At 40.3% G+C, this 288,358-nt stretch overlaps 3 protein-coding genes and 1 non-coding gene across 10 annotated transcripts; 1 reads left to right on the top strand and 3 right to left on the bottom strand.

Annotated features, from left to right (window-relative positions):
- Window positions 1-48,725: 48,725 nt before the first annotated feature.
- On the bottom strand, window positions 48,726-185,962 carry Anapc10 (anaphase promoting complex subunit 10). 6 transcript variants are annotated; one of them, XR_004944969.1, is made up of 8 exons: window positions 185,797-185,854; window positions 184,999-185,125; window positions 176,546-176,636; window positions 166,546-166,666; window positions 156,559-156,629; window positions 152,434-152,463; window positions 131,676-131,748; window positions 130,608-130,666 (listed from the first exon to the last, which is right to left on the bottom strand). XR_004944969.1 is itself a non-coding variant. In XM_036186998.1 (6 exons), the coding sequence occupies exons 2-5, from the start codon at window positions 185,111-185,113 to the stop codon at window positions 156,603-156,605; spliced, it is 354 nt and encodes a 117-aa protein (XP_036042891.1). In that variant the 5' UTR covers window positions 185,114-185,125; window positions 185,797-185,854; the 3' UTR covers window positions 130,618-130,666; window positions 156,559-156,602. The 6 variants fall into 6 exon arrangements, 3 of the variants coding, with proteins under 3 accessions (XP_036042893.1, XP_036042891.1, XP_036042892.1); XR_004944967.1 differs by lacking the exons at window positions 130,608-130,666; window positions 131,676-131,748; window positions 152,434-152,463; window positions 156,559-156,629 and adding exons at window positions 48,726-48,775; window positions 50,495-50,614; XR_004944968.1 differs by lacking the exons at window positions 130,608-130,666; window positions 131,676-131,748; window positions 152,434-152,463; window positions 156,559-156,629 and adding exons at window positions 48,727-48,742; window positions 50,495-50,614.
- Window positions 185,963-185,965: 3 nt separating this feature from the next.
- Window positions 185,966-214,264, top strand: Abce1 (ATP binding cassette subfamily E member 1). The gene is made up of 18 exons (XM_036186997.1): window positions 185,966-186,170; window positions 189,665-189,794; window positions 190,973-191,058; window positions 194,432-194,529; window positions 195,572-195,689; window positions 196,217-196,354; window positions 196,490-196,559; window positions 196,770-196,866; window positions 198,057-198,146; window positions 203,031-203,152; window positions 206,411-206,632; window positions 207,698-207,757; window positions 207,857-207,915; window positions 209,464-209,574; window positions 209,662-209,804; window positions 209,929-210,051; window positions 211,605-211,716; window positions 212,555-214,264. Exons 2-18 carry the CDS (start codon window positions 189,692-189,694, stop codon window positions 212,600-212,602), a joined length of 1,800 nt encoding a protein of 599 aa, XP_036042890.1. The 5' UTR covers window positions 185,966-186,170; window positions 189,665-189,691; the 3' UTR covers window positions 212,603-214,264.
- A 4,164-nt stretch (window positions 214,265-218,428) lies between these two features.
- Window positions 218,429-273,341, bottom strand: Otud4 (OTU deubiquitinase 4). 2 transcript variants are annotated; one of them, XM_036187128.1, is made up of 21 exons: window positions 273,114-273,341; window positions 267,705-267,788; window positions 262,821-262,871; window positions 256,011-256,057; window positions 255,384-255,456; window positions 253,491-253,572; window positions 251,358-251,490; window positions 248,200-248,254; window positions 247,093-247,210; window positions 246,926-246,990; window positions 245,071-245,168; window positions 243,117-243,217; window positions 242,844-243,033; window positions 231,078-231,240; window positions 229,002-229,122; window positions 228,203-228,258; window positions 227,074-227,151; window positions 226,135-226,273; window positions 225,447-225,701; window positions 224,461-224,501; window positions 218,429-223,344 (listed from the first exon to the last, which is right to left on the bottom strand). In XM_036187128.1, the coding sequence occupies exons 1-21, from the start codon at window positions 273,270-273,272 to the stop codon at window positions 222,127-222,129; spliced, it is 3,327 nt and encodes a 1,108-aa protein (XP_036043021.1). In that variant the 5' UTR covers window positions 273,273-273,341; the 3' UTR covers window positions 218,429-222,126. The 2 variants fall into 2 exon arrangements, with proteins under 2 accessions (XP_036043021.1, XP_036043022.1); XM_036187129.1 differs by having other exon boundaries at window positions 245,071-245,165.
- Window positions 273,342-287,234: 13,893 nt separating this feature from the next.
- On the bottom strand, window positions 287,235-287,338 carry LOC118584922. Its single transcript, XR_004945090.1, has one exon. It is a non-coding gene; the product is annotated as a U6 spliceosomal RNA (small nuclear RNA).
- Between the last annotated feature and the right edge of the window lie 1,020 nt (window positions 287,339-288,358).

Genomic DNA, 288,358 nt, shown 5'->3' with positions numbered 1-288,358 from the left:
GAGGATTGTCTCTATGAAAATGTAATAAACTTCTAATAAAATTGTTGAGCAAACTCACATCTGTGAACAGATGGGATGCATTATGAAATACGGGTCATTGCTACAGCAACCTTTGACCCCTAGCTGTTGCCTCTGGGCCAAGGTTGAGTGTAAAGGGCCTCTGTGAGTTTATATTCCCTGTCAGCATTCAGAGAAATTGTTTTCAATCTCCTTAAGATGAGCTATTGGCATAGACAGCCTTTGACCCACACCCATAAAAACTATGCACAAGATACCCCAAATCTTTGACCCAGGAAACAAGGTCTCAATGGTTGTATTTGTTTGCTTGTTGAAAACATAATATTTCCATGAATACATGGAATATTCTTGCTTTTTGCCAGAATATTCTATCTCTGGCAAATACAATGAACAATAATCTCTGAGGTGGACTCCACCACAATGTCACTTCGGGGAGTAATTTCAGAAGTGGTCAAGCAGCTACAGAAACCACAGACAGGACGAGAGAAAGGTTTGGAGTTCTCACCAGATTCTGCAGTAGATATGAAACCAATGTGTAGAGAGCCCATTTGAAAGAGAATGCAGACACACTGTGGGTGTGGGTGTGCACACTTTTTACTAAATTCCAGAATAACAGCAGAACTTCCTCTTTCCACATACTGACTACTCAAGTTGAACATCTAAAACTTCTCAAATGGACTCTCTTTGGAAGTGCTCAACATTTAACATGGGCAATTCAGGGAGACAAGCAGGAGAGAGACAGCACTCTGCAGCTTCAAGAACAGCTTTCAAAGACCTTGGGAGGGGGTAGTTAGAGATAGACATCTGTCACCAAGCCCTGGTGTTGGCTATTCCTGGACTCAGCTCCTGCATTTATTTGGTAAATGACTTATGACATGTTCTGTATTAGTTAACTGAGGAAATGCCCATTTGTAAGGTAGAGATAAAAAGCATTGCCTGACTTCTAACTGTTATATGGTCTATATAGATGTTTAGTATAAAACACATGAAATAGTGGCTGCCCATAGACTTGGGAATCTTGGGAATATGGGTGAATCTGCCAGGCCTGCAGATAGCAGAGCTAAGCATGGCCAGCAGAGGCTTCTTGTAGTCAAGGAAGGGAAGCTCTTAGAAGAATAACAGAACTAAGATGCTTCACTGGGCCAGGCTCAGCACCAGCCTAAATGACAGGAAAGAAAACAACCTCCATTTTAACTGACTTTCCTGCCACCTAGCAGATCTAGTTTCAGAACTCAGAAAGAAGCCATTGAAATAGCTTTTGGCTTCTTTTATTCCCCCCATTTCAGAGCTATTTTAATTTTACATTTTTTTTCCTTTTTCTTTATTCCTCTCTCATATCATATATACTCGCTGGAGTCTTCCCTCCTTCCAGTGCCCGCCATCTCCCCTCTCCCCCACCCACTGCCCCTCCATTTTCCTTCAGAAAAGAGCAGGCCTCTCAGGGGTATCAACCAAACACTGCATAACATGATACAATAAGACAAGGCATAAACCTCATATCAAGGCTGGGTGAAGCAACCCAGTATGAGAAAAAGGGTTCCAACAGCAGGCAAAAGAGTCAGAGACACCCAACTCCCACTGTTCGGAGTACAAAAAAACAAAACAAACAAACAAAAAAAAACCCAGCACATATGCAGAGGGCCTAGGGCAGATCCACATAGGCTCCTTGGTTGCTTCTTCAGTCTCTGTGAGACCCTATGATTCCTGCTTAGTTGATTCTGTAGGAAGTGTTCTCCTGGTGTTCTCGACCCCTCTGACTCCTACATTTCTTCCTCCCCCTCTTCCACGGAGAGCCCTAAACCTCACCTAATATTTGTCTGTAGTTGTCTGCATCTTCTCATCTGGAGGAAGCCTCTCTGATGACAATTGGGCTAGGCTATGAGTATAGCAGAATATTGTTAGGATTAGGAAGCATGAATTTTTTTCTTTTTTTTTCTTCTTTTTTTTTCTGTCAGTCCTATTTGGTTCTACCCTAGGTATCTGAGCTCTCCACTTTCCAGATCCTGGCCATGCAGGCAGTGTCAGGCATGGGCTCCCTATCATGGCTTGAGCCTCAGGTTAGAGCAATTACTACTTGACCAGACCCATATCTCTGATTCACCATTACCCCAGAACAACATCTTACAGGCAGGACAGGTTGTGGGTCAGATTTTGTGGCTGGATTGGTGTCCCAGCACTACCAATGGGAGCCCAGCCTGGTTGCAGAAGATGGCCAGTTCAGGTTCAATATCCTCCATTGCTAGGATTCCTCACTAGAGTGACCCTCAGGGTTCCAGGAAGTTCCCACTGCACTAAGTTTCCACATCATCCTAAAATATCCCCATATTCCAGTCATCTCTTCCCATACAACCTCCCTCCCTCCCTCCATCCCCCACCTGCTCCCTCCTGTTCCCATCCCCACCTACCCCTAGTACACCCACAAAATCTGTTCTATTTCCCCTTCCCAGGAAGATCCATGGGTATCCCCTAGACCTCTCCTCTTCATCTGGGTCTGTGGATTATAGTGTGATTATCCTTTACTTAACAATGAATATCCACTTACAAGTGAGTATATACCATGTTTGTCTTTCCAGGTCTGGGTTGCCTCACTCAGGATGATTTTTTTTCCTAGTTCCATTCATTTGCCTGCAAATCATGATGTAATTTTTTTAACTACCAAGTAGCACTCCATTGGGTAAATATAACACATTTTCTTTATCCATTCTTTGTTGTGGGACAACTAGGTTGTTTGCAGTTTCTGGCTATTATGAATAAAGTCACAAGGAACATACTTGAGCAAGTGTCCTTATGGTAGGACTGGGCATCTTTTGAGTAAATGCCCAAGAATGGTATAGCTGGGTCTTGATGTAGATCAATTTCCAAATTTTTGAGGCACTGCCATATCGATTTCCATAGTGACTATACAAGTTTGCACTTCCATTGGCAATGGAGGAATGTTCCCCTTGCTCCACATCCTCTCCAGCATGAGCTGCAACTAAGTTCATAGCAGCTTTATTTGTAATAGCCAGAACCTAGAAACAACCTAGATATCCATCAACCGAGAAATGGATAAAGGAAATGTGGCATGTTTACACAATAGAGTATTACTCAGCTATTAGAAACAAGGACACCAGGAAATTTGAAGGCAAATGGATGGAACTAAAAAAATCATTCTGAACGAGGTAACCCAGATGGAGAAAGACAAACATGGTATGTACTCACTCATAAGTGGATATTAACTGTAAAGTAAAGGATAACATGCTACAATCCACAATGCCAAAGAGGCTAGGTAGCAAGGAGGGTTCATGGGGGATGCCCAGCTCTCCAAATAGAAGAGATTTAGTGAATGGACTGAGTGCAGGTGATAATGGGAAAATGAGAGAACAGGTTGGGGTGGGGTAGAGGGAGAGTACTGAAAAAACTACTGGAAAGGGGAAGGCATTTCAGGGTCAGGTAAGAACCTGGCACAAGGGAGCCTCCCAGGAATCTACAAGGATAAACCCAGCTAAGACTCCTAGCAATTGTGGATACATAGCCTGAACTGGCCATCTCTTGTGACCAGATTGGTGACTAGACCAATTGTCATCAGAGAGGCATTATCTACCAACTAACTGATGGAAACAGATGCAGAGCCACAGCCAAACATTAGGCAGAATTCAGGGGGAAAGGGGAAGAAAGGATTATAGGAGCCAGAGGGGTCAAGGATAACACACACACACACACACACACACACACACACACACACACACACACACAAACTCACAGAATTAACTAACCTGGGTTCATAGGAGCTCACAGAGGCTGAAGCCTCAACCAGGGAGCCTGCATGAGACTGGCCTAGGCACTGTGCATATGTTACAGTTGTGCAGCTGGTCCTCTTGTGGAACTCCTTGCAATGGGAGCAGGGGCTGCCTCTGACTCTTTTACTGGTTTTGGGGACCCTATGCTTCACACTGAGTTGCTTTGCCCAATCTTAATACATGGGGAGGTACGTAATCTTACTACAACTTGATAGGCCATGTTTTATTGATATTCATGGGAGACCTGCCCTTTCCTAAACAGAAATGGAGGCAGAGGGGATTGGGTGATGGATACAGAGAGGGATGGGGGAGGAACTGGGAAGAGAGGAGGGGGGGAAACTGTGGCGAGAATGTAAAATAAATAAATTTATATATAAGAAAAGACTTGAAGTTTTTTACCATACAAGTCTTTCACTTGCTTGGTTAGACTTACCCCAAGATATTTTATATTGTTTGTGTCTATTGTGAAGGCTGATGTTTCCCTGATTTCTGTCTCAGTCTGTTTGTCCTTTGTATATAGTAGGGCTACTGATTTTTTTAATTAATCTTGTATCCAGCCACCTCTCTGAAGGTGTTTATCAGCTGTAGGAGATCCCTAGTAGAATTTTATGGTAACTTATGTGTACTATCATAGCATCTACAGATAATGATATTTTGACTTCTTCCTCTCCAATTTGTATCCCCTGGATCTCCTTTTCTTGTCTTACCTCTAGCTAGAACTTCAAATACTATATTGAATAGATATGGAGAGAGTGGACAGCCTTATCTTATTCCTGATTTTAGTGAAATTGTTTTGAGTTTCTCTCCATTTAAGTTGATGTTGTCTATAGGCTTTCTGTAGATTGCCTTTATTATGTTGAGGTATGTTCCTTGTGTCTCTAATCTCTCCAGGATCATAAAGGAGTGTTGGATTTTGTCAAAGGCTTTTTCAGCATCTAATGAGATGATCATGTGGGTTTTTTTCTTTCAGTTTGTTTATATGGTGGATTACATTGATTGATTTTCATATGTTGAACCATCCCTGCATCTTTGGAATGAAGCCTACTTGATCATGGTGGATGATCTTTTTGTGGTGTTCTTGGATTCAGATTGTGAGTATTTTGTTGAATATACTCTTGCATCTGTGTTCATGTGGGAAATTGGTTTGAGTAAGAGCTTTTAGATCTTTATTTTCAGCCCTCTTCTTATTTTATTTTATTTTACTTACAGTTTTCTTTATCATGCAACCAGTTTCTTTTAATCTCTTGTTCTTTTCTCCTGTCTTCATAACAATCTCCTTTTCTTTCTGTGTTTCATTTAGCCTTGGTTCTCTCTTTCCCTCTCCCTCCTCTTCCCCTGTCTTTGTAAATGTCACACTGGTTTCTGTTCTCTCTGAATGGTGATGGGGACTCGGTCCCAGAACAAGCTGCTCACAGGGGCAGTGCTGAGACGAGTGGAGCAGAGCACAGAAACACACGCAATGTGAAAACTCAAAGCAACGGAATTCCCGTAAAAGATCATAAACCCTCAGTTACTGAATTCTGGATTCAAATACCCCATAATAGTTGAAATTCCAGTCAAAAAATAAAAAAGCCTATTTAGAAAAATTGTTGATAATTCATGGAAACAAATAGGCAGATGAATTCAGCAAGTAAAATAATTCACAGCATACAAAAGGAAGTCAGTACTGCCGAAGAGAGGGTGAATGACATGAACAAAAAACAAACAATATTTAAAATAATCAAAAAAGGAGGCAAACCTGTTTCTATAACAACCTTAATGTAAATGTCTTAACTCTCCAATTATAAGACCCAGAGTAGCTACATGTTATCTATAAAAAACCACACACACACACACACACACACACACACACACACACACACACACACACACACACACACACATACACACACACATACACACATACATACATGCACACATACATGCACACAAACATACACACATACACACACACACACACACACACATACCTACACACATACACACACACACACACACACACACATACATACATGCACACATACATGCACACACACATACACACATACCTACACACACACACACACACACACACACACACACACATACCTACACACACACACACACACACACACACACACACACACACATACCTACACACACATACACACACACACACATACACACACACATACACACATACACACACACACATACACACACACACATACACACACATACACACACATACACACACACATACACACACACACACATACCTACACACACACACATACACACATACACACACACATACACACACACACATACACACACACATACACACACACATACACACACACATACACACAACACATACACACACACATACACACACACACACATACCACACACACATACACACACACACACATACACACACACACACACACACACACACATACACACACACATACACACACACACATACACACATACCTACACACACACACACATACACACACACACACATACCTACACACACACACACACACACACACACACACACACACACACACACACACACACAGCCTGAGAATGAAAAATGAAAGTCAATAGACCAAGAAAATGGAAGGTGAAAACCTGCAAGTACTTACATCTGGTATAATACACAGCAAGCCAAAATCACTCAATGAAATAAAGAAGAGCACATATATTAATGAAGGAAACATTCCATCATGAATCTGTAATGACTGTAACTATGTGCACTGTACATTAAGGCATCTAATTTCACAAAACAAGCATTCCTGGGATAGTTCAGTCCACTTACAATGATAGTGGGTGGTTTCAGTACCCACTCTCATAAATAGATCACCAGGATCAAAGGGAGTCATCAAGGAAACTTTGGTGCTAAATTGCACCATAGACCAATGGAGTAACAGATGTCTACAGAACACTATATTCATGACCCATGGAATAGTCTCTAAAACAGACCACATTTTATGTCATAAAGCAAATCTTTAATATTATAAAAGAATTGAAATAATATTTGATATCTTATATAATAATGGAAAATCAGGCAGAATCAATATCAAAAGAAAATATAAATGCAAGAAGGTTGAATAATATATTTTTCCATCTTTTGGCTTTTAAACATTCTCAGTCTATAACCCAGACTAGCCTGAAACTTACTATGTAAGTCCAGCCACCCTTCTACATCAGCCTCTCAAGCGCTGGTATTTTAAGCACTAAGAGAAACTTTTAGACCTAATGAGCTCTTTAAGCAAAGTATTAGGATATAAATAAAATTAATATAGAAAAATTGGTACCTTTGTATATACTAATTACAATTTTTTTCTTTTTTTTCATTTATTTAATTTTTTTCATTTTACATAGCAACCACAGTTTCCCCTCCCATCCCTCCTCCTGCTCCCTCTTCCCCCCCACCTTCCCCCTCCCTATCCCCCCCCTCATCCACTCCTCCAAAAGGGTAAGACCTCCCATGGGGAGTCAATAAAGCCTAGTACATTGAGTTGAGGCAGTTGTTGGTAGTTTTGGGCTCTTTGGGGGGCCTGCCACCCAGCTCCCAGCTCTCAAATAAATCACACACAGAGGCTGATATTTAATTATAAATGCCTAGTCTTAGCTTGGTGTGTTGCTAGCTAGCTTTCCTTAACTTATCCCATCTACTTTTTGCCTCTAGGCTTTTCCGTTATCTTACTTCTGTAAATCTTACTCTTACTCTGTGGCTTGATGTGTGTCTGGGTGGCTGGCCCCTGGAGTCCTCCTCCTTCTCTAGTTGCTTCTCCTTTTTTTCCCTCCAGATTTCTCCTTCTATTTATCCTCTCTGCCTGCCAGCCCCGCCTATCCTTTCTCCTGCCTTGCTATTGGCTATTCAGGTCTTTATAGACCACCAGGTATTTTAAAGGACAGGCAAAGTAACACAGCTTCACAGAGTTAAACAAATGCAACATAAACTAAAGTAACACACTTTAAAATAATATTCTACAACAGGCAGGACCAAGCCCCTCCCTACTGCACCAAGGCGGAGCAAGGCATCCCACCATAGGGAATGGGCTCCAAAAAGCCATCTCATGCTCCAGGGACAAATCCTGATGCCGCTGCCAGGAGTCCTCCAAACAGACCAAGCCACCCAACTGTCTCCTACCTGCAGAGAGCCTAGTTCAGTCCCATGTAGGCTCCACAGCTGTCAGTCTAGAGTTTGTGAGTTCTCACAAGCTTAGTTTGTTGTCTCTGTAGATTCCCCATCATGATCTTGACTTCCCACCCCTTGCTCATAGAATCCCTTTTCCCTCTCTTTGACTGGGCTCCTGGATCTTGGCCTGGTGCTTGACTGTGGATCTCTGCATCTGCTTCCATCAGTTACTGAATGAAGGCTCTATGATGACAATTAGGGTATTTACTAATCTGATTATAGGGGAAGGCCAGTTCAGGGATCCTTTCCACTATTGCTAGTAGTCTTAACTGTGGTCATCCTTGAAGATTCCTGAGAATTTCCCTAGCACCAGGTTTCTCCCTAACCCCATAATGGCTCTCTGTATCAAGGTATCTCTTTCATTGCTCTCCCACTCCAACACTCCCCAAGCTCAACCATCTGTTCCTTCATGCTCTCATTCCCCATCTCTTCCCCTCAACTACTCTCCCTTCCCCAGTTTACCCAGGAGATCTCATCTATTTTCTCTTCCCAGGGCAATCCATGCATCCCTCTTCGGGTCCTCCTTGTTAGCTAGCTTCTCTGGAGCTGTGGATTATAGTCTGGTTTTCCTTTGCTTTATGCCTAGTATCCACTTATGAGGGAGTACATACCATGTTTGTCTTTGAGTCTGAGTCACCTCACTCAGGATGATATTTTCTAGTTCCACCCATTTGCCTGCAAATTTCATGATGTCATTGTTTTTCACTGCTGAGTAGTACTCCATTGGGTATATGTACCACATTTTATTTATCCATTCTTTGGTTGAGGGGAATCTAGGTTGTTTTCAGATTCTGGCTATTATGAATAATGCTGCTATGAACACAGTTGAGCAAGTGTTCTTGTGGTGTGATTTAGCATTCCTTGGGTATATGCTCAAGAGTGGTATATCTGGGTCTTGAGGAAGATGGATTCCCAATTTTCTGAGAAGTTGCCAAACTGATTTCCAAAGTGGCTGTACAAGTTTGCACTCCCACCAACAGTGTAGGAGTGTTCCCCTTGCTCTACATCCTCTTCAACAAAATCTATCATCAGTGTTTTTGAGCTTAGTCTTTCTGACAGGTATAAGATGGTATCTCAGAGTTACTTTGATTTGCATTTTCCTGATGATTAAGGATGTTGAGCAATTCCTTAAATGTCTTTTAGATTCTTCAGTTGAGAAATCTGTTTAGATCTGTAACCCATTTTTTATTGGATTATTTGGTATTTTGATGTCTAGTTTCTTGAGTTCTTTTTATATTTTGGAGATCAGCCCTCTGTCAGATGTAGGGTTGGTGAAGATCTTTTCGCATTCTGTAGGCTGAAATTTTTGTCTTGTTGACTGTGCCCTTTGCCTTACATAAGCTTTTTAGTTTCAGGAGGTCCCATTTATGAATTGTTGCTCCCAGTGTCTGTGCTACTGATGTTATATTTAAGAAGTGGTCTCCTGTGCCAATGAGTTGGTTCAGTGTAACTGAATTTATACTGAGGTTTTTGATCCACTTGGACTTGAGTTTTGTGTGTGGCAATAGATATGGATCTATTTCCAATCTTTTACATATTGACATCTAGTTATGCCAGCACCATTTGTTGAAGATGATTTCTTTTTTCCATTGTATAGTTTTGGCTTTTTTGTCAAAAATCAGGTGTTCATAGGTGTGTGTCTTCAATTTGACTCTATTGGTCCATGTGTCTGCTTTTACACCAATACCCACCTGTTTTTATTACCATATATCTATAGTAGAGCTTGAAGTCAGGGATGGTGATGACTCCAGAAGTTACTTTATTGTACAGGACTGTTTTAGCTATCCTAGGATTTTTGTTTTTCCATATGAAGTTGAGCATTGTTCTTTCCAGATCTATGAAGAATTGTGTTGGGATTTTGATGGAGATTGCATTGAATCTGTAGATTGCTTTTGGTAAGATCGCCATTTTTATTATGTTGATCCTACCCATCAATGAGCATGGAAGATCTTTCCATTTTCTGATATCTTCTTCAATTTCTTTCTTCAAAGACTTAAAGTTCTTGTCATACCAGTCTTTCACTTGTTTGGTTAGAGTTACCTCAAGATATTTTATATTATGTGGCTATTGTAAAGAGTTATGTTTCTCCAACTTCTTTCTCAGCCCATTTATCATTTGTATATAGGAGGGCTACTGACTTTTTTGAGTTAATCTTGTATCCTGCCACATTACTGAAGGTATTTATCAGCTGTAGTAGTCCCCTGGTAGAATTTTTGGGGTCATTTGTGTATACTATTGTATCATCTGCAAATAACAAAAGTTTGACTTCTTCATTTCCAATGTGTATCACCTTGATCTCCTTTTCTTGTCTTATTGCTCTAGCTACTTCAAGTACTATATTGAATAGCTATAAAGAGAGTGGACAGCCTTGTCTTGTTCCTGATTTTAGCAGAATTGCTGAGTTTCTCTTTATTGAATTTGATGTTGGCTGTCAGCTTGCTGTAAATTGCCTTTATTATGTTCCTTGTATTCCTGATCTCTCCAAGATCTTTATCATGAAAGGATGTTGGATTTTGCCCAAGGCTTTTTCAGCATCTAATGAGATGATCATATGTTTTTTTTTTTCTTTCAGTTTGTTTATATGGTGGATTACATTGACAGATTTTCATATGTTGAACAATCCCTGCATCTCTGGGATGAAGCCTACTTGATCATGGTAGATGTTTTGTTGGTTTTTTTGGGTTTTTTTTTTTAATGTGTTCTTGGATTCAGCTTGCCAGAATTTTATTATTTTTTGCACCAATGTTCATGAGGGAGATTGGTCTATTTCTTTGTTGCATCTTTGTGTGGTTTGGGTATCAGGGTAACTGTAGCCTCATAAAAGGAGTTTGGCAATGTTCCTTCCATTTCTATTGTGTGGAACAATTTGAGGAGTATTGGTATTAGCTCTTCTTTGAAATTCTCATAGAATTCTGCACTGAAACCATCTGGCCCTAGGCTTTTTTTGGTTGGGAGACTTTTAATGACTTATTCTATTTCCTTAGGGGTTATAGGTCTATTTAAATTGTTAATTTGGTCTCTATTTAATTTTGGTTTGTGGTATCTATCCAGAAAATTGTCCATTTCTTTTAGATTTTCCAAGTTTGTGGAGTACAAGGTTTTCAAGTATGGCCTGATGATTCTCTGGAGTTCCTTGTGTCTATTGTTATGTCCCCCTTTTCATTTCTGATTTTGTTAATTTGGATATTATCTCTCTGCCTTTTTGGTTAGTTTGGATAAGGGCCTGTCAATCTTGTTGATTTTCTCAAAGAATCAGCTCTTTGTTTCACTTATTCTTTGCATTTTTCTCTTTGTTTTTATTTTATTGATTTCAGGCCTCAATTTGATTATGTCCTGGCATCTATTCCTCCTGGGTGAGTTTGCTTTTTTGTTCTAGAGCTTTCATGTGTGCTGTTAAGTCACTAATGTGAGATTTCTCCAACTTCTTTATGTGAGCATTTAGCACTATGAACTTTCCTCCTAATACTCCTTTATAGTGTCCCATAAGTTTGGGTATGTTGTACATCCATTTTCATTGAATTCTAGGAAATCTTTAATTTTTGTCATTATTTCTTCCTTGACCCAGTGGTGATTCTGTTGAGTATTATTCAGTTCCCATGAGTTTGTAGGCTTTCTGTAGTTTGCATTGTTGTTGAAATCTGACTTTAAGCCATGTTGGTTCAATAAAATACAGGTGGTTATTCCAATTTTTTTGTATTTGTTGAGATTTGTTTTGTGGCCAAGTATGTGGTCAATTTTAGAGAAGGTTCCATGGGATGCTGAAAAGAAGGTATATTCTTTTGTGTTTGGGTGGAATGTTATATAGATATCTGTTAAGCCTATTTGAGTCATAATATCTGTTATTTCCCTTATTTCTCTGTTAAGTTTCTGACTGGCAGACCTGTCCATTGGTAAGAGTGGGGTGTTGAAGTCTCCCACTATTAGTATTTTAGTTTTGGTAATGTTTCTTTTACATATTTATTTGGGGCATAAATGTTCAGAATTGAGACTTAATCTTGATGTGTTTTCCCTGTAATGAATATGAAATGTCCTTCTCCATATCTTTTGATTAATTTTAGTTTGAAGTCTATTTTTTTAGGTATTAGGATAGCTACACCAACTTGTTTCTTAAGTCCATTTGTTTGGACTTTTCCCAACCCTTTACTCTGAGGTAATGTCTGTCTTTGAAGTGTGTGTTTCTTATATGCAGCAGAAGGATGGATCCTGTTTTTGTATCTATTCTGTTAGTCTGTGTATTTTTATAGGCAAGTTGAGTCCATTGATATTAAGGGATATTAATGACCAGTGATTGTTAATTCCTGTTATTTTTGGTGATAGTGTGTGTGTGTGTGTGTGTGTGTGTCCCTTCTTTGTGATTTGCTGATGTGAGATTATCTATTGCATGTGTTTATGTGGGTGCATCTAACTTCCTTGGGTTGGAGTTTTCCTTCTAATGCTTTCTGTAGGGCTGGATTTGTGAGTAGGTATTGTTTAAATCTGGTTTTGTCATGGAATATTTTGTTTACTCCATCTATGATGATTGAAAGTTTTGCTGGATGTAGTAATCTGGGCTGGCATTCATGGTCTCTTAGTCTCTGCAAAATATCTGTCCAGGACCTTGTGGCTTTCAGAGTCTTCATTGAGAAGTCAGATGTTATTCTGATGGGTCTGCTTTTATATGTTACTTGGCTTTTTTTCCTTTTCAGCTCTTAATATTCTTTCTTTATACTGTATATCTAGTAGTTTGATTACTATGTGGTGAAGGAATTTTGGGGGGGTACAGTCTATTTGGTGTTCTATAGGCTTCTTGTATCTTCATAGGCATTTCCTTCTTTAGGTTGAGTTTTCTTCTATGATTTTTTTAATATACTTTCTGTGACTTTGAGCTGGTATTCTTCTCCTTCTATCCCTATTATTCTTAGGTTTGATCTTTTCATGGTGTCCCAGATTTCCTGTACATTTTGTGTTATGACTTTGTTGGCTTTAATGTTTTCTTTGACCAATGAATCTATCTCCTCTATCATATCTTCAATGCCAGAGATTCTTTCTTCCATCTCTTGCATTCAGGTGATTATAACTGCATCTGTAGTTCCTGTTCATTTACCCAGATTTTTCATTTCCAGAATTCCCTCAGTTTGTGTTTTCTTTATTGCCACTATTTCAATTTCAAGTCTTGAACTGTTTCCTTCACCTGTTTAACTGCTTTGTCTTGGTTTTCTTGGCTTTCTTTAAGAGATTTATTGATTTCTTCCAATTTTCTGTTTGTCTTTTCCTCTATTTCTTTAAGGAAATTTTTTACTTCCTCTTTAAAGGCCTCTATCATCTTCATAAAGTTATTTTTAAAGTCATTTTCTTCTTCTTTTTCTACACTGGAATGTTCAGGTCTTGCTGTTGTATAACTGCTAGTTTCTGGTGGAGTCATAGTGCTCTCCATGTTGTTGAATGTATTTTTGCACTGGCATCTACTCATCTCTTTCTCCAATTGGTGCAAGTAGTGCCTATGCCTCCAAGAGTTGCTATTCATCCAATTGGTTCATTTGGTGTCTGTGTCTCAGGGAGGTTATGGGGGATGGGTAGGTTTGGGGGGAGGAGTGGAACTTGTAGATTACAAGGTCTGATGGAGGCAAGGTGGAAAGGCCTGCTCACAGGAGCCTTGACTGTTGGCCAGTTAGTAGGGCTGTGATGGGTGGAAATGAGGAGACACAGGGTATGGCCCAGGGCCTAGGGCCTAGAGACTGGGCTGTCCAGCTGGGAGAACAGTCACTAACCTCTTGATCCAATCAGTGCTGGTGGTGTTTGTGTCTCAGGGAGCCGCTGACGTCATGAAGGATGGCCTAATTACATATTTGTTAAGAAAGAAATCATGGGGAAATCCCATTTGTAATAACATCAAAAAGAACCTAGGAATATACCTTCCTAAGGAAGTTAAAGACTTCTAAAACAAAAATTTTAAAACACTGAAGAAAGAAATGAAGATTCTGGAAAATGGAAAGACCTCCTGTGTTCATGGATCAACAGGATTATGTAGTTGGAGAGCTTCTCTTCAGGTGCCACCAAACGCCCGGGGTCCCACAACCCACAGATAAAATAATCACACAGACACTTATATTATTTAAACTGCTTGGCCATTAGCTCAGGCCTACCATTGTCTAGCCCATTTCTATTAATCTATACTTTGCCGGGTGGCTTGTGGCTTACCAGTACATCTTGTCATGGCGGCGGCTGGCAGTATCCCTCTCCTCAGCCTTCCTGTTCCCAGCATTCTCCTCTTCCTTGTCCTGCCTACCCTATCCTTCCTGCCTGGATACTGGCCAATCAGCACTTTATTTATTTTAACCAATCAGAGCAACATATTTGACATACAGAACATCCCACAGCAGGATTATATCATAAAAATGGCTAGATTACCAAAAGCAAGCATTCTTGCTCATATAATATATTTTCCTTTGACTTGCTTATATCTTTATTGATTTACATGAATTCTTTATTCTGAATGCTAAATATTAGCAACTGTGCAGTTCTTTAGATAGTGGTATGTCCTTTTACCTTTGCTAAAGCTATTTTTGCTATACGAACATTTTCTTACAGTGAAAAAGTTATATATCTATCATTGTCTTTATTTTCCATGATTTTTGTATCTTATATAATAATTTCTTCCTTATATGACATAAACATATTTTCCTATGTCTTCTTTTAAAACCCAGAAATGTTTTTATTTTTAACTTTGTAATAAATCTGATGTTGGGAGCACTAGAGACCTTGAGCTCAGAGATAAGCACCAGGAAAACCAGGAATGGTGAACACAGGATTGTCTCTTCAAGGAAGAGATGTATAACCTGCTTTCTACCCAAAAGGCTGATGATGGTGTTGGTGAATAGCCTAGGTGACCTCTGCACTACAGTATGGCCAAGGGCTTTCACAGGCTCCCACAACAGAACAAGAGAGAGTTAATAGCCTAGATAACCTCTGTACTACCTGGGTGACTGAGACCACACCAGCTCCTTCTCTAGGCCCAACAATAATACATGTAGCCTATCTATAGAACCATCTTCATGGAAGAAGTGACATGTACTTTGAGAAGAGTGTCAATGTAACTATGCCTCCTTGTGCACAGGGAAATGTATTACACCAGGAAATATTTTTCTAAATGGTACTGCACTTAAATATCCCTGAAATAAACTGTCCGATGTCAGACTCTAGAAGTTTGAACCAACATGGTCTGCTAAGTCATGTTGACCAGATTTCCTTCTTGTCTTACATGGATCATTACTCTTCTGGCCATAGCATATATTATGCTGGCTAGTTTTATGTCAACCTGACACAAACTAGAGTCATTGGAAAAGGTGAGACTCAACTCAGAAAAACGTTTCCATAAGATATAGCTGTAGGCAAGCCTGTAAGGCATTTTTTTAATTAAGAAATTTTATTATTCATTTTACATACCAATCACAGATTCCCCCTTCCCTCCTCTCACTCCTCCAGCCTTCCCCTACCCACCCACCCACTATTCCCACCTACAAGAAGGTAAGGCCTCCCATGGGGAATCAGCAGAGGTAAGGCATTTTCTTAATTAGTGATTAATGTGGGAGGGTACAGCCCATTGTGGTAGTGCCATCCCTAGGTTGGTGGTCCTGGGTTCTATAAGAAAGCAGTCTGAGCAAGCAAGTAAGAAGCACCCCTCCATGGTCTCTACATCAGCTTCTGCCTCCAGGTTCCTGCCCTGTTTGAGTTCCTGCCCTGACCTCTTTCAGTGATGGACTGTGATGTGGCGGTAAGCCAAATAAACTCTTTCCTCCCCAGCTTGCTTTTGATTGCTGTGGGAGGATTCTTCTGTGCACTGTGAGTATGTGTTGCTCTCATTGATTGATGATAAAATATGATTTGGCCTATAGCCAGGCAGAATAAAGCTAGGCAGGAAAGCCAAACAGAGATACACAGAGAAGAAAGGGCAGAGTCAGGGTCACCAGCCAGATGCAGAGGAAGCAAGATGAGAATGCTGTACTGAGAAAAGGTACCAAGCCACATGGCTAAACATAGATAATAATTATGGGCTAACTTAAATGTAAGAGCTAGTTAGTAATAGCTACTGGCCAATTACTTATAATTAATATAAGCCTCTGAGTGATTATTTGGAAGTGGCTGCAAGATGGAGTGGGACAGAGAAAAGCCTCTGTTTACATTTGATCATGGCATTTTATCACAGCAACAGAAACCCTAACTACAATACACATATAATTCATGTAACTGATTTTTTGTTTGTTTGTTTGGTTTTTTTTGTTTGTTTGTTTGTTTTTTTTTTTTTTTGGTTTTTCGAGACAGGGTTTCTCTGTGTAGTTTTGCGCCTTTGTAGACCAAGCTGGCCTTGAACTCACAGAGATCTGCCTGCCTCTGCCTCCTGAGTGCTGGGATTAAAGGCGTGCGCCACCACCACCTGGCTGATTTTTTTAAACATGAAAACACAATTATTTTGGTAGTTTGTTAAGTCACTTGCACTTAAACCATTAATTTTTAATTTTGATTGTCTCTATTTCAATATACAAATGTCATTTTAATATGCACTGTGAAAGACTACTAAATCTTCCATAGTCATCTCTTGTTCCTTTTTTGTGACTGAAGCATGTAAAATTTCCTGAAAAAGTCTTCAGTATACAATACAACATCAGGATGATATTCTGCATGGCATATATTCTATTTCTAGAGTGATTCATACCTGAAATCTTATGCCCTTTGACCGACATCTCCCTCTTTCCCCTACCTTCTTGCTCCTGATAATCACCTTTCTACCTAATGTTTACATGTATGGGGTTTATTAGTTTTTGTTTGGTTTTGAAACTCCAAATATAATCCAAATGCAATGACGCATGTCTATAATCCCAGCACTTGGAAGGCTGAAGCTGGAAAACTTTTGGGAATTTGAAGTCATCTAGGCTACCTACTGAATACAAAACAAAGCAAAAATAGATTTCAAATACATGTAAGCTCATGCATGAATGTCTTTCTGTGACTTTCTCACCTTTAGCATTTATATTTACTTTGTACACATGCCACAAACCCTTTACTAATTGCTCTGCTGATGAATATAGGCTGTCTGCACATCTTAGCCATTTTGTGACGCAGGTTTAATATTACCCCACCTTATTTCTGTCTTTTATATTCAATAGTGTTTCCAAGTTGTCTAGACTAGTCTAGTCCATTATTCTGTATTTAGCAGAACTGCACTGTCTTCATTTCTTTGAACCATGACATCAAGTAAGGTAAATTCTTCAATGTTCTTCACATTTGGTTTGGCTCCCTGGACAGGCAAAGGCTTAATTGTGAACATCACAGAATACAGCTAGAACAAACAGAGGTATTAAGAGGTGTCATGGGTTTCACAGTATTAAATAAATATTGCATTTGGACTCTGAATTGTCTTGATGAAATTGGTTTCATTTTTTTGTTTTAATAATCTCTAGTTTAAACTGGCTAATAAGTAATAACTACACATAATTCAAAAAGTAGATGAGTAGATTTTCACCCCTACTTTAGGGGAGGTGCTGATCTCAAACCAGGGCTTGCACATCTAAGCATGCACTCACTCTTCCATTGAGCTGCAATCCTAGTACTTGAAACCCTCTTTTATTGTGTATGGAAAAGATAGGCTCCTTCATTCACTTGCAGCACATGTGTAAAAGGAGATGCCATTTGGGTTTTCCTGAGAGTACCCAGTGAAATTTCATTTCATATGAGTATGTGCTATGATCCAGCAATACACACACACACACACACACGCACACACACACGCACACCAAAAAAAAAAAAATTCCTGTACAGGCTACAGGACATCAGATTAAAGAGCAGAAGGCATTTGCTTTTTAAAAATCCTATCTAATGACAATTCTCTCAAGATTAAAGGAGAAATTACACTTTTAGTACTTTCCTTCTGTACTAAAGGTGTATGTATATTTGTTTGTACATACCCAGTTGGTTCTGCAATTTCATCCTCCTGCTAACCTGTTTAAATATAGACCAGATGAGCAGAGAAGAAAGAGTAGGACATTTAGAAAAAGTGATACTGAACTTCACCCTCATTCTTTGGGCTGGAGAAATAGCTAAGTCAATAGAATGCTTGTTGTTTCAAGTTTGAGAACACGTGTTCAAAGTCAAGCATGCCTTTGTAATCTCAGTGCTGGAGAAGCAAAGACAGGTGGATCTGTGGGGTTTGCTGGCCAGCCTAGCCAACTAATGAGTCCCAAGCCAATGGGACACCTGTCTCTAAAAATCAAGTGGTGATGGGGAGATCACTCTGCTGGAGAAGTGCTTGCCACACAAGTAGAAGGACTTGAGTTCAATTCCCAGTACCTCCAGGAAAAGTTGAGAAAAATGTCACACAAGCTCAACATTGAGGAAAGCCTGGAGGACCCCTGGGCCTTTCTGGCCCAGCATCCTAACTGAATCAATGACCTCCAGGTTCAGTGGGGAAATGTGTTTCAAAACTAATGTAGATGGGGCTAGAGAGATGGCAGGCTCTGTGGTTAGGAGAACTACTGCTCTTGAAAAGGACACTCTTCAGTTTCCAGTACCCACGTGCACACTCACAACCATCTGAAACTCCATTTCCAGAGCATATGATGTCCTCTTCTGGCTTCCATGGGTACTGCACACACATAGTACATACACAGGCAAATGCTCATGCACATTAAAAATAAGCACATTTTAAAGGGAGGGGGTGTTGAATGAAAATGGCTGCCATGGGCTCATAGGGCATGGCACTTTTGGGAGGTGTGGTCTTGTTGGAGTAGGTGTGGCCTTGATGGAGGAAATGTGCCACTAGGGGTGAGCTTTGAGGTTTCAGTTGCTCAAGCCAGGCCCAGTGTTACTCTCTCTTCCAGATGTAAAACTCTTGGCTACCTGTCCAGTACCATGTCTGCCTTTATGCCTCCATATTTCTGGCCATGATCACAATGAACTAAACATCAGAACTGTAAGCCAGCTCCAATGAAATGTTTTCCTTTGTAAGAGTGGCCATGGTCATAGTGTCTCTTAACAATAGAAACCCTAAGATCAAGTGTACTAGTTATTTTTTTTATTTTTATTTATTCTTCTCTCATATAATACATCTCAACAGCAGATTCCCCTCCCTCCACTCCGCCTAGATCTCCCCACCCCTCCTCCCCTGAAATCCACTCCAACTCCCTCCTTCATCCCCCAGAAAGAGCAGGCCTTCCAGAGACATCAACCCAACACAGCACAAATGACAATAAGACCAGACACAAGCTCTCACATCAAGGCTGGGAGAGATAGCCCAGTAGGAAAAAAAGGATCCCAAGAGCAGGCAGAAGAGTCAGAGATATCACCAATGTCAAGAGTCTGCCCTAAAATACAAAGCCAGCAACCATAACATATGTGCAGAAGACCTAGCACAGATCCATGCAGAACCTGGGGATTGCCACTTCAGTCTGTGAGCCCCCCATTCCAAGGGACCACACTCTCTTGGTATCCTCTACTACCCTGGTTCCCACAATTCCTGACCACCCACTTCCATTTAGGTCCCAAGCTCTGAAGGGAAGAACCTGATTGAGACTTCCAACCTGCTCTCTCTCTCTCTCTCTCTCTCTCTCTCTCTCTCTCTCTCTCTGACTACTGTTTGGCTGTGGATCTCTGCATCTGCTGCAATTAGCTCTCATTGGAAATCTCTCTGATGACTACTGGACTGAGCACTGAACTGTGAGTATGCAAAACATCATTAGGAAACATTTCATTGATTCTTTCTTTCTTTCTTTCTTTCTTTCTTTCTTTCTTTCTTTCTTTCTTTCTTTCTTTTCCAAGTATGTTTGGTTCTACTTTTTGTCTCTGGGCTGTCCAGCCTCCAGATCCTGGTCATCTAGGCAATGTCTGGCATGGGCTGTCACATGGTGTGGGTCTCAAGTTAGACCAGTCATTGGTTGGCCACTCCCATAAGTTCTGCCCCACCATTGCCCCAGCACATCTTGCAGGCAGGACAGATTGTCGAGCGTCGAGGGTTGTGTGGCCAGGTTGGTGTCCCACCACTGGAGGCCTTGCCTGGCTACACAAGGTGAAACAGTAAAGGCTCCGTATCCTCCATTCCTAGGAGTCTTCCCTAGTGTCACCCTCATAGACTCCAGGAGGTTTCCACTGCAATTAGGTTTCCACATCGCCCCCCAAGAGTCCCCCAATTACAGTTGTCTCTCATATACTCTCTCCTTCCATACCCCCCTCTCTAACATGATTGCTTCTGTTCCCATTCTCACCTGTCCCAGTCCACACACAAAATCTGTTCTATTTCCCCTTCCCAGGGAGATCCATGCATCCCCCCTAGATTCCTCCTTGTTACTTAGTCTCTCTGGGTCTGTGGATTATAGCAGGTTATCCTTTACTCAACAGCTAATATCCACTTATAAATGAGTACATGCCATGTTTTCTTTCCAGGTCAACGTAATCCTCATTCAAAATTAATTTTTCTAGTTCTATTCATTTGCCTGCAAATTTCATGATGTCATTTTTTTTCTAACAACTGAGTAGCACTCCATTGTGTAAATGTATCTCATTTTTCTCTATCAATTCTTCAGCTGAGGGACATCTAAGTTGTTTACACTTTCTTTCTATTTTGAATGAAGCTGCTATGAACATAGCTGAGCAAGTGTCCTTGTGGTGGAGCATCCTTTGGGTATATGTCCAAAAGTGGTATAGCTGGGTCTTGAGGTAGATCAATTGCCAATTTTCTGAGGAACTTCCATATTGATTTCCATACAGAAACTTTTCAGTTTCTTGAGGTCTCAATTATTGTCAATCTTAGTGCCTGTACTATTGGTGTTCTGTTCAGGAAGTTGTCTCCTGTGCCAATGTGTTCAAGGCTATTCCCTACCTTCTCTTCTATCAGGTTCAGTGTGTCTGGTTTTATGTTGAGATCTTTGATACACTTGGACTTGTACAGGGTGTTAAATATGGATCTATTTGCATTCTTCTACTTGAAGATATCCAGTTTGACTGGCATCATCTGTTGAAGATGCTGTCATTTTTCCATTGTGTATTTCTGGTTTCTTTATCAAAAATGAGGTGTCCATAGGTGTGTGGATTTATGTATGAGTCTTTAATTCAATTCCATTGATCCAACTGTCTGTTTTTATGCTAATACCATGGGTTTTTTTATTACTGTAGCTCTGTTGTACAACTTGAAATCAGGGATGGTGATACCTCCAGGAGTTCTTTTATTGTTCAGGATTGTTTTAGTTATCCTGGGTTTTTTGTTTTTCCATGTGAAATTGAGTATTGCTCTTTCAAGGCCTCTCAAGAATTATGTGGGAATTTTTATGTGGATTTCATTGAATCTGTAGATGAATTCTACTGATCCATGAGCATGGGAAATCTCTCCATCATCTGATATCTTCTTCAATTTCTTTCTTTAAAGATTTGAAGATTTTCTCATACAAGTCTTTCACTTGCTTGGTTAGGGTTACCCCGATATATTTTATATTATTTGAGGCTACTTGAAAGGTATCATTTCCCTGATTTCTTTGTCAATCTATTTGTTTGTTGTATATAGGAGGGCTACTGATTTTTGTGAGTTAATCTTTTATCTAGATACTTTGCTGAAATTGTTTATCAGCTAAAGGAGTTTCTCAGTACAATTTTTAGGATTACTTATTATGCTAGAATATCCTGTGCAATAATGATACTTTGACTTCTTCCTTTCCAATTTGTATCCTCTTGATCTCTTTCAGCTGTCTTATTATTCTAGCTAGAACATCGATTACTATATTGAATGGATATGGAGAGAATGGACAACCTTGTCTTATTCCTGATTTTAGTGGAATCACTTTGAATTTCTTCATCCCTGCATCTCTGTGATGAAGCCTATTTGGTCATAGTAGATGATCTTTTTTTATGTTTTCTAGGATTTGGTTTGTAAGTATTTTAGTGAATTTTTTGTATCTATGTTCATAAGGAAAATTGGTCTGTAATTCTCTTTGAGTCTTTATGTGGTTTGGGTATCAGGGTAAAGGTGGCCTCATAAAAGGAGTCTGGCAAAGTTCTTTTTCTATTTTGTGGAATAATTTAAGGAGTATTGGCATTACCTCTGCTTTGAAAGTCTGTTAGAATTCTGCACTAAAACTGATCCTGGACTTCTTGGATTGAGAGCATTTTCATGATAGCCTCTATTTCACCATGGGTTATAGGTCTGTTTAAATTTCTTATCTCATCTTGATTTAATTTTGGTAAGTGGTATCTATCAAGAAAATTATCCATTTCTTTTAGATTTTCCAATTTGTTGGAATACAGTTTCTAAAGTACGTCCTTATGATTCTCTGGATTTTTCCAGTGGCTGTAGTTATGTCTCTCTTTGTTTCTGATTTTTTTAATTTAGATATTCTCTGTCTGTGTTTTAGTTAGGATTTGTGTATCTTGTTGACTTTCTCGAAGAACCAACTCTTTGTTTCATTCATTCTTTGTATTGTTCTCTTTGTTTCTATTTTAATGATTTTAGCCCCAAGTTACCTTATTTCCTGCCATCTACTCCTCTTGGATTTGTTCCTTCTTTTTGTTCTAGAGCTTTTAGGTGTGCTAGTAAGTCACTAGTATGAGATCTCTCCAAATTTTTTAAAAATGTAAGCACTTAGTGCTATGTACTTTACTCTTGAGAGCAATTCATTGTGTCCTGTAAGTTTGAGCATGTTGTTTGAATTCTATAAAGCCTTTGATTTGTTTATTTCTGTCTTGAACCATTTTTCATTCATTAGCGTGTTGTTCAGCTTCCATGAGTTTGTGAGCTTTTTGTTGTTTCTGCTGTTGATATTCAGCTTTAATCAGTGGTTGTCTGACAGGATGCAAGGGGTTATTTCAATTTTCCTGTATTGAGACTTGCATTGTGTCTGAGTATGTGGTCAGTTTTGGAGAAAGTTCCATGAAGTGCAGAGAAGAATGTGTATTCTTTTCTGTTTGGGTGGAATGTTATATAAATATGTTAGGTCCATTTGGCTTATGACATCTGTTAGCTCCAACATTTCTCTGTTCAATTTTAATCTGGATGACCTGTCCATGGTGAGAGTGGAGTGTTGAAGTCTCCCACCATCAGTGTGTGAGGGTCTATATGAGACTTAAGCTATAGTAGTATTTCTTTTATAAAAGTGCCTGCCCTTGCTGTGTGGTGGTGGTGCTCACCTTTAATCCCAGCACTTGGGAAGCAGAGGCAGACTGGATCTCTGTGAGTTCAAGGCCAGCCTGGTCTACAGAGTGAGTTCCAGGACAGCCAGCACTGTTATACAGCAGAAAAAAAGTGCCTGCCCTTGTGTTTGGGACATAGATGTTAAGAATTGAAATGTCATCTTGGTGGGCTTTTCTTTTGATGAATATATAGCTTCCTTCCCCATCTTTTCTGATTCTGTTTTTGAAGTCTATTTTGTTAGATATTAAAATGGCTAGATCAGCTTACTTCTTGGGTCTATTTTTGCTTGGCAAAAATCTTTTTCCAACCTTTTACTCTGAGGTGATGTTTTTTTGATGTTGAGGTATGTTTCTTAGATGCAACAGAAGAATAGATTTTTTTTTTGCAAAGGCTAGTCTGTACCTGTTTATTGGGGAGTTAATATCATTGATATTGAGAGTTATATTTTAATCAGAAGACCCAACTAGAGATGCTGGGCCCTTCTAGTGACTGCCAAGTTGGCATCAAAATCTAGTCAAAGGAAAAAGCCGCCCTAAGCCAGGAGATGGTATGGGTGATTTTCCCCCCATGAGAGAGTTTTTTAAATCTCTTCTGTTACTTGGTTTTCCTATTTGCAGCATTTTTGTCTTCATTTTTAATGGAGTTTTTAGGCTTAGTCCTCTACTTACAGTGTGAACTAGAATTGGCAAAATTATTAGAAGAATTTTTGCATATATCAAATGACAGCATCCCTGGTTTGATAAATGCAAACTCAATGAATTTGAGGACATTTCAGGATAAACATTTGCTTCAGTCCACAACATTTGCCATAAGGCTGATATGCAGAAGACCTGTTAGTTTCTTTTAAAAATAGTTATTAACCATAGTAAGCAAAACTTAAGTTAGCTTGATTAAGGAATAACAATTATTAAGGGCTTTTATTTACATCTTTATATATCTTTAGCCATATCCAATAAATTTATAAATCTTGAGGTATAGAAAGTTCAGATAATAGTTTTAGAGATCTTGAGATAAGGTTCATATTTTAGCAAAAGTCTCAGAAAGTCAAGTGAAACCAATAGTCTGTTTTTCTGTTTTGTTGTCTTTCTTTCTGCCACAAAATCAGGTCCCTCACCTGTCATAGGACAGAGAGGAAACTTTTAAATAAGCATGTTTAGGTCTAGGAAATGTGGACCCATAGCCCACCTCCAGAGCCAATAATGCAGAACAGCATAAAGCAATATTTCAGTATTATTCATATCTGAAATTGAGTCTATTGACCAGTGGTGATGGGAGACACGGCAGCAGTACCCGTCGATTTTCCTGTGCAGGGTCCCTGTCCACACTCACTTTCCTGCCGCCCTGGAGCACTGTCCATGGCCCACCACGGGTTTTCTGCCAGGCTTTTTATCCCGCCAGCACCTAGTTCAGACCAAGGGGGAAAGTGGTGCAGAAGTTTTCAGTTGCCTGAAACAGCCAAAGCAGTGGCAGGTGGTGCCAGCAGATTTCAGAAAGGGAGAGAGAGAGAGAGAGAGAGAGAGAGAGAGAGAGAGAGAGAGAGAGAGAGAGAACAGAACACAGACCATTCACATAAAAACATAAAAAAGACTGGTCAAAAACAAAACATGAGGTGGCCGCCTCATTCATACATTTAACTGAGCTTAACCAATTCCCATCTCAGTTCCCAGCATCCAAGAGCCAGGCTAGCAGAGCAACTTTTCATTAGTGTCCTGGACAGGAAACAAACAAAACACAGAATAATAAACCACAGAAAACCAAGAACCAGGTGCAAAAAAAACAAAAAAACAGGTGGGCAGGGCAACACCCTGCTTGTGATCTGGACAGGAGTTTGTGTACCATGTCAGGTCCCTTTCTGCCCCCAGATAGGATCCCAGCAGAAACAGTATCAGATGTCACAGAAGGAGATGCTTTTAATGACTTATCAATGGAGGCTTCCTCAGACATGTGCCTGATGCTTTCCTTTTGGAGTGGCAGTTCGCTCTAACAACCCACCAACTGAAAGCATGCCTTGGAACATCTCCAAGAGCACAGTGCCTCCTGAGGCAATATTCCAGTCTAGGAGTCCCAGAGTGAAGGTCCAGTTTTAGAATTTGGGTTGCAGTCTTGATCTCACTGGGGTCTCCCCAATTATTAATCCCACCAAAAGAAAGTAAAGACCGTTACCCAAATTCTTTTTGTTTGTTTGTTTGTTTGTTTGTTGTTTTGTTTTTAGAGACAGGGTTTCTCTGTGTAGTTTTGGTGCCTGTCCTGGATCTGGCTCTGTAGCCAGGCTGGCCTCGAACTCACAGAGATCCGCCTGGCTCTGCCTCCCGAGTGCTGGGATTAAAGGCGTGCACCACCACCAGGCCCAAATTTTTTTACTTGAATTAAGCAAGCTTTATTTCCTGCCAGACAGGGCTGTCTCCATAAAGTGGGGCTTGAGAGAATAACAGCAAACACAGGAGACAGTGGGGCTTGTAACCCCCAAAATTGAAAGACTGGGGTTTCTTCAAGGGTTGGGGGCTTTCCAGAAGAATTTTGATTACATAGGAATGTGTCTGAACATCTCAGAATTATTTGGTAGAACATCTTATCCTCAGGGTGGAGTTCAGGGTATGGGTTGTGGGACATATCAAATTCCAGAAGATGGGTCAAGACCTGGTCAAATTCAAGTTCACAGGAAACAGGAATGAACTCATTTTGACCTTGTAGGAAGATGGATTCTCATCTTCAATGGAGTCAAGCTGGGCCATCAATGTGGAGCAGGAGACCTGGATGCCCTTGGGATCAGTGCTGTCTACATTGTCTCCCTGTTTAGTAATCAGTATATTGCTCTAACAAAACAACTTTCCTTCTTAAGAGAATTCTAGTGAATAACTGTTTTTCATTTCACTTTAAAATCACCCAGGTGCAAATATCAATTACAATAGCAATGTTACTAGTCTTAGTCATTACACAGATACAGTATGTCTCATTGTATTGGTTTTTCATCACTGTGGCAAATACTTGATTTAAAAAAAAACTTAGGCCAGGTGGTGGTGGCGCACACCTGTAATCCCAGCACTCCAGAGGCAAAGGCAGGTGGATCTCTGTGAGTTCAAGGCCAGCCTGGTCTACAGAGCTAGTCCAGGACAGGCTCCAAAGCTACAGAGAAACCCTGTCTCGGGGTAAAAAAAAAAAAAAAAAACTAAGAAATCATTTATTTTAATTCAGTCCCTCTGAGCACTTCCTCTTTTTTTCAACTGGGCCCCCAGATACAGATGGTGCCTTCTGAATTGAGGGTAGGTCACCTCTAGTCAGTCCTCTTGGAAATGTCCTGCCTGGCACAACCAGAGGTATGCTTCTTATCCCCTGGGCCCTTCTTGATCCAATCAAGTTGACAGGATTACTTAATGTGTAGGGAACTCAATTGGAATCCGTAGAGTTTCTTGGAAGCGGAGTCGGCCCCTTCTCAGAATCGCACTACCTTGAGTCAGAGGATAGCTGTATGAGCTCTCCTTACTGTGGAAAACAGGAGCTCCAGGCTAACAGCCTCCAACTGAAACTCACGCTGTAACTGGCATCTCGAGTGGGTGCTGGTCAGCTGCTCTTCACTCTCTGTGGCCCAGGGTGACGGTGAAGCCTTATATGGGACATTCCATTGTCATGGAAACACATAAAGGTTCTAAAACCTTCATTCAGCAATGACTTGTAGAATGTCACCTCATGTCCAAGGCACCAAAGAATTCCCAATGTGAATCTGTATCAACAAATGAAAAAGAAGAATGATTGGGTGTACATGTGGCTGATGCCTAGATCTGTGAAAAGAACTCAGACTCACCGCCTCTGAAGAAAGCAGTCCTGGAGGCCAGGCCACCACGGCCTCTGCAGCAATTTAGCTCTGAACAGGCAGGACTCTAGTAAGGACTGCCAGCCTCCTTTTTTACCCTTGCTACCAACTCAGGCTCAAGCAGAGAAAGCAAGATTGGCTTTCAATCCAACCACGCAATGTTCCCCATTTCTACTGAGTCTACATCCTCCAGGCCCACATCTTCCCAATTTCCACTAAAAGTTCTCCAGAACCCCTGGCTGCTTCAGAACTGCTGACAAGCACAAGCACCGGGGCTAATTTCCAATTAAAGAGTCTGTTCCCCTTCAGATGGCCATTGCTGATAGACACAAAATAAGCCCCTCCTGGGGCAGTAATGTGGGGTGATGATGATTACTGAAAATCCCATAACCCTCTGTGAGGAAGGACAAAGAAATGAAAAGGGGCTGCAAGACAAGCTGTTACCATCCACATGATCACAATGAGGTGACTCTCCCATCCACAGGCCCAAGCCCATGGAACAGTAAGATTTCATAAAGACCAGGGATTCCTGAGAGCTTGTCTGGGGTCTGAACGTGCACTACAGCATAAATTATAGACCCAAGATACAGAGAGGCGTAAAAGCAAAAGAGCAGTTGTAGATGGCTCAGATGCTGAGGAGCCGGAGGCTGAAGTACTCGCTTATCAATGGCAGCTCTAGTAATTGTATTCTCTCTCTCTCTCTCTCTCTCTCTCTCTCTCTCTCTCTCTCTCCTCTCTCTCTCTCCTCTCTCTCCTTTAATGTTTTTACTACATTATAGAATTCTCCCTTTCCTGTTTTTCATTATCAGTTATTACACACTGGTCAGAAGTATTATTGCATCTTTTAGGGCTTTGGTTACATATCATTCTCCTCCTAGGATCAATTTCTGTATTAGTTAGCTTTGCTGTAATAAAAAAAAATGTAACCCCATTAGGAAATCCATAAGGACAGGTGGTCAGGTGATCATCTCAACTGATACAGAAAAGGCCTTCAAAGTTCAACATCCCTTTGGGATAAACAGCCTGAAGAAACTAGGAATCAAAGGAATGCACCTCAATACAATAAACGCTATGTACAACAAGCCTGTACCCACTATGAACACATGTCATATAAAATCTCCTCTCCACTTGTTCACTACACTGGGAGGTCTTAGTGAGAGCATGTCTGAGAGGCACTTGGGAGGTTTAGCTTATGTTGGTAGGCCCATCCTAAATAAATGTGAGCATCACCATCCAATATGCTGGGAACCCAGGCTAAATGAAAAGGCTAATGTGAGCTGAACACTGCTTTCTTCTCTCTGCTTCCTGACTGTGGACACCAGGTAACCAGCTACCTCATGCCCCCTGATGCTGCTTCTTCCTTGACGTCTGGGTTGTTCCTCAAACTGTGAGCTGAAATGAACCCTTCCTTAAGTTGTTCTTTGTCTGGCATGCTGTCACAGCAATGAGAAAACAACAAATACTAAAAGTTGTCCAAGCATAAAGTTTCCTGCCCTACAGATCAATAACTAAACACCCATCGTTTTACCCTTTTGCTCTGGACAAATGCTGGGAGTAGAATGCCATGCCTTTTAAACTATGCAGCGGCTAGCTTATGTTAGTTCTATGCCAAATATAGAAAAATGTACAGACTAATATACCCAGCAAAACTTTCAATCATCATAGATGGAGTGAACAAGACCTTCCAAGACAAAACCAGATTTAAACAATACTTATCCACAAAACTAGCCCTACAGAAAGCACTAGAAGGAGAATTCCAACCTAAAGAAGGCAGATATACCCTCGAAAACACAGGCAATAGATAACACCACAGCAGTAAACCCCAAAGAAGAGAAGTACACACACACTGCCACCAAAAAATATAAATAATAACAGGAACGAACAATCACTGGTCATTAATATCCCTTAATATCAATGGACTTAATTCACCTATAAAAAGACACAGACTAACAGAATGGATATGAAAACAGGACCCATCTTTCTGCTGCATACAAGAAACACACCTCAAATTCAAAGACAGACACCTCCTAAGAATAAAAGGCTGGGAAAAGACTTTCCAATCAAATGGTCTTAAAAAGCAAGCTGGTGTAGCCATCCTAATATCCAACAAAATAGACTTCAAACTAAAATCAATCAAAAGAGATCATGAAGGACATTACATACTCATTGCAGGAAAGATCCACCAAGATGAAGTCTCAATTCTGAACATTTATGCCCCAAACACAAGGGCACCCACATAGGTAAAAGAAACATCACTAAAGCTTAAATCACATATAAAACCCCACACATTAATAGTGGGAGACTTCAACACCCCACTTCACCTCTGGACAGATCGGCCAAAGTGAAACTTAACAGAGACATAATGGACTTAACTGATGTTACAACTCAAATGGACTTAATTGATATGTACAGAACATTCCACCCAAACAAAAAAGAATATACCTTCTTCTCAGCACCCCATGGAAACTTCTCTAAAATCGACCACATACTTGGCCACAAAGCAAATCTCAGCAGATACAAAACAATTGGAAGAACTTCCTGTGTTCTATCAGACCACCATGGTTTAAAGTTAGATTTCAACAACAACAACAACAACAACAACACACACACACACACACACAAAAACAAAAAAAAAAAAAAAAAAAAAAAACCTACAGAAATCCTACAATCTCATGGAAACTGAATAATGCTCAACTGAATCACCAATGGGTTAAGGAAGAGATAAAGAAAGAAATTAAGGACTTCCTAGAGATCAATGAAAATGAATACACCACATACCCAAACTTATGGGATACTATGAAAACAGTGCTAAGAGAGAAATTCATAGCACTGAATGCCCACATAAAGAAGCTGGAGAAATCTCATGCTAGTGACCTGACAGCACACCTGAAAGCCCTTGAACAGGAAGAAACAAAGTCTCCCAGGAGGAACAGACGCCAGGAAATTATCAAATTGAGAGCTGAAATCTATAAAATAGAAATAAAGAGAAAAATACAAAGGATTAATGAAACAAAGAGTTGGTTCTTTGAGAAGATCAACAAGATAAACAAGCCCTTATCCAAACTAACCAAAAGACAGAGAGAGAGCATCCAAATTAACAAAATCAGAAACGAAAAGGGGGACATAACAACACACAATGAGGAAATCCAGAGAATCATCAGGTCATACTTCAAAACCCTCTACTCCACAAAACTGGAAAATCTAAAAGAAATGGATAATTTTCTGGATAGGTACCACATACTTAAGTTAAATCAAGACCAGATAAACCATTTAAATAGTCCAATAACCCCTAAGGAAATAGGATCAGTCATTAAAAGTCTCCCAACCAAAAAAAGCCCTGGACCAGATGGTTTCACTGCAGAATTCTACCAGATCCTCAAAGAAGACTTAATACCAATACTCTTTCAATTGTTCCACACAACAGAAGCAGAAGGTATATCACCAAACTCCTTCTATGAGGCTACAATTACCCTGATTCCTAAACCAAACAAAGATGCACAAAGCAAGAGAACTACAGACCAATCTCCCTCATGAACATTGATGCAAAAATACTCAATAAAATACTGGCGAACAGACTCCAAGAACACATCAAAAGAATTATCCACCATGATCAAGTAGGCTTCATCCCAGGGATGCAAGGGTGGTTCAACATACGAAAGTCCGTCAATGTAATACACCATATAAACAAACTCAAAGAAAAAAACCACATGCATCTCACTAGATGCAGAAAAGGCATTTGACAAAATCCAACACCCCTTCATGATAAAGGTCTTGGAGCAATCAGGAATACAGGGAACATACCTAAACATAATAAAGGCAATCTACAGCAAGCCGACAGCCAACATCAAATTAAATGGAGAGAAACTCAAAGCAATCCCACTAAATCAGGAAAAAGGCAAGGCTGTCCCCTCTCCCCATACTTATTCAATATAGTACTTGATGTTCTAGCCAGAGCTATAAGACAACACAAAGAGATTAAGGGGATACCGTAATAAAACAGCTTGGTACTGGCATAAAAAGAGACATGTGGACCAATGGAATCGAATTGAAGACCCTGACATTAACCCGCACACCTATGAACATATAATTTTTGACAAAGAAGCCAAAAATGTACAATGGAAAAAAGAAAGCATCTTCAACAAATGGTGCTGGCCTAACTGGATGTCAATGTGTAGAAGGCTGTAAATAGATCCATATCTGTCACTGTGCACAAAACTTAAGTCCAAATGGATCAAAGACCTCAACATAAATCCAGTTACTCTGAACCTGATAGAAGAGAAAGTAGGAAGTACTCTTGAATGCATTGGCACCGGAGATCACTTTCTAAATATAACACCAGTAGCACAGACACTGAGAGAAATAATCAATCAATGGGACCCGTTGAAACTGAGAAGCTTTTGTAGAGCAAAGGACAAGGTCAACAAGACAAAGAGACAGCCTACAGAATGGGAAAAGGTCTTCACCAACCCCACATCTGACAGAGGGCTGATATCCAGAATATATAAAGAACTCAAGAAATAAGACATCAAAATGCCCAACTGTCCAATTAAGAAATGAGCTGTAGAAGTAAACAGAATTTTCAGCAGAGGAAGTTCAAATGGCTGAAAGACATTTAAGGCATTGCTCAACATCCCTAATTATCCAGGAAATGCAAATCAAAATGACTCTGAGATACCACCTTACACCTGTCAGAGTGGCTAAGATCACAAACACAGAAGACAGCTTATGCTGGAGAGGATGTGGAGCAAGGGGAACTCTCCTCCACTGCTGGTGGGAATGCAAGCTTGGACAGCCACTTTGGAAATCAATATGGCGCTTCCTTAGAAAATTGGGAATCCATCTCCCCCAAGACCCAGCTGTAGCACTCTTGGGCATATACCCAAGGAATGCTCAATCATACCACAAGGGCATTTGCTCAGCTATGTTCATATCAGCATTGTTTATAATATCTAGAACCTGGAAACAACCTAGATGCCCTTCAACTGAAGAATGGATAAAGAAAATATGGTACATATACACAATGGAGTACTACTCAGCAGAGAAAAATAATGACATCATGAGGTTTGCAGGCAAATGGAAGGATCTAGAAAAAATCATCCTGAGTGAAATAACCCAGACTCAGAAGGACAAACATGGTATGTACTCACTCATAGGAGGATACTAGATGTAAAACAAAGATGACTAGACTGCTACACAACTCCAGGGAAGCTACCTAGAAAACGGGACCCTAGGAAAGACACAGGGATCGCCCAATGACAGAGAAATGGATGAGATCTACATGAACAACCTGGACAACAGTGGCAGTAATGAAGGGCAAGGTTTGATGGAAAGAAAGCTTAGGGGAATAGGAGATCCCACCTGGATCAAGAACAGAAAGGGAGAACAAGGAATAACAGACCATGATAAATGATGACCACATGAGAACAGGAATAGGCAGAGTTCTGGGGAGGTACCCTGAAATCCACAATGATACATCCTCTGTAGACTGCTGGCAATGGTTGAGACAAAGCCTGATCTGACCTAGGCTGGTGATCAGATGACCAAACACCCTAACAGTCGTGCTGGAACTCTCATCCAATAACTGATGGAAGTGCATGCGGAGAACCTCGGCCAGGCCCCAGGTGGAGCTCCAGGTGTCCAATTGTTGAGAAAGAGGAGGGACTGTAAGAGCATGAATTGTTGAGACCAAGATTGGAAAAAGCACAGGGACAAATAGCCAATCGAATAGAAGCACATGAATTATGAACCAAAGGCTGTGGAGCCCCCAGCTGGATCAGGCCCTCTGAATAAGTGAGACAATTGAATAACTTGAACTGTTTGGAAGGCATCCAGGCTGTGGGACCCAGACCTGTCCTAGTGCATGAGCTGGCTGTTTGGAACCTTGGGCTTACACAGGGACACTTTGCTCAGTCTGGAAGGAGGGGACTGGACCTGCCTGTACTGAATCCACCAGGTTTAAATGAATCCCCAGGGGAGTCTTGGCCCTGGAGGAGATGGGAATGGAGGGGAGGGGCTTGGGGGAAGGTGGGGGTGATTGCGGGATGGGGGAGGACCGGGGAACCCATGGCTGATGTGTAAAATTAAAACACAAATATAATAATAATAATAATAATAAATTTTTTAAAAAAGAAAAGAAAAATGTACACTGTAGGTAAACACATTGGATAAAGCATTTCCCATGTGTGGTGAATTAGTAAAAGATGCCTACCTCATTCACTGTCCAAAGATAAGAGACAGTGTAAGGCTTAAAGATAGTATAGATAGATGGGTGGATGGGTGGGTGGATGTGGATGGGTGTGGGTGGGTAGATAGATAGATAGATAGATAGATAGATAGATAGATAGATAGATAGATAGATAGACAGATAGACAGAGATACAGAGAGAGGTATCTCCCTTCCTTACAAACACAGCACTTAGCCATGCATGCTTTTGGTTCAGCAAATGCAGTATGGCTTTGATCACAACCCCACCACTGTCCAGGTGCCTTTATTTAGTGCACAAAAACACAATTATAAATGACAGCCCTGCATTTGACATTAAACATGAGACTCAAAAAAAAAAAAACTTATGTAAAGTTTATCCAAATGTATATTTTCCTCCAGTAAATTTCATTTTCGGCTTCTGCAGAATGGTGTTGAGTGGTTTAATTAAACTCAGTGATGTGAGTCAGTCAGTCACACCCATTCTCCATTGAGAAAGGAGCCTTAGGTAAGTTAGCTGCTTGAGCACAATGAGACCTTTCTCTGGTGTGTAGGCAATATGTCAGGGTTAGCGTCCCTCAGTGATAGATATATATATGCCCTAAAAGTGCACCATAGAACCAAACCCATGGGCTGGGGTCAGGGTTAGTGTCCCCCAGTGCAGCTACACACTTCCTTAACACAGCACCAAAGCAGTGGGCTGGAGTTTGGGTATGTTTTATTTCTATCATTTGCATTTTATTTCCCTTTCTGGGTCAATACCCCATGCTTAGATCTTTACATTTTCTTGAAAATTGCCAATAAAAGCATACTTAGAGGGATTTGTGGGGGGTTCCTCCAGACAACTGTCATCAGCTACCCCACGTTAGAGGCTTTAGAGGAAATAGCTCTCATTAGAGAGCTTTGCTCATGACAGAGACATTTCTCACCCTGGGCTTCACACAGAATCTAGTGTAACATACAGACCGTGTAAGGCTTTATGCCAGTCACAGATAGAACTTCAACAAAGGGGTGAACAATTAAGGCAGTTAACCTTTATGAGAAGCCAGTGTCAAAAGCATTTCAGCATCCTGAACTGTAATGTAGAATTGAGTTTTTCAGATTTCCAGACTTCCTATTTTTGTAGTAATGCTGGTGTGTGTGTGTGTGTGTGTGTGTGTGTGTGTGTGTGTGTGTGTTTTGTATGTGTGTTTAATGTCTTAAGAAAGTGGTTAGCAATTTGTTCTTTAAAATAACTAGTCATGGGGGCTAGACAGATGGCTCAGAAGTTAAGAGTACTTGTTGTTCTTCCAGAGTACCTGAGTTTAGTTCCCAGCACCTATGCTAGGAAACTTGTAACTACCTGTAACTCCAGCTCTAAAGGATCAACACATTTTTATACAGTCCACAGACACCGGCATACATGGCACCAGGGGTACACATTTATATGAATACACACATATGCATAATAAAATAAATAAATGCAAATACACATATACATAAACAAAAATTTAAGAACTATCTAGTCACAGTAGAAGTAGATAGGAATAGTGTTCAACCACTGGTCAGAAGCCATGCAAAGCTTCAAGAATGGAAATTAACAATAAACTAATTCATGGTTTGTTTGATTTTCTTTGTGGAGCCTTGGCTATTCTGGAACTCACTCTGTAGTTCAGGCTGGTCTCAAACTCACAGAGATCTGCCTGCCTCTGCCTCTGAGTGCTGAGATTAAAGGCCTGTGCCACCATCACCCAGCCTAATTAATGTTTTTAAAACACTTGCTAAATTCTAAAACGTATCAGTATAATTTGAAAGCTAACCTTTTAAATATTAGTTTTTAAATTTGTTTAGAAAGAAGCCTGGGTCGGTCTTCATCTACCTTAGGTAAATCAATGTAGCTGGTCATACAAGGCAACTAGCTGAGTTTGGGTGGCTTATGTATTCTCAATGCTTTGTGAGCCTCCTGAGGTCTTGTCCTTCCCATTTTATTTTGTGTGAAGACAGTTGCAGGTAATGGGACTCAAATGAACCATTTATTGACATGATTTAGAGTGAAGTAAGTGTGGGCAGCAACAGGAAAGTAGAACATGGGGCATGATGGGAAGAAAGGAAGCCAAAGGAGGATGAGAGGGACAGAGCACATGTAATGTGATGGTGGAAAGGAGTACTGGGGTGAAAGGTACACGGGAGAAGGCTAGGGCACACAGTGAGGTATAGGGGAGCAGAGGGAGCTGCCGAAACTATTCTGTGAGCTCATTTAAAATTCAAAAACCTAATAATAACAAAGCAAGCAATAGCTTTGTAGAAAATCAATTAGCTCCAGACAAAGAAAGACAGCTACCAGGAAAGAAGAAAAATATTTTAAGTAACTGATAATTTAACAGATAGGATGGGAGCCAAAAATGGGAAATAAAAAAGTAAGGCCAGATCATTTTGCTTTCCACTTAAAATGTTCTCCAGTTAAAATTAAATCATGATCATTTGTTAATTTGAAAAAATTAAAGTAGGGCTGGAGAGAAGGGTGGAAAGAGCACTGGCTGCTCTTCCGGAGGATCCAGGTTCGAGTGCCAGCACCCACAGGGCAGTTCACAACCAGCTATTAGCTCCAGTCCCAGGGGATCTGATGCCCTCATCTGCCTTATGTGGACATCAGGCACACATGTGGTACACAGACATACATGCAAACAAACAAAAGATTAGATAAATAGATAGTAAATAATAATTTAACACAAAAACTTAAAAGAAATTCTTGCACATAATAAAAGACCCAAAAGTAGGAAAGGTCATAGAACTTTTAAATCGGAAGATAACTGGAGTCACTCGCTCACTCACTCACTCTACCCTTCTCCCACTGAGGGCTGTAGTCTCAGGCTGCTTACAGGAAAGATGACCTGGGTGGTTGATTTGTCTTCTGTGGCTCTCTCTTACGAACAGAAATAATAGAACCTCCCCCAAGAAGCTCCCACATCTTCTTCCTAAGCTACCTTTGGCAAAAGAGTGGTATTATCTGTAATAGATCAGCACACTATTAAAACTGGGCAAAAATCACCTACTTCTGGTAATATGGTTCTATGGTATTGGTTTATGATGTCACAAAATTGGGTATCTGATTTTAAAAAGAGGAAATAGCAACTTATATCATCTTCTTGGACAGCTAAATCCACAAGTACTTTAATAAATTTCAGTAAAATTGTCACCAAAATCACTAGTGAGATCTCATTTAAAAAAAAAAAGTTTTCCCTTCTCAAGAAACTGTCCAATTTCTTCATAAGGTGTAGCTGGGGTTTTCTCCAGTCCTGCCTGGCCCCCACAGTTATGCAGCCTACTTACAAAACAATCACTCAGAGCTCATATTAATTAAAATTGCTTGGCCATTAGCTCAGACTAACTATTGACTAGCTCTTACATCTTAAATTAACCCATTTCTATTCATCTATAAGTTGCCACGTGGCTCGTGGCTTACCAGTATCTTTACATTTTGCTTGTCATGGCTGCAGCTGGCAGTGTCTCCCTGCCTCAGCCTTCCACTTCCCAGATTTCTCCTCTCTCCTTGTCCCTCCTATACTTCCTGCCTGGCTACTAGCCAATCAGCACTTTATCAATCAATCATCCACAGCAATAAGGAAAGTTATTTTTAATGGTCAGGCATAAAGGTGCACACCTTTAATCTCAGCACACAGGAGTCAGAGGCAGGCAAATCTCTTGAGTTTTGAGGTTAGCCTGGTCTACATAGTGAGTTCCAGGACAGCCAGAGCTATATAGTGAGACCCTCTCTTGAAAAACAAAAACAACTATTTTTAAAAAGCAAGCAAACTCCCATACATTCTCAGAGAAGTCTTTATCCAGCCCACTCAACCTCACTGATATTTGAGATACAAATATCTCACTGTTTCTGGGGTAGATATTTAGGCTCCTAACTGCTATGAACTCACTACAGAGAAAGCTGAGTGGGTTTCTCTCAATATCAAGACCTAGTGAGAGGCTTAAAACCCAAGTCTTCTCAGAAGACAAGGGAGACGTTGTCAGCCTTCTGTCATCCATCGTTTCTTTTCTGATGCTACAGCTACTGAGTCACATAATTTTGGATTGTCTGCAAGCAACCCATGCAATTTCTAAGTAGTCTAGTACCTTGCTACTCAAAGTGCCATTCATAGCTGCTTCATCTGGGAGCTTGTGAGAAATATGGACTCCTGGGACAGGGTCTGCCTCTTATTAAGTCTCAGGAGAGAGCTGGGGAGATGGTTCAGTGAGTAAAAGAACTTGTGCAAGCGTGAGGACCCAAGTTTGAATCCCCAGGACCCATGTAAAACATCAAGTGCGGCCATACACGTGCCTTTAGTCCCAAGCACTTTAAGGGTGGGTGGAAATAGGAAGCTCATTGGCCTTGCTGGCTGCCAGCTTTGCTCTGGGCTCAGTGAACAACCATGTCCTGAGGAAGTAAAATTGAAAATGATAAAGCTGGGCATCTGAAGTCCTCCTCTGGCCTCTGTGCTTGGGCACAGGTGTACATGCCCTGGCCCCCATACAGAGAGAGAGAGAGAGAGAGAGGGAGAGAGAGGGAGAGAGGGAGAGAGAGGGAGAGAGAGAGAGAGAGAAAGAAAGAGAGAGAGAGAGAGAGATTCCCAAGAGTTGCAACAGCACACTAAAGTTGGGATAGTAGTACGATAAAAAAGATGTAGTCACCCCCTGGGCTCTGGTGGCTGAAATCTAGCATCTGGACACCTGTCCCTTTGGTTTGGAGTTTGAGGGACTAATCAAATAACATGGATTTAGAGAACAAAATTTCTATCCATCCTACTTCTGATTCTGTTAATGCAAATATCAATACTCCAGTGAGACCCATTTGCTTAGACAGGTGAAAGATACCAGAACAATGCCTGATTTCTCCTGTCACCACGTTACAACATTCTGGGTATCTATCTGTAGGTTTGGTAGTTCATAGAAGGAAAAATAAGGATCAGGATTTGCCTGGAGTCATTTCTATAAGTGCTGGCATTATTTCTACACCAAATGTGGACTCTGGAAGTACAGAGGCCAGCATGTGGCTGGTGCCAAATAAATATGCCATGTTAATTTTTTGATGTGATAAAGGTCCGGTTGCATACTGAAGTCTACTCCTATGGTCTGATAATTTAGATAGGCACTCCATACCCAGAGGTCTATCTGCCCCACAAGTAGCATACACCCCTTCTTGGCATTTTTCTCATTTCCTCGAAAAGCCTTCTCTGTACAAACTTCAGATCAGAGGCCAAAGGAAACTCAGCTCAATTTGCCCTGCTCCCCATGGAGCTCCCAGTGACTGAGAGCTTTCATTCCCTTCTCTCCCACATTAATTTTGCTCTGCATTAGTCATCATCCAAGTTTCCCCAGGTTCTAAGAGGAAAAAATGCTGGGTTAGTCTGGACTGAGATAGCAGGCTGCTGCTGCTTTGTCTTCAGGGACAGCTGCTGTATTTTCCTCTTTAGTATTAAGTTCCACTTCACTACACACTGTCAAAGACAACTATGACCACACGTATACCACACAGTGTTGTAAAGTCTTTGAAGGTAAGCTCTATAGTGCAGGGTACACAGCTCCTTTACCACCACCCCTTCCCACTACTTATCTGTGTGGGTGACCTTTCTCATTGTTGGGACACGATACCTGCCAACGTAAGGATGGGCAGGCTTGTTTTGACTCACAGCCATAGGGAAGGTGTGGTGCAGGAGGGTAGGTGGCCATCACCTTAGAGAGGTTAACGCCAGTGCTTCTTTTCTTCTTTTTACTCAGCCTGGAAGCTCAGGTTTTGAATGGTAACACCTACATTCGAGGTGGATCTTTCCTCCTCAGTTAAAGCTCTCTGCAAATGCACTCTCTAACCACACAAATGCTACTACAAACACACCAAGAGGCTTGTCTTCTAGATAATTTCAAATCCAGCCAAGCTAACAAAGATCAACTGCCACACCCCTTGTCAACTCGACAACCCAAACACATTTCTCTCCACTGTAACATCTTCTTCAAGGGCTCATGGATGCATCATCATACAAGACGTACTTAGTTCAGCTGCAAGAGTCCCTAAAATCTTAACAGTTCTAAGATTTCTCAATGTCCAGTCTTCACTCAAGACAATCCCTCAATGATAAGCATCGGTTTTATTTTTGTTTAAGTTGCATGCTTGCACTTACACTGTTGCAGAGTAAGCAAGCATCTTTACTCACTCCCATTCCAAAAGGGAAGAATAGAAGTCTAGAAAAGAAAAATGAGACCAGAGCAAGAGGAAACTCAGCAGAGCAACACCAAAACCTTAAGTCTACCTCCACGATCTGGGGCTTGTGGCGGGATCATCTAGGCTCCAATAATCTTAGACAACACAGTCCCATCACCCAAAGCACATAGTTTCTCTCTGGAGCTGGCTCCATCCTGTGCTATAGCTTCCTCCAGAGGCTGTCCCATGGTCCTGCTACTATCAGCCTTCATTGTGACTGAGGCCTTGCCTTCACAGCGTCACTCAATGGTCTATCAGAGCCTTCTCACAAGGAACCCAGTTCTGCCAATACGTTGCCTGGCCTCAGCAGCTTTCTGGAATCTTGGAACAAGATTCCATCACCCCCTAACTCCTGTATTTTACATACCTACAACATCAGCACCAAGTAGACAGTACTTCTAAGTTCTGTGGCCGGCTCAAGATGTCATCTAGCCATATTGTACCACAGCTATAGTGCCCTCTGCAAGCCTTGGTGATTGACCTTGGGAAAACACTTCCTTAGACAGTTTTTTGTAGGCTTAGAAACCATTTAATTGGCATTCTTGATTCAGACTGTCTGTTTTTAGGTGAAGTTTTATTTCACAAATGAGAGCCTTTGAGGACTGAGTCTTGCTCCCAGGCTCCCAGGGTCTCTTTCTTGTACCAGTGAAGAACATGGGTCTTCAATGGTATCTCCTTTCTCAACATGGTCTTGCCTTCATATTATGCTTGCTCAGGCTCTTTTCATTGCAAAACTACCCATTTCTCCTATCTTCCTGCTCCTCTCAATATAGAGCTGACTAAATGCAGTGAGAAGTAACCATTCTATTGCCTGAATGTTATGTTGTCTTAAAATTTCCTTTGCCGAAGAACTTAGCCATTACTTTTTAATTTAGCCTCATTCAGATTTTCAGGACATGAGCAGAAAGCAGCCAGGTTCTTTGGCAAGGTGTAACATGAATGGACTCTGGCCCAGTGTTCAATATAATTCTTGCTCCTTTCTGAAACCTCATGGGCCAAATATCTGCAATTCTATCTGTATTCTAGTTCCCAAAATTCTCAACAGGATGGTCCTTTAAACTTGTCCCAGGTTACCAAACTATTCTCTGTGTTTGCCTGCCTCAGTTCTTATTAGTTCTTTTGCCTACATCTTTAGCTTCTCTAACATTTCTTTCCCTTTAGCCATATCTACCCAACTTTTTTCCACCTTAAATAAGCTTTTGTCGAGAATCCCTAAATAGGGTGTCTCCATTAAATCTTTTCCCTCAGAGCTCAGAGGACCCCACAGAAGGGGAGACAGAAAGAGTGTAAGAGCCAGAGGGGATGGGGGACACCAGGAAACAAGGCCCCTAAGTCAACATGAGCAAAGCTAATATGAACTCAGAGACTGAAGCAGCATGCATGCATAAGGCCTGCACGAGTCTGCACCAGGTTGTCTACCTATATATTATGGCTTCCAGTTTAGTTTTTATGGGACTCCGGAGTGTGTGCATGAGTGGGTCTCTGATTTTTGTGCCTACTCTTGGGTTCATTTCTTTCTGTTTGTTTGTCTTGTCCAACTCTGAAGTGATAGTTTTTGTTTTATCTTACTATATTTTATTTTGTTATATTCTATTATTATCCCCTAGATTAAAAAAAAGTCTGTTTTCTAATGAGAGACAGAAAGGAAGTAGATCTGGATGGGAAGGGAGGTCGGGAGGAACTGGGAGGAGTAGAGGGAAGGAAAACCATAATCATGATATAATATGTAAGAAAATAATCCATTTTCAGTAAAAGAAAAAAATTAAAGAATTACGAATAAATTGTAACATTTTTGTAATGATGAAAAGCTGCCTTTATGGATGAAAATCTGCCTTTATAGGCTGTGTTCTGCTTCTCAGCACAGTTGATGCCTTTGTGTCTCTCTTCATCTCCCTGACAAAGAAAAATGAAGCTCTTGCCTTTTTTATGTTTCCTTATTGTGGTTAAACTTGGTATCTAGGCCACTTTCTCTTTTCTATCAAGAAAACAAGTCAAACTTATCTACTTGCCTTGCTCCTTCTGCCAGCTTCCTTTCCACACTCTGCACTGGCACATCAGAGTCCACACACCACCCATCAATGCGTTCTCGCAAGGCTCACCCAAGTTCTCATAACTGCGAGAGTCAGCAGGCTGACTCTTCAACTTCCATTCAATCTGACTGCATCCTGACATGTGAAGATACACCGACTCCTTTCTTGAAATGCTCCTTTCTCTGGACTTCTAAGGCACAGGCTCTAATGCTCTGTCTGACCAATCCTTCTTAATTCTTTAGCATCACTGTTTTCTTGCTCCTGCAAACATTACTAGTTCACATGGTTCCTTTTATCCATCACTTTTCCTCTCATTTATATGCTGTCTAAGTAACTCCATTATCTCCTATGGCTAAAACCACTCATATAGATGAAAATCTAGTAAATTTCATGATCCACTCAATTCCCTGGAGCTTTACATACATACTGCCACCATTTATTGGATGTAGCTACTAACACCTCAGATTTAATATTATAAATTAAACATTAATTTATTTCACCACCAAAAATTGGTAGATACCAGTAGGGAGTGATGATGCATGCCTGAAATCTTGGCACCCAGGAGGCTGAGACAGGAGGATAGCATGTTCAAGACTAACCTAGAATACAGGGTAAGTTTGATCCCAATCATCATTATGTAGTGAGAAATTGTCATTAAAAAAAAAAACTAAAGAAAAAGAGAATGGAAAGAGGAAGGAAGGAAACAAATGGGCAAGTACCAATTTATAGTTAGCAATTAGAGATACTGTTGAAAGACAATTCTTCATAACATTTCTACTGTGCATCAGATTATCCTTTAAAAAATACAGAAATCCAGGCATAGTGGTGCATCACAGCCCACAGCAGAGACAAGAGGAGCTCTGTGAGTTCGAGGCCAGCCTGGTCTTCATAGTAAACTCTAGGACTTCCAGAACTACATAGGAAGACATTGTCTCAAAAAATAAATAATAACAATGAAAATACAAAAAGATGGTAATGTAGTAATAGACTTCAGATATAGACAACAAAATGAGCTGTGTATCTGTGCTCCTCTGAAATTAAGAGATGTGACTCTTGAGGGCTGATTGCCTGTGGAAGGTGGACCTTTCGTGACTAGGATCCATGTTTTACAATAGATGTCCCCTTCCTACCATTCACAAATACAACCAGCCCCCCACCACATAACCGTGGTAAAATGGCATGTGGCTGAAGACAGTGACATGAAAGAAGACCCTCACCTGAACTCAAACATGCTGACACCCTAATGTTAGACTGTTGGTGCCATCCAAGTCTCAAGACAGTGTTAGAGCTGCTAGCCAGACTAAGATGTGACAGGGCTTCCCTGTGGACCCAACAACAGATAGGTTGTTTTTTGTCTAAATATAAATATGATTTCATCCTTCTATTGTGCAGTAGCTCTTTTAAAAGAGTGACAGTTTTTTATGTAGAATATCAGCTCTGATCATCCACTGTGTGTTTAGTATTTCCTGGGGTCTGCCTCACATCGACCACAGGACTAGAAAAGCAAAGAGAACTGGTATTAGCATGAAGTCCATACTGCCTCCTATGCAAAAATCCAACTGTCTACATCTAAGTGTGGCTCACTTATTCACTGAGTTTGTGGAAGTGTGGCTATCCTTCCTAACAACTGCAGAAATCACTGCTGCTTGGAGACTGCTGGACCACTTGACATCTGTGTGCCAGCCAACATGGAGACAGTGAAAGGAAAATGACCAAGATGCTACATAACAGTTTGGCACTGATTTGGTAGATGATGGAAATTGTTAGGTAAATTAAAAGCCAGAGAACTGCAATGGGCAGGTGGCCAAAAGCAGAGACAGGTCTACATGTCTTCAGCTGCTTCAGTCACTGGGGGATACCCAGATCTCCCTTTCAAAATTCAGAAACCTATCTGCAATGTGGGAGCCACAGAGGTATCACACCTGGAAGCTTCCTGTTGCCCACAGTGGAGACTCTCATTGGAGACTCAAACAAGGCTTGCTACTTGTGTTGGATGTACAGAACATGCAGATCAATAAAAATAAGCAAAAATTATTTTTCCTTTGTATTCTGTGTCTTGAGTAAAAATACAGTTTGCCATCATCCAAGTCAAAATCCTGGAAATCATTACTACTCTTTCCCTTGATTTCTTCTATCCTACTCCATCAAATTGTCAACTGAAAATTCTACCTCTGTAACATCTCTGGATTAAGTTCCTGCACCACCATTTCAAGTTATAGCCACTTTGCACCTGGACCCTTGCTATGGTTACCCGATGCCTCTCTTTGCCTTGGATCTTCTTTTAAAATCATCTATCCCAGAACTCTTCTGGGGTTCCAGACTGCCCACAAGAGAATCCCATGTTGAAATACGTGATATAAAGCCCAAACCACTCTGCCCTGATCTAGGTCTCTAACCTCATCTCTCCGCACCGCACCACCACCCCAGATTTGGGAACATTTCCAGTTCTCCAAAACTCAAAACTATTTTACTCTTCTGCCTTTGCTTGTGCTACTGTCTTGTCTAGAAGTTCTGTCTTCTCCTGGTGAATATGGCCTTCGTTTTCTGGCTATTCATCATAGATGCAGCTACCTCTGTAGCAGGGGTTCTCAACCTTCCTAATGCTGTGACCAGTTAATACAGTTCCTCATGCTGTGGTGATCCCCAACCATAAAATTATTTTTGTGGCTACTCCATAACAGTAATTTTGCTACTGTTTTGAATCACAATGTAAATATCTGATATATATATATACAGGATATCTGATATGCAACCCCTGTGAAAGGGTCATTCACCCTTCCCCAAAGGGTTCACAACCCACGAGTTGAGAACTGCTGTTCTCTCTTTTCTTGATGCTCTTTGCCACTGTGCATTGGAGCCTTTGTGGGATTCTGTACTTAGTTTAGTTGAGACACACTCACCACAGTTATGTGTCTGCGTGTTCACTCTCTCCACTCTATATTATCTGAGAAACAATGGTGTGTCTTCCTGATGCCCCACATAGACAACTTTCATGAACCTGGTCTGACTAATAACTCAAGACTTGTTGCCAAATATGACAGATAAAGAAAATTAAGTTCGCTCCCTTACCCAGAGCCATGTTGGGTTCTCTAGACCAAGATTAAAGATTTTAAATTAAAACAAGCAATTACATATGAATCCTAATGAAAGTGTTGCATTTATCTTCAAGGTAAAGCACTGAAAGAAAGGTTAAATGTTAATTTTGTTTGCTTTTGGCTAAGAGCAGACATCCTTTGGGCAAACAAATTTAGTGTTCATGTTCTCTGTTGCTGTAGATAGACCAGTGACAAGTCTTAGGGAATATGTTGGAGTTTCATATTTTCTGCTAAGACTCACATGGAGCTCAGGATACTGATACTTTTAGCTTTGAGTCAACTATTCTTCATGGAAATATGTATGGCTGGGGCTGAAGAGATGGCCGATAGTTGAGATCATTTGCTCTTCTTCCAAAGGACACAAGTTTTGCTCCAAGGATAAAGTTGGGCAGGGTCACAACTACCAGTTCTAAGAGATCAACACCTTCTCTTGGTGGGTACACACACACACACACACACACACACACACACACACACACACACACAATTGATATTTTTAATGTTTATGGCTGCTACATTGTAAGGCTGGTGCCCTTAGCCACTGCCAGAATCCATATGTAAGAATCTAATAGCCAACATGATGGGATTGAGTATGGATCTCTAGGGAAGGAATTAAATCCTGAGGACCCACCTTAATGGGTGGGAGTAGTACCCTTTTAGAAGAGGCTCAGGCAAACTTGTGTCCTCCTCCCATATGAAGCTGCAGCATGAAGGTGCTGCCTTTGAGGCAGAGAGCACACTTTCACAAGAAACCATCCCTTGCTGGTGCCTTCATTGGTCAGCCTCCAGAACTGCAAGTGGTAAACAGCAGTTGTTTGTGAACTACTAGTCTAGGCATTTCATTATACTTGACTAGAGGAAGACCAAGATTATGCCAACGATGCAAGCAGGCTTGAGTTTAAATTCAAAATGAATTCCAAGGCAATTCTTTACAAAGTAGGTGGGGATTCATCAAAATACCTGTAAATATGAACTTCTCCAAATGCAATTATAGTTACAGTTACAAATACATGGCCTGAAAACTCAACTCAGCAGACTGGATGTATATATTTTCATAATAAAGGAGAAAAGTCTCTCAGTTTGAGAGTAGAGGATGTGACATGGGGAACTGGAAGAACAGGACTTGGGAGGGCCTGGGGGGGGAAGAAAGGGAGAAAGGGAGATCATTGTATTTTAATTAAAAATGTATATAAATATATGCTGTGAAAGTTTTGCACCTCTAAGTTTCAGATCAAGTTCAAAGGTCAACGATAACAAATCAGAGGCCAGACCTAAGTCTGTGCAGCCGCCTCCCGCTGTGATCCTAATTCTCAGTTCTTATCAGCAGATAATTATTGTTGAAACCAGAAAAGAAGTTGAACCCTATGTTTTTTGTAAAACCTGAGCTGAAATGAAGTTTCTGGAACCTTTTAGAAATAGTTGATAAAATTTTTATAGCAAAGAGTGCTATTAAGCAAAGATTATCGGGTTTCATCTACTGCATAATTTTTTAAAAGTTCTTCTTGCTAAATGAAAAAACTGCCAAAACAAATTTATCCATATTTGACCACCTGTGGATTCTCTCCCAGCCACTTCGAATCCATCTAGAGATAATTATGTGAATATGAGTGTGTGTGCTATGTGTGACTCAGAGTTTATGAACCACCTAACTCCACTGCTGTTTAACACTTCTTGACCCATCTATAAAACCCTAAATGACTGTAAGACTTAGAAAACCAATGTAATCCAAAAGACAGGGTGGAGGCAACTGAAAAATTATAAGTTGTTCAAAAAACTATCTTGGATCAATGTGAGAGGAAAATCTGAGAACCTTTTCTTTAAAAGAAATAAATAAAAGGAAACAGAGCATGGCAACTTCAGAGCTCAATTTGTGCCTAACTCTTTGTGTGGGATTTTTTCATTCCAACTTGTACCTCCCAGGACAAGCAAAATAGCAATCTGTAAATCATGTTCATCTTCTGAGAATAATACATAATAAACAGCCCTCCTTAAGGAGCTATGCAGGCCAGGGCAAAACACACTGTGTATCTCTCATTCTTCAAATTCAAAATGTTTACACAGATACTATCTAATGAAAACAAACACTAACTGGCCATCTTGCTAGAGAAAGGAGGCTGTGGACAAGGAATGTGTGGCTTAGGGACTAGAAAGAGACCCAGAGAGGTTTACTGTCTCTGCTCACTGCGTGCATTTTCAGTACAATTCTCTCCCTTCCTGTAACATTGACTAGTCGGCACCCTTTCTTTTGCACAGTATGACTCACTCACAGAGTAAGTTTGAGTACCAGTTTCTCACAGCTGAAATATTAGCCAAGAAAATGACCATGCCCCTCCTTTACCAACTTCATGATTTTCATGGCAAATATGGCATCTGAGAGACACTTCATTATATTTCTTTTTCAGATTGTTCTACATCTTTTGGTGCACAAATAGACTGAGATCTGATAGGTTCCTCCAGACACAGACTTAGAAAAATGCCTGTCTCTAGAACATCAATCTTTCATAGATTATTTTACCATCTTCTTGTCTTTTTATAAATATTCTCAAAGTCATTTCAGTCAAAGAAGATGGGAGATGTTGCTACTGCTGTTGCTATGCTCTGAAGAAAAGACAGGGAACAACAGATTGGAAGCTCCATTTTCAAGCCCTACGTGTTCACAACTGGCACTCTGCAGTTCTCTGGAAATGCACCAGAAGCTGTGAGGCACAAGAAAAAGCAGTGAGATGACTGGCTATTCTCTGAACAGAAAGGAGGTGTTTCTCTGGGACCACCACCACACCTGCTACGCTTTACTGGAATTCAACCCTCACACCTCCCAGCTACCCACACCTGAGATCTGGCTGGCAAAAACATGGGCAAGCTGGGTGTGCATGGCCCGTGGGGATATGTCAGTTCCTGCACAAGTAATTCTTGCAAGACTCTTAGGTTTCTATGAATTCTGTCTAGTTGTGTTAAAAGTATCCAAACATTTGTGCTTCTCTCTGTCTCTCTGTCTCTGTCTCTCTGTCTCTGTCTCTCTGTCTCTGTCTCTGTCTGTCTCTGTCTGTCTCTGTCTGTCTCTCTCTGTCTCTCTCTCTCTCTCTCTCTCACACACACACACACACACACACACACACACACTTTAAGAAGCTACTTGGCAAGGCATTTTGTTTTTCACATTGTGAAGTGCAGCTGAACAGTGTTCTTACTGTACGACTGCCTGAAAGCGATCGCTTCCCTGTACTTTTCTGGGACAAATTTATTTTCCCTATATGCTTTTGTTGGCTAGCAGCTCTGGCATGACCTGACTGACAATGAGCCAGAAGATCTGAGTTTGGGAAAAATGCATGGCTCTCAAGCCTTGGCACCGGGGCCGGTAAGAGCAGACCAACACCATGCATTCAAGCGGAAACCTGTGTGTCCGATCTGCTCAGCTCACCAAAGGGCCTCACTGATATCAGAGAAAAGAAGCCAGCAAAACAGGGCTTGGGGCGGGGACATCCAAGGTCTTCAATGTTAAAACAACAAAATAGTCACCCCAAGTATTTCTTAGCAGAGTTAGCTGATAAACAGATGAGGTAGGTATAGGCTTGCTGGTCTCACAGTTTCTGTTCCATACACAATTCCAAAAAGGCCCCTTTTGATGCCTTTCCTTTGCACTATGAAGAAGGGGAGCTGTGTGTGGTCTGTCATAGAAATCTGATTTGGGTATCAGCATTTGGAATTGATCTTTTAATCTAATACTGCCAAGTTCACTCACAGGCAATTCATAAAAGACTTTAAATATTACACCCTGGGTCAGGTCTTCTTAGGCTTTTTCTATTCAATCTTTTCCTCCTAAAAAGTGTTTAAGTAATCTGGCGTTTTGACATATAAAATGGATATACAATAGGCATATGAAACACAGGTATATTAAAACAGGTATATAAATCAAACCCTGAATGACAAAAGACTTACAGAAATTTCTTTAATAATAATTCCTCTGAGGGTGGGAAGACATGCAGCAAAAAAGACATTCTGGGCATGACACAGCCATGACATTCACAGACTCACTGAAGCTGCCATTATCTGCACAAGATGGGGCCCATCAACATTTCACCATGGATGGGTGCTCTTCAGGCCTCCGTTCCTTCATACAGGCCTACTGGCGGTTAATGGTTGCCAGGAGAGGGTCGTTTCTTCAGTGGCATGGCCCTGGTAAGATGTTCTAGTAAACCACTTCCCAATCATGCTTATGCAAGTGACTCTAATTAAACTCAGCAGGTCATACTGGAAAAAAGACAGGGAAATGAGAGACCTCCACTGGAAATGGTAGAGGTTTCAGCAGGAGAGGAGGAAGGAGAAGGAAAAGCAGGAAAAACAAGGGAAACTCGTCATTTGGATGAACAAGCAATTAAAAATTCTTAGTCTGGTAGACTAATGAGATAGATATACTTAATTATTTTACATAGTTAAATGCTAGCTGGACATTTGGTACTGCAAGGTGTAGAACATCTTCAACATTTTTCAGAGTTAACTGATATTTTGATTTTAGCATCATCAATGCTGAGAATGATGCTTTGTATAAGTAGATAGTACAAAACAGAAGAATGGTATTTAAGGACATTTAAAATTTTGTTGGAAATTCTGTCCTAATACCAAACTGAGATTCATTAAATGGTGTTTTATGAAACTCAAATCAGCCATTCAAACAGCAATATTTTAAATCCAACATTCTAACTCAATACAAACCAAAGACATACAATTTGACACACAGGAATGACAGTAGAAAAATGTTTTAAAAAACCAATTTTCCTATAATTAAATCATTATGTGTCTATAAGAACAAAAAACTCTTGCATATACAATAAAAAAAAACTGCAATTAATAACATAGATAGTGTTTGAGGCTGTGTTCTCCACTCTCTTAGAGGGAGTGAAGGTAGCAAGATATAAAAGAATGAGAGCAGTTGTTCTAAAGCCAAAGGAAATGAAATACCAAATACAAAAACAAGAAATGAGACCATAAAACTGACTGGGGTAAAGAAGGCAGCAGCCCCTGCTATTGGGAGAGAATGCCAATCTCCTTGGAGGACAATGGTTGAATGCTGGCTGCCTCATTTTTACTGGACACAACTATTTTAAAATATTGGCATAAAAGAGCATAGTGTTGTATTTGAAAACATGGAAGATTTGGAATTTGAAAATGAATCAGCTCTAACTGGAAGGTAGGCTCATCACGTAGGACACCAGTTCTTTTGCTATGGCCCATTAGTACAAACTACCTATGGCTCCAATGGTGTTGCAATGTGTAGATATTTCCACTACTAGTAAAAAATTCTGGAGGAAGAAATAAGTAGTCATGAGTTTTTATTGGCTCACTATCTAGTTTGCAAACATCACAGTAAATGTGAAGTCTATTCATATAAGTCATGAGTGCTCTTCTAGAATGTCCAAACTACCTCCTGCTGACCCCCATTTGGAAAGGAAGTCATACGGACACCATGCAAGTAAATACTATAGCTACACTTTCCTGTTTATCAGAGACACTATGCTGTGCTAGGCTCAGAAAGCATGAATTACAGTGCTGAATCCCCCTTGAGCTAGTTTGGTCAAGAGGGAAGTGTTTCCTGAGAGGCTCCATGTGAGGTTTGCACTCATGCCATCCTCTAGTCATCTGCAGTCAAGTTCACCAGCCCCGCCCCCAACAATTCCTCCTGCCCATTGCAATACGAAGCTGGTGCTCATTGCCAGAGAGGCTGCACTCCTACAGGCTCCTGAAGAAGGGAATGCTTCTTCCTGTCACTACACCTGACATATTACAATGTGTCTTCTCACTTGTCCTCTGCCATGAACCCAAATGAGTCTCCCTGACACCTGAAGCCAAGGTCTCTCTTTTTTAAATTGTGTGGTGAATGCGTAGATTGTTGGACAATAAGTGTAGAAAGAATGGGATGAATGAGTGGAGTGTGGGAGAAAAATTAACAATGATTATTCATAGCCAACCACAAATATATTTCATCAAAGAAATATCACTTCTTACCTTCCATGAATTATCAAAAGAGCTCTATAAATAAAAACAGGCCATTCTCAGCAAGCACCACAGTGCCTTCCTGTGTCATTCAAGAATGGTTCTAGTCATTACCATAATCCACCAGGGTATCTGTATAAAGAAGAACCATTAGGAAGGCTAATTACTTTGCCTCTACAAAGAGATATGAGTACGCACTCGTATGATCTCTCCTGATAATTACTGAGATTTTTTATTGTCTCTAAAATCAATATTTAAGACATTTTGAAAACACATTAGAGGCCACATAAATATTAGTGACTGAATGATTGACAAAGATGTTATATTGAAAAGGCCATTATCAATGAAACTATAAAGTTAAAGAAACATCCCAAGCCCTATCACATACCACATTTCTCACATCTTCTATTGTTCAAAATAAAGTACTGAAAATACAAAGCTCACTCTGTGTTAGTATTGTGGTGCTTGGGTTCTGTTAAGATAGAATGAATTCAAAATAACTTTGTTAAAACTGATAAATGTCCCACAAAATGAAACAAAGCTTGTAAACATGTACAAAAGCTATGTTTTGAGTATGGTTTGTCCTTCCTGAAATTCATATTGAAATTTAATCACCACTATAAGATATAGAACCATCTCCATATATGAATTAATTCATTTGTCCAATTAATGAACTAAAGGGTAGGCAGATCATCAACAGAGCAGGTCCATTCTAAAAGTCAGTTTGGTTCTGATTCCCACACATTGATCATCCATCTCTCCTCATGTGATGTGTTACACCACATGGACTGCCATCAAGAAAGCCATCGCCAGAGGTGACCCTTACAAACTTCAGCAGAACTATGACCAAAAAAGAAGTCCTTTCTTTGTAACTTACCTAATCTGTGGCGCTGTTGTTAGCAACCAAAAATGGGTTAAGATAGAAACCATAATAAATAATTCAGGTGCAGAGTCGAGGACAGTTGTGCAATAATCGTGAAATAAAAAAAAAAAGAAAACATCTGGAATCTGAGGAGTGAGACTCAACTTGACTGTGAGGGACATGATTTAGTAATTTAATGTCGTAAACCAGTGGTTCTTCAACAGGGATGGTTTTGTCCAATAGGCCACATTTGTCAACATCTGAGACATTTTTAATTGCCACAGTTGACGGCGAGGGGGCAGAAGGCAGGGCTGCTGCTAAACAGTCTATATAACAGAAACTGCCCTTAACAGAGGATTATCTGGTTCAAATTTTCAATAGTGCCAAGGGTGAGAAACAAACAAATCCAAAAGTTATGCAATATAGGAATTTATTAAAAGACATGATTTTTAAAAAGCATTTAAAATTTCCTCTCAACCACACATGGACCAAGAGTTTATTAGAATATTATGTTCTACTTGGAGCAATAGCCTTAACAACATGCATGAATATGTCTTTATGATCCACCTGGTCTCAAGATTCCACTTCTGTAAGAAACATTTGCTATTCACCTGTCTCTGCCTATGAACATCTGCACACAAGTCATGGCCTGTCCTGAAGCTGAATTCCATGTCTTGGGATAGTGTCAAGAAATTTTTAGATTCTTATGTTTTAAAAAAAAAAAAACGTTTCAGGGATGCACTGTCTGAGAAACAGATAAGTAAGAAACGGAGTAACATTAAGTGGAATGTTCTGAATAATTAAGTCAGTTCCCAATTGTGCACTAAAAGAAAATCTCTGGAAGTTAAAATACATAGATGAATATGTATTTAAAAATACAGATGCCCCAAAAATCTCCATGAATACTCTTACATTACCAACATCTAACTATCCCAAAGGTCCAACATGTTTTAAAAATACGCATTTCAAGTTAGAGAGTGGAAAGACATAAAGAGTGAAGGATTCCAAAGCAAACAAACAAGGTTTAAGTCACTTCAGAGTAGACAACCGTTCAGAAAGTGACTATAGTTCTGTGTGGAGCTCGAAGTGGTCACGCTTGAGTGGGAATGACAGGCTTCTGTGGTGAGGTGAGTTGGTTTCCTGAGGCTGTACAGAATGAAATGACATGCTGGGACCATTTTGTGTGGTCCTGTTCATATTTCCACTGAAGAGGCAAGGTTCTGATCCACATACACTTTACTGCCAAATAAGACAAACTGTGACTCCAAGCATATATATTGTTTTTTATTTAAATTTTGAAACAAGCATTACATTCAGAATAAAAACCACATACTAGTAAAGTATTTTTTTAAGTACACCCTGTGTACAGACATAGTTTCAGTCTAAATATTCTCTAAATGCTTTTTGATTAAAAGATTTAATTGAAAATATTTTAACTTGTTAACCAATCCTATTTCACAAATGCATTAAATTCCACATTGGCAGAATGCAGGCTAATAGCTAATGGGGTACAATGTCTATTATTGTCAAGTAATAGGACCTGGAGATGGAGATCATTTAGGGAAATCTAAGAAAAAAAAAACTTTTTAGTATCTCAGCCAATTTATTTCAATCTCTTCACCAATGAAATCTTTTCCCAGAAATAACAATATAAAGTTAAGGATCTTCTCAGAATTTCCTCCCCTGAGCACTGGAGAGAAGCGAAATCCAACTGTGTCAGATACTGGGTCACTGGAAATAATTCATGTTCAGCGTGTTGCTAAATCACTACCATTCTCTGTTCTGGAAAATTCTGTCATTGTCTCATCAAACATAGCAGTCACCATCTCTGTCTCCATTTCCCATCTCCTCGTGGGGTGCTCCCCATGAGACAAATGCCAGGCTCCATCATTTCTGATCTTAAACTCCTAGTTTTCTACCTTCCCATACTGTATTCTTACCCCCTCTCCAGACAGAGAGATCCTTTCACTCTTGAATTCCTTCTTCCAAAGACGAGCATCCCACAGTCTACTGGAGAACTAGAAAAGCTAGTGTTATAATTTAATCCAGGTCCAAAAGCTTGAGAAGCAGCATGCAGGTGTATGGTGTAAGTACCAATGTGACTCTGCAGGCACAGATCCAGGAGTGCCTGTGTTTAGGAGCAAGAGCAGAAGACATCCCATCATCCCACCTCAAGTAAAGCTGTCATATTTACACTTCCCTTTACTTTTTATCTATGGACCCTTCAGTGGACTAGATGATACCCATCTCTATTTGGGAGGGCAAAACCCCTTCCTAGTCTACTAATTCAAATGCTAATCTCTCCTGGAAAGGTTCTCTCTCAGAGATACACTTACAATTGACTTAGTTGTAGTTTGGAATTGAGATTGAATTCAGATTCATGAGTAGAATATTTGATCCCCAGCTGCTGATGCCATTTTGAGAGATGGAGTCTAGCTGGAGGATGTGGGTGGCTGGGCATATGGTGTGGAAGGTAGTGTGAGGCTTCCAAGCTCCCTTTGTCCTGTGCCTCCCATTCACAAGGTGAAGAAACTCCTATACCTCACACTCCTTTCTGCCTTGACATTTCTCCTGCCCAAGCGCAGGGGCCAAGCAAGCATGGCCTGTCCTACCTGAAGAAGTGCACAGGGCCTAGCAAGCATGGCCTTTCCTGCCCAAATACACGACCAAGCATTCATGGTCTCTCCTGCCCAAGTGCATGGGGCCAAGCAAGCATGGTTTCTCCTGTCTGAAGGGACTCTAACCAGCCTGGTCCAGGTACACATGGCTCTGGCAGGCCTTGTTCTTCTCCCCTCCTGCCTTGCTAAGAACCATTACATTACATTCCTAAAGCTAGCCACCAAGGTCTGTTCCCTTATTTGGCCACTTCCTCCTCCTGAGGCTGACTACCAAGGTCCAGCTCAGAAAGTGCTGAAGTCTACGAATCAAAAGCCCCCTTTGGTTCACCTAATTAACATGCCCAATTGAAACACACCACTGCATCCTAGCCCATTCTAACACAGACCTCCCCTTCTTCTCCTCTTAAAAATTACACCTGCAAGGTCATCTGCGGCTGTTTTCTGCCCAAGTCAGAGAGCTGCCACTTGAACTTTTCTTCCTTACTTAATAAAGGATCTCTGTGAAACCAGGTGTATGGGTACAGTTTGTGCCTGATCCAGGGTCCAGGAGAGAACCCCTGCTGTGCTGGGGGGAGGGAGAAGTCTCCTTAACTGGTTCCATAAGTCAAACAGGCCAGTAACCAGCCAACCCTTTTTCACATGTCCCAGTCCTTCTGATGCCTGATTCCCTCATCCAACAGCAGACGATTGGCAAGGCCCCCACCCTAGCAGGTCATTGGATGACACTGACAGAGTGCTCAGTGTCCCTGCTCTGTCCTGTGTGGGTGAAGAGACTGCATTCCACCATGACCTTCACTGATTAGGGTGGACTCCCATGGACTGGTTACTAGCTAGGCATATTCTGTCCAGTCTGGTTCAACAGGTGGCTTCCCCGGTTCACTCTTGGTGGTCATACTGCCAGAGCCAGTGCCCTTTCCTCCAAAACACCTGTCCTCAGGTCCTAGATTCATCCACAGACCACTGGGGTCCCTCTCTTGGTGATGGAACCTGGGTGATGACCCACTCTCTCCCGAAGACCTCTCCTTGGCCTCTCGAGATACAAAGGACCTCTGTCTCTCAACTGCGGCCCATCTACCACCAAAAGCCATTCCAACTGATTTTGGGATGTCTCTGCCAGAATCTCAAATGGCTAAAACTCTCAGACTTCAAATCTCCTGAGTTTGCTCACTACAGTCCCCAGGCTTGGCTTCTATATCCACTAGATAATCAATCTGAAGGGCCTACAAGCTGTCTGGATCCAAACATCATTCAGGGTCTCTACAGCTTTTGTGAATGCACAGGAAACTGAAAGAGATCCTTTGTGTCTCTGCTTTTCTCTCCTGTCTGCTCCAAGCCCTCTCTGTGACTCCTACAGTCTCTGAACTTCTCTAAGGGCTGCTGTGAGCCTTTGTGGTTCATGTCCTAGTTAACCCTCTGCAAGCCGCAGGAATACTGGCAAAGACCAGCTGCTTCTGCAATGAACCATGTAAGCCTCAAACAACCAAGTAAGTCTCTGTCATTTTAACTGATACAACAGCCATTTAAGTTATACTTCCTACTCCATTTCTCCTCCTCAGCTCTCTGGGGACATTGATGGCTAACTGTAGCTTTAACAACAGCAAACACCTAGCTGTCTGGTCAGTCCATTTCATATGCACAGTTTACCTTGCTGACAGGCTTCACACTAAGAAAGATTTGAGTTTCTAAAGGTTATAAGAAATAGATAAGTAAGTTATAGAGGTCAAGGAAAATAAATGATACAAGGTATGCAGATCTAAGATAGGTCCGAAGTTATGATAGTATGTGTTAAGATCTAAAGATATGAAAGTTTAAGTAAGCCATGAAGGCTTGAGAAAGTCATTTATGGGTCTGAGAAAACAATTTAAGGCATATACAAAGTTGTTTCAGATTTCTTTCCTTCTCTCTATGGCACTGTTGGGGGCCCACTCTCCCTCACCCATAGTTAGAATACACACCCCATACTCTAGACCCCTTCTGACCCCTCCTGACCTCTCCTGACCCCTCCTGACCCCTCCAGACCCTTCCTGATCAATCCAGACCCTTCCTGATCACTCCAGACCCCTTCTGACCCCTCCTGACCTCTCCTGACCCCTCCAGTCTCCTCCTTTAACTTGTTCCTTTCAAGGTTTTGTTTTTCTTCTCATTCCCCCATGTCCTAATCCCTTACTAGAAAAGGACATCCTCTCCAAAATTGACCTAAGTTTTGCCTTTTTCTCCAAAGCCCAACACTTCCTACCCTAAACAGCTTCTGCCTAGACCTCAAACCCATCATTTCTATGTCCAACTTCCTCACCCTACAATACTCCCATATTAACAGTCAAAAAACCTTAACAGAACCTTCTTCCTAGTCCAGGACCTTTGCTCCATTAACTATTTTGTCCATGATCGCCCTTTATGTCTCTAACCCTTGAGCTAGCCTCTCCATTATCCCTGACAACACCATTCACTTTCAGTCCTAAATCTTAAAGACACTTTCTTCTCAGCACTCCTGAATGTCCACTTCCAAGACCTTTTTGCCTTCCATAGATGGGTCCTGATACTCAGTCTCAACAACTGACTAGAGATTCAGAGACAGTCCCCACCTTTGTGGCCGGACACTTGCTACAGGCTGGCCCGACTTCCTCCCCTCCCCTCCCTCCAGCTTCAGTATGTAGATAACCTCCTCATTTACAAGCTTCCCTCTCTGAGAACCAATCTGACACTCATTCACTCCTCAATTTCTTTGGCTCCAGGGATTATTGGGTCACCCCTTTCAAAGCTCAGCTCCCCCTTTCTCCCATCCACAAACAATTCTTTAAAGTTAAAATGTTGTTCTTTCAGCTCCAGCCCTCTGCCTCCTAGATCCATACAAACCTTTCAATCCATACACTTCCAAAACACTTAAACACTTTCTAGGATCAACCTTTGCTTCTGTCACCTACCTCTCCAAAACTCTGAAGACCTCCTACCCCATCCCTCTCATACACAAGAGGGTCCTCTATCTACTTCTGCCTGCAGAAGTGTATATATGGATGACAGCTCCTTCACGTCAGTCGGCCATATCAGACTAAGCCCTGATTACCCAATGTCATTCTCACTCTCTGGTTCCTGCTCCATCAAGATCACCTGTCCCCCACCAATATCATCTCTTCTCCCATTCCTACTTTTCCTTTGCCCAAATGACTCCCCTAAATTCATTAATTATCCAGCCATCTCAGACATCGAACACTCTGAAAAAATCCGACACTTCCAATTGTAGGACATGGCCAAACCAAAGCCATCTTCTCTCTGACAAACACACACTCTCACAGCCAAACCTGAAGCATTTTCCTATATTATTCTATTATTAACAAAAACTCAGGAGTCAGATATTAGGGTAAAAACCTGATAGATATAAAATGTAGTGGAGGAATGATCAGCTAACCCTAACTCTCCACATTTTCAATATCAAGAAAGGCCACAAATCTTTCTAAGCTCCTCCCCATATCTTTCTGTGCCCCCTATCTGGGTCCTCCAAAACATCTATGGTTAATTCCAGTCAGCCAATCACTGACTCTGCCCTCTGGTTCAAAGTAAACTTTATTACCCATCTTGGGGTGTCAATGTGAACAAATACCCCACAATATTTCCCCATTTTTTTTTTATCTAAATAAAAAGGAAAGGTTTTAGCTCTAATACAGTAAAACTATATATAATAAGAAATACTGAGGGTTGGGGATTTAGCTCAGTGGTAGAGCACTTGCCTAGCAAGCTCAATGCCCTGGGTTCAATCCTCAGCTAAAAAAAAAAAAAGAGGAATACTATAAAGTAAGAATTACATTCACATGTCCAGTCCATTTGTATTTGACAAATTTGGAAAAAATACTCTATCATCTGTTTTTTCTTGGTGAGTTCAAAGTTTTGTACCTAATTCACTTTCTGTCATATTTATACTGCCAACGTAGAAATATCTTTTATTATTATTATTATTATATTTGTGTTTTAATTTTACACATCAGCCATGGGTTCCCCTGTCCTCCCCGCTCCCGCACCCACCCCCACCTTCTCCCCATTCCCTCCCCTCCATTCCCATCTCCTCCAGGGCCAAGACTCCCCTGGGGATTCATTTAAACCTGGTGGATTCAGTACAGGCAGGTCCAGTCCCCTCCTTACAGGCTGAGCAAAGTGTCCCTGTGTAAGCCCAATGTTCCAAACAGCCAGCTCATGCACTAAGAATAGGTCCGGGTCCCACTGCCTGGATGCCTCCCAAGCAGTTCAAGTTATTCAATTGTCTCACTTATTCAGAGGGCCTGATCCAGCTGGGGGCTCCACAGCCTTTGGTTCATAATTCATGTGCTTCCATTCATTTGGCTATTTGTCCCTGTGCTTTTTCCAATCTTGGTCTCAACAATTCACGCTCTTACAGTCCCTCCTCTTTCTCAACAATTGGACACCTGGAGCTCCACCTGGGGCCTGGCAGAGGATCTCTGCATCCACTTCCATCAGTTATTGGATGAGAGTTCCAGCATGATTGTTAGGGTATTTGGCCATCTGATCACCAGACTAGGTCAGATCAGGCTTTCTCTCAACCATTGCCAGCAGTCTACAGAAGATGTATCATTGTAGATTGCTGGGGACCTCTTGAGCACTCTGCATATTCCTGTTCTCATGTGGTCTTCATTTATCTTAATAGCCAGAATGTGGAAACAACCTAGATGCCCTTCAACTGAAGAATGGATAAAGAAAATATGGTACATATGCACAATGGAGTACTACTCAGCAGAGAAAAACAATGACATCATGAGGTTTGCAGGCAAATGGATGGATCTAAATATCTTTTTAAGACCTTAAAACATTTTCTTAGATAAACATCTTAAGCTTTTATATCTCTCAACCTTATACACTCTTTTGTAAGTTTCTTTCCTGAATTTGGCAACAAGGAAAACTGTAACTATAACTATCTAGTCTTCAATCCCATCAGAGACCCAAAAGAACAAAATATTACCTGAGTAAACAGGAAGTCCAGAGCAAACAACTTCCAAAATTATAGAAACAACAGAGACATCTGGCTGCCTGGACAGTCACCCAGGGTTTCTTTGGAACATTGGGGCATCTTCAACCTACAGGCCTAGAACGTCTGACAGACTTTTCTGTGAAGCAGGATTTTTGAAGGACTGTCATACCTTGTTTTGGCAAAGTTTATCAGTCACTGCTCATCCAATTTGGACAGGATACTGTCAGTAGTCAAGGCAAAGACAGTTTCTTGCCTAGTGACTAACTTTGCCACAGTGAAAGCAAACTCCACATGAAGGTTCTCCAATGTCCATAATCTTCTCTGAAGTAGTGCTGCCAGAAACAGATGTGTCTCACTGTCATAGAAAGACTTAGGTTATTAAAACATATTAAATGATATGTTCTGTAGATCTCTGAAGTGTTTGAAGACCATCTATCTATCTAAAATATAACTGCTTAACTTTGAAAACATTCTTAACATGACTACAAATATGATTATTTTACTTGACTAACTACTGACCTACATTTATTAAGTATCCTAAACTGTTTGTAATAATAGCTTATTAGTACAATACCTTAAACAATAGTAGAAACATATATGAGTGTATTTTAACAAAAATAACCTCAAATTTGTATCAACATATAAGAATCAACACCAATGTAAAATATTTGAGATTAATAGTTGCTTTTTAGTTTAAAAGTAGATTTAATAATCTACCCTTTTGTCCTAACATTCCTATATACTCCCCCTTTTTTACCTTTTCAGAAACTCTTAATATAACCTCCTTTACCTAGTTTCCTCCCTGACCATGACCAACAATAATTTCCAACCCCCCCACAAAAATATGATGATAGACATCCTTAACCCACTGAATGATCAAAAACCACCCACCTGACTTCTTAGGAATATGATCATCATGTTCTTAAAATTACTTCCTGCTGTCTGGGGATGATGGCACATTTAGGAGACCCTGAGAAAATTGAGATAATGGTGAAGTCCTGGGAGATCTAGCTGTTGTCCAGTCTCAGTGTGGTGGGAAAGTGCAGAGCTTATCTGAAGTGCTAGCTGGAGCAGTTTATGAGGCTAGACTATCTTAGCTAAGAGCTTTGAAGTTGTCCTAAGCTGTTTGTATTTCAAAGCTGATCTTAGAGTGGTTATTTGTCAGGTTGATGGTGTTATTGCAGTCCAGGTGGATTTATCATCACAGGGCCTCATCATCTTCCTGGAGACCTTAAAGGTCATTGCCAGGAATAATCATGGTTCACTGCAGAAAATGTAAACATTTTACATGTCATATACAGAAGATCTTGGAGAGGTTAAAGGACCACAGTTTGTTAAATATATCAGGGGTACACAAATTTAGTTCCTAGTTACCGGCTTCAGACTCAAGCCAGAAATCATGTATAGAAAGCTAGATGAAGCCTATTTCTAGATAGTTAGCATTCTATATGACCATTAATATCACAACAGAAATTTTAAATATATCTAATTTTATAAATTTATAAATTTTGAGATAATATTTATACCTTAAGAAAAGTTTTAAGGAGTCTAAATAAAACCAAAGGATCATGAGATAAGTAGCAATAGAATAGTCCCTGAATTTTAGGGGTTTTTTATCCTATGTCAGGTAGATCTTCTGACATGAGACAGAGATTTTGGATTTTTCTTTAACAAGTATGCTTGGATTTAGAGAAGGAGAGAGCCACACTCCAACTCCAAAGCAAGCTTTAATTTTTAATTGAATTTGAAAATACAAAAAGACCATTTGGGGTTGGGGATTTAGCTCAGTGGTAGAGTGCTTGCCTAGCAAGCACAAGGCCCCGGGATCAATCCTCAGCTTAAAAAAAAAAAAAAAAGACCATTTGCCTTATATGCCTGTAGAGAACAGCAGAAACAAACATTTGGGAAGATTTGTGAAATTTTATCCTATTGTGTTATACTATTAGGCCAAATTATTCTTTTTCTCTTGATAATTTCTTCTTATTCCACTGTCTTATTTGTCCACTGGTCTTCAGATTACTTAGTTGGATGCTGTTATTCTCCTGAAAAGACAAAAATGAAACCCTGCCCAAACCCTAACTTTGGAGAGTTCTCTTTTTTTTCTGGCAGGTTATATCTGATCAAATGAAAGGCATTTGTTCATCTTATAAGTAAGTTTAGAGTAAATGGCCACACTGTTTGATGAACTATTGCCTCTCCTAATCAAGAGTTCACTCCTGTTTGAATCTAATCTTTTTCAATCTTGATGATATCCATAGCTTTCTTCTCTTGTGGAAACAAAAGCAAAAGCAAAACTTCTTCCCCAATATAACATATATCCTGATTTCCATACTGAGGTCAACACATCTTTAAAGTAGGCAGGATGATTTAATTCAGTAGTGTTTTTTTTTTCTATTATCCAATATCTCTCTGCAGCTGTCATTCCTTTCCCATTAGCATTTAGAAAATTTAAAGATAATAAAACATTGTGTAATCTATCCCTGGGGGTCTTTTTTGCCCTTTTCTGTTTATTTAGCATGTCCTGCAATTGGATTTTTTTATAAATGCTTGTCCTATAAGATTGTGTGGTATACCTGTAATATTCTTTATGTTGTAATATGAAAAAAACTGTTTCATATTACTAAAGACATATGCTAGAGCATTTTCAGTCTTAATTTGTATGGCTATTCCCATAATGACTATAACTTCTAATAAATATATAATTACAATCAGCCTTTTCAGAACTCAAAGCAGTTGCCCATTGAAATCCTGAATATGTATCTATGGTATGGTGCACATACTTTAATTTTCCAAAATTTGCAAAATGAAGCAGATCCATTTGCAAAATTTCATTTCTTTGAAATTTCTTTAGGATACTTCCTGTAGGTGGTGGAGATTGGTTATACAAAGAAAAATTAGGAAATTAATTGCCTTATACTTTCCTTAGCTTGTTGCCAAGTGATAGAAAAATCTTTCTTCAAAAATTTATTATTAACATGATGATTCTTATGAAATTCTGAGGCTTCTAGCATATTTCCTACAAATATCTAATGAATTTCATCATTTCTTTCCGGTACAGGGCCTGGTAGACCTGTATGGGATCTGATAGCATATAATTCTGAATTTTAAAAGGACTCATGAGGGCTTTGAGCCACTTTATTTGTTTTCCTAACACATGACCTGCCTTTCCTGATTTATTTATATCAGTATAGAATGTATAGGCTCCAGAAATTGGTGTTTCTCATACAGTATGAGGAAGGATTGAATTAGTTCTTTTTATAAATTAAAGTCTCTTGTTTCGGGAATATTCATTGCTAATTTGTTACTACTCTCTACCAAGAAATTGCTGCAAGCTCTTTGCCAATGTTCATTTTTTTGTCCATAATGGGAACAATTTCAGCATTAGTGAAAAGGTACCACAATTTCTGCTGGGTCTATTCCTGTTAAATGAAGTCTCAATTTTCAGAAACAATTTAGAAATCTTTTCTATGTAAGTCTTTAATTTTTTGCTCAGTGTGGTAAAAATATCCATTCTTCCTATAGGAGGAAGAAATTAGTATAATCAGGATAAAATCAAGCTGCTGATCCAAATGATCCACATGGGCATCCTGTAGTTTATCTTCTACCAATGCCAATTCTCTCTCAGCCTCAGTTGATAATTTTCTTGAACTATTTAAGTCCTTATCACCTTGTAAGATTTGAAACAAATTACTTAGTTCTTGAGTTGTTAATCCAGTTGTGGGCTGTAGCCAGTTAATATCTTCCAACAAAGATTTTTGAAAATTATTGAGTTCATAATCGATCTCTCCTGATTTATACTTTTTGTGGTAGAATTTTCTGTACAACTGTCTTATACTCTAGGTAATTAATAGAATCACTTCTTTGTGTTTTTTCAAGAGCAATTTGTAATCCCCAACAAGGCAAATTTTTCTTTACTTCTTCAAACATTTTTTCTAGGTTATCTGCATCTGAATCAGCTAGTAAGATATTGTCCATATAATGGTAAATTATAGAGTGAGGAAAATGTTTATGAATTATTTATAAAACAATGCTTTTTGTACAAAATATTGACACAAGGTGAGGCTGTTTAACATCCCTTGTGGAAGAACTTTCCACTGATACCTTTTAACAGACTGGAAATTATTATACATAGGCACCATGAAGGCAAATTTTTCTCTATCTTATCCTTGTAAAGGTATAGTAAAAATGCAGTCTTTTAAATCTATCACTATAACAGACCTTCCTTTAATTAATAAAGAAGGCAAGGGAATTCCAGTTCATTGTTCTATGGCCCTAGCTTCCTCTTTCCACCATGTTCTCCATTGTAGCTGAGGACCAGCTTCCAATATTGCTGTTGCCAAATCGTTCCAGTCTTGGGGGATAATTATGTTCTGAGTTGTTCATGAGTTTAACATTTGCTTCACATAAAGTGAATGCATACCATACAAAACGACTGCTTCTTTAAATCTCCTCAAATCTAACATTTCTACAGGATTCCAGTTTACTTCTGCATAGCCTTGTGGGTATTTATCATCTAGTATTTGTTCTCGTATGGTAACTGGATAAATTAAGGTTAGTTTTCTAACAACCTTGGGCCACTCATCTTCAGTTTCATCATGCAATGGTGCAGTGAGTTCTGCTCTAAATTCCTCTGTAAGAGTACTTTTGTTAGTTTCATTAGGAGGTTTTTCTAAGGCTTCTATCTTATCAATCAATTTTTTCATATTTGGCACAGATATCAAATCACTTTTGTAAGGATAAAACATGAATTACCAAACTGATAATGATTATTTAATGACATTATGTCAATCCTAGCTAAGTCAATTATCCTTTCATTTAATTTTTCCATTTTCAAACCATCTATTGTGGAACCATACAGAGTCCTAACACCCTGCATCATCATAGTCCCCATTCTTAACATGAGAAATATATAAGATATATATATATATATATATATATATATATATAGAGAGAGAGAGAGAGAGAGAGAGAGAGAGAGATATTTTTTTAAGTAAAACCTAATTTCTACCTTAAGAATCCCCAGGTTTCTCACCAGATCTCCTGACTTTTCAGTGTTTCCACAGTAGTAGCAGTGGAGCTGTGTGGGGGTAGCCAGCTGTAGCAGCATTGCTCAGCTGTGTGGGTGGCACAGCAGCCAGGCTAACTCCACTCATCTGAGGCACTTGTGCCACCAAGAAGTATGGATTCTCACAGGGCAGGACTGTAAGGCAAGTGGCTGCAGTGGGTGTCCAAACAGCCAGGCTAGCCATTGTGCTGCATGGGCCAGTCCTAAGGCACTTGCAGCTGTTCACCAGCAGCCTGAGGCTAAGGGCACATGACCCCATGTGGCACAGAGAAGTGGAAGCTTTAAAAGTTTCGGATGCCAATCGAAGCATTAACGTGTGTGTGTATGTGTGTGTGTGTGTGTGTGTTATTAATAAAACCTCAGGCATCAGATATTAGGGTAAAAACCTGATAGATACAAAGGGTGGTAGAGGAATGATCAGCTGACCCAAACTCTCCACATTTCCCAGATCAAAAAAGGCCATTAAACTCTCTAAGCCCCTCCCTATATCTTCCTGTGCACCCATATCTGGGTCTTCCAAAACCTCTAGGGCTAATTCCAGTCAGTCAATAACTGACTCCACCCTCTGATTCAAGGTAAACTTTATTATCACTTTTGGTGTGACAACATAAACAAATATCTCATAACACAAACTCTCACTTGGGCCAAGGTTATCTAACAAACTCAACTTCACTGACACCTCTTTCAATGCCTCCCACTACTTTCTTTGTGCCTCTCTTCAAAGGCCTCCATTAATTACAGTCCCTCTTGCCACTGAAATCCCAGTCACCAATGCTCTACTCCCACTACTGACTGCTTGTCTCCTTGACCATCCAAGTCCCCCTTTGAGAACCAAAGCCAAATTCTCTCAAACTTTCCACAGCAACCCCAGAACCTGTTACAGACCATCTCTCTTGCCATTTTTCAAGAGCATCCCCAATTATCTATGTCCCTGAAGCTCTCAAATTATATTCTCCCCAATACCAGACCCAACTTTCAAATAAATTTCCCTGATTAACCTTAAATAGCCAATCTACATTTTCCTAGCTCCTCTCAAAATCTCTCAACAGACTCTAGGTAAAAACTCCAGCCAACCAGCAGCCAAAATTCTCCTGCCTACTGCCTATTCCTAAAGATGAGATCTCTTTACCTTTCTATGGGATGTCTCCCAGTTTCCCTGATCTTGAAACTCCTCTTCTCAACTACCAGGATAATAAACCTAACAGTTTCAAATGTACATCCAAAAGAAAAAAATTTCTAAACTCCAAAACTTCACCTGTGTCTCTAGTCTATCTGTTCCAACAGATTTCAAATCAACTTCAGGTCAATAGACTTCAAATCAAACTCCAGAGCCAGCCCCAGCTGTTTCCTCAGAATCTATATCCTAGTCCATCCTTATAGACTACACTTCCCTAGCGTCAAATGGTTCTATAGAACCTGGACATCAACTGACACAATCTGCTCTTCCCAAATTTGTCCAGCCACCCAGCCTCCTTGGATCCCCTAACAATACCATCCCAATGTCAGCAGAAAGCAACCAGAAAGAATCATGTCCACTTTACCAACACCCAGCCATGCAATAATAAAACAAAAAGTGGGAATGAGGTGACTCTAGCAAGCCCATGCCTTGCAAACTTGGCTCTGGCAGGCCTTCTCTTCCATTCTTTCTACCATGCTAAAAGCCATTAGATTACATTCCTAAAGCTAACCATCAAGGTCGATTCCCTTATTTGGACACTTCCTCTTCCTGAGGCTGACTACCAAGGTCCAGCTCTGAAAGTATTAAAGTCTAGCAATCAGAAGCCCCCTTTGGTTCACCTAATTAACATGCCCAATCAAAATACACTACCGCATCCTAGCCCATTCTAACACAGACCTCCCCTTTTTTTCCTCTTAAAAATTACACCTGCAAGGTCATCGGCTGTTTTCTGCATGAATCAGAAATCAGTCACTTTAACTTTTCTTCCCTACTTAATAAAGGATCTCTCTGTGAAACCAGGTGTTTGGGTGTGGTTTGTGCCTGATCCAGTGTCCAGAAGGGAGTCCCTCCTCTGCATGAGTTTCCTTCATTGCCCAAGTACATGGGGCCAAGCCAGCATGGTCCATCCTCCCAAGTGCATAGGGCCAAGTGTGGTAGTTTGAATGTAATTAGCCACCATAAGCAGATAGGAAGTGTCACTCCTAGGAGGTGTAGTCTTTCTGACATAGGTGTGGCCATGTTGGAGGAAGTGTGTCACTGTGGGGGCAGACTTTTAAGTTGCCTATGCTCAAGATACCACCCAATATCTCAGTTCACTTCTTGTTTCCTACAGGAGCAGGATGTCTCTTTCTCCACTCTCAGCTCTTCTCCAGCATCATGTCCCCTGCATGCCACCATGTCACATCATGGTGATAATGGACTAAACTTCTAAAAATGTAAGCCGACCCAATTAAATATTTTTCCTTTATAAGAGTTGCTGGAGTCATAGTGTCTCTTCACAGCAATAGAAACACTAACTAAGACACCAAGAAATCTTTGTCCATCCTCCCAAGTTCATGGAGCCAAGCAAGCATGGTACATGCTCTCAGTATCATTGACCAAAATAATTCCTCCTTCTTGTCTTGGGTATTTTGTTCACAGCTATTCACAAGTAACTGTTAAAAGTATTTTACCAGTAGCCTGAGCATCCATCAGACTAATCAAACTTACACATAAAATTAACTTCTACATTCATCCACTGAGGGTTGTATTTCAAGTAATTGTAATTTTCATTTCTAGAATTTCTCAGCAGCTATTTTTCAGATCTACTCTTTCTTTACTGATAATACCTTCTTTTTCTTTCTATTCCTTATTTCATGTTTTAATATACAAATGTCACTTTATTTAATGTGCTGTTGACTCTCAACATCAAGCAATGACTTTTTTCCACTTTTATTAAAAATAGATTGTTTTCTTATACAGTATATCCTGATTATAGCTACACCTTCCTCTACTCCTTCCAGGCCCTACCCCCTGCTCTCATCTGGATTCAGCTTTATTTAAAGTTCTTATTTCATTTATTTTTAAAGTGCCAATGGGTAGTTGTGTTTGCTTACCATTAAATCATCAAAAAAAATATCTATCTATCTGGTGGAGTGGCCTGAGATGACACAGGACATTGTACTTTTGCTTCAGTGCATATCCAGACAGGATATTGACATTAAATGAAAGCAAATAATGAGTTAATTGAGAATAATAAATCTGGATGTCTTAGAAATAAATTAAAAACCCAAAGACTGTAATTACAGTCATAGTTGTAAGTCACTCCCAATCATGTATTATATCAAAATCCTAGCCCTTAGTATCTCAGATTATGACCCTACTTGGAGACAGATTTGTTGCTGATTTAATTAGTAAGTTGGTTCCGATGTCATTCTGAAGTATACTAACACCTTCATGTATATCTAAATCAATGATCCCAATAAACTCTGAGTTTTGTTTGCTTTACTTGGGTTTCATGTTTGTTTTCCTGTTTTGCAGTGTATGCATGCTAGCTAAGTGCCAAGGCTTTTTGAATTTTACTTTATGTGAATGGGTGTTTTGCCTGAGTATATGTCTGGGCATCACTTGTGTGCCTAGTACCCAAAGAGGTCTGATCTCAGAAAGAAAACTGTCTGTGTTTGCTCTGGGTATTTCCTGTGTGACTTTTGCTATGCTGAAGTTTGTTTCTTTCTATAATTAGTATGGGTGTTTTATCACAAAAGTAGGTTTAGGTTGATCAAATGGTTATTCTGAGTCATTTAAGATAATTGTGGGTTTTTCCATTTCATCTATTAATGTGGTGTACTACAGTAAATGATTTTTATATGTTGAGTCATCTCTGTATTCTAGGAACATAATTTATTTGGTCATGGGGTATGATCCTTCAAATATGGTTTTGAATTTAATATTTTGTTGATTTTAATACCACTATCTCTAAGGAACACTAACTTTTCTTTTCTTCTTTACTCTTTTGGCTTTCAAGAGAAAATAAGGATCTGAAGTGATGGACCAGCAATTAAGTGTGCTTGCTGCTCTTTCCAGAGATTCCACATTTGGGTTCTAGTTCCCAGCACCTACATCAGGCAATTCACAACTACCTGTAATTCTGCCTCCAAGGGATACAGCAACCTCTTCTGGCCTTTGTGGGCACCTGAATATGTGGTATACACAGACACATAGACATACAAATAACACTAAAAATAAAAAGTGTAAAGGAATTAAGCAATGTTCTTTCTTCAATAATTTTTAAGTTTGAGGGTTGGTACCAGTTCATCTCAAACACTTATCAGATTTCACTAGTGACACTATTGGGTCCAGAGTTTTTCTCTGTGGGGATTTTTTTTGATTGATTCAATCTCCTTATTGTTTCTGAGTTTACTCAGATATTCTGTTTTTATGATGCAGTCTCAGTAGCTTTTCTTATTTCTAAGAATTTGTCCATTTCATCTAGATTATCCTGTTGGAAAAAAGTCATTCAGAAAACTGTCCTGTAGTTCATTTTGTTTCTATAGAACCCATAGTGATGCCCCTGCTTTTATTTCTGAGAATAATTTGAGTTTCTCTTTTTCCTTAGTAAATCTAAGAAAAGATTAATCTATTTTATTGAACATCAGGGAGAACTGGTTTTAATTTTTCTTAATACTTCCTGAAACAAACTGCAATTTACTATTCATATGTCCCCTCCAACTTTCAAGCCTTCAGTAGAATTGAATTCCAAGGTATTCACATCACATAGAACTTCCAGCAAGACTGCTCTCTAGGTGGGAGATGGATGCCTGACAGTTCCTACTCATCAATAGTCCCAAATCTGTCTTCATGGCTAGACAATTTTCAAGAATATGGAGTTTATAAACACCAACATTTCTATGCAATGAGGTGTTGTCTTTCTTTTAAAGAGGGGGGAAAATAGACTAACATAGCCACCTGTTCCTAGGTGGAGGAAATTGCAGTTCACAGTGCTTTTGTATGGAATACCACTCCATGAGATCACCAGGAACAAATGGCTGACTTAACATCATTACTCTATCATATAAATATCATTCCTAACTTTTCCAAGATTTTGAATTCAATATGTAGAGGAAAAAGAGAAAGAATGAAATTCTTAAATAAAAAAAAGTTAGATGCATGTGAACCCTGGACTCAGCAGACTGGAAGTTTACACTATATCAGGGAATAGAATACACATGGGATGAAATGCCATAATTCAGCCACTCATCCAACAAATACTAATTGTCTACCATTATTCCCAAAGTTCTGCCCTAGATATCGAATATATACAATGAAGATAAAAGCTAAGTCTTGGGCTGGCAGGGTGGCCAAGAATAGCAGCCATTCAAGCCTAACAATCTGCGTTCTACCTCTAGAATCACAACAGTAGGAGATTCCAACTCCTGTCACACACAGGGAGGCATACGGGCTACTGAACTCACATACACACAACAATAATAAGTACTATTATTATTATTATTATTATTATTATTATTATTATTAAAAATAAGTGACTAGAAAATGTTAAAAGCCCCTTTCTCATGAAGGTTACATAGAGGTAGATTAAAAAGTACCCACAATAAATAAGGCATATGCTTTACACAGAGGTAGCAAAGACTATGAAGAAATCATAAAGTGAGGAAGGTAATAAGGAGTGAAAGGATTAGAAACATGATGCTGGTTCTCACAAAATCCAACTTCACTGCAGAAAGCAACCTGTAACAATTAACTGCAGTCCATCCATCCAGGAATGAGAACTTCTGTCCCATCATTTCATATAAAACATTGAGTCGGTGGCCATACTACCTTGAACACACCTGTTCTCATCATATACAATATGGAAATTAGTCTTTCTCCTCCTCAAGAGTCTTTTGATTTTTTTTCTCATTAAATGAAAATATACCAAAATCTTGTGCCTGTCACTTACTGTATCAAGACCCTAAATATTAAAAAAAAAAAAAGGAGGGGAGAGCAAACCTGAATAAATACCCTTGCCTTCCCTTAAAGCTGGTGCAATTATTGAAGAGATTCTTTAAAGGACTTGTTAAAATGCCAAAAGAGTGCCACAGAAAACATGCCAAATAAAAATTTAAGTTTTCTTTATGAAAAAAAAGTGTTTAACGAGGGTTTATGGGGTCTTATAAAAGCACCTAACACCTTACAGACCCATGGGAGAAAGGGCTCTATTTAACTATCATACCCCACAGCAGACCACCCAATGCTGATGTCTAGAAGCCTCAAACAGACCCATCCTTGGGAGCCTATGTGGAGGCCCTTAATTTTATGGTCATTTTAATTGTATTTGGGTTATTACCTCATGCCCCAGAAAACACCTACACTATTTAATAAAAATGAGCAGAGAACACTGTTCTAGTTAAAGTCTGTATTAACCAAAATCATAAACTAAGTATGTTTCACCATAAATTAACTGGGTGTTTAGTGTTTTGCCTTCAAGTTATATTTATTTTCTTATAACGTGGTATGCTTCAGTACCAAATCAATGTTCATTGACTTAGCATTTAGGCAGCCTCTGCTATCTCTAACCCGTATAACCCACACACCTGCCCTATAGTATAAGGTAATAAGTTCAGCTGTTTAATTCTGCATATGCTCTGAATAATAACTATAAGAGTTTACAAATCTTCAAAACAAAAACAAACAAAAGTAACTCCTTTGTTTTTGCAATCTTTCACAGTGTGACTGCGCTACAATTACTTACTTTAATGGTTCAGGTACACAATGTTGGCATTTTCTACCATACACAAAGGGGAAATATTGAAAAATAAAAATCTCCCTTCCCTCTGTATTGGTCTAGATATTCTCTGATTTAAAAAAAGAGAGTCTCACAAGAACAGCAAGCTACACAACTGTCACATATATACAGAGGGTCTAGGTCAGTCCTGTGCCGTCTCCCTGGTTGTTGGTTCAATCTCTGTGAGCCCCTAACAGCCCAGGTTTGGTACTTCTGTAGGTTTTCTTGTGGTGCTCTTGACCCTTCTGGCTCCTACAATCCTTCTTCCCCTCTTCCACAGGATTCACCAAGCTCTGCTTAATGGTGGACTGTGGGTCTGCATCTGTTTCCATCAGTGCTAAATGGAGCCTCTCTAATGGTGATTATACCAGGCTCCTGTCTGTGAGTATAGCAGAGAATTGTTGGGAATCATTTCATTTACACTATTTTTTTTTTCTTTTTGCTAGTTGTGTTTGGTTCTATCCTAGGTCTCTTGGCCACATGGCTTCTGTTTTTTGGTCCTACAGGCTGTGTCCAGGGGTGGGCTCCCTCTTGTGGCCTTGCTCTCAAGATGGATCAGTCATTGGTTGGCCACTCCCACAATTTCTATACCACCTTTATCCTGGCACATCTTCCTGGCAGGACAAATTGTCGGTCAAAGGTTTTGTAGCTGGGTTACACAAGATGGCCAGTTCAGACTCTGTATCTCCAATCACTAGAAGTCTTCACTCGGGGTGCCCTGACAGATTCCTGAGAGTTCCCACTGCACTAGGTCTCTCCCTTTCCCTTAATCGCCCCCAATTCCAGTTGTCTCTCCCAGTCTGTCCTCCTCCATCTTCCCCGTCACTTGATCCTTCCTGTTCCTATGCCACCGAACAGAGGGAGCAGGGGCTGTTTCTGATGTTTTTGCCTGCTTTGGGGACCCTTTCCCTCCTACTGGGTTGCTTCATCCAACCTTAATATAAGGTGGGGGGGTGTCTAGTCTTATTGCAAATTGATATGCTATGTTTTGTTGACATCCCTGAGAGGCCTGCCCTTTCCTGAAGGGAAATAGAAGAGGAAGAGATGGAGATGGACTGGAAGGACAGGAGAGAGGGGAAACTGTGGTCAGGATGTAATATATAAATAATTATTAAATAATTTAATAAATAAGTAATAAGTAAATTAATGAAGAATAAATTAATAAAAAGATAAAGGATACTGGTGAGGATAAAGGGAAGGAGATATGAGAGTCTTAGGGAAGACAGTAAATAGAATATGTTATATACATGTTGCCATAGGGTTTCTATTGCTGTAAAGAGACACCATGACCATGGCAACTCTTAGAAAAGAAAACATTTAATTGGGGCTGGCTTACAGTTTCAGAGGTTTAGTCCATTGTCATCATAGTGGGAAATACTGCAGCATGCAGGCAGACATAGTTCTGGAGAAAGAGTTGAGAGTGCTGCATCTTAATCCAAATGCAACAGGAAGTGAACTGAGTCCCACACTAGGTGTGGCTTGAGCATATATGAGACCTTAAAGCCCACCCCTACAGTGACACACTTTCTCCAACAAAGCCACACCTCCTAATAGTGGCACTTGCTATGGCCAAACATTCACACACACGAGTCTATGGGAGGCATTCCTATTCAAACCACTACACATGTATGAATTGTCAAAGAATAAAATTAACCAATTAAAATTTTTTAAATATCCCCCCAAAAAGGATAGGAAAATATAACTTAGAATCACTAATCCTGACCCCAGCCACTGTTTGCATAGGTTTCGCAGCATAATTCCTTCAATTACCAAGTTTGTAGCTGCTCCTCTTTCTTTGTCTCTCCTTTACCTGTTAACCCTGGCACCTGGCCATCTTCCACCTCCAACCACATTACACTAAAGCTCTTGTTTCAGTCCCTCCTGATTCCCAAGTTCCAGAACTGTTGTCTTCTCAGCCTTCAGCTACTGCAAGTTTTCTGTAACTTCCCTTCTGAGGGCCACTGCTCTGTGAGATCACTGTGCTGATGCCCTTCCCACCCTGTTACAGAGCCTTCTGAGTCTTTCACACTGGCTTCTTTTCCCCTGAGTGTCACATAACGATCGATGGCCCATGTCATTCTGAATAATCTTCTCTTCATTCTCTAGCCTCCACAAGCACCTGTACTCATTTGCACACACACACACACACACACACACACACACACACACACACAGACAGAGAAAGAGAGAGACAGAAAAAGAGAGAGTCAGAGAGAGACAGAGACAGAGACAGAGACAGAGAAGAGGGAGGAAAAGGAAGGGAGAGAGTAAATAAGTAAATAAAGAAAGAAAGCATAGTAAAAAAGAAGACCAAGGATTGTCCATCTGTTGTGATATTTTGCTTGTGTTCTGACAAAACAGCTTGCCCAAAGATCAGAGGGTGGAGCTAGCCACTAGTTAACCTTAGAGGTCTGGAGGTCTGTACAGACAGGAGACAGGAAGTGATAAGGTCCAGCATAGACAGGATCTCGGCCCCTTTTCTACCTGAGGATTCAGAGAAATAAGAGGCGACTGTGGCTGCTCCTTTCCTTCTGTGATCTTTCAGCTATTACCCCAATATCTGACTCAGGGTTTTTTATTGATTAGACCAATTAGGATCTCACTACATCCATCTGCACCCTCAGGTTCCAAGGTTTTAACAATGAGCTCAGAGAGAACTTAAACATACAACCTAATAAAGCACCTCAAGTTTCTAGAAAAGCAAACAGCCAAACCCAAATGCAGCAGAAAGCTAATTATAAAGATTACTGCTGAACAGGCCCTGCACACATTGAAGCCAGGTGGAGTCCCACCGCTGAGAGGAGAAGACACGAGCCCCCGTCCCAGCCCAGAAGCAGCGATCTCCAATTGACAATCACTCACAAAGGAAATATTAGTTTCTCCAACAGAAGCTCATGGAATATACAAACCACACTTAAGGGCAGGCCCCATGCCCAGCAGTAGATGGCCAACCAAAAATGAACTCAGTGGTATTTTTGGAGGGTTGTTGTCTTACAATGTTTTGGGCATTTTTTAAAACCTTACAGATCTTTTGCTTATATATTATGGTTTTACAGGTTTTTGTTTTCATGGGTTTCTGTGAGAATGTGGGTGTCTCAGCGTCTATATGTGTCTTGTGCTTTTTCTTTGGCTCTTTTTTTCTGTTTATTTTTATCTTATTTTATTTTAGATGCCTGTTTGTATTCTAATGAGAGTGAAGGAAAGGGTGTGGATTTTGGTGGGTGGGGAGGATCTGAGAGGAGTTGGGGGAGGGGAAACTGTAATCAGACTATATTATATGAAAAAAGTCTATGTTCAATTATAAAAAGGATTATTGCAGAGAATAAAAGGAGACTAAAAGAATATTTGCAATCAAGCAATATTTGGTTCTTTGAAGTGATAAATGGGCTGGAGAAACCCTTACCAAAGCTAATTAGAATAAAGAGAAAGAAGAATCAGTTTAATAAAACTAGGAATGAAAAGGGAGTTGTTAACAACAGATTCCAATGAAATTCCCCAGGCTCATTAGAGAGCACTTCCAACACATAATCTAAAAAGTTGGAGAATCTATAAGACATTAACTCCTAAACATATATGCCCTACTGAAACTAAACCAAGAAGATATAAACAACTTAGACCACAGTAAGCAATAAGAGTGAAACAGTAATTAAAAATCTCCCAATAAAGAAAATCCAGCACAGAAAGGTTCACTGCTGAAATCTAAAAATCTTTAGGGAAGACCCTTGGAGGTAGGACATCCAAGGGGCCAAAAGAGTAAAAGTAAAAAAACAAACAAACAAAAAAAAACTGCAGTGCAAAAAATTCTCAACAAAGACAATGAACAAAGAAAAGACACATGGCATTGCTCTTTGTCTTCAGAATAGAGACTAACATGAACAAAAGTAAAAATTGAATTATATATTAATTAACAAAAAATATAGGAATAGTAAATAAGCAAGTGGTCAGAATTCAGATTAAAGATGACAGACACCTTTAAACCCAACACTTGGGAAGAAAAGGCAAAGAGGTAAGTATTTGTGAGTTAAAGACCAGCTTTGTCTACATAGCAAATATTTTTTTTGTTTGTTTTGTTTTTTCCAGACAGGGTTTCTATGTATAACAGCCCTGGCTGTCCTGGAACTTGCTTTGTAGACTAGGCTGGCCTTGGACTCACAGAGATCTAGCTGCCTCTGCTTCCCAAGTTCTGGGATTAAAAAGAACCATGCCTGGAAATAAAAATTATTATTTTTATCAAATTATTTTAACTAAAAAAATATTTAAAAGAGTAAACTAAAGAAATGTGATGGCACATTTTTTTAATCTTAGCACTCTGGAGGCAAAGGCAAAGATATCTCAATGTGTTTGTGGCCAGCATAGTTCACATAGAGAGTTCCAGGCCAGCCCAGACTATGTAGTAAAACCTTGTCCCAAAAACATACAAAAATAATGTGATAACATAGTAAGTTAATGGTTACACTAGTATACAATTCTTTATGTCAACACAGTGGTATTCATCTCTAAAGCACTGGTTATCTATATCATAGAAGGTGTCTGGGGAAAGCTTTAAAGAGTTTTGAGGTAGAACATTTGACAATGGACAGCTCTGAATTACTAGAGCATGTTAGAGTAACAGCAAACCTCTACATACAATAGAATGCTTTAAAATAGTACAGAATATTTCTGAGGTGGGCCATGGGATGATACAAATGGACTCTAAGAGACATCTGTATGGCAGTGATTTCAGGAAGGCTGAGAAGAAGAGACCAAGATAAGGGAACAGGCCACTCACTGATGGCTAAGTGGGAGAGAGCCTTGGGGTTTTAACTCTGATAGGTAGGTGAAAGAGGAGAGACATGGTAAAGAAACTTTCATTTTAAGGTTTAGGGCTTGGTAGCTGCATTTGAGAAATAAGAATGGAGCCGCAGATGCCTAGCTATCTTCAAAGACAGTAGCATCTTGATAAAAATAAGGAAGTTGGGAGGGACAGATGACAAGCCCAATTTTGGCCATGTTGAACTTTAAGTAATGATGGAACAGTTGGAGATATGGAGATGGAACTCAGAATTAGAGATCCAAGCTGGAAGTACATTTGTGTTACCAGCAAAATGTCAACTGCTGAAATCATTAGCATGCCTGAACTCTTAGGTAGAGAAATAGCAACAAAGAAAATCACAGAAACGGGGCTTCAGAAAGACTGAAAATATGCATATGTGTGTCTATGCCAGTTATTAGCAAAAGATAAGCCAACTTTAGTCTAACAACTATAGCAGGCAACTTTGGGGATGGTACCTCCTCATGAAGATGTGCAGTCTCTGAGAATGAGCATGACTGTGTGTGGTGCTGTAGAGTAGACAAATTTCTAAATGGTCTTACTAAATAAGAAACACAGAGCCAAATACCGGAGTTAAAGCCTAAGAGATCAGAGCAAGAGCCACGACTACCTTTAGACAACATCGAGTGATAACTTGATGTTGTCCTTCCCCTGAGAGAAAGAGACCTTCTTCCTGTGTGTTTTATTGCCTTGTGTTCTGCCTTCTCATTGGCTCTAAGCCCAGCCACATGACTTCCTTGTCACTGCCTGTCTATACAGACCTCCTGGTCTCTATGGTTGTTACTGGGATTAAAGACTCAAGGATCATCAGTTTGGCTGTGTCCTTGACCACACAGAGACTCTGCTTGCCATGTGATCGGATTAGGGGTATGGGCTACCACCACCTGATTCTATTCCTGGCTCACTAATGACCTCTGATCTCCAGACAAACTTTACTTATTAACATACAAATAAAATCACATTTGAGCACAATTAAATATCACCACACTGTAGTGCCCATGTCTTCTAGATGACCCTCTAGCTATTAGTCAAGGGGGTGTAAGTCTGACATAAGCAACCCTCGTGACAGTGACGACCTCTTTCTCCCTTATTCCACATTTACAATGAAAAGACATTGCAACTTGGTATCCCACCAACAGCTACACCCTACGGAAAAGTCAACCAACTCTCTTTCCTAATATTACTGACACTTCATTTCAAGGGCTTGAGGTGCTTGGATTCTGTTTTCATTGCTACAGACAAAAAAGATATACCATAAATATTGAAGCTGTTGGTGCTTCCCAAACATTGATGCAAATATTAATCACACAGGAATTTTGTTAAATGTTGGGATGGATGGTTTTATGTCAACTTTACACAGGCCAAAGTCATCTGAGAGGAGGGACCTCATTTGAGGAAATGCCGCCATAAGGTCAGGCTGCAGACAGGCCTGAAGGGCATTTTCTTAATTAGAGATTAATGGGAGAGAGAGCCCATTGTGTCCTCTGCTTCAGCTCCTGCCTCCAGGTTCCTGTCCTGTTTGAGCTCCCTGACTTCCTTCAGTGGACTATTCTGCAGAAGTGTAAGCCGAATAAGCCCTTTCCTCTCCAGCTTGCTTTGGTCACAGCATTTCACTGCAGCAATAGGAACTCTGGCTAAGACAATGTAGATTGAAATTCATTAAGTGCTGGCTGGAGACTGGGTCTCTGTACCTGTATCTGCTGTCAGCTGATGCCACTGGGGCTGGCTGGAGGACAGAGACACGTTACCTCCACCCTGGCAGGGCAGTGTAGTTTTGTGGTTGTAGCTGCAGAAGAATCTGAAACAAGCAAGGCAATTAAACTCACAAACTCAAGCCAGCCTGGCAACACTGCAGGGCTCAAGCTCGGGAGCAAAACAACAGTGGTGAGGTAAGGCGGTGTGACTTCATGAACAAGAGGGATCGATCGGGTCAAAAGTACAGACTAAAGGAAGAGCCCCAAGACTCAAGAATGAGGTGTCAGTAAGCTAAAAGGCATGGGGACGCAGAAAAGGTGATGCAGACAAAAGAAACAGTCTGTAATTCCAAGCCCAGCTTTGCAGGAGGCATGAGGAGAGAAGCAGGAAGCCAGGTAACCCTGGAGACAATAGACTGCAGGCAGTTCTAGTGTCCTGAGCAGCTGTGGTCTCTGTGAAGGCAGTTTCCTGCTGGGCAAGGTCTGTTAGCTCACAGACTAGCAGAAAGCAGGTAGGTTCTTTTAGATGTCCCACTCCAGTGCAGAATTCAGTATTCTCTTGGCTTCTTCATGCCCTGACTCACTCAGGGGACACCTTGCACCTTAGATATTTGCTGTACCTTGGTGTATGGACAGGAGAACCTCTGGGGCAGGGGAACTTGCTGGACCTATAGGTTATGATGTCCTTTGGGGCCAGCAGAAGGTTTCTGGCATGCAAAAATAGGACACTTATAACGTGAATGCAGCCTTAAAAATGACAACTTACCCTTTACCAGCCCAACACTCAGTTTAGAAATATAACTATGACCCACAGCCAACTCCAGTTCCAGGGAATACAACGTTTTCTTGTGGCTTCCTTCAGCACTGCATGCACATACTACACAGATGTACATGCAGTCAAAAACACCCAAACATACAGAATAAAAGTAAATACATCTTTTAAAATGTTTTCTCTTTAAAATGTATGTATAAGTGTTTCCCCTGTGTGTATGTGCACCATGTATGTGCTGTGCCTGCATAAGCCAGAAGAGGGTGCCTGTAACTCTACCTCCAGGGGATCTGACACCCTCACACAGATATAAATGTATGCAAAACACCATTGTACATAAAATAAAAATAAATAAATCATGAAGAAAAAAAAGAAAATGTCTCTCCCTTCTCCCAGAAATCATTCATGCCTACAGATCTTCAGAGCAGTAACTATTCTTGTGTCTCAATTTGGCTGACTCAACCTTACCCAACTGCTTTAGGGGAGCCTAGAGTGGGAAGAATTGTCTGCCAGCGTGTTTGAAGTCTCCTTCTTGTGAATGAGTGGTCTGCAACTCATTGGTCCAGTGTTTCTCTCTGGGAATTGAGACTCCTGAGAATTGAGCTCCATTCATTCTGAGTGGCCTTCTGCCCAGCTTCTAGTTTTAGCCCAAGGCTCTCTGCTAAGATAGGATCTCAAGAAGCCCATCTGAAAATGCTGTTGCCTTTGCTCACTGAAGTCTTGCCAGCCCAAGAGACAGGCTCTATAGGGATAACATGAACACTAATCCCACAGCACCAAGGTTATATAGGTGTTTGTGCATCAGCCCAGGGAGACTCTGAGGCAACTATAACCAGACAGTGGGGCAACCATCCATGTCTGAGAAACATTTCCCAATCCCAACATGTTGATCAGCCTACCAAAAGCTTTCTACACTTCATTTCCCCCCATTCATAAGGAAACTACAAATGCACCAACATATTTTGCATACTAATTTGTGGTCTCATGAAGCAGTCTGCACATGAAAACTTATAAATGTTACTTTGGGGCTTTCAAAACAATCATATATAAATTGCCTTACCTGGTAACTCATTCCATATTCTCCCATGATAGTTATTATATTTAAAGACAGCAATGATCTCACACAACCTTACCTCTCTTTCTGGGTTTTCCTCCTGTGGGTTCTATGAATAAATGATGTTGTTTCTCTTGCTGTTTTCCTGGGTGTCTAGCTCAGGGATTAGCTGACAGATGTCCATGAGCCTGGACTAAACTACAGACATTTACAAAGTTAGTTACATGACACCTTGATCCTTTAGCGTTGCCTTTAGAATGCTCTGTGGCTCTTGATATCCTGAAAAGTTCATTTTGGGTAAAAAGTCAGCATGGTGAACATATTAAGAGTAACCTTCAGCTCTTTTGATGTAACAGGAACATGCAGTAGAGCAATTTTATGGATGAATATAGCCTACTTTTCACAAGCAGTCTCATGTTATACCAGAGAATGACAGTTGGCAAGCTCTATCTTGGTGATACTCAGAAGCCCTGAAGCTACTCTTCCATGGGAATGTGGACAATGAGGAAACAACAGAGGCACCAGAGAAAACACTAGAACCTCAAGGCAAATAATAAAGGCACCATTAGGCTTGTGGTAGAGTATAAGCTGGGTTAGACTAGTATCCCTCACTCCCGACAGCTTGGTCTGAGAGGTCCCATGGTTGTTTTGAAGAACATGTTGTAAAAAGTAATCAATAGTTCTCTTGCTACTGTGGAGACTCTATGGCACAGATAAAGACTGTGTTCAATGCCCTACAGAAGAGGGTTATTAAAAAATAACCTCCAGGAAGGGTACAGCCCCCACATAAATACAAAATTGCTTCTATACACATGATATGAGAAGACCAAAAAAATATCTTAACTGGTTTAAAGAAAAAGCCCAGACTGTTCAGATTCATAATGAGCAAAAGGATGATAAGATGAATTTCACACAGGGACAAAAGCAAGTTTCCCCATGAGAGAGGAGAAGAGCCAAGATCACCACTAGGCCAGGCATGCACATACAGCTGCCAAATTACCTCCAGTTTATAAAGAGTTAATTGCTCAAAATGGTGGGCCAAAGGAAGATCTGATCACCTGCAAGCATGTGATCCCCATGTTCAGTTTCCCACTGAAACATACAGATTGTTCCCAGAGTTTGCCTGGCCCTAGGAAAGAACCATCAGCTGTGCATTGGCTGTAACTGTTGCAGCCACACTTGGACAAGGAAATTGCTGTGATTCTGTAGCTGAGTGCTGCTATCTGAGATGCCAGTGTTCCACACTGCTCATTAAAGAGCAGCTACATTTTTATATTAGCAATCTATGTGTAGCAGGGCTAATTTAATATTTTTAGAATTCCTAGGCACCTGGCATTCTTTAGCCATGGGCAAAAACAGGACACAGGTTTTGCTATAAGCCAAAACCAAATTATTTTACCCCAAAGAAATGTGATTTTTGCTCAAAAAGCCAGGTGAGTATTGAATTGAGATTCCTGGATTCTGTGCCCTGAAGTGGAAACATGCTCTCAGGCCTGGGAAGTCTGGAAACCTGGTGTTTCCTTGGGAGAGCCTCTCTGGTAAGCCCTGGTCCTACCTCTTCCAAATGGCTCCCAGTGGTCCTATGGACTATTTTTCACTTGCCCAGGCAACAGATGCAAAGTCTTGTCCTTGTGAATGAAGCCCTCCACGAAGAGGCAGAAAGCAGCCACCTTGCCTGACATAAGGGTGGCCTCGGCCCCTGGCAGTCCTCCTCAGCTACCACAGTGGTTGGTTCTATGTCAGAAGGCTGGAGGAGGCTTTGTTCACTGATATGAACTTGTTCTGAGCAAGTATCTATTCTCTCTGCTCTCTCTGGGAGTGCCACTCCAACACTTTCCTAGCCAGGCCACTCAGGAATGTTTCTGTTATCCCTTTCCTGTTCTCTGCAGCTGACAGCTTTATCCAGAATCTGAAGAATCATGTAATCCTGAGCAAGCAGGCTGGGAGAGGGATTAGGATCCCCCCTGGACCAGGAGGAGGGGCAGATCCTCAGCACTCTAAATGCTACCTAAATGGTTAGCTTAGCCCATAAAAATTGTGCATGTCATTAGGACCTTGGTGAATGTGTGACTATTTCTATAAGTAGAATTATTCCCCAGTGGGCCCAACGGGGACGTTAGATGCAAACTGTACATTCAAACTGCTGAATGAGCTGACCTGGGGTTGTATGGGGTTACTCAGTGTTGTTCATTTAAATACTGAAGAGCATCTGTCAGTGGGTCTGCCTGGTTTGGTCAATGGTAAACTGTTGTGACAGTAGACAGTCGCCAAGTTCAGCAGCTCTGAAAGGAAAACTGGCTTTTCCCAATACAGCATGTCGTCAGCACGGAGAAAGGCACGCACTCTACTAGTCACCAAGCCTTGAAGCATTCTTCTCATTTTTTTATACTAGTATCAAGTTATACCTACATTCCCTGTGATGTCAAATTGGAGTGCTCCTTTTCTTACATTTAGAATTAGAATATTGTCCTACCAATGAGAAACTTATAATAAATACCAGGATTATAGAGCTAGATTTATTGATTAATTAAAAAAAAAGTTTACCAAGTATCCCATCTACAATGTGAAAATATAAGCTGTATGCCACAGTCTTTCATCGAACTTAAAATACAACAGGTCTAAGCACTGACTGAAGGAGTGCATGACTATTACGACCTCTCACAATGCTGGTATATGGCTGCTGTTGTATTTCTGATGTTGAGAGCTCCCTGATTTTTACTAATTTGACTGGAATGAAATTCTGATGGTAGTATAATGACACACAGCTATACGAGAGCACTAGCAACTGATCTGACCAGAAAATCAAGACAGGACTGGAGAGGAGGCTTTGCAGGTGAGAGTACATACTTCTCTTATAGAAAACCTGAGTTGAGTTCCCAGCACCCATGTTGGGCAATACATAACAGCCTGTAACTTCAGCTCCAGAGGACCAGATGCCTTTGGCTTCGTCCAGCACCTGCACTCAGGTGCATATGCACACGTGGACACACACATATACACACACACACACACACACACACACACACACACACACACTTAATAATAAAATCAATTTTTTTCAAAAAGAAAAAGTCATTTTTTCAGTATTCATCTGTTTTAGTTGAAAATAGTAATCTGTGCTCTTCATATAAATTATCCATATTCTATCACTTCTTTGTTCTTAATTGTTTTGTTCTAAATGAAGAAAATGATGGTTAGATTTCGTCTGCTGATTCTCATTCTTCATCTGGATATTATAGCTTTTTATAGCTTTTTTTTTTTTTTTTTTTGGTTCTAGTTTTGTTTTTTTGAGACAGGGTTTCTCTGTTTAGTCCTGGCTGTCCTGGAACTCACTCTGTAGACCAGGCTGATCTTGAACTCACAGAGATCTGCCTACCAAGTGTTGGGATTAAAGATGTGTTCCACTGCCTGGTGTGGATATAGCTTTAATGCTATCCAAGGAAAGGAGTTTCCTGTAAAGTGATTAACATTAAAACACAAACTGTGGTATACAAAGCTCATGCTTACAAACCATGCGATCAATTTTTTAAAATTATGCTGTTTTGAGTAAATTTACAGTTTGTGTTAGGCCATGTTCACATGTTACCACTTGTGGTCCACAGCCCACAGTTTGGACATGTGTGCATGTGAACATGAAGAGGTTGCTACATCCCCTTTTATCTGAAATCAGGTGCATTCAGAGTGGCACCACCACGGACTAGGTTCCATTTTAATAAGAGAAGTGAACTCTTATAACAAAAGTGGACTGTGTGATTCTGGATCTCAAGCAAACAGTTTCTTGTACTGTTGATGTGACTGGAATCTAAGGTTATTTACTAATCCACTCTACTGTAAAACCAGGGGATAGGGGCTTTTGGTAGGAAATCAATTTGATCACAGTTGAATCTAACACTAGAGAGACAGAGAGTCTCAGTGTCACCTCTCCCTTGCCACAGCAGTGCTATACTTTATAGAAAGAAAAAAGGGGGAAGACAGAACAAAAGTTAGGAAACCATGTGTAGTTTTCTGAACTGGAAGGTAAATACTTCCCATGCCAGGAGTGTTGTCCTCCTGGTTCCCAGCATGAAATTCCCTTGAGAACTTACTCTAAGGCCCCCATTACACTGGGGTTAAGACCAATGCGGTCATCTTAGCAAACTGTTCATCCTGCAGTTGAGTTCATCATCAGTGCTTATATTCAGCTTCCAAGTCTTTTGCTGAACTCAGTTATAACCACCTCTTGACGTTCCCAAAGATAAGTAAGGCATAAAGGGTCCCAGCTGCGCCTAATGCACCTGTGTTGATTTATACTGATTGTCGTTTTTTGTCAGGATTCACCATCACAGTGCCTAAGAGGGAATGTCTTCATGGGCTTAAGTAAGTTGGGAAGAAGAGCTCATCTATCAAAGGTCCCGGTTTGTGTAAATGCAAAATTATTTGAAAGAGAGCCTGGACTGAGAATACAGCTGAAGGGCTCCCCTACTCCTTGAAAGCAACTGCCCAGGAAACAATTTCTCTAGGCTCAGCACACAGATACTGACACTATTGTCCAAGGGGCATAGGCTACACCTTGCATTGGCAGCTGAATTTGGCAACCATCATCCAAATACTGGCTTTGCAGGCATGAAAAGTGCAAGATTGTGGGTGTCATAGAGTCTTGTCCCAAGGCTTCTAAGGGCAGCTGCAGAGAGACTATTTGTGGTTGGGTCAGTGTAGGGAAAAAAGAGACAGTGAAAGAACGCACTGGCCCTGAGACCAGAGCAAATGAAACACATCCTCCCCCTAACCAACCCAGGAATTAAAATCCAACCAGTCCCTGAGCATGAAAACCTATCAATCCCTGGATATGAAATCCAACCAATCTCCAAGCTTGTCCTAAACTCAGGATTTGAGATCCTACCAACCCCCACCCTGAAAATCTTCACCCTGGAATGCTCTGCCCTAAGAAACCCTATATAAGCCTGTTCAGTTTGGAGCTGCCTTTTTCCACCCTGGCAGAGGCAGCTGCTCTCCTGGATTCCTCCCTCCCAATAAATCTCTTGAGTGAAGTTTATTGTAATGACTTTCTTTTGCCAGAGTTGAGCAAAGAAGAGTTATAACAACTTTCATCAGAGCAGAGCAGAGCTGTAAAGGCTTTCACAGAAGCAGAGCAGACCTGCTACACTTCCACCCGGAAACTTTCCCTTAGTGGAGCAGAGCTGTAACCACCTCCAACCTTCGTCCTTCGCCAGAGCAGAGCATAACTGTAAAGCTTTGGCTAGGGGAAACTTTCCCTTGCAGAGCAGAGTTGTTGCTCTCCAGGGGCATGGAGCAGAAATGTAACACTTCTCTGAGGCAGAAGAGGAACACAGCTGTAACAACCTCTCTGGGGAAAGCCTCCCCTGCTGGAGCAGAGTTGTTACACTTGCATTAGGGAAATCTTTCCTGGAGCACCCCAACGCTTTACTGGGGAAACCATCCCCCCATGGGAACAGAGCTGTAACACTTTTGTTGGGATAACTTTCCCTTCAGAACTGTAGATATTCCTTGCTTCCAATTGCCAGGATACCTTTCTATCAGAGCTGTAACACTTAGCTGAAGACAGACTATTTGTGGTAGGGTCAGAGTCTCTGCAAGGAGACTCCAAGAGACTACCATGTGATACTGTGAGGGTGAAGTATAAGTTGCATTGGAGACCCCAGGATGCTGGAGATGCCAGACCTGTGAGGCATCTGCCAAGGAAAACTGCCGGCATGGAGTGACCTGGCCCAAGAAAAAAGACATGTGTTGTGCAGTAAAGCTGCCAGGGTGGAGCCACCCAAGACCTTTGAAACCCAGATGATTCTAGAACAAGTCCCAGATGCAGGACATGAGGCTGCAGGATTTGGTTTAGTTTTTGTTTTTCTGTTCTGGGTTTTGGTCTTAGTTTGGTCAGAGCATTCCTTGCTATGTTCTGCTTTGCTACTTGCTACCTTTTTGGAATGAGACTAGTTAGTGCCACTGCATGTTTAAAGTAGGCAATTTGTCCTATGATAGTAAAAGGGATTACAGTTAATTTTTTAAACAGTTAAATCCCAGAAAAGCCTTGGGAATTTTAAACAATATTGGAATGATTAAGGATTGTGGGAACTTTTGCTGTTTAACAATGCATTTTGCGTTATGAGATGGCCATGAAATTTTCAGAACAAATGGTAGTAAGCTATGGCTGAAAAGTGACACGTTTGGGTGTCAAGTTGGTAAGGGGTGGGTTTGTATTGGTTTGTATTGTCATCCTGACAGGTTTCAGAACCACCCAGAAGATGAGCCTCTAAGGACACCCTTAAAAATTTAACTGGATCAGATTAGTCTCTGGACCTGCCTGTGAGGGATTATCTTGATTAACTTGAATAAAGTTGGAAAATTCACCTGCACACAGGCAGCACCATTCCTGTGGACTGGGGTCCCAAACAAAATAAAATGGAGAAAGCCAGCTTGTACAGGCACCCATTGCATTCATCTTCCTGACCATGGATGCAATGTGTCAGGTGCTGCAAGTCCCCACACCATAACGTCCTGCCACAACAGGCTGTACCTGCAAACTGTGAACCAAACTATGACCCTTACATTGTTTTCTCATGGCATTTTATCACAGCAACAGAAGGGACTAAATGTCATCAGCACTAAGCCATCCAAGGGCTGTTCTGCAAAATCTTCGGACTGAATTGTACTTCTCAGAAGTCTTCTTGAACAAGATAAAATACAAAATGCCAATGTGAGAAATTCAGATGTTTTTTAAAGTGTAATCTCATCTTTACAAAAGAGCTTCTCAAACTATACACTAACATTCAGCATTACAAACCCAGTGCGGTAAGGGACAGAGGTATAGGGATCTCCAAGAGTTCAAGGCCAGCCTGTTTTACTTAGTGAACTTCAGGCCAGCAAAGGCTGCATAGTGAAACCCTCTCACAAACAAACAAACAAATAAACAAACGAACGAACGAACAAATAAATAAATAAATAAATAAATAAATAAAATTCAGCATTGTGTTTGCCTCATTTTATCACAGTCTCTGGCATTGCCCAATTTACTATGTATGATAAAATCAACACAAACAGCAGTTACTTCACATTTTTTGAGCAACCATTTCTTCACTTCTAAAATGAAGTTTAGATTAAATCATCTTCTAGGCTTGCTGTGATGCTAAAGTTCTAGTACCATGTTATCCTGAGAATTATGTTCAGAAAAGTAAGCCAAAGACCAACCAGCTCACAGGAGTCACAGAGCAAACATCTCTAAGACACTTCTGACTCAGCTTCTTCAAAAAGACAACAAAGTTCCAGAGACGCTTGCCTGCCGTGAAAATGTTCTCCGCCACCTCTAGTGAGCTCAGAAGCAAGGTCAGGGAGTTGTGACCACCGTGGTCTGTCAGTGGTCAGACCACAAAAAAGCATGGGAGCAGAGGGAATCAGAGTACATTGTAGAAGAATTGCTATTGTCTCCATTCTGCTTTACTCAAATTACTAAATAAAACTACCTAAGAAACTTTAAATTACATTTAATAATAAAATATCAAAGCAGAAACAGCATTAGGCATTTCCATGGGCCACTCATCACTCTTAAGGTAGTTACAAGTTCTGATAACTATAAGAAAGTCATAAACAAAAGAAGATAAAAATAATCTAGAAATGAATGAAATGATACCACATATGAGTAAATATTTTTAACCTATCTTTGCAAATGCAAATATTATGTCAGCCTTCTGGTATTGTAACCTAGTTCACAGGCTCACTAGGGGAGATCAGCACATTTGAGATATCTGAAGATGGCCAGGACAAAGGAGGGTGGGGAACATCCTTTTCTGCCAGGCAGCAGATGCCGCTGTGGCCACAGTAGCCATCTAGGCAGGGGAAAACAGTATCTTTCTCCACTGAGTAATCAACATCCACAGATGCCCTAGAGATGAAGATGCCACTAGGATATGCCATCCCTCAAAGTCGCTTCTGTTTAACCAGGACCGTAGCCAATCTGATACCACCCAAACCCAAATGAACCCTTGAAACCTGAGTCACAGATACTCTGCTTGCTTGCATTTGAGACTTTGACTCTGTGGCCATATCCTGTGTGTTTGTTCCATGATCTTTAGAGCTATCACTGCTACAGCCTACTTCCACCATGGGCCTTGAAGATCATTTTTGCTCTGTGTGTGTCTGCTTGTACTGTAGACTTCCAGCCCACAGCTGTTCTATAAACATCCAACTCTCTAACATCTGAGCCATTTTCACAGCAAACACACTCACCTTCCAGACTCTCAGAATTGATGAAGCTCCATTCATACCTCCACTCCATATGCTGACTCCAACTGCTCTATAAGCAGCCACGCCTTGCACTACATAACCAATCAGGAGCAGAGGCACCTATGGCCCAGGTACAGGGTTACTACCTTGGACCCTGGAACCTTGTTGCCACTACATAGGCTCAAACTTCAGACTGTCTCTGCAGCCACACCACTTACATTGTATACCACCACCCTAAGTGTGCCCACAAACCAGACCCAGCACCAAAATGAATTCTCTCAACTAGAACTTTCTCAGTGGGAGAATAAGTGGTCAGAAGAAACCCAGCAGTCTTTCCTACCCCAAGTACCAACACCCACAGACTCTAAGGATACTTGCTTCCTTGGCCAGCACTAAGGTCAGCTACCAAAGATGTATAAAACTAGACTGCTTCTCCATCACTAAAGCCAGAACTACAATGGCTCATCCAAATCAGTAGCATGGTACACAGCTGTATGGGAAGGTGTTTCCCCTCCAAACCCAGTTTTCAAATTCTGGAAGAGGCAATCGTTACATTAAATGTGCACATGTCAACACAATGAATAAGAAATTGTAGCAGGTTTTCTTTTGCTCTACCAACAAGCTCCCAAATCATGACACAAGACTTATTATTAGTTAAGAATGCTTGGCCTTATCTTATGCTTGTCCCATTAGCTCTTATAATTTAAATTAACCTGTTTCTCTTCATCTATATTTTGTCTTGGGGTTTTTTACCTTTCCTTCATCCTACTCCATGTCTTTCTGGCTGGTGGCTGGCTGGCCCCAGATATCTCTCTCTCTCTCTCTCTCTCTCTCTCTCTCTCCCCCTTGTTCTCTCCTCTCATTCTCTCCTCTTGAGCTTAGATTCCTCCCCTTACTTAATCTCTCTGCCCACCAGCCCCACAAATGTAACACGTCTTTACCTAATGAAAGTAATATTCCATAACAAGAAATATGAAAGCTAGGAAATGACAACAGCAAGGAACACTGTTTTCTAGCACCTGAAAAGGGAGATCATGAACTGAGAAGAGAACTCAAAAATGTCTCAAGAAGTACAGCAAGCTACAAAAGAACAGAAGGCGGTCCACTGAAATCAAGAAAACAATACATACATAAACAAAATGAAAGTTTAACAAATAGATCGGAATAATAAAAAAAAAAAATCTGAAACTGTGAAGGGAAGAGTACAATGAGTGAACAATCTGATAGAGAATGTTCCCAAGAAAAAATACATGGACTGAGAGAAACGCTATTTGAAAAGAAACTCAGGAGGAAAAGGAAAAAGCATGAAAAGGAATGAGGAAAAGACTTGGACTAATAGAGTTACATCACTCCTACTCTAGGAGTTTAGGGAAGGCAAAGAGGGGAAAGGGAGATGCTGGCTCAGGGGGTGAAGTGCTGGCTGGGCAAGCGTGAGCACCTGAATTTGGATCCCAAGCACCTACATAAAAACCTGGCCGTGGCAACTTGTGCTTGTGATCCCAAGCGATAGGAGGAAGAGGAAGGAGGATCCTGGTTGCGGGGAGGGCTCTGTGGCCAGTCTAGTCAATTGATGAGTTCCCTCAGTAGTGAGGTGGGATTTAGAGCAATACATTTGACATCTCTGGCCTCCACATGTACATTTACAAACATATGTACATATGCACACAAATGCATACAACACAGAGAGACTAGCTGAATACTTCCTAAATCTAGATAAAGACAGATGCATGTACGGAAAGCTCAAAGTTCTCCAGTGGCAAGATTACACAGACATATTGTAACCAATCTGTCGAAACTCAGAGACAATGATAGAATCCTGAAAGTAACAGGAGGGGGAAGTCTACAGTCAAGGAACCCTCCATCACACTCTCAGCAGATTTCTCAATAGACACGTTTCAGACTAGGAGAGAATAGGACCATATGTTCAAAGTTTTACAAGGAAAATCAGCTTCAAATCAAGAATATTTTACCTAGCAAAATTATTCTTCAGAAATGTGATCAATTGAAACTTTACCAGGCCATTGCCAGCTGATAGCTAATCACCACCAGAACTGACTTAGAAGAAATACTAGAGGAAGCTCTTCAAACTAAAATGAAAGGAAGCCAACTAACTGTAGAAATACGTGAAAACGGAACATACAAGACTAAAGTCAGTACACAATGGAGAAGACACCAGCACTTCGGTGCCAGAGAACACATCACATCTGTAAATATTCACACTTAGAAATGGTAAAGACTAAAAGACAAAACTACTAAAGGTAACTACAGCTGCATTCATTTGTTAAAGGATGCACAGTGTGAAAAGTTGTCAATTGTGAGCTAAAGACAAAACACAAAATGAAAGAGTACAAGCATAGGAATGGACAGCAAGAAAACAAAAATCAGTGTGACTAAACATTGGATCTGAGCTCGTGAGGCCTCAGCCCTGCACAGCGAGCTACAGGCAACTTAAAATGCTGAGAGCAGAACTGTCTTTCCCAGGGAAGAGCACACCAACTGGTTTATCCAGTACCAAATGGTCAACCCTGAAAACATGTACATACATGCAACATTAAACAGACCGGACGGGTTGTACTTATATATATTTAGAAATATACATATGTAAATGCATATAACAATAGTTAATGAAAATAAGGGGCTAGGAATTTGAAAGAGTGCAAGGAAGGGTATATGGGAGGGTTTGGAGGGAGAAAGGGGACATGATGTAATTATCTTATAATTTCAAAAAAGAAGATAACAATTAAAAAATCAGACCTGAATAGGCCTTCCCCAAAGTAAGATATACAAACATGATCAAGTACACAATTCATTCAGGCCATTACTAATCATAGGGGGTGAAAATGGAAGCCACACTGAGGTATCACCTCACACTCGTCGGTAACTGTCCAAACTGAAAGGTATCATGACGCTTCCAACATTGCTCTTTCTGCTTGGCATTAACTTAGCCATTTTGGGTCTCTTGTGCTTCCATATCAATTTTGGGATGTTTTTCTATTTCTGTAAAGTGCCTGAAATGTTGGTGAGGAGAGCACTGAATCTGTACCCTGCTTTCAGTAAAATGGGTATTTTTACAATTAGTTCTGCTGACCTGTGAGCATGGAAGATCTTTCCGTCTTTCAGTTTCTTGCATCTCCCTCTTCAGCAGCTTATAGTTTTCATTGCAGAGGGCTTTCACTTCACTGCAGTCACGCTTAGATCAGTGTTTCTTTTGAAGCTATGATGAATGGGATTTTCCCCCGACTTCATTCTCAGCTAGCCTGCTGCTTGTGTACAGAAAAGCTGCCGAGTTTTGTGTGTTGGTTCTGTAGCCCGCTCCTTGCTAACAAGTTTTCAAGCCCTGAGAGTTTGCCAGCACAGTCTTTGGAATCTTTCAAGTATCAGATCATGTTGTTTGTGGATAAGCACATGTTGATTTTTTTCTTTCCCACTTCCTTATATTTCTTGCTCTTTTACTTCTAGCTTAGCTTCTGAGCATTATGTTGAGTAAGAGCACCCTTGCCTCATTCCTGATGTTAGAGGAAATGCTCTGCTTCCCCACTTCAGAATAGAGTGTTGTCGTAGGTTTGACACACACCGCCCAGATTCTTCTGAGGCATGTCCCTTCTGGTCCAGCTTCTCGGGGCTTTTACCGTCTTATCCTCCCTGAAGGAAAATCCCATTCATCACAAACAGCCTTTTTACATTCTGACTTAGAAACACACTGAAGCCCTCTGCCAGGAAATCAACACAGCCTGATCCCAGGGAACTGTGGGCCTCAACACCCTGGCCTTTCCCTACCATAAACTGGAAGAAGGTGGAGAAAGAGAAGCATCCCTGGGCATACCTGAACTGCAGCCATGTGCATGGTTACCACAGCTTGGGCCACTGGAGAAACAGAGGCCAATAAGAGGGCATGTCCCATGTAGAGAACTATGGCCCTATGTGCCTCACTGGCTGGGCTGTGAGGCAGGATTTTATGCCAATGCAGCACCCTCAACTCATGCTTTCACCCCTGTGTTCAGGGAAGTTGCAAAGTGCTGCTCAGATCCCATCGCCTCACAGAACTCACACATCTCATCCTGCCTGTCGCTCTGTGCCACACAGCTGGTTGGTGAACAGAACTGCATCAAATTGATTTTCCAATCCCAGTGGACGGACAGCCTGGACAGTCATCAAATGCTATTAGCAAGTTACTGTGAAAATCTTGCCACTAACTCTACATTCTGTCTTTGTAGAGGAGAGAGAGAGAGAGAGAAGGCAGACCAGGTTGGAAAAAAAAGGGGGGGGGCTAGTGATGAAACATGGCAGGAGTTGGCAGATACCACTGTGTTTTGCATGCTTCAATAGCAACATTGTCATTAAAGTATACCTGATTAAACATTAATACCCTTTGGGGAAGAGGAAACTGTTGAATTTGGCCAAAAATCTTTCTTTTCTACAGCTATTGAAATGACTAGGCGATTTCTGTCCTTGCATCTATTGTGATGTATGACATTTATTGACTGTATTACATTTATTGCCTTTTGTATGTTGTGGCTGTTTGAAAGAAAATGGCCAGCTGGAGGTGTGGCTTTGTTGAAGGAAGTGTATCATTATGGGGTGGGCTTTGAGGTCTCCTATGCTCAAGCTACACCCAATCACTCAGTTCACTTCCTGTTGCCTGCAGATCAAGATATACAACTCTCAGCTCCTTTTCCAGCACCTTCTCTGCCTGCATGCCACCATGTTTCTCATCATAGTGATAATGGACTAAACCTCTGAAACTGTAAGCCACCCAAATTAAATGTTTTCCTATATAAAAATTGCTGTGGTCCCACAGGGGTCCTGGTGAACCATATGTTGAACCATGTGTTGAACCACGTGTTTAAGTACGAGGGCTGAGGGCTGTGTAGTAGAATATTATTTTAAGGTGTAATACTTTTGTTTATGTTGCATTTGTTTAACTCTGTGAAGCTGTGTTACTGTGCCTGTCTAAAATACCTGATGGTCTAATAAAGAACTGGATGGCCGATAATAAGGCAGGAGAAAGGATAGGTAGGGCTGACAGGCAGAGAGTATAAATAGAAGGAGAAATCTGGAAAGAGGGATCTAAGATCTAGCAGGAGGAAGACATCAGAGGCCAGCCACCCAGCTACACAGCAAGCCATGGAGTAAGATTTACAGAAGTAAGAGAACAGGAAAAGCCCAGAGGCCAAAGATAGACAGGATAATCTAAAGTATAGAAAAGCTGGCAAGAAACTAAGCCAAGCTAAGGCCGGGCATTCATAAGTAAGAATAAGCCTCTGTGTATGATTTATTTGGGAGTTGGGTGGTGGGCCCCCCCAAGACCAAAGACCAACAACAGCAGGACTGTGCTGAACTGTTCCCACCTCTCACTGGCCTGGAGAGAGCTGCCCCTTCCCCCCAACCAAAGAGCCAACCTTGCCTCCTGCTGGTCCCACCCCTCATAGGAGAGCTGCCCCTGCACTTGGGAAATCTGGCCCCACCTCTCACCATAGGTGTGGGAGAGCTGGCCTGAGGGGGTGGTCCCAGCAACCCAGACTGACCAACTCAGCTGCTACTCAGGCACACATGCAGGGCTTTGAGTTGGCACTCCCCAACATCTACTTTACCTATGACCTGATGGAGTGAGTGAAAGGACCGGTCCTGTAGAACCATAGCCACAGGGTCTCCATGACTTGGGATAACTACAAGATTTTGGAGAGGAGATTCATTGAGGGCTCGGCACTGATGGAATACCAGAAGCCAGAGGCCTCGAACCTGACCAACAACACACTACACAATGAACATTTGCATTTGGCTGCTGCTTGGACAAAAGAATACACTGCATGATGCACCGCAGCTCCCAGAGGCAATGAAGAGGCAGGAGAGATGTGGAATCGAAGTGTTATTTTTGTTTTGCTTGTTTGTTTGCTTTTTTGTTTGTTTCCTTCTATTCGTTTTTGGTTTTGGTTTCTTTTAATATTCTTATTTGTATTTTCACTTTTATTTATTTTTATTCATTTTATTTTATTTTTATTTTTAAGTTTTCCTCTCAGGGGAATGCTACAAGGGTGAAGGGTGGATATGGAGGGACTGGGAAATGGGTGAGATTGGGGTGCATGATGTGAAATCTTCAAAGAATCAATAAAAATTATGTTTAATTTTTTTTTAATTGCTGTGGTCATGGTGTCTCTTCACAGCAATTGAAACCCTAACTAAGAAGTTGAAACATCCTTGAATCCCAGGAATAAAATGAAAATACTTCATGGTGTGATTTTAATGTGGATTCTCTGTAAGAATTTTATCAAGAATTGATACACCTATGTTTGTGGTAATTTAAATGTAATTGGCCCCCATAAGTTCATAGGGAGTGGTACTATTAAGAGGTATGGCTTTTTTGGAGTAGGTATGGCCTTGTTGGAGGAAGTATGTCACTGTGGAGGTAGACTTTGAGGTCTTATATATGCCTTAGCCATACCCAGTGCCTCAGTTCACTTCTTGTTGCCTGCTGATCGTGATGTAGGACTATTGTCTTCAGTATCATGTCTGCCTGCATGCCTCCATGTTCCACCATGATGATCATGGACTGGACTAAACCTCTGAACTGTAAGCTGCCACCCCATTAAATGTTTCCCTTCATAATAGTTGCCTTAGTCATGGTGTCTCCTCACAGCAATAGAAACCCTAACTAAGACAATGTTCACCAGGGATATCATCTATACTTTTTTCATTCTTTTCTTTTGTTATATCCTTTTCCAATTTGGGTATCCAGGTAATGCCTCATTTGTGAGACTTGAAACTAAGAAACTGCTAGAGGAAAATAGGCAAAATATTTCAAGATATAGGTATAGTCAATGACTTTCTAAAAAGGATTCCATGTGAACTATAGAAATGGCCCAGGATTTAAAAGAACAGTGAAGCACTTTGCCCCTGGCACTCAGTTTATCCCTGTAATTGACCACATGGTCCAATTATACTAACTCTGGATAAGTGTGCAGGTATAATTTAAATCTGAACCATCCTCCTCCATCCCAGGCAGGACACTCAGGCCCCAGATTGTGGTGCTGTTTTATTTTAGTTAACTTATTTATTTTTTAAGATGGGGTCTCACTATGTATCCCTGGCCATCCTGGAACTCACTATGCAGACCAGGCTGGTCTTGAACTCACAGAGATCTGCTGTGGAATAAGCCTCTTCTACACTGTAAAGATTTGTCACTCAAATTGGTTTAATAAAATGCTGATTGACAGTTACTGTCCAAACTGGCCCAGCAGGATGCAAGAAAAGTGATTGCTGAACTTTGCCAAGACAAGGTAGGACAGTCCTTCAAAATTCCCTACTTCACAGGAAAGTCTGTCAGATATGCTAGGCAGGCCTATAGGCCAGAGTTATATGCAATGTTGCAGAGGAACTTTGGGTGAATACCCAAACAATCTGATATCCCTGTTATTAGGTAACATTCCACACTTCTGGGGTCTTTGATGGAGATGAAGATTAAATGGTTATAATATAGTTTTCCTTAGTATAATAGAAAGTATATTAGATACTAAACTCTAGACTCACCAAAATAAGATAGATAATTAAGTATTTTCTCTAATTTTGCCAAATGCAAATGGATTAGATAGTGTTATTATAATTCTTACTTAATAACTGCTTTTGTTGTATACAGTTTTACTATATTAAAGTTAAAACCTTCCTTTTTAATTAGATAAAAAGGGGGAAATGATGTGGAATAATCCTCTTGTACACTGCAAAGATTTGTCACTTGAATTGGTTTAATAAAACACTTATGGCCAGTATAAAGGCAGGAAGTATAGGCGGGGCAACCAAACTAAGGATGATGGGAAAGAGAAGGGCAGAGTTAGGAGTCACCAGCCAGACTCAGAGGGAGCAGGAGATGAACATGTCATGTTAATAAAGGTACCACCGCATGGCAAAGCATAAATAGAAATATGGGATAACTTAAAATGTAAGAGCTAGTTAGTAATAAGCCTGAGCTATTGGAGGAGCATTTACAATTAATATATATCTCTGTGTGGTAATTTGGGAAGCAGCTGCCAGGTATTTGGGAGATGGCTGGACAGGAAATGTCCAGTTACAGAGGTCTGCCTGCCTCTGCCTATGCTTCCTGAGTGCTGGGATTAAAAGTGTTCCCGTTCCTCCTCCTCCTCCTTCTCCTTTACTTTTCTGTTTATTTTGAGATAGGTTCTCACTATGTAGATTTGGGCTGTCCTGGAACTCACTATGTAGATCAGGCTGGCCTTGAACCCACAGAGATCCACCTGCCTTTGCCTGCCCCCCCCCCCCCCCCCCCCGCGTGATGGGATTAAAGGTGTGTGCTACTCCACCATGCTTTGTGGTGCTATTTTCAAGGCTATGAAGCCGTTAGGGGAGAGGCCTGGTTGGAAGAAGTGGGCTCCTGCAAGTCTCAGCTTCCAGTCTGTTCTTTACGCTCCATCACCTGGGACATGTGACATACCTCTGCCACATGCTTCCACCACATACATGACCTTGAAGGACATTATGGTGAGAGAATTAAGCCAGGCACAGAAAGAAAAACATCTGCCTGATCTCACTTACTCGTAGAATTTAAAACAGCTAAACCCATTGAGACAGTGTAACACTTAACAGGGATGGATGGTTTGTGGAGCAGGGGATGCTAGTTAAAGAATGCAAAGCTTTGATCAGACTAGAAGGATAATCTCTAGAGTTCTATTATTTGTGTAAGGATATTAATAATGATGTTATTTAATACTTAAAATCAGGAAGAGTAGATCTTAAGTGTTATCACCACAAAAAATTATAGCCATTATGGCTATAATTCTTCTCATTCTGGCTTGTCCCATGATCAAGGAATGATACAGAGACAGGTCTAGTCTATAATTGCCAAGTCAGGCAAAAGAGAGACAGTATTCAGAAGATTCAGTTTTATACTAATAGTCTAAGTTGAGCCACAAAGACCTCGAGTGTTAACAAAGTCATACAGACAACTGAACATTTCCATAGAGCAGCTCTTGCTCATGTTCACTCTTGCTACCTGGTGTGATGTTGTTGTTTTTTAAGTGGTTATCTTCAAGGATTAATCCAAATGAAACACAGTTTTATCACAGACCCACTCCTAAAAGTGGTTCACATCCAGTCCAAACCAGCCTCAGCCAGCTTACTCCAGGTTCTTTCTTTCTCTGGGTTCTGAGACCAAATTTTTACTTCAAATACTTCACCTTTAAAAATACCTAATGGGCTATTAAAGATCAGCGAAGAGCAAAAGAAGTGTTTCATAGCTAGCATTTTATTGTTGTTAGAAAATTCCCAGGTTATTTTTCACTCCTATGCTTTAAGCCCATTTTGGAAGAGCAGTTGGTGCTGGAATTTTTTTATTTAGCTTTTCTCAAGACTACCTGCCAGTCATTAAATGTATTCCCAGCTGGGCCTATAGTTAATTAACTGTTCTTCGAAAAATCCACCTGTTAAGGTTCAATATAAAACACCTTTTATTTCCCATTCTGTTTGTGACCTAAGTTATTTGGTGTCTCTGCTAAGACTAATCTCGACCTAAGTCTCAAGAAAATAAATGCACTGGTGTGAGTTCACGACCTCTGGAGACTGCTGCTGCCTCTTTGGACTGCACTGCTCTGAGTGACAGAGAGCACAGAAGTCCTGAGAGAAAGCCATTTGAATGTGTGAAGCCTGGAGAGCATCCACTAATAATGATGGCACTTAATCGAGTTTTATAATTAAGAATCTGACTCCATGCCATGTTGAATGCTCTCTACAGCAACATACTAAGTGTTTTCTTATGGGGAGGACTTTCCTTCCTTTCTTCACGCTTTGTTCTTCTGCTTCTCAAGACCCAACATCTACACATGGAGAGAAAGTGAAATTAGTTAACAGAAGCAGTTTACTAGGCATCAGTTGTCACCAATTATGATAGTTCTAACAATCCTGATAAGTTTCCAGGAGGCCATAGCATAGATTGAACGTTTTCATTGCCATTTGGTTAAAGAATACAGTAAAATGTGTGAACAACATTAGGAGCATAAGCTCTTGGGTACCTGTGCTTTCAGCCTCCTCTTTAGCACAGAGATGACATTTGTCCCTCTGCCTGACTGGCCTGCTTTCAATTCGTAAGAAGCAAGAGACACGAATATCCTCCAGGAAGCACTTCACAAAGTGCATGTCTAGAAAGTGGGATGTATTTTCAGAGAAACTCGTATTAAATGTTTTCAGAATGATTTCTGCAAGGTTTCTAGGTAATACCAGAAATATAAGATAAAGGAGTATCAGATAGCAGAAAAAATAAACAAAACCCATAAAGCTCCAAATGTGACATCAGGCAAAGCAAGAGGAAAACTTCAATATTTCTAAGACAGTTTGAAAAAAGGAGACTCTCCATTTCCATAAGAGTCTACTTAAATTTAATTACTGATTTTAAAACTACAAAGTAGATAAATGTTCATGCAGCAGGGCTCTTTATTGGCCACCCTGGGGCACTTGTCCCCAGACTGGCTTCTTCTTGCATCTTTACAATGTTTTTGGACACCTGTGAAATTCTGGAGAAGGAAAAAAAAATAAAAAACATCTGTGCACACACATGCCTGTGGGACTTAATAAGGCTCTGCTTTATTTCTAAGGGTGGGGTCGTGATAGGAATCAGGAGGTGCCAAGACGATGGAACACTGGATAGATGAAGATCAATCTAATTGATGTATTACCTCATTTATGACTTATTGATTATGTAATAGAGCACCCCTATATATCTCAGTGCTTCTTTGGCCCCAAATTACTTCAACAAATAATTAAACACTAGCGTCAGTATGAAGCAGAAACAGGAGCTCAAGATGATGTTTGGAGAGAATTTTAATTTCTCTGAGAAATTCCAGGGAACGGTGATTCCCAGCACTGTAGAGATTAGGTTAAAACACATTGACTGAATTTAAATAACATTTCTACTGAGTGGTAGAGTCATAAAGTGGCCATGCTTCTTGTCTGCTATGAAGTCATGGAGAAAGTGAAACCAAATGCTTTTCTCTACATTGCGTTAATCATTGCTTCCTTCCATCTCCTCATGCCTCTGTCCTCCCTCTGTCCTTTCCACAACCAGATTCTCTACAACTAAGTGGAAAGGGGTGTGGACTGGCTAACTCTTCATAGTTCTCTATTTTCATGTCCCCATCTTGCACCCCCTCCCCTAACATTAGTGATGGAGAATGAAGGTTTTATTTGATTGGGTCAAAGGTGAGGATCCCAGGATAAAGTTGTTCTTTGAATAGTCTTCAGCATGACAGAAAACATAAGCCACATGTCTCCCTTCTCCACACCTGCCATCAGCATCAACATTCCACACAGCAGCCTCGGGCAGTTGACTCCAGATTCTGCCTTCAAACCACTCCTCTGTCCTGATGATCCAGCTTGAATTTTTAATACTCATCTATTTTTTTATATTTTGACATATCTAGCTTTTGTAAACAGGTTCAGCTAAACCTTGTGTCTCAATATAGCTAATTAAATCTGATGCCCAAGTAATATTAAATTGTTATATGATGTTCAATACTGTTAATGAGAGAGAGAGAGAGAGAGAGAGAGAGAGAGAGAGAGAGAGAGAGAGAGAGATACAAGTTGGACATGGTGGCACCCACTTGTAATTTTAACACTCAGAAAACTGAGGCTCCTTCTGGAGCACATGTTCAAATTCAGATTGGGCTACATAGCAAAGTCTCCAACAATGCCATAGATGGACTTGCCAGAGAGAGTGAGAACAAACAGGTAACAAGCCAAGCTTCCTTTTGTGTCCTCTTATCTGGGCTGCCCATATTTAGGGTGGGTCTTTCTACTTCAAATAATCTGTTCAAGAATATCTCTCCCAGGAGTACCCAGCAGCTTGTGTTCTCACTGACTCCATATGTGGTTGACAATCCAAATTAGTTATTGCACTGGTTGTATGGCCTATCTCTATTTCCTCCATCTCAAAATGAGGATAATGATAAAGCCTACAACACAGGCATGTTATAAGGGTATAGTCAGTTACTGTGTTCACCAAATGATGGCACAAAGGAAGCAGTCAACAACTGTGGACCAGTTTCAACATTGGAAACATGAAAGACAGTCCAAGTAGGGAACCCAACGAACAACAGTTGTAAGGACCCAGGCCCTCTAAATGACATCTGTCCTTCTCTCCTACCTTCCAGTGTTAAAAGATACAGGTGGACAAAATCTTTGGACAGTGTCCTGTATTTAACACTTAACAAAGAAAACTGGTAAGGAACTTCCTTATAGAAATGCTGAAAGAAACCTTTTTCCAAACAGAGGATGGGTCAGTTCCAACCTGCTGCAGCACATGATGTGGGGCTCTCCGCAACTCTGTAACATAACAGCATATACTCACTGGTGTGGATTGTCTCTGTAACATGACAGTACACTCACAGATGTGGGAGTGTCTCTGTAACATGACAGCATACTCACAGGTGTGGGGTATCTCTGTAACATGACAGTGCACTCACAGATGTGGGAGTGTCTCTGTAACATGACAGCATACTCACAGGTGTGGGGTGTCTCTGTAACATGACAGTGCACTCATAGGTGTGGGGTGTCTGTGTAACATGACAGTATATTCACAGGTATGGGGTGTCTCTGTAACATGACAGTGCACTCATAGGTGTGGGGTGTCTGTGTAACATGACAGTATATTCACAGGTATGGGGTGTCTCTGTAACATGACAGTGCACTCATAGGTGTGGGGTGTCTCTGTAACATGACAGTGCACTCACAGGTATGGGGTGTCTATGTAACATGACAGTGCACTCACAGGTATGGGGTGTCTATGTAACATGACAGTGCACTCACTGGCTATACATAAGTTTGTGGTAAGTTTATGATATGGTCAATTAGCACAGGAAAACAGACTTTCATTCAGAAATAACAAAAACCTAACTGCAGTAAAGGGAATAGTATGCAAGCATGAAATGCCGGGTTCGGGTCTCCAACATTCAAGTAAAAGGCAGGTAATGGCTGTGCACATCTTCAATCCCAGAAATGGGGGAGGTCTAGAAAAGTAAAGTGGAAAGCAACCGACATGGACTCCTGGCCTCCACGGGCATGCATGCACACCCACGTGCACATACAAACAGAAGCAAACAAACACAAGGAAACAAATGAAGACAAAATAAAAGTATCTTTATTTCACAAATACAAGTGACACATGAGCTATGCTCCATGCACACATGCACACACATAAACAAAAAAGACAGTGCTGGAATGGCTTGGCAGTTAAGAACACTGGCTGTTCTTGCAGCAGACCTAGGTTCAGTTTCCAGCAAGCCACATTTAACTCCAGTTCCAAGGAATCTGATGCCCCCTTCTGGACTCCTTGGGCATTCCATGCAAGTGGTTTATATACACACATGCAGGCAAACATGCACAAACAAAAAATAAATCTTTTTTAAAAGAAATTTGTTAGGTCAGACATGGTAGCACAGTCCTTTAATCCCAGCACTTGGGAAGGAGAGGCAGGTGGAGCTCTGTGTTTTGAGCCCAACCTGGTTGACATAGCCAGTTCCAAGCTAGTGGTGATGAGAGGCCTGCCTCAAAATAAAAAAGAAAGTGTCATTTCACTTGACAAATGACACATGAGAAACACCCATGCATTAAAGTTGTAGCACTACATGCTTGATGACTGTAATTCCTTCAACAAGGATTTGGAAGATAAAGTATTTGGGGCATTTTTAAATGTAGAGCACACAATGAACCCATGGGTATACAATCCTCAGCGTAGAAAGTAAAACATTATGAACGTAACTGGAGCTTCCCTAACGAGCTCATTTCCCCTTACCCCAACCCCCAGATAATCACTACACTGAATTTCACATTTATACACGTGGGATGCATTCTTCGAGGTTATTTTCTCAAGTTAAAAGGGCCAGGCTTCTATCAATCTTCAGAGTTAATTATTCCCTTTGTGCCTCTGAGTAGAATTTATGATGTGGAGAGGTTTAATGGTATCAGAACTAAGTATACGGTTTTTATTAAATCAAAAGAAGAGGAAAATACTATTTTAAGGCCATAGCAACTATAAAAATATAATGTTCTTTTAAAAAGTTAAGAGAGGATATTTAAAAACATGTTAAAAAAAGCTTTTATAGATGTAGGAAGAATTCAAGATTTGGCTTTCAACAATATGAAAAGTCTATTAAAACCCTCCAGGTAATCCGCTTGAAATGCTGAGGGGAAATTGCACAAATGTTAAAAATGCATAGCTGAGGTCCTATAAAAATTATTCAGATACCAGGACTAATGAAGGGACAGAATCCGGGTTAGTAAGGGAGACTGCCCTGGGTTGGCTTCGTGGTGAGCACGAATAACAATTACAAAATGACTTTAGGAGCTCCCATCCTGCCCTGGAACTCCCATCTGGACCAGAGACTGCAGGCAGATCCTGCAATCTCCACACCCTACCCCCACACCCATTTGCCAGAGACCCCAACCACTTCTTGAGACTCAGAGACCAGCCCCCAGCTCCCATCCTGCCCTGGAACTCCCACCTGGACCAGAGAGAGACCCCAGCCACTTCCTGAGACTCAGAGCCCAGCCCGCAGCTCCCATCTGCCCTGGAACTCCCATCTGGACCAGAGGTGAGTGCCTGGGGTTATAGTCAGAGAGGCAACGATCCCTGGGTCAAAACCCTGGGCACCAGCCATCCTGGGAGGACCTGCCCAACTTGGCCCCAGTTTCCGGCCATTCGGGCAGGCCGGGCGGGAAGGCTCCCCTTTTCCAAGACTACGAGCAGACCCTGCAGTCTCCACACCTTGCCCCGACACCCATTTGCCCGAGACCCCAGCCACATCCTGAGACTCAGAGACCACCCTCCCCCCCCCCACTTCCATCCTGCCCTGGAACTCCCACCTGGCCAAGAGAGAGACTCCAGCCACTTCCAGAGACTTAGAAACCAGCCTCCAGCATTCCATCCTGCCCCAGAACTCCCATCTGTACCAAAGAGCCCCCAGCTACCATCCACCCCGGAACTCCCATCTGGACCAGAGCTTCCATCCTGCCCTGGAACTCCCATCTGGAAAAGATAAGGAGACCCCAGGGACTTCCTGACTCAGAGTCCAGCCCCCAGCTCCTATCCGGCCAGCACCCTCATCTGGACCAGAGCTCCCATCCGGCCCAGAGCTTCCATCTGGACCAGAGAGAGGCTCCCTAAATCTCTCAGCTCTGTCTGGACCAAGTACACTGATAAGACCAAGAACGAACCCAAGAGGAGATGGGCAGACATCAAGGCAGAAGTACATACAACAAAATAAAGAGCAAAACAGCAACACCAGAACCTAGTCCTTCTCCAACAGCTAGACCTGAACATCATAGAATGGAAGAAAAAGAAAAAAACAACCATATAAGTAACATCATGAAGAGGCTAGAGCCTTATATAGAAGAAATCAAAAATGAAGTGGAGGAACAGACAAACAAAAAATGGGAGGAACGCTATAAAAAAAAAAAAAAAAAAAAAAAAACTAGAGGAAAGGACAATTAAAGCAGAAGAAAACAATAAGTCCCTGAAAGAAAATCAGGAAAAAAACAAGGGAGACAGTCCAAGACCTGAAGAGGGAAATAGAAAAAATGAAGAAGACACTAGCAGAAGGAATGCTGGAAATCTGAGTAAACAAACAGGAGTTTCAGAGGCAAGTATAACGAACAGAATGCAAGAGATGGAAGAGAGGATCTCTGGTGTTGAAAATACGTTAGAAGAAATAGATTCATCAGTCAAAGAAAACACTAAAACCAACAAAATCATGACCCAAAATGTACAAGAAATTTGGGACACCATGAAAAGACCAAACCTACGAATAATAGGGATAGAGGAAGGAGAAGAATACCAACTCAAAGGCACAGAAAATATATTTAACAAGATCATAGAAGAAAACTTTCCCAACTTAAAGAAAGAAATGCCTATGAAGATACAAGAAGCCTATAGAACACCAAACAGACTAGACCCCCCAAGAAAGTCCCCTCACCACATAATAATTAAACAATTAAACATAAAGAATAAAGAAAGAATGTTAAGGGCAGCAAAGGAAAAAGGCCAAGTGACTTATAAAGGCAAACCCATCAGAATAACACCCGACTTTGAAAGCCAAAAGGACCTGGACAGATGTAATGCAGACACTAAGAGACCATGGATGCCAGCCTAGGCTAATATACCCAGCAAAACTTTCAATCATCATAGGTGGAGTGAACAAGACCTTCCAAGACAAAACCAGATTTAAACAATACTTATCCACAAAACCAGCCCTACAGAAAGCACTAAAAGGAAAATTACAATGTAAGGAAGTCAGATACACCCATGAAAACACAGGCAATAGATAACACCACAGCAGTAAACCCCAAAGAAGAGAAGTACACACATACTACCACCAAAAAATAAAAATAATAACAGGAACGAACAATCACTGGTCATTAATATCCCTTAATATCCATGGACTTAATTCACCTATAAAAAGACACAGACTAACAGAATGGATATGAAAACGGGACCCATCTTTCTGCTGCATACAAGAAACACACCTCAAATTCAAAGACAGACACCTCCTAAGAATAAAAGGCTGGGAAAAGACTTTCCAATCAAATGGTCTTAAAAAGCAAGCTGGTGTAGCCATCCTAATATCCAACAAAATAGACTTCAAACTAAAATCAATCAAAAGAGATCATGAAGGACATTACATACTCATCGCAGGAAAGGTCCACCAAGATGAAGTCTCAATTCTGAACATTTATGCCCCAAACACAAGGGGATCCACATAGGTAACAGAAACATTACTAAAGCTTAAATCACATATAAACCCCACATATTAATAGTGGGAGACTTCAACACCCCACTTTCACCTCTGGACAGATCGGCCAAAGTGAAACTTAAGAGAGACATAAAGGACTTAACTGATGTTACAACTCAAATGGACTTAATCGATATCTACAGAACATTCCACCCAAACAAAAAAGAATATACCTTCTTCTCAGCACCCCATGGAAACTTCTCTAAAATCGACCACATACTTGGCCACAAAGCAAATCTCAACAGATACAAAACAATTGGAAGAACCTCCTGTGTTCTATCAGACCACCATGGTTTAAAGTTAGATTTCAACAACAACAACAACAACACACACACACACACACACACACACACACACACACACACACACCAAAAAAAAAAACTACACAAATCCTACAATCTCATGGAAACTGAATAATGCTCAACTGAATCACCAATGGGTTAAGGAAGAGATAAAGAAAGAAATTAAGGACTTTCTAGAGATCAATGAAAATGAATACACCACATACCCAAACTTATGGGATACTATGAAAACAGTGCTAAGAGAGAAATTCATAGCACTGAATGCCCACATAAAGAAGCTGGAGAAATCTCACACTAGTGACCTGACAGCACACCTGAAAGCCCTTGAACAGGAAGAAACAAAGACTCCCAGGAGGAACAGACGCCAGGAAATTATCAAATTGAGAGCTGAAATCAATAAAATAGAAATAAAGAGAAAAATACAAAGGATTAATGAAACAAAGAGTTGGTTCTTTGAGAAGATCAACAAGATAGACAAGCCCTTATCCAAACTAACCAAAAGACAGAGAGAGAGCATCCAAATTAACAAAATCAGAAACGAAAAGGGGGACATAACAACACACAATGAGGAAATCCAGAGAATCATCAGGTCATACTTCAAAACCCTCTACTCCACAAAACTGGAAAATCTAAAAGAAATGGATAATTTTCTGGATAGGTACCACATACTTAAGTTAAATCAAGACCAGATAAACCATTTAAATAGTCCAATAACCCCTAAGGAAATAGGATCAGTCATTAAAAGTCTCCCAGCCAAAAAAAGCCCTGGACCAGATGGTTTCACTGCAGAATTCGACCAGATCTTCAAAGAAGACTTAATACCATTACTCTTTAAATTGTTCCACACAATAGAAGCAGACTCCTTCTATGAGGCTACAATTACCCTGATTCCTAAACCAAACAAAGATGCACAAAGCAAGAGAACTACAGACCAATCTCCCTCATGAACATTGATGCAAAAATACTCAATAAAATTCTGGCGAACAGACTCCAAGAACACATCAAAAGAATTATCCACCATGATCAAGTAGGCTTCATCCCAGGGATGCAAGGGTGGTTCAACATACGAAAGTCCGTCAATGTAATACACCATATAAACAAACTCAAAGAAAAAAACCACATGCATCTCACTAGATGCAGAAAAGGCGTTTGATAAAATCCAACACCCCTTCATGATAAAGGTCTTGGAGCGATCAGGAATACAGGGAACATACCTAAACATAATAAAGGCAATCTACAGCAAGCCTACAGCCAACATCAAATTAAATGGAGAGAAACTCAAAGCAATCCCACTAAATCAGGAACAATGCAAGGCTGTCCCCTCTCCCCATACTTATTCAATATAGTACTTGAAGTTCTAGCCAGAGCTATAAGACAACATAAAGAGATTGAGGGGATATAAATTGGAAAGGAAGAAGTCAAGCTTTCCCTATTTGCAGATGACATGATAGTATACATGAGTGACCCCAAAAATTCAACCAAGGAACTGATACAGCTAATAAAAACCTTCAGCAACATAGCAGGATACAAGATCAACTCAAAAAAATCAGTAGCCCTCCTATATACAATAGACAAACAGGCTGAGAAGGAAATCAGAGATACATCACCCTTTACAATAGCCACAAATGATATAAAATACCTTGGGGTTACTCTAACTAAGCATGTGAAGGACCTATATGACAAGAACTTTAAGTCCCTGAAAAAAGAAATTGAAGAAGATGTCAGAAAATGGAAAGATCTCCCATGCTCATGGATAGGCAGGATTAACATAGTAAAAATGGCGATCTTACTAAAAGCAATCTACAGATTCAACGCAATCCCCATCAAATTACCAACACAATTCTTCACAGATCTGGAAAGAATAATACTCAACTTCATATGGAAAAACAAAAAACCCAGGATAGCCAAAAGAATCCTGTACAATAAAACAACCTCTGGAGGCATCACGATCCCCGACCTCAAGCTCTACTATAGAGCTACCGTAATAAAAGCAGCTTGGTACTGGCATAAAAAGCGACATGTGGACCAATGGAATCAAATTGAAGACCCTGACATTAACCCGCACACCTATGAACATATAATTTTTGACAAAGGAGCCAAAAATGTACAATGGAAAAAAGAAAGCATCCTCAACAAATGGTGCTGGCATAACTGGATGTCAATGTGTAGAAGGCTGCAAATAGATCCTTATCTGTCACCGTGCACAAAACTTAAGCCCACGTGGATCAAAGACCTCAACATAAATCCAGTTACTCTGAACCTGATAGAAGAGAAAGTAGGAAGTAGTCTTGAATGCATTGGCACCAGAGATCACTTTCTAAATATAACACCAGTAGCACAGACACTGAGAGAAACAATCAATCAATGGGACCCGTTGAAACTGAGAAGCTTTTGTAGAGCAAAGGACAAGGTCAACAAGACAAAGAGACAGCCTACAGAATGGGAGAAGGTCTTCACCAACCCCACATCTGACAGAGGGCTGATATCTAGAATATATAAAGAACTCAAGAAATTAGACATCAAAATGCCCAACAGTCCAATTAAGAAATGAGCTGTAGAACTAAACAGAGAATTCTCAGCAGAGGAAGTTCAAATGGCTGAAAGACATTTAAGGAATTGCTCAACATCCCTAATTATCCAGGAAATGCAAATCAAAACGACTCTGAGATACCACCTTACACCTGTCAGAATGCCTAAGATCAAAAACACAGAAGACAGCTTATGCTGGAGAGGATGTGAAGCAAGGGGAACTCTCCTCCACTGCTGGTGGGAATGCAAGCTGGCACAGCCACTTTGGAAATCAATATGGCACTTCCTTAGAAAATTGGGAATCCATCTCCCCCAAGACCCAGCTGTAGCACTCTTGGGCATATACCCAAGGAATGCTCAATCATACCACAAGGGCATTTGCTCAGCTATGTTCATTTCAGCATTGTTTGTAATATCCAGAACCTGGAAATACCTAGATGCCCTTCAACTGAAGAATGGATAAAGAAGATATGGTACATATACACAATGGAGTACTACTCAGCAGAGAAAAATAATGACATCATGAGGTTTGCAGGCAAATGGATGGATCTAGAAAAAATCATCCTGAGTGAGGTAACCCAGACTCAGAAGGACAAACATGGTATGTACTCACTCATAGGAGGATACTAGATGTAAAACAAAGATGACTGGACTGCTACACAACTCCAGGGAGGCTACCCAGAAAACAAGACCCTAGGAAAGCACAGGGATCGCCCAATGACAGAGAAATGGATGAGATCTACCTGGACGACAGTGGGAGTAATGAAGGGCAAGGTTTGAGGGAAAGAGAGCTTAGGGGAGCAGGAGATCCCAGCTGGAGAAAGGAAGAACAAGGAATAACAGACCATGATAAATGAAGACCACATGAGAACAGGAATAGGCAGAGTGCTGGAGAGGTCCCCAGAAATCCACAATGATACATCCTCTGTAGACTGCTGGCAATGGTCGAGAGAAAGCCTGATCTGACCTGGTCTGGTGATCAGATGGCCAAACACCCTAACAGTTGTGCTGGACCTCTCATCCAATAACTGATGGAAGTGGATGCAGAGATCCTCTGCCAGGCCCCAGGTGGAGCTCCGGGTGTCCAACTGTCACGAAAGAGGAGGGACTGTAAGAGCGTGAATTGTTGAGACCAAGATTGGAAAAGCACAGGGACAAATAGCCAAATGAATGGCAGCACATGAATTATGAACCAAAGGCTGTGGAGCCCCCAACTGGAGCAGGCCTTCTGGATAAGTGAGACAATTGAATAGCTTGAACTGTTTGGGAAGCACCCAGGCTGTGGGACCTGGACCTGTCCTTAGTGCATGAGCTGGCTGTTTGGAACCTTGGGCTTACACAGGGACACTTGGCTCAGCCTGGAAGGAGGGGACTGGACCTGCCTGTACTGAATCCACCAGGTTTAAATGAATCCCCAGGGGAGTCTTGGCCCTGGAGGAGATGGGAATGGAGGGGAGGGGCTGGGGGGGTAGGTGAGGGCGGGAGAGGGGAGGACAGGGGAATCCATGGCTGATGTGTAAAACACAAATATAATAAATTTAAAAAAAAGGAGAAAAAAAAAAAAAAGAAAGGTTGTTCATGTGTTGTTGGGTATTTGTAAGTATAAATCAAGAATGTTTAAAAGTAATAGTCTGTTTGCGTTGCTTTATTCTGGTAGCAAGTACTGTTCACTTGGTTACTACTCAAAATATGGTTTCACTTCCTTTGAGTGCCAAAAAGTTTTTTGTTTGTTTTATTCTCTTGGAAGTAAAAAGCATGCTAGAGATCTTGTACAAGGTAGGTAAAATTCTGTAGCCAAATTTAGCAGAGATGCAGTGTAGGATGCTGGGTAGAGTAAAGTGGATTGAAGGAAAATGTGGAGACTGCCGGAGAGAAGAGAATCAAAGAGCGAGTGCACAGTAGGCCAGGATGTCAACAGTCATGTAAACAGCAGGGGTTGCTTCTAGGCCATGAAATGCAACTTTAAGAGATACACAAGGTTATCGTAGTAATAATGTCACTGCTTACTGATTGCTTAAGGACTGACTGTGCATTAGCCTAATAGTTGTTTGATGAGGCATTCCTAAATCAGGAGGAGCTGAAAGGAATGTCAAGAAAGCTTGCGATTTCCTCCCATATTCTGTTTTCCTTTAGATTAAAAAAAAAAATAGACTCTCATAAAGTCCAGGCTGACCCCAAATTAGCCATGTAGCTGAGGATGCCCTTGAACTGATCCTTCTGCTTCTACCCCCCAACTGCTGGGATCACAGACATGTGACACCATGTCCAACTTTATATGGTACTAGGGATAGAAGCAAGGGATTTGTGTGTGCTGAGCAAACACTCTGCCAGTCCCATTTGCCTGTTTGTCATTCAAGAAGGCCGACCATCTGAATAGGCATGGGAAATTTGACAGCTGAGGATCATAGAGATAATGGATTCCTTTAACATAACAATGCTTTGAAATTCAGAAAGATTATTATATTACTGTAGACTAATTGTCAAAGCAGTCGAGTCTCCTGTCCCCCTCCTCCCAAGCCTTGTTCAGAGAAGTGTGGTCTGTTAGCAGTGGGGACAGGGCAATGCAGACATAGATCCGTAGCTCATCACTGCTTAGAATAAGTGACTGTTGAGTGCATTGCCCTAAATAGGACGTCTGTATCACCCCTCACCCCTCCAAGGTTCAGGGACATCAAGGAAGAGGAGCAGAAAGAAGGTAAGAGCTGGAAGATGACAATAAGTTCTGTAAAATGCAATCTTCTTGACATGACATGGGTGATGCTCCCACGGGCTACCTGCACAAGACTTCACCCACCAGCAGTCCATCACAGACTGGCCCACACGGCCTGTCTCTCGCAGAGGAGCTATAGACCAAGGAAGGCTGCAGATAACCCTTCCACCCTCACCATGCTCAGGCAGGCAACCCTAATTAAGGGCAATGGGTCACTTAAAATGATACCAAAGAAAGGGGACACAAGAAGCAGCATTTGGTGGGATGGGGAATGAAATAAGGGGAAATGAGAGGGACACTGATCAAAGGGAAGGAAGGGGAGAGGGGAGGAAGACAAGGAAAGGAGAGAGATTATAAAAGAATAATTTTAAACCTCATTTCACTTTTTTTTTTTTTTTTTTTTTTTTGGTGTATGTTCTGGAATTAAGCACAGGGTCTTGTGTATGGTAAATACCCTCACTCCCTGAGTTATATCACCCAGTCTACACTTTTAAAAATGTACATTTGTAAACCCATTACTTGGGAAGCTAAGATAAGAATTAGGAGTTTCAGGCCCACTTGTGCTAAACAGACATTGTCTAAAAACAACAGCAAAACATTTTCTGTTCATTCTGGAGATGTACCTCAGTGGTAGAACATTTGTCTGGCATGTACAGAGTTATGTGCATGAAACTATAATTATATATTTAACAAAAATTTATATCTAGAATATATTTTTTAAAAAGCCCTTAAAACTTAATAGGAAAAAATAAATGCAAATTAAAATGAGCAAAAGATTTCATTGCCATTCACCAAATAAAGCTGTGCCCAGCCATTCTGTTCCTGTGTACTAATATTTTCTCACGGGAAGGACAGTGTGTGTCCTGACAAGTGGGCCTGCCCTTGGAAGCTTCATTTCTGATACAGGTTCTTTCATCCTTTGGAATGCTTAGGACTGGAAATGATTTTGAAGTTTGGACTTTAGGGGATAATTTTGATATTATGTGATATTTGATAAATACAATAATTCATGTACACATGAGACATTTGAAGGGATAGGAACCCAGATTTTCCAATATAACATTTGTTTTGTGTGCACCTTGTACAGTATTTTTCTTGCAGTATTTGTAATGTGCCTGTCACACGCATCAGGTGTGGAGATGTTTACTGGTGTCATTCAGGACTCAGACTTCCAGATTGTTCCAGATTTTGGATGTTGGGACTAGGGATACTCAATCTGTACTTCAAAGCCTCAAAACAGCCTACCTCTGGATCACTTGGAAGGTGTGTAAAGAAACTGCAGTGTATCTATATGATGAGATAACTATTTGGCAGTAAAAATGAGCAGACTACATGCAACACTTTCGATACTTGATAAAGTTATTGTGTGAAGAGAGAAAAGTTCAAGAGTGCACACATATGATTCCATCTTTTTAAAATAATAAGATTTCAGAAAATACAGCTAGGGTAGTAGAAAGTACAGCTGAGGCTGTAGAGCACAGGGATGGGTGAAGGATGGGCTGCTTTGGTGAGTCAGGGATCCATCCTGGTGGTAACAAGGGCTTCAGAGGTTTACACATAGGCCCAGCCCCATCACATTACATTTGTGCAGCTTATTGTATATGAATTATATGTTACTAAAGCTATGAGGAAATAGCTCATTCTACTTTAGGAATCACCTAAAAGATGAAATAATGATATCTTTTTTTATATAGAAATAACTTGAATTAAAAAACTATGTAGAAGACTATACTATCAGTCATGACAAAGATTTGAATTATTTGCTGGGACAACTTGTATTTTTCTGGCTTTCGCTATCTTTTATTGTATAGGCCTCAGAGTAGAAATCTAAGAGTAGAAAAGCTATTGGACAGTTAGAACAAGGACAGAAGAATCACCGATTGGTTTGCAATTTCAATTTATGTTTGTAGGGTTAAATTTTCATTTCACATGTAATCTATAGTATGTGACACTTGGGAAATCAGTTTGAAGAGATGTCATGGGAAATTTTAAAGATACAGAATTTTAAGTTTCACTTACCATAGAACACATGCACAGCTCTGAAAGGAAGCTGATGTAACTGATAGTGCTTATATTTGCTTAGATTTGGCATAAGGAAATCAAAGTGAAGCCGGCACAGGTTTTGTTTTCTAGTTGTAGGTCTACTGAGAGCAATATCAGGATTTACCACAAAATCAGAAGCAGAAAATGGATGATCCCAGATCGGTGAGAAAGAGAGAAAGAGATAGAGCTGAGGCCAAGGAAGGTGTTATAGAGGAGGAAGAATCTGGGAAGAAATACTGTCTGTGATATTGGCCAGTATTTCACTTTATAAATTTGTTCTTAAATTTAGACTATTATTGCTTTTTATATGAATAATTTTGAAGCGTAGTTTGTATAGTCTGAATCAAGAGACATTTTGATACATTTATTCTTGCTTTAAAGCATTCAACAATTAAAACACAGATCTTTAAAAGTAATTCTAGACCCATGCCTCCTATTCTTTTAGCTGTATGGGTACAAATTTGTGTGTGTGTGTGTGTGTGTGTGTGTGTGTGTGTGTGTATCTTATTTACTAACATCTATGAAATTGTAACCACTTTAAACTTAAGTAGAATAACTGGTTTTATTATTTAAGTTCTACTTTGCTAAGTTTAAATTTATTATTTTAACTTTTTTTTTTTTTTCTCTAGGGTTTCTCTGTATACCCCTGGCTGTCCTAGAACTTGCTCTGTAGAACAGGCTGACCTCAAACTCGGAGATTCTCCTGCCTCTGCCTCCTGAGCTCTGGGATTTATCATTTATCTTTTAAAAATAAAAACTTCAAAATATATTACACTAAAGTATTAGGGGATATAATTTACATGTTTTGATTGTATGCAGACATTTTTTGTTTTGTCAGTCTTTAAGGTCAAGATTATCTTCCTTCATCCACATTGTTCTGGCCTTCCTGACTTCTGCTGAGACTCCCTAAAGACAGTGTGGGGGTGGGGGTATGTCCTACATAAGGCAGTTTCACAGCCTTCAAGCTGTCTGGGCTTGCTCTACCATGTTATTGCTTCTGTTGTTATCCACTCACTTGTGCCCAAATAGCTTTGAGGGAGGAGGGTAGTGAGAGCCAGGACAGGAGCTCACAGGTTGGTTTATGAGTTGTGTGTGGTAGTTATGTACACTGCTCACTGTGTACATAACCTGAAGTCTCATGAACTAGAAAACCGTATTGTAAGCAAAAGTATTTATAGTCGGTCACACCTTCACCCTTGAAAATGGAGATCTTCATTTCCATGCCGTTGAGCAGTGCAGTGTCCAGGTTACTTGCTCACGACCTCACTTTAGTCCATGGCAACTTCATCATTACTATTTCGCTTCTCTGCTGAGGGGAACCAGCTTACTATTTTTTAAGTGTTCTAACTTGTGAAACTTTCTGAGGAAATTTTTATTTACACAAAAGCTATTTAACGTGATTCTCATTCAAGCTGCAGCATTTACCATCTTAGTTTAAATTACCATGATTATAGCCTGAGTTTTCCACTGAGGTGGGTCATAATTACCATAAAACGTTCTCCTGTGCATTCACTTTGCCAGTGTTGAGAGCAAATTGATGGTCTCTCCCTGTGGTCTTTCAATTAATTCTGAAGACTGTTTTGTAGACTTTATCCCAAGACCAGTTCTTTCTTTTTTTTTTATCCTGGCACTCATCTGTAGCAGGAGATCCAGATTTTTAGCAGATCATTTCCTGTTATTTCTACAGCAATATCAAAGTACTGATCACTTACCAAGAAATGAAGGGTTTAGAAGGCTGAAGTAGAATCCAGCCAGCTGTTTTTTCTCAGTTGTTAACATTTTGACTTCGGGGCGGCAGTGGGGCACACCTTTAATCCCAGCACTCAGGAGGCAGAGGCAGGTGGATCTCTGTGAGTTCAAGGCCAATCTGGTCTACACAGAGAAACCCTGTCTCAATCCCCTTCCATAACAAAAAGGGTACACATAAGAATGTGAATATAAAGGGTACACATGTTATGTGAATATAAAGATGAAACAAGAGGGTAGCCTTGGAAACAGGTGACAAGCCATTCAGGTATTAATAAGCACACAGGTGTTTACTGATCTCTATAATGGAAAGAGATTTTACTGTTTACTAGCATGGTGGTGTATACCTGTAGTCCCAGCACTTCAGAAGCAGAAGTAGGAGGAAATCTCTGCAAGTTTGAGGATAGACTGTCCAGGGCTGCACAGTGAGAACCTATCTCAAAAAAAAAAAAGTTTTCTTTCATTACTTTCCTAAGACATCCATCCAGGCAACTCAGTACATTTATAATTTCTTTTATTGAAATTTTCAGCTGTTAGCCAGGTAACCAGGTGTAATTTTGATCCTGTCTTTTATCTGCCTTTAGTAACCATATCATCCAGATTCTTCTTCCATAGTCTTTCATTTATTCCTTTCACATTCTACAAAGTCAGTTCAGAAATATTGACCATTGGCTTTAGTTTATGATAAGATGAAGTTATTCAGACAGTATTCATATAACTATCTAGAAATATCTGTTTTTCTCTCCTGTCCTTTTAAAGCCGTATGTTTTTCTTTGCCTCTTATGTAATCAATTTTTCATTATTCTCAGACTTTCTTTTATCTTGTTTCTTTAAAAAATTTGTTTATTTTCATTTTATGTACGTTGGTGTTTTTACTTCATGTATGCCTCTGTGAGGGAGTTGGATCCCCTAGAACTGGCATTACAGACAGTTGTGAGCTGCCTTGTGGGTGCTGGGAATTGAACCTGGAGCCTCTGGAAGAGCAACCAGTGCTCTTAACCGCTGAGCCATCTCCCCAGCCCCTACTTGTTTTGTTTTAATCACATAACTCTCCTAGCCTCTTACAATTTAATGACCTGTAATATTGCTCCTGTTCTACCAGTATGTATAACTCATGACACTCCTTGGAAGGCTTTGCTTGCCTAAATTTAATTCTGTATATTCTGATCCTCTTAGTCTTGTCTATTAGTGCTTTGTTAATTTGATATATTATTTTCTTGTATTATATTAACATTTTAAAATTAAAATATAATTAATCATTCCCTCCATTTCTTTTTCTTCCTCCAACTTCTCCCAATCCCTCCCCAAACTACAACTTTCTTTTCTCTGCTATTGTTACACATAAAATTATAGATACAACCTGCTGAGTCTGTGCAGTATTTCACTTAGTATTGGATAGCCAATTAGAAGGCTCCTCCTACTCTCAGCATCCCTTAGTTGCCTGTGGTTCTTTGTCTATGAGTGGGTGCCATTGGTTTTCTCCCTTCCGTGTTAGCATGTGTATTGGTATTCTTGCCCAGGTTTTGTCTAGGCAGCTATATTGTTTAGGTATCATTTTCGAGTGTCTATTACTAACTCAAATTAATTTTATTTGTCTTTTGTAAATTTTATTCTTATAATTCTCAGGATTTAGGGATCAACACATTACTTCCTGAGAAACAAACCAGTATTATTTACGCACAGGACAAAAGGGCAGTAAATATCATCAGGCAGGCACTGAAAAAGATCCTCCAGACTACCATTCCAGACCTCAGTCTATATTACAGAGCCGGAGTAATAAAACAATATGACACTGGCACAGGACAGATATAGGGACCAGTGGAATGAAATCAAAGGTCCAAACATGAGTACTTCATATTTGTAGCCCAGGCTGGCCTCAAACTCATGATCCTGCTGCCTCCTTCAGCAAATCCTACCAGCGTGCACCACCACAACCGCAGAGTACTTCATATTTGTAACTTTAGCCATTTAGTGCTTGACAAAGATGCCAAGAACATATACTGGAGAGAATACAGCATCTCTAACAAATGTTGGTGAGAAACCAGAATGTCTACATGCAGAAGATGAAATCAGACCCGTTTCTATGACTAACTCCAAATGGATTAAAGACCTAAATGTGAAATCTGAAACTGCTAGAAGAAAACATAGGCAGTAAGTACTCTATATGATATAGGTATGGAAAAGGGCTTTCTGAATAGGACTGCATTTTCCCAGGAATTTAGGACAGTTGGCAAATGGTACCTTGTAACCCAGAAAGCTTCTGTACAGCTAAAGAATCAATTAAAAGAAGAGGAAGCTCACAGAATGGGAGAGAATCTTTGACAACTATACATCTGACAAAGGATTGATATCCAGACTATATAAAGAACTAAAAAAAAAGAAAAGAAAAAAAAAACAAAAAACATCCAGTCAAAAGAAAACCAAATGACCTACTCAAAAAATAGGCTATGGACCTGAACAGAGTATGCAAAAGAAAAAATAAAAATGGTTAAGAAACATCTCAAACCATGTTCATTATCTCTAACAATTAGCGAAATGCAAAACAACTTTGGGAATTCATCCTACCCCAGTCAGAATGGCAAAGATCAACAAAACAACCAATAATAGATGCTGGAGGGGGTGTGGGGAAGAGGAAATCCTCATCCTCTCTTGGTGGGGTTGCTAACTTATCCAGCCACTTTGGAAATCATACGGGGAACCCTTCAAAAGCTTTAAAGAAAATCTGTATGACCCAGCTATATTACTCCTTGGCATGTGTTCAAAAGACTTGATATCCTGCTCCACAGATATCTGCTCAGCCATGTTCATTGTCACTCTATTCACAATAGTTAGGAAATGGAAACAACCTAGATGTCCTTCAACTGATGAATAGATAATGACAATGTAGTATACATGTACTATGGAATACTATTCTTTGGAAAAGACTGAAATTTCAGCTGAAATGAATGGAATTAAAAACATATTGAGTGAGGTAACCTGGACCCAGAGAGACAAACATTGTATCTTTTCTCTTTGGTTTCTAGGCCCAGATCTTCAGATGTGAGTATATAACTTGGAGTAAGTACAGAAACCAGGAAAGTGAAAATGGATCATGGAGTCAGGGCAGAGGAACAGTATGGAGGGGACTTGCAGGACACAAGTGCTTTGAAGGGGGAAAGAGAAAAAGGGAAGCTTTAATTAGGGATAGGGAGGGAGGAGCACAGAAAATCAGATGTCTGAAAAAGTCATTAAGAATCATATATCTTTCTAAATTACAATATATATAAACTATATATTTTAATGAAAACTTTCATCTAGGCTGACAGTGCTCCCCCACAAGAGCCATAGACTAACAAAATCCCAACACCAGGCATGGGAAGTCTCCCTTGGAATTGTTGGTCAGGCTTGTACAAGAGACTCCCCAAGCATAAGCTGTGCTGTTGCCCTTGGTTTCTTTCCTGAGGTTGAAGGTAGATACTTACTGCTGATGACACTATACACTTGGACACACGACCTGGAGGATTCAAGATGCTTCTGACCTGAAAGCCTCCTCTCTGAGGACTACCTTTCATAGTACCAGAAGACACCATGCAGGCTTCCAAGTAAGGGAAGCAAGCAGTGGTCCTACCCAGCTATGATGCCTATGACCTAAAACAATAACCAGTATGACATGCTGTCTCCAATGGAGCAAAAGTGGTACACACATCTTGGTGGTAACCAACAGTCCTCTAATAGGACTTAAGGACATCTCCACAAGAGGGACAGCATACCTAGTAAAGCTAACTCTCCAGAGCTTAGTGAGGTCATTAATCTTGGAGGAGAACCTGTTACCATCACTTACAAAGCCAGCATAATTCCTAACTACATTCTAAATATTATACTTGTACCAACAAATGAGTGTAGTTCTCACTCCTCATCAAAGAAATGTCTCCTCGCAATAGAGGGAGATCATTACAGAAAACTACAACCAATTAAAATGTAGAGAACAAGTAACAATGTGGCTCAGTCCCAACTGAACCATCTACAACACAACTGCATTAAATACTCAGGGATCATAGGAGAAGAGGGGCACAGGAGTTGGCTATGAGATTTTATTTCCTAGAAATGTCAGAGAAGCTACACTCATAAAGTCTCATCAACATGGCTGCCTAAATAAGACCTGAACAAGGAGGATACCAATAGCTATGCTAACATGGAAGAGAGAAATCTTATGGGGCCTCAACTGTAGACAATGAACCATATACTTCTCCAGGTATGAGCCCCCAAATTGGTTATTCAATACCAAATGATCACCTCTGAAACCATACACACCCAATATATACACTACTTTATATAGACTGAACGGGTTGTGTTTATATATTTAAAGAAATGCCATGAATTTGAGAGAGCAAGGGGGTGCATGAGAAGGGTTGGAGAGAAGAAAAGGGAAGGGGAAACAATGTAATTATATTTTAATTTAAAATGTTTTTTAAAAAATTCTGAAGGGCATGAGGCCTAGGTAAAGCAAGCAATTTAAATGTAATGGATAATGAAGAGGTTTTAAATAAAAAAACCCAAAATGTCCTTCGCACACAAGCTTTCCAGCCCTGGTATCTTCATCTGCAGATTGATGTCCACTGAGCACCTCAGGGGGTCGCGGAGACCACTGTGAGCACTTAGCCTGAGCGACGCTTACTGTCCAGCTGCCGCTGCTGTTTGGTCTCCATGGTCGTGGATCTTAGGGTCTATGGAAGAGAAGGGCTGTTTTCTCTCCTCTCAACAGTGCTCTTGGAGACGGGAAAAGGAGTGATAATTCCGAAGTGTGACAGTATGTGCCTTAGAACCCCCTTGAGTGTCTGGATTCTGTCATCTCCTATGCAGTCAGCCTGTATTTGCTTAGCTCCCACATCAGCACATTCAGCCAACTGCGAGTAAAAATCCTGCATTTGAAGGTTTGTGAGAGGTTCAGCAGGGCATTTGAGGTCAGTCCTCAGGAGCCACATGGTAGAAGGACAGAACTGACTCTACAGTTGTCTTCTGATGTCTGCATTCACCACCGCAAATTAATGCATATGAGAATAAGAGAAAAGAAAATACGCCATCTGTAAGAAAAGTGTCACAAGCCAGATGTGGTGGCTCACACCGTCAATCCAGCACTAGGGAGGTAGAAGCAGATGGGTCTCTGAGTTTAAAGCCACTCCAGTCTACAAAGGGTGTTCCAGGACATTCAGGGTTACACAGAGAAACCTTGCCTCAGAAAACAAAACAAACAAACAAAAAAAAAAAAAAAAAAACAAAAAAACAAGAAAGAAAAGGGTTGCATTAGTAACCAAAATGTTTTGGCCTTTATTACTAACTTTTAAAACAATTTCCTAGATGTGTACAATGTGTTGTGATCATGTTCATCTTACTATACTCTCCTCCCACCCCTGCTGAGCCCACTCTTTTCTCAACTAGTTCCCATGCTAGTTTTTATAGCCTTTTGTTGAAGTCTTGTGCAAGTAGTTTGACTTTTCTCTTGTCATTATTGATATGATAATAGCAATTTTTGTAGCATTCACACAGTTTTAGACATTGTAAGTTAGAGGTCATTTAAAGTATACACATATTGGTACCAGTGTAGTGGGGTATTGCTATGACAGACCTGACCATATTTTTTGGGAGGATTGTGGAAGGACTTTGGAACTTTGGTCTAGAAGATCCATTGAGTGTTAAAGAGCTCTGTGGGGTGTTCTGTGGAACTTGGAGGATGAGAATGTTAAGAGCAGTGCAGAAGATGGAGGCCTGGCTTGTGAAGTTTCAGAACTCTATTAGGTCCATTTGTTATGTTAAACTAAGATCTTGTGGTCTTGGTTAGCTGGGGCTGAAGAATCAGCTGTGATGAACAAGATACCAGAACTACTAAAGCAAAACTTTGCTTTGCTGGGATACTTGATGTTGGTTGGCTGGAGCTAAGAAATTAGCAGTGACTAAGGAGGCTTGGCACTGTGAGAGCCCAGGAGAGGCCATTGGTGAAGGTGCAGCCTCAGTGGCAGTTGAAGGCCCAGGACTGAAGGGGTCATGTGGAGAAATTGAGGCTTGGCACCATGAAGAGGGCCTGTGAGAGGCTATTGGTGAAAGTGCAGCCCAGCTGCAGCAGGGGACCCCAGCATATTGGAGATGCCAGGACCATGGGATGACCATCAAGAAAGCAGCAGCAGTGGAGTGGAGCCAGCCTGAACCTAGAAGACAAGCTGTGTGTGCTGCAGAGGGTGGAGCTGGAGAAGTGACCCAAGCCCTTTGGAGGAGTCCAGAAGACCATGAGTGAATCCCAGACAATTGGACATTGAGTTATTTATACGTACCGTTGGAGTTTGTTTTTGCATGGTTGAAAGATTGTGACAGTGCCCTGGTTCTTCCCTCTTGAAGAAGTTATTTAATTTTGATTTTTAAAGAAGCTCATAGCTGAAAGACTTGAATGTTTTGAAACACTGGCTATTTTAAAGGAACTTTTTTTTTAAAGTGTGCATTGATGTTTTGCCATTGGTGCCAGGAGCCCTAGAACTGGAGCTACAGACAGTTGTGAGCTGCTGTGTGGGTGCTGGGACTTGAACCCAGGTCCTCTGGAAGAGCAGTCAGTGCTCTTAACCACTGAGCCATTGCTCTAGCCCCAGGAACTGAACTTTTAGTGTGTTTGAATTTGTAAAGACTGTGGGACTTCTAAAGTTATTTAGGATCTTGGGGATGAATAAGAAAGAAAGGGATGTGGCTTCATAGTGATGTGTTTGTGTGTCATATTGGCAAGGGGTCAGCTGTACTGGCTGGATTTGTGTGTCAGCTTGACACAAGCTAGAGTCATCAGAGGAAATGCCTCCATGAGATCCAGCCATAAGGCATTTTCTCGTTTAGTGATTAATGGGGGAGAGCTCAGACCATGGTGGGTGGTGCCATCCCAGGGTTTGGGTTCTATAAGAAGGTGAGCTGAGTGAGCCACATGAAGCAAGCCAGTAAGCAGCTCCCCTTCATGGCCTCTACATCAGTTCCTGTATCCAGAATCCTGCCCTATTTGAGTTCCTGTCCTGACTTCCTTTGATGATGAACAGTGATGTGGAAGTGTAACCTGAATAAACCCTTTCCTTTCCAACTTATAGTCAAAAGATTTCCTGTGTCCCGCCACTGTCGGGACAGATCTCTCTCCCCCACGTCCTATAGCCACTTATAATCACTCAGAGGCTTCTGTTATTATGAACTGGATGGCCTGTGGCTCAAGCTTCTTGCTAGAAGCTCTTATAACTTAACCCATTTTTATTAATCTATAAGTTGCCACATGGCTGTAGTCTGCTGGCATCTTGCTGCTCCTTGGATGGTGGCTGGCATCTCTCTCACTCCACCCTTCTCCCTGTCTCTCTACTTGGATTTCCCACCTGGCTGTAAGCTTTCTTGCCATAGGTCAAAAAGGCTTTATTTACTAACCAATAGGGACAGCATACATTCACAGCATACAGAAAGATACCCCACAGCACCAACTTGCTTTGGGTCATGATGTTTCATCACAGCTACAGAAGCCCTAACTAAGACAACATTGTGTTAGGCATTGTAAATGTAAATTAGAGGTCATTTGAAGTATACACACATGTTATATGCCAATACTATACTTCTTCATATAAGAGACTCAAACACCTGCAGATTTTGGCATTTGTGGGAGCCCTAGATGCTGCATACCTGACAAGTTTCTTCTCTTTCCTTTCCTGTTTTTATTTTGGTTTGGATTGTTTTTGAGACAAGGTCTCATGTAGCTCAGGCTGACCTTGAAGTCACTATGTATGCGAGGATGACCTTGAGCTCCTGATCCTCCTGTGTGCATATTCTGAGCATCTTGAATACATGGAGTTTGGTATGCACCACTACAGGTAGTTCAAGAGATGCTGGAGATGTATTCAAGGATTTCCCGTGTACTAAGCTGTAGCTCAAAACTGAGCTACATCCACATCTCAGCCCACTTGGTACATCCTGTAAGACACATGCTCATTTCCAGAAAGGGCAGCTAAACACTCTCCATGTAGCTTCAGTTCAAAACCAGTTCTGCTGGGTCCATCAGGTCTGAAGCCTGCAGCTGATGGCAGTCACTTACTCTTGTTTCTGTTCTTTCTTGGCCTCTTGGAGTTTCATAGGGATTGCCTTGTTCCCAAGTGGTCTCTTCTTGGTGCTGTTCTTTCAGATCACTTTGAGTGCATTTTTTCTTTATATTGACCATCAGTGGTGACACCGGTAATAGCACCTACTTTCTTCTAAATAACCATTTCCAGCACACATCCCACTCTAGATAGCACCAATAACATGAAGATAGCATTCATTTTAGAAATTGTACCAATGCAAAGAGGTAGTTTGCTTTTTTGAAGTTTTTTTCACAGCTAGAAAGCAATCTATATATACATTTACTAAAAGGTAAAGTGTTATTTTTTAATTATTACACAAACTTAATTACTCCTCCCTGTTAGATAAGATGCTTAGAACTCTGTGATCAGTTAGTTGTTATATATATATATATCTCCTAGGAGGAGAGCGCTGCATGTTTTTCAAACAACGCTGTCACTGGATGCCTGCCTTCAGTCCTACATTGAGTACTTGTAAGTACAAAGCATGGTTCATCTTGAGAGGCAATTTAGAGTTCAGCTGGTGGCACTGGCTCAGGACACATGGAGGCATTTACAAGTAGCATAAGGTGATAATAAAATAGACAATGGTATTATGGTACTTTAATAGGGGAAGACACCACGAATGCCCAGTGAGTAAGTAAGACATATAGGTAAGGTAAAGGGATTTTTGTGTTTAGTTGTATATGAAGAGGCCCTGTGTGTGTTTATGTCTGTGTGTATTCCTGTCTGCAAATGTGTACACATATGTGGAGGACAGAGATTGATGTCATGTACTTTCCTTAATTACTTTCTACTTTTTTTTTTTTTTTTTTTTGAGGCAAGATCCTCACTGAATCTGAAGTTTGCTGATTGGCTAGACTGCCTGGCCAATAAGCCCTAGGAATTTCCCTGTCTCCATTTCTTCAGGCTGAGTGACGGTAATGGCCACTGATGTTCCTCCTCCTCCTCCTCCTTCTTATACTCTTCCTCCTTCCTCCTCCTGATCTTCTTTTTTCTCCTCTTTTTCTTCTTCTCCTTCCTCCTCCTCTTCCTTTGTGTGGATGCTAGGGATCAGGGCCCAGGTCCTCATACTTATGTGGTAAGTTCTTTACTGACTGAGTGTGGTGATATTTTATTTGTGCTGAAATGTTATTTTATTTGTATGTTAATAAATAAAAGTGCCTGGGGGTCAGAGCTAATAGCAAGCCATTTAGCAGAAGTCTGGCAGTGGTAGCACACGCCCTTAATCCCTGATCACATGACAGGCAGATCTCTGTGTGTTCAAGGATATAGCCAGCATGGAGACACACACCTTTAATCTCAATACCAACCATAGAGACCTGGAGGTCTGTATAGACAGGCAGTGATGAGGTCATGTGGTTGGGTTTACAATGAGAATCAATGAGCAGGCAGAACAGAAAGTCAATACACACAAGAAGCAGGTCTCTTTCTCAGCGGAATGATGGCAGTGGCAGCGGGTGGTAAGAAGGCGGTCTTGGTCTCAGCTCTTAGCTACTACTCTCTGACCTCTGGGGCTTTTAACTCTGCATTTGGCTCTGTGTTCTTATTTAATAAAACCATTCAGAATTACATCTACAACTGAGCCATCTTCCTAGCCCCAAAGAGGCCCATTTCTGTACAAGCTGCTTTGTTGGACCATGCCAGGCAAGTGCTCTACCACAGAATTTACAGCATATCCAGTCCTCAGATATGAGGTTCGAGGCAAGCTGAAAAATGAAACAAATGTCGATGGAAGTAAAAGCCAGCGTATCACCTACCTCCCTGACATAATGCAGGCACACATGTTTATGAGTCTTAGCCAAGTTAAGATTCTAATAATGAATCTCAGGCTCAGGGCATAGCTGACCTCCTGAGATGGGAGGAGCTGAGCCAGAATTCTTTCTTCATGGACAGATCAGATGATTTTGCCTTCTCAGTGAGGGAACAGAGGGCTAAAGAGTGGCTCAGGTAAAGAAATTGAGCTTTCTTTCAGTTGGGAACCTTCAGGAGTAGGGAGGAAGTTTCTTGAACTTTCTCTGTAGTTCTAGAACAACGTAAAGAATTAAGTAGAGGGAGAAAGTTGAAATAGTTGAAATACATCTTTTTAGGTGTAGAAAACTGTACACACATAGATTATATGTGGGAAATTATATTGAGACTGTGGTATATCAGGGTGCTAATTTGAGTACGTGAATAGTAGACATAAAGATGGAGAGAAGAGAGGCTATGGCCTTATAGCCACACCCTTGTGTAAGTCATGGCATGTGCATAAAAATAAATTTATGTTTTCATATTTCTGCTTATAAATCTGCATAGTCCAAACACACCACCATCATTAGCTGTGAAGGAGACTCTAGAACAAAACCCTTTTTTATGTTCTTTGTTTTTTTGACTCAGGGTTTTTCTGTGTAGCCCTGGCTGTCCTGGAACTCACTCTGTAGACCAGGCTGGCCTCGAACTCACAGAGATCCACCTGTGTCTGCCTACTGAGTGCTGGGATTAAAGGCGTGCACCACCACCACCACTGGGCCCAAAAGCTTTGTTTTCGAGGCAATGACTTCATGTAAATCAAAGTATATAGTTAATATTTGATGTGTATACAGTATCTATGACTGTACTGAGGAGAAGGACATCAGAAGCCTGCCAGGGATAAAGATGTGGGTGGGAATCTATGCTCTTCCAAAGGATGTTCCCCAGAGGGTGTTGGTTGTGGAGTCATGGAAATACCCACCCATTCTCATCCATGGTTCCAGGTCCCTTCTTTATTCCGGAGAATTGAATAATAAGTGGAGAATTGAATAATAAGTGGAAAATTGAATAATAAGTGGAATACTTAAAAAATATTCAGCCAACAGTAAGATGGTCAGAAAATACACACAGTTCCAAATAAGATTCTCAAGAGTTATCACAAAAATATTTGGTTTTGGAAGACATCATGTTGGATTATACAACAGAATCATCTTGAGTAAGAACACAACTTGATTCCTTCGGGTCCAATTTGTCTCTTTCTTTTTGGATGTGGAGTAAGAATGCTTCCTTTTAAAACTGAAGGATTTGAAAAAGTGTGATTTTTTTCCAACAGCCCTTTACATAATATGCTAACTAAAGTGTGAACAAGCTCTAGTATAGCACAGATTTTGGTTTTGAGTAATATTAACACATTGTGTAAAAAACAAAAACAAAAAAAACCCTGTGTATGCCTTTTGTATATCTCGTGAATATAATATAAATATTTTAATGTAAGCATAAATGTTTTCATGTAAATTTTGTGTATGATGTGTGTGTGTGTGTGTGTGTGTGTGATATGCATGTGAATGTGTGCTTGTGTGTGTACATGAAAAAGCCAGAGGAGACATCAGGGATCCTCCTCTATCCCTCTCCATCTTTTTGCCTCAACAGGGTCTCTCTATGAGGTTGGCTATTCACTAAGCTCTCAGATCTGCCTCTCTCTATCCTCTAGTACTAGGATTATAGGTATGTGTAGCCATGCCTGACTTTTTATAGGGATGCTGGGAATTTGAACTCAGAGCCTCATACTTATAGAACAAACACTCTTGCCCATTGACCCATATTTCCAACCCGTATATGTAAATCTCCCACTTATTATTTACAGTAAATTAAAAATATATTTATTTATCAATTTATTTATTTACGTGTGTGTGTGTGTGTGTGTGTGTGTGTGTGTGTGTGTGTGTATGGGTACATGAATTTCATGCTAGGGAGGGACACCAATCATCTTGTTCTATTATCTCCATGTTGTTCTTTGAGACATGGTCTACCACTGAGTCTCCAGCTAGACTGCTGCTGGCTAGCAAACTCCAGACAGCCTCCTGTCTCTGTTCCCCATAGTGTTGGGGTTACAGGAACAGATGGCCTAGCTGCCTGTACTATTACTTACTGAGCCATCTCCTTAGCCCTATTTGGAGACATTCTCAGCCAACCTACTGTAGTGCTTACCTTTTAGGTTTGGTTAGTATTCAATATATGTTGACTAGGTCAGGTTTATTAAAGTTATCTAATATTTTATGTTCTTCTGATTTTTTTGTCGGATTGTTCTGTTGGTTAATAAGAAAGTTGTGTGAAAATCTTGCACACAATTGTGAACTTGTCTGTTTTCCCTTGTGATTATGTCATTTCCCAGATATGTGAGGCTATTGTAATAAGCATATACATATTTGGACTTGTTATGTCTTTCTGGTGGATCACACTAGAAATTAAGAAGTCTATATTTATGAAATGACTTCTCTTGAAGTATACTTATATGTTTAACCGTGTTTTCTGCCACAAAAATTAATGTTGTCTAACTTAAAGCTATCTTAATTTTTTGACTAGTGTTTAAATGTTAAGTTTTTTTCCTCATTCTTTTGTGCCTTTATATTTTTTATTTTCTCTAAATAAAATACAGTTGACTTTTGGTTCTTACTCAGCCTGACTCTAAGGGTAATAGAAATTTGCATGGCTTATTTGGGAGATACCACTTCCCAAATCACTGTCAACTAGTTCAGAGTATAGGAGGGAGGTGAAGTAGAGCCAATTCTGTGGGACTTTTAACATCAGGGCAAAATCTGAGCTGTGTCCAAAAAGTTTTGGGGAACCAATGAAGAGTTTTTGAAAGGTGGATGACCCATATATTATCTTGTCTCACCATCTGGATGTACCTAGAGCAAAACATACTACAGGCAATAAAGACAGCTAACTCCTGGAAGTGTTTTAATGATGTAACATCTGCCATACAGAACCTGATGCGCAGCAAGCTCGGAGGGCTGATTGAAACACCCCAGATGATGTGATTGGGGTGTATAGGAACATGCCATGGGAGTAGCAAGGAATGGCTCTGTACAGGAGAGGAAGAGCTCACTGACTGCTCACATGTGATGGGGCACAAAGTTCAGGGTAAAGATAATCAGCAAACAAGCAGCCTGATAAATGCTGAGACAAGAGGATGAGTTTGAGGCCAATCTCAGCTACATAGCAGAACCTTGTTTCAAGAGTAACATGCTGACATCACTACACAGGTATAAGGTCCAAAGAAGAGCCTGAGGATAAATCAAGTAACCAGCAATGGGGAATCTATAAAACAGTGTAAGTATAGGGAAACATAAAGTTATAAGATCACTTTTCTTCACCTTTCACAACCCCTAGCTTTCAAACTCTGATGTCATCTTTAATGTGTGGAAAGCACCCCTAGAGCAGTGGTTCTCAACCCCCTAATGCTAAGACCCTTTAATACAGTTCCTCATGTGGTGTGATGCCCAACCATAAATTTATTTCATTGCTACTTCATAACTGTAATTTTGCTACTGTTATGACCATAATGTAAATATTTTTGGAGATGAGGTTGCAACCCACTAGAACCACTGTTCTAGATCCTATGGCACTAGAGTTTGGTGTATGTTGCTGATTTCATAGGCATTGTTGAGGAATGCTCCTCATTTGACATATTTCCAGCAGAGGCATTTTCATGTAATTGTAATCACTGTGAACTATACTCACAGCTTTATATTATTTCACGGTTCTGATGTAAGCCTCTACAAACAAGCCAATGTTTCCTATTCCTGACCCAGTGTGAGGCTGTTTATCCTTCCCTAACATTTGTTTGCTCATTTTTTATGTATGTTAAGGAATACAGAGTTTGCAGTAGTTATTAAAAACCTTTTGGGATTTTACACTAATTAGTTAAATGTGTGATAATTCTATCATAATTACAGGTAGTATTCACAGACATTTTTATTATGTGTGTTTTCAATCTGCTGGCCTGGCTGCTGCACCCATTCAGCATAGAGTGTGAGTTTGCATTCAATGAAGCTCTCTAAAACTTGTTCTTCCAGGACTGACAAGATGGCTCAGCAGGTAAAGGGACTTGCCTCTACAGGGATTACAAAAGCTTGAAGACCTGCATTCAGTACCTAGAACCCATGTCAAAGAAGGAGAAAATCAACTCCACACAGGAAGTCTTTGACTTCCACACGCCTGTGTTCATGCATCATACATAAATATCCACAAACATAAAAATAGAATTAAAATGAAACGTGTTCCTCAAGTGTGGTGCTGAATTTACTTCTGTTTGCACTCCATGGGGCTCCCTGGGTCTTTTAAATTTCTTTAGAATGTGTTCTTAGACCACAGTGGCATAAACTCAGTTCAGTACACTGTACAGATCCATACTTTGAATTCTCAAGCAATTATTTCTAGCACCCAAGGATAGACAACCGAGTGCATTAATGTCTTTTGTTTTCTTACACTGTAGAGCATTTTGTCCACAATTGAGAATCCACCCTTCTAGCTGTATGCTGAGGTCTTAGATTTGACTTGCCACCTTGCAGGAGCTGGCTTCTCATTAAGCCTGTGTATTCCCATTGAAACTAAAGCCATTTTTTTTTTGTTATTTATTATATTTGTGTTTTAATTTTACACACCAGCCATGGGTTTCCCTGTCCTCCCCCCTCCCACCCTCACTCCAACCTTCCCCCCAGGACCTCCCCTCCATTCCCATCTCCTCCAAGGCCAAGACTCCCCTGGGGATTCATTTAAACCTGGTGGATTCAGTACAGGCAGGTCCAGTCCCCTCCTTCCAGGCTGAGCCAAGTGTCCCTGTGTAAGCCCAAGGTTCCAAACAGCCAGCTCATGCACTAAGGACAGGTCCAGGTCCCACAGCCTGGGTGCTTCCCAAACAGTTCAAGCTATTCAATTGTCTCACTTATCCAGAAGGCCTGCTCCAGTTGGGGGCTCCACAGCCTTTGGTTCATAATTCATGTGCTGCCATTCATTTGGCTATTTGTCCCTGTGCTTTTCCAATCTTGGTCTCAACAATTCACGCTCTTACAGTCCCTCCTCTTTCGTGACAGTTGGACACCCGGAGCTCCACCTGGGGCCTGGCAGAGGATCTCTGCATCCACTTCCATCAGTTATTGGATGAGAGGTCCAGCACAACTGTTAGGGTGTTTGGCCATCTGATCACCAGACCAGGTCAGATCAGGCTTTCTCTCGACCACTGCCAGCAGTCTACAGAGGATGTATCATTGTGGATTTCTGGGGACCTCTCCAGCACTCTGCCTATTCCTGTTCTCATGTGGTCTTCATTTATCATGGTCTGTTATTCCTTGTTCTTCCTTTCTCCAGCTGGGATCTCCTGCTCCCCTAAGCTCTCTTTCCCTCAAACCTTGCCCTTCATTACTCCCACTGTCGTCCAGGTAGATCTCATCCATTTCTCTGTCATTGGGCGATCCCTGTGCTTTCCCAGGGTCTTGTTTTCTGGGTAGCCTCCCTGGAGTTGTGTAGCAGTCCAGTCATCTTTGTTTTACATCTAGTATCCTCCTATGAGTGAGTACATACCATGTTTGTCCTTCTGAGTCTGGGTTACCTCACTCAGGATGATTTTTTCTAGATCCATCCATTTGCCTGCAAACCTCATGATGTCATTATTTTTCTCTGCTGAGTAGTACTCCATTGTGTATATGTACCATATTTTCTTTATCCATTCTTCAGTTGAAGGGCATCTAGGTTGAGGTCTTCACCAACCCCACATCTGACAGAGGGCTGATATCCAGAATATATAAAGAACTCAAGAAATTAGACATTAAAATGCCCAACAGTCCAATAAAGAAATGGGCTATAGAACTAAACAGAGAATTCTCCACAGAGGAAGCTCAAATGGCTGAAAGACATTTAAGGAATTGCTCAACATCCCTAATTATCCAGGAAATGCAAATCAAAACGACTCTGAGATACCACCTTACACCTGTCAGAATGCCTAAGATCAAAAGCACAGAAGACAGCTTATGCTGGAGAGGATGTGAAGCAAGGGGAACTCTCCTCCACTGCTGGTGGGAATGCAAGCTTGTACAGCCACTTTGGAAATCAATATGGCACTTCCTTAGAAAATTGGGAATCCATCTCCCCCAAGACCCAGCTGTAGCACTCTTGGGCATATACCCAAGGAATGCTCAATCATACCACAAGGGCATTTGCTCAGCTATGTTCATATCAGCATTGTTTGTAATAGCCAGAGCCTGGAAACAACCTAGATGAACAACCTTTCTAAAACAAAAGTGAATCTAGGGGCAGTCCTGGGATTAATGACTCCATCCCAATCAGATATAGGACACAACATATTATGAACCAGTCAATATTCATTGTTTCAACCATGTTCTACAGAAAAAATAAAAAGCCATTTCTTTTTAAATTCTCATAGGAAATATTATCTGTGGAAAATGTTACAATGTCAGACACAAACTGAAGTTCCTCATGTAAGTATTACATGGACTGAGATAAACTGCAAATTAAATGGCAATTTCTAACACAATATTGTCAGAATATAGACAACCCTGGGGTTATAATATTTCATGGAAGAGAGAAGGTAAGACAATTATATTCTCTAAATAAGACTGGCTTCTCCCCTACTAAAGCCCCCAGTCTCTTTAAGACAGGGTCTCACTGTATAGGTCAAGCTTTACTGGAACTCACAAAAATCCTTATGCTCAGAATGCTAGATTAAGACCTAAACAGACTGGTTCATAACAGACATCTAGTGCCAGTTTATTTTGATATTATGTTTAAAAAGGATCACACATATAAAAAATAAATTTCCTCTACAAAAAAATTAATCTTAGGCTATTAAAAATTATAGGTACACTAAAAAAACAGAATTTTGTTCCCAAATACCCACCAACCATTATATGAAATAATCACCATGCTAGTAAAAAAATTACATACATCTTGAAATTTTCAGTTTAACTAGTTTTGTTTTAATATAAAGAAACATGTAAAGATTGGCTTCAAATTCATTTTTAACAATATAAAATATATAAGCTTTATTGTATAAGGAAAACAGGTATCACTCAAAAGTTATTTATCTAAATTAAAATGTTTAAAATGTATATAAACTTGTACAATAACGTGCTTTTCCACTAAAGACACCTGATAATTCAATGACAGGATAAAACAAATGTCTATTTCACTTCCGTCCCATTTTTAAGTCACCGTATAGAACGATACATCATAAAATCAATGGTTGTACATCTAGGGAATTTCCCAATGGAGCTCTCTTCCACTGGTGTGTATATTTTAATCTGTCTCATGTGGGTATCTCTTCCATTTTGGTGATTGGCTAGAACAGCAATCTGTATCATGAATGTGCGGGTTGGCTTCTTATGATTGTCAGTTAAAGGAACATGAATCCAGCCACTTGGTTCCACCAATTCAAGTTGCTGACAAGAAAAAAAAAATATATAATTATGTTTTCACTCAATGAATAAGTTTATAGTGAATGCATTCTAAAACTATCCTTAAAATTCTGCTCACTGAGAGAATAACAATACGATGCTAACCATCTTGCTTGGCCTACTAACCCATGGCTCCTTAAACTTGTAAGCCTTTGCATGACGCCAAGCATGTAGATAAAACAGATATAGAAAGCAATCATTTATTGATAATAAATCAGAAAAAGATTTAAAAATAATTCTTTGGTATACATATAATTTTATAATTTATTAAAGATGGGAGTATTTGAGAGTGTAAAATATAGAGCACTGTCAATATTTTTCAGACTGTTATTTTGATTTTACAATCATGAATGCTGGAAATTTCACTTTGCATAAATACATAGTATAAAATGATAGAAGTATATTTAGGGCCATTTCAGAAATTGTAGAGATTCTATAATAATCCCAAACCAAAAGTCACTGAAATTCAAGCCAGTGTGTCTACAATAATTTGCTATTCTGCCTTTATCCTGCTCCAAATAAAACTTTTAAAAGAAATTGTCATTTTTGTAGTTCAAAAACAGAAGAGATAAAGTAAATTTCATTCCTATATGATTGTTCTACTTTCTTGGTAAGACGTTTCTGAGTTAAGATAGTATAAATTTCATTACTATCAAGTTTATGGAAGCCTTCCTGGTCCAAAGTTCTTTTTCTTTCAAAGTACTAGATTTAACTTCAAAGAGAAAAAGTGAAACTCCCTTTTCTCAAGGTGTATGCATACCATACATGTATACCAACAACAACTTTAAAAAAGAAGAAAAGATAAACCTCAAGGGGTAATCAAATGCTTTCTGACTGGATTTGAGGCCCAGCCCAAAAGGAGCTTGTGCTTGTTAGTGTAAACTTGGTCAAAAGCCCATGGATGGGGAGGTTATAGGCCTAACAGGAAACCTATTACTGTTGTTTTGCTAAGCAGACATGTCATCAAGCTGTCATTTAAAACTAAGGTTTATACCTGTAGACCAGTGCTGCTCTCAGTCCTGGTCAGAGAAGTTCCTTATTGCAATGGGTGACAACTGATCAAAATGCTGAAAATAAATGACAATGATGTGATCACCCGTAAATGGGACATCTATCTCAGCCCCCCCAAGGTTCAGAGGACACCTCAGAAAAGAGGCAGAAAGGATGTTAAAAGTTGGAGATAGAGAGGTATGCTGTGAAGTCTGGCGGCTATGACCCAGCTACTGTACTCATGAACTCTGAGCAGCTATGATTACCTACACAAGACCTGTAAACACTCTACTGTGAGTGGGAGAGGAACTCATGAGGCCCCATCCCTCCTTAAGGAACTACTGGCAGTTAGTGGAGGGAGTATCATTTTCCTTAGTGGTCTAGCACTAATAAATTGCCCGTATTCCAGTAAATAACCTCCCATCCATGCTCATATAAGCAATCATAATTCAACTCAGACATGAAAGTCAGAGGCAAATTATTCAACAATAATTAAAGGCAGACATGAGAGTAAGAGTAGTATGTTAGAAGAGCTGTAACAGGAGGGAAGGAGGGCGGTGGATGAAATAACTGAAGTTCTCTACCCATGAATGACACTGGCAAAGAAGAGAAGGAAGCCTCAGGCTGTGCTGATGTGTTATACACCTGCCCAAAGACTACACAGACAACCATTCCTATTCAAAACAGCTATCACTGGCTGAGTACGGTAGTACAGATCTTTAATCCCAGCACTTGGGAGGCAGAGGCAAGCAGATCAGAATTTGAAGCCAGCCTGATCAACAGAGTAAGTTCAGTATATTAAAATGCTCATAGAAACACTATATATAGTTGTTTGAATACACACTAATGGTCAAAAATAAACAGTGTATTCACAATGTGGAATATTACACAGCAGCAAGGAGGAGCAATCTCTGTTAATCTATGTTGACTATCACAGATAAAAGGAAGCAGAGAACTTAGACACAAGGCTACATATAACAGATTCTTTCTCTGTAAGCAAGCAAAGCAAAGACAGAGTTTCTGGTGACAGGAGGCATACTAGGCTTCAGACTTCAGAAAGTATAGGATTTCTTTAGGAACTTTAACTGGTCACTATGACAAAGAGCGTTTTCTGTGAAAATTCAGTAAGCTTTCCACTTTAGTATGTAGAATTTTGTTTGTATCAGTATTAAAAACAACAAGAACTGTTTCTTTTTAAAAATGACCCAGACTTTCTTTCTGCATGGCCATGCTCCCTGAGCACCACATGACAGACATGTTTCAGTGAGGTCCAATAGCCTTTCAGAAGCTACTAAGTTTCGCACTGGCCATGTCTGTATCACAGTTCTCTGCTGAAAGGGCAGGGAAAATGTGGGCTTTTGATGCTTCAGTGTGGAAAGCCGTCACTGTTGTCCAGGAAGAAGGACTGAGGAGGAACAGGTAACCAGCAGTGTCCACCTCTCAGACTTGTCCATGACCTCTGGCCTACTCTTGCTACAGCCACTGCTGTCCTCCTCCTCCTCAGCACTGACTGCAGTCAGTCACCTGGGGAAAGGCGCCCTGGCAGTGTGGCTCAGTGACTGAACCACAGCGTCCACAACAGTAATGGAAGAAATTTACACTAAGCTAGAGGCAGATTCTGAAAGCTGCAAAGACCAAGAATAGGCAAGGAGACACTAACTACACATCACTGAAAATGAGTAAAGGCCGGGGCTGAGGGATGGTTCAGTGGTGGAGAGCAGTGGCTACTACTCCAGGGAACCCGGTTCAATCCCCAGCACCCACATGGAGGCTCGCCGGCCTTTGTTAACTCCAGTTCCAGGGGATTTAACACCCTCTTGTGGACTACACAAGCACTACATGCAAATGGTGCACAGGCATACATGCAGGCAAAACACCCAAACATATAAAATTAGAGCAAAGTTTACAATGTATCCAGGGATTCAGACACCTTTTGGTGAATTACTTTCATGGTGTAAAAATAAGAGTTCAGCAAATATACACACTTTTCCTCTTGTTCTCAGATTCAACTGAATTAACAAGTGAGGTACTGAGAAAACACATAAATCCATAAAAGCCAGGGGAAGAACAAACAGAAAAAACTGATAGGTGGTATTCTCGGAGAAGTCCGTTAGGCAACTAACTTCCAGTTGAGTTCCATCCACTTGTTCACTGAATGATGTGTTGAGAGCCAAGGTTGAAAGAAGAGGAAAGAGGGCTAGAGACCAACTAGAAGCAAGGTAACTAAACTTCGGTATCTCTGAACCTGGAGTGAGGCAGTTCTGAGGGATCAGGAGCAAACTGGAACAAAATACGCAGTAAGTAAACAAGAACAATGGCTAGGAGGCTGCATGCCGAAGTGTTCCAGATTCTCGCAGGCTTCTGGCTGACTAAGTCCCTTCTCTACTCTCTCAGAGCTAAGGCTTTTCTATGTGGACAACTTGAGAAGGCAGACTTCTGGAGTCAGGCAGCATTCTATGAGCCAGCATTAAGTCCCTCGGCTCCTGTACCTTACTCAGCCACAAGAACACTGACTTCTAGACAGGTCACTTGTGTCTCCCTACAGACTCTTCCACCCAGCCTGCCAGGTAGCGAGGGCAGATAAGTAATCATTTCTGGGCAAAACATAAGAAAAGACCTACAGATAGTGCCACGTAAATATCCCCAATTTAACAGATCTTTATTGAATGACTGATAACTTCATGTTGGGCACTATTCTAATTGGTTGAACTATATTGATAAAAATAAAGACAAATGCAAGCAGTCTGAATTCTAGTGGGGGAAGATAAAAACCCCATATATGTGATTATCAAGCATATCAAATAATAAAAGTAGTATGGGAGAAAGAGAGGAGAAAAAAACCAAAGCAGAGCATTGGGAGGCATGACCAGATGCAGTTTTAAATAAGGTGAACATTCTAGACCTCATAAAGGGAAGGTGAGCAGACTTGAAGGACATGTCAGTTTCACCTTGATCACACAATCTCAATGCCCACTTCTAACATGAGCACAAATTACATCAAATTGAACTTTTCAACATGAGAAAACAATCAAGGATCTACTAGCATACGAACAAACAAAATAAAACAAAATAGGAAGTGAAAGAAGAAAACAAGAAAAACAAAAAGGGAATTCCAGGGAGAGGCAACAAGTGGAACGCAAGAAATTTCAGAATCAGCAACACATAGCTATTTCCAGTGACACAACATATTCATGAAACAAGAACAGAATGTTGCTCTTTTACAAACCAAAGAACAGAAAGAAACGCTAGAAATTTACAAATATGCACTAAGATCAAATGTTCTTTAGAGGAGAAATTAAATTAGGGTTGGGGATTTAGCTCAGTGGTAGAGCGCTTGCCTAGCAAGCGCAAAGCCCTGGGTTCGATCCTCAGCTCTGGAAAAAAAAAAAAGAAGAAGAAATCAAATTAATTGCTTAGGAAATAAGAAAATGGGAATCAATGCACAAAGCATTATAGTTAAAAATGTCAGTCTGACTTCTTGAAAGAGAACAGAGAAAACTAAAAGTATCAAGGCACATGAGCGTGACACGGGATTACAAAACAGATGTCCCCAAATTGATAAGGATCCAACACAATGACAAGGCACGGCACCATGAAAGCTCAAAGCATTGAGGATTATAAACACTTCTAGAAAGAAAACAGGTCACATGCAAAGTATCAGAAATCAAAAGTGGCATTGTATTTCTCAACATTTACACTGAAAACTATGAGGTGATGGGGAGTGTGTTTAAAATAATGAAGGAAAATCATTTCCAAGCTAGAACTCCATACCCAGCCAAATCATCCCTCAGGGGTGAGATTAAGCAAAGTTTTCAGTCATGCAGGATCTTAATAATTTACCTCCCATGTGGAGGATGAATTCCACCCAAAAAGGAAGCAAAACAAGAAAGAAGAGGATCTGGGATCCAGAAATAAGGGATCTGCAAAGAGAAGAGCTGACAGAATTCCCTAGGATGATGTTGGAGGGAAAATAACTAAGAAGATAGCTATACATGCCTGAAAAGCAGTCACAAAATTGGGATTTAAATACAAGAAAAGGAGAAGGAGAAAGACCTATGAGAGAAAATGAGGAGAGAGCCTAGGGAGGCAGGAAGAACGGCCAGAGGATGACCCTAGGGAAAGGCAAGCTGGACAAGAGACAAGCCACCTCTAGCATCCCTGTGATGCTCAGTCATTGGCTAGGAGCCAACAGGAGAGATGCCCTTAAAAGAAACATGGCAATTGATTCTAGACAGCAGTGCTGGAGCCATGGATCAGTTACTCCCTGTGGTCAGATCAGAGGGATGTTCTCACAGCCACCTGTAGTGGCCTTGTAAGGTGTTAATATGGGTAATCCACAGTTCATTTCCAGGATTTCCTCTCCACATCTTTTTTACTAAGTGGTATACAAGGGATATTTTCAAGCAAAAAGCAGGGAGTGAGCCAGAGGTGGTGGTCCGTGCCCATGGTCCCATCTGCTAAGCACACTAGGGTGTGACAGACACTAGACAGGCTTAGGAGTTCTAGACCAGCTAGGGCCAAGAGGAAGACTTCATTTTGTACAAGCAAGCAAGGAGACAAATAACTATAGCAAGGGGCCAGGAGTGCAGCAGAGTGGTGGAACATGCTGGTGACCCTGTGGATTTGATACCCCAATCTTCAATTGGGGGAGAAAGTGGAGAGTAGTAGTGAGGCTGCAGTTTTTTTGTTTTCGTTTTTTGTTTTTTGGGTTTTTCTTAACTACTCAAGCCCAGTGAGATCTGCACAGCACTTGACCATCTGTTTCATCTGGGCAGCACCCACCCCAGCCTACAGTCACCTTTTCTCTGACAGCTTCTTCAAATCCTGGATTCAGAAGTACATGTCTGAACTTAGCATCCAAAAGGAAGGGCACCAGCTGCCTCTGCAAGATGCTCACACCACAAGAGTGGAGGCTATGAGAGCTAGCACAGTCTGGTTCACTCCCACAAGTTCCAGGTAATGTTCCTGGATGGCAGACTGCAGACTCGGGCCTTAGACCAATCTTCACTTTTAAACTTCTGCCTTGGGTCCTTCCACAGTATCTTCTGAATACAATAACCTTACAAGAACCATCTCCTATGTAAGCAGAGCACAAAATCCCGTGATAAAGCCCTTGTTACACACCCCTGTACAAACACACTGAAATAGCAGCTGAGCTGTTGGTCTAGGAGGGGATGAACAGAGGAAAAAGACAAGGAATAAAGACACTAAGTGTGGCTATTCCAAGGGATACCTTTTTGAGCTGTCAGAGAAGCTAGAGATACATTGATGAGTAACACTTTGAAAATTAGGGCAGGAAAAGGAGATTGCTATTAATTTCAACAAAAACAAAGTAATGCCCTAAAATGAATAAATGTAGGACATATATACAATACATATATGTCCACAATAATAAAATGTGTATGACTTCAGCAAATATCTACACAAAAAAACTATACCAGGAAAATGAAGAGATCTATAGAAGACCCCACCACCACCAAAAATCAAACAACAAAACAAAAAAACAAGGCACTGTAGAGCTAAATCCTGATAAAGACATCATAACATCACACCTTTGAATACAAACACACATTATGGGAATTTGGACATCTGAAAGGGACTGAGAAGGAAGACAGTGGGAATGGCTTACAGGTAGATGGGAGAGACATACATTAAGCAAAACTGACTCCACTGAAGTTTTCTCACTTCATGACTTCCTATTTCTGGTGCACTTACTCTATTGGGCAGTCTTTTAAAAAGTATATGGACTGATGGTTCAACACTGCAGGAGCTCTGTGAGGTATACTATTAAGTTAGTTTTACTTTATTTAAGAGTATAGGTATTTTGCCTGCATGGATGGCTATATGACAAGTGCAAACGGAAGCCAGAAGAGGATGTTGGCTCCCCTGGAACTGGAGTTACAGATGGTTGTGAGCTGTGATGTGGGTGCTGGAAATCAAATCTAGGTCTTCTGGAAGAGCACCCATTGCATGAGCCATCTCTCCAGCCCCTGTTATGGGATATTTGTACACTCTGTAAAGATATATTGCTGTGATTGGTTTAATAAGAGCTAAATGGCCAATGGTTAGGCAGAAGAGATAGATGGGTGGGACTTCTGGGCAGAGAGAAGAAACTCAAGATGAATCTAGGTTTGAGAGGAGACACCATCGAGACACAGACAAGTCAGACACACAGAATGAAGAGAGAGGTAAAAGCACATGGCAAAACATAGATTAATAAAAAATATGCATTAATTTAAGTTATAAGAGCTCTTGGGACAAGCCTAAGCTAATGGCCAACCTTTCATAATTAATAAGTCTCTGTGTCATTATTTGTGAGCTGGCAGCCAATAAAAAAGTTTGCTACAAGCCCCAGTACACTATTTTAATCTTCACTTATATGCAAAAAGCCTAAGGCACCAAGATGTTAGTTTTCCAGTATTAGGGTAAATAGCACTACATAAATTCAATGGAAGTAGATGATGCCAAGGCTGTGCTTTTTGGATCCTTATAAACTCAAAGACATACATTTATGGACAATAATTACATGTTGTTAAAATACTTTCAGTGTCATGAAATTATATGACAAAATTTATTATAGGATTCTCTTATTTTATTAATTGAAAATAAGTTTTCATGCAATATAATCCAATCATAGTTTCTCCTCCCCCAGATCCTCCCCACCTCCCCATCCACCCAAATCCACACCCATTCTTGCTCTCATTAGAAAACAAACAAGACATTTAAAGCAAAACAAACCAGAATAGGACAAAAACACACAACAAACAGGAAAAAGAAGCCAAACAAAAAGCACAATAAACACATACATAGAGACAAATTTGCACACACAAAAATCTCATAAAAACACAAAATCAGGAACTACAATACATAAGCAAAAGACGTGTAAGGTTAACAAAACAGAAAAAGCCCAGACAAAGCACATGAGACAAAAACAAACAAAACAACTTCATAATAGCACTAAGCTCATTTTGTATAGGCCATCTACAATTGGGCACAGAGTCTGCTCTTAAGTGTGGTCTGTAGACCCAGGGACACTCCACTGGAGAAAATAAATTTTTCCTTTGTGAGTGCCTGTCAGTTGGAGACAGTGTCTAGGTTAGAGAAGGGGGCTTGAGTTCACTTCCCCTTTCTGTGCTGGGACCCCATCTGGCTTAGACCTGTGAAGGTCCTGTGCATGCTCTGAGTTCATGTATATGTCCTTCCTGCTTTATCTAAAAGTCCTTGATTCCTTGCTGCCTTCCACCCCCACTGGCTCTTACACTTTCTCCACCTCCACTTCAGTCAAGTTCCCTGAGCCATGAGGAGAGGGATTCAATCCAGACATCTCATTCAGGATTGAGTGCTGTCTAGTTGTGGGTTGCTGTATTTGTTCCATCTACCATAGGAGGAGGAGGATGGCTGAGATGGACACTGATCTAATTCCTAGGCTGGTGTCTATAGGATGCCTTTAAAGCCATTCACTCAACTGTCAAGAGTGTGCCATGCACCTGAGTCAGTCATCCAACCACATCTGATTTATAGCTAAAAATTTTGTAGTTCAAATAAGTTACACAATTAGTCTCAGGTCATTATGGTGGTTTGAATAAAAATGCCCCCCACAGGTCCATAGGGAGTGGCACTATTAGGAGGTATGGCCTTATTGGAGCAGGTGTGGCTTTGTTGGAAGAAGTATGTCCCTGGGGAACAGGCTTTGAGGTCTCAGATGCTCAACCCAAACCCAGTGTGGCAGTCTCTTCCTGCTGCCTGCAGATCTAGATGTAGAACTGTCAACTATCTCTCCAGCATCATGTCTGCCTGCATGCCACCATCCTTCCTTCCATGATGATAATGGATTAAACCTCTAAACTGTAAGCCAGCCCCAATTGAATGCTTTCTTTTATAAGAGTTGCTCTAGTCATGGTGTATCTTCACAGCAATAAAACATTAAGACAGTCATCTATGTGGTAAAGATTAGATGGCAGAATTTATTGTTTTACGTGTGTGTGTGTGTGTGTGTGTGTGTGTGTGTGTGTGTGTGTGTGCACATATGTGGGTGGCAGAAAAAGGTGTCAGGTGTCTTCCCCCACTGCCCTCCACATGTTCTTTTTAATTCATTTTATGTGTGTGAATGAGCGTTTTGCCCTATGTGTACCACACAGATGCCTGAAAGAGAGTACCAAATGTTCTTGAACTGGAGTTATCACAGGGTACTGAGAACTGAATCCAGGCCCTCTGCAAGAACAGCAGGTTATTCTTAAGTGCTGAGTCTTTTCTCTAGCCCATACCTTATTTTTTGAGACAGTTTCTTACTAACTGTAATGCCAATTCAGCTAGACCAGATGGCTGGCCAGTGAACTTCAGGGATCTATCTGTCTCCTCTCTGACTCCCTGTGCAAACCAGTACTGAAGTTACAGAAATATCCAACTTTTATGAGATGATGGGGATCCAAACTCAAGTCCTCATGCTTTCAAAAGACATACAGTCCAACCACAGCACCATCATCTCCCTGTCTCAGAAGTCAAAATCTGAAAGTACTTTCACCGTCAAATTTCTGAACATCACAAAAGAAATAAAGTAACTAAACCATGTCTCTCTGGGATAAGACTAAGATAACACATTCAGAAGATAAATAAAAATTAATTCAAAAGGCCATAGTCCCCCCCCAGTCTTGAAGAAAGGTAGAATTTTGAAATAGAGTGAGAGGAGGGGGATTCAGTCATGTGAGTCTCACAAGGTACAGTGAGTCTATGCACAGAAACAAGTCAGGGCAGTGAGGGCAAGAACGTTCTTGTCAGATCCAGGCAGAAACAAAGCCTGGTCCACAGTTCTAAACGTCTGAGTGTAGGCATCTCTGAGGGGCCTCAGGAACATTTGAAATAGCCCCCAAAACAATGTGTTTCTCATAGTTCTGATCTCTACTGGCCCTATAATTCACATGACCAGAGTCTTTTATAAAAATACAAAAGCATAAAACATCAAACCCATACCCACACTTTCAAAAGTTGCACCAAATTTAGGTTATCTGGTTAAGAATAAAGTGACAATATACAAAATGAATGTTTTAGAGTGAGATGCAAACAACTTTTATTTTATATAAATTCTAAGAATCCCTGTGGCCTAACTCTATCATCACTTTACAGATAGGCTTGGGTCTCAATTGACTTCAACTTGCTGTGAACTGCCATCACTTTGAGTAATACGTTAGCTTGTTTCCTAAAACTGTAGCCACTGCCAACCATGCAGAAAAAGCAAAGGCATTTTTGTTCTATTCACAAGCACCAACAAACAGCCCATTTGGGAAATGGCAGTGTGCCAGGTTGCCCTGTGAGCAATTAGGCTTCGTGGCAATCACGAAACTCAGACCCCGGAGGCCCTTAGAAAACTAACATGTTAAGGACTTGTGCTTTTATTTCTCCCCAGAAGCCATATGTGAGATACGTTTTGCTTAGATGGCAAATTTTTCCATCCTCTGGACTGGGAAAAAAAAAGTGAGTGAGAGCAAGAGAGCGAGGGGGGGGGGGAGAGGGAGAGAGAGACAGACAGACAGAGAGAGAGAGACAGAGAGAGAGATTATGACAACTAGTAAGTAATTAATTGAATTTAACACATGGGAGATTAAAAAGCACCACTGTCTACCAAATCTACTAACTAAAATGTAATAGCCTGTCCTTGAAATAGAGGAATCTGATTCTGAACTAATAATTAAAATACATACAACTACCAGGAAATGCAAAATGACATTTTTATTGATCAAGAAACAAAAGCAAATGAGCCTAAAATGACCTTTATGAGAAGCAAGTGAAATGTTAACTCAGATTTATTCCTTTATTAACTTCTACTGTGGAAAGTTTCTAAGAGAAAAACAAATGATACACCTTATGGGCAACTATAAGCTATACCTTCCATCTTACCAAACTGAATTCCCCATCAGCTCGTAATGTTCTCAGTCTGAGTGGAGGTCCCACTGCCCATCATCCACTGGATTACATCTGGCAAATTTACTGCCTCACTATGACACCAACCTCAGAAGTAGCATAGATGTAGAAATAGATGAAGGAGATAAGCTCAGGAGAAAATTGCTCTTTGGGTACATAAATACACAACCGACCATGCTTCTAGCTTAGGAAATAATTATTTAGAGAAGTAGTTCTCAACCTGTGGGACATGACCCCTTTGGGAGTCACAAATCAGATATCCATCAGAGATTTATGATTCATAACAGTAACAAAATTGCAGTTATGAAGTAGAAACAAAATAATTTTATGGCTGTGGGTCACCACAACACAAGGAACTGTATTAAATTGTCACAGCATTAGGAAGGTTGAGAACCACTGATTTAGAGACAGCTGAAAATATTGCCAGGAAAAAAAAATACTTAAAAATCTGAATTTTAAGTAAAATATAGAATATTTAAGATACTATTATGTGTATCTAGTCAACAGAGATTTCACTTTATAATAAAATAAATTTTAAATGGTGAAAATTAATATTCAATCACTTCCTTACATGCATATCTTCAACAAAGCTCCTAATTTCTCGCCCCAGGCCTTTCTAATTTCACTGAAAATATTCATTATTTTACAGTATAAATACATAAAAGTCCTGATTTGATACTTTTTGATGGGCCAGTGACAACAGTATAACATGCATCTGGGACAACTTACCCTATAAAGGAAGCTCTCCCAAACTGAAAATACAAGGACCAACAAGGGTTCTCACTACACCCAGAACACAGTCTTTATTTCAAGAGGAATTTCCGGGGAAATGTGACCAGCAGACACTGATGCCCGCACACGCACTCTACAGATACCCAGCGGGCACTCTTAGTTTTTGTTGGCTTATGCTGTAGAGGTACTGGCAGAATGGGAAGTTCAATGCCATAACTTGCTTATTTCTCTGTGTTTTTAACAGAACAGGTAAAGACAAAAATTAAAAACAAAAATATCAATATAAAATGTTTTAGTTCTTTTTAAAGGATGTAATTTATAACCATTACACAAACAAGGAAGAAGCACAGGGGTGGGGGGGGGGAGGGGTGGGTTGAAGCAATGTTCCAAAGGTTCAGTTTACAAGGACCTCACACAAAGTTTTTTTTTTTTTTCTTGCCTCTGCAACTCTTACTAGAAACAGTATTATTTGTTAAAAATGCACTAGCTGCCAAGAGCTATGGTCCATCTAAAGCAAAACTCTTAAGATGGAAATAGAGTGCTAACACATAAAAGGGTAGGATTCTGTACACAAATTTCTGTAAAATCTATTAAAAATAAGGTGAAATTTTAATTTTGCTATGTCCTTTTGCCTAAAAATGTGTAATAATAGATAAAACTCTAGAACATATACCACTGTATTAAAACAATCAGAAGTAATGAAATTTCCAACTTTCTAATTAAAGCTTTTCTGTAAGTTATTGGGAATTCAGCACTAGCCTTGGTTCACATGATGGAACAATGGGAAAATTTTCCGAATGGTTGAACACTAACCCTGACAAGTGTGGAGAGCCAACTACAATACATTATATGGTAGCATAACCTGCCACCCACGTTGCTGAGAGACCAGCTTTCAAACACATGCACTGAGCTGTAAAACCACAAAATCCCTTATTACACATTGTCTTCCTTACTCTAGGTGAAATACACCATCAATTCTTTCCATTACAAATCTTTTTCTATCACTATTTTTGAAACCTATTTATATACTACAGAACAAAAATCTCATATTATTTTAGGGATTCATATTATCTACGATGAGTTTCAAAATAAAACTCCATTTCTTTGCTTACCATTCAAAAAAGAGCTCACTGCAATATTAACATCAGTCACTAACATGGACAAAAAAGTACAGATCAAATTCACACACACACACACACACACACACACACACACACACACACATACACGCACACTACTCTTTAAAAAAATTCAAATTCACTACTTTCTTGAGATCAAAGATAGTTAAAATATTTTTAAATAAGCTTCCTGTAACATTTTTGCCTGATTTATTCCTCTCCCAAATGTACCTCGTATCTTTTATGTTTCCTTTCCTCAACTCCTGCCCACCATGACCCCTGTCCATCAATAGCCCACTAACTGAATTACAGCATTCCAGGAGTTACATGATGTTAATGGTTTTTTCTAGGGTTTACCATGTTGTTGACAAAGAGAATTTTATTTGTAAGTATTTCTATTATAATGACAGGATCAATTAGTTATTCAAGTGGGCCTGTTCATAAGCTATAAACTTGGAAACATAACAATACTGGCCATCAAGGAGATTTTATCTTAACAATCTATAGCTATATAATTTGCTCCAAGTCAATGAAGCATTATTTGATGGAAACTCCAGAAGAGACCTATACATGCAGGTTCCAACGTCCTCATTGAGATTTGTCCCCAAGTCAAGAAAGCACTGCTACTTCTCTGAAACTCTGTTTATATGAAAACAAGTGTCTGTTCTATTTCACACAGTAACAAAACCTCTAAGTTATCAAGCATTATTTATATTTTTAAAGAACATAAAAATATGTTTCTTACAGCTGGGCGGAGGTAGCGCTCACCTTTAATCCCAGCACTCGGGAGGCAGAGGCAGGAGGATCTCTGTGAGTTCAAGACCAGCCTGGTCTACCAAGTGAGTTCCAGGAAAAGGCGCAAAACTACATAGGGAAACCCTGTCTCGAAAAACCAAAAAACAAATTTTTTAAAAAAAGTATGTTTACTGATATAATAGTGCTTATTATATAGAACAAACCACATGAACAAGCACATCAAATGTGACTACAAGTTCCACATAGGTAGTAAGTGGAAAACCTAGGATTTGACACCAGTTCTACCTAGTTCACCTGAAGCATCACTGGGCCTAAAATGTGTTAACTGACCCTTCACCCTCTGCTGCTGCCATCAGTGCAAAGCTCTAACGCCACTCCCGAAAAAGGGCTGTACAAAATTCCTGATGAGAAATGCCTTGAAGATTAATGATTAAGTAAGGGTGTTTGACACTCATACAGTTCAATATCAAACTTGCATTAATGGTGATTAAACACTACCACTTTTTATATTCCTTCCTTCTCAAGTACACTCATACATATAAATGTGCATGTGATTGTCCACACATACTTGCCCCCCCCCCCCGACACCTGCTCACATGCACACAGACACAAACTATCACACATCAGTCTCTAAGGCAAAAAGTACTATTCATTATTCCAAACCACAAAACATGAAAAGCTGTATTAATGCCTCTGGTGTCAAGGTATTAATTTCTTTCCAAGAATGATTTTTCAGAGGTCATAACTGTTGTCTGGGTTGTTTTTGTTTTTATAATTTTTAAACAATGTTCAAGAGGCATGCCCTGAACACTTCTGCCAGCTTCTCCACCTTTCGAATGCTAAGATGACTCTCACAGCTTTGTTCACTGTTTAAAACAGAGAAGTTTAGGAAAATAAACGTACGATTGGGAAAGACAATCTGAAACTTTAGCTTGGTTATGTCTTGACAGTCTCAACAGTTAAGATGCAAATAAATCACTTCTTTTTAAAAACTTTTTCCCATTTCTATCTCCTACTGCATTAATTTATTGCTATAAATGTTGATTACCAACTAAAAATAGCACATTCCTCAAGAAAAGGAAAAGTGTAAGTGCTCAGAAGTAAAACCCAAAGTTGTCCACACTACTAACTCAGCTTTATTTTTAAAATGACGCCAATAAACACTCTCAAACACAAAACACTTGGAGAATAAAGTGCAAGAAAGACTCAAAGGCAAGAGCTCCCACCACAAGATCAACGCTCCGACAAAACATTCCACCAGGGCTCGACTAGACTTTGTCTTAGTTAGTAGACAACATAAATGGATTGAAACTGCTTAACTGTTTCTTTACACACAACAAAAATTCACTCAGAGTGTGGTTTCAGTGGATTAAATCTGTGCTATCCAAAACCAATAGACTTGTATTTGTATAAGAAGCAGATGAGCTGTTGGGGAGGACACCAAATAGTAATGATTTTTAAAAGTCAACAAAGTAACACTTCAAAGTTGTATCCAGTACCAAAGAACCCAACAATCTACTTACTTTCCGTGATCAGACCTTGATACAGATTTTTATTCAGCTCTGGGCAGCCTCAAGCAGTCAAGTGAGAGTAAGGTTATAGTAGCAGCCAACACAAAGTCAAAGGGAGAAGCTGGAGAGGACATCAGCATGTGACTGAGATCCACTGTCACTGGTGGAGAGGACATCAGCATGTGACTGAGATCCACTGTCACTAGTGAAGAGGACATCAGCATGTGACTGAGATCCACTGTCACTGCTGGAGAGGACATCAGCATATGACTGAGATCCACTGTCACTAGTGAAGAGGACATCAGCATGTGACTGAGATCCACTGTCACTAGTGGAGAGGACATCAGCATGTGACTAAGACTGAGCATCCACTATTGCTCAGTTTATGATGGATGTCTACATGACACATTGCATATAATCATCACACTTATTACATAGGGTAGGAACTGTGGATCTCAGTTTTTTAAAGTAAATACTGAAAATTTAAAAAGACAGAGATACTATTCTATATTACAAAATAAAGAGGTGATAATACCAAGATTCCAATTCTGATCTGACAGACTCCAACCATAAAGCAGCATGTGGCAAAGACAATCTAGAAACCTGTTCCTTCTCTGGCTTGGGTCTCATCCTTCTGTCCCATTCTGAAAACAATACTTAAATCCCAGCTTGCAGATGAGGAAACAGACTGGACTCCCCACTCCCATAAGCCAAGGTTGAGAACTTGGAGTTCAATGGTAAGTGAGTACTCTCTGACCACAATACCTCAGGTTAAATAGAGTTCAGTGAGTCATGGGAATTCCATGCCCTGATAATCTGAACTTCAATTAAGAGAAAATTCTCAGATACTAATTCCAAATTTGTATTAAGCAATTCCTTCCCAACACAAGGCAACTTTTCATGCAAAAAAAGGGTATTCCAAAGCCAGGATCACCCCTCAAAGTCTTACTGACAAGCCTCAAGGAAATGGTAAAATGACTTTTTAAAATAATTAATGAGACTAACGTTTCCCAACAAGATTTTATCAACTACCTGAGCATAATTTTTGTATGATCTTGCCTTTTATAAGCGTAAACATAAAATAGTTCCTACCTAAATACTAAAGTCAAAAAGGGAAGGGGTGATTTCTTCTCACTCCTCAATCTGTGCTTACCCTCTAAGATGCCTTCCTTATACTGAACCAGAGTTTGTCATCTTTGGGTCATGATAAGATGTAAGTTAGGAATCTTCTAGGTTCCCTGGAAGTATATTTAACTCCCTTTATCATTATTGTCTCTAAGAGCACAAGGTTCTATCAAAGTAGAGCCATAAAACAGATAATTTAAGAACTAGTTTGCCTTTAGTCCTGTTCTTCACTAAAGCTGAAACAGATGCCCTCTTCACTGTTTTTAGATTAAATATCAAGAGACACTACAGGAGGGGAAATGTGAAAATATTAACTGATTCTAGTAAGTAAGCCAGCTACTTAGCCATAAAGGAAGCTAGCACACACACACACACACACACACACACACACGAGAGAAAGAGAGAGAGAGAGAGAGAGAGAGAGAGAGAGAGAGAGAGATTTAATAGGTCCAAATTTGGTCCTAGCACTTAAAATAAAGTGTCATTCCTGGTTCTGACACAGTACAGAGATTCTTTTACTTACAGACTAGCTTGCTAAAGCCCATTATTAAACTCACTTAAGCAAATATGTAAATTTTTAGTATAGAAACAATGGTTATATCATCTATGTGGGGCTAAGGAAGTTGGCATACATTCCTTTCTCTCCTCCTTATATGCCTATGGATTAACAATAAAAAGAAATTCTAGATATTCTATAAAATCAAACTTATACAATGCTGCAGTCAATACAGAATATTTACAATTGCAAAGGAACAGGCATTCTTTTCAGGCAGTTCCTAATTTTAACTCTTGCAGGAACAATTCACAGACCCAAGACTAAGTCTTAAAGCAACTGGCATCATAGTTATTTCACAGACATATTTTGTAGGTTAAACCTCTTTAGCAATTCACAAAATAGGAAATAAAGTTTCAAGATTAAATTTTGAGGTTTGACAATTACATATAAAATGTATATAATGCTCAGTGGACAATGAAAACAAACGTATTATGGTTTATAGGGCTAATTCATTTTCTCATAAATTTTAAGGAATATGTCAACAGCCAGTCATGTGTATGATTATTATTAAAAATAATGACACTAGCCTTTAATCCCAGCACTCAGGAGACAGAGCCAGGCAGATCTCTATGAGTTAGAGGCCAGCCTGGTCTACAGAGTGAGATCCAGGACAGGCACCAAAACTTCATGGAGAAACCCTGTCTCAAAGAAAACAACAACAACAAAAAAAAAAAAAAAAAAAAAAAAAAAAAAAAAACGACATATGTATGTAAACAACACACATTGCCCGGATTCAATATAGGTAAAATGAGAAGCAGACCAAAATCAGGAGCTGCAAAATGTTTTACTCTCCCTGAAACAGTCTAGGGACATCATCCATTATTAAATAATTGCATAGGACCTTTCCCTTAATTTCAGAGCCATTTCCATAGCCTGATTACTTGGGTTAGTTAATGCAGTCCAAATTGAAAAGCTTTAAGTTAAAGAACATGTTATTTTAATTGGGTAATTTTTAAAATCAGGGTGAAGTATTACTACATGTGAATATTACTAAATGTGAAATCAAGAAACTACAACAGAGACATTGCAAATCCCTATTTATTGCTACTCTACTCACAATAGCAAGAAAATAGGACTAGCCTAGATGCTCATCAGTATGAATGGATTATGAAAACTTATTTGTGCACAATGGAATTTTATTCAGTCACAAAGAAAAAATGTAATTCTCAGAAAAAATGAATGGATGAGGATATTATATTGAGTGTGCTGGATAATTTTATATAAATTGAATACAAGCTATAGTCATCTGAGAAGAGGGAACCTCAATTAAGAAAACGTCTCCATAAGATCAGGTTGTAGGTAAACCTGTACAGCATTTTCTTAATTAGTGATCAATGGGGGAAGGCCCAGTGTTGCGAATGATACCACCCTAGGGCTGGTGGTCCTAAGTTCCATAAGAAAGCAGGCTGAGAAAGCTATGTGAAGCAAGCCAGTTAGCAGCTCCCCTCCATGACTTCTACAGATATAATTTTGAACAGTTTTATTAAATAAGAAACACAGAGCCAAATGCAGAGTTAAAAGCCCCAGAGGTCAGAGCAGTAGCTAAGAGCTGAGACCAAGACCACCTTCTTACCAGGCGCTGCCATCCTTCCCCTGAAAAAGAGACCTACTTCCTGTGTGTCTGTCTTTTTATTAACTTTCTGTTCTGCCTTCTCATTGGTTGTAAACACAACCATATGCCGCCCTCAGCACTGCCTGTCTATACAGACCTCCAGGTCGCTATGGTTGGTATTGAGATTAAAGGCGTGTTTCTCCATGCTGGTGGTCTCCTAGAACACACAAAGATCTGCCTGTCATGTGATCAGGGATTAAGGGCGTGTGCTACCACTGCCAGACTTCTGCTAAACGGTTTGCTATTAGCTGACCCCCAGGCACTTTTATTTATTAACATACAAATAAAACCACGCCTGGCGGTGGTGGCACACACTTTTAATCCCAGCACTCTGGGAGGCAGAGCCAGGCGGATCTCTGAGTTCGAGGCCAGCCTGAGCTACAGTTCTCGGAAAGGCGCAAAGCTACACAGAGAAACTCTGTGTCGAAAAAATAAATAAACAAATAAATAAATAAGTAAGTAAAATCACATTTCAGCACAAATAAATATCACCATAGACCTCTACATCAGCTCCCGCCTCCAGGTTCCTGCCCTGTTTGAGTTCCTGTCCTGACTTCCTTGGTGATGAACAGTGATGTGGAAGTGTAAACCAAATGATCCCTTTCCTTCCCAACTAGCTTGTGGTCCTAGTGTTTCATCACAGCAATAGATGAAACCCTAACTAAGACAGTGAAATAATCCAGACTCAGGCAAGTACTGTCTGCCTTCTCTCACATGTGGAACCTAGCTTTAAGTGTCTTAAATTGAACTTAATACTTTATATACTAATTAAAATTCAAAAGAAATAAATGTAAAATAAATACATACATACATACATATATATATATATATATATATATATATATATATATATATATAAAAACCAGAGGGTAGAAAGGTGGGTGCCAGAGGTTAGAGGTCTAGGGGCTGGGAAGACGCTATTCAAAGGCACAAAATCAGTTCAAGAGATCTTTTTTACATCAAGGAAACTATGCATAGTAATATATTCTATACTTGACAATAACTAAGACAGTGGGGTTTTTACATTTACTTATTTATTGTGTATGTCAGGGACAGGAAGGAAAATTTATGGCAGTCAACTCTCTCCTTCTAACTACATGGGTCTCAGGTATTGAACTCAGGTCATCAAGTTTGCCAGCAAGCACCCTTACCGAATGAGCCATTTCAGTGGCCCAATAAAACGGTAGATTTTAAGATGTCCTCAATACAGAAGAAAGAAGACAAAGAGGAAGAGGACAAAAACAAGAGGAGGAGGAGCAAGGGGGAATGAAGGGAGGGAGGGAGGGAGGAGGGAAGAAGGAAGGAAGGAGGGAGAAAGGGAAGGAGGGAAGGAGGGAAGGAGGGAAGGAGGGAAGGAGGGAAGGAGGGAGGGAGGTGAAAGCGCTCACCGTGCAAACACGAGGAGCTGAGTTGAATCCCTCCCAGAACTCACTTTATAAAAAAGCTGGACACAATGGCAAACGTTTGTTGTAATCCTGGCACTGGGGAGGTAGAGGAAGATGGATCTTTGGAGCCTGCTAGGCAGCATCCTAGCATATTTGATAACCTCCAGGTTGGCAAGAGACCCTGTCTCAAAAATGTGATGGGGGTGAGAAAGACCTGAGGAAGGACATCCCAGGGCGTCCTCTGGCCTTCACATGCACACACATACACAAAATGTATGTGAAGAAAGCATATGCTATTACGTTTTATTTGTTGTTTGGCAATGTATACACATATCAAACCATCTCATAAACTATAAGTATTTTTATTAGGTTACATAACCAGCACACTATCTGAACCATTTCCCTGTGGAATTTAGTCAAGACCGGACCTTCTTTTGTTACTAGCTCTTTGAGGGCTGCAGAGACGGTGAGTGAGTGCAGTGCTTCCGGGAAGCGTGAGGACCTGTGTCTGACTGCAGAGCTGCCCCAGGGCCAAACATCCCAGTATGTGAGTCTGTAATCCTGACTGCTAATAGAGGCAGAGAGAAGCAGCACAGACTTTGAGACTCTGGCTCAACCATGCTAGCTACTATTGTACCCACCGGACCCACGCTGGAGCCACTGGGAACAGGAAACCTTCATTGAGAAGATGCCACCACCAAATTGCCTATAAGCAAGTCTGTGAGTCATTTTCTTAATGACCAATGTGGGAGGGCACAGCCTACCACGGCTGGTGCCATCCCTGGGCAGGTGGTCCTGGGTGCTGTAAGAAGTCAGGCTGAGCAAGCCTGTACCTCCACAGCCTCTGCTTTAGTTCCTGCTGACTTCCCCTACTGATGGACTACAAGCTGGAAGATGAAATAAACTCCCCACGTTGCTTTTTAGCCATGACGTTTATCACAGCAACAGAGAGCAAATAAGACAGGCCTCAGGGTCACCCACTGACCTCCAAGGTGCGCCAGGGCATTCGGTGCTATTTTCCTCCCCTCACTGTCTCTCTCCACCCCCTCACCTCTCAAGTCTTCCACACCTACTGTCTCCGCCTACTTGAGTAAGCACCCGAATCAAAACTGGCTGTGACCCACTCCTAAACTAATTAGAATGTAGAATCTTCATTCTAAAAACACAGGCAAATGCTGAGTTACTGTTTCTGTTCCTCAACTTTAAGCACAAGAGGAAAGATTTCCAAATACCTACAAATCCTTGTATGGTGACTTTTCCTAATTCCTTCTGTCTACACTCTTACAGCCCAAGCTTCACTTCTTCCTTTTGAAAAATGAAGCTCCAAAGATCCTTTACTTACCTACACAGGTAAAAAGCTGAGAGAAAAAGAGAGGTGGCAGAATGAATTGTTCAATTAATGTATAAATGCAGCAGTGGGTAGATGTGAAGAGCTGCTGCAGTTCCTTCAACTTCACTACTCAGGAGACTGAGACAAAAGAAGCCCATGTTCAAGGCCAGCCTGGGCTACAAAGCAAGTTAGAGGTGAGTCTGGGCTACACAGGAAGGAAGGTAGGAAGGCAGGAAGGCAGGAAGGCAGGAAGGCAGGAAGGCAGGAAGGAAGGAAGGAAGGAAGGAGGCTTATGCCTGCAATCTCACCACCATGAGGCTTAAGCAGAAAGACTGAGTTTCAAGCCAGCCTGGACTAGTGAGATCCTGTTTCAATAAAACAAAAAACACAAGTCACCACATACTTTGGGTAAGAAGGCTATGCTAGTTTGGCCATGTGCTAAAGGTTTAGCCCCCAGCTTAGCACCATGGAAACTGTAAGAGGTGAGTTCTTGGGGCTAGAGAGATGGCTCAGCAGTTAAGAGAAAGGCTGCTCTTCCAGAGGACCCAGGTTCAGTTCCCAGCACCCACCTAGTGGCTTTACAGCCATTTGTAACTCCAGTGCCCAGGGATCCAAAGCCCTCTTCTGGCCTCCATGGGCATCAGGTACATGAGAGACCCATGCCTAAGCAGAATTGCAGGCATAGCAAAGAGGTCTGAGCAGGAAAGGCCCCCACTCCTTACCTTCTGACTGTCTCTGACCTTTTGCCCTAGCTGCAGAGAGAGGGAGAGAGAGCCATGAACTCCTCACCCCACTGGGAAGGCCCAATCAGAGGCAGTGACTGCCTCTGACATTTTGCCCTAGCTAAACCCCCCACCATAGGGAAGGGCCAATCAGGAGCATAAACACCACACACACACACACACACACACACACACACACACACACACACACACACGAGAGAGAGAGAGAGAGAGAGAGAGAGAGAGAGAGAAAGAGAGAGAGAGACAGAGAGAGAGAGACAGAGAGAGACAGAGGAGAGAGGGGAGAGAGGAGAGAGACAGAGGAGAGAAAGAGAAAGCAAGAGGGAGAGAGAAGAGAGGAGAGAGAGAGAGAGAGAGGAGAAAGAAAGGAGATAGAGAGATAGAGGAGAGAGATGGAGTAGAGCGAGAGAGAGTAGAGAGAAGAGAGTAGGGAGAGGGGAGGGAAGAGAGAGAGAGGGGAGACAGAGGGGAGACAGAGGAGAGAGAGAAGAGAGAGAGAGTGGGGAGGGAGAGGGGAAAGAGGAGAGAGATGAGAGAGTAGGGAGAGAGAGGAGAGGAGTGGAGAGAGAGGAGAGACAGAGGAAACAGAGGAGAGAGATAGAAAAGGAGGGAGAGGGGGAGAGGGAGAGGGGGAGGGGGGGAGGGAGAGAGAGAGAGAGAGAGAGAGAGAAGGGCCTATCTATCAGGAGCTATGAACACCTCACTGGGGAGGACCAATGAGAAGCGGACAAACAACTCCAGGTGCTGAAGCTACAACATTGCAATTTCTCAGACCCAATGGAGCCAATCAGCTCAATCCAGGTACTCCTAACCAGGGCTGGATCCAATCCCAGGTCTGTAACTAGGAGGTCTTGGAATCCCCCAAGCCCCCTTCCCACTCTAGCCTCCATAACAACCCTCACCCTGTGCTACTCAAGGTCTCTCTCTTACTCTGCTGCTGCCTCAATTGGACAGAGGCTGGAGTTAACTCGTATTAAAGACTCTTTGTTTTTGCATCAGATTAGGTCTCTTGGTGATCCTTTGGGGATCCAGACTTTGGGTAAAATAAGCACACGTGGTACACATACATACACAAAGGCAAAATACTTGTCTTAGTTAGGATTTTATTGCTGTGAGGATACGCCATGACCACAGCAACTCTTACAAAGGAAAGCATTCAGTTGGGGCGGGCTTACACTTAAGAGGTTTAGTCCATTATTGATGTGGAGGGAAGCATGGAGGAATGCAGGCAGACATGGTGCTGGAGAAGGAGCTGAGAGGTCTACATCTAGATCTACAGGCAGCAGATAGAGACTACTACAATGGGCATGGCTTGAGCATCAAAGCCCTCCTCCAATGACATACTTCCTCCAACAAAGCCACACCTCCCAATAGTGCCAGTCCCTATATGCCTATAGGGTCATTTTCATTCAAACTACCACAACACTCATACACATAAAATAAAATAAGGAAATGTTGAAAAAAAAAAAAAGAAGAAGAAGAAGAAGAAGAAGAAGAAGAAGAAGAAGAAGAAGAAGAAGAAGGGATAGGTTCTGGGTTAGTGAGACAACTCAGTGGTTAAGAACATATACTGCTCTTGCAGAGGACCTGAGTTTGGCTCCTACCATGCACACTGGCTGGCTCACAACCTCCTGTAACTCCAGCTCTAGGGAACCTTCTTGTGACCTCTGCAGTCAAGTGCACTCAAGTGCAGATACCCACACATTCATACACATAATTAAAAAACAAATCCTTAAAATTGTATTAAAAGAAGGAGAATTTAGTAGAAGATTTTCCAGACATTGGGACATGTCCTTGAAGGGCATCCTGGAACCCTTATCACTTCCTCTTCTTCTCTCTTTTGCTTCCAGCTATGATGTAAACATCTACCTGCTCTACACCAAGACCCAATGCCTTGCCATAGACTGCAAAGCAAAAAAATTGATTAATCATGATTGTAATCTCCCCAACTGTGAGCCCAAATCAACCTTTCCTCTTCCTAAGTTGACTGCCTCAGGTATGTTTTTTATAGAACTAGAAAGCTGATTAACCCAGGGGTTTTGTGACAATTTTGTATTTACCCATGGGAACAAAAAAGAAAAGTGACCAGGTATAGGAGGTCAGTAAATAAACTTATGATAAACACAATACTTCCCCACTCCTGGTTATCTATATCTGTGCTTCAATCCACCCAATTCAATCTATGTTTACTACAGCTTCCCTTGTCTTATAGTTTGTTAAAACTGTAGTTTTACATAGTTCTTCATCTTACTTACCCAAACCTACACACATCTCCTTTCCTCACCAACCTCCTGCTGCTGCTAACTTTGCTTCTATTTCTTGTGAGTCAAATTTATAACACACACACCCTATCACACAATCCATCAATCCTGCTTCTGAGTATACACTCAAGGAGTTAAAAGCTAGGTCTAGAGATAAGCACACTTATGTTTACAGCAGCATCAATCCTTAAACTGACAATAGGTGGGACCAACGCAGGTATCTACTAGATAGAAATAAGCAAAATGTCATGTGTGTATAATGAAATATTCTAGACTTAAGAAGAGAGAAATTCAGTCATATGCCTTAAGACATCATGCTAAATGAAATAAGTCAGTCACAAAACACAAATATTGCATCATTTCACTTACATAAAGGTGTCTAGCATAGTCAAATTCAGAAAACCAGAAAAGACTACACAAATCCATGAGGGCTACAAAGAGAAATGGAAAGCTGTGATTTAATAAGTACAGAATATCAGTTTTGAAGATAAAAGTTCTGAACATTTGTTGTACTACTGAACTATATATTTTAACTTTAATATATGATGGTAAATTTTTCACTTAAATTTTTTCAATGTCTACGAAAGAAAATCCAATTTTTCTAGATAATTTTGAAACAAGCTAGACAAGCATAGGCCAACCTATATACTAAAAAATTGAGTAAGTTTTTGTGCTAGGTTTCATCCGCACATCCACTCTCCCCTGCTTGGCGGGGCTGTCTGGTGGCTTCCAGGAGGAGCTGGGCTAGGTCTGGCACATGCGCCTGTCCTCCCAGCACTAGGAGGGCAGGAACAAGTGGACCAGGAGTTAGGAGTTCTAGGCCAGCGGCAGAGTAAGTTCAAGGCAAATGGGGTGGGGTGGGGGGGGGGGGGGGGCAAAAGTAAGTGGTAATCTTTATCTCTGAAGTCACATCAGCTTTACTTTTAAAAGTAAGTATGTATTTCTACCGAAATATATTTCACCTTCATGTAAACAAAGTTACCATATTTTGTTTTCTTGCTCTTTGGCTGTTATTGTTACCACTCTGCATATAAGCAACAGCACAGTTTTGTAATGGCTCAGGAAAAAAGTGACCTCAGAGGTGGTGGTTGCACACCTTTAATCCCAGCACTCGGGAGGCAGAGGCAGCCAGAACTCTGAGCTTGAAGCCAGACTGGTGTACAGAGTGAGTGAGTTCCTGAACAGCCAAGGCTACACAGAAAATTCCTGTCTCAAAAAAAAAAAAAAAAAGGATGAATAAATAAATAAAAAGTGAAAGGTGGTGGGGTAGTGACCTTAGGGCCAGCAAGGCAGCTTAGTTGTGTCCATATCTCTAGGAACCAGAGCCCCCAAATACAAGTGTGATCCTAGGAACCTATGTAAAGATAGAAGCAGAGAACTACCCACAAAGTTGTCCTCTGACCTTCACATGCACATCCAGCATGTGCTGACCCTTTCGGTCTCTGTCTCTCTCTCTCTCTCTCTCTCTCTACACACACACACACACACACACACACACACACACACACACACACAAGAATGTCCTTCAAAATCATCCTATTTGGTACAAATACAGATTGAGTATCCCTAATCCAAAAATCTAAAATCCCGAATACTCCAAGTACTGACTTAACTTTGTAAGTGAAAATTTCCACAGACAAAACTTTTAAGAACAAAATTACTAAAATAGTCATATAATTACTTTCATACTATGTATATATGAAGAATAAGTGAATTTCATTTTAGTCCTTGTATTTTTTAAATCGTAAGTCCTAAGTACTTTTAGTGCCAAGATTCTGAATAAGGGCTACTCAATCTGTACTGGCATTTCCATGGACCCAGCCCTCACCCAGTTTTTTCCTACCATTATGCTCCCTGTATGAGCTGATGCCACTTCTAAGCTGCTGCTCACACACTGATGATCCTCAAGTCTACCTGAAGAGAATCCAGAAATCAGTGACCAAAATTAATCTCATCTACTTAATTCCTTTCTTTCTACCCTCCTGGTACACATTCTTTAACCCTGCACTCAATTCCTAGTAAATGGTAACATCCAACTAGTTGCCAGAATCTAAGAATTCTAGATGCTCATTTCTCCTTACCTACTCATGGTCCCAGTAAATACCCCTGGCGGCCATCAGTCACAATGCCTCCCACATTCCTTCCGATGATTCCTTATTCTGGGAGTGACCTAACCTCAGCTAAATCCTAATTTCACCAAGATGTCAGCAGCTAGGTCTGTAGCACTGTCTAGTCAACATTATCTAAAATTTAAATTCCAAAGTCCGACAGTACGCATGATTTGACTTCTGCCTCCTACATATTTTCATGGAAACACTTTTATATGTTGTCGTTCCCTTTAAGAATATAAACTCAGGAGCCAGGAAATAGAAATGTGTGATGTGAGTCTTCCTTGTTACTGACACCTACCTACCCCGTTGTAGGCCTGCTGAGGCACCTCCAGTTGTCATTATGCCATGCTGCTGTGCTTCCTCTCTTTACGAACTCACGCTCCTACAGAGAATACCTCCACTTTATTCTGTACCTGTGCAGACTTAACACTCATCCTTAAGGGTCACTGAACCATCATCTCTTTTATCTTTTATCTTTAAATTATTATTTAACCCATTTCTCCTAATATTCTATGTGCTCTCACAGCCTTTCAGGTGTATTTAAATTTTAAATATTTACTTTTTAATTGATACATAAAACATAAAAAATATACCATACTAAGGACATATAAAGTGATGCTTTAACACAGTAAATACTATATAATGTTTAATTCAGGTTAAACATTTTGACTCCTGCAAGCACTTACCTTTCCTTTTAAGTGAAAGGACACAAAATCCTTTCTCTTGGTTTTGTAAGACAGTCCTGACCTCTACAGCACCCTATTTTACATCCAGAATTCCTCACACTTACCTAACTGTAACCTATCACCATCCTCAAAACAACTCACTTCTCTCACCTCTACGCTCCCTGACCTCTGATAAGCACCAGTCTCCCTCGAGTTCTATCAGATAAACCACTTTTAGACTCCATGTATGAGTGAGAGCATCCAGTGCTTGTCTTCCTGAGCCTGGCTTATTTCACTTAGCACCGTCATCTCAGTTCACCATTTCACTGCTTCTTATGGCACAGCAGGGTTCCACAGCACATCTTATGGCACAGCAGGGTTCCAGAGCACATCTTATGGCACAGCAGGGTTCCACAGCACATCTTATGGCACAGCAGGGTTCCAGAGCACATCTTATGGCACAGCAGGGTTCCACAGCACATCTTATGGCACAGCAGGGTTCCACAGCACATCTTATGGCACAGCAGGGTTCCACAGCACATCTTATGGCACAGCAGGGTTCCACAGCACATCTTATGGCACAGCAGGGTTCCACAGCACATCTTATGGCACAGCAGGGTTCCACAGCACATCTTATGGCACAGCAGTGTTCCAGAGCACATCTTATGGCACAGCAGGGTTCCAGAGCACATCTTATGGCACAGCAGGGTTCCAGAGCACATTTTCTTTCGAGTCAGTTAATGAACATTCAGGCCATTTCTCCTTCTTGGCTATTATGAGTAGAGCTACAGCAAGTACAGGTATCTTTTTCAAACACTGATTTTACTTCTTTTGAATCTATCTCTGCAAAACAAGATTGCTGAATCCCATGGCACTACAACTTAAATCTAAATGTCTCCCACAGCTTCTGTTTTGCACCCTTGTCCCCTAGCTACTAGGTACTCTGGGAGACCTTGGAACCCTGAAGAGGTGGAGCCTAGCTGACAAAGAGATCAGTGGGAGCCAGCTTTGGAGGTTACAGCCTAGCTTGGTTCTAGGCTCACTCACTCTTCTTCCTGGTCTGTACAAAGTTTACAGTCTGTCCTTTGCACCTATTTCTGTTGGCATGATGTTCTGCTCAAGCACAAGAGGCCAAGCATCTATCAAGTAAAAGTTCTAAACAGTGAGTGACGCAGACCAACCTTCCCTCCGCCTGTTAGGTGTTATGGCCACAGCGAGGCCGACTGCTGCATTATGTATGGCAGGAGCTTCCACGCCATCCTTTTGAGCCGCCACATTGATTCACAACCCCAGAAGTATACAAGGGTCTCTTCACCTTCACAAGCACCTGATCTTCTTTTCTTTCTGATTATAGTGAACTGGTATCTACTGATAGCTTAGCATATGTAGGACTTCTTCATGTATCTGCTAGACATTTGAACGTCATTTTTAGTTTTGTTCTTGGAGCCAGGGTTGCTACGTAGCCCAAACTGGCCTTGAACTCACTATGCGACAATCTAGTCTCAAACTTATGATTCTCCACCTCAGCTTTCCCAATGTTAGTACAGCAGGTATTCATTGAGGTCTAGCCCCTTGGGCTGTGGGTTCTTGTGTGTGTGTATGTGTATGTGTGTGTGTGGGGGGGGGGGGGTGTTGTGGTTATAAATTCCACACTAAACCTTCATCAGATTACAGATTGCAAGGATTTGTTCCCCTTTTTTATAAATTGTTTTTTCATTCTGATGATTTTTTTTCTCTGTTGTTCTGAAGGAGCTTTTTAGTTTAAAGCAATCCCATTTGTATTTTTCTTCAGTCTACTGGGCTTTGAGAATATTAACACCCTATTACTACCACTTCAGCACACATTCATGAACTCTAATTATAACAGTAGATATTATCTTAACAGAAGAACTGACTTATTAACCACTTCTGTCTATGTGGCTTCACATAACTGTGCTACTAATTTAAGACAGGTAGAGACACAGAAGCCCTCATACATGGAAGAAAGAGAAAATACCACCACAGCTCTCTATGCATTAAAGACTACTCCATGCCACCTCTTTAGATAGGAGGAAAGATCACTTGGTGACACCTTTTAATATTTGAAGATTTAAAAACAAGGTGTAAAATTCACTTCAATGTTCAATCTTATAGTCCAGAAACTTAAGGGAAAATATGCCAACAGTGGACCAAAGGGCAACTTTCAAATATGTTTTAAAAAAAAAAAAAAAAAAAAAAACCTAGTTAACCTTAAATTAGCAAGCTGTTTTCCTTGTCCTGTTTTGGTTTTTTGGCTTCTTTCAAGACATGGTTTCTCTGTGTAGCCCTGGCTGTCTTAGAAATCTCTCTGTAGACCAAGCTGGCTCAAACTCAAAGATCTGCCTGTCTCTGCCTCCAGGATTGAAGTCATGTGCCACCATCACCCACTGCAAGCTATTTTTCTAACAAGAGTTTAGAAACAACTTCGAGTGCCTTCAAGACATGTATAAGAAATTATTTTAGTTCATATTTAAGCACAAAAAGTTCCACAACAGTTTTGAAAAGAGACAGAATTAGCAAATTGTTAAGTTTTGTTGGATTTTTCTAAATGTTGAGTTATATCAACTCTATAGTATTCCATTATCTGACAAAAATTTCTTTATATGTCATTTTTCTTTCACAGAGCAAAACAGTATTAAGCAAAAACATAATGCTAAAATACAAAAGATTTACCGGGAGGTGGTGGCACATGCCTTTATTCTCAGCACTCGGGAAGCAGAGGTAGGCGGATCTCTGAGTTCAAGGCCAATCTGGTCTACAGAAAGAGTTTCAGGACAGCCAGGGCCACAAGGAGAAACCTTGTGTGTGTGTGTGGGGGGGGGAATGAGGGGGACTTTAAAATGCAACAACAGTGACCTTTATTTGAAAGCTCTCCCTGAATAGCATTAATCTTGAAGAAAGGATAAAATTGCATCAATACCTTATAAAATTCTCTTAACCACCAAGTTGCAAATTTTTAAAATAGAATGCATGGCATATAAATAAAATCAATTTTGGCAAAAAAAAAAAAAAAAAAAAATTTCATTTGGGGTCAGGCGTGGTGGCAAACGCCTTTGATCTCAGCACTCAGAAGGTAGAGCCAGGTGGATCTCTGTAAATTTGAGGCCAGCCTGGTCTACAAAGTGAGTTTCAGGATAGGCTCCAAAGCTACACAGAGAAACCCTGTCTCAGGAAAAAAAAAAACAAAAAAACAACAACAACAAATTTCATTTGGCCCAAGCTTTCTCCCTATCAAGAGAAAGTTCATTTTAAATTCCTCCTCAGTTAATTAAGTTAAAACACACACTGTAGAATACTGGAGATCCTCTGGAGAGAGTGTTCAGTAGAAATACAAATATCTAGCAATGTTCCATAACTGAAATGAAGGGAAAGACAACAGGAAAGAATCAGTTTAAGATACAAAAGGTAGTCATTCATTTTTCTCCCCTTCAACTCTTAAATTACTACTTCAAATCAGTAGGATCATAGAAAATGAGTATTTAAAATGTTTTAAGTAAGCAGAGCCCTAATTTCTAGAAAAAAAGAACCCCTACTTAAATACATCAATATATACTAGAGCCTCTCTGTTGTAGAATATTATTTTTAAGGTGTGTTACTTTTGTTTATGTTGCATTTGTTTAACTCTGTGTGTGAGGCTGTGTTACTGTGCCTGTCTAAAACACATGATGGTCTGATGAGTACTGAACAGCCAACAGTGAGGCAGGAGAGAGAAATAGGCAGGGCTGAGAGGATGAATAGAAGGAGAAATCTGGGAGAAGGAAGCTGTAGCCAGAGAAGGAGGAGGACTCTAGGGGTCAGTCACCCATCTATACAGCAAGCCACTGCATAAGAGTAAGATTTACGGAAGTAAGAGAATGGGGAAAGCCAAGAGGCAAAAGATAGACAGGGCTAATTTAAAGTTAAGGAAAGCTGGCAAGAAACATGACAAGCTAAGGCTGGACATTCATAATTAAGAATGAGCCTCCACATGTGATTTATTTGGGAGCTGCATGGTGAGCTCCCAAAAGAGAAAAGAGCGAAAACACCACCACCTCTCGTAGGCAACGATTCAGAGGGAAAGACAAAAGGGTTTCTTTAGCCTTTCCATTCAGTGAAACAGTCCTATAACTTATGAAAAGATGGCTCCAAACCCTCAGAAAAGTTCTGTGTTTTAGTCAATTGTCTTCAGCATCTGAATTCAAAGAAGTCTCTCTTTAAATATGAGTCGTGTAGTGGAGAAATGTTTTAAAATATACATATGTAGCCCGGGGCGGTGGTAGCGTACGCCTTTAATCCCAGCGCTCAGGAGGCAGAGGCAGGTGGATCTTTGTTGAGTTCGAGGCCAGCCTGGGCTACCAAGTGAGTTCCAGGAAAGGCGCAAAGCTACACAGAGAAACCCTGTCTCGAAAAACCAATATGTGTGTGTGTGTGTGTGTGTGTGTGTGATCTATTTCATCTCTTCTTAAGACACAAAACACTACCTGACACTTACTTCTTGAACATATAAATGAAAAAAGGTAAATATAATAAATTATCTAAAAAGACGTATAGCTAAAAGTATCATTAATATAAAGGCACTAATTTAAAAAACATCCAAAACCTGTGGTTCTAGTGAGAACTATATAAAACATTAGTATATTCATTAAGTTATCCAGGAAAATATTTTAGATGGTTACCTGGCACTACTCAGGATTGATTACTGGTCTCATGAGGCAGTATTATCACCCTACAGAAATAAACAAGAGAAGACTAAGAAACTACCTGCAAGACTCCCTTTGCTGAACAGTTAATGCTTCAGCATTTAAACAACAGAAGCAAAGACTAGATATTAAAGTTTACCTTAAGGTCCAAACATCATTTAAAGTTTCTCCTATTAACCTCTCAAAACCCTTATTTTGTACTGTCAAACTTACAAAAGAATACAAGACATCCTCATAAATACGGAGATCTTGTATGAGGATGTACACTTCCCAAAATGCATCAAAGAGTTGTTTTTTGGTTTTGTTTTTTAATGAAAGTGAATATATTCTAGGAAAAACTACAACTAAGGCTAGTTGAAGCACTGAGCAGATGACTAGCAAATAAACCTAGAAAGGGAAAGCCAACAGTGACCTCTAGTGGGCATTTCAAACACCGTACATTAGACCAGACTATTTCTAGTGCTCATCCTAGGACAACTTTTACCTATAACTCCAAATGAGGAAAGCTTTTCCCCCCAAAAAAGCTTCTCAATACAAGCAGTCTGTTCTGATAAATATGAACTATGTAACAAACCATACAACTAAATGCCTCAAGTCTTCATAGCACAAAGCACTTATTAAGTGTACTAGATAAATGACTAAAGGAAGGCTATCAACTGATCAAATGGGACTGTGACTTTACAAATCAAGATATTTTGAGTTAAGAAACATTCTAGCAAAGCCAGCCGGTGGTGGCACACGCCTTTAACCCCAGCACTCAGGAGACAGAGGCAGGGGGACTTCTGAGTTCAAAGCCAGCCTTGTTTATAAGATGAGTTCCAGGACAACCAGAGCTACACAGAGAAACACTATCTCGAACCACCACCCCCCAAAAAGAAACCAGCTGATTTATTTGTAAATTTATTCAAGAACAAGAAGTGCAAAATGATGTCAGACAATATTTCGAACTAGAAAAATGTATATTATTTACAGTAATTTTTCAAAAACTAAAATTACTTTTCAAGGAAAATCCTTTAAAAGTAAAGTAACCCAAGTGTGCTAGCACATACCTGTAATCTTAGCATGGGGTAGGAGGATGTTAGTTCAAGGCTAGTCTCAGCATTGTGGGAAGTCCCTGTCTTAAAAACAAAAGGAAAGTAACAGAATACATATACAAGTGACCAGGCAGGTGTCTCAAAAACAAACAAGTCCTAACATAAGCAAAATGGTAAAATGGAACTCTGCAATACATGTCAATTAGACCAACTCTCTACACCTGTACATACAAATACCTTTGCAAAAGCTAATAAGATAGCCGGGTGAGATTACAGAACCTGGGTATGAGGGTAGCAGTCTACCAAACAGGACAGGAAGGACAGTTCTGTATCACTCCTGTCGCTCTTCCCAGAGTCCCAAGCAGCACAATGAGAAGAGATGAACTCTGCCTGGACTTTGCCTCAGACCCCAATGTAGAGCCTAATCAAGGAAAGGGCAGCATAGGGCAAGACACCACAACTCCTGACTGATGGTACTCATCGATGCTCATCAAGTGTGCACTGTATAGGGGGATAGATCCTAGGCTTCAGACCTGCCTGGCATACTCTAGATCTGGGCCTACCCCATCACCACTCTAGTCTCCAAAGACTTAGCCTTAGGTGTACTGCAGGGCTAAAACAGCCCTGGCATCTCTTGAGCTCTACAGTGTCCCAATAACAAGCTGGATCTCACGGACCAAGGCTTCAGTCCTGCCCCAGCATCAATACTATCCTTCCCAAAGTCATAGTCATTAGGCTAGCACCTGCTGACACTGCTGTCAAGCAAAGCTGTGTGGGCGGGCATCCAAAGACAACCACTAAAGGAACAGGTGGACCAGGCAGACTGGTCTGGCAGCCACAAGTCTATGCAATAAGACCACATCTACAGGCTCTTTTGGTTTTTTGTTTGTTTGTTTGCTTGCTTGCTTTTTTCAGACTAGCACTTGAAACCACAGGCTGCAAGCAAAACCCTGCAGATTTAACCTGCAAGCCTGCACCCACAAACCAATCCTATAAAGAATCCTGTAAACTCAGGCTCTAGTGACCCTACAGACCAGACTTGGTCAAACATACTTAGAATCCAAGTCTATCCCAAAAGACTGATACCAGCCCAGCATCTGAAGAGTGAGGTTCCATAATCATTACTATAAATCCAGGTTTTAGGCATGCCCCTCTGGACTTAGGAATCACATTAACTCAGTGCCCTAGCAGTGGGAAGACTCCATGGACTTTGGTTCCAGGTCTATTCCAATAGGCAACAGGTTCTTCCCAGCATATGATAGTCTCCAATAGGCCTAGGCATCAGGTATATCCTAGCACATGAGAAACCCTTACACACTCATGAACAAGACTACCACAAAGTTATGTCAGCCCTATAGACATAGACTTCTAGCTATCCTTCATAAAAACAAGCTCCACTTCTGGGAAGACACCGGACTTACACACCAGCTCATCTCCTGGAAGCAGAACAGACTCCCAGAGGACTCCATGAAGCACCTCAGTTGTCCTTCTCAGAGTCTCTAGATGGGCTGACTGGTGATGGACTTTCCCAGATAGTCTTCAAAGACCGGAATACTTTCCTTCTTCTTCAAGTACACAGACAGTAAGATCATGACATAAGAATCAAGAACAATCCACGAACTACTACAAGCAAAGGAACAAAATAAAGCACCACTGACTGGCACTGAGGAAATGGAGTACCCTAAAACTTCCTGAAATTCACACTAACTGCTTTAAGAAAACTCAAGAAGATTTAAGAAAAAAATTTTAAATACAATAAAAAACAAAATTAGAAATGTAAGAAGTTTTTTTAATCAAATTCTAGAGCTGAAAAATACAAAAAAAAATATTTAATGCACAAGAGCAGAAATAATCTAAAGAATTCATGAAATTACACACAAAAGGAAAGAAAGCTTGCAAAATTTATGACATAAAAAAAAAAAAAAAAAAAAAAAAAGCAGGTTCTAGGAGCTCCGGTAGGAAGACAAGCAGCAGGCTCATTTGAAGAACCAACAACAGGCTGGAGAGACGGCTCAGGGTTGAAAGCACTTGCTGTTCTTCCAGAAAACCAAAGTTTGGATCCAGCACCCAAGTCCAGTGGCTGAACCAGGGACCTGACACCCTCTTCTAGCCTCCACAAACTCCCCTATACATGTATGCATACAGTAACACGAACACACAGACACATACATACATACACACACACACACACACACACACACAGAATTCACATTTAAATTTAATTTTTTTTTTTTGAGCTGAGGATCGAACCCCGGGCCTTGTGCTTGCTAGGCAAGCACTCTACCACTGAGCTAAATCCCCAACCCCTTAAATTTAAATTTTTAATATATAAAACTTTTGTCTTTCCAAATCTGGGGAAAGACAAAAATCCAGGAACACAAAGGTCAAATATCTAACTAGATTCAATCCAAACAAGGTGACCCCAACCCCTCGCTGGGAAGGACTTTGCAGTGATACAGCTGCTTCTGAATCAGCCATGCTTTTGCAAGTAACTCCCACACTCACTGATGAACTAACCTGGACATGGATGGAATGGCTTCTTTGGTGCATTCTCACTGCCCTACCTAGCAGGAAGAACATTTGTTTCTCTTGTTTTCCCCAAGAAAACACAGGATTCTATATAAAAAGGCATACATTTGTTGGCATCAAAACAAAACATGAAGCAGTAAAGTAAAATTATGCAATCAAATGTAAGTTGTTACTAGTTTACAATAAATAGCCATTACAAATATAAAATCTTTTATATAAAACTCGTGGTAATCACAAAGCTTTATGCCAAAGATAAAGATCAACACACATTACTGGGAAAGTTACCTAAGCACAAAATAAGAAAAGAGAGGAGGTACAAAGGACCTACTGTAATCAGAAGGCAATGAACAGATGGCAGCAGCAAAGTCTGGCCTATCAATCATCACTGGGAATACAGAAACCAAATCCTTCAATCAAACCACCAGGACTTGCCAAGATTTCTGGGAACACTTGTTTCCTGCCTTTTAATTCTTTAGTCAGCAGAGAAAGTGAACATGTACCCACACCCTAGATGGCATCAGGAGCCTGTAACTTATTTTGGTGAATTAAAAAATAATTTTAATAAAGCAAATATAGTGAAACATTAAAGTACTCCAAAGGTGAAGGGATCACTGTACAATTCTTTTAACCTTTCTTATGCCTAAAAATTCCATAATAAAGCATTAGAAAAAAGATGGCGTTCAAAAGAATATAAATACTATATTCATAGTTTTCAATGTAATTATTTTGTTTATGACATCTATAGAATGAATTAAAGAAACACACATTAAAAAAAGGAAAACTAAAAGACATACCCGAATTTCTTGAAGGTTATGGAAATTATTTCCTACTCTGACTGAGATTTTGCTTGGAGTGTAGCTTTCATCGGATTTATAGTCTGCGTAGATACACAATGTCTTCACTGTGGTTTTCCTTCTAAAAACAGTAATAAAAGCACGTGCTTTATCACATCAAAAGAAAACAGTCAAATAAAAGCATGCTCTAAGGTTCAATTAGCAATCTCCTTTTGTTTGCCTTCAATTTGCAGATGAAAACATGTAAAAATATAAGTACAGATATAGTATTTTACATATTCAAACCCACCACATGGAGAACACAGTCAAGAGCTAATGTACGTAGAGAAGCAGTTAAGCCAAATTAGGTGCTTTAACATACAAACAAGCATTAATGAATGATGCCTATCCTTTTTATGTAGACATTACACAAGGAAAATGTTCTAACAAGCCTGGATTTCTTTACTAATTAATTAATTCCTTATATTAATACTTAAAAATACCTAGCTAAGTGAAAAAATCAGGCTCAACAAATAAACACTCAAACAATAAAAAGCATATCCTGCCACTTAACGTACAAAATAAAATTCTACTCCATTTCAAAATATACATACATACTCAGGGAATAAGCAAAAAATGCACCATAGAAAATTAACCTCAGGGAATGAAAGACTGAAAAACATGAAAAAAATATTTAATTCTAAAACCAAAGGAAGAAATTTAAACATGGAGATATTTGTTTACCATCACATTAGAAAATATCAGAATGAATGACAATACCCAAATTATTAGAAAAAGAATATTGAGCCAATAAATAAATTTGTGGCTCACTAATTCAATTTCTAAGTGAACTGAAAATTCACTGTCCTCTGATCATTTTAGACTTGTGTGTTTAACCTGGAGTGCTGATAAAGGTGAGAAAGCTAAAGAGGGTCACTGGTATGTGGAGCTGGAAGGATGCCTAAGGTGAGGACGGTGTGGTGCTTTGAGTAAGAATGGCCCCAGACTCATATGTTTAAATGCTTAGTCATCAGAAAGATTAAGAAGCATGGCCTTGTTGGGTTAGGTGTGGCCTTACTGGAGGAAGTGTGTCACTGTGGGGACGGGCTTTGAGGTTTCAAAAGCCCAAGTCGGCCCAATGTCTCTCTCTTCCTGCTATCTGCAAAATCAGATGTACAACTCTCAGCTACTTCTCCAGCACCATGTCTGCCTGCATGCCATAATGCTTCCCACTATAATGAGAATGAACTAAGCCTCTGAAACTATAAGGCAACCACAACTAAACGCTCTCTTTTCTAAGAGTTGCCTTGGTCATGGTGTCTCTTCACAGCATAGAGCACTAAGACGGGGGTAATAGAATACATGTGATATGAAAGAAAGTGGGCAGAGGAATATTAGGGGTAGAAAGGTTTAAATAGAAATAGGGGTTAAGAGGTTAGGAGGAGGGTTAGCCAAAACAAAGAATTATGAAAAAGCTATATGAAAACCTATTTCATAAACTAATTTAAAAAATATAAAGAAAAAGCAAAAGTTTAAAGGGAGGTACCCTACACAGGTAACCAATGCTCCCAGAAGCCATAATTCCCAGTGTCTGGAGTGGGATACCGCCACAGGAGTTGTTAGTTGAGAAAAACACAGAGTCCCCAAGAACAGTACAATCTACGGCCATCATTCTTGGTGGCCCACCAGAACTAGACAGGACCCTGTTGTTGAAGGGACAACACAGTTTGGTTGGCAGAAATAGAGAAATCAAGCTGGAATTGGGCTGGAAGCTTCCTCTCTGGTAGAGCTATCTTTCATAGAGTTAGAAAGTGCTCTCTGCAGGCTGCAGGGAGAGAAGTCATTAAACAGTTTATTAAATTAAAAAAAAAAAATTACTCACAATGTTTTTTGTTTTGTTGTTTTTTGAGACAGGGTTTCTCTGTGAAACAGTCCTGGCTGTCCTGGAACTCTCTCTGTAGACCAGACTGGCCTCGAACTCACAGAGATCCACCTGCCTCTGCCTCCTGAGTGCTGGGATTACAGGTGTGTGCCACCACCGCCCAGCATGTTTTCAATTTTTAATGGGCTTATTTAAACATAATCACAATAAAAATTGAAAAGCATCTCTATTTTAAAATAATCATGCAGGTATATTACTGCAACAGGGGAAAAAGAAATTATAAAATAGTATTACAAAAGGATCATATTAAGAAATGTTTGTTTAAACACATTAACCTATGTTAGTGCAAAGAAAAGAGCACAGATAAAACCCTACAAAATTTGCAAATCTGACTACTTTAGGTGGGTAAAAACTACAGAAGATCTTAAATTTTCTTCCTTATAAGTTCTATATTTTCTAAGCAATTTTTCAGGATGAGCATATGTCATTTGGTCATCAGGGGGAAAAATAGGTAATTTTTTACACTGATCCTCCAAAAACATTTAGAAGTCTACTAAAAAGGACTTTACAAGTTCAGTGTAAACTGGCACTGCTTAGTAACACTGAGTTCCTTGAGCAAAAGTAACCTGTGTCAAACATCAGCCTATAAAATAGTGGGGTCTGGAGCTCTTCTCTGGAAAACCAAACTCGCATACCTGACTATTCATCAGAAAAAAAGGGCAAAGATAAAGGTTTTTCTTAAGAAAATAGATAAACCTTCTAGAAGTGTTGACAGGACAGATATTATGATGTTTCTGAAGAGACCAGAGCTACCAAACTGACATCTCAGCAAGGACATAGCAAGGGAAAGCAAAGGATGCAGAGAAATTCCAGAAGGCTACTAAAGACCTTCTTGATGAGCTATAAGCAGGAGGTAGAGTTCTCCCTAGGATAGAAAGATCAGAGACCACAGGGATTAAAAAGAAAAAAAAAAAAGCAGATGTAAAGGATCAATTTTTTTATATAATAGTATTACTTCCAAGTCATGAAATTCAGGATAACTTTGACACCAAAACCTACATGAACACCAGGGTGAGTTTAGAAAGGTGAAGAATGGTAACAATCCATGAACATTAAAAACTACAACAACATACAGCAAGACAATACTTTGCAGGTGACCCAGAACTATGTATTCCTTCCTATGTATTCTCTCTTTGTTCTATCACCAATTCACTGCTTCTCTGATTAAAGAATAACACTAGGGTAAATGACCTAAGTCAAAACATTCGTTAAGTGTTCCAATTCTACAAAGAAAACCATGCTGTTTCTCAAGTAACAGTGCACATGGGAAGATGGGTTGTAAATCAAGTGCTAGTCAAAGAGGCGGAAAACTCAACCTTCATTGACTCATCGTTGCTGCAAGCAAGGCACTGTGCAAAGTTCAGATGCGTGTTTGTCCTCCTTCTTTTGAATCACTGCTACCTTCCTTTAATTAATGATACATAGTTTGCTTAACAGCCATTGACAGCAATTTAGTGATGAGTAGTTATTTACATTTGAACTAAACCATACTTCTTTTCTTGAGGCTTATGAATCCCCAGAAACGATAGGCATAATTTATGTTATGTACATAGTTGTATTTCATTGGCAGAAGAAACTGCTACTGCAGTGAAAGTCTAAAACTACAACTCTACAAGGTACAGCAAAGTCTCTTTTAAACTACTCAATTGTAATAATACTACATAAAAACCATGTTGGTTCTCAAATAACAACACACATGGGAAGATAAAATACACAGGCTGAATCACAGTGGAAGATGACTCAAATCATTACTCTAACTATAGCCACTGCATTGAGTGAGCACCTACTACATGACAAGCACCTTGTTAAACTCCTAGGAAACATTGATGGAAGAGAAAGAGAAATGCTTCCCTGTTTCTGATTGACATAAATATTATTCCTGACTCCCTCTGTCCTCCAATCTATTAAACACCTTCTCCTAAGAAAAAGCTTTGAAAGAAGCTTCTCCTTTGTTCCTTCATACTATAAATATAAAACCTTGCCTATCTGGTCTAGCTACAAATGGATGAACAAGTCTTTAATTCTAGAGTTGGATGTTACCAAATATACTTAACTGAAGATCTGATGCAGTTAGAATGCTTTCATTAGCTTCTCAGTTCTAACAAGTGATACTTCGTCCTGCACCTGCTGGCTCCTGAATAATTTCTCATCTGGTTAAAAATTCAAGACATGCCAGGCAGTTTAATCCCAGCACTCAGGAAGCAGAGGCAAGCAGATCTCTGTGAGTTCTAGGCCATCCTGGTCTACAGAGCAAGTTCCGGGACAGTAGCCAGGCTACACAGAGAAACCCCGTCTCAAAAGACAGAAAACCAAACAAACCAACCACCTGGCAGTCTCCCCGCACTAGTGAGGAAAGAAAGAGCTATGAGTGGGGCAGCAGATGAAGTCTGCACAGAACCCCTGTGAGCAGGCAGGTGACACAGGTCCACAGGATGCAGGTAGAGAGGAATTGCTGGGCAAAGAACAGCTGGAGAACAGCAAGCCAAGTGCTCTTCATCATGGAGAGACGGGCATGACTATAATCCCAAACCACAGAAAAGTTCTCTTCATAACTAGATTTACCTGAGAGTCTGGAGAGACAAAACCTTGCTAAGGATGCTAATTTTGCCCATGAGAAATGCCACTGAAGGGTGATCTGGGACATATGTGGGGAGAGGAGGAAGGTTACAGGTAATCTCTTATTAATGCTAATGTGTTATCTACCTTTCTGAGTAAGCCTCTTATGAGTACATAGTATCCAGAAGGATTCTAAAAAAGTCTTAGTGAGGAAGCAGAAATGAGACCCCAGGTGCCTAAAGTCCAAGAACAAAGAGGTTCACAAACAAGTAAAACAACACTCTTTACAGTCTGGGAACAGACAACTTTTTATAAAGCTGTTATGTAACCTAACATACAATAGGGTATTCCTTCTAAGTTTTAACGAATGACTACATTTATTATATTTCCTCACATAATTTCAAATACGGTAAGTATGAAAATAAACAAAAGATCGTTGGAGTCCTAAATAAAGGTTTTCTATGGGCATTAAGAACAGAATGTTTGAGAACAGCTGTTCTACAACAGAACTGACAAGCTATAGCTTCCAGGTGTAGGCCATCAACTCTTTACTTAAAGAAATATTTGTTTTCTCTTTTTCTCCGATTGCTTCTGCATTAAAATAAGAAGACTGAGTACCTGCAACAGGGATAATAAAGAATTTTTATAACTCTGCAACAAAAACAAAAACAACTTCAAAATGGGCAAAGGATTTGAATAGCATTTCTTCAAAGAAGACATACAGCTGGCCAGTAAGTACACAAGAAGCTGCTTAGCATCCCAATCAATAGATGTCATGGTTTGACTAGCAAATGACCATCCCAGGCTCATGTGTGTGAATGCCTGGTTCCCAGCTGGTGGCACTGTTTGGGGGGTTATAAAGTTTTTAGGACATAGGGCCTGGCTGACAGGGATGTGTCTCCATGGTAGACCTTTAAAGGACAGCCTTGTCTATATTTCCAGTCTGTGAAGATATGAAGAGCTGCTGCTCCTCCCATCACACACACACACACACACACACACACACACACACACACACACACACACACCACACACCCTACTGCCACAGAGAGCTGCTTCTGCCACGGTGTCTTCCTTGCCCGAGGACCTATAACCTCTGCAACTGTGATCCCAAGTCAATATTCCTCCCTAAATTACTTCTGTCAGGTATGTTACCTGAAATACCTATTCCACCTGGGAAGTGAGAATCAAAGCTATGTGCTATCCCTTCACATGCATTAACATGATCATTATTTTTAAAAAGAAAACCACAGACGCTGATGCAATATGGGGACAAAATGAAGCTTATATGAACTGCCTCAAGGAATATAAAGTTGGGTATTTGCTATGGAAAATAGTAATGGAGGTATCTTAAAATATTAAACAGAACTACCGTTTGATCCTAATAATGAGAAAAATGATAGGAGAGTGTAGATTACAAAAAAGGCATATATCTAAAATCTATTAAATATTTAAGTGAGATATTCACAAAATATACTAAGTATGAACTATTTTATGATTTTTTTAATAATGAAATTTATAAAACAAATGCTAGTATTACAATTCAATTAACTCTGGATGTTCAATATTGAACTTTTAGGTTATCATGTTTGTATTCCTAGACCAGCACTTTATCTCAGATTTATAGGATAGAAGTTTAATGTACAAGCTCTGAAATCAGAGGGCTTATGTTCAAACTGTAATTCTACTACATACTTATTATGTGACCCTAGTTTTATCCAAGTCTCTAATAAACTGTGAAGATTAAATGAAATAAATGATGTGTCAGTTATTTTTCTCATTGTTGTGACAAGAAGCAAAGGAAGTAGTAGTCCAGCTCATGTTTTAAGGGCAGTGTCCATCATGGAAGGAAATGAATGGCAGAAGGAACAGCTCATGGCTATGGCAACAGCAGCAGGAGGCTGCTAGTTCATATCTGCTATAGAACCAGAAGCAAAGAACAGGAAATCTTGGCACTCCTTTGGCTTTCTTTTTCTCTTTTACTCAGTTTAAGTCCCCAGGTCATGGGATCGTGCCAACAACATTCAAGATGAATCTTACTCTTCAGGAAAGTTTTTTTGGAAATGCCCTCACAGTCACACCAAAAGTGTGTCTCCTAAGGAAACTGTCTTAGTTAAAGTTACTATTGCTGTGATGAAACACCATGACCAAAGCAACTTGGGGAGGAAAGGGTTTATTTCATTCACTAACAATTCTATGTAACAGTTCATCATCCAAAGCAGTGAGGCCAGGAACTCAAGCAGGGCAGGAATCTGGAGGCAGGAGCTGGTGCACAGGCCATGGAGGAGTGCTGCTTATAGGCTTGCTCCTCAGGGCTTGCTCAGCCTGCTTTCCAGCTAGGGATGGCACCATCCACAATGGGCTAGGCCCTCCCCATCAATCACTAATTAACAAAATGTCCTACAGCCAGATCTTATAGAGGCATTTTCTCAACTGAGGTTCCCTCCTTTTAGATAACTCCAGCTTGTGTCATGTTGACAGAAAATCAGCCACCAAGGTGATTCTAAGCCCAGTCAAGGTGACAATGAAGACTATTTGGTGAAGGAATGTTACCGCCACATCTTAACATCCCAGCTGTGGCCTGTTTAATGCTTACTGCAATTTTCCCACATTTGCAGTGAGAAAGCAGACAGAAATATGTGAAGTCTGGAGAGGAAAGGGATATGGCCCAGTTAAACCTGTGCACAGTTATATACTGTGGCAGTTGTCTGAGTCACATTATATTGCCATAAAGACACCAGGGCCAAGGCAACACTTGTAAGAGAGGCATAAAATTGCAACCTTGACTAAAGTTTCAGAGAGTAGTCAATGATCATCACGGCATCATGGGGCTGAGAGGTTACGTCCTGATCTGTAAGCAGGCAGAGAGAGAAGGCCTGGTGTGGGCTTTTGAAACCTCAAAGCACACCATAATAACATACCTTTTCCAAAAAGTTCACACCTCCTCCTAATTCTTCCCAAACAAGTCCACTAACTGGGGGCCACATTCAAGCCCACAAGCCTATGGGGACCAATGTCACTCAAACCACCAAAGCAAGGAAAAAAACTTAAACCCAGAGGAAGCTGATGAGGTCAAGGCAAATTCAGATAAAGCATCTGTAACTGTTAAGAGAATAGCACCATTAAGGAGAAACTTTGGATTCTGCACTGGACATTAGGAAAGGTGCCTTGAGGGCAAGACCCCACTCATTAAAAGCTCTAGTATACAGTTTGATGAGTGGGCTATGTATGGAGCTGTGAAAGACAAAGCCTAATTTGCAATGGAAATCCAAAGACATCAGAGAAACCAGAAACATGAATGTCAACCAAAGAAAGCAGCAGGCACTGAAAGGAGTTAGCCTAAAAGAGAAGGCATGAATTCTGTAGACCCCAAAGTTTAAAGGTGGACCTCCCTTAGCCTAGTGCAGCCCACATGATGACGTCCCTTAGCACACACACGAACTTTTATCTTACAGGGGATTACAGTCTTGCCTTGAATCACAGAAGAGACTTTGAACTTGGGATTTTGAACAGTGGGACAGCTGTGGGACTGCTGAGATTTTGAAGATGGACTCAATACATTTTGCATAAGATTGCCATGAGCCTAAGGACTCAGTAGCCAAATGGGAAATGTCTCTTACAGGCTCATGTCCCTAATGGTGCGGCCTAGCTAGAAGAAGTCAGTAACTTAGAGTGGGGGTTGGAGGATAGATTAGCCTTAAAATTTAGAACTTCAGCCGGTGGTGGTGCCTTTAATCCCAGCACTCGGGAGGCAGCGCTAGGCAGATCTCTGTGAGTTCGAGGCCAGCCTAGTCTAAAGAGTGAGATCCAGGACAGGCACCAAAACTACACAGAGAAACCCTGTCCTGAAAAAACTAAAATATATATATAAATTAAAATATATATATATATATAATATATATATATATATATATATATATATATATATATATATATATATATAAAACTTGATCTCACTTCCTGCCTGTCTCAGCTTCCTTGTCTGCGGAAATGAGACCCATCAGCCTCACTTTTCTGCCACCACAACACAAACCATTTATACCACTGTGCTGCTTCCACTATAATGAACTGTATCCTCAAACTATGAGACGAAATCTTTCTCTAGTTGCTTCTTATCAGCTATCTGGTTTCATTGATGAGGAAAATAAATAATACAAGTGGGTAATCATTTGATAAAGTAGCAGGGATCTTTTTTTTTTGCTTTATTTGTTTGGTTTTGTTTTTTTTTTTACTCAGGGTTCCTCTCTGTAGCCTGGGCTGTCCTGGATCTCACTCTGTAGACCAGGCTGGCCTCAAACTCACAGAGCTCCACCTGCCTCTATCTCTCAAGCACTGGGATTAAAGATGAGTGCTACTGTAACTGGCAGTAGCTACAATCTTAACCCTTAAAAAAGTTGACTGCTATTGCTGCACATATATATTACAATCTAGAATAGTGTCCATCTCCTGCCTCGCATCTGCGTTCATGAAATAAATTCAGTCATTTATGCATTGGTATTTAGCTCTGTGGTGCTGTAATAGTAGAACTACATAGTTGAAATGGAGACCAGAGGGACCACAAGATTCAAATATTTACTATCTACTCAAAAGACAGTTGCTGATTTGTATCCTACAACATTTTAGAATGGTAGAAGATACAATGTAGTAAGATAACAAGGCTGACTAGTTTCAATGTCAACAAATCTAGAGCACTATACTAACATACAGGTGTTTTCCTATCTCAAAAATAGTAATCATTTCAAAACTAAGCTTAAAGACTCTAGGTTAAGTATTTTCCCCCAAAGGTTAAGTACAAATATGAAGTTATCTAAGTATCATACCTAAGAAACTTACAAGCATCATATATTAAGGTACATACCAGATTATAAAATACATTTTTCTGACTCTATCTCCTAAAATTGAATCCTATTATTTCAGAACCACTTACATAAAGTATCACAGAAATATATAAAGAGGACTAAGGACATGACTCAGTGGGCAGGTGCCTGCCTCACAAGCATGAGGACCTGAGTTCAGATCCCTAGAACCCACTCTAGCCTTGAGAAGGAGGCAGGAGGAGGAGGCAGGAGGAAGGGCAGAGAGGTGGATCCCTGAAGTTCAGTGGCCAGTCAGCTTAGCCAAAGTGACCCTGTTTCAAAACAATAAAGATGCAGAGCAACTGAGGAACAACAACCAACATCAACCTTGGACCTATCCATGCACATTCAACGGTGTACATGTGCACCACTAGACACACCCCGACATCAACACACACACACACACACACACACACACACACACACACACACACACACAATCACAGCATACACACATGAACATGCACACATGGAAAAGAAAACACACAAAGGGTAGGGCAGAATCCACTGAAGATGCTTGCAATCTGGACGGCAAATCTCTAAGACTAATAGAGTCTAACAGCAGTTAAGTATATTTCAATTTCTTACATTTTATGTAAATAAAATCGATTTCCTTGTCCACTTATAACCTTCAGTATATGAAACAATAAAAAAAAAAAAGTATTACCTGAATTGGATGTTCACTAAATGAGGCTGAGAGCCATCAGATTGCCAGTAAGTTTCTAGATTGTCATCCCGTAATTGATCCACTCCAAACCCTAGAAACAGTGAAAATAGCAATAAATTTCCATGAAAAAGTTATATATTTAAAACATAAAATTATACGTATTTGTCCAGAAATTGTGATAAAGTCGGTGAAAATATAAAACTTAAGCAAACTGCTTCCACTCTTTCCTCCTGACCTCGGCTCAATAAAAACCACTAATGCTGGATGTGTTGCTTACTGGTATACTGATTATTGGTGTGAGGCCCTGGGTTCAATCCCCTTGACATACAGGCAAACACTTTGGGTAGGTGGTTTTAGGCATCTCTGGGAATATATAAAGTCCTTATTTGCTCAAATCCACATTCTTACCCTTTTTATAAACTAATCTAAGAACGATCCATCCTGTGCTGTCCTTTAAAACAGGCAGATTCAAGCAAGCTTGGTTGGCCATCCTTGCCTTTTGCTACTTTTTAACTTCCCTAATAAAGATAACTAGATCTCATGATTCTGAAGAGAGCCCTTTTTTAAATGACCTATTGAGTTAAAGGCTACTTCTACTTATTCAACTTTGGCTAGATGTTTTTTTCTGTTTTACAATTTTATTTGTATCTTAGCTCAAAGAATTTCATAAAATAGTAGTTAGTCTTAATATTAAACAAAAATCTTTTAACTCAAGACAAATTTGAAATTTGCTTCTAAGATACTACTCATGAAAGTATAATGGGAAAAATAAATATGCATAATCTTTTGAGAACTGATTATTCTAGATCTTTACCTCTAGGACACTGGGGATGATTACCAGCTTTCATGTGTTTTCTCATGAGCAGAATGTCCTTTTTTTTTGGGGGGGGGGGGGTTCGAGACAGGGTTTCTCTGTGTAGCTTTGCGCCTTTCCTGGATCTCACTCTGTAGACCAGGCTGGCCTCGAACTAACAAAGACCCGCCTGCCTCTGCCTCCCAAGTACTGGGATTAAAGGTGTGCACCACCACTGCCCAGCAAGCAGAATGTCTTATGAAAATAAACTCACATGCTGATGCCACCTCTTTCCTAAGGCTTCCATCATCATTATTATATCTGAGTTGTCTTAGTCAAAACAAGACTTAAAACATTGGCAGATCTGTTTTAACAGCTTTGAGAGGTATTCTGTCCCTAGGTAAGAATATTTTGCAGAGGGAAAAAAAACCTTTAACTGTCATAACAGGCTTCAGTGATTCTTTTTTTAAGGTTTTATTGTGCCTGCAAACACTAGAAGAGTGCACTAGGCCCATGAAGTGGTAGTTAGATGTGGTTGTGAGCTGCACAATGTGAAAGATGGGAACTGAACTCAGATCCTCTGAAAGAGCAGCAAGTGTCCAACAGCTGAGCTCTCTCCAGCTGCAGTGGTCCTACAGTGTAACCTCTACACTACCACACCCTCTAGAGCTGCTACGTCAGCAATGCTGAGAGCCTGCCTCACTGAGGGTATGCTTGATCAATCTTTTGGGTGATTCTGATACAAGCTAAGATGTCACAGCTACTTCTCTAAGGTAGCATTTCTTATTCTTGTCTTGACCCTACTCATCTTCTAGACTCAACAATGATTTGTTATGAGGTGGCTGTCCAGACCTCTACTCACTTGATTCCAAGAAAACAACAGCTCTCCCTCCTTCCCATGATCATGGTGACAATCAAAAAATATGCTAAAAGACAGGGTCAGGGTATGGGCAATAAAACCATCCATAAGTAAAAATAATTGTCCCAAGGCAAAGAAAATATTCCTTGTGGTTATGGTTATTGTTTAGCAAATACTCACTTTTTCCTCTTGGTCCCCCATTGGTAGTATATGGTCATATTGAGGTTAAGTCCAGATTGATTTAGGTTCAACACAAAGTGAATAAATGTGACACAAGCTGTGGTTTTAATGTGTTTACGAGGTCTAGATTAACCTTCCAAATATCTCTACCCCATTAAGAGAGCATGTCTGGATCCATAGCACAGACACCAATATGTGAAAGATATATTTAAGTGTCCAAGTCATTTTCTTCTTAAGCATCTCTAGCAACACAATTACTTTCACACTGGACAGGGGGTTACTATAATTGAACCACATGCCTTAACCTTGAAAACCTAACAAGTGACATATACCACATGCCTTAACTTTGAAGACCTAACAAGTAACATGTGAGGTCAGGTGTGGTGGCACACACCCTTAATTCCAGCACTTGGGAAACAGAGGCAGGTAGAGGCAGGCAGATCTCTGTGAGTTGGAGGCAAGTCTGGTCCACATAGAGAGTTTCAAGCCAGCCAGCACTACATAGTAAGTCCCTGTCAAAAAGACACAGACAGAAAGACAGAAAAGAATATAGACTTCATAAAAGAATTCACCTATAATTATAACCTACAATTATTTATAGTTCAACTAAATAAAACCAATGTGCTTTCTCCTTGTAATTAAAATTCAAATTCTTTATGCATGTGTGTGGTGTATGCATGTTATGTGTTCATGTGTGTGCATGCGTACATGTGTGCATGTGGAGACCAGAAGTTGATACTAGGTATTTTCCTCTATCACTCTCCACTTTATTTTGCATGTATGTGTATTTGTGGTCTATATATATGTGCACATGGATGTGGGGAGTTGCACGAAAATGAAGAAGCCAGAGGTTAATGTCAAGTGTTTCACTGGCTGGTTTTGTGTGTCAACTTGATACAAGCTGGAGTCATCAGAGAAGAGGGAGCATCACTGGGGAAAATGCCTCTATGAGATCCAGCTTTAAGGCATTTCCTTAATTAGTGATCAATGGGGAGGACGCAGCCCATGGTGAGGGTTGCCACCCTTGGGCTGTTGGTCCTGAGTTCTATAAGGAAGCAGGCTGATCAAGCTGTGGGAAGGAAGTCAGTAAGCAGCTCCTCTTCACAGCCTCTACATCAGGTCCTGCCTCCAGGATCCTGCCCTGTTTGAGTTCCTGTCCTGACTTCCTTAAGTGATGAACAGTAATGTGGAAGTGTAAGCCAAATAAACCCTTTCTGCTCCAACTACCTTTTTAGTTATGGTGTTTCACTGCAGCAATAGAAACCCTAACTAAGACAGGCGTCTTCCTCAATCACTCTCTTCATTATTTTATAAAACAATGTCTCTCACCATCCCTGGAGCTCATCAATTCAGCAAGACTAGCTGGCCAGCAAGTCCCCAGGAATCCTCTTATCTCTGCCTGCCAAGCCCAGGACTGCAGGCACCCCTTAACACACCAGGAATTTTTACAGAAGTGCTAGAGATCAAAACTCAAGTCCTGTAGCTAGAGAGGTGGATCAGTAGTTAAGAACATTTGCTGCTCTTACAGAAGACCCAGGTTCAGTTCCCAGCACCCACATGGCAGCTCATAGTTATCTATAACACCAGTTCCAAGGGATCCGATGCCCGCTGGCCTCCAGAGGCACCAGGCACACACACAGTCCATATACGTGCATGCGGGCAAACAATCATAGACAAACAATCCTCAAGCAGACAGTCACCTTACCAGTTGATCCACCTTCCAGGCCCTCAATCCAAATTCTGTTTCATTATGTCCGAGACTTACTATTATCTGGCCCTGTTGAATGCTTTCTCCACGCTAAGCTACTAACTGTCCTCCTTGCTTACTGCTTTCCAGCCACTCTAGCTGCTTCTTAAACCTCAAATGTGAGGAACCACTTCATTTAAAGCATTTCAATTAGCTGTCACATGTGAAGGAGATGGCTCTTTGAATTTTTTACATAACAGATTCTTTTAAACATTCAGTTTAGTGAATTCCACTTCTAAATGAGGCCTTTCTGACTTCCACAACCTAAAATAAACCTTCCAGACACTTTCTTCAAGTTATTTTCTATTGCTTTGCTATTCTATTTTCTCTGAAGCATGTGTTCAACTCAGAAAGTCTTGCCTCAATGATCATAACTGCTAGTTATGCAGGAATTCAAACCAAGGTTTACTAAGTCTATGATTTGGGAAAAAAAACAACAATAACACTTACACTATGCTATTATGCTTCTCAAATGAAAGCATTTTATCATAAAAGCAATTCTTCCTAGAAAACTATAGATCCAATAGAGCAGCTAACACAAAACGCCATCCTAGTGAGTCTCTTACATTATATTAAGTCAAAGTCAAGCACGTGAAAAGTGTCTATTCCCCTTTAACTTCATTTCTCATCATAGTGTGCGTTCGGTGTTACTGATCAAAGCAATTAAATTATTATATGAGCTTTTTAAATGCACATAACTGTAACCTTTAGTTTTTCCAGTCTCCTGGGCCAAGACTGACACATGTGCTGAATTGTGGGATTGTTTTGTGATGTGTTTTCAACTAAGCTGAATCTATTAAATATATTCTAACTTTAATCTGAGTAAAAAAACTGAAGCAGTATTTCCAGTGATACAATTTTGCAAGTCCACACAGTACCTTTCATCCTTTAGCAGACAAGCAAATCTGTATTAATACCTCTCAAAAACTGCTATTAACATTTAAAAATGATTAAGACTTTCCCTTACACATTTCTTACTTGAATTACTACATTTTGTTTAACTGGGTTTTTAGGCTCTACTCTTGCCTCACCTCAGTGTGTCCTCCACAATTCTCAAATGTAAACAAATATTCTTTTATTCTGCTACTTAAACTTTTTCAATGGTTTACATCTATAAAATAAAACAAGCTGGGCGGTGGTGGCGCACGCCTGTAGTCCCAGCACTCGGGAGGCAGAGGCAGGTGGATCTCTGTGAGTTCCAGGCCAGCCTGGTCTACAGAGTGAGATCCAGGACAGGGCTACGCAGAGAAACGCTGTCTTGAAAAACAACAACAAAAAGAAACCTGTCTATAACCTGTCCTCAGCCTATTATCAGTCTCACCTATACCATCTCACTAGAATCTGCTCCTCTGGACTAGTTCTCCCAATTCTTAGACTGAATCATGTCTTGTCTATACATATGATTGAGCTCTACTCTGTACATCTTAAATATCATCTCCATGAAGATATCCTTGACAAAAATTGTAAGATAGATTTAAATCTAATCACACCAATAGATACATTACATGTATCTGAATGCCAAATGATCTAAGTACGCCAAATAAATGATAGATAGCAAGATTCAACAACGTGTTTTCTGTAAGAAACTCACTCAGATAGAAATATAATAGTTTCAATGTAAAAGGAAGGCTTTGTGGTTTTCAGTCTAATATGTAAAAGCTTAGAAACTGAAGTAGACGCAGGTTCAGTCACCAGCACCCACATGACCACATGATGGACTCCAGTTCCATGGGACCCAACACCTTCTCCTGGCCTCCATGGACACCAGGCATGTAAATGATGCACAGACAGACAGACAGACAGACAAAACACCCATACAAATAAAAACTTTTTAAAATACCATCTGAGTTTTAAAAAAAAAAAATTTCACTCCCATTTGTATAATTATGAAAATGGTGAACAAACTGAAAATTAACAATTCTCAGGTCCAACAGAGAACTGACATCCTAGAGAGAACAACCTTGCAGAAAACTAGAGAGAAGCAGCGCTTATCAAAGTTCACTTCTAGAGTCAGCAACTAACAGGAAACTTCATTACCTACAGAGACAACATATCCTGGCTTGAGAGATAAAAGCTCTTGGAGCCCCACCTTAAGGAGCACTATATAAGTTAGGAGATCTACCTGGTTCTCGTTACAATCTGGAGAAAACTCCTAGTATTTTCTGCAAAAAAGAAAGAAAAGTAATCATTCTGAAATATACCAAGAGTACTCTGTACCCTTTTTAAAAGTCAGACTTCAAAGAAAGCTAATTTAGCATATCTCAACTAAAGGGAAATATGTAACTGTATCTTTCTCTAGCATTCTTGTCGTATAAAGAGGGAAAGGACCAAGAATGACTAGTGAAGTCAGAGCCAAGGCATGGGGCCAACAAAAGATTAAGACCTAGTCATAGGACTGTAGAACACCTCTAACCCACCAATTCACCTTCACATCAATAAGAGCTAACAGATTAAAACTGTAAGAACTGTAGGTGTGGACTCCATTTACTAAGAAGTTTCTTGGGGCTGGAGAAATGGCTGGGCAGTTAAGAGTACCTGATGCTCTTCCAGGACCCAGAGCTCAGAACCCATGTCAAGAGGCTCAAAACTCCTCTAACTCCAGTTTCAGGAGATCTGAAACCTTCTGGCCTCCATTGGCACCTACAAGCACATGTACATGGATACACACACAGACACACAAATAAAAATACGTGTTTTTTAAAGGAGTTTCTAGGGAAACCCAAAGATAATATTAGAGGAGGGCTAGTGAGGTGGTTCCTGCCATAAAGTAGCTTCCCACCAAGCCTGGTGACCTCAACTCTATTCCCAGACCCACATGATAGAAGAACCAACTCTTGCAAGTAGTCCTCTGACCTCCACACATGTAACATGGGACATTTGTAATGTAATGTAATGTACTGAGAAGAAAAGAAGGGGAGGAGGGGAAGAAGGAGGAGGGAACAGATAAAGAAGAAACTTCAAAAAGGGTTTAAAGAATCAACATCAGAGGAATTTTAGACTCAACACATCAGGTGCAGAAAATACAAAACATGTTAAGTATGTGTAATAGGTTAGCAAAGTGTTATTGTTAATACAAGTCAAGAAATAGAGGATCTCTGTGAGTTCGAGGCCAGCCTGGGCTACAAAGTGAGTTCCGGAAAAGGCGCAAAGCTACACGGAGAAACCCTGTCTTGAGAAACAAACAACAACAAAAAAAAACAAACAAACAAAATAATTCAGCAATCCTATACCTAAAAATTTATTCTCCCAAAATGAAAACATACATCAACACACGAAGTTCTACATGAACATTTACTAGCTTCCTTTGTAACCACTCAAAATTGAGAGCCACCTCATCTTAGTTAATCCAAAATTACCCCAAACCTACCAGCTTAAAAAGCCAATTACAAATTAATTTTTGAATATCTATGGGATAAGAATTCAACTCAGTTTAGTCTGCCAGTTTAGTTCAGGTTTCCTCATAATTTTTCAGCTATGTATCTGAAGCTGTAATGAACAAATCTAGTCCTGTATACAGAACACAGCCACAAGGTGCCAGGAGAAACAAGAAGCAGACAGACCCAAGACACAATTTGTTGGTGGATTATATACAAAAAGCATTAGATACAAAAAACAAGATAGAGAGGTCCCCACAATTTAAGTCAGAGGAGGAAGTTAAATAATAGGACAAAAGAAACCTCATTCAAGCTGTGACATACCTAGTCTATTTCAAGCTAGTATCAAAGACCTGCAGCACATTACAAGCAATAATGACTCCAATGTCCAATCAAAAGCTTCACATACTACACTAACCGTTTTCTTTACTTACAGAAGTACCTGGGAAACTGTGCTGGATGGTTTTATGTCAACTTAACACAAGCTGAAGTGATTTGAGAGAAGGGAACCTCAATTAAGAAAATTTCTCCTGCAGGGCATAGTGGCACACACCTTTAGTCCAACACTTGGTAGGCAGATCTCTGTGAGTTCAAGACCAGCCTGATCTACAGATTGAGTTCCAGGACAGCCAGGGTTACACAAAGAAATCCTGTCTTAAAATCAAAGAAACAGGCTGGGCAGTGGTGGTGCACACCTGCATGCCTTTAATCCCAGCACTCGGGAGGCAGAGGCAGGCAGATCTCTGTGAGTTCAAGGCCAGCCTGGTCTACAGAGTGAGATCCAGGAAAGGCTCAAAGCTACACAGTGAAACCCTGTCTCAAGAAAACCAAAAAACAAAACAAAGCAAAACAAAAAAAAATCAAACAAAAGAATAACAATAATAAAAATAATAACAGACTAAGATGTAGAAATGTAAGCCAAATAAATAAACCCTTTCCTCCCCAATTTATTTTTGATCATGGCATTTCATCACAGCAATAGCAACCCTAAGTCAGATATTATGCCAAGAAAAATGACCAGGGTTCAATCATAGGTAGCAATTGAAGATAGTTGCATTCATGTCAAGCAGAATTCCCACAGAATCAGTGAACTGACAATAAAACAGCAATCAGAAATAAAAAGGAACACCCAACCAATACCTACAACAGCAAAACTCACAAACACACTACACTAAGTGAAAGAAGCCAGACTCCAAAGTTTCCATGTTATATGACTATATTCATATAGAATTCTTCAGCTGGGCAGTGGTGGCTCAGGCCTCTAATACCAGCACTCTGGAAGCAGAGACAGGCAACAGGCAGATCTCTGAGTTTGAGGCCAGCTTGGTTTACAGAGAGAGTTCTAGGACAGCCAGGGTTACACAGAGAAACCCTGTCTCAAAAACTCAAATAAAAAAAATTTTAAAAAAACCAACCAAACAAACAAAAAGAGCCATGCATCTATAAAAGAAAACAGCACTGATTATCACAGCGTCTGGGTTTTGTGTTGCTTTGCTTCACCTGGTTTGCACGATGAGAGTGACCAAACAGCTTGGGACCCAATTTCCCTCACTGTCGCGGTCCTTTCCAATTGCTTAGGATCAGCACCAGGAGGTGTCTTGTTCGGTGTGGTCATTTTTAAATTATTCTGTGGAGAAACAAGCAATATTCATTATTCCAAGACTTGACTATCTTTCTGCAAAATGTAAAAACAAAAGTTTAGTGCCGAAGCAGAAGGATAGGAGTTCAAGGCCAACCTGCTGTACACAGCGAGCTCAAAGACTACATAGAGACCCTGTCTCCAAAAAAAAAATAAAATAAAGTAAATTTCAATGGCAAAATAATCACTCATATTCCCTTCATCTTTCATACCTTTTGTTAATCCTAGTAAACCTATGAAAATATGAAGAAGAAAAAAGAACTTCTTAGAAAGTTAGGAGTATGTTGAACTGCTTCGGTAACCGTCAAGGATACTCTACATCTCCCTGACACGTCCCTTTGGAGTCCAAGCCATCCCTATAACGGCCACACAAACAACAATCACATAAGTAATCACAGAGACATTATAAATTCCGTTAAAGCCCGAATGCTCTGCCATCGCAGAGGAGGGAAGAAGGGCCCTCTCGACAGCAGAACAGACTAGAACCAACAACCAAGTAGATAAACGAAAGGCTAGGAGAGGAACGGGGTCCTGGCCTTAAAGAACAGTACTGCAGGAGCCGAGGACCAGACTTGGGACCCTGCCTGCCCCGGCTAGTCGACCAGATCCGCTAAGGCACCACCCCAGACCCACCAGGCCTGAGGAAACAGCAAGCTTACCGCCACCGAGAACAGGGGGGAGGACTCCTCTGCGCCCGCAGAGGACGGTTCTCTTACAGACCTGGCCCGCCACAGTCCCGTTTCTCCGGGCTTGTTGCAGGTCCGCACCACTCGCACTGCGGCTCGGTGATTCTGGGCTCCCTCAGTTAATTTGAGTCGCAGCACAATGACGTCATAGCGCCACACGCCCTCCAGGGCGCCGACTCCGCGCTCTGTCGCGCACGCGCACTACGCTCTCATCCCTTGCGTGAGGCGGCGGCTGGAGCCCGCCATCTTGGCCGCTGGCGGTAAGAACACGTTGTGTGGCTGAGGCGTGAAGGCGAGCGCTGCTTTGGTTCCTGCACGCCCCACTGTAAGGGGACCGTTGTCTCCGGGTACGTGAGTAGGTGGGAGGGGTTTGGCGTTCGGCGGCCGACTGCCACCGTGGGAAGACTATGGGGGACGCTCTCCGAGCGCCTGTGGTTAGGCCTCCATAGCGGGGACCGTAGCGCGTGGCAACCGGCGCCGGCTGCACATCTGGGACTGCTGGCTCCTCGTGGGTCCGTTCAGCCATCCCGGCCTCGAGGCTGTTATCCTCCAAACCCTGACAGCTGCCTCGAGAGTGGTCCCAGATGCCTTCCGCAGGCGTCCACCCTCCACCGCCCCCTGCGCCCACCTGGGGCTAACCCTGCTGTGGAGGAAGACACCTTGGCAACTTCCGCACCCGACAGAGCCCCAGCCTCCTCTCACAGTCAGATGGCTACGTTGTCACCTAGCCGTTTGGTTGTGGAAAGTCGTGGTTTTTCTTGAGCCTTTTAATGGCTGTGGAGTGAGTCACGGCATCTCGCCGCCATGAAGTCCAGTCCTCTTGGCCACTCCCAGGTTTATAGAAATGATGGGCAAATGTGCTACTTTACTCAGAGAGCGACGTATACTCAGCTGGTACTGGAATTGGCCCAAGTGAATTTCCTAGTTGAATGCCTGTCTGTAGGGCTTTGGAGAGGCACTTTGTAGCACTCCTTACTCTTCCCATTAGTGACTTAATCTGTTTGGTTGGTTGGTTTTTCGAGACAGGGTTTCTCTATAGCTTTGGAGCCTGTCCTGGACTAGCTCTATAGACCAGGCTGGCATCGAACTCACAGAGATCCACCTGCCTCTGCCTCTCGAGTGCTGGGATTACAGGCATGCGCCACCACCGCCCGGCCTAATCTGGTTTGTTACATCTTAAGCTTCTTGACATCAGGGATGGTGTCTTTATTCAAAATATCTTTAGATAGCCTTTCAAGGCGCAATACATTGTAGGCATTTAGTATTTGTTGCAAATGAATGATGGCCAAAGCTTAATTCCTACATCCCATGAGCTACATACGTATTTTCTCTTTTTTGATGGTAAAATTGGTAACTAAGGAATAACTCTCAAAACAGATTTTGTTGGTTTACCCTTTTATTCTCAGGGACTACTGACTAGGCAGTTAGGATAGTAACACCTGCCTTGTAGTCACTGGGCCTGAAACTATTTTCAGCATACAGGCCAGTAACATAGGTGTTACTGTCCTGTGTCTGTCAGTTGATAGTTAATGTATTGCGTATAATCAGAAGCTATATATATATATAGATATATATATATATATATATGTATTATTATATTATATATATACATAATATATATATTTGAACCAAAATGTGCTTAAAGTTTTACTTTTTTAATTAACGTAGCTTAGCTCACCTACAAACAGAACAAAAACAGGCAAAAAATTGTTTCACATTTACCAGTTGCTGAAAGGCAAGCCATTAAAAATCAAAGCTATGTGCCTTTCCCAACTTATTATGCTTTATAAGGCTAATTTACAGTAGGCCTGGGTCATAATATTTCATGTGATCTTAGACTGTGCATGTTTCCCAGGTGTATGCTCTCACCAGAGTCATTGCTTTAATAGTATCCTTTTTGAACCATCTGTCTTCAGATCTGAAATATCTTCAGACCTTTTTGTGTTCCCAAAAGTTTGTTGCTTTACTCTTCCTCTGCAAGCTTTTCTGTGTCAAGTTCTTCTTATTGGAAAGAAGGGGACTCCTTTTCCCTAATTCTTGGAAATAGTACGGAAGTTGAACAAGTAGTGTTTACCTATGTAACTGTTATACAAAGAATCTATATTCATTTTTCTGAAATGTAAAATAATTTATTATTACATTATGTAAATGAACTTTATTAGCCACCTCAGATGTTTCTGTTCCCCATAAATTTTGTATATTATAGACTTTTAATAATTTGAAAATTAGATAGTTTTAGTACCTTAAAATTAAAGACCAACATGAGCAGTTTCATAGTGAAAGATTTGTTTATCTCTGAAAAGGAATTTATTTGCCAGGTAATTTGTAAAAAAGCATTATTACTTGTATGGAATGCATGGTGCCCAATTTAGTATCAGTTTTACTAAAATAGTAAACTTCTTAGAAAAGTCACATGATTTGGCTTGGGGTTTTAAATTAACTTTAAAGTAAAGTAAAATCATTTAATTTCTTCTAACTTAGGAGACCTGTATCAATTTTTAAAGAAGTGACCTTGTTTGTCAGCATAGCTCTATTAAGATTTCATTTTTTTTCAATTAACGTAGCTAAAGATGTCATCTGATAGTCTGTAAGTGATGAAAACATTTGGGTCAGAGAGTAAAGCCTGTTTGGGGGGATGAAGAGGAAATAATCTAGGGCAGCATAGAGGAACAAGATTGCTTATGTCCGTCCAGCCGGGCGGTGGTGGCACACGCCTTTAATCCCAGCACTCGGGAGATAGAGGCAGGCGGATCTCTCTGAGTTCAAGACCAGAGTGGTCTCCAAAGCAAGTTCCAGGAAAGACGCAACCCTGTCTCAAAAAAAAAAAAAAAAAAAAAAAGATTGCTTATGTCTCTCCTTAATCATATTAATGGCTGTATTGGTTGAGGATCACAGAAAAGGCTAGCAAAATATCTTTGCAAATGGATAGTTTTGGCTTTTGGTTTCTTCATTATGTATGAAATAAACCAGAGCCTGAAGGCACTGTTAGGATATATTCCTTTTGGTCACATGAGGGATTAATGTCAATATATAAAAACCCAATATAAAAGATAGTTAAATTTGCTTTGATCTGAATTCTGTGTAGATGTTATATATCAAGACTTAGAGAGTCTTGAAAGCGTGATACATATGTATAGTGAACTGCTGCAAACATAAAAACCTGGTCAGTAACATGATGGTCACAGCTCTAGTGGTCCCTGTCCATCAGTAGTCATTATAGCCAATTGGAAAACACAACTAATCATTGGTTTACAGGAACAAAGAAGAAACATCTTTAGATTGTGTGTGCATCATATTCATACAGTGGTATTAATATTAATTATTGAGCCTTTGTGTAATATTTTTAGTCTACCAAGTATATGCTTCTACCCTTGATGTTTTAATATTCCTGATTACTCTTTTCCCAAAAGAACTTTAGCTTTGGTTTATATGACATATTTTTTGCCCAAGAGATTGGATTGTATATATAAATTTTGGAAGAATTAATTTTTTGAAAACATCTATTTTATTTTAAAAACTGAGGTAGCATATTTTATTTGGTTAGATCTTTGGGGATTTAATGTTATTGAGTATTTTCCCATGCATGTATATTAAACCTAGGTGGGTTTTTTTGTTTTGTTTTGTGGTATTTTAAGTGGCACCTATTTCCTAATCTAAATCCACTGTGTAAAATTTTGTTTTCCCACCTGAATAGATTATTTAGCTGTTCCTAATCATTTTTTAATTTTCCAAATAAACATATAAACTCCATATAATTATTTGTGTCCTCCTTTTATGCCTATTATTTCTCTTACATGATTATGTTGAATTTGTTCTAACTTCGTTCATTTATCTTTAATAGGAGAACCCGATATTCTTTGTAACAGTTATGGCAGACAAATTAACAAGAATTGCTATTGTCAACCATGACAAATGCAAACCTAAGAAATGTCGACAAGAGTGCAAGAAGAGCTGCCCTGTGGTTCGAATGGGTAAGGGGTCCTGTTGGCCATCTAAGGGTAGAAAGTAGCTATGGAAAAGCAAACGGCTGTGAGGGCTTCAGAGAGGCTTTAGCAGATACTGTATTAGTCACTGTTAGTTTCTGTCAACTACAAAGGTGAGGAAGTTAGAATTTATTGTAAGCTTTTATTAGTTTGTGACTAAATGGCCCTTTTTGGTTTTCCGAGACCGGGTTTCTCTGTGTAGCTATGCGCCTTTCCAGGAACTCCCTCTGTAGTCCAGGCTGGCCTCGAACTCACAGAGATCCACCTGCCTCTGCCTCCCAAGTGCCGCCAGTGCCGCTGCCACCACCACCCGGCTAAATGGTCCTTTTTAAAGATCTTATAGAATGTCATTGTTAAGATATTCACTAATTATAAAGTCAATCCAAAAGTTAACTGCAGTCTCTACTAGTCTACAAAATTCTATAATTGAGTCACAGGGGAATGATTACCAGAATCTTCACATTAGATGTTGTTTTCATCTTGAAACCAATAAATAAATAAGTTTTAGCTTAGTGACAGTCATTTCCTGGGTTATTGCTAGATTTTCAGGACTAAGTAAATCTAAGCAATTCAGAGTTAGCAAATTGTTGGTGGCCTTTCAGCATTGGCTACATGACTACTGCCTTGTGGTAGTGACTTCTAGACTTTAGATGGTATGTATTACTGTCCCCTGTGCTTTTCAGAAATTCAATTGTTGATGTCTTGAATACTGAGCTTAATTTTTATCTGTATACTAGAAAACTACTTTTAGGGGTTTCATTTACCTAACTGAAATATTTTATTCCTACCTATGGTGTGCCTTTTCATTTCTAAGACATGCTTTCTTTTATGAGTTAAAGAGTCAGTTAGCGTATGCGGGACTCTGGGGTTGCATCCATAGCACCAAAAACAAATGCAAGATAATCAACTTAAACACAATAATATTTCAAGATTTACTATATTTTTACCACTATTAGATAAACAGAATATATTGACCATTTGCTTATTGCCTGGCAAGAATACATAATTAATAAATGTAGTTATTTCATTCAGAATGTGCTCCACCAAATACTAATTTAAGAAATTGTCTTTGATGTTGAAATTTTTGTTTGGGATTTCCAGAAACAGCATTTTCTGAATACAATCTTAAAAGCGTTCTGATAAAGGAAATTGTTTTTCTTTCCCAGGAAAATTATGCATAGAGGTTACACCCCAGAGCAAAATAGCATGGATATCTGAGACTCTCTGTATTGGTTGTGGTATTTGTATTAAGGTAAGTGATAATATTTTATTTATCTAGTCAAAAATAAAATCTGAAAATTCTAAGTACTTTTATTTTTTTTTTAAAGACAAAAGTATAGGGCATATAAATTAAAAATAAGTTTAAGAAAGTAATATTCTTATGACAGTATTATTGCTTTTTTAAATTATTGAAACCTCACTTTTATTACTGTCTTACATTTATTTCATGTGTGTGTGTGTGTGTGTGTGTGTGTGTGTGTGTGTGTGTGTGTGTGTTCTGACCCGCTCATGTCTGGGTGCCTGTGCCACAGTGTACTTGTGGAGGTTGGAGGATAATATGCAGGTGTCCATTCTTTTAGCATATAGGTTCCAGAGATCAAACTCAGCAAGCATCTTTACCTACTGAACCGTCTTGCTGGCCCCCAAACCAAACCTACTTTATTAACTTATTTAATTTATTTGGGAGATCTAGTGATCTTTAATGATGGTATGCAAGACAGATGGATTCACTAAGCCCCTCTCTTTGTTCTGGGGGCATCTAAGATGAAAACTGAGGGGAGATGCCCAGTGTGGTGGATGCTGATGAGGCAGGGACTCCACAGCAGCTTCTCTCTTCCTCTTCTTCTTGCTGGAGTGGGCAGTTCAGGATTCCTTACTCTTTGGAAGTTGCATGAACTATGAAGTCCCTCATGCTGGTGCTAGAGCCAGTAGTCATACCTGGAAATGAGCTTGACAAGGTCGCTGCTGAGACCAGTGTCGACCCCAGCATCAAAGATGAAAGAAGGCATGTTGCTCATAATGTCACAGAAGACAACCTGGTCCTCAGCCCAGGATGGATGCCCCATAGGCCTCCCTCCAGTGTCTGTTTCACTATCTTCTTGATGTCATCACATTGTCAGCTTTCTCCAGGTGGCAGGTCAGATCGACCATGGACACAGTGGGAGTAGGAATATGGAAGGCCATACCAGTTAGCTTCCTATTCAATCTGGAATAACTGACCAGTCTTAGTGGAGCTAGTGGATGCAGAGATGATGTTCTGGCCAGCTCTATGGCTGTCATCACAGTTTCCCAGAGGGGCTATCTATAGTCTTCTGGGTGGCAATGATAGCATGGACTGTGGTCCTGAGTCCTTCAGTGATACCAAAGTTGTCATGGATGACCTTGGCTAGGGACACTAAGCAGTTGGTGGTGACAGAGACATTACTGACGATCTTGAGTGAGGTTTTCATCTTTACCATGGTTAATGCCCATCACAAACATGGTAGCAATCAGCAGAAGCTGCAGATATCATAAATGTCCTTTTCAGCTCCACCCCTCAAGTGAGCCCTGGCCTTCTCCATAATAATGAAGATACCATTGGACCCTCAGCACCAGTATTACCCTATCTGGTTTAATAGATCACACTCCTTGAAAATAGAAGTAGCCTTCCTATCATTGACAAATGCCATTCTTGACTATGCTATGGAAAACGCCATGGTTTTTATCACACTGGAACATGGATACCATGTAGTTGAGCTCAGTGAAGGGATCATTTATAGCAACAGTATCCACTTTGCCAGAGTTAAAGGCAACATGCAATCTAGGCACCTAATGTGGCCAAATCTGTTCACTCCAACCTTCACCATCATGTTTTAGAAATAAGGCTGGTACTGCCTAAGGAGGTTCATCTGTCTCTGGACCTGAAAGGAACAGAATAACAAAAATTAGTGGGTCACTGAGATGTCCCAGAAGAAACGGCACTTTTCAAGGAAGTCTGATGACCTGATTTCAAATTGAGGAACCCACTTAACTGTAGAGAGAACCAGCTCCCTAGATATGTCTTCTCATCTCCACATATGCACCATGGCATACACACCCATGCATACTCAGTAATAAAAATTTTGAAGCAAGTAATTGTCATAGACAGCTTGGTAAAGAAATTTCTAACTAGATTATTTCTCTGTATTCAGCTTTTCATTACATGAAAGTTTTGTAGCAAGTATTTGCCAGAATATTCTGGAAATACAGTATAACTGACATATTTTTCTCAAGACTATTTTTGTTTTGAGACTGGGCTCACCAATTAACTCCAGATGGCTTGGAACATACTCTGTAGAGCAGGCTAGCCTTCAACTCACAGAGATCCTCTTGCCTCTACCTCCTGAGTGCTGAGATTAAAAGTGCATACCCCTGTTTATTTAATTTTGAATTTACCACTCTCAAGTAGAAATATAGCAAAGAGAAAAAAATCTTAAAGTTTAATCTAAAAATGCTTTACTGTATCTTATTTAGGCATCTGTTGTATTCCAGTAGCATCTTAAATTTTGTTACATTGAATTTGACTTTTGACTTATGAGTGGTAAATCTCCCAGCTTTAGCTTATAAGAGGAATTTAGCAACTGGATACTTTCCTATAAATTGTTCACAAAAGCCATAGGTATGTTTTATATTGGTTTTTTAATCCTTATTTAAGTATCAAGAAAAGTTACATGGATTCTGAAAATGTCCCTTATTTTGAAAATGTAAACAGGAAGTGCTAGTCCTGGAAACTATTTACTGGTCATTTGTCATGTGTGCCCATCTGTATGCTGGCGTTAGGGATCTGGTGTGAGCATTACAGTGTCATCTGTTCTGTTTTCTTTTTGATGCTGTGAAAAAATAATATGCCAGAATTTTAGATAATGTCTGAATGCCTAAAAATGCTAATTAAATCAACTCTCAGTAATGAAGGAGGAAGTAATACATTCATCCTGAGCACTGAGTAGTCCACATCATTATGAGTGATGTGGATTTCTTTTCCATGACACCTAGCAGTTGAAAATCACCTGTGGCCTGCTTGTAGGCATTTTTTATACATTGATGAAAAGAGACTAGAAAACATTGTAAAAATTTAGCAGTACAGCTAGGGGGCAGAAATTATTAGAAAATAAAATAATTATTTTGATTTGTTTTCTTTAATTTGTTATGTTTTCATAGTTTGAAAAGAAAATCCACTGAATTCTTTCTGAATCAGAGCTCTGAGCTGACCTTGTCCTTCCTGGTTACGTCTCTATCATTGTCTATACTTTTGAGATACATTTAGCCCCATTGTGACTGCTGACTTTACCTAGTGTAGGAGAGACACAAACAAGGACAGGAATCGGTTAAGGGGAAGAAGACCTCTATTACAGACAGATGATGGAAAAGAAAGCACTGCACAGTACTGTCTGATCTGTAATTACTGATCTACCGGTCGTGAAGTATTAAATGTGTCAATTCAGCTTTAATCTTAAAGGAACTTGATTTTTATTTTTAAGTACATAAGATAAAAAATACTTTTCATTTGTAAAACTCATGCTTGGAACATTTCAATAAAAATATTCTTAATCTATTTGCATCGTGTATGTTATAAATTAATGTATGATTTTTTTTATTTTAAATAACAGAAATGCCCCTTTGGCGCCTTATCAATTGTCAATTTGCCAAGCAACTTGGAAAAAGAAACAACACATCGATATTGTGCCAATGCTTTCAAGCTTCACAGGTATGTTTCTCTTTACTTCAGTCAAGGGTTTAAACTCCCTTAGAGTTTTCAGAGAAGTGTAACAAAATGATACTGAACATCTACCAAAGAGTAATAGAATATTATAAAATGCAAGGTTATATTTATATGTGAACAATTGCCAGGCCTGGTGGCGCATGTCTTTGATCCCAGTACTTGGAAGGCAGAGGCAGGAGGATCTCTATAAGTTCCAGGCTAGCCTGGCCTGTATAGTTAGCTCTAGACCAGCCACCTTAGTGAGATCCTATCTCAAAAAAACAAACAAAAAATGTCAGTAGTTCATTCTGGTTAATATTAGAATTAATACCTGAGGGAATTTAAAACAACTACAAAAGCTTCAGCCCAATTAAATTATGTTATAAATGGATATAGAAACTAGATGTGTGGAAAGTAAAAACATCTCAGATCATTCTAAAATACAGTCACAATTGACAATCACCATTGTTTATAATACCCTATCCTAAATAACCTTAAAAGAAACCTTACATAGTCACAGAGAATATTATGCTGACTTGAGCTTCATATTAAATCAGTACGTTCTTAATTCTTATTTTTTTTCTGCTGAATATTAATATGGAATATGTTGTAGTATATTTAAGCTGAAAGTCTAGATTTTATGAATAAAAAGGTCTTTTCACCCAGCCAGCTGTAAGGGGCCAAAAGTAAGAGGGAGTGTGGCATACACTCACATAAAAGTGAGTGGCAGGCCAGAAAGGAAAAAAGTGACAGTGTGGGTGTACCTGCTGTGGAACTTTCATTGTGTGTTAAAGCTGAGCCTTAACTGTAAAGAAAGATGTTATTTTAGATAAATAAAATTTGGAGTATTAATTGACAATGGAAACATTTCTAACAGTTAGTTTCACTTGGCTGTTTTCTCCCTAATAATGCTTAGCATGTATTTCTTTCTTAGCATGTTAATTGGTATGTGTTACATGCAAGTGTTTAGAGTCTATCATCCTGCTGTTGGGTACCTTCATCTATTTAATACTGAGTCTTTTTTTTCTTTTTTCCGGTATTGTAATAGATTGCCTATCCCTCGTCCAGGTGAAGTTTTGGGATTAGTTGGAACTAATGGTATTGGAAAGTCAACTGCATTAAAAATTTTAGCAGGAAAGCAAAAGCCAAACCTTGGAAAGTATGATGTATGTATTAACAGACTATGAAAATTAATATCTGGGTCTTTTCTGTAATTTTTTTGAGGAGAGGGATGAGTATAATTTTTTTGATGTTCTTATTTTTAAGTTAATTTGTGGGATTAATGTTCAAAGATGTTGTATGGCCCTAGTTTGGTTTTTTAAGACATGCTCTTACTATGTAGCCTCGGACTAAAAGGTCCTCTTAACTCTGCTTCCCAATACTGGTACACACTACCATGTATGGATTTCATCCTTTCATTTTATTATCGTTTATTGGGGTTTGGGGTTTTGTTTAGTTTTGTATCTGTGTGTGGCAAGACTCATTCCATCCTTTCTAAATTAAGATCTATTAGTGTTGCCTAACTGAAAATTCATAGTTCACTTAAACTTTTGAATTGGTATGCCTTGATTTGAAACTGTATATTTCCAATCTTAAATTAGAAGTCTTCATTTAGACATTCTTAATTTTATTTAGCATCTATCCCCTTTGTATTTTTATCTTAAATTCTGATAACTGTTATATATGTTTCTAGGATCCACCTGATTGGCAAGAGATCTTGACTTATTTCCGTGGATCAGAATTACAAAATTACTTCACCAAAATTCTAGAAGATGACCTAAAAGCCATTATCAAACCTCAATATGTAGACCAAATTCCCAAGGCTGCAAAGGTCAGTTGGTTGATAGAGAGAGGCTATAAATTACAGATACTGGTAGAAGAATAAAAGTTAGGTCAAAGTAGACTTGTTTTCCTTCATGACTGTTTAATGCTAAAGGAAAATAATGATACTTTTCTGTTATGATAGGGGACAGTGGGGTCTATTTTGGACCGAAAAGATGAAACAAAGACACAGGCAATTGTATGTCAGCAACTTGGTAAGTGTTTCAGTACACGCTTTTAATACATTGCATGTGGGTTGCTAAATTCATGAGGAAAGCTTTCATAATTATATTATTGTTACTATACACTTTTAAATTGGAGTATCATTCAAACTCAGAGTACTGACATGCAGTATGCATTTTGCCCAGAAGAGGTGAAATGGAATTTATAACATTGAACACAATGCTTCTGATTATTCTTTGTAGATTTAACTCACCTTAAAGAACGAAATGTTGAAGATCTTTCAGGAGGAGAGTTGCAGAGATTTGCTTGTGCTGTCGTTTGCATACAAAAAGCTGATATGTAGGTTACTTTACACTTTTTGTGTATCTTAATCTTTGTGAGTTTTTATTTATAAGACTGCTAATACGGTAGTAATCTTGAAAGGAATAACTACTAAAGTTATTTAAAGCTCTGATTTTGAAGTAATATGTTAAAACAGTCATATATCCATGACCCATTTTCCATGTTAGGTGTCCCAAGGCAGGGAAGTCATCTGATCTTTTTTATTTATTGTGTACAGTGTTCTGCCTGCATGTATGTCTACATGCCAGAAGAATCTCATTATAGATGGTTGTGAGCCACCATGTGGTTGCTGGGAATTGAACTCAGGACCTCTGGAAGAGCAGCCAGTGCTCTTAACCTCTGAGCCATCTCTCCAGCCCCAAGTCATCTGTTCTTATGAGTAGTTTTTTATGCTGTACTTAAGCTCTCTGTCCAGGTCAGTAAGCTTTCTAAATATCTCAAATGAAAGGCTCTTTAGACTAGTTACAGTCAAGAGTAGCATGCTATGTGAACGAGAAATGGAAGACGAGAGGCAGATGTCTTTTCCTACTTACTAGTATTGCCCTCCTTTCAGATATTTCCTGCTCCCATCCTTTTCCACATTTCTGCTCTGCTGTATAGTCAAGCTCCTTCTCCACAAAGTACTCAGTGAAATTCTGTGCATGAGAAACAATCTACTTTAAAGCTTTTGGACTTGAGGCAATTAAGAAAATGTCTCTTTGGGGCCAGCAAAATGGCTCAGTGGAATAGGTACTTGCCACCAAGCCTTACCACCCGAGTTCAGTTCCTCAGAACCACAAGGTGCAAAGTGAACCAGTTCAACAAAGCTGTTCTTTGACCTCCTCATGCAGGCAGTGACAACCCTAAACACACACAAAATAAATACAATTCAAGATCATACAGAAAGGGGCTCTTCAGAATACTTCAGACTGTTATTATCTGAATATTTTTCATAAAACGGTAACCAGTTAATAAGTCAGTCCAATCTTCAAAGCTCTCCTCAAATTTGTAGGTATATATTTCTGCTTTTTGTAATTATTTTCTTTCTTCTCCTGAACAAAATATAGTTTTACCCTTACAATTAGCCTCCTTTCATAATTTCTAATTCTGTTAAGTCAGAGCTGTGATTGTGCTACATAAAAAGAATATATATGGTGGAATTATTTTAGGTTATTCAAACAGAGCATACTTGCTTTTTTTTTTCTTAGTTTTATGTTTGACGAACCTTCCAGTTACCTCGATGTCAAGCAGCGTTTAAAAGCTGCCATTACTATTCGATCTCTAATAAATCCAGATAGGTAAGTATAGATCCAGTACACTTCTTTCTGTGTTCTTTCATTGGGGGAGTTTTACAGATATTTAAAAACTAAACAAATTCATGTTTTTCATCTTGATCATTTGTAAGCAACCACCCAAATTTCCCTTCCTGTATCCTAGAGCATAGGTTCTTAGTGCAAGATTGGTGTATTGGTACCTCTGATTCTATGTAGCATCTAAATTTTGTATATACATGTGCTGTGTGTATGTTTTTTGTGGAAAGCCATCTTAGTTTTTACTAGATCCTCAAATGCAACTCTCAGTCTTGTACATGCACACCACACATGCTTAAGACATAATCACCACAATTGTGTTCTGGTGTTTACAGTCTCACTGAACAGAAAGGAGTTCTTAGTAACTTCCATGATCCATTCACAATACCATGTGTTGAGTATTGTGCCTTTCAGTTTTCAGAGTTTCTTAATTCACTATTGCCTTTGATGCTTCTGGTAATTTTATTAGGTCTTTAGGTAGAATTCATGTTTTACAGTTGAAGGAGCATATGATCTAAAAAGTTTTATTAATTCAATGGTGCAGATTTATTTGATGACTGTAACCAGAATACAGGAGGTTTTTGGTACAGTGTGTTTTTATACCATAATGCCTCTTTTTAGTTACTGATTTGATAAACATTGTTTGAAGATAACAGAATTCTCAAGGGATCAGAAAACAAAGTGAGAACTCTAAAGAATAAAGATAGATATGGGCTTTCCAGACATTGTTGGTGTCTGTAATGTTGGTCATGGGTTTTAACGTCCTCTGCAGGTGGAAGCTTGTTTCTTGTATTGGATTATCACACAGAATATGCCAGGACTCTGAACTTTTGATTTCTTAGCAAAAAGGCAAATTGGAAATACATTACTCATCAGGAACTGGAAATGCCAAGGAAAAGTACATTGGAATCAGAGTGACAGTTCCCCTTTAATTATGTTATGTGCAACAAGTCATATAGCTATAGAACTGAACCTTCAGAGTGAGAAAGCAGTATAAGGAGTCTTGGAACTTTTTAGCCTTATGATGTGTAGAAACAAATAACAATGCATTTGGGAGGGCTATGCCCTCTGAATACAATTTTTACAGGTAAAGATGAACATGAGCTTAGCTCTCAAAGTATAAAAAGCAGCTATCTCTAAACTTAGTCAATGTACATAACAAGATAACAGTGTTAGAATTTCATCTTACATTCTGAAAGACAGCCTCTAAAATAATATAAAATGTTTTAAAGTATTAAAAACCCTAGGAAATTGATGAATAAATGTTCAAAAGCCCAAACAAATCTGAAACCTAAAAGTATAAACGATTGGGAAGATGGCTTAATTTGTAATGTGATTCTTATGCAAGCTTGAGGACTTGAGTTTAGTCCCAGAATCTGAGAAAAAGCCAACCACAGTGGCATATACCTGTAATCCCAGTGCTAGGGAGGCAGATGTAAAAAGACCCCTGGGTTTGCCAGTCAGCCAGTGTAGCCAGTCAGTGAGCTTCAAGTTCAGTGAAGGATCCTGTCTTCAAAAATGAGGTAGAGAAGCAGTTGAAGAAGATATGGGTTTTGGCCTTTGGCCTCCGGGAGTATGCACATATGTGTGCATAGCGACATACATGTACCCACACACAAAAACTTGTACAAACACACACACAGCAATATTAAAATCTCCCTGGACTAATTAGAAACGCAAAACGGTATTGGGAACATTAAAACTCAATCCCTCAGTTAGTCAGTGTAATTGAGAAAATGGCATTGAAATACAAGAGGAGATTTGGAACATGGTAATTTAGTCAGAAGACTATTTAGTTGTGTTTTAAAGAGTCTGGGCAAGATGGCTGAGCAGGTAAAGTCACTTGCTGCATAAGCCTGGCAAACAGTTCAATCCCTAGAGTCTACATAAAACTGGAAGGAGAGAATCAATTCCATAAAGTTGGAGCTGATCTCAGCATGCCCTCCATGGCATTTACACTCACATATACACAGTAATAATGATGATGAAGGGGTTTTGTTAGTTTGGTTTGGTTTTTGGAGACGGGGTTTCTCTGTGTGGCCCTAGCTAGCTGGGACTCATTCTGTAGACCAGGCTGGCCTTGAATTCAGGGATCTGCCTGCCTCTGACTCCCAAGCGCTGGGACTAAAGGCATGTACCACTATGCCCAGCAATGATCCATTTATTTAAATTTAAAAATTCTAACTTTTTAAATTAGAGGCATTGAAGGGATCATGGCTGATAGGTTTTCAGAATTGGTAAAACCCCCAACACCTCAAACAAAAATCTAATAAAGGATCAATAACACTTAACATGTTTTGAATTGAACTTACAAATATATTGGTAGAGTCTTAATATCCAAACAGATACACTTTTTACTTCATACACATGATTGGGCATTATATCAAATGTTTGGGCATTTGAACAGTCTTTGGGAAGTAACAGTATAAAAACATAATCCTGCTATCTTTAAGAACTTGACAATACAGTAAAGAAAAGAATACAATGTCCTGATCTTAAAAGATACAGATGCAGATGACTAAGTAGTTCCTAATCAAAGCCCCTTCTAGTTATAGAACATATTGTCTACTTCATCTATGATTTTTAATGAACTTTGTAACTTTAATGAAAGAAGAGCTAAAAGGAAAGTAATCCATAGTCAACTGACTCATATTTCAGCATATATATTCAGGCAAATCACTGGACAATAAAACATCACACTTAGACTAAGTAAAATTAAAAGATAGAAAGTAAAGGAAGATTTAATAAGAATGAGCAGATCTTATGAAAACTAGTGAGAAAAATAGATTTTGCAAGATTTTTTTAAGTATGGGAGAAAAGATAACACCTTAATTGTAACAGTGATAGCATGTGAAGACAAATTCAGTTAACCAAGCAGAAACAGTAAGTAAAACACCTTTGTAGATGCACCAGTCTCTCATGTATTGGTTGAAGTAACAGAATCCTATGTGAACCAGGTGGTAGGGTACACACCTTTAATCTCAGCACTTGGGAGGCTGAGGCAGATGGATCTCTGAGTTTTAGGCAAGCCTGGTCTACAGAGTAATTCCAGGACAGCCAAGCTATTGCACAGAGAAACCTTGTCTCAAAAAACCAAAAAGAAACAACAACAACAAAAAAAAAGGTAATCCATGTGTGATGATAGGTTGGTGGTAAACAGCTAAAGAAAGTTTATCTTCATTCTGAAACTGTCAAAGCATGCATTCAGATAGTCTTTAATGCTATAAAAATTTTGAAGATCATATCCTCCAGAAAACAGTAAGAAATACAAAATAAACTGGAGCTTTTAATTGCATATATTGACTGTATTTTTCAGCACAGATTTCTTATTTGGGTACACAGATACTGTCTTCTAAAACATTAGAAAACTTTTGACTTCGACTTCTAAGTTAATTCCATTTGAATTCAAGAAATGCAAGAAATTTCATTAAGTAAACAGGGAGTTTTAAGAGTAGAAAAAATCATTTAATTTGCATATTAGGAAAGGTATTCCTATAGTGAATAGGATTTTAAATGGATTAAAATAGGAGTTGAATGGTATTGTAATAGATGAAAATTTTGGCAGGTGACTATTTAGGAAGGAGTGGCCCTTAAACATAAAAAACAGAGAAGTGCATTATTGAGGGGTAGACTTGAATTTTTAATTTCTTTTCTGTACATAACTAAAGTAACAGTAAGATAGATAAATTCAGCCCGGCACTCCTGGTGGTGCACATAAACACTCAGGAGGCAGAAGCAGGCAAATCTCTTGAGTTCAAGGAGTTCAAGGCCAGCCTGGTCTACAGAGCAGGACAGCCAGGGCCACACAGAGAAACCCTGCCTCAAAGAAACCACAAAAAAAAAAAAAGGTAGATGAAGTTGTAAAGTTCTTTAAAATCTGAAAATAGTCATTTCATGTGGAATTGATATGCGTCAGGGATCCTGAGATTTGTTGAGATCTAGTGATGTAGAAAGTTAGGATGAGAGCCTGACTTGACTTTAGACAGAAGGAACATGACCCACTGCTGCACGGCACAGTTAGGGAAGAGCTCCTGCAGCTGCCCATCTGAGCACTGTAAAGGGAAGTAGAATTAGCCATCTTGTGAGAAGGATTTTCTGTTTATACAAATGAGAACTTTATTTGTGCATACTCTCATACTTTAAGTTGGTATTTGAGATGAGTGAGAATTGGTCGGGGTAGGAATCAAGGGCTGCAGACAAAGCTCCATGGCTACAAGTGTTTGATAGCTTGTATCCTAGTGATTCTTTTTTAAATAGTCTTAGTCTAATCTACCCTGAAATTTCATATATCCCACCTCATTCTTAAAGCACTGTAGTGCTTACTAACATTTTCTTTTCTGAGTTTCACTGAATCTCATTCTCTAGATTATATTTTGCCAATATAACCTTTTGCAAAAGAGTCACTGTTTTGTATTATTCATTATTCAGAATTCTTAGATTTTCTTAGGTAAAGGATTCTGTTTAATCTTTCTTTGCATATCCCATACTATGAGGTGTTGTAAGTCTTAAATATAGAAGTTGGTTGAAGTATTCAAACAATTACACACTCAAGGCCATATTTGAATGTAGTATTCTAGTGCGACTTTGCAAAATTTACTTTAGAATGTTTCATTTTAGCAAGACTTGTTTATTCCATATACCTGTAAACCTTATATTACGAATGTTTTCCTTTTAGCTGAAGAAAACATTTTAAATGTGAGCATCAGTAATGAGCCTTGTATAAGAAAATATTTTATGGCTTTCTATGTTCTTTTATACTTAATTTTTTTAATACTGTTTTTTCTAAAATTTACAACTGTAGTAAAAAGAAATATATATGAGTCTTAGCTAATGATGTTATGTTAAATTCAAAAAGTCTGTCTTGCTTTCCAGATATATCATTGTGGTGGAACATGATCTAAGTGTATTAGACTACCTCTCTGACTTCATCTGCTGTTTATATGGTGTACCAAGTGCTTATGGTGTCGTCACTATGCCTTTTAGTGTAAGAGAAGGTAAAACCTGTCCCCATAACGCTGTGCCCTTTTCTTCCCTAATGCCTGAAAATGTGTTGTTGTTGATAGGCAGTACTTTTCACTGCTCTAGTAGGTATGTGAAACCGATAGTTTGTAATTTAATCATTGAGAGCAAAGTGTATGTAAAGGCTGTACACTGCTACAGAAAAGAATTCCTTTTTTTCTTTCTTTTCTTTGAGAATTTTCTGCTGGAGAATAAAAATACATTTTTACTAGTGTTTTTTTTTTATCAGTGTAACTTTACATTTTGACTTAGGCAGTGTTTGTGACCTTCAAATTTATTTGTAACAAGCTAATATTAAAACTTAATTTGTTCAGTACTTATCTTATTTTCATATTTCAAATTTATCTATAATCCCTATCTTATGTTTGTGACATTTAAGCTCTGTAAAATCTAAGAAGGTATTTTAATGTTTTTAAACAAACTAAATAATTTTGAAAAATATATTTACAGCATATCCAAGCCTTTTCATAAAAAAGAATTGGCAGTTTCTATAATTTATAAAAAGTATGTCGATAGTTTAGAATGTGAAGAAATTTTTATAACTTTCTTACGTATATATTTAGGATGAATAGCTATCTATGTATTAAGGAAGAATGGATGAGGTTGGCCTGGTTTTCTTGCCCAGTAGTCTTGCTTTTTTTTTTTTGGTTTTTGTTTTTTGAGACAAGGTTTCTCTGTAGCTTTGGAGCCTGTCCTGGCCTCAAACTCACAGAGATCCATCTGCCTCCCGAGTGCTGGGATTACAGGCGTGCACCACCACTGCCAGGCTTTCTTTCTTTCTTTCTTTCTTTCTTTCTTTTTTTATTTTGATTGGTTGCTTTGTTTTTTGAGACAGGGTCTCACTATGTTGCTCAGGTTGTCCTGGAACTCACTATGTTGTCCAAACTGGCCTCAAACTCACTGAGGTCCTCTGCTTCCCGAGTGCTACCACGCCAAGCTTCTTGCCAGTATTTTTAAGAAAATTTTTAAATAGGCATTTGTGACCTCCAAGAAGGCTCAGTGGGTAACAACACTAGCTGCTAAGCCTGACACCTGAGTTTATACCCATCCATAACCCCACCTAGTGATAGGAGAAACCTAACCTAACCCAGAGTTAGCTGCTCACATGCACACACTCACAGATGATGTCATAACAAAGTAAATACTGAGAGAGCAGTGAGGCTGCAGGAGGGCTCCATGCTCAGTGCTTGTGGTGTAAGCCTGGCAACCATAAAGAACTGACCACAGAGTTGCCCTCTGTCCTCCACATGCACACTATGGCATGCGTGCAAACACACACTGAAATGATAGTCACACATTCTGAATTGATATCAGAACTAGATTTAGTTTTGCAGAGTGTTGTTTTGTTTTGGTGGGGGTTCTGGTTTGCTTTGCCTTCCGTTTCTTTTTAAAGACTGGAATTCACTGTATACCCTAATTGGCCTCAAACTCAGCAGCCCTCCTGTCTGCCCAAGCCTAGTATTCCAGGAGTGCCATAAGGCAGTGGTCACTGTTTCTCTTCAGCCAGTGAGTACTCCTGAGTACCTGCTTTGTACCCTGCAGTTGTGTGCCAGAACAGTTCCTGGTGAAGTTTAAATGGTGACGTGAGAGACTGTGCTTCATCCTTGCTTTCCTTTCAGCTACTAAAAATCAACGTGTGTGTGTTTTTGTGTGTGTGTGTGTACACTTATGTAAGCTTATATATATTTTTATATATATATATATATATGTGTGTGTGTGTGTGTGTGTGTGTGTGTGTGTGTAAAAGGTCTCTGGACTATGAAGATGGCCATTACTATGAAGATGGTTGTATTTTCATGTTAACAGGATAGCTAGCACAGTAAGAATGTAGAGACCACAACCTGTTTTATTTTTATCAAAGTCCCTTCTTTGGTTTTTGTTTTTTGAGCCAGCGTTTCTCTGTGTAGCCCTGGCTGTCCTGGAACTCATAAATTGGGGTGGCCTCAAACTCATAGGAATCTGCCTGCCTCGGGAGTGCTAGGATTAAAGGTGTGCTGCACCACACCAGCCAAAGTCCCTTCTTTAGTTGACAAATGAAGCTCTAAGACAAGTTTTCTTCACCAAACGTTTTGGGTTTAATTTTCTAACTTTACATTTACACTTTTTAGATTCTTTTAAAATAAAAATGCTCCTTTAGAAAAGTTGATTCTATCATTCCCAAGATCCATGGTATGCTTAAGGCTGAGCATAAAAGTTCCTTACCTGGCTCTTAGTCCGGATAGAATGACAACCATCCTTACTTTCCAAGACCTCACAAAGCTTCAGCTACTTTCTCTCCACTTAGATAAAGAAATGCTGAAGATACATCTTTCATTTTATTTACTCAAATAATAACCTTTATATTTTCAATTTGTCTGCCATTATGAATGTTAGTTTACTTTCATCTACTATAAAGCACTCTAGAGAATGGTTATCTTAGTACAGTGAAATCAAAAAATATATATTTGATGAAGTTAGCTCATTTAGTTCCTTATGAAACGAAAAGTAATCAGAAAAATAAATATATTAATAACTTCTGACTATAGCTATCTCACAAAGCAATATTCACTACTCAAATTGCTTATTTTTAAAGTTTATTCTCTAAAGTATTTTGCATCAATTGCATGTCTGAAAATATTCCGTTCTTATGTACTAGGCTTTTTTTATAGAGAAAATGACATTTTTTATTTACGTTGGCTTATTTACCTTGTATGACTATGTATGTTCATGTGTGTGGGCACACACATACAGCAGTGTGTATGGAGGACAGAGGGAGACTTCTAGGAGTGGGATATCCTTGCACTTGGTGGGTCCTGGGCATGAACTCAACATTTTAATACAAGGACACTATAAAAAATGGCATCCTGTTTCACATGTGTATGCTCACAGATTGTTTAAACTGAAAACAAAGCTACACTGGGAGAGTCATTTGGTTTGGCTTTTTCTGAAGCGTGACTGTATAGTGTAACCCAGGCTAGTCTCAAACTCTAGCAATCTTTTGCCTTGGTCTTCTGACTGTTGCATTATAGGTGCTACTGTTGAAACACACAGAGTGTCGACTTTTGGTTATATGCAGGCTTGATATTAACAAAGATACAGAAGATAGAAGATAGGTATATGGAGTGTACATGTATTATCATCCCCCCCCCAAAAAAAGAACATAGTCTTAATCTTTATTTTAGATTTATTGTATTAATATTCTTTATATGTTTTTTAGGTCTTTACTAATCTGTTGGTAATTTTCTTCCCAACAGGCATAAACATTTTTTTGGATGGCTATGTTCCAACAGAAAACTTGAGGTTCAGGGATGCATCACTTGTTTTCAAGGTAGCTGAGACAGCAAATGAAGAAGAAGTTAAAAAGATGTGTATGTATAAATATCCTGGGATGAAGAAAAAGATGGGAGAGTTCGAGCTAGCGATTGTAGCTGGAGAGTTTACGGATTCTGAAATCATGGTGATGCTGGGGGAAAATGGTAAGCCTGTATTTGGTTATAGGTGAAAGCGGCTTCTGTAAATTACCTATGCTCATGGAGAATTGACTCAGGGCTGGCATCTGAGTTTGAATCTAGAAATTTATTGTTTTAACTACATATTTGTGGTATTTGCTAGTTTAGTCTCGCTGTTGTTCAGACAAGTTAATATTCTTACTTCATTATTTCCACTAAAAATAGGTAGTTTCTGCTTAGCTGGTTTTTCTGTGAATAAACTAGTGAACCAGTCACTTATTCTCAGATACATACCAACTTTAAAAGATGTCCCTGGGTACCTGATTTTGGAATTTTCTTATTTGAAATTCAGAGAGCTCTGTCTACTTTCATAAATAGTTTTATTACCCACATTTTCATTATTAAATTGTCACTGTAATTATAAGATGAATCTGACTACTAAATATCTAGTGTTTCATGATTTAAAGGTAATAATTTGTATTATAGTCTTGCAGTTTATAAAACCCTTGAAAGATTTTTACACAAAGAGTGTATTGGGCTTCAGTAAACACTTTTGATTGGGTTACAGTCTTTTGTAATATCTCTGAGTGATAGTTTCATTCATAAAACAGACTATGCTACCCTTAATAAGTTGTATGATAATTCAGATAAATTCATTTTTAAACTATCAGAAGACCTAAGTTATGTGGGCAATAAGCATTTGTTGAAATGCACTAGACTTATTGTTCCTAATAAGTTTAGGCTAATACTTGACAGGTGAGAGGATTCTTTTTTTTCCGCCTTTTCCTTTCCCTCCTTCTCTTTCCTCCTTTTTTTGGTTTCCCTGTGTAGTCCTGGCTGTCCTGGACTCGCTCTGTAGACCAGGCTGGCTTCGAACTCACAGAGATCCACCTGGGTCTGCCTCCTGAGTGCTGGGATTAAAGGTGTGCGCCACCACCGCCCAGCTAGGGATTGTTTTTCTTCATAACTATTACATAACATCTTCAAGACAGATTTCTCACATTATAACAAGGAGGAAATTATAACAAGGAGGAAATTATGTTTTACTTCAGAATGTGAAAGTTAATTTTGTTTTTGTTGTTATCTTACCAGGTACAGGCAAAACCACATTTATCAGAATGCTTGCTGGAAGACTTAAACCTGACGAAGGAGGTACTGTTATAAATACTACCGTTTTACTCTGTCCCACACAGTAAACTTTAAATGTCTGGGCAGATTTTATGTTACATGTGCTTTTGTATTATTTTGCAGGAGAAGTACCAGTTCTGAATGTCAGTTATAAGCCACAGAAAATCAGTCCCAAATCAACAGTGAGTTGTTACTTTAATTTGGTTATTAAATCTATATATGTGCGTATACTTTTAGTCTTGATCTAGTAAGGGGCTAGGACTTTAGCCCAGTGGTAGAGTATATGTTTAACATGAATTATGGCACTGATTTAATCCCCCACCACACACAAAACAATCATTAAAATTCTTAATTTAATTCAAGGCTGGCCTTGAATCTGCTGTATAACACAAATACCTGAAATTCTTAATCCACCTGCTCCTACTGCCCAAGTGCTGGAGTATTGGGTGTATGTTGCCACCTCTGGCTCTGGAAGTAGCTTTAAAATCTGTCATCTCTTTTTCCAAAGCTTTGCAAACCTAATGCAAGCTTTGGCCCAAAGCAAAAAAATCTTCCAAAGAGGAAATAATAGATGACTCATAACCACGTGGAGAGATGCTTGGCATTATTAGCTGTCAAGAAAATGCAGATCAAACATGAACACCAGTTAATATCCACTAGGATAACTAAAAAAATCCAAAAGACATGCACAAGTATTAGTGACAGTGTGAAGAGATTGAACGCTGCATGTTGCTGGTGGTGATGTAAAACTACAGCCACTAAGAAAGCCAGTCATATTATTTCTGTAGCATAGAGTTATAAACACCAGCAGTTCTAACCACTAGCATATACCTGAGCAATGAACATACCACCTCAGTACCCGGAACCTCACTTGTATGTGTGTAGCAGCTGTATTTATCAGAGCCAGACAAGTAGAAAAAAGCCAATGTCTGTCAGCTGCTGAATGGTAGGTACATAATGTAATGTATTCTTAGAATGTAAGGTTATTCAGCCTTAGGGAAATGAAATGCCGGTAAATCATATCAAGTATAAAGCTTGAAAATGTTATGCTCAAGTAATAATGTCCTTTGATTTCCGAAAATATTAAGCTTCTTAATCACTGTACGGTTAATACCACAACACCAACCCTGTTTCACATTTCAAACAGTTTACCTTCATTAGTATTTTTTACATAATCTGTTTCAAGTTCTCAAACTCAGCTCTGTTCTGAATAGCAAGTGAAAGCCATTTTAGGATTCAACTAAGAATCAGATGGTGCATTGTTTGCTATAGCCTACAGATTATCCAAGGTACTTAAACCCACTTTGACATTTAGAATTATTCCTGCTCTTAATTATTTTTCCCCTGAAACACTCATTTACTTTGTGCTTTTAAATTCTAAGATTATTGCCTTCTTACTTATATGTACATGAGTGCTGTTGAGTAGAAAGCCTCAAAACATGAGCAAGATGGTGAATTGGGATTAAAACTAGAATTGGCCAGGTGTAGTGGTGCCCACTAGCCATCAACCCAGCACTTGGAGGCCGAAACAGGTGACTGTGTGAGTTGGAGGCAGCTTGGTTGGCTACACAGTGAGACCCTGTCTCAGAAGAAGAAAAAAGTTGGAATTGATGTATATTGGTGGCAAATTGAAATTATTTGAGTCTGAAGTTCGGTACTAAAATTCATAAACAAAAGTTCTTTCCTGGTAATTTATTTATCAGTTAAATACTTTTTTCCATTAAAACCAGGGAAGTGTTCGCCAATTACTTCATGAAAAGATCCGAGATGCTTACACTCATCCTCAGTTTGTGACTGATGTAATGAAGCCCCTACAGATTGAAAACATCATTGATCAAGAGGTACTGTGGCATTATCCTTACAATTCTGTAGGCGTCATTATTTCAGATTTGACTGTCTTCACATGTGTTGCTGAACTTCTCCATTAGGTGCAGACATTGTCTGGTGGTGAGCTTCAACGGGTAGCTTTAGCTCTTTGTTTGGGCAAACCTGCTGATGTCTATTTAATTGATGAACCATCTGCATATTTAGATTCTGAACAAAGATTAATGGCAGCTCGGGTCGTCAAACGGTAAATGTCTTACTTATAGAATGTCGTTTTTTATTGTGTGTATTGACATGCAAATGAGTAAGACACTTGAATCTCGTTTTGTAACTTAAAAGCTATGAAAGGTTTGCAAATTGTTGTGTTCCAGTTTCATACTCCATGCAAAGAAGACAGCTTTTGTTGTGGAACATGACTTCATCATGGCCACCTATCTAGCAGATCGCGTCATTGTGTTTGATGGTGTTCCATCTAAGAACACAGTTGCAAACAGGTAAAGATGCTTTTTTAAATGTTCAGAAATAAAATTTAATTTCTAACAATTGGAAACTTACAACATTCTAAACTTCCAGTAAGCTCATAAACACTGAAGTCCTGTTGCTTCTTTGAAGGCGATAACTAGTAAGTCAGTTTCTTAACTCCCTACATTATTCTTACACAGTACTGATCGGGGCCTGAATAGTAGTTTTCAGACTAGTATAGAATACTTGACCTAGGTAGATAATCTTACAGAGCCCTAGACCTTTGTCCAGTTGATTATTTATACTTCACAAAAATAGTATTTTATAGATAATCCTCACAAACTTAAGTTTTGTGCAGCGTTAAATCCAAAGAAGTAATGATTTGTCCAACTCCACTGTAGTTACAGTAGATGCCACATACAGGACACTGACCCACCAGAGTTTCAGCGTGTTGTCTTACCTTCTGTGTTCTGACTAGACTGATCGTGTTGTAGGGAACCACAGTTTAGGTCTGTCAGTGAGACCTTTTTTTACCACTACCTACCTTAACTTGTGCTTTAGGAAATTACTGACACACAAACACATTTGGGCCGTGGAAGTGCCAGCCAGGTATGGAATCGCACTTCTTTAATCCTAGCGTTGGAGGCAGAGGCAGATGGATCTCTGTGAGTTCAAGGCCAGCCTGGCCTAAGTAGTGTGTTCCAAGACAGCCAGATCTACTTAGTAAGGCCCTGTCTCAAAAACAGAAAGAAAAGGACCATGCATCCCAAAATTCCTTTGTTTTCATGTGAAGTTCCTTTCAGGAAATTTCTTAGATATGTAAAATTTATTTCTTCAATAATGATCTTTCTTTTGGGTTTGCAGACAGCTTTAAACTGTTCCATATTTTTTGTTGTTATTTAGCCAATTTAAAAATTGGTGGGCTGGAGAGATGGCTCAAGTGATTAACAGCATTGGCTGCTCTTCCAGAAGACCCTTGTTCATTTCCCAGTACCTACATGATGGCTCACACACAACTGTCTGTAACTCTAAATAAACCTTTAAAAAATAAAATTACCTTGGGTATGAAAGATGAAATCATAAAAAGTTTTTAAGCTGGAGAGATGGCTCAGAGGTTAAGAGCACTGGCTGCTCTTCCAGAGTTCCTGAATTCAATTCCCAGCAATCACATGGCTCACAACCATCTATAATGGGATTTGGTGCCCTCTTCTGGCCTGCAGGCAGAACACTATATACATAATAAATACATAAATAAATCTTTTTTTTTTTTAAGTTTTTAATAGAAAGTTACTTTTATTAAATGATACTTCTGGAGCCATGGTAGTAACTCAGTATAGAGTGTTTCCCGAACATGGTACAAAGCCCTGCTTTCTGTCCAAAGTTATGCAAAAAAAAAAAATCAATATTGTCTTAATGTTTTTTTCAACATCAGAAATACAGATCATATTGTGTCTGTTTTACACAGAAATATGACCAACCAAATGATGTGTAGTAACGTTAGACTCGGTGCATAGCTGAGAGGAAGAAGTAATGGTGATTCTTGGGACTTAACCAAATTTAATGAAAATTGTTCATTTTCCCCTAGTCCTCAAACTCTTTTGGCTGGCATGAACAAATTTTTATCTCAGCTGGAGATTACATTCAGAAGAGATCCTAACAACTACAGGCCACGAATAAACAAGCTCAATTCCATCAAGGTATGCGCTAACTCCTACCAGTAGAACCTAAGTTTGTTTTCTTAAAAATCTACGGCAGATGTATTGATTCTCAGTGTGGGTTAGTTTTTCCTCATTTACGTTTTCGTACTCTTGTTAGAGGCAACAGCTGTATATATGTGCTATTCTTATGTACTAATATGCGTGTGCCATCTACAACTACCTTGAGATCTGGCACAAGCAGTGGCGCACACCGGTAATCCCGGCATTTAGGGGGCAGAGGCAGGCGGAGCTCTGTGAGTTCCAGGACAGCCAGAGCTGTGAGACTTTGTCTCTGAAAGAATAAAATAAAACTTGGAGAAACCTTACTGTGTGCCACTGAAAGTAGATTAATGGAATTTTGTTAATGAAGAAGGTTTTAAGAATACTTTGTAGCAGTTTCTGGTTTTGCTTTTCAAGACATAGTTGAATAAACATTCTCCCTTGCGTATTAAGGCACTGTATACTGAGTCATTTTAGATGGCCATAGAGCATAATCCTAATGAGAGAGAAACCAAGCAGATAGATAAATGGATTGTTAAGGACCATTCTATAAATAGTTTTGAGAAAATCTGTTTTAGAAAATCTTACATAATAAGCAATTTTTAAGCTGGCAATATTCTGTCATTTGTAGCAGGAGCTTAAAGGTGGAATTTAAACTTCCCTGGGAATATTTCAGTATAACAGATTTCATCCATGTGAAGCATCTTCTGTAGAGAGGCCTTTCTTGAGCTTCTGTGAGATCCTCTGATAGAGAAGCACTGCTGAGTAATACTGCATAGACTGCTGCAGCTTCAGGAGGAACACTGTTCTAACCTTTGTTACTTCTCTTATTTTCTAGGATGTGGAACAAAAGAAGAGTGGAAACTACTTTTTCTTGGATGACTAGATTGAATCTAAGATCATCAATAAGCCATTTACTTACTGGGATTTTTATCATACAAAACTTGGATCAGGTTTTATGGCCCCACATCCTCTGGAGCTTGAAGTATGATTTTCTTAATGTGACATCAAAAGCCTTGGAAATTGTTATTTAAGAACTTTTCTGTTCTTAAACCTCTGAGCATACTTCGCTAAATGGAGACATTTCAAATACGTAAATAACCTCTAGATTTTCATGATCTGTGGGGAGATTTTTAGTTGTGTATTATATTTATGTACTAGATGCTTGCTGGTGTTACCCATCTTTAATATCTTGGATAAAATCTGTATTACTTGTTTGCTAAGTGTACCAGCATAATGAAATTTGCCATATTTCAAAGCCAGTCAAAGACTACACTGCTAAGGTCTGATAAATAAACATCAGGATTATATTTGCTACTTGTTTTAAGTCTGTGCACTATATCATGAGTGTGTAGCTGCTTCCAAGGAACATTGTCTGCTGCAAACACTATTGTTAGAAGATAGATGTTTATGACCTAAAAACTTATGCATTGTTTTTGATGGGTTTTTTGGTGCTTTTGAACATCTGTCAAGAATTATTTCAATACCCTAATTTATCTCTGGGTTTTTGGTTTTTACATTCTGTAAGATTCTATAACATTCAAAGTAATGTTACTTTGTAAACATAAATTTATATAATCACTGATCAAGATGGGAGGAGGGGATTCTGAATAATATTTGCTTTCTGTAAACCAGTAGGCTTAGGCTGAGGAGGTGGTTCAGTCAGTGAAGTGCCAGCTGCACACCCCTGAGGACCAGTATGTAAGACGCAGGACAGTTCTAATTCTGGTCCTAGAAACGATGTCAGACAGGTCCTATAGCTCACTGGCCAGCCTAACAGAATCTCTAAGTGCTGTGATCAGGGTGATCAGGGAAAGATCCTGTCCCAAAAAGTTAGGTGGACAGCAGTTGAGGATGATACCTTACAGCAAACTTCTGGCTCAGCAGATATATACATACATAAACATACACACACAGAGAGAGTCTTTATCATTGGTGCTTAAGTATCTGGATGTTAGGGTTTTGTTTTGAGACAAAGTGTCCTGTAGCTCAGCCTGGCCTCAAACTCATTGTATAGCCAAGGACAACTTTGAACTTGAGAGCCCACTACCCAGGCTTGAATTACGCAGTGCTGAGAATCTAACCCAGTGCTCTACAGGTTTGGCAACCACTCTACCAACTGAGCCACACCCCCACCCCTCTATTTTTCTAGACTACAGATGTTTCTGTTGAGCAACCAAGGACAACCTGAAACCACTTCTCCAATGAATGCAGGAAATAGCAATAAGAAGTGTTCACTGCTGCAGTACTCATTTGTAGGTGTGGACATAAAGGACATTATCCAAACCTTACTAATACACTGAACTAGAATTATGAGGAAGGTAGATTACAGTGAATGATGGGGCAGGCAGAACAAGAAACTTAGAAATTATTTGACAAGACCTAGAACTTTAAATAATCTTAAGTTGTAAACGATAGTTTGTTTTGACTAGACCCTATAGGCCTTCTAAAAATGAATTTATATGAATAATCCATAAATACATATCTGTTGTAAAAGAATGAAATATACAGAAATATGTGGAATAAAAATTTTCTCCCTTCGTGACTCTCTGAGATTACCAGTGTTCATTCCTTCACATTCGCTGTGCACTTAATGTTGGTTTCGGAGCATAGTGAAGTATTTTGCTGTTTAAAATTGTCCTAAAGAAAACAAAGTTCATCCATTTTGGTTGCTAATGACAGTTTGTATTAATAAGCCAGTATTTTTCATGGAAATGAAATGTGAAAGTACAGATTCAGATATTAAACTTTTATGTAGCAATAGGAAGGCCTATCTATATATAAAAGGGCTGGGTAGTAGCACACAATTTTGATCCCAGCACTTGAAAGGCAGAGGCCAGCCCTGTCTACAGAGCAAGTCCCAGCAAGTCCCAGGACAGCAAAGGCTACACAGAGAAAGCCTGTCTTGAAAAACAAAAAATAAATACATAAAGGGGAATAATCAAGATTAATTTTAGGGAGGACAACTTGGTTAAAGTGCAGGAAAGAATATACTTTAATATTTTGAAATACTGCTTAGTTGCAGAGGTCCTGACCACCACAGTGAGGAGAGTAACAGTTCGTGGCAGCCAAGAAGACAGTTTGGTTCAACATGACTCAGTAGATGGATGGTTCTACTCAGTATTGGTTCTAATTTCAAAAGTCTGACCTGAGCAGTTATTTTAGGCATATTTGTGCACAACACAATTTAGTGAAAAATGTCCTGGTGATAATTAACCCCATGTGCACAATAAAGCTTAAGACATAACTACATAGAAACTCTTTGTAAAGTACATGTGACATCTTCCATAAAGATAGGTTCTATGGTTTGACAAGATCCAGTGTGGTCTCAGCCACACAACACAAAGGTTACCAGGCTGTTAACCATGTCTACTCCCAGCCTTCTAGGCAGGGAACAGGTTGTATAAGAACACTCTTTGGGGAAGAACACAACTCAAGTCAAAAGCATGATAGACTAACAGGTTCGTAGAAAGAAAGGGTGAATGAATATAGATAGTGATGAGCTTTAGGTTTTTACATGCTAGCAGAATTGAAATGTCTGAGATAGGTCAGTGGATAAAAGGTGAGAGTTCGGGTCCCCAGCATCCCCACAAAAAAGCCAGGAGGGCATGGTGGTGTGCCAGGTTCTTCAAGTGAAAGAACGGAACCCCAGAGTAAGCTGGCTAAGTAGACAAGCAGAACCTGGTCCAGCATGAGATCTCAGTAGTTTTTGGAAAAGGAATGATCAATAAATATCCTGATGTCAACTTCTTGCCTCTGTGTGTATGTACACATAAGTAGGTTTCCTTTTAAATTTTTGGATTATTTAGTCTGCACTAGGCTGTGTATTGTCTGTTACTACTCTTGAATTGTTTCCTTCAAGAGTTTCCTGTATCTGAAAACTCTGAAACTTCTGTCAATACCATTCTTCACAGGCCTCAAAACCTCCTTCCTTGCCAGTTTGCACATAGCCTTGGTGATCATAAATAATCTAAAACAATTATAATTCCTGTCTTTCTTACATTTAGGCCATGTCACAGTTCTGGTTGGCAAGCTGAGAGCTAAAGTCACCTAGAATATTTTTGGAAAGCCTCTTGCTACTATTTCTTGTGGCTGTGATGTTTGGAGCAGTTTTGTGGCTACATAGAAATGCCAGAAAACTTTAAGCATGCTTCCCTAACAACAGACACTACAGTGTCAGCAGCCACTTGCTATCTGTCAGCATGAAATTCCTTTCTCTTACCTCCTGCTAGGTGACCCCTGTGTGATACTAGCTTGAAGTGACTCCTACCCACCTCTTAAAAACCTAGAATCTGTGCCAAGTTTTACTAGGAAATTTTCACATTTACTGCATTTTTTCTACTTTTAATGCAAATCTTATTTCTGGATCCAAACCTTCCACAGGCCCAGGTGTACATCTGCTTCTGCAGACCATGAAACTGACCACTGGCCCCATTCATTCCTAGTTGGATGGAGAACTTTGGCTAACCCTGTGTGAGACAACTCGAGGGGCTAAATGACAGCACTTACTGTTTCAGAAGACCCAAGTTTGGTTCTCAGAACCTATGAGCTCACAATGGTAACTGCAGTTCAGGGAATCTGTCACCTCTGTAGGGACCCATCCCCCAACACAAAATTTTTTAAGAACCAACAGGGACATTTAAAGACCACATTTCACATCCATTTCACTGTTTCTCATCCATTTCAGGAAACAACAATTCAGCAAGGGATGCAAACAGCTACAAGGAAGTCTTGCTTCCCACCCTCTGGCTTCTCTGCTAATCTGGGCAGTCCCACTGACAAATGAAAGAGAAATGCTCCCCCTTCCTCACCACTTCCAAGTTCTGGAGAGCTTAGTCAACTCATTCTCAGAAATCCCACATTGGGCAGAAGAGATGGTTCAGTGACTTAAGAGTGCAAAGCCACATGGAAACCTACTATTGTAGCTGCTGCTTAAAATATACCCATGAGGGGTTGGGAATTTAGCTCAGTGTCTACATAGAGCGCTTGCTCTAGTACTATATATAGCATGAAGACCAGAAACTAGAAGCATTTAGCCTGGTTAAGCTTTTAGGCTTTGAGCAGTTCAGCTGAGACCCATTCGGATGAGGACACAGAGTCTTCCAGTCTGAGGAAACAAGATCAGCTGAGGAACTGGCGAGGTGAGGTGGCTGTGGCTTGTTCTGCTTCTCTGATCTTCCAGCTCTCACCCCAATACCTAGCTCCAAGTTTGTTTTTATTAATAAGACCTTTTAGGACTTGTGCTATAATTCTACTCACAGATTCATTGTTCATTCCCTCAGTAGGCTTTTTTCAATGGATGGTAATTAAGAGAGACCCACACTGCTCAGTGTGCAGACACTTGAGAGCACTCAATCCTAAATGAGATGTCATTAAAACCCTTCCCTCAAGACTCTGCAATCTGCAGAAAAGAATTAAGAGCCAGTGGTGTGGACTCCAAGGAAACGATCTTCCAGACACAAAAGGACTGAAACACGTGAATGCAGGGACTGACAGCAGGCACCAGTTCAAACCAAAGTCCCATCACTGACAGGGGAAGTGGACACAAAGTCCCACCCCTAATTAGGAAGCTATTTGAATTGAAACCTGCTGGGAAAGGAAATATCAGTTTTGTCCAATAGAGTGCCACTGGTTATATCAACCACAGACCAGGGGAGACCCCATGTCCAGTAGTTAGCTAAAATGTACATTTTTGTGTTATTGAAGTTTTTGATTTTCGTTTCATTTTTGAGAGAAATAACAAGAATTTGGGTAAGTAGGGAGGTGGGGAAGATCTGGCAAAAATGGGGGGGGGGGATGACCAAAATATATTGTACTAAAAGTAATTTTAAATTAAATCACACAGAGTGCATACTGGATCAGGTACAGTGCCACAGACCATGAATTCCTGCACTGAGGAGGCCAAGGCAGTAAATCTTAAGTTTCAGGCCCGCCAGGGATACTCAGTGAACTGTATCCTGCCTTGTAGACTTCTTCCCAGTGCCCATGTCAGGCACTGCTTCTAAATGCAGCTCTAAGGAATCCATAAACACTGGTGTCAAAGGGCACCTGCATTCATATGCACAAGCTCAAACACATCTGACTCGAGATCAGTTTTCATCAAGATTTGCACTGAATGAGCGTTGTTTTACGTTCTGCTTCTGAGAAAACCACTTTCCTGAGGAAGTTCCTAACTTCGGCAAGCACTGACATGGCAGTATTCTTGCAAATTACTTAATGAAGAATGTGCACTTAAGAAGAAACATGTTTTTCAGGGCCAGGGACACAATCCAGAGGTAGAATGCCTGGCTAAAATATACACAGCCTGTACCTCAGTTCTCAGGTCTGCAAAAAAGCAAACAGTTTTTATTTCAGTATACCTGATAACCTTATTTCTGTTTCCAATTTGTTCACTCTTCAGAAAACACATACTGAACTGGGGGGACAGGGGGAGGGGCCTGACATGAAAGACTACAGAGGTCCGTTACCTATGAATGTCTAGGTAGTCTGCATCCCTGCTCCAATGTGCTGAAAAAGATGGTGGGCATTCGCTGTAAAACCGCTCACACTGAGGTTAAGTACAATTCCACCACTTGCTAGCTCTATGACTTGGTCAAAGCTCTGCAATACATAAAAAATAAGGAAAACAGCACTTGTCCTATAGGTATAAATCCCATCTTCAGTTCTCTCTACTGTAATTATCTGCTAGCATGAAAAATTCATGGAAACCACATCATTTTCAAGAGTTTACTAAGATTTATCCTCAGATTTACATGTGATATATTGGGTTACCCAAAGACCAAAGAATCCCAAGCAGAATCGACAGACAGAATTTAATATATGCACACGGTTGTATATATAATGCAGCATCACACCATGTAGGGCATTGACTTGTTTTATACATTCAGATCGTTTGAAACACTTCTTAAGGCTACGAAACAGAACATAGAAAAATAAACAGCAATATATTCAACACTTACAAAAGTGGTATGATAAAGAATATAAAGTACTATTCCTTTCAACACTTCAAAAGATATGTATAGATATGTATATATGTTTTTACAAGTAACATCACAAATGATCACATCTTCACATGCTTATAAGTATTACTGTACTCAGTGTAAGGCTAGGTCCATTTTTCATACATAAATTTTTTTCTAGCTTTGTAACAATGCAATTTTTAAACCATTCAAGTAAATTCACCCCCAAAGCTGCTGCTTCTCAGCATTAAGACATGCACCCACCCCTCTTACAGGATTTTCTAAAACTTGTAATTTTAGGGAACAAAGAAGCTTTTTTAAAAAAATTTTTTAAAAAAGTCCCAATTAGTGGGAGAGCCAATGGCTAAGTAGGAAAATCTTAGCTCTTTCAATTGACGTACTCAAGTGAGCCATTATGAAGATTTTTAAAAAGCAATTAGACATAAAATAGGGAGCAAAATACAGTAAACAGAAACACAGCTTTCTCTTCAGCTACATTAGAATGTATCTTGCTAAGTACCCTAAGTGAAAGAAAAACCTCATTTAAACTGAAGGTAAAATAAATATTGCTAGTTTCCAAGATGGCTGAGTATCTTCTAAACCAGAAACGTTTAGGAAGGAACTCTATTGCACCGAGTCAATCACAAGCAAGTCTGCATGCAGCTCACAAGCATGTTAGTTCACCCTTGGCCAAAGGAAAGACTCCACTCAAAGAATGGTTTGCAGCACAGAAACTCTCAGCACTGTGGGCTATGGGAACCTACACCTGTCAGGTTGGAGCAGGGATGAATTTAGCCCTGCCATCAAACAGACTTAGAGGAGACATGAAGGCTGCCAAGAAGTGCGTGGGGAAGAAAGGAAGATGTGCTTTGAGAGGAAGTAACTTGAAGAGACAACACTGAAGAGGAGGCTGGGGTCGGTCTCGTCCAACTAGAGCACCTACACTAAAACAGATGAGCTTTGGTCAGTGGAAGCATTTCTTCAAAATGTATCCCATAATAGGTTTCATCACTTCCCAATTACAATACAAAGGACTTTCAGCTGTCGTTTTTCTCTTTCGTTGTGTAGAAAGAGGTTAAAATACATTATTACAGTTCATGTGAAGAAAAAAAGCTGGCTTGGCCCTAACCTGACCTCAAGATAAGGCAAGATCCCCTGGATGAATACACTTAAAAACATACCTAAAGAAAGCAAACTGACCTTCATACAAAGACTGATCATTTAAAACTACTAAAGTCAGAGTTGTATTCCGGAGGCTACAAAGGAAGTACCACAGGCTAGAATTCTTTCACCACTGCTTCATCATGTTCCAGAGGTCAGGGAAGGAGACAGAAGCTCTTCAGTTTCCCTCAGCAGCTACAAAGCACTGTTCTTCACTAAGGTGAGACAGAGTGATTGTAAGAAACCAAGCATTAATCTTTCCTGTCCAATTTCAAAGATTTTCCCAGTTGGAGAAACACAAGAGACATTGGAAACAGCTACTTCTTTTGGATGCCTGAGACAAAACATGTCAAACTTATAAATCTAGTTTATTATATCACAAGGTGATTTTCATATTGAAACTATGAGATAAAGCCAATTCTACATAAAAAGCATGGACTAAAGAGAAGAGCCTCTAGAGTTCTTACTCCACAATGCAGCATAACATTGAAGCACTGGAGAACAACCATTCTGGCTTAGGAGCAGACAACAAATTCCTTTCAACAGATTCTCAATTTTTTCTACACATCCCAGGCTATAAATTCTTTTACCTAGCACCATCATTAATAAAATGCTATCTTTCAAAGTGCTCTCTAAAGTCCTATGTTACAAAATTTCTAAATGCTAATCACTACTCAAATCAGCAGTTACACAGACATGAGGGTATTTAAAACAGCACAGAGGTAAATGCCATCATTACAGTACAATGGAGCTTCAATGAGCCTAGCTGACAGCCAAACATTCCACAAGTCATAAGAGGACCCAGAAAACTGTCTGCTTTCGTTTGTCATATTCAAGTTAATTGTATTTGCTTTTTAAGTAATCTGCCCCCCCAAAACAAAAGCCACATCTATTTCTGGTTAGGTATATTACAACATGCGAAGAAAATCACCACCATACTACTATTGCATAGCACTCAAACTGCCTGATCACAACGTAATTGCAACATTAAAAAAGGTAGATTTTCACATTGATATATACAAATAAGAAATACAAAGTACAGTTAGTTTTACAAAGTAACACAGATGCATGAATACTGTGCTGTCCGAGTCCACTCTCTAAATGAGAACGGAGTGCAACATGCAAAAGGATCCCGGTGAATACTGCAGACTGGAAGAAGCAGGTCAGACACAGCACTGATGGGTAAGAGCTACAAAATGCAAAGCAAAACCACCTCTAGCAGCATCCTCTAGAAGAACTAGAAGTCACAATCACGTTCTTTTTCTACAGTAATTCCAGCTATGACAAGTTTAACATGCAACTGTAAATGATGAACATAACCAGTGGTGCAGGAAAAACAACACTATTTATAGAGAAGCCTATCAAGGTAAAAATTTTAACATTTCTCACAAAATATTTAGAATCTGTCAGTGCATTAGTGTTAAAGTGGCATTAAAAAACCTCTGCAGTTTTAACAGATGCAGATTATTCTCAAAATGCATAGCATCTACATTCCTTTCGAGTAGGCACCATGATATTTACAGCAGTGCTAAGAGTTCTTGATGGAAACAGCCGTCTCATCAGACTTCCTACTATTTCTTAAACATCTATTGTACGCAATCTCAAGTTCAACAAATACTCACCAAAATTCAAAAATATACCCTATGGATATTAAAAGAACTATATACAACAATTCTGAGACACAGGTTAATAGGCTGCCTCGTGTGTAATAGTAGAGAGAAGACGTTATTCAAGTTTGACAGATACTGAGATGAAAGGCCTTTGGGTTGGAAGCATATTAAAAGACAACAGTGTTTTAGGCTGAGAACTGTTTGAGCCCAGTTTATGACTAAGGCATTGCATAATAAAATATACATTTCTATTTGGTGCAATGTTATGTTTTGGAATCTATAGTGTGTTGAATGCTTTACTTTCTTGTCACTTTAGTAAACACTAAAAAGCACACATTTTCAATGTTTTAAATCAACTTACACAAGAGAAAAAAAAACAAACACTATGTCTATGTTTTATATTGAGCTGTTTATAAAAAAATACTTGAAGTCATGTTTACTTTTTATGGGGGCAGTAACCCAATAAACAGATTCCGAGTAAGAAAAATCACAATGCCAAAAATTCATCTGCCCCTTGAACATGTCATGTCCAAAGTCTCATCGAGAATAGGAATTGGGTGTAAGGGGGGAGGGGAGGAGATAGTTCCAATTTGGGTTTTATTTTAATGTTTTTTAAAGCCTTCAGAAATACTCCACCTAAGAAAAGGCTTCAGGTCTACAATATGAGCAACAAGAAACCATTAAGTGTGTTGTCCCCTGTGACCATCTCCCATCCCTGATCTCCTCCTATCTCCCCTATATGGGCGTCCTCTAACATTTCGATGGTACTGAAAACCTTCATCCCGGCTTCGATTAGGCTGCCCTTTCCAGGACTCCTCGCCTCTCACATGTTGATAGCCACCTCTACCCGAAGAGCTCCAATCATTTTTGTATTTCCTGCTTCCGTAAGTTTGATTATAGAACTGCTTGGGTCGGCCACTTCTCAGTATATTAGATACTTCACTCTCATCTTCAGAACTGTCTTCTTTTGGTCTTTGCAGTCTATCCACAGAGCTGGCCCTGGGGCCAACTACGTCAGCTGAAGTCTTAGGATCTTGTACTTTCTCCGGTTTTTCTTTTAGACTCTGAATGGTCCTCTTAGGCTCAAGTTCAGCAGACATGGTTTCTCTCTCTCTGTTTAGAATCTGAGTGGGAGGATGAGTCTTTCCCTCTACTCCAGGAGAGCTCGAAGCCAAAGCTATGTCAGCCTTTTGTGTCTGGGACGACTGCTCCACTCGGCCTTCATGCTTGCTGCTCATACTTTGGGCTTCTGAGAGAGAATGTGCACCTTCAACTCTGGCTTCTGGAAACTCACCCACTGCTGAGACAGAGTCACATTCTTTAGACAGATCTAGATTCTCCATGGGTAAATCCAATTCCCCTTTATCATCAGAAGGCAAGACAATATTTTGCCTCATTACAGGATTTTCTACAAATCCCTGAAAAGGATACCCATACCAAACATGAGGAAAGAAAGGAGGTGCAATAGGAACTGGACCTAAGAACGGGTTAGGGCCAAAGGGCGGTTGTGGGTATATGTTCTTGCCACTTAGTGATTCTTCATATTCAGCATGCAGAAGCTGCCCAGGAGTCTCAGACTCAAGCTCAGGTTGGTAAGACAATTGACCATGACCTTCAGACACCTGAGATGGAGGGATAACCAGAGGTGAAGAGAATGCAGGAGGTCCAATCTCTGTCTGTGGCATCTGTCCATTCACACTGGCCTCAGGGTGCATAGAGTAGTGGGCATCAGTACAAGGACAGTCACTTTCACTCTGAGCAGGAGGGGCTTCTTGGAACCAAGTAGTCTGAGGATACACAGGAACAGGGACCTTTGGGTACATCCTACAGGCTGCCATGTAGGCCTGGTGCAGGGGATACAGGTAAGAATGTGGGGCCCACATAGGACAACTATATGCCTGAAAGACACAAAAACAGCAAAATAAACCAACAGTAATACTAAAGGTTAAAAAACTATCTTTCTGAAAGTAATTAGTTATAGCGAAGTCTTTTATGCCTCCAGAGATATATACTCTAAGCCCAAATACAAGATGATCACAGTAACACACGATATGAAAGAACCGGAATCAAGTCACTTCATGACCCTGTTCCCCAGGTTCTGACCTGAAGCAGGTTAATAGAAACATTATCTCAGCCACTGAGATTTAGTTAGACCCCTCACATCCTAACTCTAGCCTACCAGGAAAATGTTCAAACAGGAAAGTCTCCAACAGGAATAGTTTATTCTAGGAGCCCACAAATTACTCCAATACCTAAAGATTAACAAATTAGACCCCTTAACAAAGGGTAAAGATGAAAAGGAAATACTTTAATTCCTTCCTCTGTTGGCATTCAACTAAAAAAACAAATTATGAAGAAAATATAACTAGCTGACGTTATAAATCCAGCACGTACTAATAAGTGTAACCAGGCAACTATATAGAGCACAGAGCTTTATGAAGCTGAGTCCTGGATTGGGGCACTTGATAGTCCATGTTTATACAACTGTCAGAAATGAATTCAAGTCAAAGACAGCAAAACACTGACATGGGAAGTGAGTTCTGTAGCCTCTTCCTAAGAAAAGCTGTTCTCCCTCCAAAGGCAAGTTCTGCTGTGCTAGTGAGCAATGTTCCCACCTTACAGAACAATGCTTTCTATATATTACTTCCTCTAATCCTCTCAATGGAGGCAGTTCTGCATAATAAACAGGAGGCTTCAGAGACACCAACTGATTTGCAAAGGATGGCACACCTAAATTTCCTAAGTAGAACTTCAAACTAAGAGCTTTCATCTAACTCTCCAACAAGAACATTCTCATGAGCAGTCCAGGAAACTGGTTTGCCCCTTCATATATTCCAAGGCCAACCATCACGAATTTTTTTTTAAAAAGCAAGCAAAAACTAGAACCTGCCCCATAACCAAACATGAAAAGTAGCACTTAATAAACCTCAGATTACCAACTGATTAAGAGTTAAATATTTTAAATTTTACCATTTAGATAGTGATAAGAAAGATAACTTTAAAAGGAAAAATACCTTTACACCAAGATTGAAGAAGAATCGAAGGATGTTCTTATCTGAAAATAAAATATTTTTTTTTACTAAAACTACATAGTCAAAGCTTTTCTTTCCTTCATCGTCAATCATTATAGTTCTAAAGACAAATTTTCCTGCCAGACTGCCTATAGAGCAAAACACAAAAATGGAAACAACCAAATTCTAGGCTATTAACAGAGGGTAACTCAGGTTTGCTACACTTTTCTCTGCATTAAAATCTAAGTCCCTGAATAGCTTAAATTTAGTTTATCTGATTAAAATTCAATCTGAGAGAAAACTCAGATGAACACTATTTTTCATATATTATGTGCGGCGGTTTCAAAAATTACAAATGAAAATACTGGAGAAAGAGTAAGACCTCCATAAACCCAATAAGGTGGTAGTAGTGCACACTTACAACCCAGAACCCAGGGGAGAATGAGGCAGAGTACAAGTTCCCGGTCAGCCTGGACGATACAGTGAGGCATCATCTACAAAATCAGTAAAAGTCTAGAAATGATTCCAAAGCTGTCGAAGTTATTTATGAAAAGGTAAAAACAAACAAAAAACTACACGAGAGGATTCATTAAGCACAAAAACTCATTTTCTACTAAGACCAAGCTAAAATAGGCTTGAACAATCACATGATCCTGAGTCAATAATCAAACCTGTGATCTTTCCTTAGTGAGCCCATTCTACAGCTTTGTAAGAAGCAGACTTGTGGCTTCTACTTCTGTCTTTCTATTTTTCTCAAGGAATACAGCACTATAAAACAAAAGAAGGCCAGGCGGTGGTGGTGCACATCTTTAATCCCAGCACTCGGGAGGCAGAGGCAGGCGAAGTTCAAGGCCAGCCTGGTCTACAGAGTGAGATCCAGGAAAGGCACAAAGCTACACAGAGAAACCCTGTCTAACAAAGGGAAAAAAAAAAAAAAAAAAAAAAAAAGAAAAAAAAAAAAAAAAACAAAAAACAAGAGAAGGCCTCACCTTTAGGCAGGTCCTCGCCGGTCTGACACAGTGAATAAGGTGGTGCAATGGCTCGATCTCCCTTCTCACTACATGGAAACCCAGGATAGAGTGGGTCCTGATAAAGGCTCATTGTCTGAGGCAAAGGCATCAAGGGCTGGTTAACTGCCTGAATTGACACAGGAACTGGAGAGGGTGTTAAATGCGCTTGTGACACAGCAGCATCAGGTCCAGTGGTCTGTGTCACTGACAAAATGGGAATCTGAGCAGGGACACCTAAGAAAAATGAGAAGAAACAAAAATAGGCAAAGTCATTTTCATTTAGAAATAAAGTTTGCATTAAATTAATCCTGCACAACTTACACACCTTGTAAAGCATTCAGTAAGCAACCTAAAGTACTTTAGGAATAGGAAATAAGCTGAGTCAATGTCTTCCAACTACAGTTCCCAAAAAAAAAACCATTTAAGGTAAAGGTCCTTGTAAAGAGTCCTAAAGAAGATATAACAGTGTGTCCTATGCAGGAAACAAAAACTGTGGCCAACAACAGAGGTAACTGGCTCAAATGTCACACATCCCAAGATTGGAAAAGCATACAATGGACACCATGTAATTCTAATGTGGTCAAGCTCTCACTTAAGAACTTGAAGCCTCTGATTTGAAAGGAATTTTTGTTAGCTGGTTGGAAATACTTAAAAATTCTTCTCTAACCTGTTGGTCCGAAAGTTGTAGGTTCACTTGGCCAGGCTGGCACAGTGGCTGGTAAAGAAGGCACCGCAGGAGTGAGATGGACTTCTGGAGAGACTAGAAGGGGAGCTGGATTTGACAAAGACATATGTTCTGCTGGCTTCTTCAAGAATGGGAGGGGAAAAGGGGGAAGAAGTCATTTTGCTGACACAAATTTTAGTAACAAATGTATCTTGAGTGAAGTACAAAAGGCCCTACTATAAAACTAAGCATATACCTAACTGTTCACGCCAGCCTCCGAGTTCACTCATTGGCAAAGAATACCATGTAAACTCATTTCATGACACCAGGGCTGCCTGGTGCAAGTCACAGGCAGAACAACACTAGGGCAAGAGAACAAAACCACAGATATTTCCTTGAAAGTCTTCAATATTGTGTAAGAAAGATTCCTACACAAAAATAAAATAAAATGCACCTAGGCACATTTATTTTATGAACGCAAAGTATGTTGACAAAACAGCAAGTAAATACCTACTCTTATGTTAGACCAAGAACCAAAATGCAGAAAATGAAGTGTGTTCATTCACTTGGCAAACTACTGGTATTTTTTTAAATGTATATGGAGTAATTCATTGGTAATGATTGAGATAACTTCTAGAAATATTATTAACACAGTAAGAATTTTATCTTTTTAATTTTCAAGCTGAACTACCTTAAAAATAGCAAGAGCAATGCCAAACATAAAGGTTACTCACAATCAAGTCACAGGAATGCCAGAGAATGGCTATAAAATGACATTCTATAAACTTTTTTAAAATTTTAGATTAAATAGAATAAATTATAAAAATTTTAAAGCACCTACATTATGTCAGAAATGAATTCTTCCATTTACAACATCTATGTTTTCACACACAGCAAAAAGAAGTCCAGAAAGGAGCCTGCATACCTCGTGCAGTAACTTACTTGTTCTACAGGAGATGGGCACTCTACTTTCTTTAACTTAGATGGTGATGAAACTCTTGTACATTTATCATCACTGATCTTTGGGAATAAGAAAAAGTCACACTGTGATTAAAAGAACTCCATTCTGGGTTAGTATGGTTGCCTTTCTAATTCACTCAGAGAACCTGCTCTGAGAACCCACTCCCGCTTCATTTGGCCTACACATCAGTGTAATGCCGCATTACTCGAGAGCTTTAGATGAGGACTTTTAAGAACATAGCAGTCTCCTTTACAAACATTACTTCACAAAGTGATAAAGAATAAACACTGAGGCCAAGGTGGTGGTGCATGTCTTTAAACCCAGCACTCGGGAGGCAGAGGCAGGTGGATCTCCGTGGATTTGCGGCCAGACTGATCTACAGAGTGAGTTCCAGGACAGCCCAGGGCCACACAGAGAAACCCTGCCTTGGAAAAAATAAAAATAAAAAAATTTTAAAAAATAACAAAAAAAAAACCCAGTTTTGCAAGTTAAGATAGGGCAGCCTAAAGTCACCTTAGGAAGTGATTAAAATGCCAATGACTTCTCAAGCTTTTAACTTCATTAGTAAAATTACAAAACATCTAAATGGATTCAATCTCATTACCTACTTCTTCCTGCACCAGAGCATTAAAGAACAAGAGGCAATTAACATTTAAAACTTTTGGGACTGGACAGGAGTGGTGGCCCACACCTTTAATCCCAGCACTCCAGGAGGCAGAGGCAGGCGGATCTCTGAGTTCGAGGACAGCCTGGGCTACAGAGTGAGTTCGAGGACAGCCTGGGCTACAGAGTGAGTTCCAGGACAGCCTGAGCTACAGAGTGAGTTCCAGGACAGCCTGGGCTACAGAGTGAGTTCGAGGACAGCCTGAGCTATAGAGTCATTTCGAGGACAGCCTAACAAAACAACTTTTGGTGGAATGGCTCAGCAGCTCAAGTAGCTGCCACCAAGCCTGGAAACCTGAGCTCAATCCCTGGGACTAACACAGGCTAATTCAGTAGCAGAGAAGTAACTCCTCGAGTGGCCCTCTGCTCTCCACACATACAGCATAGTGTGCATACATGCACATCAAATAGATAAATAAATGTTTTAAATATATTTAAAACCTTTACCTCCAGTGTGCTGGGCTCGGGTTTTTTATCCACATGAGTATGGCCACGTAGAGAATCTGTAACAGATTAAAAATAAGAAAAGGAACATCAACCATCAATCAGATTTAAATACAGAAAAGAAAAAGACATTGTATTAGTTCAAGTCAGTTTCTCTCCAATAACAGATATGCAACACTAGTTGGACAGCTTGACAATTTAAATGTCTTTTTCCACTATAGTAATCCCTTCTTATCCAGAGTAGACACAGTCCTCCAGCGGACATCTGAAACTGTGAATGGTAACTGATATTAGACTTACTATATTTTCTTGTATTTATAAGTCAACCAAAACTAATACTGAAATAAAACAGAATTACAATTATTCTGTAATAGCAGTTACATGAGTCTAACCTCTTGCAAAGGCCTCAACTTCCACCTTTCCGTTTAAAGTGCTGACTTCTCTCTGGCACACTCAGGATGCCAGCATCACTCTCTGCACTGTGGAGGCATTAATTACTACACCACAAGCACTACTACATCCAGTCAAAGTGACCCGCAAGACAGCTGCTGAGGGACTAGTGTGCGGGCAGCATGTGAGCAGGCAGCACCAGTGTATCACAAGACATCATGCTACTCAAAACAGCACTCAATTTGACTCTTAAGAAGTAAGTATTTCTGGAATCCTCCTTTTAAGATTTCCAGACCATAGTTCACTTGAATACCTAAAACTGCAAAAAACAAAACCACAAATAAGGGCAGGAAATATTGTATGTGACTGGAACAGGCAGATATCAGGTTCATTCAGTGATGAAGTGGTATACCTTTGTCCTTCCGTTCTTCTGCATCTGCTCTCCTCATGCTTCCTCTCCTATCCCTTGCATGTGAAGACTTCCTCTGGGCACACGAGTTGCTATTCTGAGGGGACTGACTGACTGATGGACTCTTTAAAATAAAAGTCACACTGTGCATTAAAATTTTAAAAACATGAATACAAGTTTTACAAATAACATATTTACTTCTAACTAAAAACCTTAGAATTCATAGCCTTATATTTTTATACTTTAGAATCCACCTGGTAGGTAGTTAAGGATATCGTCTAGATATCATCAATTCAATTGTATGCTCTAATACTCTATTACTGAATTAAAATACCAGGCAATCAGACTTTCAAGCCTAATTAATATTTCACATATCATTTAAAAAAAAAAATCACATTGACCAACTGTCATCTTACACTTGATATTCTTTGAAAAGCAGTAATATCTTCTCTATCAACCTTGCCAGCATTCCTTGTGAAGGGAAAATTATCAATTAGCACGTATCACTAAAATGATATACTCAAGAGCAAACCACATGAGCTCTGAATGACCCAATGATCATTGGTTAAAAACAGTATCACTGGTAAAGCAAAGAGACCAAAACAAATTGTTGGGATTTGGGGTTTATTTTTGTTTTGTTTTTTTTTGGGGGGGGGGGGGTTTGTTTGCTTGCTTTCTTGTATGATTGTTTTTTTCAGAGACAGAGTTTCTCAGAGTAGCCCTAGCTGACCTGGAACTCACTCTGTAGACCAGCCTGGCCTCTACCACCCAAGTGCTGGGATTAAAGGCGTGTTCCACCACTGCTCAGCTAAAGTTGGAGCTTTAAGATAAATTATCACTGAAGGTTCTTGATTCCTGTCACAACACTCTTAACAAATCTATTCCAGTTTTTAGTAAAAAACCTAAGCCACTATACTATATCAAATCCAACACCAGGTCAATCTAAATCTAAAGTTTAGAAGTATGAAAACAAATTTTTAACAATAGAATTTCACGATCTATGACCACATAGCAGTAGCACTATCTTTGTCATTCGCTAAGGATAAAAGTTTGAGTATAAGATGAAATGATTACAAATCAGCCTCTTACAGAAGAAAAGCTATGTGGAAACAACAAGTAAGACGGGAAGGCAATGTCTTTAGCACACACACAGACGATGCCTACCACACAGGCATACCTGACTTGGTTACGTTTTACAATCCTCCCTAAGCTCCACACTGAACTAGTCGGAGATAAGCTCTTTCAAACAGAGCTTCTCTCAAAGACAGAAAAGTGAACACATGCAACTTGGATCTTGTCCCTGGCACAGTGTCGCCCTCAACAGCATTCCTCCTTGTTTGTTTCATTCACCATTTTGTATCATTCCCAAGACTTAAAAGACCATGATTATCAATTTAGCCCTCCTTGTCAATGGAACTCCTCACCTACATAGCAATGGCTTTTCTTTCTGATTGTTCCCCAACGCTAAGGAAACTGAAGGTAGAGTCATTGCTTTTGTCAGAAGTATCTAGTATACCAGGTACTAACACATGGAACAAAACAAATCCATGTGCTTCCTTATATCAGTATCGTACTAGTGCACAAGTCAAATTTATGTTTAATAAGCAGTGGCCAAAGTCTCCTGACAGTTCAGAAAAACTTGCAAAGGGTCAACTGAATCCTAAGCCCCTACACAGCAGGTTTTGCTTACAGATACTAAGTCTTTCAGCCAGAAAGGAAATACTCATCACTGTCAGGTGAACAAATCAGTTTCCTTGCTCATCTGTCACCAGCTCTTTTCAATAATATCTCTAGCCCCAGGATTAACTACAGGCTCTACTTTTACGGTCCCTCCTTCCTTCCTTTTTATTCTTGACACAGAACTTCACTATGCTTCCAAAATGGCCTTGAATTCAGGGATTCTCTTGCTTCTCTAGTAACTGGGATTACAAACATTTAACCACCATACCAAGGTCTACATAATCTTTAAAATACTTTCAGTTAAAAAGAATTAAGTTCACCATGAGAAATTATGGTTTACTACAAACTTTATCAAGAAAGACTTCTAAACATTAACTTTTAAAATCTTTACATACGTACAGAAAGGGCAGGAAAAGCCTGTTCATCCCGGTTCTGAATCTCATACAGTAAACGAGACTCTTCAATAGCTTGCTTCTCTCTGCGTTCCTCTGGGGAGAGGCCAAAATAGTAAGATTCACGACTCATGTGATCAAAATCCTCAGTTCTTTCCCGATCAGGTTTTCTGTCAAATAAAACATTCTTTCAGGAAAAAAAAAAAGAGGCAAATGTGTAGGACACAAAAATGCAATGATCTATTCTGCAGTACAAATATCTAATTAAACAACTACACCACAACACTTTGTAACTTAGGACAGCTGGCAAAAAATAAAAAAATAAAAAAAATAAACCACAGCATTTAAAGTTACTTTACAAAGTAGATAAAACTCAGAGTGGCGCACAGTAAAATGAAAGTAAAATATAACTCACTTCTTTGTACATGATACAGAAGTGACTGCATGTTTTTCTGGGTGCAGAAATATAAGCACTGTGCATATTCTTTATGCCACATTCCAATACGATCATAAAAATGTAGTCTCAAAAGAAAGAGGGAGCAGCAAATGGCTTAAGGCTTGCCACCAAGCCTGGCCATTTGAGTTCAATCACCAGAATTCACGTGAATAAAGAACATTGACGCCTATAACTTTTCTTCTAACCTCCACATGTCGACGTAGCACACATGCACACACACAAACAACATAGACTAATTAATTACCAATGTAAAGAAGAAAAAGCTTATGAGAGGAAGAGAAAGCATTCTGTTCTCATGTTCTAAAGGCGATAACCAGATGAGACATAAAGACCATCCTGATTATTGACTCCAAGAAAAGCCGAAAACTGAACAATGAGATGTGTCAGACTGGACTATTGTCTGCCACCGCCACTTCAATGTAGCTTTGGTCAAAGAAAGATCACAAGAGACTCAACAATGTATTTAGCAACAAATCTAATATTCATATATGGTTTGCAGCCATAAAAAATATTTTGAATGGCTAGACATGGCTGTAGCACAAATCTTAAGAGTATTATTAATAAAAACAAACCTGGAGCCAGGTATTGGGTGAATGCTGGAAGATCAGAGACGCAGAACAAGCCACAGCCACCTCACCTTGCCAATTCCTCAGCTGATCCTGTTTTCCTAAGACTGGATGCCTCTCAGATGAACTGTGCTGCTCAAAAGCCTAAAAGCTTAACTAGCCATAGTTCCTCCTCCTCACACCTTATATACCTTTCTGCTTTCTGCCATTACTTCCTGGGATTAAAGGCGTGAGTCACCATGCCTGGGTTGTTTCCAGTGTGGCCTTGAACTCACAGAGATCCAGGTAGATCCCCCACCCACCCACAGACAGGGTTTCTCAGTGTAGCTTTGCGCCTTTCCTGGAACTCATTCTGTAGCCCAGGCTGGCCTTGAACTCAGAGATCCAGGCAAATCTCTGCCTCTAGTATGCTAGAATTAAAGGTGTGTGCTACCACTTTCTAACCTCTATGTTTAATACTGTGGCTGTTGTGTCTCTGACCCCAGATAAGTTTATTAGAGTGCACAATATTTCAGGGAACACAATATCCCCACACATGGCTCAGCAGTTAAGATGGCTGCCTTGCAGAGAACCCAGGTTTTGATTCCTAATACCAACATGACAACTGACAACCACCTGTAACTCCAGTTCTAGGGGACCTTATGTCCTCTCTTCTGACCTCCTCAGGCACTAGGCATGTAGACAGATACTAACTACACTTACTTATACACATGCAGGTAAAACACACTCATAAAAATAAACACTTCTAAAAGCAATATGGATACTATTTCTATCACTTCTATCACCTGTATAAGCAAGAAATCAAAATTCAAATTCAAAAATTAGAAAAAAATGTTGCCAAAGCACAAATAAATACAATCTTACTAAATACTGGGATACTGTGGTACTGCTATTTTAACTCTGAAATAAATCAGGTACTTCCAATTATAATCAGATATTAAATCCTAAAGAGCAAATGACCCTCATAATCTGACCAGTTCTTCTCAAGACCAATTATAAAAGACTCCAAAGAGGATTTGGCAAGTTGTCAGGCATCTGAAAAATTCTAACCAACTCCAGCTGAATTTAATAATCAAGAAGATAAGATGACCCGTTCTTTCCCAGCCATCGCTGTCACTGCACAAAGGACCTATAAACAAAGTGATCCCGGTGACAGAGATGGGGTTCACGCATGAGCTCGAAAATGTGGCTGCTGCTCGCCAAGTTACCTGGTGAGCACCAGTGGCTACAGTTGCAGAGACCACTACTGAGCTCGCAATATGGCACATTCCTAGGGTGGTCAGCGACCTGGCTGGCAGGAAGAGAACACTGAACCACCTCCTCTGGAAGAGACAATGCTCTGTCCTTACTGCAGGAGCTGCCTACTTCTGGTTATTAGATCTGCCTTCCTGTGCATAATGCTTCTGTCAAAACCACCATACACGGACTTACAGAATGCCTTACCCACTGTCACAGTATTCCACAGTACTGTTTCTGACCTTGGAACTCTTTTTTTTTGTTTTTGTTTTTCAAGACAGGGTTTCTCTGTGTAGCTTTGCGCCATTCCTGGAACTCACTCTGTAGCCCAGGATGGCCTCGAACTCAAAGAGATCCACCTGCCTCTGCCTCCTGAGTGCTGGGATTAAAGGTGTGCGCCACCACCGCCCAGCTGACCTTGGAACTCATTTTTACACACAGAAGTACATAGTGGGCCCACAAGCAAGGAATCCATCGATCTTACCATGTTCCCCACCATCCTGAATCAGCTGGCCTCAGAACAATGGGTATTTTGCCTACGCTGAGTAAGCTACCAAGTACCAAAAAAAATCTTCAAATCCAACTAATGACAACTAGCTGACATGTAAGAATTCCATCTGCTAAGAATCCACCATGGACCAAATGTCCCTGAATAACAGAAAATTATCTTACAATTAAATGATATTTATAACCTAAAAGACATGACTAACTAGATTAGTATCCTGGTTAGTTTTCTGTCAACTTGACACAAGCTAGAGTCATTTGCAAAGAGAGACATTCAACTGAGAAAATGCTTCCATAAGACTGGGAATAATAAACGAGTCTGTCTAACATTTTTTACATTAGTGATTGATAGGGGAGGCCCCAGCCCAGTGGCTGGTGCCCACCCCTGAGCAGGTGATCCTGGCTTTATAAGAAAGGCAAGGAGTTGGGGATTTAGCTCAGTGGTAGAGTGCTCACCTAGCAAGCGTAAGGCCCTGGGTTCGATCCCCAGCTCAAAAAAAAAAAAAAAAAGAAAGAAAGGCAGAGCAAGCATGAGAAGCAACCCAATAAGCAGAATCCTCCACGAACCCTGCTTTAGTTTCTGCCTTCAAGGTTCCTGCCCTGTTTTGAGTTTCTGCCTTGACTTCTTTCAGTGATGGACTACAATGTGGAAGTGTGGGCTGAAATAAGCCCTGTCTTCTCTGTCTTATTTAGGGTTGGTTGCTGTGAGAGACACCATGACCATGACAACTCTAATAAAGGAAAACATTTAAATGGGGGAAAGGAGGGGCTTACAAGTTCATGGGTTAGTCCATTATTACATTATTATCAAGGCAGGACATGGCAGTATACATGCAGCCATGGTGCTGGAGAAGGAGCTACGAAATCTATCTACATCTTGATCCATAGACAAGAGGAAAAGCCACCCCCATAGTGACACACTTCCTCCCAAAAAGGCCATACATACTTCAAAAAAGCCAAACCTAATAGTGCCACTCCCTATGAGAGCCATTTTCTTTCAAGCTACCACATTCCACTCCCGGGACCCTGTAAGGATTGTAACCAAAGGGTTGATACAGTGAGTTTTCTGTTCCTGAGACTGTAGATGCTTTCCCTGTTGATATCTAGTCAAATTAGACATTGATCCAATAGTGTACTTGCAGCATTAACAAAATAAAAAATTTTATCATGTCCTTAACATCAAAAATGGAGGAGACTTTCTCACACTTTAGACCTTTCAGGAACTGGGAGTCCAAACACCACCCAGATAATTTTCTATTTATGATTATTAATACTTCACTTTTTAAATCTGTAATTTTGTACAGCATGACAAAAAAAAATTAAAAATAATGTGAGCAGTCTTGAGAGGGATTTAAATGGGAAAATAGGGACAAACTGGAATGTGATAGTTTACTTGTGCACCCCAATAAAGCTTATCTGGAGATCAGAGTTGAAAAGCCAGCCTCTATATTAAACATAGAAGTCAGGCAATGGTAGCACACACCTTTGATCCTAGCATTCAGAAGGCCGAGATTCATTTAAGTCTCTGTGAGTTCAAGGCCACACTGGGAACAGAGCCAGGCATGGTGGCACACTAACCATGGAGGTCTGGAAGTCTGTACAGACAGACAGGAAGTGATAGAGCTGGGCAGAAAGAGGAAGTGATGTAGCTTGGCAGAGAAAGGAAGTAAGATGGCAGAGATAGAAAGGATACAGGTGTGGGCATACAGGAAGTAGCTCTCTTTGGCTGAGGATTTCCTTGTGGTAAGAATGTGGCTGGCTTCTTTCTGCTTCTCTGATCTCAGTTTTCACCCCAGTATCTGGCTCCAGGTCTTTTATTAATAAATAAGACAGTTTAGCAATTTGTCTTAGACTGGAATCAAGGAAGTTTTTAGAATATTTCTGGCTAATACAGTGGCCAAGGAATGCAAAGAAAACTTGCATGTTTCTCAAATTCCCTTGGTGGCCGGAAGGGATTAAACCAGAAGTGCAATCAGTATGATTTATTTTCAAGATATTATCTACTACAAGTATTTTTAGTACACCTATCAATGTTAGGTCAGACTGTCTGCCATGTACGTTCCTCCTCCATAGTTATGCTTTGATACTGTCCATCTTTTGTTTTGTTTACTGCTGTGGATATCACTCTGTATAAATAAAATGCTGATTGGCCAGTGGCCAGGCAGGAAGTATACGCGGGACAAGCAGAGAGGAGAATGCTGGGAAGTGGAAGGCAGAGAAAGAGAGAGGCACACACATGGCCAGCTGCTGCCATGACAAGAAAGAAATAAGGTACTGGTAAGCCATGAGCCACGTGGCAAAGTATTGATTAATAGAAATGGGTTAATTTAAGATAGAAGAAGTAGATAACAAGAAGCCTGCCACAGCCATACAGTTCATAAGTAATATAAGTTTCTGTGTGTTTACTTGGTTGGTTCTGAGCATCTATGGATGGGCCTGGCGGGTGAGAGATTTGTCCTGACTGGGGGCCAGGCAGGAAAACTCTAACTACAAATGGCACCCAACCTAAAACCTGACAAAAAGGATTCTAAAACAGAGATAAAAACAGCTTCCTAGTTGTCTCTCTCAAGTTAGCAGCAGCCTGATGGTTTGAGCGTGTGAGTCTGACCTGCAGTGTGGCAGGAATGAGGAGTCTACAAGCGGCACTTTACTCTGCTGCATATTGGATTTAGCCTTTGCTAGTTTAAAAAAAAAAAGGTTTCTGGGCTATGCACTGCTTTGATAGAACTGCTTCTGATAGTTGATGGTACACAGAGCTCCAGACCCAGAGCTGGCAGTAAACTGTACCACCGCCATGTTGGGAAGCTGAGGTAGACGGAGCCAGCAGCCACAGTGGCGTTTCAGTCTTACAAAGATGGATATTACACAGAGAATCTGGTTTATGTTGTCTTTGGGATTTTTAACTACAGAAAAAGATTTGATCATAAAAGCTGTTGATTTAAACAAATGTGTAAATTTTAAAGGTACCTTGACTTCAAAATTTGGATATAAGGATATGTTGCTTTGGAAAAGAGTCTCTCCTTTTGTTTCCACAGAAAGCCAGAGGCTGTGGATTTGTTCCAGATTAAGATACATCAGGTTTGATCAGCCAAGACCACCTGAAAGGTCTCTGATGACACCATGGCCCAGATGATCCAACATCCAGAATGGTTTCAAGACAACTGGCTCAGAGGTTCACCCTCACGGACTACTCCATAATCCTAAAATTTTCTTATGTCCCCATAAGATACAGCGGCCCTCTCCAGCAGGAAGTAGTAAGAGAAACTACGCCCAAATTCCCAAAATTATCAAGCTGGCTTTGGATATGGAAGTAGCTCACTCCTTCTCTTAAGCCCAGACATATTGCTAAAAGAAAAGATTAAGAGACTTTTATGTCCCAAATCAGAAGAACCCTCTATGTGGGACAGAAAAAAAAACAACAGTATTTTTATTAAAGCAGGTCGATTATAAATGCGATCTCTTTCTAAAGAAGAAAAGTGGATATGATATAGATATAATAGGATAAAAGGGTAGTTAATGAACCTACTTCTAAAGAGGAACAACTCATTTAAAATGTTTTACATTGGTATAGATTTTAGTCTATTGATACAAACTTAAAGTTAATTTTGTTATACTGTGTGTATATTTCTACTCGTGTTTAAGGTATTGTTTGTATAGCTCATTTTAAATTATAATGGATAATTAAAAAGATTAATAATTAGTCATCTATGATAATCATACTTGTAGCCATGTTAGTTAAGTCTTTTAGGTATACATAGAAATATTTTAGATAGATAGGTAGTCTTCAAATACTTCAAAGGCATAGAAAATATGGCATTTAAAACATTTTTAAAAATTTAGACTTTGTGGACAGTGAGACATGTCTGCTCCTGGCAGCACTGATTTACTTCAGAGAGGAGGATGGGCAGTATCTTATCTTCACGTTGGCAAAAATAGCCATTTGGACAAGAAACTGTTCTTGCCTGGACTGCTTGATCAACTGGACATGCAGGACCCATAAAAAGGTGACCACTAAACTTTACTTGACAAAATGGTCCTTCAGGTACCTGCTTCACAGAGGAAACTGCCAGACATTCTATAAGACACTGAGAAAAGTGACCGAGAGACTCTAGCCCTGTGGGCTGAAGACAAATGCCCCAACTTTACAAAGGAACATTAGGTGACTGTCCAGGCTCCCAGCTGTCTCTGTCTACCCTGCAAGACACCCGAAAGTTCCTTGCATCCTTCTCCCGGTTCTCAGATGATATTATATCCTTCTGAGGTCATGTGGTTGAAGACTAGATAGTTATAATTTCCTCAGTTATGATAAAAGATAAGTTAGATATAAAACCTTAGACTCACAAATGTAAGATAGATAGGATATCTTCTTTAATATTGTAACTGTAATTCCTGCTTGATAATTGTTTTGTTATCTATAATTTTACTATGTGAAAGTTAACCTTCCTTTTTTAACAAAAAAGAAAAGGGGAAGTGCTCTGGATATCACTCTGTATAAATAAAATGCTGATTGGCCAGTAGCCAGGCAGGAAGTATAAGCAGAGAGGAGAATGCTGGGAAGTGGAAGGCAGAGAAAGAGAGAGGCACACACATGGCCAGCTGCCGCATGACAAGAAAGAAATAAGGTACTGGTAAGCTGTGAGCCATGTGGCAAAGTATAGATTAATAGAAATGGGTTAATTTAAGATAAAAGAAGTAGATAACAAAAAGCCTGCCACAGCCATACAGTTCATAAGTAATATAAGTTTCTGTGTGTTTACTTGGTTGGTTCTGAGAATCTATGGGCCTGGCGGGTGAGAGAGATTTGTCCTGACTGGGGGCCAGGCAGGAAAACTAACTACAGTTTACAGTATCACACTTACATGGGCTCCTTCTGGATTTTCTGTGGTTATTTCTTAAGTACTCTAAGTATCCTGTTTCCAAATAGAATTAAAATTGCTCAGAACTAAAATTGCCCTAGATTTTGAAGATGGCCAATCTTACAGAAATAGGGTTAGATTTAAATCTTCAGAACTTAATGGCCATTGTTAATTTACATAGGTTTTGTTTTTTATTTCTGTTTGCCCTTGGTCTGACTCTGGCTGGAGAAGTTAGAGGAGCCTTTTCTTTATTGAAGGTATATTTTATACAGATCTAAACTTCTAGTGCATAATCAGTAGTAGGTGGTTCTTATATCAGCTTGGTATCTGAACTAGGGTTATCTGCTGTCAGATGTGCTCAGAGTGCACTGGCATGTACAATGCCTCTCCGTAACTAGTCAGCAGAGGAAAACACCAATGAGTCACATATAGAACTTAATTTTGTCAAATAGCTCATTATGCATTTTCTTTCTAGGATCCCATTACAGGTAAAAACTGATGATAGTCCTGCTTATACTAGGAAACAGTTTAAGGAATTTTGTAATTTATGAAGTACTAATTAGGTTACTGAAATCCCCACAATCCTCAGCAGGGTCCAGCTGATGTGGAATGACAACAACCAATAGAAAGCAAATTTAAAAACAACATATACATCCACCAAACCCCACAACTTAGCCACACTAACTTTTTTTCACTTTAAAGGATAAGGCTGCTTCTGCTAAAATACATTTGCCCTAAAGTAGACAGAGCCTAAAGTATGTTAAATGGAAGACTCAGAAACTAAGCAATGGAAAGGGACTGATGTACTTCAAACATTAGGGTGAGTTTATGCTTGTATCTTTCCAGAAAATGAATGAAGTCCCAGATGGCTGCCACTCTGATGCATCCCAAAGACTACCAGACAAATGAAGCATCTGAAGATAGATGATAAACCCATCAAGAAGACGCCCCAAGAGGAAGAGGAAGGTGATGACTTGGAGAGGCATCAAGACTTAACAAGCCAAGGCCTTGGGGAGACAAGGACACAACACTACTGATTCAAAAACATTACTGTTATGTTTACTGACTAGATTATATGTTAATTTTCAGCTCATCAATGTAGAATCCAAATGCCTTTTATCAGTGGGGCAGTGTGATGTTTTGCCATGCTAAGGATTGTTTTTATCCTTTGCGACCAGTAGTCTAGACACAATATTGTATACAAATATGTAGTCAGAAGTAAGGGAACATTTTGGTTGGACTAATCTAACTGATCAGTCTAAATGCAACACAGATTTGAGCATAATCACATACTCTTCAGAGGACTCTGATAGTGGAAATATAGTTTGTTCAAAAATAAAAAAGTAATGTCTCATGTATTACTACTAAAATTATTGTACCTACAATAGCACTACCTGTTGCCAATGGTTTAGAAAATAACCAATGACTTTGGCACGTGGCAGTTAACAAGAACAATCATTTTTGTATCAGAAGAGACCCACCTATTCCTGGGCTTTTAAAAAGAAATGTATAGCACAGGAGTTACTCGTATGCATTATGTACAAAATAACAGGGGACAAAGTAGAATGCACCCATACCTATATTCATAGGGCTATCTCCAATATTCCTGTCAATGTTGGTTTATTTTTTTTTAATCACATTGTTTATGCTTTAAATGTGCTTATATACCTCCTTAGTGCACTTCCCTCTGATAAACAACTGTTTTTGGGATGGACCTTTTGTTTTTTTGTTAGTTTTGTGAAAATGCTACTTATACTGCCCTTCCTTAAGAGCTTTCCCTGAGCCGGGCAGCACTCAGGAGACAAGAGCCAGGCGGGTCTCTGTGAGTTCAAGGCCAGCCTGGTCTACAGAGCGAGATCCAGGATAGGCACCGAAACTACACAGAGAAACTCTGTCTCGGAAAAAAAAGAAAAGAAAAGAAAAAAAAGAAAAGAAAAGAAAAGAGAAAAGAAAAGAAAGGAAAAGAAAAGAAAGGAAAGGAAAGAAAGAAAGGAAGAAAGGAAGGAAGGAAGGAAGGAAGGAAGGAAGGAAAGAAAGAAAGAAAGAAAGAAAGGAAAAAGGAAGGAAAGAGAGAGAGAGAGAGAGAGAGAGAGAGAGAGAGAGAAAGAAAGAAAGAAAGAAAGAAAGAAAGAAAGAAAGAAAGAAAGAAAAAGAAAAACAAAAGAGCTCTCCCTGATGATTCTTTCCATCTACTGGATCCTATAATGGTTGCAGCCACAACAGCTTTTTTATTGCCAATCCCAAGAATGATTATTGGAGTACAAAGACAAGTCTCAAATATAACTTATATGATTAGTAAATCTACTGATAGTACAGTAAAAATATTTGCAGAAATTTATCAAGAGATGGGTGAATTGGGAAACAGTTTTACAAAATAGACCTACTGGGGGCTGGAGAGATAGCTCATTGGTTAAGAACACTAACTAGCTGCTCTTCCAGAGGGCCTGAGTTCAATTCCCAGCAACCATGTAGTGGCTCACAACCATCTGATTCCCTCTTCTCTTAAAGATGAAAACAAAGCACTCATATATATATAAAACAAAATAAACAAACAAATAAAAACAAAATAGACCTACTACAGATAATTTGTTGCTCAAGCATTATCTTGGTTGCCAACAATTTTCTGGCACATGTTGCTTTAATGTGTCAGATTTTTTTCTCATACTTTCAATGGTCAAATTAATGATCTGTATAGAGATAAACAAAAAAATCTATAAAGTGACCTTTGAATGGCCATCGTGGTTTAAGACGTCTCTCCCCCTTACCCCACTCCCACCCCACCCGGTTTCTTGGTCCTCTGTTAGCTATTCTTATACTTCTGTTATGCTTGCCTATGTTAGTTGGATTAGTCATACAAGCAAAGCATTCAACATTGGCCTCTATTTCAGCCACAATTTTCTCTTCAAAAATTAAAAAGGGGGAGCTGAGCAGTGGTGGCACACTCCTTAATCCCTGCACTCAGGAGGCAGAGCAGGTAGATCTCTGTGAGTTCCAGGCCAGCCTAGTCTACAAAGCAAGTTCCAGGATAGGCTCCAAAGCTACAGAGAAACCTTGTCATGAAAAACCAAAAAAAATAAAATAAAAAGGGAGAGATGTAGGAGACAGAGGTCCTTGTGAGCACAGATAAGCACTAAGGGAATGAGGAATGTTAAACACACAGGACTGTCCCTTCAAAGAGAGGGATATGTAATTTGTTATCCACACGGAAGGCTGGGAGCAGATGTGGTTAATAGCCTGGTGACATTTGTGCCTTCTGTGTGGATGAAACCACACAGGATACTCCACCAGACCCTTATCGTGAGCTTGTCAATGTACAGAACCTATCTTTATGGGATGTATTTACATGTAATCAATGTATAGAATCCATCCTTAGGCTGGGCGGTGGTGGGGCATACCTTTAATCCCAATACTCCGGAGGCAGAGCCAGGCGGATCTCTGTGAGTTCGAGGCCAGCCTGGGCTACAAAGTGAGTTCCAGGAAAAAGGCACAAAGCTACAGAGAGAAACCCCCCCCCCACCAAAAAGAATCCATCCTTAGGGAAGATGTCACATGCACTTCACAAAAAATTTCGATGTAGTCATGTCTTAAGTTTATTGTGTACATACGTTTATCACCAGGAAGCTTTTCAATTTACTTAGATATGCCTAAAATAAACTATCTGGGGTCAGATTCTCACAGTTTGAACCAATACCAGCTACTGAGTTGTGTTGAAGCAAACTACCTTCCTGTCTCCTATGAATCATTATTCTGCTGGCCACAGTAGTTGAGAAACTCTGAAGAGCTACCATAAGGTTTGCCATCACTTGAAACAAAATATTCAAAAATAAAAGTTTATTCCTCTATAGTATTATTTTGTACCATTTGGGAACTCTATCAACAACATTTTTCTTTCTTTCTTTTTTTTTTTTTCTTTTGGCTTTAGAGACAGGGCTTCTCTGTATATCCCTGGCTGTCCTCAAATTCAGAGATCCTCCTGCCTCTGCCTCCCAAGTGCTGGGATTAAAGGTGTGTGCCATCACCACCTGGCAATACTTTTCAATACTACATTATAAACAAGTATGAATAAGAAGTTATAACTAAAAGAAAAATTAGCATAATAAAGCACATACAATGACTGTCATGACTTCTACTTCTCTTGAATTAGGGAATGTTACCTTATGGTCTGTGAGGGTGTCCTACTTAGATTCTTATGCTCATTGGAGGATTTTTGAGACTGGGACCCTGAAGAATGACTAGAGAACGCATGCTGTTTTACACCTGAAGAAGGATGCTGTAGTCGAGGAGGTAGTGCTGATGGGGCTTTTATTGGCTTGCTTAGATTCTTTGGCCCTCTGTAATCTGTATCTGTGGAAAATACAAAAAGATCTCACAATTTCCCTGGCATAAACAACCATCATAATACTAAAAAGAACTTGATGTGAATTTACCTGAATGGAAATTTTGTCCAGAATTCGGTTTTTTCATCTTCTTTCCTGACACTGTGTTCCAGCTTTCTGGGGGAGGTGGCTTGAGGTTCTTCGGTGTATGTCTTCAAAATAAATGAAAGTGTTTGTTAGTAATGTCAAATAATCCCAGTAAGAACTAAAACAATCACTGAAACACAGGCTGGAGAGATGGTTCAGTGGTTAAGAGCACTGGCTGCTCTTCTAAAGGACTTGGGTCCAATTCTAAGCATCCACCTAGTGGCTCAAAATGGTCCTAACTCCAGTGCCAGAGGATCCTCCTCAGGCAACAGACATGCATGCAATGCACTTAACATGCAGGCAAAACACTCATCCACATAAAGTAAGTAAATCTGTAAGAATCATTTTAAAGGGACATTGAAACATATATCCTGCATGGACATTAGAAATTTTATATCAGCAATATTTGCCGATTTTAGCCAGTCATACTAGCACATGCCTTTAATCTGAGTTCAGTAGCCAACCTGGTCTACATAGTGAGTTCTAAAACAGCCAGGTTTATGTAAGACAAGTCCCAAAAAAATAAATATTTGTATTTCTTTGAGAGAGAAAGGGTAAATTGAGCCAAGCAAAAATGTTACACACTCTTAATCCACGCCTTCCCAGAGGCAGATTCAGGTCCATTTCTGTGAGGCCAACCTGATCTACATAGCACATTTCAAGCCCCGCCAGTGCAACAAAATGAGCTGTTATTTCAAAACAAAAAAAAGTTGATTAAAATTACTACATAAAGGCTGGGTGTGGTGGCATACTCCTTTAATCTCAGCACTCTGGAGGCAGAGATAGGCAGATCCCTGAATTTGAGGTCAGCCTGGTGTACAGAGTAAGCTCAAGAATAGCTAGGGATACAGAGAAACCCTGTCTCAAAAAAGCCAAAAGAAAGAAAATAAAATATAGGGAAGTAGTGATGGTTATATTAGGTAGAGTTCGCTGTGCTATATATATACTTTACAATCATATATATTTAAATTTGTTTTTTTAGTAAAGGTTAAGGTGCAACTTATTACCTTTTCCTCTAGTAAATGCAGCAATAACTTTAACAAAAGGTGCACTAAAAATAACACTGTGATAAGTCAACAGTATCTTTCTATTCTACCTGACAATACGGACATTCTCTAAACAAAGTCTCACTATGCAGCCCCAGGTCATCTGAACAAATTCTGTAGATCAGGCCGGCCTGAGTGCTGGGGTTAAAGGGGTCCACCACCACACCAGCCACTAGCAAACGACAGGTTGCACAGAACTCGGCACTAAGGAAACAGGAAGGAATACGGCGCCTGCTCTCAGAGTCCCCACTTTATAAACTCACCAACTTCCAATTGCTTTTGATGAAGAACCTATTTAAACTGCAGCTATTAAAAATAACTAGATTTTTGTAAAATGTATCAGCAAGCAAAACATTTGATTCAAACTCTTCATTTTTCTTTTTCTAGGGGTGTGTGCATGTGTGTCTGTGTGCTGCCTGTGATGTGCTGTATGTGTACATGCTTCTACCAGGTTTTTCAAGGCACAGCCTCAAAGTACCTGAAGCTCATTTTACGTGGCTAGTTGAACACCTGGGATTCACCTACCTTTGGTGTCCAACACTGGTGTTACAGGCACACACAGCCATGCCTGGCTTTTATGTAGACATTAGAGATTCAAATTCAGTCCCTGGTTTTGTTGTTCTTTATTCTGTTTTGTTTGGTTAGCTGGGTTGTTGTTGTTGTTGGTTGGTTGCTTTTTGTTTTTGATGTTTTTGAGATGGGGTCTGTGTAACCCCGGCTGCCTTGAACCTCTATATAGACCAAGCTGGCCTTGAACAAGATATCTGCCACACCCAGCTTCAAAATCAGTTCCTTTGTAAGCAAACCAGTATTCGTATTTGTAACAGGCTAAATCAAAGATGTAGCAAACACTTCAGTTGAAAAATACGTACTTTTTCCCCAGTTCTTCAGATAAAACTGGTCCATTTTCAGAGTGAACCCCGTGAACGTCTGCATTAGAAAATTTTCCATTATGATCCAATCTAACCTGCTGAACACCAGAAAGAAAAATCAGACACCTAATTTTAAATATGTACTCTCTTTAACCAAAGAAAATATAAGCATTTATTCGGAAAAACAAAATAATACAGAAGTGGGTACAACAGATTCTGTCTCCTTAAGATGCCATACCTCTCTACCTAAGTAGCCTATTTACTCTGTCAAAATCTTTTGAATTATTCTCAATACTTCAAGAAACAATAATCAACAACTGTCAACCTATTCTGGCTTTGAATCTCCAGACCTGGCCTTTCCACTGACTAACAACAACCTTAGCAAATTCACTTACATTGTTTGCTCATATGCAAATTGGAGCTAATAACAGTAATCAATACAAAAGTAATGGTAATCAACATACACCTAGAGATGCAATGGGGAGATATATCATACAGGGGACAGCAGTCTACACAGCAGCCACTCCACAAATGAGAGAACTATTATTACTACCATTTTCTTATTCATATGACACTAAAATATGTAAAAAAGTGACTTTTTTGCTCATTTTAGAGATGGTTCAACTGTTCTTTATCATCCCCACTGACAGTAGTAGCTAATTGTGAATAATGATGGGGATAAGGATGCCTGGAAGTTTCTTCAAGGCCACCTACACACAATGACCTGTGTACTGGCCAATGACTGCATCAGATAAGACAGCACAGTAAACACAGCTCTCCTCTATACAGACCCATACTTTTCTAAAGTGTTATCAGAGTCCTGAGTTGACATCTCATTCCTCATTAATCACAACAGGACACTGCTTTTCTCAAAAAAAAAAAAAAAAAAAAAAAAAAAAAAAAAACATTTTTAAAGGCTAATTTTAAATAAGAAAGATTTTTAAGAGTTAATTTTAAATGTCTTAAATTGTTGAGTGTGGGTTTCTGCCACCTAGGGAGTGCTAGCAGAAGCCAGAAGAGGACACAAGACTTCTTGGAGTTGGGACATGCAGCTTTAAGCTTCCTGAACCACACTCAGGACCCCAAAAGAGGAGCAAGGGCTCAGCTGAGCCAACTTGCTAGTCATTTTGTTTTGTTTTGTTTTGTTGTTTTTGAGACAGGGGCTTACTCTGTAACCCTAGATGGTCTAGAACTCAATATGTAGACCAGGCTAGCCTTGAACTCAAAGAAACCTTGCTCCTACCTCCCAAGTGCTGAGATTAAAAGTAGACCCGACCACATTCAGCTTCACCAGCCTTTTAAAAGGCTATTTATGTCAAAAGTTTCAAGTATATCCTACATACTTGAGTAAATAAGTCACCCATATATCATTTCGGTTCCTTAAGATTTCAATTAAATTGTATTCAAATAAAATGGACAAAGACCCAGCACTTAAGAGGCAGAGGCAGGAGGATCTCTGTGAACTCTAGGCCAGCCTGGTTGGTCTACAGAGCTACAGATCAGCCAGGACTATACAGTTAGACACTGTCTCAAAAACAAACCAAAACCACCACCACCACCAAAAAAAAAAAAAAAAAGAAGAAGAAGAAAAAAAAAGAAAACACCACACACAAACACACACGGTTTTACAAACATACAAATTTCAGCATTAAGATGATTCTACTTGGGCTGGAGAGATGGCTCAGCCGTTAAAGGCTAGGCTCACAACCAAAAATGTAAGATGATTCTACTTGTATTTAGGATAAGTGAATTATAAAATCCAAATTATAAACAGTCAAATTTTAGTTGGTGGTTCCTTTAGAAAATAAGATAAAGTCAGGTAAAGTCATTTTCTCTTTTAGTAGTAATCACTTACATGGCATTTATCTCCAACTTCATACTGTAATCCAGCAGCAATAGAATAATCACGTTTTTGTTGAGCTGTTTAAAAAGAAGAAAAAAAAATATCAATAAAATACCAACTTTACCTCATTATTTTCAGGTGCTACAAGGCAATTTTACAAAGATTCAGGTTTAGTTCACCTTGTTTGGACTTCAGCCAAATTTCATACTCCACATTTCTATAGACGGCTGGGTTGAGCGACTTAAGAACCTTTCTGGACAGAGGAAGGTCAGCCCCGTTCCCATCATTCTCTGGGTTCTAAATAAACAATGTCAGAAGTCCAATCAACACAGACATGCTTTTAAAACATTGTTGCAAATATGCACAAAAGCAAAAGAAAACAAAAAAACAACAAAAAACCTTAAGAAAAAATGCACAAAAGCAAAACAACAAAAAACCTTAAGAAAAAAAGAAGGGAGCAGGAAGTAAGTTTTTTGTTTTGTTTTGTTTCATTTTAAGAGAAACGCTGTTTAATGCTAAAGCTTAGCACACCAGGACGGGCCTGGAGGCAAAGCAGCAGGGACAGCTGTGTGACCCCATGGAGCCTCACATGACCATCAAGCACAAAAGCCCCCTGGCCCCAGACAGGACAAAGCACAGAAAGGCATAGGAGAACTGTTGCTTGAGATGGGTTCCTGGCATAGATAATAATCAAGCTACCAAACACTATTCCAATGCCAGGCCCTGATCCAGCCACACCAACTGTGGCAGCCCAGCACCAATAAACTGGACAGCTATATGTCAATGTCCTGGAAACAACACTGGTCTGGAATTCCAGTCTGGCCACCTAGAGAGTGGAGCTGCTGCAGGAGTGCTGTTTAAGGAGAGGGAGGCAGACACAGGCCTGATCAGACCCCTAGTACAGGAAGAGATCAGAACTGGAGAAACAGGCAGTGCCTTGCAGGTCTGCATTTTCAATCTCCTAGCTTTAGCCCTAGGTCTCAGCGCTCAGCTCCCCCAAATAAGTTTTTTTGTTTGTTTTGTTTTTTTTTTTTTTTTTTTTGGTTTTTTTTTTTGGTTTTTTTCGAGACAGGGTTTCTCTGTGTAGCTTGGCACCTTTCCTGTAACTTGCTTTGGAAACCAGGCTGGCCTCAAACTAACAGAGATCAGCCGGGCTCTGCTGCCCGAGTGCTAGCATTAAAGGCGTGCGCCACCACCGCCTGGCCCTCCAAATAAGTTTTTTACTAACAAAGTAACCCCAACTACAGAAGATGACTAAAATTGTGGCTCTTTAAAGTTAAAAATACCTCACTGGCTGAAGGCTTAAACCCATTCACATCAGTAGCAGCAATACTCTTACTCCTATAAAGGAACAAAAACACATAATTAGGAAACGGAAAATGTATATGCATGTAATCAATCTCTTTTGTGTTTTGTTTTGAGACAAGGTTTCTCTGTGTAACAGCTCTGGCTGTCCTGGAATGCACTTTGTAGACCAGGCTGGCCTGGAACTCAGTGATTCACCTGCCTCTGCCTCCTGAGTGCTGAGATTAAAGATGTACACTTTTAATTTAATCAACTTTTAACCTCAACTAAAATACTCAAGTCAGCTACATACCAAAATGTGAGGCTCCAGTAAGTATTTTGTATATGTAAGTATATGTTACACAAGTGTATGTGAGCATCTATAAAAATCAGACTTACTACTAGTAATTCTTACTGACTTAAAAAATAAATAAAAATGGGGGTGGCAGGATGCAATGTTTGAGTAGAATAACCATCTATAAAAGATTCAATATAAACTTTTTAGTAAGTATTAGTTTTAAAAGAACTATTATAACCAAATTACAACATTTATAATAAAAAACAATTTTAACTAATATCTAAAGTCATAACCAAACTTTTTCTAAGAAATATTTCCTATTCCTCAGAACAACCAAAGAACTATCAGCAGCTCACTTCATTCATCTACTCTACAAGTATGAGAGCCTACTATGTGCTGCTCACTATGCATTATTAGACTGCTAAATCTAAGCAGTGAACGAGAGACAAGAACTGTGCCCATACAATCCAGTAAAAGTAAACAAAACTAGACAAGGAATCAGTACATAAGAGCTACTAAGCACAGTAATGTAAGATAAAATACAAAGTGGGAGAGGCCTTGCTGAAATAGATGCCTTTGAATAAAGACAGGTAGACAATACATCCTATCTAGTATTCCATGCAGATGAACAGCACACACAAAGAGCCCAAAGTGGCCAAGAGGCTCAAGGTGAAAAGGTTCTATGTAGCCCCTACAGTATCTACCTTTCTGTCCTACTCAAGAAATCAACCTCTAGGTCTCAAAAAAACCTCCAAATATTAACTAAAGGGAGCAAGAACCTAGAGTCTAGACCAGAAGTCACTCATCATTCCAAGTACACTTCAAGACCCATCAACATGAATGTGAAACAGTCCAACAGCATATTACACCTCTTTCCTCCTACTTACCTCACTAAATTGATCTAGCCTCGACAAGATTATACAGTGTTCATCCTCTCTTAAAACCAATGTGACAAAAGGGGTTTTTCCCCTTCTAGTACAGGGACTCACACTCAGGGCCTCTCACATGCTAAGCAGGCACTCAATGTCTAGGTGTGTGTGTGTGTGTGTGTGTGTGTGTGTGTGTGTGTATATAAAGCAATTTTAGTATGTGTATATATTACATGTACATATATAATGTAAAATATATACACACACAGCTAAAGCAATTTTAATATAATAAAAAGGTAAGCTACATTTCAAGAGCAGTACAAAAGGGAAACCAAGCACAAAACAACACACACATACCTGCTCCCCTTCCCAGGTAAACTGCTCCAGCTTACCAGTACCTGTGTCCAGAGTCATATCCTGGATTTTCTTCTGTAACACTACAAACATCTACAGCATTCAAGAGACAAGTTTAAAGGCTCTCCCACTCTAAGCAGGAAGTTAAAATAATCTAGCTATCCCATCAATTTCTCTGCTTACTAACACAACTGGATCAGGCTGTGTCTGGAGAGAAGAGGGGCAACTTCTATTGGTGCACACATGTCAGCATATGTTAGGACAAAACTGACAACAGCAAACACTGCTCAAGTATAAATAATTGGCCAAATCTTCAGTCCAGATCAGAAAATTTTAATTCAATAAACTCCTAGAAGCCAGGCATGATGACACACCTGTAATGAAGCATTTGGGAGGTCAAGACAGACAATCAGTGGCTTAAGTCACTCTTAGCTACACAGTGGGCTCCAGGAATATCTAGACCCTGCCTCAGAAACAAAACAACAGTCAGAGAGGTGGTCCAGTGGTTTTAAGATTCCCATACTGCTCTTGCAGAAGACCCAAGTTCAGTACCCAGAACCTAGTCAGGAAGCTCACAAGGACCCAAAACTCTAGCAACAAGGAATCTGACACCTTGGCCTCTGCAAATATCTGTACACACTCACCACATACTCACACAGATACATAATTTATTTTTGTCAAAAAACAAAACAAAACAAAACAAAACACAAACATGGATCCATTAGAGGATGCAGTTTGCTGGCATAGTGCCTTGCCTAGATGTTTAAGACTCTGAATTCACTCCCTACCACAGAAAAAGGAAAAAGTCTGGAGTCACATCAACAAACACATACATTTTCAAGGCGTATTTGTGAGAACTAGGCATCTGTCAATCTTAAGATGTGTCTCTACCTCTTAGTGTCACATGTACAGCCACCATGTTTTCATGCTTCAACAGGAATGTAACACAAGACTTTCATAAAAGATAAGCTTCTTAGTATTTTAGACAGGCATAACATCATAAATTAATACACAACATACAATGAACCTATATTTTACCTTACATGCTCTCATGTAACTCTCAAACTGTCCCCTTCCAGGAAACACTGAAATACCATCATCTCATGCTACGGAGGCTTCTTTAGAGAATTTAAAATATGCTCCTAATCTATCTAGTTAGCAAAAACACAGACTGAAAACATGCCAATGTCCAAAACTGCCTGGATGTCCAGGGCTAAGAATCTTAACCGTCAAACCTGCCTCAGTGACTCTTATCTGTAACCTTGAGGGATTGTCTCACATAACACCACACTGAAACACTCCTTATTCTAAAAAGAACTGGCAGAAGCAAAGGAAGTAAACTATAGAATCATAAAGATCAAAACATTTTTCCATCCCTGGATATGTAAACAATAGTTAACTTTACAATTTTGCAATGTAAATTTACAGGTAGATCAAATCTATTCCAGGTGTGCATTAATTACATACAAACAAATTCGCATTAACTAAAACAACCTTCAAAGACACCCCCATCATAGAAACTAGGTCAAATTCATGGTAGCAATGAAGAAACTTTACTGCAGATCAATGTTTTATGACTATACCTTACCACATGGAAATTGTCCTCACGTGACACTAGAAAGACTGAAATGTATCTTACTTGCAGCTGTCATCCTCAGAATCTGATATTTCACTGTTGCTCTCATCAGCCACTTCAGAGGTCTCTAGTCCCATCATGATTTTACTAACATCAGTTTTAAATACCTTCTCATACAGCAATTCATAAAGGAGAGCTGCAATTGAAGAGGCACAGTATGCAACATTATATGCATGTTTTGAAAACAGAAAAGTTTGACAGTACTGCTCAGGCTTCCAAAATTCTTAGTAGGTCTATACAAACCCTTACAGTCAACAGCACCATTTAATCTAAAAGATATCTAGAAAGCGACAGGAATGTTTGAAATCATGCTTTAGAACACATTTTTTAAAACACAATTTAAAAGTATCAGATCTATGATGCAAACATGACAAGAAAAATGAAAAACACGTAGTGAGCAATGCTTCATTCCACACACACCATACTTAAGCTTGTTGTGTCTTCACATTTAATCCCAGCACATGAAGAACTACTATTTTCAGTCTACAGGGTTAGGGATGTCACACAAAAGGCCTAACCCAAAGGTCTGGGATAGAAAAACATGAAGCAGAATTAAATTTGTAGAAATACAGAACATCAATGTATGCTAGCTGACAAGTCAGAAGACTTGGTTTCCCATTTTTCCTGGTAACTGGTACATTAGATAAACTACTCTTCAGGTTTCTATAAAACACGAGGGAGAGTGTTCACTGTCATCTGGCTTCCTATTTTAAATTTACATAATGAACTAAAAGATACCTAGAAAATATATTCTTAAGGACTTGAAAGATAGCTCAGCTGGAAAATGCTTGGCATGGAAGCATTAAGAGCATGGTTTGGATCCCCAGCACTCATATAAAAAGCCAGGTGTGGTACTGTGTCTTACTATCCTAGCACCAAGAAGCTGGAGAGAGGAGCTGCTGCAGGGGTTGCTGGCCAGGCAGTCTGGCCAGATTCAGAGAGATCCTGTCTCAAAATGTAAGCTGGAGAGCCATCAAGGATAACCAGTGCTGACCTCAAGCCTATCACTCACTGTCCACCCCCACATCTTATACTCATGCACATGTAACACAAGAGGGGGCAGAGAGCAAGAATGAAGACTGACCTCTGTTTTTCACATATATATGTATTTATCCACACATACAAATATAATTGGCACACTCACACAAAAATATATTCTCAATCATCCCTGAAGGAAAGAATATTTAGATTAATTTGGTCAATTTAAATGTTATAGAAACAGGGAAATATAGCTTACCAAAAAGTTTAACAAAAATTCAAAAACACATGAACTGTAAAACTCATTTATTTTATTACAATGAATGCACTTACTTCCATGCTCACCATCTAAATGGATCCCCACAGTCCTTCTCACAGACCACCTATCTCTCAGATTCTGGGTAAGAGGCAGTAAAGCCTCAGAATCACCTCGTACAGGGAAGGCAGTCTACAAAGACTTCTTTCCCAAAGCTGAAATGTCCTGACTTTGACTCATTAAGAAAGGGGGAGATGCAGCCCAAAAAAGAGCTAAATATTCTCACCTCAAAAAAAAACGTTAACATGTACGTTCAAAATGTTTACACTCCTACTTTTACAGGTCACTGAGACTAGAGAAAACATTGGGTGTGGTGCTGCATGCCTAATCCCAATAATTGGGAGGCAGAAGCAGGTAGTTTTAGTCAAGGCTATGAGAGACCCTGCCTCAAAGAACAAAAAGGAAAAGTAAGAAAGCAATTACATACAACACTACTGCTCATATGAAGAAAAGACACTAAAAGCAGGAGGGACCATTTCTCTCCTCCTAAAACAATATTCTTACATGTGTGGAAGGGAGGGGAATTCAGTCAACCAGGAAATATTTGGGAAAACCTGTAGAAACTAGATGCTAATGGGGTAGCAAATGTTATTGACATCAACTGGGTAGAGACCAGGGTGCAGTAAACATCCTACAAAGCACAGGAAAACACCCCAACAGAAGACTCTGGCCCAAAATCTCTACAGTGCCAAGGGTGAAGACCCTCCCTTTAAACAAAATACAGTCAAATGCCACATTTCTTCAGTCACCTGGATTTTCAAGCTATACATTAAGAACTTGAAAAATCACTACAAATCCTAACTAAGGCACTAATTCCTCTATGAACACAAGAGGATACTTACACTGACACATAGCAGAACTATCTTTATACGTTATAGGATAGACAATATCATAATGATTTCCATTCGAAAAACACAGTAACACCTGAAGAGAAAGTAAGCAACATTTCAGTCAATCATACATTTAACATTCACAAAATAAACTGTGGTTCCAAAGCCTCTAAATCACTCACTTTCAAAACGGTATTTCAGAAACAAAGCTCCAATATTGTCACACTTACAGTACTCCACATTATGGTGAAAAGCCAGACAGCAATGTTTTGTTTGTTGTTTTTTGAGACAGAATCTCATGTATCCCAGACTAGCCTCAAACTCACTGTATAATGGAAACTGGCCTTGAAAGTCCTGATCCTCCTGTTCCTACCTCTCCAGGGCTAGGGTTATAGGTGCGCACCGCTGTGCCCATTCTGAAAATGTTTACAGAACTACGAAAAACAGACACAGTAAGTAGTCAGGAGTGGCTGCAAACATCTGCAACCCCGGCATTTAGGGAGACTGAGGCAGGAGGATCTCAAGGCTTCTGCATAAAGAGAAAGTCTCGAAAAAAAAAAAATCACATATGATTCAGCTTCGTAAAGAACAAGAAAGTCAGCTGTTGAGATGCTTTGGTGGTCAAGAGCACCTTACTGCTCTTGCAAAGAACCCAAGTTTGTCTCCCAATACCCACATCTGGCAGCTCACAACCACCTGTATCCAGCTGCAGGGATCTGACAGCTCTGGCCTCTGAGCACTTGCACTCGCATGCACATACCCACACACACACAGAAAAGGAGAATGAATGTTCTCTCGAAATTGTAAGAAGTCATTCCAAATTCAGTTCAGTGATGCACACCTATATCACGGTAGAATTAAGAATTTGGGTTCAACATGTGCTTCACAGCAAGACTTTGGGGAAAAAGCGGGAGGAGAAGGAAAGGGGAAGAGGGAGAGTGGAAGAGGAAAGGGGAAGAGACGAATCAGAGGGAAGGAAGAGGGAGGGGGAAGGAAAAGGAGGAGGAAGGGATCAGGAGAGAAAATATTCTAAACCATAGCAATGCTAACTTATTGAGTGAATCAAAGGTAAGCTTTTCCTGCTTGTCAGCTTTAAGTGTTTCCTAAGAAACTGACTACCCTACACTAGCTGGGCAGTGGTGGTGCACGCCTGTAATCCCAGCACTTGGGAGGCAGAGGCAGGTGGATCTCTGAGTTCGAGGCCAGTCTAGGCTACCAAGTGAGTTCCAGGAAAGGCGCAAAGCTACACGGAGAAACCCTGTCTCGAAAAACAAACAAACAAAAAAAAAAAAAAAAAAAAAAAAAGAAAAAAGAAAGAAAGAAATCTACAATACTGTTTGAAACATGCCACAGCCCAACAACACTACAGATGAAAATCTCAGGTCAAGTCCCATGAATACCCACTCCTCCCCTCCTCCTCCTCCTCCCCAAACCGCCCCCTCATTAAACTATAGCACTTCCTCACTTCCTCTCCCCCTCTTAAACACAACTAGCACCCAGTGTCCTTCACCTTGGCCTGCATGATTCCACTAAAATAAAATTCTCTTACAGTGAATCAGCTTCATAAACTTTCCCACTGTTTCTACTTCATGACCCCACAATGCAGTGATACTGGTGCTTCTAAAATTACCTTTACAATGGGAAGGAGAACAATCACAGTATGTCTGAGCACAAAGCAGAGCTAACTTTCACAAGGAGTCACTTAATATCATGAAACAGTAATAATCTTGGTCACATAGACAGACATTTTCTTTAAAATATGACTCGATAACTAATTTTAAAAAGTAATAGCTTTCAAATAGCAGTATTTCAAGAGCCATTTAAAAGTATAGCTTAAGAGGTCAAGGTAGCAATTAAGCAGTTCTTTTATTTACATATTTTTTAAGTATTTCAAAAAATTCTTACCTTTTCAGGAAAATTATTTTCAGTTACTTGTGAAGGAGAAACATTTGGCTCCTGATATATTATAAAATCTTTCCTGAAAATTAAACTCAGATGTTACTTTTTAAAAATTGTATTTCATTGATTTATTTATCTACACATCAGGCAACATTCTAGGCACTGAAGATAGAGCAGGGGGAAAAAATGAAATAATTGCACTATAAGATACCAGTAGTTTCCAAAAGATAAAATCTCCAATTAATTCATATGTAAGCTATACAACATAAATAACTTCCGATTAATTCTAAAGGAAACCTGGAACCCACAGAAACATGAGCTTTGTTCTGGGCATTAAATGCTACTGGCCCAGAGAGTAAGCCCTTTTAAACAACAGTTTTTAGGACACAGTCAAACTTTTTTTTTTCAGTGCCTTTTTCAAAATTCTCTCAAGAATTAAAACATTTAAACATTGGTATCTAGCCACTGAACTCCAACTGATGCAATTTATAAACAGACAAAAGGCCTTAGAGAAGCTCTTTCCCAACTGAGATATAAAACAGCTTTGCATTTTACAATTTTTAGTTGAATGTAATATACTAATTTTCCAGTTATTTTATTTTTATTGTTTTATTTAAGAGTTCAACAGTTTACCTGTACATAAGAGAAAGGGCACTTATTTCCACTTGTCCTACCCATTCCTGTATTGAGGAAAGAAAAGTTAGCATGTAAATATCTTACTTTTTACAATAAACGTTATACACAGTTCTCAATAAACACCCCCACAGGGTTTCTCTCTGTAGACCAGGCTGGTCTCCAACTCAGAGATTTATCTGCCTCTGCCTCCGGAGTGCTAGGAGGCGTGCGCCACCACTACCAAACTTCAGGAAGGAACTTTGTTTCAAGAGGTCTTCCAAATTCCAAACAAAATACGTGCCACATACTAAAACAGACTTCTAAAAACATGCCTTAGCCTAATTAAAAATAAGGGCTTCTAAATAGTCCCAATGCAATACCCTCTGGTAAGAAACTGTTTAGCTCACCAATACTACATTCCTCACTTATGCAATGGAGGCCACATCACATCTAAAAGTGTAAAATGGGCTGGAGAGATAGATGGCTCAGCCACTAAGAGCACTTGCCGCTCTTGCAGAAGATTCAGTGCTCACACACCGGCTTACAAGGTTGGTAATTCTAGTTCCAGGAGATTCAGCATCTTATAATGTCCACAGACACAAAGTATACACAGTGCATATATCTTTGTGCAATTAAATCATCATAAACACAAAACAATCTTTTTTTTTTTAAGTAAAATAGCAGGAAGAGGAGGAGGAGGCTGTAGTGGAGACAGTGGTGCACTTATTTAATCCCAGCACTCATAAGGCAGGGGCAGAGTCTCTGGCTAGCCTGGTCTACATAGCAAGTTCCAGAATGGCCAGGGATGTTTTATACACACACACACACACACACACACACACACACACACACACACACACACCCTAAAATCTACCAGCCTCTCTGATAAGAATAAAGTATCTTCTTATAGGTAACCTTCCAAATAAATGCTATTATAATCTGAGCAAGTAAACAATGGCCATCCACTTGTCTTCTCCCTTAACCAAGTATCAGCCATCAAATATAAATGAGCAATAGTAGTGCACACCATTAATCCCAGCACTTTCGAGGCAGAAGCAGGTGGATCTCTGTGAGTTCAAGGACAGCATGGTATACAAAGTGAGTTCCAAGACAGCCAGGACTGTTACACACACAGAGAAACCAAAAGCGAGTAAGGGAGGGAGGGAGGGAGGAGAAAAGCCAAAACAAAAATTGGAATAAAGTCTTCCAAAAATATACCGCCAATTCAGAACTTATGTGTAAAGAAAGAACTCTTAGAACTTGACAGCAACAGCAATTTTAAAAAAAAGGTAAAATTTATAAATGAACATCTTACCAACAGAGATACATGGATGACAAGTACATTTAAAAAAAAAAAGTTCATCACCACGCAAATTAAAATCACAACGAACACTCAAAATGTGGAGTAACATGGCTCATAAGGAGCTTGGCAGTTTCTCATTAAGCTAAATATATATTTAGCTTATAGCCCAACAATTCCATTCTCCAAGAGAAAATAAAATCCAATTCTAAGAGCCCACAAGTGGAAAACAGCCAAGTATGAATTAACACATAAATTGTGTCCATCTATCCAAGCACAACCCCATACAAAACAGAAATAAAAAACATGACTCTTAAAAGTATCTCCATTATGCAAAGAAGCCAAATATGTAAGACTACAAATTTTATTCCTTTTATAAATCTAAAAAAGCCAAAACCTAGAAAGCAGGTAATTTCCAGGAACCAGGTGGAAGGATTAAGCACAAAAAAGCATGAGAAAATTTCTTTTTTTGTTTTATTTTGGGCTTTTTTATTTGTTTGTTGGTCTAGATAGGGTCTCTCTGTGTAGCCCTGGCTGTTCTGGAACTCATTCCACAGAACGAGCTAGCCTCAAACTCAAGAGATCCGCCTGCTTCTGCCTCCCAAGTACTGGGATTAAAGGCATATGTCATCGTAGCCTGATGGGAATTTCTTAAGAATGATTGATTGAAACCACCAATATTTGTGCTGGTGATTTGTGAAAAAAATAAGCTGTGGGATAAATGTTAAATCCATAGGGCAGATTACATGTAAGAGAGAACATCAATTTGGCTTCAACAAAGTTCACAAAAACAGTCTTACAAAATTTTGAAGCATTTTTTTCAAAGTGTTCTCCCAATACTGTTAAGTAGAGATGGCTCAGCAGTTAAGTGCACTGACTGCTCTTCCAGAGGATCAGGGTTCAATTCCCAGCACCCAAATAGCAGCTCACAACTGTCTGTAACTCCAGGTCCAGGGTATCTGACACCTTCACATAAATGCACATAAAATAAAGTTTTTTAAAAAAGCAAATAAAGGCATTTTTTAAAAAAGGATAGAAATGCTACCCAAGAGAACTGAGGAAGCAATAGAATTATCAATCAACTATATTAGTTTTCCTTATATACACCCTGCATTAGAAGAGAAGTGGAAAAACAGGATGGCCTATAAAGAGATGCTGCTAGTAATGAAAAAGCTATTCCAGAGGTACCGAAGGCAAGAGGTAATAGGGAGGAGAAATGTTTTTTTCAGAAATCAACCTAGCTAGACAACCTATCCCAGATGCTCAAAACCCCTACCCTTCAGGTAGACCCTGCCCCAATCAAATCAAGCTCAGTCAGTTTACACAGCCTCATTTCTGCCTCCTTTTCTCCACTTTCTAGCCCAGGACTTTATAGATGATAGCCTGAAGATTATGAAATACTGCAGTTCTAATTAAATTAATAAATGCCCTTTATACTTCTTTGTATTTTCGCTAAAGTCAGCAAAAATCACCTATAGTATCTGTCATTTAAAGACTACTATTAACATGTTTCTCCTCTGTTTATCAATTTTACGGTCAATAAATATATATACTGGTCATCAACTGGGCACTTAAAATTAGAAAATGTCAAAGCAATAAAAATATTTTTCAGTCTTCATCTTCAAAGAGACTTGTGAAGTAAGGAAGAAAAACCCACATTTGGGAAAATGTGTCTGCTCATGTATCTGAAGAAAACTGTTTTGGAATTACTCAAAAACAGCCTAGGGTGTATTCAGTGAAAATGCCTATAGAGGTATTTGTCTCTAAGACTGGAGTGATATTACAGTTATTCTCTTTACACATAATTATCCATTTTTCTGTATATAAAATTTTTTTTTCTGTTTTTGTTTTGTAAAGAGTCCCACTATGTCACCCTGGCTATCCTGAAACTCTGTGGGGCTAGAGAGGCAGCCCAGTGATGACACTTAAGGATCAAGGTTCAGTTCCCAGCATCCACATGGCAGTTCACAACCATTTGCAGTTCTAGTTGCAAGGGATCCAACTTCTTCAGACCTCTGCAGACACCAGGCATATACAGGGTGTAGAGAGATATACGTGCAGGCAAAACACTTATATAAATAAATCTTTTTAAAAATATTCTTGCCAGGCGGTGGTCCAGGTGCATGCTTTTAATCCCAGAGACGCAGAGGCAGGTGTATCTCTGTGAGTTCAAAGGCCAGTCTGGTCTACAGGGTAAGTTCCAGGACAGCCAAAACTATAGAGAAACCCTGTCTCAAAACAAACAAACAAACAAACAAAAACTTAAAGAGAATGAACAAATATTTCAAATGAGTCTCAATGACAAACACTAAGTTTTCACAACCACATGGGGACTAAAAGGCTGACCTCACAGATGCAGGTATAATTGTGGTTAGAGCCGAGAGCAGGAAAGGAGAGGATGATCATCGCGGATAAGACATACATGCGTTCACTGCAACCACCTACATTTAACTGTGTATTTCAAAATACTAATGAAAACAACTGCAAACATTCCCAACACCAAGAAATGACTCAAGAGACAGCTATGCTAACAGACCAGATCTGATTATTATACTTTGTATACACCTACAGAAAGGTACAAATGTACCTCAAAAATATGGACAATTATTATGCATCAAATAAAAATGTTTTAGCGAAAAATAAGAAATGGATGTCTCTGGTCTCATCCACCACATGCTATTTTCAGCCAGGCACGGTGGTGGCACATCTAAAATCCCAGCACTCTCAAAGTGAGGAAGGAGAAAGGAAAACCAATAAGTTCAAAGTCAGCCTGTGCTAGCTGTATAAAGGAAGTTCAAGACCCACATGATCTACATTAGTAAACCCCACATCAAAAGACCATGGCCTAGGAATACATACAGCTCATTGATAGACCCTTTGTCTAATATGCACAGGTGCTGGGTGCTGGGTCAATCCTCAGGACTGCAAAATAGTAACATTTTATACAACATGCTTCTAATCTATCCATCCGGGCAACAAATGCTGGGCATTACTTTTGCCTCCAGGTCGTATCAATGAATACAACATAGAGAATTCTAAGTTCAAAGAGATGAATTCAAGTAGAAAGAAAATAAAATATATGCAATGATAGATGAATGCAGGGAAAACGTGACCAGAACAGTCACAATTCTCACTTACCTCAAAACCCTCAAATGCCTTTTCAATGGTAGATAGTCGGGCTTTGAGGCCTTAGGGATTTATGATTTAGGATGGGAGCCAGTGACTCTACATTTACAGCACACACACCCGGAGATGCTGATACAACCCACAGGTGACATTTTGAGAATCACTTACTCACTGGCTCCATCCTGCCCTCCAACTTACTTCTCACTACTTACCTGCACACGTTCCACACAAACTGACTGTTCTCTTGCTCTGCCTTACTCAGTGTTTACTGCTTTTTAGAATGCCCTTCACCCTAAGCACTGCTTGTTTGGACCTATGCAGACTTCAAATGTGAACTCACTCTGAAAGCCTTATCTACCAACTGGAAATGCAGATGTGGTCTATTAACATTCAACCTTTGGTATTTCCTAACACATGCACTTTCCTAATTTATACCTAACCTTCTGTATATTACAGAGAAATTGTGATTATCTGAAATATCTACATCTCTCCAGGATGTCTCAATCACTGAAACTGATATTACAGATCCATCAAATGGATACTCCAATCACTAATACACCCCTCCTCTTGTGCTACTCCCTTTAACAGGTACCTCACTCTTCACAGCCTTTTCCTTTGCCAATATAACTCATTTTAGATTTGCGTTTCATGTATTTGAATATGTGGCCTTCATATATGCATGTATACCACATGTACATGCCTGGTGCCCAGAGATCAGAAGAGGACATCAGATCCCCTGGACCTGGAGCCACTATGAGTGCTGGGAACCAAACCCAGGTCCTCTTGCAAGAGCAACAAGTGCTCTTAAGTGCTGAGCCATTTCTTCAGCCCCTGCCAATGTTACCTTTAACTACATAATAGATGATGGAAATGTCTAAAAGAATTTTATGATGGTTAGTCTTAGTTGTCAACTTGATTGAATCTGGGATCAGCTAAGACATAACTCTGGGTGTGTCTCTAAGTTTATTTCCTGAAGGATCAACTGAGGCAGGGAAGACTCAAGTCAAGTGGGGACCAAGAACAAGGTAATGCTTTCACAAAACAGACCTGAGATAAAGAAGTCTCAAGGGGAAGGAAACCCATCAGTGCTGCTTTTGCCTGCCCACCTTTGTCTACTGTTGGTCTTTGCAGGGTCCACTGCTGCTACCGTCTTTCACTAGTGTTAGAACCAAGTTTGCCTTTCTTCTGTCTTCCGACAGGAAATGAAGATTAGAAAGTACCAGGACTCTCTCAGGCCTTCAGCACCAAACTGGGACTGCTGAGGCATCCAACCTTGGACAGAGCAAGAGCTACCAGGTTCTCAGTCTCTCAGCATTCAAACAACCACTGCTGGACTACTGGGCTCAGGTCATGAAGGCCATCTAACAAATCCCTTTGATTACACACGTCATTCCTTCAGTTCTACTCCTCTAGACTAGAACTCTATTCCTAACTATTGCACATTCCATGACAGTTGGGGCTTAGGGGGTACGGTGATTTGAATAAATGGATTCCAAAGGGAGTGGAACTATTAGGAGGTCTGGCCTTGTTGGGAGGAAGTGTGTCGCTTGTAAGGGCAGGCTTTGAGGTCTCCTTTGCTCAAGTTCCCTCAGTGTGACTATCAGTCAATTTCCTGTTGCCGGGAAGATATAGGACTCTCAGCTACTCCTCCAGCACCAAGTCTGCCTGCATGTCACCATGCTTCCTATCATGATGACAATGGATTGAACCTCTCAAACTGTAAATGAGCCACCCCAATTAAATGTTTCCTTTGTAAGAGTTGCCGTGGTCATGGTGTCTCTTCACAGCAATAGAAACCCTAAGACATGCAGACTGAGATACAACATGCTAAGAGAAACACTGCTAAGCTGTATATCCTTAGTCAACATTCTATGACATGGATTTTCAGTGAGCCCCTTACAAAAGGAAAAAGGAAGAAGGAAGGTAGGTAGAACAGAAGAACTCTCTGTTCTCATTTCCCTAAAGAAGAAATCAAGCTTCGTCTCGTCCAAGTCACACATACACCCTAACAAATCATTCCAAAAATCATCCGTGTAATTAAAGATCTTATATGATACATACCCATGTCATAATGACAAATATAAAAGAAAGCAGGACTCTCTCCTCAGCAAGACAACGTCTAGGAAGAGCACCAATTATCTTTATTTTTTTATTTTTCTCTGTGTAGCCAACTGCTCTGTAGACCAGGATGGCCTCAAACTCAGAGATCTGCCTGCCTCTGCCACTGGAGTGCTGAAATTAAAGGCATGTGCTACCACCACCTGGCCCAATTATCTTTCAATTAGGCACTACACAAAGGGTACAGTTGCTTCAACTGTCATACAATACACTACCAAATCTTTCATCAATTAATTTTAATACATATTTGGATATGCACAAGCAGAAATACAACTAATACATACCTGTGGATTTTCCAAACGTTTTAAATATTCTTCAAATGACCCTTCTATAAACTGCAAGGGAAAAAAAATTATATTAGGGGTCTGGAGAGGTGGTTCAGAGGGTTAAAACACTTCTTGCTTTCTGCAGAAGACCTGGTTTTCAATCCCAGCACTCACATGCATCAGCACACAACCACCTGTATCTCCAGTTCCCTCTTCTGGCTAAGGTACCTCAACACATGTTATACATATTCATACATGCAAATACATATACATTAAAATTTAAAAATTTTTTTTTTCTTTTCTGAGGCAAGGTTTCTCTGCATAGCCCTGGCTGTCCTGGAACTCACTCTGTAGACCAGGCTGACCTCAAACTCAAAAATCCTCCTGCCTCCCCGCCCTGGTGCTGGGAGTAAAGGTATGTGCTACTACTGCCCAGCAAAAAAATCTTTTAAAATTAGGAATACTTGCCAAACAACAGTGGGTTTACTGTGTAAAGTTTACTTTGAGTCACAGGGTACTTATGCAAACCTAGACTTTATCAGCAATATTAAAAGATACTCATGGGTATCTGTATAAATCCTTAAGGACAATAAATATTCAAAATAATTTAAAGGAGGTAATGCAGCTGAGAAAGGTTTCCAGGAAGAGGAAGACTCAAGACTCAAGACTCAAGGTAAGAAGAGGTGGATGGACACAGGGAGCAGCAACTACAGAGAGTACCCATGTAGCATAAGAAGACCACTGTGTGGAAGACCTAAGCAATCTAGCCAACTGAAGCTGGGCAACCTGGTAGGAAGCTGAACAAGAGAAAAGTGGGGCCATTTCATCATGGGCCTGGAAGAAACAAAACAGACTTTCAAACAAGACAGAAAAGGCAATTCAGGCCACCTACAGTGGCACTCTGAACTGAGAAATATCGAAACAGTACTTTCAGAGTATTTGGGTATAGGCAAATGAAATAGATAACTGAGAAATTATCCTAACCACAAAGATGAGTAATAGGAAATCAGATAATTTCAGTTAAGATTTTTATGATACAGCTTACTTTGTTTCTGTGTCATGAAATAAGTTTACTCAATCTATATCCAACCACTTTTTGTTTTCATTATACAAATTTGAAAAAGCGCTGTGGTAGTTTGAATGATGGCTCTGCCTAGGTTCATATATTTGAATTTTTGGTCCCAAAAAAAGTAGAACTGTTTGGGAAGGGTTAGGAGGTGTGGTCTTGGAGGAGGTATGTCACTAGGAGTGGATTCGAGGTTTCAAAAGCCCACACACACCATTCTCAGCTCTGTCTCTGCCTGTTGCCATGCTCCCAGCCATGATGGTCATGAATTCTTACTACCCTATGCAACTGTAAATCCCAAATTAAATGCTTTCTTTTACAAGTTGCCTTGGTTGTGGTGCTTTGTCAAAGCAGTAGAAAAGTAGCTAAGGCAAGTGCTAAAAAGAACTCTCATCCGACCATGAAGTCCAACTTTATTTAATGTACAGTACTAGTTAACTTTAGCAAGAGTGACACACTTAAACACAGAATCTCTTTAGATTGTGAATCCTTTTATAAATTGTATACTATCAAATTTCAAAACTGTCCTAAATCCTAACACATAATCACACATAAGTGCCCTACTAGTCAGGCGCTGCTTTTCCATGAGATGTTTACTTCCAAACCAAACAAATCCTTAAAATCTTCCACATCTGGAACCTATGTGTTATCCTAACACAAACCTGCATCCAATCTGAGTCTCCTTTCTTTTTTTTTTTTTTTTTTTTTTTTGGTTTTTTTGAGACAGAGTTTCTCTGTGTAGCTTTGCGCCTTTCCTGGAACTCACTTGGTAGCCCAGGCTGGCCTCGGACTCACAAAGATCCGCCTGGCTCTGCCTCCCAAGTGCTGGTATTACATGTGTGTGCCACCACCGCCCAGCAAGTCTCCTTTTTAAATGCAAAGTTCTCACACAGACCATACTCAACACTGTTAGTAACAAGGGATATCCCTTCCCACAAACCCTTTTCCAATTCTGCCAAAAGAAACTAGAAGGTTCTGTTTTGTCTTTCTTTATTTTGTTTTGGGCTTTGTTGTTTTGTTTTGTTGGTTAGTTTTTTTTTATTTTTGAGAAAGGGTTTCTCTGTATAACAATAAGTGTTCTGGAACTCACTCTGTAGACCAGCCGGCCTCAAATTCAGAGATCCACCTGCTTCTGCCTTCCTTGTGCTGGGATTAAAGGTGTGAGCCACCACCCAGCTGAAACTAGAAGGTTCTTATGATCAACAATGAACCTTTTTCCACTGGAAATTTCATCTTCTGACCTTATCTCCTAAGGTTATGTTGACTAAATAAATATATGTAAGGCACTTAAAACAATGTCTGGCATACAGGGTTCAATGCTAACAATGTAAACTAGTATCAGTAGTTTTATCTCAAGGTCATGATGATTAATTCATGGTCTTCCCTCCAGATATTATAGACTACTTCACTTTCCCAGCCCTACACTGCCACCACCACACCCTAATCCTTCCATTTCCCCAGGTTCTGCATTATCAGCTTTTTAATAAGACAAGTTTTCAAGCCATCTAATCAGGCAGGAAATGCTCCTTCCAGAATGAATCACTACTCATCCTAAAACACAGTGCTCTCAATTGGCTTAAATATAGGGATACAAACCAGCAACACACTCAAACTAAGAACTCTTTTGCATGTGAACACTCAAGTTTTATTTATTCACAAAATGTCAATATTCATTACCAGTCAGTAGGGTAATAGCATGTAAAGTTATCAATTTATAGAAACCTAAGTCCGAGTGCTGGGATTAAAGGCGTGTGCCACCACCACCCGGATAGAAACCTAAGTCTTAAAATCAGTAACTCATAAATGCTAGAAGGCTTTGAACTATGCCTACAACTACATACTGAGAAAACTACACTACTATATTTTATTAATTATAGTATTCTGATACATAATTTTACAATACATTCTAAAAAATTTAACATTTATAAATGCCATTTGATTAAAAACTACTACACAGGACATGGTTTTATTCTAAGTCTCAATTTGTTTTTAACTCATTGTTAATTAACAATCATGGATAGCATTATTACTCTCAATACCTAACTCCCTTACCAAATCAAATAAGCTCCCAGCTTAGGTCAAGCTTAGGTCATTAACCTCTCTAAATGAATGGGGGGAAAGCCTAGAAAATATCACAACAGAGTACGTTTAAATATATATACATCCTACACTAATATCCAGCTTGTAGTTATGTTTAACTCTGGGTGTCTGTAGAAGTCAGGAAGTTAAGACAGGACTCGAAGTCAGGAAAAGAATAGCATTAAGGGAAAAGGGACTGTAGAACAAGTGACTTCAAAGAGGTGGGGAATGGAGGTAAAAGGTTTATGTGGAAATACAGCAAAGGAATAACAAAGAAGGGGTGGAGGGTAGATTAACCAAAACTACACATATATTAAAAAGCCTTATGGAAAGCCAGCCATGGTGGTGCACACCTTTATTACCAGCATTCCCAGAGGCAGGAGGATCTCTGTGAGTTCGAGGCCAGCCTGATCTACAAAGGAATTCCCTGACAGCCAAGGCTGTTACATAAAGAAACCCTGCCGTGAAAAACTGTGTGTGTGTGTTTTAAGCAAGCCCTACTTTGTAATACAATGTTTTTTAAGTTTATTTTAAAAGGAGCTATTATACATGGTGGACAATTCTGCTCCCAGAAGATAAAGGTTATTAAATGAAATTCTCAGTAGCAGGCATGGAGTAGGTATCTCCTTATAAGTCATTGGTGAGGAGGCTTCAGAGGCCCCCCAAAAGAACATAGGCTATTATTGCCATTGCTCTTCACTGCGCACCAGAACTAGATGGCAAGATCCTACTGTTGAAGACACCACAAATTTTGATTGGAGCACACAAGAGGAATCAAGCTGGAACTGACTGGGACACCTTCTCCCTGCTGGCTAGCTTTCACAATGTAAGAAGGTGTTAGGTCGACCACTGGGAGAGGAAATACATGGCCTCATCTAGCCCAAACCCTGTAAGCTACAATATTGACCTGCCAGGCAAAAGGTACCCACTGCTCCAAAAGAGGCATGACTGTGGGGCTGGGGATTTAGCTCAGCGGTAGAGTGCTTGCCTAGCAAGCGCAGGCCCAGGGTTCGATCCTCAGAGGCATGACTGTTTTGGGGTAACCAACTGCTTTCTGATGTAGATGAGACCTGCCCCACCAGAAAAGCTCATGGCCAGGGAGGCCACAGGCCCTCTGGGTGAGCCTGCACTTGGCTCTGCTACATCAAATGTATCAGACTGCCTTATTAATACTTACATTTCCAGGCTAGCTTTGAACTCAGAGACCCACCTGCCTCTGCCTCCAAGTGCTGGATTACACACTTGTTTGTGTCCATGCATCTGTATTGTTAACTGGCTCAGAGAAGCGTCTTTATGCAGTGGACAGAGGGCAGCACAGAGACACAACCTGTCCAAGTGCTGAGAGTAAGCAATTGTGAGTGACCGCCCTAGAAGAACACCTGCCCCAGCTCCTCACCACCAGCCACCGCAAGAGGACTGAAAGAACAGGGCTTCACGGATGGAGAGGAGTGCTATGAAATGCTGTCTTCTACAAGAGAAATTTGTTTACTCAGACTCATAGCAGCCATGGTTACTCACACAACAGACCTAGTCAAACTCAACCCAGATGGGAAGGGGTCACAAGACCCCACACTACCTAAGGAGCTACTTGGTGGGTTATGAGGTACAATTTATTGGGGGTGAGTCCAAGGGGAATAGATATGATCAAATTACAATGTATACATTTATGAAATTCTCAATAAAAAATTACTTAAAAGTATACACTGTGAAATATGCACTAGAACATTTCCAATGGTCAAAATGAATTCAAAAATTACCGCTTCGAATCTCTCCCTGTTCTCTCGAAGGTAGTGAACGCAGGCCATTCTGACTTCCACGTGGCGGGACTGGGAGTGCAGCACCTGAAACAAAAGCAACCCGTCGCTAAGCATTTTGTGAAGGAACAGACTTACATTACAAGCCAATGCCTTCTCATGCACTCAAAATATGCGAAAACTTTTTAACCTTGACTTAGTCTAACCTCTTCCTCGAGCACTATGACAAGAGTACTGTGGTGTTTGAATGAGAATGGCCCGACAGGCATATATGTGAATGCCTGATCACTATTTGAAAAGATTAGAAGAATTGGGAGGTGTGCCTTGGAGGAAGTGTGTCACTGAGGGCGGGCTTTGAGGCTTCAGAGGCCATGCCAGGCTCGGCATTTCATGTCTTCCCACCTACAGATGTAGATGTAGCTCTCGACTACTGCTCCAGAGCCGCCCTGTATGCTCCTCACCAAGATGATAAGGGACTAAATCTCTGAAACTGTAAGCAGACCTCCAATTAAATGCTTTCTTTCTGAGACTTGCTTTGGTCATGGTGTCTCTTCATAGCCAATAGAATGGTGACTAAAACATATAAAAATACTACTCTACCAGTCTAATGTCATTGGGAAGGGCACAACTCAAGACAGGGTTTCTCTGTGTAGTCCTAGCTGTCCTGGAACACACTCTGTACACCAGGCTGGCCTTGAACCCAGGTATCAGGCAGCCTCTGCCTCCTGAGTACTGGATTAAAGGTGTGCAACAACAGTGCCACCCCCATATCATTCTATATATAGAAAACGTGTCACTATTTCTCCTGAGGTCATTAAGATCACTCCTTTGAGGACACTATTGTACCTAAGAGGCTTTTCTCTGTTGCCAACCTTCTACAGTAATTTTGTTCCTCACAAAGCAGAATAGAATTCCTACTAGGGAACGCTGGAGCTCATCCTATGCTTACTATAAGAAAGAACAAGAGCCAAACCTGGTGGTACGGACTTAAGAGTCCAGCTACTAGGAAGTGGATATTTCCATGTTCAAGCCCTGACTGGTCTACTAAGAGTGAACTCAAAGCCAGTCCAAGCAACTGAGCGAGAACTGGTCTCAAAATAATTTAAAAAAACAGGGGCTGGGGAGAGATGGCTCAGTGGTTAACAGCACTGGCTGCGCTTCCAGAGGGCCCAAGTTCAAGTCCCAGAATCCACATGGCAGCTCACAACCATCGGTAACTCATGTTCCAGACACGCATGCAGACAAATCACCAACACACATAAAATACAAATAAGTAAATTATATTGGGGGGGGGGGTGAAAAACAATTGGAGCTAGATGTGGTGGCACACACCTTTAGTGCCAGCACTGAGGAGGCAGAGGCAGGCTGATCTCTGGCTTTAAGGCCAGCTTGATCTACAGATAAGAGTTCCAGGACAACCAGGGCTACGCAGGGAGTCCCTGTCTCAAAAAAAGAAAAAGAAAAGAAAAGGAGGGGAGGGTTGGAAAACAGTTAGGGAAAGCACTCAATGGTAGATCACCTAGCACATCCAAAGCCCTTGTTCAACCACCAATACCATAAGGAAAAAACAGTTCTCTTCAGTAACAGCCTTATTTGAAAATGTAAGCCCACTATGGTTTCAGAATAATTATGTGTAACTTGTTTATTAGGCTTACAAAATTCAAATACAACCAAACAGGCAGCCATGCTAAACTGAGTAATGACATCCCAAGAGGTTGTGGATTTGCTCTTGGATCTAAACTCAGGGGAGCAAGATGGCTCAGCTATTAAAAAACCTTCGATTAGCCGGGCGTTGGTGGCGCACGCCTTTAATCCCAGCACTTGGGAGGCAGAGCCAGGCGGATCTCTGTGAGTTCGAGGCCAGCCTGGGCTACCAAGTGAATTCCAGTAAAGGTGCAAAGCTACACAGAGAAACCCTGTCTCAAAAAAACAAAACAAACAAACAAAAAAAAAAAAACTTTGCTGAATTTGAGCCCCAAGACCTGAAGGAAAAAGAAGCAACTCCCCAAAATGTCTGATTTACACACACACAGTGGCATGCTCAAAGGCAAACACAAATGAAATCAAAGTACCAACCAAAAAGTAGTTCAGATCTCTCATCTGTCGCCTCCCTAAACAATCAGTTCAAAAAAAAAAAAAAAAAAAAAAAAAAATCACTGGAATTTTATCTTTTATCAAAACTTGAGCTCTGAAATGAAATAAACTGAATTTCTTATCAAATGCTAATCCCTAATACTTTCACCATGCTTAAAGAGAATAAAGTAAAATTACTTTGTATTAATACTTATCTCAAATAAAGGTATTCCCAGTACTCCCAAAGTTCAAGGTTAAAATCCACATTCCATATGATCAACCATACACACTTGAAATAACTTATCACCTTAAACTATGAAGACCTCCTGCAGTTTTAAGGGTTACATGCAACTCCAACTTAATCACCCTAATAGTAAACTGAGGAAAATTCTAGAAGAGAAGCACCAGCTGCACATTTTACACCTCTCTCGGATAACAGCCAGGGCTCATTTATACAAGAACCCACAGATGCAACTTCCCGATAGCCAGTATGTTCTAACAGACAAGCCAAGAGACTGAAGATGCACTCCTTCAGGGTAGTTTTTCAACTTACCACCTGGTTTTCAGCTTAACTAGGTAAACCTTCCTTTCTGTTTTAGAACACTACTAAAAAACAGCATTATACACTCTAAGCTTCCTTCATCACAAGGATCATCCACATATTTTTAAAAGCACCAACTGTTTACCATCTCAACAAATTACATTTGGCAAGCTATCTTTCCTAGAAGCTACATGAGACACTGTTATGAATCAAACATTATTAATATGAGTGAGGCACGGTGTCATCCGATAGGCCTTCCTGCCATAAGCAAAGCGCCTCCAGTGTTAAAGCCATTCACCTAACAACAGGTGGCAGACAGAAGTTACTAAAGCGTGTTGCTCATCAGTAAGAGTTATCAGGAATATCTTTTTTTCCCTCCTTTTAACAAATGTTTCAGAACATGGCATCAATCTGAACTTGTTGCTCAGATGCAAAACTCTCACAATATCCATAAGTGTAGGATATTGTTAATTTACTCAGCCAAACAATGAAGGAAGAAATGAAACTGCAAACAGCAAATCACTTCTCAAAGTCCCTGGACACTCAAAATTCTAATGGTCTGATATGTTGCTACATGAAAATAGGCTAGAGGTGGAGGCTTTGAGACAAAGTAGTGATAAACACTGGGAAGGCTGAGACACCGTTTTAGCAAGTCCTCTAAGAGTGCCCTATTTTTAGCTCCATGGCTAGAAGCTGATTCAGGTCAGGCTTCCTGCAGGCCCAAATCCACAAGTGTTTAAAAAAAAAAAAAAGGAAGAGCCTATCTAAATCAGGTAATCTGAAGGGGCAGGAAGTCTCATCTCAAGACTGCTTGCTATTCAGCTTGACTCTTTAAAAATATTTATTGTAATTTTTACCAGAAAAAAATTTCCCCAAAACAAATCCTTTCTACATATTTAAAAAAGATAGCAGAGGTCAACAATGCATTGTTTCTCACCATTACTTAGTCCATATCTACCAAATGATTGAGCTTCCCCAAAGCTAGGCTCAATGTACTCAAAGTAAGTCTCCAAATTTGTAAAGGGTAGTTCCTTGATGACTAACCTAAATCCTGTGACCCAAAAATGGGGCTTACCCATATCAGTGAGTCCGCAGTGCAACTAGCTCTTGCCCATTCAATGTGCACAAATGAGCCCTCACAAGCTTCTATTCTATTCCCCAAGGATCCGTGGCATACATCACAGACAGAACACACCCTGCGCTTCAATTTAACTAGGACCTGGATAACTCAACTCCAAACATTAACCTCTACCTCCTTCCTACACAAGCTTGCTGAAACTAACACTGTCTAAACAGACTTCACTTCGCCTCTTCTGCTTCTAGAGGTGTTAGGAGTCCAAAAAGGCTGAGACAAGAAAGCAGAACCTTTTCCATCTGGAAAATTCACAAACGGAGCAGACTGTTTACCTACTAACAGTAAGGACTAGGGTGGGTGTTTACACACCCACCCACATTGGAGCTTCCTAATTTTCTGAAAATGAGAGATGTCTTAACAAACTGAAAATGCTATGTTGGTTTGGAAAGTATTACAGAGAATGGACATACTTGTCACACAATGCAAGGGTGTCTCTGTCTGTCTGTGTGTGTGTGTGTGTGTCTCTCTCTCTCTCTCTCTCTCTCTCTCTCTCTCTCTCTCTCTCTCTTTTCCTCCCTGAGATGGGGTTTCTGTGTAGCCCTGACTGTGCTGGAATTCATTTCGTAGACCAGGCTGGCCTCATACAGATCTGCCTGCCTCTGCTGGGATTGAAGGTGTGCACCACCACACATGCCCAGCATGCAAGGCTCTTGTTTTAAAATGTTCTATACTTAACACATGTTTGAAAAGTACATGGCCTGGTGATTGTAAAATAGAAATCTTAAAAGCTAGTTAACACACACACACACACACACACACACACACACACACACACAAAGGTGAGAAAAACGAAACTAAATCATAAAAACTCCAGTTTAGGCCAAAGGACAGCAAACTGTAAACGGTATGCACACACAGCAGTACTGTGAAACATTTTCTAATCCACCTACTTCAGCAGCTAGTTTTCAAATACAGGATGGTTTGTGGTGACCCAGCAACCTACAATATGGCTGTAACATGGAGACCAGAGCTCCTTCGGACAAACAGAAAATCCTGAGTATTCTTCCCTGGAACTCCTCTGCTATCTTTTTTATCTCTCTTTTCTTTAATAAATGGGCCTATTTGGGAACCATTTTAACCATTAGCGAAGGTAAAAACGGGAGGGAGATGTGCCTAGCCTGAACCCCCCAGTTAATACCGTCCTTCTATTAAAAGACTTTTAGAAGAGTGAATTTCTCAGTACACTTTCTCTGATTCCCACCCCGTTTTTGCGTGGGTTCTACTCAGACAGTCACTGAGAAGACCCTATACAGAAAGGCTGCTTTCCTTCAACTCCAAAGTTGGCCTCCTGCTTCGCGTGACACCGCAGAGACTGACTACCCCACATTCCAAAGTCCAGCAGCAGAAAAAATGTGGTCCACCCGTCCCACTGGGTGCAGCCCTCCTCTAGCACACACGCGCTGAGCTGCTGCGAACCTGGGGCTGCTACGGGCTGCGCGCAGGTGAAGGCGGAACACGGCGCGGAAGCAGCACGTCGCCGGCTCCCCCGCTCCCCGGCTCCCCGCGGCGAGCAGGCCGCCCGAGCCGTCCTCAACCCCGTCCCGTGCCGACGTTACAATGGGCCGCTGTGACGCCAGCCGGCCCCGCCGTGGGCGGCCCGACAGCTGCGGGTGGCGTGTCGCACCCAGCCCCGGCCCGCCCCGCTCGGGCCCCGGTCCTTTACCTGCTCGGCCACGGCCCGGAACAGGCACGACCCGTCCTTGGCGACCAATTTCCGATACAAGCCCAGTTTGCGCAGATAGGCGTCCATGGGCGTCGCATCCTCGAGCGGCCCCACGCCGCCCTGGTCCCCGCCGTCGGGCGCGCCGACGGCTGCCTCCATGTTGCCGGTCCGCTGCAGGGTGCGCGGCGCGGACTAGCCCCACATGGCCTCGCCGCCGGCGGCTCGACGCCCCGGCCTGGGGCGGGCTGCGGCTCGGGCTCGAGCTCCGGCGCGGACACGGCGAGCGGCGGCAGGAAGCGGCGGCCCGAGGCGGCGGCCCGCGCTCTCCGGGCGCATAGGGGAGCCCTGCCTAGTGCATGGCCATCGGCACGCGGCCGCCTCCGCGGAGGGACACGCGCCCGCGGGCCGCGAGAGCGAATTAGGGAGAGCCCGGGGGTCGCCGCCCCAAGTTTCCGGGTCCCGACCGCTGTGAGGCGAGGAGAAGCCCCGCCGGCGCGCGTCGCCCGGCCGCCTGCGGTTCAGCGAGGCCTGCGCCCCCTGCGCGCGCCCCACGCCGAGGACTGAGGAAAGCCGGAGAGAGAAAGCCGGGGCCTCTCACTTCCCCAGCTCGCGGGAGGGCGCCTGAGGGGCGGGGAGCAGGAAGGGGCGCCCGGCGGAGGGCAGCAACCTCGCAGCCTAGAATTTGTTTTCGCTTTCAGCCCGCAGCGCAGAGGATGACGGGACTTGTAGTTTGAGCAGCGGCAGGAAGTAGGCGTGCAGAGGGCGGGGACGCCTGGGCCGGCCTACTCGGACTGGAGCGGCCCCACAGGCTCACGGACTACAAATCCCGACAACCCTGGTGGCGCCGTCCCTGGAGCCGACTTCGCGCTTCCCAGGCCGCGTCCGCGAGCAGGCCAGAGGGTGTCCGCCGCCTTTGCGGTGACATGTGCGCGCCGCCCCGCCCGCCCGGCCGGTCTCCCTCCCTGAGAGCAGCAGGGCGGCGGAAAGCGCGCGCGGGCCGCGTGCGTGGAGTTGCCAGGGGCACAGTGGCGGTGCCAGCGGTCCTTTATGTATTCCCAAACAGTGGGCGCACCTGTCTGCTCGCCACCCCCGGCCTGGCCTGCCCTCCCCGAGTTTCCTTAGAGGTGGCTCAACGCCGTGAGCGGAAAGTGGGCTAATGGGCGCAGGCTCTGGGAGCCGCCTGCCTGAGGCCGGCCCATTCTGACCCTCAGTCCGGCGCCGACGGCTGATTTCCGTTTAGAAACTGGGACAGCTCACGCTCTGTGAAAGAGTGGTCTTGGCCAACGGCACGTCTGTTCTCCCGGCCACCGCAGCTGCGCACCGCCACACAAAGGGCTGTCACTGTTAGGAGAAATTACTTTGTTTTTCCTAAGTTCGGAGACACGCAGCGTGGAGTCCGGGCTGAGCTCGAGGCTTCAGACTCAAGTTGCTCCCCTCCCTAATTGCATGACCGGAAATGAACAGTCCATTTGCGATTTAGAATCCAGTATTTAACGCCTTTTGGGGACACCAGAAATTGGTTTTACTAGCATCAACAGCATCTGGTATCAAATTATTAAAACTTGGGTCTTGAGGTCATGCTGGAAATGGGGCCAAGACAGGCCAGATGGTAAAAATCCAACAAGTTACTGAAAAGGCAAGTTATTAATATTTAAATGTTCCTATAAAGTGTGCTATTTTTAGAAAATATATTGCAACCTAAATGGAAAAAGGATTATTGTCTCAATTTAAAATGTTTACCTGTAGAGGGGAATCACAGAACTCTAGGGGTTTTGTTTTTGACTTTGTTTTTGAGGCACACTCCATGTAGCCCAGGCTGGCTTTGAACCTGCCATACAGCCAAGGATGACCTGGAATTCCTGATTGTCTTACTTCCACCTACCCTCCCCAAATATTAGGATTACTGGTATGCCACCACATCCTGTGTTATACGGTACTGGGAATGAAACTAAGGGCTTGATGCATACTAAGCAAGCATTCTACCAACTGAGCTTCCACTCTGGTACGAAAATGTAGTTCGCCTTAAAGGCCTACAATATTTTTTTCAGTAGTATCTAAACTGAAATGCTTAGATACAGTTTCTAAAATGAATAAATGCTATAGGGTAACTCATTAACAGACCAAGTACACAGGGAAAGACATGCCTTTTGACTTTCATTTTGATAGTCAGTAACTTCTGGGACTAACTTCTTATTCCATATGTATTGTAGGAAATATGTATATAGCATGTAAAGATTGCATTGCTCATAGCTTGATATCTTTCTAAAACTTTGTTTCAAAATTTATCACTTTGTGATTGAAATGTGCAAGATTGCATTACATTTTTTATCATTTAAATGAAAAGCTTTGTTCAATTTAAATACCCAATAATGTATGTGTGTGTGTCTTAGTGTTTCACATATATATTCCACCTTAAGTCATATCCATATTTTCATTACTTAAATGTACTTTCATTTTTTTAATGAAATAATACCATCTTCTAAAGCCAAAGAGTTTCTCTGAGATACTTAAGGGAAACTAAATATGCCTTTGAATCTAAAATATCTTTATTTCCATCACAATAATTTGACTCATTAGTAATAGAATAACCAAGATATTAGTGGGCATGATCATTAAGTTTTAATTATTCTATAAAGCCTGGCATTAAGGTCTGTTTTCCATGTATTTTTTAATTCATTATTAAATACTTAAAAATAGAAATCCTTATCTGAATTCATTAATTTTTTTGTTACACTGGGATATGCTGTGAGAAGTGGTAAAAGAATAATGTCTGGGTTTTGCACAAATGGATGTTGTCTGACAGTTCTTAGCACTCCTGCTGAACGAGTGTAAAATGGCCTCATGCTGCTTCCAGCTCCAAAGTTAGAGGAGACGCACCTGTCACAATGTCTGACCCCTGGGCTTCATGAGGAAATCCCCGAGGTATTCTGAGCACTAATCCAAGATAGACCTTCTGTATGCCAACTGCCCAAATAGTTCAGTGTCGAGGCAACGCCAAAGGATCCTGTGTCTTCAAACTGGGCCAAAACATAAAGAAACTCACTCCCTGAAGCATTAATCTAATTAATCTTTATCAATAAATATCAGGAGTCAATATTGGGGAAAGAACCTGAAAGATCAGAGAACAGGGAGCAGCTACTAGTTGCTTCTTACCTCTTCCCTTCCTCCTTCCAAAAGGGTCCTGCCTTACCACTTCCTGTCTCCTCTCTGTCTACAGTCCTCCAAACCTCTATGGTCGTCAGCTAGTGACTAGCTCTGCCCCCTGACTCCAAGCAAGCTTTGTCAGAACACAATCAAAATATCACACAACTACTTCCTAAGAGCCTTCAATTAACATTAATTTCTGAAACTCTTCAAGAAACTAAACTAGTGCTGATTGAAAATGTTCATTTCTAAGAGAGACACTTCAGACCCATAAAAGTAAAGATGCCCTACCAATCATTTTTATCAGATAAAACCTGATTCAAAGCTTCTAAGAACCCAATGAGATTACTAAAAATTAACTTAGCAAATGTGTCAACCCAACATTATCCCCTGTATACAGTCAGTACCTCAAGTTAGTTTATTTACAAACTTTAGGGCTAATTATGGTAGGTAGAATTATGGATGTTTATTTTGGAGAGGGAGTCTTAATATTTAGTATTGACCTGAACTAAGTAGACCAGGCTGACCTTGAATTCACAGAGATCTGCCTCTGCCTCTAACTTTCAAGTGCTCAAATTAAAGGCTTACTCCACCTCCACAGCCTGACCTTTTCTACAATGGTTCAACACAGGGCCTTGCAAATCCTGGGTAATGCACTTTATCACCAACTACACTCCAAGGTCCAGAATTTCTTAAACTGATCTGTTTTTGTTTTTATTTTAATGAGAGGTTGGTACATTATATGACAATATGGGAAGTTTTCACAAATAAGGTTAGATATTATGCTAAATAGCCTTTAAGATAACCCACAAGGATTTCAGGCCGTATTTTTATTTTCATACATCCCTATAATGGCATCCACCTTATGTGAAGTCTAAGTGCCTGAAAGAAGAGTTAAGAGTGATGTCTCTTCTGAGGTTTGGTGACAAGTGGATTTGCATTTTGCTCCCTTAGACTTGTTCTCCCTCCCACCCTCCCTCTTAGCCCCTCCAGTTGTGCACGCTGTCTGCTCTGTAGCCGGCTTACTGAGGTTCCTTTAGTACAACACTGATGACTCTCCTCCAGACATATGAACCAGGTTGAAAGCAAACCCTTCAAGTCTTGCTTTCAGATGCCTGCAACCCTGATGAAAACCTTGACTGCAGGCTGGAGAGATGGCTTAGAGGTTAAGAGCACTGGCTGTTCTTCCAGAGGTCCTGAGTTCAATTCCCAGCAACCACATGGTGACTCACAACCATCTGTAATGAGATCTGGTGCCCTCTTCTGGCCATGAACACACAGCACTGTATACATAATAATAAATAAATCTTTAAAAAAAAAAAAAAGAAAAGAAAAGAAAAGAAAACAAGAAAACCTTGACTGCAACCGCTCATGAACAGCCAGACAGATGAGGTTGCACACACTTATAATCCCAGCACTCAGGAGGCAGAGCCAGGTGAATCTCTGTGAGTTAGAGGCCAGCCTGGGCTACCAAGTGAATTCCATGAAAAGTGCAAAGCTACACAGAGAAACCCTGTCTCAAAAAAAAAAAAAAAAAAAAAAACCTTTGCTGAATTTGAGCCCCAAGACCTGAAGGAAAAAGAAGCTAGAATTCCAGGACTCTTAAGGGAAAATCACTTGGAGGCTAAGAAGCCAGACATTTTAGAAAACATAGCAGCTGCAGAAACAGAGAGAAGCCCTACCCACCCCACCCTTGCTACCTTAATAAGGTGAGCATCAACTTGCACCTTGTTCTGTTGTTTTTCTTTTGCCTTAACAGCCACACCTGAATCTACTGATATTTTAACTACCATCTGGGCCTCAAGGCCTGGCAGGCTTTCTAGTCCCACTGGCACTGGCTTGTTCACAGCTGCCAAATGTAGGTTTTAACTAAGTATCATTCTATTTACCAGTAAAGACTTGAGAGTCAGATGTTGGAGTAAAAACCTGCTAGCTCAGAGAAGCTGAGAAGCAACCATCTGACCTTCCTTTTTGGCCTGAGACCCAACAAGAGATGTCTCTCCACTTGTCCCAAACCAAAAAAATCTCTAAGTCCTTTCCTACTCCTTCCTGTATGTCTCTCTATCCATCTTCTGGCCCCTCCCTCCTCTCTATGGCTAACTCCTGTCAACTACTCGCTAGCTCCACCCCCTGATTCAAGGTTAATTATTAATACAGTCTCAGAGTTTCACAATGTGATCAAATAGCCTGCAACAATGTTTACATGTACAGATACACACACACACACACACACACACACACACACACACACACACAATTTTTTATGTATTTTATGAAGAAAAACTTGTTTTGCTCAGATGGACAATGTTAAGATTGCTGATTGTCCTTTTCTGTTCACATTGAATCTTCTCTGAATGTTAATGTTTCTGGGATCTTGGCTCCCAGTCCACATAATCTCCATCCAAATGTTCCACATAGAGTGTAGAGACTGGCAGAGTCTATTACAGATAACAAACATGAGGCGCTCTTAAGGGTGAGAAAGGGTAATAATGACCAGAGGGAAGAAAACGCTCTCACAGGCTGAGAGTGGACAATGGGCAGAGAGGCCATTGTGTAGGGCACACTTTCAAGGGCCAAGAGAGCAGACCATGACTAAAGGGACCATTGTGTTGTCAGACATAATTAAATAGCTGTAGTTGGAGTTTTCCTGTGTCCACCCAGCTCCTGCAGCCACTCAGACCCAACTAAACACACAGAGACTTATATTACTTATAAACTGTGTGGCCATGGCAGGCTTCTTATATCTTAAATTAACCCATTTCTATAAATCTATACCTTGCCACGGGGCTTGTGGCTTACCAGTATCTTTACATCTTGCTTCTCATAGTGGTGGCAGCTGGCAGCATCTCCTGACTCAGCCTTCCACTTCCCAGAATCCTTTTCCTTTCTTGTCCTGTCTATACTATACTTCCTGTCTGGCTACTGGCCAATCAGCATTTCATTTGTCAATCAATCAGAGCAACACATTCACAGTATACAGAAAGACATCCCCAGCAAATAGCTTTTTCTTTTAGATTTTAGATGTTATTTTTAATTTGTGTGTGTGTGTGTGTGTGTGTGTGTGTGTGTGTGTGTGTGTAGTATCCACAAGTAGATTTTCTGTTGGGCTTTAGGGGTTTTTTTGTTTTTGTTTTTATTTTTATTTTTTAGAAACAGGGTTTCTCTATGTAATAGCCCTAGCTGTTCTGGAGCTTGATTTGTAGGCCAGGCTGACCTCAAACTCACAGAGATCCCCATGCCTCTGTCTCCTGAGTGCTGGGATTAGAGGCGTGCGCCACTGCACTCAGCTTGTTTTTATCAAAGGAGTTAGACAAGTGCTCAGGGTTCCCAAGCCTTCCCCTTAAGCTACTTTAGCTTTGTTTGTGTCTTCCACAGATGCCAGAAGAGGGTATCGGGTCCCCTGGAGCTAGAGTTACAGACAGCTGTGGGCCCCTTGACTGGTGCTAGGAGCCAAACCCATGTCCTCTGGACGACCAGTACACACTTAACCACTGAGCCACCTCTCTAGCTCCAGGTTTTTTACTATAAACTTTATATACCACTTCATAGTTTTTTGTTTGTTTTTCAAGACAGGGTTTCTCTGTAGCTTTGGAGCCTGTCTTGGATCTTTCTCTGTAGACCAGGTTGGCCTCGAACTCACAGAGATCCCCCTGCCTCTGCTTCCAGAGTGCTGTGACTAAAGGCCTGCGCCACCACTGCCCAGCTCATTTTATTTTTATGTGCTGTTTTACCTGCATGTATGTCTGTGAGGGCGTCAGATCCTAGAACTGGACAGAGTTACAGATGAGCTGCCATGTGGGTGCTGGGAATTGACATGTTCTCTAAGATGTTCTGTGTTGCGAGATTTTGATCTGTGTGAAGATTTCTCTGCTTTACCTCATCTACCTAAGGCACCTTCTGTTTGGTTTAATAAAGAGCTGAATGGCCAATAGCTAGGCAGGAGAGGATAGGTGGGACTTCCAGGTAGAGAGAGGAACTCAAGGGAAGAATCTAAGGTGGAAGAAGTTGGGCATACTTACTGAGGAGAGTTAACAAGCCATGTGGCAGAATGTAGATCAAAATAAACTGGTCAATTTAAGTTTTAAGAGCTAGTGGGAATAAGCTAAGGCCACACTTTCATAATAAAAAGTCTCTATGTGATTATTTGGGAGCTGGAAGTCCAAAGAAAGACCTGCTATAGTTCTTCATTTATATTTTATAGTTTTTACTTCACAAATTAGAATGTTACCAAAGACAAGAAAGGGTCCATCCTCAATAAACTCCAAGCCTGCTAATTTCTAAGTTAAACTACATAGGTGACATTCAGCTCTGGACTATGTTTCCGAAGTACTCAGGAAACAAATGTAGCCATGTGATCATTTTTAGGACAATGAGAAGTTAGCTGAATTGAATCAATTTAATTTCTAACTTAAAGACAAAGTCTCATCAGGCAGATCTCTGAGTTTAAGGCCAGCCTGGTCTACAAAGCGAGTTCCAGGACAGCCAGGGAGACACAGAGAAACCCTGTCTCAAAAAAACAAAACAAGAAAGATAAAGCCTCATGATTTCCACTCTTTCCTATTGCACATGAACTACTTAAAAAAAAAAATTCTGAGGCCTGCCAATGTAGTAAGTAAGAGTTCAGTAAGAAGAGTTTGCCTAGTATAAGATCCTGGTCTCCATCCCCACCACTAATGAATGAAAATGGAAATAATATTGAAATAATACTAGTAATGTTGCCAGCCAATATTAAGCACTCATAGACAAACCTCCCAAGAAATCACAGAGCAATGGGATGGAGGAACCAAGGTCACTTTGAAACTTCCCCATTCTCAGAAAGCTACAATGGACTTCCACATCTGCTATGCTGGCCCATGTCTACGTTAGGTGTCGATTGCTGTGCTAAAACACCAAGATCAAAAAAGGAAAGGCTTTATGTGGCTTTCATGTCCCAGTCACAGTTCATCACTGGGGGAAGTTAAGGCAGAAGCTTGGATGGGGGGAGCGGTGGTCTCAGTAAAGAAGCTGCCAACATGACTACTCCATTAGTGGAGGGGTTTATTGTGAATGAGAGAGAAAACATCTGGAAGCATCTGGAAGAGTCCAGAGCAGAGAGGGGGGAAAAAAAAGCAGACTGGACATAGCCAGGTCTAGGGAAGAAGAAGAGCAGGGGAGAGTAGTGAAGATATCAAGCAATGGGGAGGGGAGAGCAGAGAGGAGGGTGTGGGGGGAGTAGAGCAGATAGAAAGTCCTGGGAGTAGAAAGATAGCACTTGCTAGAGCATGTGAGGTGGACAAATCATGCAGATTGCATTCTTTAAATGGCTGGTGTGGTGTGGTAGTTTAAATAAACTGGCGCCAGAGGCCATGGGGAGTGGCACTATTGGGAGGAAGTGTGCCCTGGGGGTGGGCTTTGAGGTTGCACAAGCTCAAGCCAAGCTAGTGTCTCCCTGCTGCCTGACTCCAGATGTAGACCTCTCAGTTACCTGTCAAACCCAAACTAAAACAGCTGGCAAAAGGAATACAGTATTAGTCAGTTTTCTGTTTCTGTAAAAAATACCTGAGAAAATCAGCTTTAAAAAAACAACTTTTTTTTTTTTTTTTTTTTTTTTTTTTTTTGTGGGAGGGTTTCTCTGTGTAGCCCTGGATGACCTGGATCTCATAGAGATCTGCCTCCCAAGTGCTGAGATTAAAGTCATGTGCCACCAACACTCAGCAGAAAGTCAACTTTAAAAAAATTTAGATCATTATTAACTTTTATTGTATGAACATTTTGCCTTCCATGTATGTCTGGTCACCATGTGCATGCCTGGTCCCCATGGAGGTGAGAGGAGCCTGTCAGATCCCCTGTCAGAGCCACTGTGGGTGCTGGGAATCAAGCCCAAGTGCTCTGCAAGAGCAGCCAGTGCTCTTAACTGCTGCACCATCTCTCCAGCCCCTTGAGAAAGTCAACTTGTCAAGAGAAAAGATTTCTTTTTTGAGGAAGTGGCCATTGGAGAATTCACATCTGGAGAACAGCCATCACATATCAGCAGCATTAACTGGATTTAGTGGGTTATTTAAAAAAAAATCAAGTGAGAGGGGCTAATGAGGGGCATGGCAGATGTTAGAAGAGGCAAATGGAGAGTAAACTTGATCATACTTAATTAATGTTTGATTAAATGTTAGTACATATCTAATTACTATTAATACACATCTAGTACCTGTTTGAAATTCTCAATAATAAAGATTAAAAAGAGAGAAGATTAAGTTTGGTTCTCAGTGTCAGAGGTTTCAGTCTGTGGCAGACTGGCTCCATTACCTTGAGCCACGTATCAAGACAACAGCAGGGAGCATGTGGTGGAATGAGCTGTTCACCTCATGATAGCCAGTAAGCAACAGGAGAAAGAGGAAGGCACTATTGTTCCATAACCCCTTCTAAGGTGTGTCCCAGTGGCCTAACTTCCTCCACCAGGCCCCACCTCTCCAAGATTGCACCATCCCCATATATGTACCACTGGCCAAGCAACTAGTCTTGAATACCTGGGTTTTTGGTGGATATTTCAGATAAAGTTTCAGCATATACTAATAAGTATATGTTAAAAACAAAATAAGACATTGTTAATAAAATATGCCAAAATGTAGCATAAAAATCCAAACCAGCATAAATGTGGAAGATAATACTCTTAAGAAACATTTTAAACTTATATGAAATAATTTTTACAAATTTTGGGATATAATTGACATTGATTAAACTATAATACTTTTTTTTTTTTTTTTTTGGTTGCTTTTTCAGGACAGTAAGGTTAGGGTTAGCCCTGGCTGTCCTGGAACTCACTCTGTAGACCAGGTCCGCCTGTCTCTGCCTCCTGAGTGCTGGGATTAAAGGCTTGTGCCACTGCTGCTGCTGCCGCCGCCACCACCACCACCCAGCAAACTATTATGCTTGAACCACACAGCTTGATGTTTTGATATAACTGTCTAGGACACCATGATCAAGTTAAGGTAGGAGCATCCCAATGTCCATTAGCTGGTGGATGGGTAAACAAACATGAATAGGCACATGATGAAATATTATTAGCAGTAGAAGTTCTAACAAGATAAGATGAAATTGATGAGCCTTGAAAATACTGCAAAATGAGCCCAGCCTGGCACAGAAAGCCACAGGTGGGATTCCCTGTGAGTGAATGTCCAGAACACATAAATGTGTAGACAGCAAAAATTGTTGGAAAGGAAGGGCAGGAGGTGGGGGTGGGAGTAGGGGGTGTTGCTGCTGATCAGTAGAGTTTAAATAACTACTTGTTAGTTGTGGGGAGGGTGCACATGTACCGCTCTGTGCAGAGGTCACAGCGATAGGAAATCACAACATGTCCACACGGTTGGACTTGCCCGGCGGACCACCTAATTATTTCCAGTTCAAAATAGCCATTTCCAGGTCAGAACATCTTGCGTAGCTAGGACTCTATGGCTTTACATGGTTGCATAAAGCACGCGCGTGGCCATGTAATCTACACGCATGTGTGGAGTAGCCACATGTGGTCCTGTACGCAGGTGCGGCACACTCTTTAAAAAGCTGGCACCATTTTGCACAGGTCTCTCTCCTCTCTCTCTCTTCTCTTCTTCTCCTCTCTTCCTGTCCTCTTGACCACATGTGTGTTTCCCACAGGCCTGTCACGTCTGTCACATTTCTATCCTCTTTAATAAAAACTCTTCTGTGGATTTGTCGTGTTCAGGACGTGTTCCTCATGGGTAAGAGCGCCGCTAAATAACTAACACACAGGACCTATTTTAGGAGTTAGTTCTCAGTTTCCTCTTTGTTGAGGTGGAAGTTCTCTTAGGCTAGCTACACTGTGCAATCCAGGCTGGCTGACCCCTGAGCTCCCAGGTGACTCTCCTGTCCCTGCTCCTGCCTCACCACAGGAGTGCTGGCAATACAGACCAGGCCACAGTATCTGACATTTTCATGGGCTCTGGAGATCTCATTTGAGCCCTCAGGCTTCCGGGATCAGCGGGTGAACCTAACGCCTGCTGAGTTGTTTCCCCAGGCCCAATAGACAGGATTTTTGAGGGAAAAAAATGGCCTAAAATTAGATGGCTTTAGAAGTTGTACAATTCTATGAATATGGTAAAAACAAAAAAAATTTACATTTTGCCAGGTGGTGGTGGCACATGCCTTTTCTCCCAGCACTCTAGAGACAGAGGCAGGTGGACTCTGTGAGTTAGAAGCCAGCCTAGCCTACAGAGTGAGTTTCAGAACAGCCAGGGATACACAGAAAAACCCTGTCCTGAAAAAAACAAAAACAAAAACAAAGCAACAACAAAAGAAGAAATTGTGCAGTGTATTTTAGCAAGATGAATTTTGTGGAATGTAAATTATTCTTAAAGTAGAAAGACAAAGTAAAAAGCAAAAAAAAAAAAAAAAAAAGAATGGATTTTTATTATTTGCCTTTGGATCTACTCATGACTCAGTTTCATAAACCAAGTAACATTTTCTTGTGTAGCATCTGCTGTTTCCAATTAATTTAATTAGCATTGGTTTTATTTTTGTCAATTAGCAAAAACAGTTAACATGTTTACACTGACTAGGTAGCTAATATAATCAGCTTATCTTGCGTTATTTTCTAGAATAAATATCTACAACTTTACAAATACACATTTAGTCCCCTAATCACTCTTTGGAAATAGAACATCGACTGTGATCTTAGATAGTAGATCGCTTCACTGAAGGCCCCGGGAAAATGCCGCACAATGCAGCAGGCTGAGGAGAGAAGGAAGCGGGCCTGAACTTTCTACTCATTTTCATGTTTTCTTTCTAGTTCTTTGCAACAAGCACATTCCAGAGAAGGAGGCATTTCTATTGCCAGTCTTAACTCTAGTAAACAAGGTATTCTCCTACCTGCTGAAAGCCTGAGCTAGGGTCAGTAAGATGGCTTAGCGGATAAAGGTGCTTGTTGCCCAAGCTTGATGACCAGAGTTCAGTCCTCTGTAAGCACAGGTATTAATAGGCCATAAAAATGTGTTGTAGAAGTAAATTTAAAATATACATTAAATTTGTAGAAGTACTAAAAAGCAGGTTAGGGGTATAGGGAAGAAAGGCCCTGAAAGAGAATGAGATAGAGGTGATACTTGGGCATTTACCTAAGAATATCACAGAGACATCATGTCAAGTAAGTGCCTAGTGCCCCCAAAGTACCGGGAAGTGGTCTAAAGATTAATATGGTCCCTCCCCAACCAGCCATTTCCCAGCCCGCAAAGCGGGAGATGCTGTGCTCCTCACTCACTGACTTCAGCTGGCAGACTGGCATGCTCCCAGCTTCCCAGTTGAGCTCGGAGGCTACACTCTGCTCTCAACCTGCTAGTTCACACTGTCCCTGCAACGGCTTCAGTCTTGCCAAGGACCAGGAAAGTCTCGAGCACCTCACAGGTCTCATATCCCCAACTCCAGCTGCATTGTGACAATGCCGAATTCTCCCTTCTGTGATATGGAAAAGCAAAGCAAAAAGGCAGGAAAACGTTGGTAAATGATGTCCAACTCTCCCACTTCAATTTAGCTCACAACCCAAATAGACCCTTTCGTGTAGGGCGGGGACTTTGTTAATCACATTTTCCAAGTCATTCCACCTGGCCATTGTTTAATTCGGCCAGTAGAGGGCACTGAAGAGGGAGACTAGAGTGTTGGCTAGGAGAGAGTTCTATGTTAACCAACATTTTTGAGCTCCTCAGAACATCTCATTACCTACTGAGGTGGCCGGCAGGTAAAAAGCTTGTCTCTTGGGCCCCAACCTCAGTTCCACAGCATGCTGGCCACTCTTCTGTTGCTGTGATGAACATTGTAGAGAAACGTGTAGGAGGGGTTTTTCATTTGGGCCGCGAGGTCCAGGAGGGTAAGAGTCCATCCTAATGCATGAGGAGCAGGAAGCCTGGAGGTCACAGCCTCAACAGCAGACACCAGAAAAACGTACTAGAAGTAGAGCGAAGCGGTATCCCACCGCAACATACTTCCTGTAGCAAGTCCTCACTACCTAAACCTCCCCCTAAGAGCACCAGCAGCTGGGGAGAAATGTTAGCATACAGGGCTGGAGAGATGGCTCAGCAGTTAAGAGCACTGGCTGCTCTTCCAGAGGACCCGGGTTCAATTCCCAACATCCTCATGGTGGCTCACAACTTTAACTCCAACACTGTCACACAGACATTCATGCAGGCAAAACACCAAAGCACATTAAATAAGAAATACATTTTTTAAAGTACATGAGCCTCTGGGGGACATTCTCACTCACACGGCCACACATGGAGGTGAGCGATAATCCCAGTGTATAGTAACACTTGAGCAAACAAATACATCAGCTTTTCCTGTTAAGATGGCCTAATTTTTGGAGGGGCTTTGTTTGGCGTTTTTTTCTTGTTGACTAGACTCAGATTTGTACAATACTACCCTTAGACAGGCATAACATGTAGAAACATCCATCTTGTTCTCTTTTAAAGTTTTTGTTTGTTTTGTTCTTTTGATTTTTAGAGGCAGGGTTTTTCTGTGTAGCTTTGGCTGTCCTGGAACTAGCTCTGTAGACCAGGCTGGCTTTGAACTCACAGAGATCCACCTATCCCTGCCTCCTGAGTCCTGACTATTTTTATTTTTATTTTTTTTATTTAGTGTTTGAGTGTTTTGCCTGAATGTATGTTCATATATCACATGTGCTCAGGGAGCCACAGCCTATGGGACTGGAGCCACCAGATACATGTGGGTGATGGGAAACACACCCAGGTCCTCTGGAAGAGCAGCCAGTGCTTTTCATGGCATCTGCAGCTTTATAAAGATGGAAAACAAAAAAGAGAAGTTTTGCTTCTTGGCTGCCTCTACCCAATCTTTCTAATTACTTAAATTCTCCTCAATTTGAATGTGTGCTTGTTTTCAGCATGCTTACCCCACCCATATAAAACTTCCTACACCAAATCAATCAACTCCTATATGCAAATGAGTGGGTAGCTCTTTCATATAGTATGTAACATGGGGTTTTTTCCTTTTAAAGGTATGGAACACCTCACGGATTTGTACATCGTGCTCAGGCAGGGACCGTGCGTGCCTTCTCAGTTTCATTCCAATCTCTGTGTATGTGCTGCTGAAAGCAAGCCCTCTAGCGTGGTTTTATAAACGAAAATTTAGTTTAGAGGAAGCTGCAGGGCTGACCAGGAATTTTCCTTTAATGGGCCTTCACTGGTACTCGAAGCGCTAGGCAAGCACTCTGCTAGCTGAGCTGTTAAGACATCCCTAGCCCCTTTCAGATTCTTAAGTATATTCCTCTCATCTGTAGACTTGGTGGAGCCTGGTGAGACAATATGACTTCTTTGGCTAAGATGTATTTAAGTACACAGGAAAAAGACTGTTGGATGCCACTTTTCTTTTCTTTTTTTTGAGCTGAGGATCGAACCCAGGGCCTTGCGCTTGCTAGGCAAGTGCTCTGCCACTGAGCTAAATCCCCAACCCAAACAAACTTTTTTTTTTTAATTTTTAAACTTTCAATTTGTATATTATTTTTTAACTTTATTTATTTTTATTTTATGTACATTGGCATTTTGCCTGCATGTGTGTCTGTGTGAGGGTGTCAGATCTTGGAGTTATAGACAGTTGTGAGCTGTCATGTGGGTGCTGGGAATTGAACCTGGGTCCTCTGGAAGAACAGTCAGTGTTCTTAACCACTGGGCCATCTCTCCAGCCCCTTGGATGCCACATTTTTAAAGTTTGTTTTGTTGTTGTTTTTTGAGACAGGTTTCTCTGTGTAACAGCCTTAGCTGTCCTGGAACTCACTTTGTAGACCTTGAAGACTAAAGGCATGCACCACTATGCTCAGCCTTTGATGGCACACCCTTAAAATGAATAAATAAACCAGGTGGTGGTGGAGGCAGCACGGCGCACGCCTCTAGTCTCAGCACTCAGGAGGCAGAGGCTGGCTGATCTCTGAGTTCCAGGCCAGCCTGGTCCACAGAGAAAGTTTTAGGATAGCCAGGGCTACAAGGAGAAACTCTGTCTCAGAAAAACAAAAACAAGACAACAAAAAGATGAATAAATAAGATCGAAGGATAATATATTAAAATAAATATTTAAGAAAATCCTATAGTCGTATGGTGATGGTGCACACCTTTAGTCCCAGC

This window comes from Onychomys torridus, chromosome 5 (genome assembly GCF_903995425.1).
Source record: "Onychomys torridus chromosome 5, mOncTor1.1, whole genome shotgun sequence".
NCBI lineage: Eukaryota > Metazoa > Chordata > Mammalia > Rodentia > Cricetidae > Onychomys > Onychomys torridus.
This window is presented reverse-complemented; position numbering and strand designations above follow the sequence as displayed.

Bases quoted from the DNA above. Each gene is read 5' to 3' on its own strand.
- Anapc10 (XM_036186999.1), bottom strand. From the start codon at position 185,113: ATGACCACACCGAACAAGACACCTCCTGGTGCTGATCCTAAGCAATTG. The intron at 176,637-184,998 runs GTGAAGCAAAGC...CACTGTTTCTAG, and splicing joins ACTCTCATCGTGCAAACCAG to GGTTTGGAGTGGATCAATTA. The intron at 165,839-166,545 runs GTATGTCTTTTA...CTTTTTATATAG, and splicing joins ATAACCTTCAAGAAATTCGG to AATCCTGTGTTTTCTTGGGG.
- Abce1 (XM_036186997.1), top strand. From the start codon at position 189,692: ATGGCAGACAAATTAACAAGAATTGCTATTGTCAACCATGACAAATGC. The intron at 191,059-194,431 runs GTAAGTGATAAT...TTTAAATAACAG, and splicing joins GTTGTGGTATTTGTATTAAG to AAATGCCCCTTTGGCGCCTT. The intron at 203,153-206,410 runs GTAAAACCTGTC...TCTTCCCAACAG, and splicing joins GCCTTTTAGTGTAAGAGAAG to GCATAAACATTTTTTTGGAT.
- Otud4 (XM_036187128.1), bottom strand. From the start codon at position 273,272: ATGGAGGCAGCCGTCGGCGCGCCCGACGGCGGGGACCAGGGCGGCGTG. The intron at 267,789-273,113 runs GTAAAGGACCGG...CTTTTGTTTCAG, and splicing joins TCCGGGCCGTGGCCGAGCAG to GTGCTGCACTCCCAGTCCCG. The intron at 243,218-245,070 runs GTACGTATTTTT...TTTATTTTGAAG, and splicing joins TCTGAAGAACTGGGGAAAAA to ACATACACCGAAGAACCTCA.